At 33.6% G+C, this 288,358-nt stretch overlaps 2 protein-coding genes across 2 annotated transcripts; both read right to left on the reverse strand.

The window, feature by feature from the left end:
• Positions 1-40,403: 40,403 nt before the first annotated feature.
• LOC128668021 (neither inactivation nor afterpotential protein C-like) lies at positions 40,404-203,307 on the reverse strand. The gene is made up of 5 exons (XM_053740171.1): positions 203,278-203,307; positions 149,138-149,323; positions 101,459-101,647; positions 40,470-40,669; positions 40,404-40,413 (listed from the first exon to the last, which is right to left on the reverse strand). The coding sequence occupies exons 2-5, from the start codon at positions 149,294-149,296 to the stop codon at positions 40,404-40,406; spliced, it is 558 nt and encodes a 185-aa protein (XP_053596146.1). The 5' UTR covers positions 149,297-149,323; positions 203,278-203,307.
• Positions 203,308-282,877: 79,570 nt separating this feature from the next.
• LOC128668022 (uncharacterized) lies at positions 282,878-284,206 on the reverse strand. The gene has a single exon (XM_053740172.1). It carries the CDS (start codon positions 284,204-284,206, stop codon positions 282,878-282,880), a length of 1,329 nt encoding a protein of 442 aa, XP_053596147.1.
• Between the last annotated feature and the right edge of the window lie 4,152 nt (positions 284,207-288,358).

A 288,358-nucleotide genomic window follows, 5' to 3' on the forward strand; every position in this document is an offset into this window, starting at 1 on the left:
AATTGTATAGCAAGTTGTATGCAAATTCTCGTCAAAAACGGAATAGCCCGAAGTTGACAGACATTTAACAACAATTTCATAGGAACTTTCCCTAGGGTTTTTTTCTAGCCAAAAAAAATAACCTCTAAATATAAAAGAAATTAACCACTAATTTTTTTTTCAACTTTTGCTATCAAATTGTCGGCAGATGCGGGCGGCAAATTTCGGTAATTTCAACTGTCAAATTACTGTTGATTTCAATCTGGAGTGACTGTTAGGGCAGTTACGGCAGACGTCAACTAACCCTAATAGCACAATTTACTTGAGCAAAAGTTGACTGTACAAAAGTTTCGTTGAATTTTTCCTCAAATTTCCGTCAACTTTGGACTTTTCCATTTTTTACGACAAGTTGTATGCAACTTACTATTGAATTTGACGTAAATTTACTGCCCGGATTTGAATGCAAATTCACTTCAAAAGTTGACTAGAAAAAAATTGTCTTTAATTTTCAGGCAAATTTTATGTCAATTTATCGTTAATTTGACTTGAAAAATTGTTAAGTATATTTTTACGCTCAAATTGTAGACAATTTTACATATAAATTTGCATACCTTCTGAAATGGTAAGAATGAACATTATCGACCGTTTTTTTTCGTACAAGTTTATCTTAGAATTGAAGAAAAATTAACCGCAAAGTTTTTATTTTCAACTTTTGCTGTGATATTGTCTGCAGATTCAGGCAGCAGATTTCAGGTAATTTCAACATCAAATTACTATCATTTTCAATGCTATTAGGGTAAGTTTAGTAATTCCAGGTATTGGCCGTGCTTAGCTGAATTAAGTCCTCTGTAAATTAAGTTAAGATTTAGCATAGTAAAAGCAAAGCATACTTATTAGACTAAATCTTAACTAAATCTTATAAGTGTTACGTCCTGGTTGATGTTTTGGCGCTGGCGTGGTTGAGCGGTCGATTTGAATTGGACGTAATGAGAACTTACATATAATTATAAATAATTATTTAGTAGGGGTTGAACAGCCACCATTCGGTGGTTGAAATAAACTGGTTATTATTTTATATCTCAATCCGATTTATTCAATTGTAAAAGAATAATTTCAATAATGTGGAAATATACAATTGAATCAATTTATAAATTGTTAAAGTTCGTCTAACAATAACTTCGAAAGGGTGAGAAAGAAGTTGAGTATTTAATATTGAGCCTGACTGCTCTCTATGATTTTATATTTCAGACTGACTTCTCTAGATCGAGAAAAACTAGAGTAAGTCTCTTATCAATACGAGGCGCTTGGGCATCAGGCCCGCGCATCGTTCGATATAGAGGGGTGGATCGTGATAAGCAATATTCTCGAATGATCCATTCTCCGTTCTCACGCTTTCTCCGTTTTTATTATTAACAAATGAGTCACTTATCTATGAACAAAAGTTATCTTAGAACAAAATAGATGTTTGTGCAGCTGCACGTCTCGAGGATTTACTCGAGGCGTCAGCGTTTATTTATACATAACAAATATTAAGAGAAAAATAACTTTATCAATATGTTTCAAATATTCTAAATAATATCATATTATTTTATATTATTATGTTATGCTATATTATTACATTATATTATATCCTATAATATAGAGTAACTTATTAATTATGCAACTTGCTAAATTATCAATATACATCTTAATTAATTAGTTAGGTCTCAGATCGGTCTCTTAATAATTAGTATTTAAAAATAGTCAGAGACATCTGACGAGCAGGCTGGGACGTAACACCTCCCCACCCGGTAGACAAGCGCCCCGCTTGTTCTGGGCCTTAGCTCTTGTTGTAAATGTAGTTTATTTTCTTTATTGTTTTATTTGTAACTCTATTTTACCCATCTTCGAGTTTAAGAAATCTAAGTACCGACCTGTGACCTATGACTCGACGCCTGCCTTTTTAGTGGCGACATTTAAAAAAATCCATTCTCTTTCTAATCCGTCTGTTTGTAAACCATGGTAAACATTTTTATGGTTTTATTTTAATGACGATGTTCTTTTTTTTCCTAATCCTATTTGTTTGACGATTGAGATAAATTATGCGTCACGTATGCCGCATCTGTGGCCAAAAAAAATTATGTAAAAATTTATATTTTTTTTTGTAAAAAAAAAAATATTTTATATATTCATAAAATTATTTACCGTGTTTTTTTTTCTTTATTGAATTTAATTTTTTTTCAAATTATTTAAAAGTAGACTATATGCGTATATAAAAAAAAAGATTTTACGAATAGGACAAATTCATAAAATTTTCTTGTTAAATTATTAATATGTTCTTTTTCAAAAAAAAACTTTAAGATATAATGTTTGTAAGAAGTTTATGCTAAGGAGAAAAGAAATTCCAAAACCTCAAACTATTATTTGAATGTGATTTCTTTTCGGTCTTCTTGGTGTAATTATTACTATGATTTTAATTTTTTTTTAACTGTTTAAAATATATTATTTTATCGTAGCTTATAAAAATTCCTTTATTTCTTTCTTCTTCTTTCTATTATTTAGTTAGTTTTTTTTTTTTTTTTTTTTTTTTTTTTTTTTTTTTTTTTTGAGTTTTTAGTATTGTTTTCTGAATTTGTTTATTAATGTTAATAAGTATTATTATATTATTACAATGATGTATCTATATTATATCTAAATATTTGTATATATTTATTTCTTAGTATTACTTACGACTTTTCTGCCTTTATGTGCTAATCCTGTGTATTTGCATATAATTTTTTTGTTTTCCTGCATTTTGCATATTTTCTTGTTTATTTTTTTTTTTTTTTTGCTTAAAATTCTATATACATTTGCATTAAAATTATCTATTAAATAATATATAAAGAAAAACTTAATCTACGATTCTTAATTTTATATTAAAATTCTATTTGAGTCTATATATTGTTAAAAAAAAATTATTTTTTTTTTGTCTTTTTTTTTTATTTTTTTTTTATTTTTAATTTTTTTGATGAAAGTTTATAGACTGGAAGCTTATTTTTTTTTCTTAGCATTATTACTCAATTTCAATTCATAGCAGATAATATTGGTACTATCATTCTTATTAAATCTTTGGCCGTCATGGACACTAAAGGTATTGCAAAACAGTATTTTGAAAGATCATCTTGCATCGTTAAAATATATGAATATCCGTTAGCTGAAGTTTTATTTGGTACTACTTTATCTAATGCTAATTTATCCCATACTTCTGCGGATGTGTCTGTAATGACCATCGGCTGTTTTGTTTTTATTCTAACTAATTTCTTTTTCTGGCAACTAATACATTTCCTAACGAAATCTTCAACATGCTTTTTGTTATTGTCCCAAAAATATTTTTGTCTAATTCTATTATAAGTTTTAGTTACTCCTTTATGTCCTGCTATTGAAGTTTCGTGATTTTCGGCTATTATCTTTTCTCTTTCCTCTACTGGAGGTATTATTATTTCATCTTTGCAAATAATTATTTTTAAATCGCTGCCTTTGAAAATTTTAGCAATAATATTTTTAATTTTCGTCCAAATTGTTTTTGATAAATTGCTTCTACCTTGAGAAATACTAACTGATTTTATTTTTGATTTTTCCATATATAACTTTAAATTTTTGAAAGCTTTACAATAATCTTTTTCAGTTGGTGTATCTCGACTATCACTTTGAGTTACCAACGCGAGTACTTTCTTTTTAGATGTTCCCATTTTGATTACTTGACCTGTTTTATAATTAGTTAAAGGGCTCAATTTTAAATATCCTGACACTAAAAACTGTTTCCCGATTTCGCTTGGTACGGTACCATCAGCGTTAATGAAACATAAATAACAATTTTTCTGCATTTCTAAGTTATCTCTTGTTTCGTGTACGTTCTCGTTACTGTAGTCGTTTGAAGTATTTGAAATTATAGATATATTACCGTCAGAGTCTATTTCCTCGTTAGATAAATTGTCGTTTGCTATTATGATTGCATTGTCGTTTGATTTGTTTTGATTTCTGTCCGAATTTGATTGTGTCGAATTTTGTCGTATGTCTATTTCATTATCAGATGAGTTTATCTGTTCGATTTGGTCAAAATTTTGGTCATTAAATGAATTTATTTGTTCTATCTGTTCGAAATTTTCGTCGTCAGCTGAATTTATCTGTTGATCGAAGTTCAGGTCGTTGAATGAATTTATTCGTTCAGGCGATTTTGAATTTCGATCAGCAGGTGAGTTTAGTGTAGGGTTTTGTGATTCTCTACGTGATGTAGTGTGTTGTGAATTTTCTGGGCTTGTATTTTCGTTTATTATTGACAATCTATCATTAGTTCGTTTATTATTTAAATTTTGTTGACGTTTAATTGCTTTTAGAGTAACCATTATGTCTGGTAATTTGGGTTGTGAATTTTTATTATTTGGTTTTTTTGTTTTATTTTTAAAATTTTTCGCAAGATGTTGTATTTTATTCGGAATCTGTTTTTGTGTATGTGTATGTTCGTCGTAGTCTGTACAGCATGAACATGTTTTGAGTTTACGTTTTCTAGTCGATCTACGTAGTTCTGGTGTAAGTTTATTAGTATGTGTTTGTTCTGCATCAGTACCGTGAGGTCTGTTCTTGTCTGCGTCTGTTAAATTTGGGTTTATTTTTGTAGTGTTTGTTTTTGTCTTTTCTGTATTTTTATTGGCTATTTTTTTCTGTGTTATTGTGTTAGTTTTTATGGTTTTTGTTTCGTCGGGTGATTCTACTGTCATGGGTTCAATTACAAAAGAATTTTCTCCTATGTCGTTAGTTGACATGTTTATGTTGTTTTCTGGTTCATTATGAATTACCGCAGAGACGTCCATAATTTTTGGATAATCGCCTCCTTCGTCAGAAGACCAAGGAATTGCAACTCCCATGTCTTTTTTATTTACGGATTTGGGTGTGATAGGAGTTCTTGGAGTGATAGGGATTGTTTCGACAGGTGATTCAGTACTAATGTCATTTGAATTTTCTGAATATATTTTTGAATAAGTCATTTCTGTCTCGTCAGTGTTTGATTCGTCATCAGAAGTTTCTGGAATAATTATTTTTTCAATTTTCTTACTTTGTTTATTTATTTTTCTACGTGAACGTATTGTAGGAGAGGGTGTAAACTCTGCCATTTTAGTTGTCCTTTTGATTTGAGAAGGATTAAATTTATTTTTATTAATTTTTACATTTTTCTTATCTGTCTGTATTTTTGGATTTGGGTGTGTAGATGTAGCTTGTGTTTGTACGTTGGGTGGTAATGACAATGGAGTTTTCGTGGTTTTACCACTTTCAACTTGCGGATTTGGAGATTGAGGTGATGGTGTTAAATTACGTGAATTTTTATGTTTTGGAGAGTTTATAGAATTATTAGAAATATAAGACAAACCGAAATCTGTCATATCAGATTCGTCACTTAAATACGAAGGGTTGTCTTTAATGAGTTTTTTCCTCAGAGTTACAGCATCATACATGTCTCCTGATGACGACGATTCGTCAGAATAATCAGGAAGAGTTATTGATTTATCTGGTTCTGGATTTGATACGACTTTGCATTTAGAATTTTTATTTAATTTTGCATTCTCGTTAGAATTACGCATGCGATTTGAATTTCCGTTAGAATATAATTTATTTTTATTATTTTCATTTTGATTTTTAGAATTGAAGTTTTTATTGATTGAATTTGAATTTAGTTCTTGAGGATTATTTGTTTCCAAGTTTGTGAATATTTTATCATTTTTATTTTTACTTAAATCATCTTCGCTTAGTGATTCAGTGCTAGAAAATTTTTTATATGGATTATATCGTCTGACGTCAGATCTTTTCATTTTAAAATTTTTATTTTTACCGATATATCCGTTTTTATTATTTTTAACTAATCGCCGGTCGCTAGGGTAGCTAATCCTATTGCCGTCGCTAGCAGATTTGACGACTGGGTCCATAGTATTGTTACTGACTGGCCCAACCGCTTGAGTTTTTGGCTCAAGAATTTGACGTTTTTCGACCGAATCTTCTAGACCGACCGCTTGAGTATTTTGCTCAAGATTTTGAATTTTTAAATTTATTTTTCTAACTCCGTCGACTGAGTTAGTCGCAATTTTATTTTTATCGCGAATTATTTTCTTACTTGGAGTAATTTCCTCTGAACTTGAATTATTATTTTTGTTAAAATTTGTAGGTAATTTATTTTTATCGTTATTCGAGCTAATTGACTCTGAATTAGTTTTGTATTTAGGTTTCTTTTTAAAGACTTTACCATCGTCTGAAGGATCTGAAGTCCTCAACCTAGCGATTCCGGGTTTTCCAGGTCGCCATTTAATTTTAATTGGATAAACTTCGCGGTTTTCAATTATTGGGTTACGCGATAAAGCGTCCGCGTTTGTGTTTATTTTTCCCGCCTTATATAACACGGTATATTCGAACTCTTTAAGCCGTTCTCTCCATCTCATTACACGCGATGTTGGGTCATTCATATTATTTACCCACACCAGCGGTCTGTGATCGGTGACAAGAGTAAACTCTCTGCCATAGAGATACGGTCTAAATGTTTTCATACCAAATAAGGCTGCGACCATTTCTTTTTCGGTGGTCGAATAATTTTTTTCGTGTTTATTGAGCACACGAGAAGCTGCTGCAACAATTGTTTCTTCGCCAATTTTGCCTTGTGAGAGAATTGCTCCAACTGCATAGCCCGAAGCATCGGTCGTTAAAATAAATGGTTTCGAAAAATCTGGATACTGCAATATCGGAGCTGTACATAGTTTATCGCGCAAGGTTTCAAAAGCTATCTGATGTTCAGGCGCCCATGAAAATCTTGCGTTTTTGCTTGTAAGATCGGATAGGCACTTAGAGATTTTTGCGAAATCCTTGATAAATCGCCGATAGTAACCAGCAAGTCCAAGAAATTCTCTCACTTGTGTTGTGTTTTCAGGTGTTTTGAAACATTTGATCGCTTTGATTTTATCGGGATCAGGCTTGACACCGTCGGCAGATATAAGATGGCCTAAATAAATTACTTCTTTTTTTAGGAATTCACATTTATCGGCTTGTAGAGTTAAATTCGCACTTCGCAAACGTTCGGCTAATTTTTCGAATTTAGTGTTATGTTCTTCTAGAGAACGTGCGTAAATGACTATATCGTCTAAGTAAACAAAGAGATCTGCTCCTTGTAACCCGCGTAAAACTAAATCCATTAACCTTCGGAACGTTGCTGGAGCATTTTTAAGTCCAAATGGCATTCTATTAAATTGATAATGACCATGAGGAGTTGTAAATGCTGTTTTGTGCTTATCTTTAGGATCTACTTTTAATTGATGAAAACCCGATTTTAAATCAAATACTGAAAAATAAATCGCACCACCTAATTGATCAAGAATATCATTTATCAACGGTAGTGGATATGCATCTTTAACAGTCTTATCATTTAATGTACGATAATCTATAACTAAACGCCATCTTTTATTGCCTTTAGAATCAGCCTTTTTGGGTACGATCCATAAAGGGGAATTATATGGTGAGGTCGAAGGTTCAATAATATCCATGAACATTAGTTCTGTTATCTGTTTTTCTATTTCGTCTTTCTGTGCTGGAGGGTGTCTGTATTGTCGAGTATTTACGGGAACGTCATCGGTAGTGGATATAGTATGAGTCGCAGTGTCTGTAGCGCGCAGTGGTTCTCCTGGAATGTGGAATAGGTCAGCCTATTTCTCTACTAGAGAAACTATTGCTTTACGCTCTTCCTCATTCAGATGTTTTAAACGCAAGAGTTTTAACACTTTGTTGACACGATTTTCCCCGGCCGTGGTACTTTTATCGTAATTGTCTGTGTCGTCATGCGTCAAAGTAGTATCCTCGTCTTCGCTTGTCCCGAATGGGTACAGAGGAATTACGGGTACTTTTACTTTTACATCTTTGTCAAGAGTATTTATTGCGTACAAATAAGCAATTCCGTTATTATTACTCACTAAAGCTTCGCCCGCGTAAATACCGTTTTCAAATTCGATACGAGGTGTATAACCCTCTTTAAGTTTACTATCTACTCGAACAAACATTGCCGTTTTCGTTCGAGCTTTTAAAACGAAATATTCTCCTTCTGTTAATGATATTCGTAGATTATTTAAATGTTGAAATGTTACCGTATTGTCTACTAAATTTATTATTCCGCCGTGTTCTCGTAAAAATTCCATGCCAAGTATGCCCGTATAATCTAAAGGAAATTCGTCCGGTATTATATGAAAATAAGTGTCCTTATTAAAAATTTGTATTTTTATTCTACCCAAAGTGATAGCTTCGGAAACACCGTTTAATTTGTAACAATATGATTCGTCGATTAATTTTTTATATTTTAATTCCCCATATTTTATTAAATTTAAATTACATCCGGTGTCTACTAAAATTTTCCCATAGCTAGATATTATATCTTTGGATCTGAACATAATTGACGTAGGTTTATAATCAATTGACATGGCACCCACGGAATAAGTTTTTGTCGGTATTCTTAGTTTTTGTTTAAATTTTGGCGCTGAATTGCTACGTTTCCCATCGGAGCGCCGACTCGAGGGAACGCTTGGTCGTTTCCCGTACCTGTACTCGGCTTTGCATTTAAACCGTCGCGTTTTCCTTCGTTATAAATTTTTTTACGACAATTGTTTACTGAATGACCGTTCATTTTACAGTAATCACATTGAAGAATATTTTTATTTATAATTTGATTAGATTCAATATTCTTTCTTTGAATTAAAATTCTACATTCCTCAATATTATGATTGTTTCTTTTGCAAAAATTACAAAACTTATTTGGGTTGTTTCGATTTTGATTATTAACCTGTTCCGATTTTTCACGACTGTTTCTGTTATAATTTTTATTAAATTGCTGATAAGGATTCAAATTTCGAATGTGGTGATTATTTGGGTTAATTGTGTTGTGTGGGTTTGGGTCTTGGATTGCGAAACAATTTTTATTTGAATTATTATCGAATGGCTTGAAAAGTTTATTTATATTTTTCATTTGCTGTAATTTTTGTTCCGCTTTAATTGCTGCGGTAGCGGCTGTAGCAAGATCCGCAAATTCGTCATTGTGTAAAAATAAAGCAAGTCTTGGTTCTAAACCCGAAATAAATGCTTGTACCGCAGTTTCTTTAGCCAAAACTATTTTTTCATCTTTACTATTACCGCCTGTATCCGCGATTTCTGAGCAAGTGTCCTGTAAATGTTTATTCACTCTATGGTAAAAGTCCATTACGCGTTCACTCGATTTTTGCTCCAAGTCATTAAATTCTTTTAACCAAACTGAAACTTGTTTGCTTAATCTAAAATTTAAATTTAAAAATGCAATAAATTCGTCTATTGTTTTTACGTTTGACCCGCTTACTCTAATTAAAGGTTCGCCTTTACATTTGGATTTTAATATTCTAACGAGCGCGTCCTCGTTTATTTCTCTTAGATATTCTTTCGCGTCTTTGCATGCCTGTATGAATGATTCTACTGGATAACTTATACCGTCAAAGTCTGGTATAGTTTTGAAAAATTCTTTGTAATCGAATTTGTTATTTGCACTTAAATTATTCGTTAAATTAAGATTGGGAGGTAATTGGTGTGAAGTACCCACGGGTGGATTTCTTTCGAAATGTGTTTTTAATTGTTGAGCAATAGCTGCTTGACAATTTTCTTCAAATTTATTTTTCATTTCAAGTTTTTCTGCTAGTAATTGTTCGATTTGAGCTTTTAACGCTAGTACTTCATTTTGGGTTTCCGTAAGGGAAACTTCCATTTGTTCAAGACTCATTATTGTTTATGTAGATATTTCGAAAGACAGAAAAAAAAACTTTTAACAATATAATTGACTTACTACTTAGTTGTTTACAGGTTTGAATTTCAGATGAATCGGTAATTGTAGTTGATATGGAGATCTTCGTTGCCGTCGGAAGGTTGATGGAAACACGTTGAGCAGAATGTGCGATAACTGTAGATTTCTCAGCTGTAGTTGATGTTGAGCTGCGTCCGTCGGGTGTCGTGAATGATATTGGTAGTTTTATTTTATTTTAAATTTTAATTCTTCATTAACTTCACTCACTTGAATTTTATTATGAATTTTATTTTTAATTCACAAAATTTTATTTATTTTTTTTCTTGATGTATGTGATTTTTATAAATTTATATACTTTTTTTTTTGTTTATTATTTTATTTGAGAGCAGAGAAAAAAAATTTAATTTCAGATCTTGAATAATAAAAATTCAATTTTCAATTTAAATGTTCGACGAGAAAAAAAAATTTGTTATTTTATCTTAATTATTTTTGAATTTTTTTTTTTTAATTTCAATTATTTAGATTTTTATTATTATTTATTTCACTCACTTCAATTCTCACTTAACTTTTCACTTCTGTTTCACAATTTTACTTCTTTTTTTTTCTTTATTTAGGAAAAAAAAATTTCCGATGTCGACAAAAAAAATTTGTAATATATTTTTTTTGTGTTGCTCAATTTCACTTTGAGAACTTGATGTTAATTTTTGTAAAAAAAAATTTTCGGATTGTTGAGATTTTACCAGTGTATTCGGGGGCTGTTCGAATCCGTCGCTGCCACCAATTTTAATTATATAATAAGTTGTTACGTCCTGGTTGATGTTTTGGCGCTGGCGTGGTTGAGCGGTCGATTTGAATTGGACGTAATGAGAACTTACATATAATTATAAATAATTATTTAGTAGGGGTTGAACAGCCACCATTCGGTGGTTGAAATAAACTGGTTATTATTTTATATCTCAATCCGATTTATTCAATTGTAAAAGAATAATTTCAATAATGTGGAAATATACAATTGAATCAATTTATAAATTGTTAAAGTTCGTCTAACAATAACTTCGAAAGGGTGAGAAAGAAGTTGAGTATTTAATATTGAGCCTGACTGCTCTCTATGATTCTATATTTCAGACTGACTTCTCTAGATCGAGAAAAACTAGAGTAAGTCTCTTATCAATACGAGGCGCTTGGGCATCAGGCCCGCGCATCGTTCGATATAGAGGGGTGGATCGTGATAAGCAATATTCTCGAATGATCCATTCTCCGTTCTCACGCTTTCTCCGTTTTTATTATTAACAAATGAGTCACTTATCTATGAACAAAAGTTATCTTAGAACAAAATAGATGTTTGTGCAGCTGCACGTCTCGAGGATTTACTCGAGGCGTCAGCGTTTATTTATACATAACAAATATTAAGAGAAAAATAACTTTATCAATATCTTTCAAATATTCTAAATAATATCATATTATTTTATATTATTATGTTATGCTATATTATTACATTATATTATATCCTATAATATAGAGTAACTTATTAATTATGCAACTTGCTAAATTATCAATATACATCTTAATTAATTAGTTAGGTCTCAGATCGGTCTCTTAATAATTAGTATTTAAAAATAGTCAGAGACATCTGACGAGCAGGCTGGGACGTAACATAAGGTACACGTATAGGATTTAGTTCGGCTGAATATGGCCATTAATGACAACAGCTGTACCTATTATCGCGCTAAATGACACGATTTTGGTACCACCTTTAAAAGCCACACTCTAAATATAATCGTTAGCAAGTTCTGCAGTGGAACATTTATGGGTAACTTAACAATAAGTTTCTGGGAAGTCTTGGCTGGATAATACTTGCGTGCCAATTGATGCAAATCAACTACCGTCTGAACGTAATTTGACAGAAAAACTTGCCATCAATTTGAAGTGAAACTTCAGTCAACTTAACGTCATCGTCTGACAGTAACACTTGGTCGAATTGAATTCAAGTTACAGACAATTTACTGTCAACTTGAAGGTAACTGTTTGCTCTCCAACACTTTTCCTTCGAATTGGCTAATACGGCAGTAGCTTGAAGTTAACTCACGGTTGGAGGCTATCAGGGACCTCGCGAATATAACTAGAGAGAACATACAACATTCAAAATTTTTTAGCAATCCACAAATTATATTTCCTAAATGAAAGGTATTATTTGACGCAAAATTTAGTTTTAGTCAATAATAATAACTTAATTAGAGATAATCATACGGGTTTTCAACGCAATCACTAAGTAAACATTATACTTTAATTGATCACTACATAAATATATATACATAGCACTAATTAAAAAGTTGGTGTCAATTAAATGCGACCAAATTGGTAACAACTTTCAGCTTTTGGAAGAGTTCCTATAAGTTGTTATCAAGTTTCTTATAACTTGGCAACCAGTTGCGGCTAATTTAAGGAAATGCCAATTTCTGCGGTCAACTTAATGACAAGTTGCGGCAATAGATTGTCGTTAGCTTGCCGTCAGCTTGGCTATCAAGATTGATACTGCTTAGCGAATAGAACTACACCATAAGGACGTTACACATGAGTTTTACATAATCGTAAAAGTTTTTTTTGCAACTATATAAAAGCATTCCTAACAGCACAGTTTGCTTTAGCAAAAGTTTACTTATAAAATTTTCCTGGAATTTTTCATAAAATTTATGATTATGAAACGAATTTATTTATGCTCATAAAAAATTTGCATACGATACTATAGTAAAAAATACAGACTGAAGCACCGCTGGTGACGAAAAAACAAATCACTGCTACACAAAAATTTCAATATTTACTGAATCATGGCATTTCTTACAACTTTTTATTCTCTGGCAGTGTCCTTTTCGCATGAAAAAATTTGTAAAAGGATTAAAAATGGGGGTGCTATAGTATATGCTGGCCTAATTTAATTATTTAAATTAGTTCTCATAACTAAAATGGATAAAGTTTCATAATTTTATGACGAACAATCAATCAATTTTCGATTGCAAAAGGAATTTTCTAGATTTTTTGTTTTTTAAAAAAGTTTTCAAAAATTGGAGCTAAATACCGTTCTGTCTACGGTATAGAGACACGGTAGGCTAGCGCCATGACACTTCACACATATACATGTGTTTGAACTTGTACTTGGCGCGAGACACTACCGTGTCTCCTGATCGATAAGTATTGCAAGCGAGATAAGCAATACGAATCAATTTGTTTAGCTGATTTCACCACTGGATATAGTGATCCCAAAAAACTCAAAGCAAAAATTGATCACAATTTAGATGATGAGAGTAACAGTTGTAATGAAGTTAATGACATCTATAAAGAAGAAAGCGATGTGAAAGAATGTGTGAAACGTAAAATTTTACGAGCACGTCATTATAATAAATATCAAGATGAAAATAATTATTATCGAGAGCGGCTACTATTATTCTAACCATTTCATGACGAAAAAACCGGAATTGAGAGTCTAAATCCACTCGAAAGAAAAAAAGTTCATAATAAAAATTTAGTTTTGATAGAAAAAAACCGAGGATTGATATATCAAATGGATGAAAATTTTCATGAGGATATTTTTAAAGAGTTTGAAGTAGGTATTGATGATAATGATGGAGATGGCAAAGATGTTTTTAATTTTGAAAAAAAAAAAAATGAACCAGAAGAATTAATTGACCTTTTTCTTGAAGCGAAAAACAATCATTCTTCTGATTCGAAAGAAAGAGACTATAAGATAAGTGTTCCAAAAGTTATGGAAAATAAAGATATTTTAGAGCTACTTTTAAAAGCCCATGAATAACAACTTCAAATAACGATACATTGTTTACATGCTCAAAAACTTGGTAAACCAGTTCTGATGGCAATTGTTTCTTTCGAGCAATTGCAGAACTTTTGTTTGACGATGAAAAAAAATATCCGGCAATCAAATTTTTTGTTGTTAATTATGTTCTTTCAAACATCAATTACTATGAAGTATTATGTAAAACGGCAGTCGTAGAAGTTAGAACTGGTAATGAAGATAAAGATCGTTTGGAAAATCCAAAAGTTGATGATTTTTTAAGAATGGTAGCTGCTGACAAAATTTGGGGCAATGAAGGCTCTATGATTGCAATCAGCCATGGTTAGGGAGTTACATTAGTTACTTTTGTTGTTGATGGCTGACGATCTGCGTTAAGAATGATTATTGAATCTAATCCCAAAAATATACGCTCTTCGGAAATATTAACAATATTTAATACTGACAATACGCACTTTTATGTGGCCTGTCCCGATAATAATGATAGTGTTATAAATATCATTCAAAAAAATATTGAACAAGGAGTATAGAAAGATGTTGTTCGATCACATGTAGAAATTATATGTTTCGATGAAATGCATCATCAGGAATACAATCATCTGATGGGATCGTAAATATAGTTTAAAAATAAAAATTGAAGTCGAGTTTATGAAAATTCTTTGTGATAAGACCTGTGTGTGTTTTCCGATCACAATATTTTTGTTCAATTGTTTGCTTCACGTAAAATTATTTCTACACGTTTTCATTTAAACTAAAATAAGTTAAATTTTTACTATTATACAGACAATTTTTTTAAAGAATTACTTCAACTAAATATTCAGTCGATTCATTATTTGACTAATTTAACCCTTTCCCGGTCTGGAGTCTTTGAGAGTTCGGTGTGAACTATTTGGGGATAAAACCAATCACAGTTCTTAGTAAGGCTGTGTGAATAATGGTTCTATCGTAGTAGTATATACATGCGCCCTCTTCTACTATTTTTTCTGCCACTTTTCTAATTCATAGTCTAGCGCTCTCTCACCTAAAAACGCAAACGTACGATTAAAATTGAGAGTAGGAACCCTAAATCGAGCAGGAAAGCGTTGAAATAGATCATTTTCATCGAAGACGTCAGTGATGTCAATTCATATTGGATCCTAATTAGACACTCATTCCATGGAAAATTATCTTGATTAAGTTCGTAGATGGGCTAAATCAGTTAATCAGTGTAGAAATTATTGATGTTTAAAATGTCTTCGATTTTTCAAAAAAAAAGAAAAAAAATTTTTTTCCACTTTTAAAGCTTGTAAAATGAGCGAATGTACTAATTGGATCTGGTTTAGGCGAAGTTACTTGAACAATTAAAAATTACACAGATTTTATCACAAAATAAACTATAGATTTATTTTCATTTATTTACACCTTAAAAATTATGAGAACTTATGTTCAAGCGAATGCGACTAGAAAATAATACGCGATAGCGAATGCGAACTCACAGTTATTTTTTTCACGTATAAATTGACACGTGGTCAGTAGCGGTTAAGTCAGCAATAATTAATTAACAATTAATTATTAGCGAAAGAACAATTTAGTTATTCTCAATAAATAGCAGCCTTGATATACTGTCTAAATATTGAGGATTATTGAGCGTAGCGATTTAGTTATAATTTCACACAAGTTAATTACTGAAGCGGTTCAAGCACGAGGTTGCAAGTAGCGAAGCACGTTGTAGAATCTCTGAGCAAAACGGTTAGACAGATAGTTGTAGAATGAGAAAAGATGGTAGCGTCGTTGAGTCGTCGAGAAGCTTGGTGTCGACGTGGCAGCCTTGCTGCATATAACGAATTTTCCTATTGGCTTAAAAGCGCGCCAAAAGGTAGAAGTTGATAGCGAGCTCTCTCATAGGCTGACCAATATAAAACGAATTTTGTGATTGGTCAGCTTGTAGCGGTTTCTCAGGAGGTCTTGACACGATCCTGAGTTAGAAATTGTATGTGCCGGGCCCAAATAGCGAGTGACCCGGCACTATTCTGACCTTCAGTCAGTAGCGAGCTCGGCTTCTCCCGAACCGAGCGGAAATGCACGAAGCTTGATTTGAATTAATCAAGCTCGTGACTGAACATTCTCCCCAGCGCTGGCGACTGTGTCGACTGGATTGTCTTCTGGAGAGTGCACTGGTAGTACACACAGCTTAGCGATTGGTCGTACAAGTTCCGTGGTAGCGGTCTTCAGCGTGACTACTCGAGTCAGGCCATCTCTGCCTGGATGTAATGCGAGTACTCGAGCAAGCGGCCATTTCGATGGTGGGAATCTTTCATCAGTCAACAAGACTAATGAACCCACTTTGATGTTGTTTTGCGGATTATGCCATTTCGAAATAGATTGATGACGTTGCAGGTACTCTGATGACCATCTACTCCAAAATCTCGGGAACATTTGTTGTAATTGTTGCCAGCGTGACAACGCAGCTGAACTATTTTCCAGTAGCGAGGGCCCAGGTACAGCGATAAGCGGTTCACCGATGAGAAAATGTCCAGGAGTTAGAGCGGTTAAATCTGCAGGATCTTCAGATAGAGGAGCGATCGGTCTTGAATTTAACACAGCCTCAATCTGTGTTAAGACTGTAGCGAGTTGGTCGTAAGTCAATAGCGATTCACCAATAGTTCGTATGAGATGGAACTTGATTGACTTTACGGCTGCTTCCCATTTGCCACCAAAGTGAGGAGCGCTTGGTGGGTTGACCTTCCATTCTGTGCCATCTGTAGCGAGTAAATACTGAAGTTCCTTTAGTTGCCTCGATCCTGCTGCGAATTCTTTCTTTAGCGTGGCGTCTGCTCCTACAAAATTTGTACCACAGTCCGAGTATAGGATACTGCAGGCGCCTCTTCGACTAGTGAATCTTCTAAATGCTGCGACGAAAGCGTCAGTAGAGTAGTCGGTGACAATTTCAATGTGTATAGCGGACGTAGCGAGACATACAAACACAGCGATCCATCCTTTATAGGTTTTGGCACCTCGACCATGGAAAGTCTTCAGTGTTACTGGCCCAGCGTAGTCTATTCCAGTGTGTAAGAATGCTTTAGATGGTCTTACACGAGCGGATGGCAATTGTCCCATTAATTGTTGTGCACGAACACCTCTATGTCTCGTGCACACGACGCAGCGAAGAATATGTGATCTGACTGGAACTCGACCACCTTCTATCCAGACAGATCTCCGTAGATCAGCGAGAGTCAATTGAGTTCCCCCATGGAATGTTCTTTGATGCGAATGATCTATCAATAGCGTACTTAAGCGTGATGACCTTGGTAAAATGGCTGGATTTTTCTGTTCATCATCCAGCAGCGAATTCTTCAAGCGACCGCCGACTCTGAGTACTCCGTTGTAGTCGACGTCGGGAATCAATTTAGCGAGATGATGATTTCGCTGTAGAGAATCACCAACTTTCAATAGCTTCAGCTCTTGCGAATAGTACTGACTTTGAGTATACTTGATCAGCAAAGTCTTAGCGAGTTCCAGGTCAACTGTAGAGAGTGGTGTGTCCAGTGAGGACTGTGGCACTCTTTTAAATTTAGCGATGGCACGAAGACAGATTCCAAGCGTGCGAAGTAATGGTGACAACTTAGAGAATTTTTCTAGTAGCGTGTATAGCGGGTGTGAATCTGCCTTGAAGATGGTAAAAACCAGACCTGGACGTTCTTCAAGATGTGATACCGTCTGCGTAGGGATAGCAAAAGATGGCCAGTTATCTTTTGATTGACTGAGCCACTTTGGTACCGTCCACAATAGCGAATGCTGTTCTAGTTTGGCTGCTGTTAGACCTCTTGAAGCGCAGTCAGCTGGGTTAAGTTTCCCAGGAACAAAATCCCAGTTGACACTTGGTAGCGATTCTTGAATCTTGGTAACTCTGTTGCGAATGTAGACTTTCCATCTAGCTGGGTTGTTTCGTATCCACGTTAAGGATACAGCGGAGTCTATCCACATGAAAACTGGAACGTTTTCAAGTTTCAAAACCTTCTTGACGTAGAGTACCAGTTGAGCGAGTAAGACAGCGGCATTGAGCTCCATTCTTGGTATAGTTATAGGCTTCAGTGGTGCAACTTGTGTTTTGGCACACACTAGCGAAATATTGGAACTTCCAGTAGCGTCAGTAACTTTTAGATGAACTACAGCAGCCATAGCGAGTTGTGAAGCGTCAGAGAATCCATGTAATTCGATTGATATACCATTTTTTACATGATTCCAGCGAGGTATCTGAATCTTCGAGATCTGATGTAGTTCATCTCGAAACAAATTCCATTCTTGAAGAAGCGACGGTGATAGCGTAGCATCCCAGTCAAAGTTCTGCAGCCAGAGCTTCTGCATGAACATCTTGGCTCTCACGATGAACGGTGCCAAGAAACCCAGTGGGTCAAACAAGCGACTAATTTCAGATGAAATATGGAGCCGATGTTGTTCCATAAGTCACAGTAGCGAGTGCAAATACTATTGGGATGTCATCTTCGTCAAACCAGAGTATGCACTGTAGATGATGATCTTCCTTGTCAACTGCAATTTGACGAAACATTTTTGTAACGTCAGTAGCGAAGAGATAGCGATGGCAGCGGATGCGAATAAGTACATCACTGATGTCAACTTGGATCTTTGGGCCCACATGAAGTATCTCGTTGACAGATACGCCAGATGTAGTTTTCCAGGACCCATTGAATACCACCCTGAGCTTGGTGGTAGTGCTCTGCTCTTTCAGAACCCCATGATGAGGCAACAGGTAGCTGTTCGGTGGTAATTCCTTTAATTTCAGACGTTTCATGTGTCCCAAGTCTTTATACTCCTTCAGGAAGTCGAAGTACAACTTCTTGTAGACTGGATCAGCTTCCAATCGTTTGCGAAGACGTAGTAAGGCGTATTGTGCAGCTCTGAGCGAATCACCCAGTTGACTTGGCGAAAATTTAAGCGGCAAGCGAACGACATATCGACCATCAGACTGTCTGTAGTGTGTATTGACAAAGTGTTGTTCACACTCTTCTTCTTCTTCAGTATAGCGTGTAGCGAATTCTGTCTGTGGCTCTTCTTGGTACCAAAACTTGCTTAACAAGTCTTGTAGTTGATCATCAACAGCGACATGATGACCATAAGCGGTCAATTTTGATGTAGCGGTGTCCACAGATCCATATATGATCCAGCCAAGCGATGTTGACTGAGCGATTGGGTCATTGTCACTTCCTTTTCATATTTTAGCGTTGATTATATGTGCAGCTGGTGCTGCACCTAGAATGATGTCAATAGGTCGTGATGTCAAGAAGTCTGGATCAGCGAGTTGTAGCCCAGTTATATGCGGCCATTTCTTCTTTTTAGTTAGCGTAAATGACGGTAAGTTTACAGTCAATAGTGCAAGCACATGAGCTTGGATGGTAATAGAAGCGTTGTTGTGTAGCGAATGCAGCGTCATCTTGCATGACCCAAGCGAATGCCCAGCTGACACATTACCAATTCCACGTAATGGTACAGCTGCTTTACTGAGTTGAATATCCAGCTTCTTGATTAGCGAATGCGTCACGAAGGATAACTCCGATCCTTGATCAATAAGTACACGGGCTGTACATGTACTTCCTGTTAGCGAATTCAACTTAACAATAGCGGTAGCGAGTAAAACATTGAGCGAATGAGCTGAAAGCAGACTAAGTTAGCGAATTCAAACCAAAAGTTACCAAAATTGGAACTATTTGTTACCTGGGTCAGCTACAGGAGCGTCCTGTGCTGGTTTAGCGGCAGCACCATCGTCAAGATGAGTCGACGTATGATGTGACTGATCACAATGGCGGCACTTCTGCTTAGTCCTGCAATCAGCGTAGCGGTGGCGTCCCAAACAGTTGAAGCATAAGCGGTAATGCTGAACAATCGTTCTTCGGTTCAGTGGCGACGCCTTCTGGTAGCTGGGCTAAAAGAGAACGAAATGCTTCTCCTTGCAGATTGGGCACATGCCCGGTTCACTCGTACGATCCTTAGGAGTGAAAGCGACGTAACTAGCGGAATCAGTGGATGTAGATGGCGTTGATCTGGCAGGAGTAGCGGATTTATTGCTCACAAACTTAACTTGTTTGGTTGTAGCGGCTGACTTAGCGTAAGACTTTGGTGATGATGGTCTCTCACTAGCACTCTTATATTGCGTAGAGGTTATTTTCGCGCCAATCTCTGAGTTTTCCCACGCACGAACCATGGCCTTGAGCATATCGTGCAGCTGTTGGTAAGTGGGAAACTCATTGGATAACCCAAGCGAAGCCATCCATTCCACTCTCAAATCTGAAGGCAAACATCGAACAGTCAAGCGAATTAAAAAGGGGTCCAACTCATCAATTGGAATTCCCAATGCAGCGATAGCGTCCAGCGATTTTTTGTTGGCGAGTAGAAGCGCATCCAGATCGGCAGCAGAGTGTGACGTTAGCGGTTGGCGATCCAGCAAATCATCGATATGCATATCAAGCAATCGACGTGGATTTGTGTAGCGAGTATTCAGCAACTCCCAAGCGGGTTGGAAAGCGTCATCTGTGATCTGGAGATTAGCGAGTAGTGCAGCGGCCTCACCTTTTACTTGCGTCTTCAGGTAATGCATTTTTTGCGACCCGGTCAGCGAATCTTCATTGATGACTAGTGACGTGAACAAGTCCTTGAACGAGTCCCACTCGTCATACGACCGTTGGAAAGTTGGCAGCTTGATTTGTGGCAAGTTAGACTTGTGAACTCCACCAAAGTAAGCGGTCTGATCATGATTAGCGGGCTGAACTTCATGAGCAGGTTCTGGAGCGGGTCTAGCAGCGCTGAGTCTCACTCTAAGAGAGGTATAAGCAACGTTAGCGGTTTCATAAGCGTTACCTGTATGCTATTCGTTGGTAATGATCTCAGGTACGTCTTCGTATATCCTCTCGTGAGTCGAATTGAAGCGGTTCCACAACTCCGTCAGGATGGCGAGTTCAGCGTCAATGGCGGCGGCACCTTGGGTAGCGAGTACAGCGTCAGTCAAGCGGTTGGACATATTGCGCATCGTGTCGATGCGTTGCATTTGAAGAGCGATTTGAGCTTCGGCGGCCATCTTGTTAATACGTGGCACACAAAATGGACGCGATGACGTGAAACCGACGCTAAGTTTTCGATCTTTTCTGTTTTAAAAGTCTTTTTACACCGGTGTGTAAAATAGATCACCCTGGGCAGTACTCTAGCAGTGCTCAGCAATGCCCACGGCACTTAGCGATTTTTACGACACAGAACTGACACTACACTTTTTTTTTCTCACAATTTTTTTAGATTTTTCATTTAAAATAATTTTTTAATTGTTTAAATTTCGCCAGATCCGGCTCGAAGGACCAAAATGTAAAATGAGCGAATAAACTAATTGGATCTGGTTTAGGCGAGATTACTTGAACAATTAAAAATTACACAGATTTTATCACAAAATAAATTATAGATTTATTTTCATTTATTTACACCTTAAAAATTATGAGAACTTATGTTCAAGCGAATGCGACTAGAAAATAATACGCGATAGCGAATGCAAACTCACAGTTATTTTATTCACGTATAAATTGACACGTAGTCAGTAGCGGTTAAGTCAGCAATAATTAATTAACAATTAATTATTAGCGAAAGAACAATTTAGTTATTCTCAATAAATAGCAGCCTTGATATACTGTCTAAATATTGAGGATTATTGAGCGTAGCGATTTAGTTATAATTTCACACAAGTTAATTACTGAAGCGGTTCAAGCACGAGGTTGCAAGTAGCGAAGCACGTTGTAGAATCTCTGAGCGAAACGGTTAGACAGATAGTTGTAGAATGAGAAAAGATGGTAGCGTCGTTGAGTCGTCGAGAAGCTTGGTGTCGACGTGGCAGCCTTGCTGCATATAACGAATTTTCCTATTGGCTTAAAAGCGCGCCAAAAGGTAGAAGTTGATAGCGAGCTCTGTCATAGGCTGACCAATATAAAACGAATTTTGTGATTGGTCAGCTTGTAGCGGGTTCTCAGGACGTCTTGACACGATCCTGAGTTAGAAATTGTATGTGCCGGGCCCAAATAGCGAGTGACCCGGCACTATTCTGACCTTCAGTCAGTAGCGAGCTCGGCTTCTCCCGAACCGAGCGGAAATGCACGAAGCTTGATTTGAATTAATCAAGCTTGTGACTGAACAAAGCTCATATAACTTTTCAACTAAAACTCATAGACAATTACTGTAAAAAGCATCTTGAAGCTTGTTTATTGAGCTTTAATTTTTTTTTCACTTCCTTACGTTTTCACTATTCCTTCCAATAATTTGGTGGCAATGAAACTTAAAAAAAAAAAAAATATAGAAAAAAAAAACTTCTTAACGTTTCAACTTCTGATAACTTATGCATTGCACAACATAACCAAATGTCATCAGATGTATGATGTTTCTCCCATTTAGTACTTGTATTTTTTTTTGATATACCAGTTTTCATGGAGAAAACATAATCAAAATCATCAAATAAAAAATAGAGGCTCTTAAAAAACTTTTTTTGTACTATCACATGAGCGTTTGAGGTGTGCAATTTTGGACTTTCCAACATTTTTTTGAACTCTACTCGACAAATTATGATAGGTTATGACAAAATTTCTTGAAAAATCGACCATGAGGATAAATACAATACCTAGATTTAAAAAAAAATTTACCTAAAATGGAAAAAAGCCCATCTCATCATATTCAGGTAGCTAGAAGATATATATATTCGAAAAATCTTTGCCATCATTAGGTAATAAAATAAAGAAAAGCAATGAATTTAAAATTTTTTGCGAAAAAAACATAACGGGAAGACAAAACAAAACTTTCGAAGTGAATGACTGTATATTAATTGGTAAATGCAAAGATCATCAATTAAATACAAACCAGCATGAACTTCTAAATCTAATCAAAAAATGTCGATCATTCAACAGATTTATTTATAACGATAAACGATACACTTCTGCAAACTATCGTTTGTGTCAAAAAATAAATGATTTTGTCATAGAGTTAAAGAACGGAAATATTGGAAAAATGAAAATATTTGCTACTTTAGCACTGATAATGCTAAAAAAAGAATTTATATTTTCTATGACAAAATACGAACACAAGAAATTTTTTCATCGAAAAAGAATGTAACAGTTCGCAACATTGAAAAATGTACTGTCGATGAAAATTTATGCTTATGTAAGCCAGAAATGATAAAGCAGCCATGTATATTATGTAAAGTGCAAGGGCAAAATTATGTCATTAAAATACCAAAAGGATGTTTTGGTAATTAGAAGTATTTATCTACATCGATGAATCATTAGTAAATAGTTGAGCAAATTCAAAAGTAGTACAGCCATATTGCAGGAAAGTTCGTGATACGTAATTGAAAAAAAACTAGTTAATGTAAAAATATTAATATTCATATTTAGAACACGATTTTTTTATAACGTTGAAAAGAATAATCATTATTGATTATGTCATTCGTCATGATAATTCAAGGTAAACTGCGAAATATTTTTTTCTCGCACCATTGTTATATATATATATATATATATATATATATATATATATATATATATATATATGTATTGAGACAAAGCGAATTGTCTTCGTCGTCCTCAGCCTTGCGGTTCCCGATTTTCTCCGTCTCGTTGCCGCCTGAATTTAGCACGTCATAGTACCATGGTCACATGACTTAATTTTCACGTCGAAGCATGTCCGTAAGGGTGAAGTGGAGACAGAGTTCAGAGGTGAGTCCCAGGCCCTCGATTATCAGTCAATCACTTCGATCCTGGATCAACTAGCACTCAGATTTGTTGTCTAGTATTAATTGCGTTACTTATATTATAATATTTTCTATTAATATTCCTGGCAATCAACTTACAATATTATTTGATTAATCCTTAGAAATCGTCATAATTATATCAAGCAAATTTTAATAAAGTTATTACTATTGTACGTTACCGGCGATTCACTCGCGATATTACATATCATAATATTGAATGATAAATTCTGTGTGAAACTGCGCCAATCCACGTGGAGAGATATTGTATATTCAGCATCTACAAGGATACTCTACATATTGTTAATTGTGAAGCGTTTATTGTAAGTAACTGAATATTATAATAATTGGCAATAAAATTTGCATCTTTCTAATTAATTCCTTTCGTTCTATCTCTCATTCATATTATTTATTTTCCTGTATTACTGGTAAGAGTTATCAAATCGTCTATTAAAAATATTATTAATTAAGTAAGAACTGATAAGTCTATTCATTATAAGAAATCTATTGAGAAGTAATAAGCCGTGAGGTAAGTTGGTGAATTTTACATACGTTGCCGAGTTTGAATAAGTGCGGGTCTTTGCTTTGCAAGAACCCTAGCCCACTGCTCTGTCCAGGTTAAATAAAATTTGATAGAGGCCAGCTTAAGCCAGGGTTCAACCCGGGAATTCTGGTGGCTGCTGGTTAAAATCGTGAAAGTAAAAAACGATTTGTCTCAATATATATATATATATATATATACATATATATATATATATATATATATATATATATATATATATATATATATATATATATGTATATATCGCGTTGCTACAATAATTACGATCGATCAATTTCTGCAATCTACGCCGAACATCGATTTTTCCATATTCCATCTCTACCTTATTCGTAGAGACAATACAAGATACACCGCGGAACTGCGTTCACGCATTCAAGCAATTTTGATTTTGTATACTTTCTTTTTACTGTGTTAATTACGTTGGTTAAATAAACTATTTATTTAACATAATTAGTCGGTTTGAATAATTTATTTTTATCGACTCTAACGACGACGATCCCGATAATTGAGATTTGAATGTGTTTTTGTTTGATGACTCTAATTTTATTGTCTTGTCGCTGTCGGTTTCAGAGCCTGTCATCACCCGTCAGCGATGTCAGTAATTCGGTACTGTGCTACCGAAAGATTATTGATGACGCACGGCTGAGGAATGTGTAGCCGGTGGATTGGCCTAATCCTCTATGGTACCTCCGGTAACGGAAAGCAATGCACCAGCGGTGATAAAAGATAAAAACTGCACAATGATTGAAAAATCACTGCACAAATTAACTTACAAACAAATTAATACAAAAGGAGGTCACGTCGGGGTTACCAATTTAGTGATTTAAGGTAAAAATTAACTATATAAAAATAAATTATTCAAACCAACTACTAATGTTGAATAAATGTTTTATTCAACCAACGTAATTAACACTGTAAAAAGAAAGTATACGAAATGAAAATTGCTTGAATGCGTGTACGCAGTTCAGCTGTGTATCTTGTAATGTCTCTACGAATGAGGTTAAGACAGAATATAGAAAAATTGATGTTTGGCGTAGATTGCCGAAATTGATCGATCGTAATTATTGTAGCAACGCTACATATATATATATATATATATATATGGTTATTGAGACAAATCGCTTTTTATTTTCGCGATTTTAACCAGCAGCTACCAGAATTCGCGGGTTGAACCCTGGCTTAGGCTGGCTTTTATTAAAATTTGATCTTACTTGGACAGAGCAATGGGCTGGGGTTTTTGCAAAGCAAAGACCCGCACTTATCCAAACACGCCAACGTATGTAAAATTTACCAACATTTCCAACATGTAACTTCTAACTCGGTGTCTTGGGTGGGGTATACGATAGACACACCGAACTGAGAAGTCTCAACTATTGTATACTTAGACGAAATACCTCTCACCCTACAAATATATTTTTCCAGCGCTCCTCTCCTCATTATCATTCACAACGTTGCAATCTTTAGTATTTAGCGATTTAGGCAGAGATCGTTTCAATGAAAACTCAAAGAGTCGTCGCTATATATATATATATATATATAAACTAGGGTGGCCCAAAAAAACTGAATATTTTTTTTTTGAGTCTCGTATGAAAATTGGTTGGCTTACGATGCTTCAAGATGCCTTTCCAAAAATCAGCACGATAAAAAATTTTCAATTTTCGCTTACGAATTTTGAAAATATCAAAAATGATTCAAATTCGGATATTTAACTTCTAAATTTCTTCCTTGTCGTGGCAGCAATAGTTTATATTCATGAAATCATGTCTATGCTGAAAGTTTTAGCCCAAAATTCAAATATTTGAACGGCATTCAAAAATTTCGAATATTAACTGATAATATGTAGCTAATACTTAGAATTAGTTTTTGTATTTTTTTTATAACTCAATTTTTGTCATTTCACTAAAATATAACTTTTGCATTTCTAAAAATATACAGGATAGTCTTAAACAATAAAATTTGTAAGTTTTGAATAAGCGAAGAAACCTAAAAATTGAATTAAAAAATAAAAAAGTATGTAAATAACTTATTATTCCTATTCCTCGGGTTACATTTTTGTTCATTGTGATGCAAATCGATGCTGATAAAATCGAGAAGCTTTTGTCACGATCAAAGAGTGAGAAGGTGACGGTTAAAAGGGGTTTTGTGAATGTATGTGTGTGAGGTATTATGGCGATACTGGAGGGAGAAACCAAAATAGGTTGTTTGCCAACGGGGTATTTTATAAGTACCAGAGGGTTGACCTTATTTCGTCCTAGGGATACGCTACGAGGAGGAATTCTCGGTGCAACCCTATGTACTATTTCCGTGGGCTTTCCAAGGGAGTCTAAGCTTACAACGATCAAGGACTTTAGATCTTTGGTGATCCTATACACTCACATGATCAAATGCGTTGTCACCTTGGAAAACACGCCCAGGTTTATTATCTTCACCTATCGTGTAATTTTACTACTCTGGTACCGAGCGGTTTTACTTAAGTAGACGATTCCCGATGTGACCGGAGGCGTGGCGAGTTGGTCCGGGATTAAAATTGAAACGAAACGATGGGAATGTTAACGCTTCTCGTGAAAAACATGTTCTTACGACCTAGGTCAATATTTTCTAAGTTGGTAATGAGGGCTCGAAATAAATACGGAAGTTACAAAATTATAAATATAATTAATGTAAATAATGCAAAGATTCTTAAAAGAATTGTTTCAGTGATTCTGCGTATTTATTACCCCTGATCTTTGGTAGTGTCAGCCGAAGAAACACAAATTTTATATGGTCTTTATAATTTAGATACTTTATTGTTACTTCTCTTTAGTTTGCAAATCCTAAAACAAAGCTAATAGAGTCACTGTTCCGTCGATAACGGAAATCCGATGTTAATTGTCATCATATTAACGTAAAAAAAGGGTAAATTTAATAGAGTCACCATCTGGTGGTGTTTTATCTAATTTCGTCACCACTTTGGGTCGCACCGTAAACGCGCGCGCTCAATATAGCGTCGGTTTCGCTGTGCATCATCGTCGCACTCATGCCTTCAGCAGATCTCTGTCGCGCGGTTGTCTGATTTTTCCGTTCGGTCGAACCAACAAACCGGTGTCACCGCGTGTTGCTGCACCAGTTGACTACGAGTCTTACTAACGAGCGCACACACTGTGAGCGTTCTATCTATAATTCTCAAGCCAACAATTACATATTCATTAATAAATTGATTATCCGCTATAATTCACTTCCATCGTGGAAAGATAAGTATTTCTTGATATCATCCAGGTATTAATTAAATATATTTTATTAAAATTAAACCATATTTTTGTCCATCTTCAAACCGCGCGTATTACGTTGTACGAAAAACAAGCCAGACTCGATTAAGCGTGGGTCTCGCCCATTCAACCCGGGATTCATTCGTGTTTTACTGCGTATTCGATTAATTGTGTTCGGTATTTAATATGAATATTAGTATTAATATTAAATAATAAAAACACAAATTTATCTCAAACCGTTAATAATCATATACCGTTCATTACTATAAAAATTCAGTATATCTTTATTAAAATAACCCGCGTTCGGCCATTATCATTATACTTCAATTATCATATCGTGCACAATTACCTGAATTCAGCAAACATTCAAGTAACGGCCTCGTCGCCAATCAATCATCGATCAATTCCAATTGATCAGATTCAAATCACTGCAGTACATATTCGTCTCTGTCACATTACATAACCGAATAATCTAATTCGAAAAATATAATTTGAACATCAATCAGATTAACATTTAATCACCTCATATTGTTCATCGACAATATACTTGAACTTCTAAGTGTTTTCTAACGAATTTCAATATCTCAACATTCTGCGCGATTCAAATCGTAAGGCCGATCTGATCCATCGGTAATTTCGCCTCTGCGCATATACACTTGAAAGCTTTCATCAATCACTCGATCTCTAGTACCAAGTACTATCTAATTATCCCGCCGCGGACAATTAGATCGCTCTTGCCTATATACAGACGTGTATATAGTGCCTAAATTCTCACAAAATAAATACGCCGATTTCGCATCGCGTAATTTATAACGACAAACGCTCACATATTACATACACTTGCACACATACACGCACATATCCACATTAGTCTTGTACCAATTGTTCAACGAGTTATCATCATTCTTCTTATAATAATATTCTCGTGTTTATCATTATAACATCTTCAAAGGGTTTTATGCCGTAGTGCTTTCCCTAACTTTTTTGGGTCAAAATATACTCATCATTTTGATACCCAATCACGTCTTTTATTTAATATTACCTAGTTCAACCATTCACCCTCCATCCTCAATTAATTTAATTTAAAAAATATTAATCCAGTTTCATTTCAGGTGAATTAGAATCTAACAAATAAATTAATGAAAAGGGATTATTTTCCCGCTAACAGTCACCAAGCAGATACGAGTTCCTATTTATTGTTTGAGATATTGCAAATTTTATTTGACGCCTCGCTCTCTAAAAACAAAGCGGATACGAGCTCCTATCTATTGTTTGTAGAGATTCAAGGTATCGTTTTACGGCTTGAGATGGACGGAGCACGGGAGCTTAGACTTCGAACGAGACTAAATGATCTAGACCAGATCTAGGGGGCTTATATGTACGAAATTTGGGCTAGAGGGGGTATTGTTTAAAAAAAATAATTAAGAGTAGCAGGGTTTGGCCAAATCTTATTGGTTATAATTCAGGGTTTTCCCCGAATTCGGTCTTGGTAGGGTTTTGTTCAAACAATTAGTGAAGGGATAAGTTCAGTTAGAGGAAGTCAATTTATAAGTAATAAATGTCTCTTTCAAGATTTGTTTACAAGTTCGCGTTTTGGAGAAATTAGATTAAAAGTGAAAGGTGGGTCACATCAGCCAAGGTTACTTGTCTAATGAAAGGTTCTTTACTTTTCTAGGCGGCACGCGAACTTAAGCCTTTAATCTTAGAGATGTACCAAGGCTAAAGCTATAAAAAAACTATAAAATTTGGGGAAGACAGGTAATAATTAAGTTATGGGTAATAAAAATTAGAAAGTGAAAGGATGGCTCTGGTTTAGATGTATCCATCTCTCCTGCTCTTCTTCGACTCTTATTTTCTAATTTTATCAATATTATTAAATATTCATATCCATTGAGCGTTGTTTTCGTGATTTCACATAGTCGCATGTGACACTTTATTATTAATATTCAAGGGTCGCTCGAAAACGTTCATAAAACAGCACGTGGAAACATTTAGAATTTTCGAGCAAGGTTTAAATACTTGAATTTTGGGCTTGAATTTTCAGCGTAGTCATGATTTCAGAAATATCAACTATTGCTGCCACGAGAGAGAAAAAACTTTGAAATAAAAAATTCAAATTTTGATCATTTTTGATATTTTCATAATTCATGAGTCTTGAAAATTTGTAATTGAGCTGATTTTTGGAGAGGCTTTTTAAAACATCTAATGAAATGCCATAAGCCTTTTAAGATTTAAGTAAATTGAAAAAAAAACCCTGAAAATGAAGAAAAATAGCAAAAATTGCAGTCATTGTGATAAAATAAATTCTATTGAGCTAGATTAATAGATTAATCATGGTTTTTATGCAGTTCGAATTATTGAATCTAAATCTTGAGCCAATTTGGCTTATATATCTCGAAAAATCGGAGTAAATAGCAAAAAATTTCTGAAAATTTCGAAAAATTATGTTGTTGTCATAAAAATCATTGTTTACATCAAAACAAAATGTCTATTACGTTATTTGATTCACGGAGTATAAATTTAAATTTACTTTTCAGATTTTGATGTCTTTCAAGTCTTGTAATTCTTTATTAATTTAAAATTTTAACAATTTGTAAATACACTTATCCAGAAAATTCAAGGAACAAAAAACTTTTTTAAATTTTGTAGTGATTTTCGGAAGGCTGTATTTTCGTGAAAAATGATCGTATCGAAAAAATTAAAAACGCAAATTGAAGCTTGAAATCTCTAGCTTAAAGATCTTTCAGCCAAATAATTTTCTAAGCCACGATTTTTGCAAAATCATAAGAAATAGGTCGAGACAAAATTTGTCTAAATTTTTTAGTTTTGATTTTTAGGTCTACGGGGCTGGAAAATTTTTTTTTTTGAAAGAACCAATTCATGACTTGTTTGGTAATTTATTCAGCTACAATTTGCTTCTTTCGTTTTTCTATACGACCATTCGCTGCTGAGATATCAGCCTTCAAATGAAAAAAGATCCTGTTGTCTTTGATTATTTATATCTCAGCAACTAATGGTCGCACAGCAATTTAAACGGAAATTTAAGAAACTTAAATAAATCCTCTATAAGCTCCATTTTCGATTTCAAAAAAAAAAATTTTTTTGCTTCATTAATATCAATTTGAAAAACCCGAAAAAAATGGCCATTGTCTGGTTTTTTAGTGTCACGATCGAAGTGAGTGAAGGCCACGAGCAAAAGGGTAATTTAATTTATTGTTTAATATTAGAATGCCGATTTTCCCTATTCTATAACTCGGCCAAGGAGTTCGATTGAACGTCACGTGGTTAGTGTGAGAACGTATAAGGGATCAGGCACCGATTGTTAATTCATAAATTATAATGTGAAATTATTTTTATTCTGTCATCCAACCAAGGATCTTTAATCACGTGGCTAATATAAGAATATTATAATTTCGTGTTGTTCTACAACTTATGTGTCTATTCGTACCGAGCGGATGTACTACAGACCGTCCCGTTCAATGACCTGCGTGGAGTTAGGGTGGGTCAGGGACTTTCTGAGCGAGAGGGATGTTGGGTCGGTGAATATGGGCACTCGAGAAGACCGTGTTCTTTCCCTATCTTACTTTAAGATTACTATGACTTAGATCACCAACACTCGAATGCCGGAGAAAAGGTCAGCAAAGAAAGAGACAGATGTATACAAAAACATGTGTAGTATATTGACAAGTTAAATGTTACAAAAATATTATAGTAATGAACTTACCCTAGTGGGTTGAAATACCTGCACACACACTCACTCCAGATTCACCAATTTGAATTTGTGTACACAGGAATTTTACAATGTTTTATGACAGTTTTTAACTGAGATTCACAGGTTGAATCTATTCACACGGACGCACTGCACGCTGAACCGAGAGGCCAGCTTTGTCTTCAAGTGAATTTATAATACTTTTTAGGATTTTTATTAACAGGATTAACTATTCCCGAACAAGGACTCCGGTTGCCTAGGCGGTGGACGTCACGTGAAAGAGTTTGGTTAATTCTATTGCGAACTCAAATGATTTTACTCGAGGTATCCAACCTAGAAGTCCAGATGCCTAGGCGTAGGACCTCACGAGGAAAGGTTTTAAGAATAAAATTTAAGTCGCGTAATTTATATTTTGAGTAAAAGAATCGAGTTGCAATTATCGATCTAAGACCCCCAGTTGCCTAGGCTGTGGAGCGTCACGAGAACGAATGTTGAAATCTTTCTCGCGGATAGATCCGACGAGGGTTTTAGTTGCGGCGGTAATGACTGATTCCAACTATTTTTCCTGGGTTTATATATGAAAATTTTAGGAGAAAAGTGGGGTTAAGAATATTGAAAGTGTGAAAATAAAGGGGTTAGGTCATAATTTTGAGTGACATTTATTTGCATTCGCGGAAACCTATGTCATGTTAGAAAATTTACTACTTGTAGGGGACTCAGAGATATAAGCGCTTGATTCGTTACCGACCTACTATTAATTACTTAAATCCATTAGTGGTACATATTTTTACGAGCGATAATTTAATTTTTAAGAAAAGATTTTATAATTTACCTCTGATCTCCGTATTATAGAATAGTATGGAGATGATAGAAAATAACAGGAAATCGTAAATTTAAGTGACATTTATCTCAAATTTGGGCCTCTGAAAATTATATCGTAGAAAATCATTGACTACCAGAGTCCATGGGAAACCGTTGAATTTATTGGCGGACGGATATGAACACTTTCATTCCATTAGTAGTGAGACAGAAAGAAATAAAATTTTGATTTAAACGACAGGAGCTCTTTACTCTACTTTTCGGGTAAATAATATTAACAGAGAATTCGTGGGAACTTTAATATTCATCGATGTTAGATGATGTTAAATTAAGTGCTCGGGTAATAAAATTTTAAATCTTTGGGGGAATTTTTAAGCTAACTTAGTTTGGACATTAAAATTTACTTAAGGCTCAAGTGAGGAGTATTAAAAAAGAGATCAGTATAGTTCTATGTATAGGTTTGCTGTTGAACACTTCACCTAGTAAACCAGCGGTGCAGATGCGCTTATGAGAAAGAAAGACAGATATTTGTCTATCCACTTGTTTTACTTCTATTTCACTCTCTCTTTCTTCATGCCTTATACTATTATATTTTGATATTAGTAATTATTCTTCGTTTCAGAATACTTTCAATTGATTCAGAGCAAGTCCAACACCAGCTTTTTTTCCTGGAATTCATTGGAGGTGCTCTGAATAGCAAAAATATTTCAAAAATAATTTAATTGAGTTAAATTTTTAAATAATTTGGGATTAAAAATAATTCATGTGTATCGGTTGTTACATTAGTCAACTCTCGCTACTTTGCAAATGTTGATAGATAGGTTAATGTTGCCAGATGATTAAACAGCTTAATGTACTCCCAAGAACCTTGTTAATTATTAGATTGATTCTTCGAACCGTTCGTCCAGGCCGAGTGCTCAAAGTTTTATAAAACAATTAAAGGAACAAGTTTTGTTCCTTAATTTTTGTAATCATTACCAAAATGGAAAAATTAATTATTTTCTGATTTTCTTTCATTTTTGCATTAGTTATTCAGTAAATGTTTGGTAAGGAGAAAAAAAAATATTTTTATCCAAAAAACGAGATAAAACAAGAATTTTTTTACTTTTTTTATATTCTTTTGTTTTATATAATTTTTTGGGTAAGTGTAAGTATAAATTTCAAGTTTATTTGGCCCATTAGCACTCAAAAAAATTAGGCTAATGCGAGAAATTGCACATATAGTAATGAAAAAAAAAAAAATCGATTGAACTTGATTAAATTTATTTCGATCAAAAAATTTTTTTAAAAACCATACGAAGATAAGGAATGTCCGTTCTGATTTCAAGCTGTTCTTCGCTTGTGCTGAATCCTTTTGTCTTCGAATGACCTACGCAAAGGGTTCCTTTTTCGCTTTATGTTTTCATCGAGTACATCTCTCTTCAGTGTCCAGCAACGATCTGCCAGCATATTGACAATCCACTTTTCTTGATATTGAATTTTCATTTCACTTATGTTTGGGTGGAATCTTTCGCGTTGCTTTTCACTGTAGCCGCTAAGATTTTCAGGAAAGTGTTGAAGGTGAGGATGTAAAAAATGCAATCAAAGGTTCAGTTAGCAACCCATAGTATCGCAATTGTTCGACAACTCTTCAACTAGATTTTCGTAATTTCCACTCTTTTTATTTACCAAAAAATTTTGTGACACATCTTTAAAACTTGACCATGCTGTTTTTTCAATGTCGCTCATTTTATGAACGAAGTAACCGCTTAGATATAAAGTCCGGAATTAAGGCCCATCGAAAATTTCTTCTTTTAATTTGGCATCACAAAGGCGGAAACTTTTCTCCTCATTGTCTAAAACAATCGCCATCTTTTTCCAGAGCTTTGCCAAGTTGATTCATAAGACCAAGCTTAGTATGAAGTGGTGGTATAGTAGGTATTTAGAAAGATCGATTAACGGTGTTCGTATCACATTGTGAGAAGCAGGATCCAAATTCGCTCTCGTTGGCTATTCTTTTTTCACATAGTGATTTTTCCGATCTCGACTATCCCACAAACATAAAAAGCAGGGATATTTTGTAAACCTTGATTGTTAACTTGACAGAAGTGTTGCAATTTTCAAATCACTACCAACTTTCCATTGATGCTTCGAATACTTTATATTATTTCATACAATCTGTAAATTCTTATAAGTTTCTTTAAGTTTGGTCGAGTGGGCTATTTCGAATCGGTGCATACGTGTTTCCGTTATGAAGAAGAACAGCTATGAGACTTTTCTTTGACGAATCAATAAAGAGCCTCCGTTCTTCGTATTTGTATGTATTGGGTTCCAATTCATCAACCAAACCTTTTACATTTGAACAGTAAACCAATGAATTTTCTCTATCGTTGTCGAAAAATTTTCGGAACTTTTTCTCCCTATCGCGATAAAAATAAGCTGATGTTCCTTTAGCTAATAATTTTTTCTTCTTTGATACAGCCGCTAAATGACCAGATCCTTCTTTGGACAGCCCTATGCCTCGTACGAGGTCATTTAATTCTAGTTGATAAAAGGTTACAGTCTTCATTTTCACCAACAACATCGGGCAAGTATTCGTAATCCCCAGAACTGTTTTATTCATAGACGTCGTCAACTTGCATCCCCTCTTCGTCCTCATCTATCGGCTCAAGAGTAGCAGTTTCTTCGACGACCAAAATTTTGTGAGGTTTTACAATTGATGGAATGTTGAGATATTGAATCTTATGTTTAGTTGTCAAACTAAACGTAACGTCAGTCATACAAATGTATCAGTTTTTTTGATTTGTTGGTGTACACCATATCATGGGCTTCGAAAATTTTAAGCTCTCTTGATTTCTCGTCTGCTCCCAACGAATTTACATCGGGTGACACTGACCACAAACGGTATGTGGTACCCAGGTTGCATTCCAGATGGTAATTTCAACACCAAAGCAATCTTCATCAACCTTTTTCAATTTGTTTGAAAAAGGTCTACGGTACTTTGCCACTCCAAACTCTCCACATATGTAAAAAAAGAACCAATCAGAACTTTTTTTACATATGTGAGAGGGACTTCTTGTAATATTATATCCTTCAGAAGCCAAGTCATCCACTAATGAAAAGCTGCAGTCACTAGATAACGACGCTTGCGAGCCTGCTTTCTCACTCTGACCAGAAGCCGATACTGGGATTCCGAGTCCCTGCATCGTAAAACACATGTTGCTTGTGCCTGCCATAATTGCACACACGCCGTTAATCCGGAGATTCTGCCAGATAGTTCTGTTGTCCACCATCACCACGTGGAGGTGCACTGGTTACAGGCACAAGCTTTTAACTTTCAATTTCCTGCTATTTTTCGCAATTTCTAGAAGTTTTTTTTGCAATTTACTTAGATTATAAATGGCTCATAGTTACATAAACTTCAAATATGAATTCAGTGGAGCAAAATACATAACAATCATATTTGGTCTCTAGCTCCATAAATATTTTTCTTTCCAAAACTGCTAATTTTTGGCGATTTTTATGGTTTTTCGAAATTTACTTAAAATTTCGAGGGTGTACCGACAAAACAGACTTCAGATCCGGATTCAGCGCGTTAAAATATATAAATATAGGTAGGTCCGGTCAAAAGTGCAGACCACTTTTTTTTTGTAAGGCGGTGTTATCATTTCTCTAAAATTTAACTTTTGCATAACTGGAAATACAGTGGACCGTCTTAAACAATAAAATTGGGTAAACTTTAAATAATAAAAAAACCTAAAAAATTCAATCGAAAGATGAAAGGTATATAAATAATAAATTTTTCCTATTTCTTGGGTTTTTTTTCATTCATTATAATGGAAATTGATTGCAAGAAAATTGAAATACTTTAATGTAAATATTCAAGAGTCGCACGAAAACGTCCAACAGGCAGCACTCGGAAACGTTTACAAGCTTTGAGCGACGTTAATTAATCAAATTTTGGGCTGAAATCTTCTGCACACTCATTGTTTTACGACATAAACTATGCTGCTCCGAGAAAGAAACAAATTAGAAAAAAAAATCCGAACTGCAACCATTTTGGGAATTCGAAATTTGTAAGTAACCTCTCAACAAATTTAAATCGAGCTAATTTTTGAAGAGGGTTCCGAAAAAATGTTGAACCAACTAATTTTTAGATAGCACTTGAAAACATAGTTAAGTATTTTTTTTATCACCCTAATTATCATGCATGGCCATGTACGAATAATACGGGTATTCTTTCGTCAGTCACGCACGTTCAGGTATTGATTATATGTAACTGCTTGTGATCAAGCACAACAAAACATGATCAGAGTTAGAAATAATTCAGTAATTTTCATAATGGAAATTTTCATGGATAAGCATAACTAATCAGTCATGGTCATTCATGATTAGACATTACTACACATGAAAGTTCGTATTGAGAAATGGACTCGTTCTGAATGACCATGACTGCATGATTGTGTTTGATCAGGTACGAATCATCAATAATCAGATATGAATCATACATAATCAAGAACGATCTAGGATGATTAAGCCTATTGATAAGAATACTCATGCCTGCTCAAGCATTACCGTGGATGAATCTCCATCGATCAGTATATAATCATACCTGACTATGCATAACTCATGCATAATTTACGCCTGATTTATGCATGATCAGATTATAATTATGCATGCTGATTTTTTCTCGGAATAATATTAGATTATGTCATGAACAGCCGAATGCCCTAGATTTCCGCCAGCTTGTTGTTAAGGGTGTAGTCTGTTGGTAATTTTTAAAAAATCGCTTTTTTTACATTTTCTAATGTATATATATCCAAGCATATTGTGTCAAATTTTTGTAAAGATCCGATTAGTGTAAGTGTATTTTTCTAAATCTAAAGGTCGACTACCATGATTTTACACGTATTGGCAGGCAGCGCGACGAAACCGGCATCCGATGGTTATAAAAAATAATGCTTGATAATTGTAAGAGATATGTAAAATCAGTATAAAATATCACAAATCGGTATTAAAATGTGATATAAAAATTTATAAAGATACGAATAAAAAAGTTCAATTGTATTTTTGATAGAGAAAATTAAATTACACAGATTTTGCTAAAGAAAGTAAGCAAAAAAAATTACAATAAGTATCAAATACTATAATTTTAGAATAAAATAAAGCTAACCGATAAAATCAAAACAAATAATACGTGACAGCTATAATAATAAAAGTTGAAAAAATAGTAGAATATTAATTTAAGTTTTTTATCAAAATTGAAGTAAATAATTTTATTTTAATTCATGATGATATGTTGGTGAATTGTAACTGAGACAGTGCTAACTTATGATGTTTTTTTTTTTTCGATAATTTATAGGCAATGATGAGCATCACTTTCCAAACCAGATTTAAATTTAATAAATCATGACATATTGTTTTTTCTGCAATTTATAATACAAAAACTATTATGAACCATTTTTATCTTTTATTTTCACTTTTTAACGATCAACAAGAGCATGATTCTACGAAATTGTGCCCACAGCGAGCACTGCGATCGATTTAGTTGTCCCTACCATATACTAGACTCCCTGCCAATATCGAAAATGTAAACTGCCACAGCTTGGACACATCAAAAGAAAGATCGGAAAGTAAGAAGGCCAAATAAAAAGCAAACGAAAATTTTAAACAAGAAGGCTCTTCATGCGGTGCAGGCATCTCAGATTAAATTTTGGTAAAATTTGGTTTTTATTTTAAAAAAATTTAAAGGCATTAATCTCAAAACCACATTTTCATCGACACCAATCACGATTTCTCCGGAATCCGTGGGCTGATTCTTCTGAAATTTTAACCACATATTCTATACACAAGTACTTACCGGATACACTAACATCATGGTAAAATTTAAATTCTAACTAATTTTTTTTTATAGATAACAAAGAAAAAATATTACTTTTTTCCAATTTTCTTTATTTTTGTTAATTAAAATAAGTAAAAATAGTCCAAAATTAATATAGCTAGTCTAACTCGTAGCCACTGCCATACTGAATCCAAAACACTTTTATTTTTCTGTTTCAGATAAGCCGTTGCTGAAATATCGTGATTGAGCAGACCTGCCTTTAAATTATGGTGCTCCGTTAGAGTACACCTTTTGTATAAACATACTTATGAAAATGAATAGAAAAAATTTTTTTTTATCATTCAAGACTTATTTTTTCATTGCTTACAGGGTTTGTATACTCATCTTTCACAGCACGCTCACAAGAAATTTCCAAAATAGACAATTTTTTTAGCCCACGAACTGAACTACACCCTTAAGTTGTTTATAATGATTAATGGACGTAAAATAAATTTAGTTTGTGACAGTTTTCCAATTCAGCCGCTAGTTTATCTATTAGGGTGTTTCATAAAATATACAAAAGTAATAAAAGATTTAAAAATACGCCTGTAAAAATTAGAGTTTTTAATATTAGCATTAAAGGGTTCCGCATCGCACTTATCTATATTCTATAATAATAGCATGGGAAAAACTTCTTTGACATCTTCTCATTTTAATGACTAGCTAAAGATGTGCGGTAAGGGAAAATCTGTAGACATACTTTTGTAGAAAATTAAATGCTCTACAAAGAAAGTTTCTTATCATTTCTTAAGAAATTATTTACGCTGGTTGAGAAGTTATTTGAACGAAATTCGAATTTCTATTGAATATTCAGATTTTTTTACTTTTCCGGTGAAACTATAAGACTTAGTACATTATTTCATTGGTCCTATTTTGTAGATAATTTCATGGCTTCAAAATTATTTTCAAAAAAATTTTTCCGAATTCCGCATTGTTTTCTAGTTATTGTCGTTTTAATTCCAAGCTTTTAAAATCGATCAGAAAACTATTTTTTTTATGAGCTTGACTTAAAAGTGAAAACAGCTAGAAAACAAGGAGGAATTTTAAAAATCTTTATGTTGAATAATTTGTATGGAATAAAATTTTCTGCAAATAAGGTTTTGCAATATTTGGTGATAAGTCTGAAAGTTTTGCCGAAAAATTTAATGTCAATTCGAAATCAAGTGTTACGTTTTGGGAAATTACCCAAAATTAATTAAAAATCAAATAATTTTTAATAATTTAATTTTATCCAGGTTTGGCCTCGTTAGAGTGTCTATAGACCCCTGGTGGGCCGTAGTCGTCGATTATTTTATTAATTATTAATTTTATTTGATTTTCGCGATTTTAAAATATGTTTGCGATCTGGTTTCCATATTATTTATGAGGATGCAGGATTTGAGGAATTCTGGACAGCCGGTGGCAGTGTCCAGGACTGGATAAATTATTGGGCAGCCGGTATCAGCGCCCAAAATAACCATGGAGTTGTAGGGTATTGGGCTGCCTAATGGCAGCCCAAAATAAGGTTGGATTAATCTAAGATTAATTGTAATTTATTAAGGCTAGAGAGCAGAGGTTCAAGCTCCATGAGCTCTCTCGAAGGACTGATTATTTCTTCATTATAAAAATATAATAAAGCCAACAGAGTTGACAAAATGTTGACGCTGCATCTCAGGTTCCCTGTGAGAGAATCGTCGTAGCCCGGGTCTCATGCATCGTCATCTGTTTTGCCTACCCGCGAGCCACGGCGACTCTCTTATCATAACCGATTTCCGTTTCATTGTATAAAATTATTTAATTAAAAATAATTAATTTAATTTAATCAATAAAATATTACGGGAACGTAACACAAGCTCAAATAACTTTTCAACAAATAGATTTCTCAAAAAATGATAAGAGTCTATTTTTGTAGAGCATTTAATTCTTTACATACCATGTCTGCTGATTTTTCCTATGCTGCATCATTAGCTATTTATAAAAATTAGAAGACGCCAAAAAAATTTTTATTCTTATTATTCTTAGAAAAAATAGAAAACTGTGATTCGGAACCTCTTAATGTTAATATTAAGAGCTCTGATTTTCACAGACGTATTTTTATACCTGAATGAAACTTTTGAACCTATTCCCGAGAAGAAAAAAAATTTTATATTTTTTGAAACACCTTCACATCTATATGTTAATAATATATCGATGTAGCAACATAAATAATTAACATTATATAAGATAAAAGTTAATTCTGTTCATTTTAAGACTTTTTTAACTTTGCATTCATGACTTGAGGAAGAATATTAAAATTTATTAATTTTAATCAAAGAAACATAGTTTTGGGAATTTCATAACTCAGTTGATGATTGAATTTGTCGATTCATTTAATATTTAAGTTGTGTCCGTAAATGAAAAATCTACCCTTACGTTCCCAATAAGGCTAAAAAGCTTTCTTTCTGATCTATCCAGTATACTAACTTATAATGCATACAAGTTCTATGTGCATTTCGCTATAAAATTATGTCATTGAGAGGCTATTATCACGTAAACTCAAATTAAATTTGCATTTTTTCATGACTTCTACGTTACGTGGATTCGATATTCAAATTATATCACCAATGTAACATGTGCGTCACATTATCATCACATTCAAGCTCATTATGTCTCATTACAATGTTACGTAAATGAGTGCGAGATGTGCGTCACATGTCTCTTGCAGGTTACTTACGTTTTACGTAACCTCACGTTTTAGGTTTTTCGAATCTGACGTCTCTGATACGTTGTCGTGTTTAGTGGGTAGTAATTCATGGAGTACAAATGCAGTTGCATATGAATAGACCGTTGTAACATAATTTGAAAAAGCTCACAAAATGTATTATAACCAACTGTACTTGTACGCATTCACGATTAAGCTGTGCTATGACAGGCAATATCATAACATTTATAGTATAAGTATTACTTTCACAAACTTACTTATCGATCGTAGAAACGCACCACTTTTCCAATTGAAATAAAGAAAATATTGCTCCAGATGCTTTTCCAGTTGGTCCAAAAGTCAACTGAGTTTGATAAACACATCTTGTCGAATTTTCATTAAGTGGAGAAGAAGTATGACAGAATGCATGAATGACGTCAATTGCTTTCATGATTCTGATACCAACATCGCCTGAGCTCTGTAATTTCAGTAAAGAGAAAATTTTTAATTTTAAAAAATGTGAATGTATCGAATAAAATTCTAGTTTTCAATATTTAAAGAGCGTTATCCAACACCACTATGCGAAGAATCTGTAACAATGTGTTCATAAAGTGGTAGCGCTGAATGATGTAACTTATTATGTTATCATCGAATTAAAAATTCGATTGGATTATGAATTTCAGAAAAAACCATTGAAATTTCACGTTGAACTCAATACTAAACAATCTACGCTGATACACAAAAAATAGTTTACTTGCTTCATAAGAAACAGCTGACGCTTTTTATATCTAATTCAAAATGGCCCAGCACAAAATCTCAGCAAAAATATTTCAACATAGAATGCTCCATAACATGTAATGTTCAGAATTAGGCGTATTTACAACTACATGAAAAGAAAGTAGGATCAGTATGCTCTTTAACAACAGTAGTGGATACGCAAACAACCCAAAATTATACAAGACCATTTGTTAAATTTCGGTTTTTGGAAATATTTTGAAATTAATAGAAACAAGATTCACGACGATATTCCCAACTATAAACAAAATATTCGGTCACAAGTTTGGCTTCATGATTAATGATTGGCTAATGATTTTATGGTTAAGGTGTCTGCTAGCTTTGGGAGCGGAAAACCTAGCAGTCGTACTTTCATGTCTCTGGAGTTTTTCACAACGTGTCGTGGGCATAAGATCTCGAGAAACTAAAGAAAAGAGACCGTTCCAGAAATATTTATAAGGGGAAGCAGGTATTATGTCTAAACATTGTTTTTATGGGCAATAATTATTTATAAATAATTATTATGGAACTCCTCTTGTCAAAAGCACATAAAAACACAGTGTCAGCTTCTCCACATTTTATGCACCAAAGAATGGCGGAGAATATGTGCAATAAGTTTAAGAAATGCATGGAGAAAGATGTCACCCAAAACTAAATAATAGAGACAACCATAACCAAAAAATTGCTGTCTTAAATAAAAAATTACAATTCATATAAAAAAAATTACGATGAGTAGTACAAAATTAATTTTTTATTTTAATTATAACTATCTAGATTGTAATTTTTATTTATCATAATAATTACAACCCCAAGTACAGGTCATTACTTAAAAAATTCAAAAATCACTCGCAACTTTCATAATTTTTATTTTATTTAACACTTAAACGGTATTATCACACGAAAAAATCTGTCTATCGGTTGACCCTGCGGGCCAGCCTGAAAACTTCCGGCTGTTTACGAGCTCCTTGAGCTCGAAAACATTGTTGTGAACACATTTTCGGGCTCTTCGAGCTCGAAAATACTTTTGCATGCCATTGTTATGCCCACCGCTTAAATTTAAATTAATTATCCGGGATTTCGCCCTTCGGTAGCGATAGAAAAATTTGGACGAGCGATTTAAAGGTTGCGGACAACAGTAAAAAATACGAGGAAGAGTTATCTTCCTATAATTGATTATCTATGGTAGATCTTTCAAAAAATAAAAACCCAAAACTTCTCCGAAGAGACTGGTGCTCTTGTGTTGAACCTGTTATCTTATGAAAGCGTAGAATGTAAATCTTTCACCTACCTTTCGATGTTTCTTTCTTTTTAGACACGGCAGGTTAGATCCCTCCAGAACGTTGTAGCTAACTCAGCATCTTCCTGTAAGATTTGGTTGCACGGACGCGGCTGGGGTAGTAGGATGTAACATTATGTGCTACTCTCGAATGAAACTCGGAAGGTTGAACTTATGATTTTTGTCTTTTTATTACTGATTTGTTTACAATTCACTTGTACACTGAATCTTTTTATAATTTTTAAACAATTGATATTTTTAGAATACTTATTATGAACGGATATTTATATATTTTTATTTTATGTTCAATGCGTCTTTTTTACACACCCGAAAAGTGGTTTTATACGCAAATAACTCAGCCCCAGATGGAATCACAAATACACGTGATTTGCGTCACTGTTTCGATCGGACCGGGTGGTTCTATCAATCTTTGGGGATTTTTTATGGATGACGAATTCAATTATTGATTTTTCAACGCCTAAGCGGATTCATGCAATAATTGACTGCAAAAAGATGCTAATTTTAAATTGATTTTAATGTAAAATCCCTAACTGATTTTTTGACACCTAGGGCGGATTCCTGCAGTAAGGTTACTAGAATTTAACGATCTTTGACTATTTCTCATTGATTTTTCAACGCCGAAACGGATTCCTGCAATATGAATTAGTCTAGATAATTTAAGAGATGCCTTAGTGACTATTCAACGTAGAAGCGGATTCCTGCAACAAGGTTTAGGTTGTAAAATATTAAAAATCCTTTTATGGACTTTTCAACGCCTTAGCGGAATCCTGCAATAAGAGTGCAGGAAAATACGACGTCCGGATATTCACGGACCGTAAGTTTCATAAACCGACTAGCCGTGAGCTATGGGTGCTCAGGCTTTTTATAAACTTTGATTTGGCGTTTGATGGGGAATTTTTAATTATTTTCATTGGTGAAAGGTGACGATAGTTCATTAATTATTCGTTCCACTTATTGCAGTTATCCTCCCACTATTATTTGTCGTATAAAAAGGTGGAAAACGCTGACGCTGCGTTTTCGCGCGCTCTTAAAAAGAAGAGCAGTAATAATTATTTTCAAATAATTTTTAGAATAAAAAAAAAAAATATTATTTGGACATAACAATCGCCCAGAAAGTAAGAGGGTTGCAAAACGCTCTTGCTTTCCTAAACATATGTCCCCCTTTTTTTCAAAAGCTTACGATAACGCTTGCAAATTGGAAATGTCTTACAACTATGAGATTATATAGTTTTATAAAATATGGAAGACTATATGTATGTTTCTATTTCTTCCTAAATAGAGATATATATATATATATATATATATATATATATATATATATATATATATATATATGTATATATATATATATATATAGCAATATTATAATATAATTTTACGTATTATTGTAAATTTAAATAATTTTCCCCTAGAATCTATGATTTATCCATCACCAAGATAATAACTATTTTTAAATATAAGGATTACATAGGACATTTATCGAAAATTAGGATTATAGGATTATTATGTAATTTATCTCTCTACATGTATATGATGCATACACATTTACATATGTGTATAGATGACCTTAAGACTGTAAAGAGGTAGCGAAATAAGCTGGAGAGAATAATTCGTTTGCGCTGGAAATCTGCATTTAGCCGACTTCTAGCGATGTTTAATTGCGAATAGATTTGCCGCGTCTGCACAGGAAAATTTATTCTCCGGCTACCATCTTATCTCAAGACGCATTCTGCTGACTTCTCGGTGTGTTTTGCGAGTGGGAATATTCAGTGCGCAAACAAGAGCGAACCCGGTAACTTGTCTACACAGAAAAAACGATAATAATAATAACAAAAATAGCCATGTACCCTTCAGAAGGTCTTGACGAAGGATTCTCGACCTGGTTTTAATTTATTGTCCATAGGGATGGTTTGCGGGTAAGTAAAGCTATCACCATTGAAAATATAAATATTTGTTCCCCCCCCCCTTTTTTTTCGATGAATTTTTCAAATTTCATTTTTTTTCTCTTTTTTTTTTATAGGGTACCCTGACTCATGGAGTTTTCATCGGGAGTCTGGCAACTTTCATCGCCCTGATCAATGTCCTGAAAGCTACCGATTGTGTGGCACTGCTGGCTGCGGGGCATCTTCCCCGAGAGCTGGTAGAGGCTCGGCGAGATTTCGAGGGCGCGTTGGCTTCTACGCCTCCGTTTGGGGTGTTGCTTGCCCCAAACCATGAGGACATTCAGACTTTGTACGTATGCCTGATTGAAATAGCGGAGAGCATGGCTCGGTAAGTGTTCCCGTTAAAAGGTTTTTTTTTTTTTTTTTAATGAAAATTTCATGTCATGTCTTTTTTTTTATTATTAGTTTAGTTTTTTTTGTAAGTTTAATTTAGTTAAAAATTTGATTAAATTTTTTTTTTTTAATTCTAGCCTTTTTACGGTTTGTTGTGTGGGAGTGAGAGAGAGCGCAATGTAGGTTAGTTCAGACGCAAGCGAGAAGGAGAATGCGCGTCGTGTGGGAGTAATCGGTCTCTGCTTTGCCCGCGTTCGCAGCTCTCACGATAGCGTAGCATCAATGAGATGTTGATTATCGACCGTCGTATTGGTCTTACCTTAGTAGATGTCAACCGGCAAGTGACGCCATCTTACGGTCGCCAAAGAAACTATTCTCTCAAACAGCTTATTTCGTTCACAACCTTGATTATACGACTTTTATCTGAATAATTCGAATATTGAATAGATTTTAAGAATGATAAAAGATGAAATTATGCCAAGATAGAGAATAAATGCCATTTATAAGTATGGAATGCATGGAGAGAGATTTTTAAAGGTTTCAGCGATTATAAGATAGGTGAAAAATTTCTTTTTCATGCTTTCTGGCAGTGTCTTAAATTTAAAAATTATTACAAATTTTGTGTTCTGCTTCATATATTTCATGGTTGATTTTGTCATAATCATGATAAATTTTTCTGCTGATTTAGCAAGGTCACGATTATTTTCATTTAATTTATTTCCTCTTTTAAAGAAAATTATGATATTTGAATATAGTGCTTTTGTTGAGTTGTTCTTATAGCTAGCGCACGTTCATTGCAATAAGGGGTAAGTTGGTTAATTTTTATTAGAACCCATTTTCAATTTAAAAAATACGGAATTTGGTAGTATCTGGTTATAATCCGATTCGATTCACGATCTGAAATTCGGTAATGTCAGGATTTGTTATTGAAAATGTGTTTTAATCGCCAACCTGGTGAGATTGTTGATCCAGATTTAGATCCTTTACCGATCTTACTGGAGGAGGTTCTGATCGGAGTACAAGCTCGCCTGTACTCGAATTCTGACCCAATCTTTTTGTTCGTGACCAATCAATATGAGATTGATTGGATCTATTCTGTAGCACCACCGTCGCCCCCGATAGGTACTGATGGTGGTGTTCCTACGCTATTAGAGGAAAAATGTATTTTGTCTTGTTTTTTTTTTTTTTTTTTTTTTTTTTTTTTTTTTTTTGACAAATGATTTATTTATAATGAGAAAAGGAATTTCTTTTCTATATTTTATTAATTTATGGGTTTCAGTATATCGAAGTTAATTTACACTTACATTTCACTGATAATGCCGAAGTTCGTGATAGTTATTTGTTGAAAATCTTAAGAAATTTTCGTGACATTCGAGAAAACAAGAATAATTTGCAATTATTGAATCCAAATTTGAAAGATTCCTCTATCGCCTGGCTGTTCAAAAGGAGTCTATGATTTGGAAATTTTGGGGAATAAATTTTGAATGGTTTTCCAAAATCTCGTAATTTTATTTTGTTATTTCTTAAGAATTTTTCTCATTATATTTTATTCTTTAACTATTATTTTTTTTAATATAATAACTCTCTCACGGCTAGCGCGTCTTATTACTGCTGACTAGCCGTCTATGCGCAAAGTCGGGCATTCATTCATCTGGTTTGAAACTAACAAAATGTGCATGTCTTTTGGTCAAAAGTACGACCTTGGGGATCCCATTCATTATTTTGTAAGAACCTACGCCAAATTCACTTATATTCGGAGGATTTTCGCAATCTGGGATCCCAGGATTCACATTTGTGAGTGTTATTACTCGTGTGGTGTACATAATAATCTGTTGCACGTAAGTGTTCAAGTGTTAAGTCAAGGTTAATTGTGTTTATAACGTTATTACCTTGTTCGTTTGTCCATTACTATTTAAGCCGTAGTTCTCTGCCCTACTGTCCCGACCGATCAAAGCGGGAGCTTTTCCTGGCCTGGAGTAAACATCTTTAATAGTGCAATTTGGTCATCACCAGCTTTTGCTGGGTGACCCAGAAGATGTTTTCACTTTCGAGTAACTTTTAGCTAGTAGTTTTCTCTTTTCAATAAAGAGGGAATGAAATTAAAAATCATTTGTTACTTCTTTAACCTAAAAAACTACCCATCCTTTCAAATAACCATATACCATGTCGAATATGATAAATATGCGAGTGTATACGGAGAGAAAAAGCTGTTTTTATTTTCTTTATCTCTTTTCTTTTAAATTTACTGTTATTATTATTATTACGGCGCAATGCGCCAGGTAAGTTAATTAAAATCTTTAAGGAACATGTGGCCATTATGAAGTGAGTAACATCCTCATGTTTGGTTTTGCAAGGAAATTTCCTTTTCTATTTATTGCTTCCAGTTCTTGTTATTATCGGAGGTGAAATAGGAGTCATAAGAATGTTTTCCTGGAGCTGGTTTCAAAAAGGAAAATTTTAATAGAGAAATGATGTTTTGTCAGGAATTATGTCAACGGCTGTAAGAAGTGCCTGCTATCAATGTTCAGAGTCGCGCATGCGCCGTGGGAGGTAAGCATTTTTATCTCTTAGTTAGATTTGAAAATTAATTTCTTTAGTTTTAACAGGAATTTCCAAATTTCCTGTTTTTTCAGATGCGCAGGTGACTTTTAAAAATTGAAGTTATAATTTGAATGGAAATTCAAATGTAGATATATCATTTTTCAAAACTCAATTTTAGAAAATTAGATTCCAAACATTTTTTAATTAAAATATTGGTAATAGATTTTTACTTGAAATGTTATGCCGGTAAAATAGGAATCCTCTTTCAAGACAACATTAAGTGTCGGTAAATATATAAGAACTCTTGTGAAATTCGCAAAAAGGTCCCAAAATTATTTTGGGTCTGGATTTAGAGTAATTTAAAAGAGGATTTCTATTTTTCCGTGAAATTTTGATTTGACTCATACATTATTCTTATCTTATTTAGGATAATTAAATCGGAGCGTTGAAGTCTAAGAGACGAAGGCCTCTCATGGTACGAGTTAGAGTTGTTGATTTATTTGCTGAGAAGACGACACGAGTTGGAAGAGCTGGTGGAGTTTCTAGGAGTTCGATGACTTCTGGTTGGTTCTTGATTTGGGTAGACTTCGGTTCGGAGTTTGAGATACGTCTGGTTCCTTCTACTGTCTTGTAAAGTATCTCGCCTGGCTGCTTGTTTTTCTTGTAGGTAAAGCAGCGCTTCTTGCTCGAGTATACGCAGCATTTGAAGAAAATTGGAACGGCGAGGATGACACACAGGACAACTAGGGCGGATATGTTTCCCGCCGTCATTGTTCGATAGATATCGTCTTCTTGATGATGCAAGGATATTTCGGACGTGCGATTTTCTGTTTCTTCCAATCCTGCTCTCCAGGGTTAGAATTTGTCTACTGTTTTTAACGGATCGATATTTTTCTTCAAGAAAAATCCGGATATTTTGGATTCAGCTGTTAAATTCATTGATAGCGTTTCCAAGGTTAAGTTTAACCTTGGCAAGGTGATGTTCAGCTGAGTGATCTCTTCATCTATGCTTTTAATTATATATTTTCTGTTTCTAATTTCGCATCTACCGTGAATATGGACCATTTTTGTTCCGTTGATGTAATATTCTTTCTCAACTGGATTTAGGCACTTGAAGATTAATTTTTCTTCGTTATAAGTCGAATACGCCCAAGAATTCGGTTGATTGAGCTTTATCCTCGTGGTTTTACACTCTGGGATATTGCGGACATCGCAGGTTCTTGAGATATTTTCAGTTGACTTCAAAATCAGCTTCGTTTCGCAGTCTACTTCTTCTTGGACCTCCGCAGACTGGAATGGTATGTCGAGACGACAAGACAAATCATATCCGATAGATTAACATTTGTTGATATATTCAGAATCTGCTGGATAGAATCTTCTCAAGCCTGGGTCTGTAACCAGGAACCTTTTGGATGATAGTATCGTCAGTGTTTGAATCTTTTTATTCAAATTTTCTGGCTTCGGCAATAGTCTTATTTCGTATGATAATAATGGAATTTTATGGAACAGGGGTAAGGTTTCTATGATAAGTAGATAACCTTCCGCCCTTGCTACCTTTACTGTCGACACCGCTGACAAGGTTGAGATGTCCATCTTGTCAATTGGTTGAGGTGGATTCAAATCCGGATGCTTCCTCATGATGTCGACGGTTGCTCGGTAGAATTGACTCGGTGATATAGCTTGTTGAGAGAGCCTGCCAGCCTTGGCTTCTTCGATGATTGTTTCGGCTTCCTTCAGGACTCGAAGATAGTTATTGGCAATCTCTCTTCGTTCATCCCCCAGCATGATGACTTTCATCGAATATGCGAGTTTTCCCAAGGAATTATTGGTGGAATTCATAAAGTTCGTAGTAGCATCTGCGAGGTTATTCAGATTGGACTGCATTTGCGCCTCGCTTTGGAGAGTAGTAATTGATTTCACTCTTAACGAGGTGAGTGGCGTTCTGTACTAGGTGCACCATTTCTGCATTGTTTTGATATAATTTGTTGATCTCCTTAGTGACATGTTCTTTGTCTTCGTAGTCCATGGTTTCAAACAGTTCTCGGGCAATTGTGCCGACGAATCCGAACCATGGAGCTTGTTGATTACGGTCAAACGGCGGAGTTTTAAATGTTGTTTCGTCAAGGAGCTAGTCCAAGCGGCTTTTAGCTTGGTTTATTGAGGTTGGTATTTCAGTTATCAGGTCCATCTTCAGGTAGTGCATGCAAGACCCAGAGCCAATTATTTCTGTACAGCCTAGCATGGTTGAGTGATGGTCCCACTCAAACAGATACATATCGACCAATCGTCGAACGTTAATAGGAGAAATGATGCACCAGTTTTCTTCTACCAGGTGAATCTCCTAACACGGGTCATACAGTAGACCCGGGTTGTCTGCCAGTAGCTGGAAGGTCAGGACGTTCTTAGATTGACTTCCCTCGGCAATGATGATCAGGAATAACAATAATTGTCTCATGATAGTAAAAAATTTGTGGATCTGAAACAGAGAACTTTATAAAGGTTTAGCCTTATGGTCGAAAGCAGGTTTAGCTTTATCAGGGTTTACCAATTTACCATTCCCTTTGACATTCAGGTAAATAAGACTCCCGAATTCGTTAATTTCGACAATTTCATAAGGCCTGGTATAATAATCATCGAGTTTATTCTTCCGTGGTTCCTTTAAAACATAAATAAAGTCACCTACCTTGAAGATTTTGGCGTGTATATGTCGATCGTAACGAATTTTGGAATCCTGTTTTGCCTTATTAAGACAATCAGCAGCGATTTCTCTGACTTCTGACAATCTTCCCATAAGATCGGTGAGAGAGTCGGAATAAGTTTCGATTCTGAAATAATGGGGGAATTGGGTTGGTAACTGATCTCTTCGACCAAAATTCGACTCAAATGGAGTGAATTTGGTGGAAGTATGCACATTGGTATTCTAACTCAACGCTGCAAGGCCTACGTATCGATCCCAGTTCGGACACTTATCCGAGATAATTGTTAGGAAGTCTATCAAAGGTTGATGGCTCCTTTCTCGAGAACCATTTGATTGGGGGTAATAACCCGAAGTCGTTAATCTTTGGATTTTTAGAGCTTTCGCTAGTTGTAGTATTATTTTAGAGGTAAATGAAGTACCTTTATCTGAGAAAATAACTATCGGACATCCGTAATAGCACATTTAACGATCAACAAGGGCTTCTGCCACTGTTGTCGATCGGATATCAGGTATCGGGATTGCTATGACGGCTTTCGAAAAGTTATCCTGAATAGTCAAGATGTGGACATTTCCTTTCCTAGTCATAGGAAGTGGTCCAACAGTATCGATGGAGATTTCCTCGAAGGGTTCGGAGGGAGTATCGGTTATCATCATTGGTTGTTTTGTTCTAATTCGAGTGAGTTTATCCTTCTGGCAGATTTCGCATTTCCAGATGAATCTATAGATTCTCTCCTTCATGCCTGGCCAGTAGAATCTCTCTCGAATTCGCCAATAAGTTTTCACGACACCCTTGTCGCCTGCAATAGGGCTACAGTGGTTTTCTTCAATAATTTTATCGCGTAACTCTTCGGCAGGAACTTCTATATTTCCTTCGCAAAGTGTTACCTCGGAAGATCAGTCGCCCAATTCTTGTATAAGATAAGGCTTAATGTTTATATCATCGAATTCATCTCCCTGTTTCGCCATGCGGAACGTATAGATTTCGTGTTTGAACATGGACACTCTTAAATTTCGTAATCCTTCAATTAAATTATTTAAATCGATTTTTTCGAAATGATTTTTCATGGCAAAAACTGTGAAGATAAAGCACTGCCCCATTTTTGTGATTAATACATCACATTTTTGGTTTGGCTGTCTTTAGGTCTTCCTGATTGATGAAAGTGAGATCTCTCAACAATCGTGAAACTGGTTTCATCAACTCACAATCCAGAGACAGGGAATGTACCATGTGGTCTCTCACATAGGTAATTTCATCTCTACTGTCCTTGAATTTGATTCGATTTTCAGGTAGTTTCAGAGATCTATCAGACTCAGAGCTCGAGGAAGACGAAACTTCCGGTGGTGAATAGCGTTGATCACTCAATTCTCCAGCCATATCTGAGGAAGGAGGATCAAAGACGTACGACAGAACTTGATTCGGAATTTTAGGAGGTAAATCAACATTTGTCTCCGGCTCATCCCCCAGTTGTTCGTCAACAACTTCCGGTTGAGTCGTGTGGAGAGGGTCAGATTCATTTACCTGAGCATTTCCGTCATCTTGATCTCGATGTACTTTCACGAATCACAGTGGGTCCATCAGATTGGCTTGCATCTGATTAATCTGATTGAGAAGATCTCTCTGCTATGATTGTACGATCATTTGCAGAGTCTCGATTTGGTGAACTGGGCTGCTGCCTCTCGTTCAGCAAAGTCTTTTCATTTCCTAGATTTTTACTAGTGAATGTTCCTTTGCGTTTGGGCGTTTCCACGTGTGCCATACTGGATGAAGCTGCAGGTACATCTTCGACGTTCAGAGTTCGGCAATTGGAAGGCCTCGCGATGACTGTAGATACATTGTCATCGGGATTTTCCGCGTCCTTCCAATAAATGCTTTTTGTATGATCGTCATAGTCGAGTTCTTTGCAATTTTCTTGCGCAGCTTTTAGCACCGTGGTCTTCCACATAGGAGTTGAAGGACTTCTACCCGCTCTAAGATATTTCTCTCGAATATCGTCAGCTCGCGGTGTCTGTGGAGTTGCAGGAGTTATTTCAACTTGGAATTCCGGTTCAGAGCAGCTGGCTTCACTTGAATTTTCATTTTCTTCTATATCTTGATTTTCACGAAGGAATTCTTCTTTTCCTTCTTCATCGGACTCATCCTAGTCTTCAGATTCGTCGAGTTTGTCTGATAAGTAGCCCCGTTCTAGATATCTTCTGACTTCCTTAGCTACTTGAGGGCTACAGTACGATCTACTTTTTCGTCTGAAACATTAACTGCTCGTTTTTCTAGGGCTTTATTGAAACGTTTAAATGATTTTCTCAAATCTTCTTTCATTTGTTGTCGATTTATTGCTTCAGGAGAATTTTCATCCCCTTGATCGCTGGAACTTTTCTCCAATTCGTTTAGCAGATATTCTTCGTTCATGAGTTGGACTGCTTCCTCTTCCTCCTCATCTGTTTCTTCTGGTTCTAGTCCGGGCTCCGACCCAATCTCCACTTCCGGATCGGTTGGAGCCGGAGGTGCTAAGGATGGCCCTGATTGATTTTCTTCAAAAACGTCATCTTCGTATGATTACGTGGGTGAGATGCATTTCTAAGGGATGAGATTTTCTTTGGGTCGGGTTTCACACCATCTTTAGTGATAATGTGACCCAAATATTTCACCTCGGGGCAGAGAAATTTGCATTTCTCAGGCTGAAAAGTTAGCCCGGCCTCTCGAAGGCGGTTGAAGAGTCTTTGGACCCGCACTTCATGCTCTTCAAGCGAAGATGCGTAGCTTATAAAGTGATCAAGATAAATAAATAATTCTGTACCTTTTAAACCAATCAACGTGGAATCCATCATACGTTGAAAAATTGCTGGAGCACATTCAAGTCCAAAAGGCATACTGCAATATTCCCAATGACCGTCAAGGGTAAAAAACACCGTTTTTTTAGCGTCTCTGGGGTCCATTGGTACTTAGTGGGACCCACTGGCAAGATCAAATACACTAAAGTATTTTGCTCCGCCGAGTTGGACTAAAATATCGATTATGAGTGGGAGGGGGTAAGCATCCCCAATGGTTATCTCATTCAGATTTCAAAAATCGATAACCATTCTTCATTTTTTGTTACCTTGAGCGTCAAATTTCTTGAGACTATCCATAAGGGAGAATTATACGGAGGTTTTGATTTGCAAAAAACTCCTTGTATAAGTAGATTGTCTACTTGTTTTTAATTTCGTCACAGTGTTCCTGAGGAAACCGGTATTGTTTATTCGAACCAGTTCATCACTTGTGGTTTCGATTTTGCAGGTGAACTTTTTAAAACGCCCCAGACGATCACCAGGGGGGTGAAATATATCGTGATTTTTCTGAATAAGTCTGAGAATTTGCTTCTTTCCAGTGCGACTGAGATAATTGGTAGGAATATTATCAAACGTTGCTTGGATACAATCTCGCCTAGAGAGTGAGTGCGTTCCAGATGGAGTTTCCGCTATGTCGGAAAATTCGTCAGATGGATCAAGATGATCAAATTCAAATTCCTCAAACATTTGAGGTTTGATTTCGATTTCTGTTGGATCTGATGTGGTATTGATAACCATACACATCGCTTGATCGTCATCAGCTGAGATAACGGCTTCGCCCATTAAGAGTCCCTCTTTGCAAGGAATCCTATGGAGGTAGCCCTGTTTGATCTCAGGATTTACAACAGGTACTGACACGGACATTCGCATACAGGGTGGAATTACCTATGAACGGGATGGTTTTATTCCGAGACTGAAGGGTAGAGGTCGGGAAGGTCGAGAGGATAAATTCAGAAATTGGTGATGGTCGGAAATCTCTGCTTATTCATTTTTCAAGAAATTGTTGCTTATAATTCTGACACCATGAAAGGGTAGATTCCCATCACATCATGGAATTAGATTTTTGAACCCAAAACCTTTAATTCCACAGTACTAATTGTTTCCATGGACTGCCCATTCAAACCACGGAGTAGCATCGTGTTGCCACGATCCTCTCTAATTTCGGGTCTAAGGGCGGGTGAATTTATCGAGCACACATCCCCCCCCTGTATCTATGAGAAAGCATTGTAATTCTCCATGAAGGGAATTACATGAATCGAAAACTTTTGGCCCAGTCCCTACGGACAGGATATATCTCACATCAAGGTCGTCATCCATTGTAAAAGCGATCGGACACGTAGGTTGATTGTTAAGGACCAGCGTATTCCAATAGAAGGAAATGCCAGCTCGTTCTTTGATGAAACATTCATTTCCGAGAATGCCCAGATAACCACCTGGTGACCTAGGTACAACCTGGAAACAAACATCTACATCAAAGATCTTGAGAGACACAGTTCCAATTATTGGCATACTGTTGGTCGCTATGTCGCCCACCACACCACCATTTTCAGGGTGAAAAGTGGTATCATCTCTCAGAGCATCGATGCAAAGGAGATTCAGGTCAGAACCTGTATCTAACAAAACTTCGCATCCGCCCTGACAGAGGTCTGGAGATGTTATCCAGACTCGTGACCTTTACCGATGATTAGTGTGGGGGTTTCGGGCGTTGAAGAATTCTGAATTCTTTCACCGTCTGAGTTTTCTGATGAAGGTTCGTGGGTCGGCGAGACTCTCAGGGCATACTTGCAGTCGCCTCGGTCTGTCGAGTGCCCGTTGAGTTTAAATGTTCGTCATTGTCATTTGAAGAGGCAGATTTACTTGCCTCACGATGAGGGCAGAATGGACAACAAGGAGCCTCTAGTTTCAGACGTTCAAGTTTTTCTGTGTCAATATCCACAGAGTCAAAAGTCACCACCTTTTTCTTTGTTGAAGAAGGTATGCGTTCGCGAGTTCATTCCTATTTAACCGCTTTATAAAGATCTTCGAGCGCCTTTTTAAACTCGCGAGACATTATGGAAGGTCAGGCAAAGCGGAAAAAAGCATATCGAATGCAACCTTCTCTTATTGCGACATGATGACTTTCCGATTCTCCTCTATTAACGTAGCTTCCAGGCCTCTGATTATTTCGCGCGACCTGAAAAAGAAATCTTCGATAGTTTCGTCCTCTCTCGGGCTAGCTGAAGCTAGACGTTTGTGCCAAACAAGAGCTGGATCACCGTCTCGATACCTTTCTCCCAGTATCTCGAGAAGTTCTACGACACTGTGAATCAGAGTATATTCAATTTGACCTCAAGCTCGACTGGAAATCCTTTCTACGATTTTTGCAATGAACATGTCCTGATGTTTCGGGATGATGCAAGGCAACCAACTCCGTACGATTGCGTCAAATTCCTTGAAATCTTGTTCGCAATTTGGACGTTCGCCGTTAAATTTAGAGAGCTTTCGATAGAACTCCTTGGCCATGTCATACTGAGAAAGTGGAGTGTTTGCTTTGTGCAAGGTGGCATCTAGCCAGGTAACGGGTCTTTCTTCGTTATTGACCATTTTGCCCCTTAGGCCACCGGCTCGGGGAGGAGTTAAATTGCTTCGCCTCCTGTTTTTGTTGGTACGGGTAATGGTGGTGACCACACCCTAAGGCAAAGCGTAATACAAGGATGTCAAACGTCTCTGAACTCAGAGCAAAATTGCTGACTTGATCAGAAAGAGAAAGAAAGATTTAATTTTCAACAGCTCAAAGCTGAAACAGTGAAGTCGATCCTCAACTTTTTGCCGACTTTGCGATGTGGTCGCGAAGTCGCGGATGGTGAACTCAGGCGTTTCACAACTCGAATTCGAGGGGCGAAAAATGCTGAGTTTGCAATATATCGAATTGCTACCTGTTAAAGTTCCGCAAGTCCACGAAAGCAGGGTGTGGCACTCTCAAGAAAATGCCAGGAAACTCGAAATTCTAAGATGTAAAAAGTTCGAACAGGAAAAATAACCACAAAAATCTAACTTTTCTCAAAAATGGTAGAAAAATTATAACTGTGGTTCAACAAGAAGGGTTTTTACTTTTGAGAATCCCACCGCTGCCACCAGTGTTATTTATGTTATGTCCGCCGCTTAAATTTAAATTAATTATCCGGGATTATTCCCTTTGGTAGCGATAAAAAAATTTAGACGAGCGATTTAAAGGTTGCGGACAACAGTAAAGAATACGAGGAAGAGTTATCTTCCTGTAATTGATTATCTGTGGTAGATCTTTCAAAAAATTATAACGTTCTCCTCTATTTCGCGCGTCCCACGGCGGAGTGTAGTTGGCGCTCAATAGCCGTTATAGCTCTCCGTTGGTCGAAAACTGAAAATAAAATAAACCTAGAACCAAATGTCCCACCTGGAGATGTCTTGAACCTCCCTGGACTGGCTGCTCTGCTCAGGCTGGGTTAGAAAACCTAGTTGGGCGCCAGTTCGTGTGCCCACGAACAAAATTAACTCAAAAATAACACAACGGAGAAAATGAAAATGAAAATAAAATAAGATGACAGGATAGCGATTTCAGATTTTAGGAATTAGGATAGCAAGAAAGATAGCAGTAATTAAAATAATAAAGTTAAATAAATACCGGGTTGATGACCATTTGTTTTAATTGTCCCTTAGTTAATTAAAATAATCAGTTCAATATATAACGCATACTCACATAAATAGTGTTCAAAAAATAATAAAGCACTTACAAAAATAATAATAATAGTATGCGCATATAAAATTATAATTCAAATAATATTACTCTTGCATAACCGATAACTGTATTATAATACATATAGCTATTAATGAGTAATAGTCTTACTCACACGTGAACATAAACAACTGTAAACTAGGAAAACAATATATAAACAAACTTAGATAAGAATGTGAAATATTTTCCGATATCACTTCCCAGTAAATTCCAATGGTGAATTTACGGTATTTCAAAATAATTTTGTTTTGCACGCAAATAATAAATAATTATTTATTAAATCAACTCAACAATGAATATAATAATAATTCAAATTAACAATAATTAATAACTCAAATTACTAATACTTAATACGCAAATTAATAATAATTCATAATCAATAGTCAAATAAATAATAATCAATAATTCAATTAATACGTTACATACTAAGTATTTCTGAGCAATATTCCGCTGAGTAATAATTAATAATTAAATTCAAACCAATGATGAGTTATAAATAGTACTCAGCTACTAATAATTTCTAACTCAAATTATTAGTACTCGATTCTCAAGTCAGATTAGTAATATTCCAAAACTTAAACCACTGATATTTCATAAATAAAACATAACTAAATAATAATTTATAATTTAACTCATTAATATTTCATAACCCAACTCAATAATAATTCCTAAACAATACTCAGGTAAATAATAATTCATAACCCAAATTATTAAACTCGGCGCTGTATAAGGTAAATATATACATATATACATATATAGATATATCGAGCTATCGAGACTCAGGCGCATATGATGATAATCACGTGGCGTAGAATAATAATAATAGCAAAAATATTCCTTCACAATAAATAGTCGCTGTTTAATTAATAATAAATAATCGTGATTAAATTTTAATCATCCTCTGGGCTCGATTATTACTAATTTTATTCGTATGCTTGTAATCACAACTTAATAATACCACAATAATACTTTATCAAATACGTGAGATTCCCACGCTTGCAAATGGCCACCAACGCGGGAATGCAAAGCTACACGCCAATGAATTTACCAAAGGTACTTACAGTCGTCGTCGTAGTACAAGTGGCAAATAGGCTCCATCGTCAGTTTCAATATTAATGTAAATCAAAAACAGCTCAATTGACCAGAGATATATGTATATAGATCAAAGCAAAATCACTTAACAAAATTTAGCACGCAACAGCACACCCTGCTCGTACAAAAGATTATCCACGTCTGACCATGGCAGCACATTTTCATGCCGGCACCTCGACCGGCCATATTTCATATATGCATCTCAGTTTAACCCATTGGAGTAATATCTCTATCGCATGTTACTTTCAAATACTACCAACGCTGACGTACCCGATGTCAATTGTGTAGCTTTGCCAATTCCCGCCGTCAAATGCCCAATTACTTTGTATATTATTAATTAACAGTAATTTAAATGGATAACCCATTAATAGTGCATGTAAAATACTTATAAATTTCAGTGATAATTTAATAAATTTGTTGGTGACAACTGTTGCGTCGCCGCGCATGCGCCGACCAACCACAATAATTGCAAGCATATAAATAAAACAAATAATTACATTCCAGCCTCATAAATTATACCTGTAAACTTAATATAATCAGTAAGTTTTGCTGATTTTCAGCGCCGGTTTCACCTATTTAATTAATTAAATACAAACAATACAATAATAAATAACAAATGTCAGACATAAACAGAATAATCATAAAATTAATAAGTGTAGAGACGTGTGAGCAGCGTGTGCTGCCATCTGTTGCTCGCCGACCTGATGTGAGACTGCCACGATATTTAAATATCGTGACAAAATAAAAACCCAAAACGTCTCCGAAGAGACTGGTGCTCTTGTGTTGAACCTGTTATCTTATGAAAGAGTAGAATGTAAATCTTTCACCTACCTTTCGATGTTTCTTTTTTTTTAGACACGGCAGGTTAGATCCCTCCAGAACGTTGCAGCTCACTAAGCTTCTTCCTGTAAGATTTGGTTGCACGGACGCGGCTGGGGTAGTAGGATGTAACATTCTGTGCTACTCTCGAATGAAACTCGGAAGGTTGAACTTATGACTTTTGTCTTTTTATTACTGATTTAATTACAATTCACTTGTACACTGGATCTTTTTATAATTTTTAAACAATTGATATTTTTAGAATACTTATTATGAACGGATATTTATATGAGATTTTTATTTTATGTTTAATGCGTCCTTTTTACACACCTGAAAAGTGGGTTTATACGCAAATAACTCAGCCCGAGATGAAATTACAAATACACGTGATTTGCGTCACTGTTTCGATCAGACCGGGTGATTCTATCAATCTTTGGGGATTTTTAATAGATGACGAATTCAATTATTGATTTTTCAACGCCTCAGCGGATTCATGCAATAATTGACTTCAAAAAGATACTAATTTTGAATTAATCTTTAAGTAAAATCCCTTACTGAGTTTTTCACGCCTAGGGTGGATTCCTGCGGTAAGGTTAATAGAATTTAACGATCTTTGACTATTTCTTATTGATTTTTCAACGCCGAAGCGGATTCCTGCAACAAGGTTTAGGTTGTAAAATATTAAAAATCCTTTTATTGACTTTTCAACGCCTTAGCGGAATCCTGCAATAAGAGTGCACGAAAAGACGTCGTTCGAATATTCACGGACCGTAAGTTTCATAAACCGACTAGCCGTGAGCTATGGGTGCTCAGGCTTTTTATGAACTTTGATTTGGCGATTGATGGGGAATTTTTAATTATTTTCATTGTTGAAAGGTGACGATAGTTTATTAATTATTCGTTCCACTTATTGCAGTTATCCTCCCACGATTATTTGTCGTATAAAAAGGTGGAAAACGCTGACGCTGCGTTTTCGTGCGCTCTTGAAAAGAAGAGTTCTGAATTTCTGAGTTCACACACTCATGCATACATACGGTCGAACATCATTTTGAAAATAGTCAGGATAGCTTCCTAAAACCTCAAAACGTCGACATCTGATGGGAATTCTATTTTCGCAAATCGGGGTGAAAATAATAACTTCCTGAATTTTTCGAAAATGTCTATTTTGTTAGTTGGAAGTCAAAAGTACAATTGTATCAACTAAAATTTGATTTGTAATTTTATAATAATTATGATTAGATATTAAAACATATTATCAAAAATGAAAAATAATTTAGACATTCAGAAAAAAGCCATTCGGCCTTACCCAGAATGGAAAGGTAGATTTCTTAATTAAATACAATAAAGCTATAATAGTGTAATTAGTACGTTTTTTGTAAGCTTAAGCATGGAAACGAATTACGTTTTCTCTATAATTTTCGAGATTATCAAATCGTTAGACAAGATTTACGAGTAAAATAGTGAAAATTAAAGCTAATCGTACGAACTTTGAGATATTTTTTACAGAATTAAGTTATCATATCCGGTTCAAAAGTTATTAATCGTCCAATAAATAAGTGTATAAAATATCATTAAGATCCGTTGAGAATTGCGGGCGCTATCGTGATGACAAGGCGCGTTATATTGTATATATATATATATATATATATATATATATATATATATATATATATATATATATATATATACATAAATTTTTTAACGAATGGTATTTTTGAACTCTACTCAACTAATTATGATAGTTTATGATGAAATTCCTTAGAATATCGACCATGAATACAAATACGAAATATATATTTTTAAAAAAATCTACCTAAAATATATTTCCGCTTGAAAAAAATTCTAAGTCAATTAGGATCTTTATGCATCGAAAAATTCAATTTCCCATTTGAATAACATAAGAAAAGATTTTTTTTTAGTTTGGAATGCTTTACCTCGGCAATGGCTTAATGTAACAATAAGCCTAGCAAACATTTTTGTAAAGAATTTAACACTCTACAAAAAAAGTCTCTTATGATATTTCGATACATCATTTGTTCAAAAGTTATTGGACCTCGAACTCAAATTAGAGTAAATTTCGAGACCTTTTTACTTTTCCAGTAAAACTATTGGACTTATCATGAAATGCCATAGTATTTTCTTCGTAGACAATTTTATTTTCTACAAATTATCTAAGATAAATTTTTTTTTAATTTTGCATTGTTTTCTAGTTATCTACATTTTAATGCCAAGCTCTTAAAATCGATTTGAACACTATTTTTTTAGGAGCTTAGTATTAAAATGGAAATAACTAGAAAACAATGCAGAATTTGAAAAAAATTTATCGAAAATAATTTGTAGGAAATGAAATTGTATCGAAAAAAAATGTTTTGGTATTTTATGATACGTCCCATAGTTTTGGTAGAAAAGTAAAAAGATCTCGAAATTCACTCTAACTTGATTTCGAGATCCAATAAGTTTTGAACAAATGGATTGGAAAAATGTATGCTGAGCTTCTTCTTTTATTGAGCCATTACTGAGGTAAAGCATTCTACAGTAAAAAAAAATTTTGTTTCCATGTTATTTAAATGGGAAATCGAATTTTTCGATGAGTGAAGCCCCTAATGGACTTAGAAGTTTTTTTCAAACGGGAATGTTTTTTTTTTGTTCTATAAATTGATAGTTTTTTAGGTAGGACAGAAAAAAAAGTATTGCCTAAATATGAAACACTCTAATGTACATATATATATATAAATGCTCCATGCATGGCCATGTATGGAAATTTGCCAGACATGGTAATATATGACCATATTTGATCATATATGACCATGTATATAAATTAGCCAGGTATAGCCATGTATGATCACATACCTTGATGTGGCCATATATGACTTGACATGACTATGTATAGAAATTTTAATTAAAGTAAAAAAATAATTTTGAATTCTTTTTTTAATTATTTTGGTGGAGCAAAGATTATAAGATATGCAAATAATTGAATTCCTAATCAAATTGGAAATTTTTTATTCAGAGAAAGAACGCTAGACTTATTAATGACCGTACCCACTTTAGCAGGATTTGAACCCGGGGCCTCCGGACAAAAGACCGATGCTTTGACGACTAGGATATGCAACCGACAGTTACAACGAAGTTTAGTTGTGCTACGTAAGATTGAAAGAATATAATCATCTTCAAAAAAGCAAAATATTATCAACAATATGCTGTTAGTGATATCAAAAAAAATTCTTATTTTTTTTACATTACAACATCCTGTTTATAAGTTATTGTAATATCTAGCTCAATTTTTTTATATAAGAAATATCTATGTTTACATTGCAGCGTAATATATTCCTTAATACGAAATTAACTCAACCAAATCATACAAATTTTTTCCCAATAAAATCGCTCAATTACTCAAGCCCAAATGACACAAAATCGGGCTACGTTATACTTCGCCCATCGGTCACTCCTCTCATCTTCTCCAGATCCTGACTGCCGCCAGCCCACTTTCATTTTCTCGGTATCGCCAACCAGTCTAAACATACACGTAAATTAAAACCTGATATCTAAATTTTTTGGAGTTGAGAGAAATAAACGGTGGTGGTGACATGGCCTGGTGCATTCAGTACGCTATGTTGTGGAGAAGGTCACATTTTTTATGACGAAAATAAAAATTTCAAACACAATAGAACAAGTTGCAATTTTTTTTTTTTTTTTTTTTTCATTTTTTTCGACATTTTTTGGAATTTTTTTTTTGTCTTTGTCTTGCATTTGATGTATAACGAATGCAAAAATTTGAGAAAAGCCGAAAAACAATATTTTTTTCATTTTTCTTATGATTACACAATTAAAGGAAAAAAACTTGTTCCTTTAATTGTTTTGCAAAACTCTGATCAATCCACCCCAAAAAACAGCTCGATAGGCCAATTTAAAAATTTGCAGGGTTATTGAGGGTACAATAAGCTAAAAAAGTCTCTGGCAACAATATTATTTTTATCGATATCTGCAGAGTAGCGGTTGATTTACGGTTAACAAATTAAAAAAAGTCATTTTTTTGTACTTTCTTCTAATGAATGTTGAAAAAAGAAAAAATTTTTTCTTAAAAAATGATGATAGGCTCTTGCAGAGAATTTATTGAAGTTTTTAACGCCACCCTTTAATTTACTGTGCGCTCATTAGTACCTGAAATATCGATGATCAAACCCAAAAGGATCATTTTTCGTTTGGAGGCTGATATCTCAACGACAAGTTATCGAACAAATCTCAAGAAAAAATGCAAATTAAAGCTGATTAAATTTGCTAGCTGACCCATGCGTTGGTTTAGCTGAAAAAAAATTTTCGCAGCCCGTGGACTCTTTCAGAGAAAAGAAAAAATTAAGAAAATTTTTGTCTCGTGGTATTTCTCATGTTTGCGCAATGGCTGAAGGTATAAAAAAAATTGGGCAAAAATGCATCGAAACTAAACATTTCAAGCTACAAAATACTTTTTTTTTATTTTCCGATACGATTATTTTTCACAAAGTCACAGTCTTACAAAAATCACTGAATAATTTCTAAAAAATTTCTGTTCCTTTAATTTATGGCATGATGCATTAATGTAACATAACAAAACGAAACTAAATAAAATACCGTAAAAAATACGAGAGAGGGACGCAGAGACCCCAAAAGCCTTGCAGTCTAGGACTCTCGGTCCATCAAACAAATCAATATCTGAGTAAGACATCGGGAACTTCTTGGTGACGATGACTCACACAACTTATCACACTTTTAAATAAATTATAAAATGAAATAAATAACGCAATAAATCGGAACCACAAATATCACGACAAACGGCTCCAAGAACCCAATACTCCGAACTACAAGCTCCGAAACAACATCAGTCAAGGGTGTGGTCGAGGCCTACGTTGGCGGTTCTCTGACTCACCAACACTCGCTCCAAAACTCCTAACTAGACTCTAAATCCCAAATCTTTCGCACCATGGTCTTCGCTCATCTACTTTTTTCCAGTGGCATAAGTGGTCTAAATGTTCTAAGATGGACACCCAAGACTAGCAAGTACCGCCCTTCTCGTGGGTTATGCCGTGATTACTCCAACCGTTATCAGTGCCCAGATGTTTTTCACTATGTAATAGGTGGTAACTCTGTGGTTGCAGAAAACCAACAGGTACCTGTGCTTCTCGTCCCCTCTTTATCCATCCCTTCGCTTTTAGAGTCGAATTCGACAGAGAGAGAAGGTGGAGAAAGAGGTTTTAACGCTAAGGGTCGTCGAGGCTTGCGAGTAAACTTGAGAAACGATAAGGCGGGAACGCTGGAGACAGGTGCCTTGTAAAAGGAGGAACGTATTGATGTTCTTCTTCTGCAAGAGCCGTGCGCAGCAGTGACTGACAAGTGCTTTAGAATACCTGGTTTTGGCAGCAATGTATAAATTGCTGCTACAACTGGGGAATGGCTATTTGCGGCCATTTGTTTAACGAATCCGAAATACAAAATGATTCACATCTTTCAACAAAGTATCGCACACTGCGTATGCGCTCAAATTGTAGACCCAGGCACTTCTCTCTATGTGGTATCGTCATACTTCCAGTGTCGAATAGAAATGAAAATTCACATCACGCAACTAGAAAAGGTAGATCAAACATTAAGTGGAAAGAGGGTTTTTTATAGGATGGACGCGAATACTAGCTCTATTAGATGGGGTCCAGATACAAATGAGAAGGGAAAGAAATTGGAGGATTTTATAGACGATTATGGGTTAGAGATTTTAAACATAAAAAGGGAGGGCCCAACTTACTCATTAACCTCAGAAGAATCATATGTATACGTCACCTTAGCTACCCCAAAACTTTTACGGTAAGTACAAAACTGGTCCATCAAACGCGAGAGGGTGCAAAGTAATGACCACTATGCGATCAGTATCAGCCTTGGAATTTCATGAGACCGGAAAGGCCTTGGTGGGGCTGATTCCAAGCGATTCAACATTGCGTTGGCTGATTAGGAGAAGTTCCATGAGAAACTGCCGGAACTCGCAAGAATGAATCTTGAAGGTTTGATGCTGGAAGCGGTCAAGGACGTAGAAAAATATGCCGATACACTCACTAAAACTATAATAGAGTCATGTAAATTTGCTATTCCACGAAAAAAGCCGCATAAGAAATCATACCCGTAGTGGACCAGGGAGCTAACAAGGGAAAAGAGAGTGGCTTACAAAGCCAGAAGGAGACACCAGAGGGAGATGGAAGAAGACAAAAGGACAGAACTTAAAAAGACCTACTTTACACTTTGCAAGACGTACTGAAAACACGTTAAAAGACAGAAAAAAAAACAACTGGCGAGAATTTTTCACGTCAAACGGTAACAAGGAGCACCGGGGCATCGTTGACGAGCTCTAGGTAGACAACAGAGTATTTACCACACTCCGGCATGACGACAATCCACAGAAAGCTTTAAGGACACAGCTAGCTGCTTTCTCAACACACACATTGTAGACGACAAACCCGAAGAAAAACGGAGGAGCAGGAAACAACCCGAGTAAATTTAGAGACGCCACCATACACCGCGGATGCCGATTTATTCACCCCGCGCAAACTTCACATAATTTTAAAGACGCTTAAAAATAAAAAAGCACCCGGACCAGACTTAGTGGAGAATGAGGTAATAAAAAGAGCAGCAGTAATTTTGTCAAGGGAGTTCTTAGAATTATGTAATAGATGCTTAGAGGTAGTAGTGTTTTCAATGTCATGGAAAGAGGGTGATATTGTCATGCTCCTTAAAATCAGTGACAAAGACGCGAGTGACGCTAAATCATATAGGCCAATATGTATACTTTTGGTAATCGAGAAGGTACTTGAGAAACTAATTAAGTCAAGACTCACCACCACAGTCTTAGCTGGGGATAAGATCTCCAGTCAACAGTTTGGCTTTATGGCCAAAAGGTCGACTGAAGATGCAATCGTTTAGATGCGTCGCTTGCTAGATTCGACAACGGAGAATCTGGCAATCGGACTTCTCTGCGATATTTCTGGCGCCATTGATAACTTGTGGTGTTCGTGAGTACTCGAAGGTTTGAAGAAACGGGAATGCCCCAAAAATGTTTACAGAGTGGTTCAGAGTTACTTTGAAGATAGGACAGTTTCACTGTCATGGTGCTTCGGGTAAGAGAACAAAATGCCAAGAAGGGGATGTTCACAGGCGTCAGTTTTAGGGCCTTTATTTTGGAACATTATGTTCGATGATTTACTGAAAGAAATAGAGTCAACAGAACACGGGAGTAAATTTGTAGCCTATGCTGATGACCTCCTCGTCATCAGAAAAGGCACCTCACGTACCGATATTGAGAAAAATGGGCAAGGGCCGGTAGACTGATTACTGGAATGGTGTCGTTTCGCGAAACTTGCATCGTTGGAGTCCAAAACCGAGGCAATATTCCTCAAGAAAGAACACACCCGACGCGGTGCACGCCAGGACAAAGGTCCGCACTCCTATAGACGAAGAGACAGAAAAAGCCCAAGTATGATTCAAAGCCACCGACAATCGTAATCGGTAAAACAAAAATAGCATTTAAAAAGAGCGTTAGATACTTAGGTGTACACTTCGACCAGGACCTCTAACCAACAACACGCATAAAGACAAGGCGCGTGAAATTAAATAAAACTTTTGGTCGTCTACGCCGTCTTGCACGGATTGAATAGGGCAGCCAGATGATGAAGAATGCCTTGTTTTCCTCAAGAAAGGAACCATTCGCAGATGACAAGAGCAGTGGTCCATAGCGGATATAGGATGAATGACATTCAACTTCTTTCCCGACGTTACTAAACGTCTAGCGAGCGAACACATCAGCCGGAATTTCTGGCTTGGCCACATTTTAACCGGTCATAGTTGTTTTAAGGACAGATTCCTCAAGTATGGGCTCGCAAAAGATCGAAAATGCCCCAAATGCAACACAGGGTGGGATACCGTTCAGCATTTACTGCTAAAATGCACCGAGTTCAAGCCTCAGCGTGAGGTGTTCAAGAGTATAGAAGAGTGGGTCCGAAATAAACATAAATCAGACGGGATCTTGCCGCATCCCCGGACTCCTTTAGAATTTTTAATAAGTTCAGCAAAGATTGTCTCCACCACAAGATCAGCAGCCAATTCCAACACAGAGAGAAAGGAGGAGATGACTACTATATCGCGGCCCAACTGGCATCCACCCAGTTGTTGTCGGAGCCTCTGGGCATGAGTGTGCAGAACTCACGATTTGTGAGGACTCTGTGTATCCCGGGTATCAGTCCGGAGTAAGGTGTGCGTGTAAATGAGTTGGAGTCTGAAAGAATAAATGTCAATAAAACAGGGTGACTTCTCAGGAAGGCAGTAGAAGACACCACGTCCCCTCTCAACTGACTGTGGTATGTCGACCAATAGATAGCATGAGGAAATCCGAATGCTAGGATATTTTGGGTAAGAACTACAGGTGGCTACTCGTTCGGCACCCACACGCAAACGATCTTTGATCCTAGGAGTTATAACATCCGCCAATATTGAACTTGCTCAATGTTTCACTTTATAATAATATTATGGTAAAAAAGAAGGGATTTCGCAGCGCGCGGATGCCTAAAAGGGTAAGAGAAGCGGTACCACCACTATAGTAGACCCCACTCCAAAGTGGAAGGGGATATCGCGCGGCGGTGGAAACAGGCATAGCAAGAGCTATTCCCGCTCTGATAGATTTAACTTTAAACTTAAATTTAAATAGTTATAATAATAATAATAATAATGATAATAATAATAATAATAATAATAATAATAATAATAATAATAATAATAATAATAATAATAATGTCGTATGTCCTTATTAAATTAATCAATAATAATTAATTGTTGGAAATGATCGCGTTGGCCTCAAGTGGAACGCACTGGGCAAACAGGGTGATTTTCCTTGAGGATTAACTGTAGGTATTATTTTTATTGTGAGAACTCGAACGTTATTTTATTCGACTGCCAGGTCAGTCAAATTAAATTTCGCGCCCCATTATCTTATGCACCAGCCATTGCGACGACCAAATTTTAATTGCCTCGCGCAATGGTGGGGATAGAGGCCGAACGCACCTCGTCGTCAAACTCATCTTTCAAAAAGAGGAATCGTAACCTAGAAGCCGAGCTGAGCAGTCGCTCAATATACAGTACTAAGCGTTCTCTAAATTTACTTGTGCTAAAGTTTTATTGTCAGGCAGACGCCTTTCAAGTAATTCTGTTTCTTGTGGAGTTCTTTTTTTGGTCGTCGTTTTCCCGTCCAGTTTTGTCCAAGGAGGATCAGGAACATGGCTCAACACCTGGGACAAGTTGATGTAAGTTCCTTAGAATAGAGGTTAAATTTATTTTACAACGAAATTTGTCAAACACGGAAGGGAAAATTTCCTAAATACCTTTATCGTCTTTTATCAACTTCATTTATTTATATATATATCTGATTGATTTTATTTGATTTATTTAATTGCTGCGCATGCAGAACTTTTATTCATTGTCAGTACTTTCCTCGTTGCTGTACGAATAATCCTTATCAAGTTCAACGCCGTCATTAACAATTATAAATATAAATTCTTGATGATAAAATTAAATGAAAATTGGAATTACGGTATCACGGGTATCCGAGTGAAAATCATGAGGCACCCGATGGAAGAGTGTCGCGCATGCGCAGTGGAATCCTGTAAGTTTCTGTAGTAATAAAATTTATAAATTATTTTCCAAAGACTCTAAATTTCAACTATTTATTACTAAATAAAGAAACAATCAATTGTAACAAATTAATGTCATTCATATTTATATCTATATTTTATTTCAACCTATTTTCACTATCCTAAATCGAGCCGCGTACTCGGCTATATCAGGCATTTTCGAACCCGATGCTCAACGTCCACACAAGCATTTTCAGAAGGGCTGTCCGAACCTCCTAATACGAGGAAGCCAGGACAGACCCTTACACTGTAGTTTCGATGCAGAATTTGGATGCAATACGTTAGCGGAATTGATAATTTCACCTACCTATCGTTGTTCGCTGCTTACTTGCAAGTTGGTCTTTATGATCTTTAGACTGCAACTCTCGTAAAGAGCTTCTGTTGGTCTCCGGTCGAAATATATTTGGTCTAGGAAAAAGGGATGTGGTTCTTATAATGATAAATAATCTAATATACCGGTTTTCCTCATAATAGATGTTTATTGATATATTTCCCTGTGAGCTCGCCGTACTCAGTTCACAAGATGTTAGATTGTGTTTAACACTAAAGATCTTTCTTTAATTTAAGTCTCTAGTATTTACACTTAACTATTAAACTTAAACTTATGGTTTTCACTTTGGATTTATTGAGTCTTTAACTCATATGAGTTCGGTCTGAATCTCCGACTCCAGCAATTCACTCGGAGGAGAATCACTATTTTCACACTTAACAATCATTATAAAAATCACTTCCCGTGCGGCGATTTTTGGAATAGGAAAATATAATTTTGAAAAGACAATTTTCAATAGAAATTTTACGGTAACAAGCAACTTGCCACGCCTCCTCGAGTGCAATATCGAAATGATCTTTCCGTAGGATTTTTCAATAACTTGACTGTTTAGATTTTTTTATTCATAAAACTGAACAAATTGGTTTAAGAGAAATAGAAAATAGAAAAAGAGGGTTGCCTAAACGTAAGACGGTTTAGAACTCACGCGGGCCAGCAAGGAAGATACATTAACTTCTCAAGCGTCATAGCGTTCTGGAGGAAATAATTAAAAATATATAATTGGGTGAATCTAAAATACAGTCAAGTGTAATTTCCTGTTTGGAGGAAACGGTGACGACGTACAACGAGGTGTTGGCCGAAGTTGCTATCCCCAAAATTGTTAACGCTGCACTTTACAGCAAGTGCGGCAAAAAGGCCCCTTTAATATATGCGGCAAGCCGGATATAGCAGCATCCCCCCTCCCCCAAAGGAAGGGTACTTTTAGTGACCTTTCTTTGTACAATGGGGTCTCTTGGATTCGCCCGCTTGAAAGTTAGCGTCAATTTTGACTTAAGTTAAATTTTTATGATACTTGCTGAGTACTGCGTTTCTTTACAATAAATGCTAAGACTATTCTATAAATTCGTTCCTTTGGGCAATATTGTTATGTTTGTATGTACTATAATCTTAGTAATAAAACTTAATAATCAGACAAAATAGCTTCATAGCGTTCTATACGTATAATTCTGTTATTGTGGCGGTTGAAAATTTATGGTTTTTACGACAGTTTACAAAATTTTTGGTTTTTTTTTTCAAATATTATGGATTTTTTAATTGATTTGAAACATTTTCCGTTTTTACGAAAATTTTCATTATTTCGAGATTCTTTTCATTTTTCAAAAAAATTTTAAGCATTTGAAAATTTTTGTATAATTTTCGGTTCTTACGAAAATTTTCAAAATTTTGAGTTTTTTGAAAAAAAATTTTGAGTTTATCAAAATTTTCGTAAATTTCTAAGTTTTTGAAAAATTTTTGGTGTTTGCGAAAATTTCCGAAATCGAGTTACCGCCAACGAGGAATTTTTAATTGTTTCGGTTCCTGAAATCATCAATAACCTGTCCTGGGTTCTAAAATTTACCTTTGACCTTGAATCCTCCGTGCAAAAACCTACGTTGCATAGAGAATTTTGAATTTTATAAGTGTCTGTTACCTTAAAATTCAGTTTCATTATTCTATAATTTGATATTATTGATCGTTTATTTGCCGGGGTTTCCTCATAATGTTTTGCCTTCGTAATTTTTATTCTCATTAGAATAATATTATTTTTCCTCTCACTTACTCTAATGTGCGAAAAAAAACTTGCTTTTAGATCATGGATGCATTGTAGCTCCACGTTATTATCAAACATTCTTATGGATATAATTACTCCTTTTGACAGAATAAGTCATTCGTCTTGGAGATTTCAGTGAGTGAAGGTGTTTGATTTATTTTTGGCATAAATCTTTTTTTACAAAGATTTCCGAAATCGATAACCCCGGACGAAAAAGTAAAAAAAACCTCATTAACGTTATTATTATCCTTATTAATATTTTGTTGACTTGTAAATCTGTCATTGACGTGAACTCGTTTATAGTGAGATTTATTATTTATCGCTTAAGTGTATCAAAACTTAGTGAGAATTTTTAGGTATAATTTATTTTTAGTTGTTAGTGTTGTGTAAAAAAAACGATATTCAGTATGCAACGTAGTCTGCTTTTGGAGCTTCTTCGGCTGATTGCCGGATTCTGGATTACTCCTAAGGATCCAATTTGGCATTTCTGTGGATACAGGATTCATCGATATTGGGTGTGGGAAAGTGTTCCCTCTGAGCCACCGCGCAATTATTGGGGCAACACCAGTCGTAATTTTTTGGAGGTAAGATTTTCTAATATTATTTAGTTCTTTATTATTTCCTCGTTATTTCTATTCTTTTTTTTTTTTTTTAGTTGAAAACTCGAATTTTCGAAAACCAAATGATAACTTCTGGCCTCTTCCTTTTTAATTTCTATTCGTTCTGAATGAGTATACATACAAAAACAAGATTTTATTTTTCCTTGAAAATTTATTTCTGAAAACTTCCCAAAAAAAAAATTCTTATTCTTTTGAAAACACGATTATTTTCGAAAAATCTTCGGAAAATTTTTATTTTTGAAAACTTGAATTAGTGATTTGAAACATTTTCAAAATTAACTTCTTTGAAACTAAATTATTATTTTTTAAAAATTTTCGAGAAATTTTATTTTTGAAACTTGAGTTATTATCATTGAAAAATTTTCAAAAGTTTTATATTTGAAGACTTATATTATTATTTTTTTAAAACTTCCAAAAAATTTTACTTTCTCTCGTTTTTTTCGATTATTAAAATGTTTTTCAACATTTAATGCAGTTTCGAAAATTTTTCAACAAATTTGTTATTTTTTTCTTTTTTCTTTTTTTGATTGAAATGTTTTTCTCTTTTCTTTTTTTTTCTTTATTTTTACTACATATGATTATTTCCTTAGTATCTTCTATGCTGTTCGGACGAAAAGTATAATGATCTTCTCGGCACTTGTCCGTTGGTTGTGGTGGTGAAGATTAATAGAAAAATGAATTCTTTTTGGTGCACGAAAGAATTAATTTTATGATTGGTTTATTATTATTAGTATTATTATTATTATTATTATTATTATTATTATTATTATTATTATTATTATTATTATTATTATTATTATTATTATTATTATTATTAGTATTATTATTATTATTATTATTATTATTATTATTATTATTATTATTATTATTATTATTATTATTATTATTATTATTATTATTATTATTATTATTATTATTTTTTTTTTTTTTTTTTTTTTTAGTTAAATGCTCAGGGGGTTATCCCCGGTAGTCCGACTCTACCGAGGGCCTCACCTGAGCGCCAAATCATTACTACTGCGATGCTTCATTAACAAGATGATCAGCATAAGCAGCAGGCCAAGTTTCGTTGCCTTAGGAGACGGAGGGATCCGAGAATAACAGCCTTTTGCATCCGCGATGCCAAAAACTCAACTTGCGGAGAACAAGTTGGGATTTTAGCCAATGCAGACACAAAAGTCTGTTTCATCCCTCCTAGGACGCCAACAATAAGTACGACAAGCTTTACACGGTAACCTGGGTAGAGTTTGCCAATTTCAAACAGAAGATCCTGATATATTTCGTGTTTGTGCTCTTCTTTAACCGTGATGTTATACTCAGCAGGTGCTGAGAACTCGATGACATAAATGTCACGAGCGGTTTTATCAAAGAGCACAATATCAGGTTTATTGTGATCGATTTTCCGCGTTGTTGCGAATAACACGTTCCAATAAATACGGCAACGGTCATTCTCAACAACTTGCGGAATATCTCCTGGCAGATAAGGCAGCACTGGTGTTTTATCGATACCGTGAGTATGTCTTAGGTGGTAATAAATTACTCGCAGAGCAGCATTGTGACGCTGGACATATGCATTTCTTGCCAGCACCGGACATGCTGACAATAGATGCATAAGCGTCTCAGGATGTTGTTTACACACTCTACACAAAGTGTCGGGTCGCTGCATCTGGAGCACCTTAGCACGGTATTCAAGAATATTGATTACACCATCTTGGCAGGCAAAAATATATCCTTCGGTCTCGGACATCAGGCCAGCTGACCTAAGGAAGGAAAACGTCAGCTGCTCGGACAAGCCATGTTCACGCACGTGTTTAAAGAACACGCTGTGCATGGACTTGTCCATATGTGTGCTGAGCAGTTTTTGTTGCTCAGCATTGCTGATGACCCTCTTAAATTCCTCCTTAGGGAGTTCGATAAGAGGGTTTACTCTTCCAAGACCGAGGGATTTTGCCGCGTACATTGCTGCCTTATATAAAAACGCTCCCCTATGCCTATTCTTATTACTATAAAAAATTGGCATAAGGAAGTCGTTTTCATCTGCAGTGAAATTGACAACCTCGTATGTTATACCCGAAACCAAACGATCGTGTAGACACTCCAAGCTCTGTAAACCTCTCTCTCCGATGTGCCGGGAAAGGTATAATCTGGTGATTGAGGATTTAGGGTGCATGCTCCGATTCATATTCATGACTTTGCGTGTCTTGATATCGAGATCTCTGAGCTCTTCTCGGGCCCATTTAAGAACACCGAAAGAGTAGAGGAGTACCGGGACAGCAAGCATGTTTGTTGCAGAGACTTTGTTTTTCCCGGAAAGTTCTGATGACCAGATTTTCCGGAGTCTCCGCACATACTCGCTGCAGAGAGTCGTTTTGATTTTCGAGGCGTCCTGCATAGGACTCCCGTCAATTCCTAGATATTTGTACGACTCTCCGGCGTCAAGATGGTCAATGACGCTCCCATCTACTAACTCGATATCCTCACGCACATCAGAACACTTACCCTTCACCAGATCAACGACCGCGCACTTGTCCAACCCAAAAGCCATGCCAACATCCCGGGTATACTCCCCTACGATATGCAAGGCTGTCTGAAGGTGTTCCTCATCAGAAGCATACACCTTCAGATCATCCATGTAGAGTAAGTGGGTGATCGAATACTTTCGATCATTTGGTGGACCCACTGAGTATCCACGGGTGCGGCGTAGTGCAACAGATATTGGCAGCAGTGAGATACAAAACAGCAGAGGGCTCAGAGAATCTCCCTGAAAGACTCCTCGTTTGTACTGTACAGCTTCGGTTACACGTTTGTCGTTGCCACAAGAAATGTGGAACCGTGTTCGCCAAAGCTGCATCGTACGCCGAATGCATCCCACTGTATCGTGATTGACCCCAAGGCATTTGAGCAAAAAGAGAATAAGCTCATGAGATGTTGAGTCAAATGCCTTACGGTAGTGAATCCAGGCCATTGACAGGTTGCGCTGATAGCAGATCGCGTCTTGAATGACACAACGATCCACTAACAGATTCTCTTTGCAACCCGACAGGCCTCTTTTACTGCCACGTTGTTCGTATATCTGCTGCCATACAGGGTCTATCTCCTGCAGAATGCGATTATTCTAGATTTTGGTGAAAATCTTATAAACCGCAGTCAAACAGGTGATAGGCCTGTAGTTTTTCGGGTCAGACAAGTCTCCTTTCTTTGGGATGAGCACGGTTCGCCCTTCTACAAGCCAGCATGAAATTGGTTCATTACCTCTGATGAACGCTGTAAAAATCCGGGCCAGATGACTATGGGTAGAAGTTAATTTCTTCCACCAAAACAGATTAATGCCATCTGGACCCGGAGCAGCCCAGTTCTTACCATTGTTCAGAGCTGAACGAACTTCTTCCACGCTAACTTCGGGGCTCTCTTCATCAGCATTGTCGTTGCGATGTTGTCGACAAAATGCTTCGAAGTCGTTGAGAGCTGGGGTGTCACGATTCACGTTCGGTTGATCACCATACAACTCGGACCAGAAAGCTTCTACTTGCTCGATGGATGGGGAATCGCCAGAAACAGATGTCTTAGGTGTCAGAAAGCGTGAAGGACTTAACCGAAACAAAGAATTATCGGTAAGCCGCTTCAGCTTTTTCTCTAGTGACTTTTTCGCAGTCACTAGAGCCCGCAACCTAGTAAGGTAACCTCCTTTGATATTAAGAAGATTCTCCTTATTCAGTGTGTGATGCTGATAGCGTTGTCCAGCCGCAATGCGGCGGACTTTAGATGTAAATGCTTTACGTGCATTTACATACTCAATCACACACTGAATGCGGGAGACATGTTTCCGGAGATCATCAATCTTCAGTGACAGCTGCCCAATGCGCCCTCTCATCTTTGCCTCAGGAGAAGAAATATTTCTCCTCGCTGGAGGTAAGAGTGAGGAAGCAGCATCAAAGACAGCTTGATTGATGGTGAGCAAAATAGAGTCTTCCTGAATCCGGGCAGATAGTTCTCGGTTCTCCGTGTCAAGTAGCTGTTTTGGGTAGTGTATCTTCTTTGAAATACATACTTGTCGTCTTTCAAAATCATTGTCAGCGTCTTCAGGAGAACGGCGTCTCTCTTGATGTAACTGTGGTGGAAAAGGCAGACGATGAGATAATCGTCTGTTCATTAACAGTGATCTCCGTGTTTGCCGGAGATGAGAGGCATAGTCTCGGAGATGTTTTTGTGACAGATGGCTGTAGTTAGGATGCATATTGCTCCAGAGAGCTTTCATCCTCACCATGTAGCCTCTCCGCTCCAGTTCACTGTTATTATAGCACATCAAGAGATCGGCTCGTAAATCCTCCGTCCACCTAAATGCAGTCCGTTGTTCGCCAAGGTCGTCATCGTTCGGAATCTCGGTACTCCGCCCAGCTAGTGGGTTGCCCTCATCCGAGAAGGGCAGGTTGTGGGGAGCACTTCCTGGTTCACTATTGTCTTGAACTCAGTTTTACTTTACGTTGGGGAGTTAACCCAACGTAAAGCTTGTTGTGCGATTGGTAGGCCAGCAGATGGGAGGCCAGCCTACATTGCCCACGATGCGCCACGGGGTAAATAAGACCCCCGCTGGCCGCACAACATGCACCGCGGGCATTATTATTATTATTATTATTATTATTATTATTATTATTATTATTATTATTATTTGTAAAGTGAGCGAATAAATCAGTTGGATCTGGTTTAGGCGAGGTGAATGAAACAATTAAAAATTACACAGATTTTATCAATAAATGAATTAGAGATTTATTTATATTTATTTACACTTTAAAATTATGAGAACTTATACTCAAGAGCGAATGCGACTAGAAAATAATACGCGATAGCGAATGCAACTCAAAGATATAATTCACGTATAAAATTGACACGTGGTCAGTAGCGGTTTACTCAAAGGAAATTAATTTACTATTAATTACTAGCGAAAGAACAATTTATATATTCTCAATAAATAGCAGCCTTGATATACTGACTACATATTGAGGATAATTCAGCGTAGCGGTTTAGTTTTATATCACAAAAGAATTAATTACCGAAGCGGTTTCAAGCACGAGGTTGCAAGTAGCGAAGCACGTTGTAGAAGAATAATGGTAGCGTCGTTGAATCGTCGAGAAGCTTGGTGACGACGTGGCAGCCTTGCTGCATATAACGAATTTCCCCGTTGGCTTAAAAGCGCGCCAACAGGTAGCAGTTGATAGCGAACTATCTCATGGGCTGAACAATATGAAACGAATTATGTGATTGGCCAGCTTGTAGCGGGTTCTCAAGGCGTCTTGACACGATCTTGAGTTAGAAATTGTATGTGCCGGGCCCAAATAGCGAGCGACCCGGCACTATTCTGACCTTCAGTCAGTAGCGAGCTCGGCAACTCCCAAACCGAGCGGAAATGCACGAAGCTTGATTCAAACTAGTCAAGCTCGTGACTGAACATTCTCCCCAGTGCTGGCGACTGTGTCGACTGGATTGTTCTCTGGAGAGTGAACTGGTAGTACACACAGCTTAGCGATTGGTCGTACAAGTTCCGTGGTAGCGGTCTTCATCTTGACTACTCCAGTCAGGCCATCTCTGCCTGGATGTTATGCGAGTACTCAAGCAAGCGGCCATTTCGATGGTGGGAATTCTTCATCAGTCAACATGACTAAGGTACCCACTTTGATGTTGTTTTGCGGATTATGCCACTTCGAAATAAATTGATGACGTTGCAGGTACTCTGATGACCATCTACTCCAAGATCTCTGGAACATTTGTTGTAGTTGTTGCCAACGTGACAACGTAGCTGAATTATTTTCCAGTAGCGAGGGCCCAGGTACAGTGATTAGGGGTTCACCGATGAGAAAATGTCCAGGAGTTAGAGCGGTTAAATCTGCAGGATCGTCAGACAGCGGAGCGGTCGGTCTTGAATTTAACACACCCTCAATCTGTGTTGAGACTGTAGCGAGTTGGTCGTAAGTCAATAGCGATTCACCAATGGTTCGTATGAGATGGAACTTTATTGACTTTACAGCTGCTTCCCACTTGCCACCAAAGTGAGGAGCGCTTGGTGGGTTGAACTTCCAGTCTGTGCCATCTGTAGCGAGTAAATACTGAAGTTCTTTAGCTGTCTCGATCCTGCTGCGAATTCTTCCTTTAGCGTGGCGTCTGCTCCTACCAAATTTGTTCCACAGTTCGAGTATAGGATACTGCAGGCGCCTCTTCGACTAGTGAATCTTCTAAATGCTGCGACAAAAGCGTCAGTAGAGTAATCGGTGACAACTTCAATATGTACAGCGGACGTAGCGAGACATACAAACACAGCGATGCATCCTTTATAGGTTTTGGCACCTCGACCTTGGAAGGTCTTCAGTGTTACTGGCCCAGCGTAGTCTATTCCAGTGTGTAAAAATGCTTTAGATAGTCTTACACGAGCGGATGGCAATTGTCTCATTAATTGTTGTGCACGAACACCTCTATGTCCCGTTCACACGACGCAGCGAAGAATGTGTGATCTGACTGGAACTCGACCACCTTTTATCCAGACAGATCTCCGTAGATCAGCAAGAGTCAATTGAGTTCCCCCATGGAATGTTCTTTGATGCGAATGATCTATCAATAGCGTACTTAAGCGCGATGACCTTGGTAAAATGGCTGGATTTTTCTGTTCATCATCCAGCAGCGAATTCTTCAAGTGACCGCCGACTCTGAGTACTCCGTTGTAGTCGACGTAGGGAATCAATTTAGCGAGATGATGATTTCGATGTAGAGAATCACCATCTTTCAATAGCTTCAGCTCTTGCGGATAGTACTGACTTTGAGTATACTTGATCAGCAAAGTCTTAGCGAGTTCCAGGTCAACGGTAGAGAGTGGTGTGGCCAGTGAGGACTGTGGCACTTTTTTAAATTTAGCGATGGCACGAAGACAGATTCCAAGAGTGCGAAGTAAAGGTGACAACTTAGAGAATTTTTTTAGTAGCGTGTATAGCGGATGTAAATCTGCTTTGAAGATGGTAAAAACCAGACCTGGATTTTCTTTAAGATGTGGTACCATCTGCGTAGGGATATCAAAAGATGGCCAGTTATCTTTTGATTGACTGAGCCACTTTGGTCCCGTGCACCATAGCGAATGCTGTTCTTGTTTGGCTGCTGTTAAACCTCTTGAAGCGCAGTCAGCTGGGTTAAGTTTCCCAGGAACAAAATCCCAGTTGACACTTAGTAGTGATTCTTGAATCTTGTTAACTCTGTTGCGAATGTAGACTTTCCATCTAGCTGGGTTGTTTCGTATCCACGTTAAGGATACAGCAGAGTCTGTCCACATGAAAACTGGAACGTTTTCAAGTTTTAAAACCTTCTTTACGTAGAGTACCAGTTGAGCGAGTAAGACAGCGGCATTGAGCTCTATTCTTGGTATAGTTATAGGCTTCAGCGGTGCAACTTGTGTTTTGGCACACACTAGCGAAATATTGGAGCTTCCAGTAGCGTCAGTAACTTTTAGATAAACTACAGCAGCCATAGCGAGTTGTGAAGCGTCAGGGAATCCATGTAATTCGATTGATACACCATTTTTTACATGATTCCAGCGAGGTATCTGAATTTTCGAGATCTGATGTAGTTCATCTCGAAACAAATTCCATTTTTGAAGAAGCGACGGTGATAGCGTAGCATCCCAGTCAAAGATCTGCAGCCAGAGCTTCTGCATAAACATCTTGGCTCTCACGATGATCGGTGCCAAAAAACCCAGTGGGTCAAACAAGCGAGCAATTTCAGATAAAATTGTGCGTTTAGCAGATGGTGATGCTTCTGGAAGCGAATAGCCGAACTGGAATTTATCCTGTGTTGAATTCCAGGTTAGCCCGAGCACTTTTACTGTAGTATCCCCAAGCTCTCTTGGTGTATCTTCGTGGGCTTCAACTGGAGCGACTTGAGAGAGTAATTCAGTTGAATTACTTGCACACTTAGGAAGCGGAAAACATCCTGTGGCATACATTTTTTTTTGTGTCGAGAGCAACTTGGGCTTGCTGAAGCTGGCCCCCGTCAATTTTGATTTTCACATTTTTTTAATTTTTCAATGCTCCAATCGTTTGTTCGTCGTTTGTTCGTTATTGTCCGTCGATTGTTGTTGTTTGTTCGTTTATTGTTTATTTATAATTAAATAATTAAATCTTCAACCTCAGCCCCCCTTAACTTATCGTTATTTCAATTCTTCCTGTTATCAATCAATTAATATTCATTTTCGTTTGTTCTTTCATAATCTTCGTTTGTTCGATCATAATTAACGTCTTATCGCCTTTTATTATCAATTTTAATTAATTAACATCTCATTACCAGTGTAGCTATGTCGCGCATGCGCATTAATACTTGTGACGCAGTGGGATCTCCTTCCAGATGCCCGGGAACATTTAAATTTAAGATTTATTACAAAAAAAAAAAATGAATATCCAATCAAACAAAATATGAACTTTTAATTGTACTTGTCGTTATGAAATTTATATAAAATAATCTATATTGATATTGTGAATAAACTTAATATACAGCATCAATCTGAATAGTTAGTTAATTAGTTATTAATTAATGGAAAATATAAGTGAAAATCTAATTTATCATGCTTTTCAGCGTACGTCTCTACATTCAACGTGAGTGCATATATATTGTATTTACTTGTGAAGATTTTATGTCTGCAAATTTTTGGTTGTGTATGTGAAGATTTCCTGTGCGTGCATATTTATATATGTTGAATTTTACAGCAAATTTTCCATTCATTTGTATAAATTAGATTATTTTCAGTTTTGATATCTACTGTAAAAATTAGATATCTCAAAAAACGATTTTTTTTTTTTTTGTTATAATTTTTATAGCCTTATATAATTTATTCTTTGTATAATTTTATTTTTTTTCCTCAATAGGTTCATTTTTGAGTAAATAAAACGAATATTGATTTTTATGGATATTTATTTATTACTTAAGTATCACAATTCACAGTATTGTGAAATTAAAATACATTCTAATTTGACTTGAACATCGATAAATATCATGAGACCACATAGATAAGTTTGGAATCATAAGTTTAGACGGAAGCACTGTAATAAATAAAAAAAATTGTTGTCAGTTGACTCTGCGGGCCAGCCCTAAAACTTCCCGCTGCTTTCGAGCTCCTTGAGTTCGAAATCATTGTTGAGAATACATTTTTGAGTTCTTCGAGCTCGAAAATACTTTTGTATACCTTTGATTTCGAAAAATAACGTTTACCATTTTTTCTACAACGATATCTCTCGAACGAATTCACCGATTGAGACGGTTGAGGTGGCAATTGACGCGTTTTAATGAGTTCTAGAGCTAATCAAATTTTTAAATTGATTTATCAAGACGTTTTTGAGAAATTTCAAAAAAACTAGAAAAAAAACAATTTTTTTTAATTCTTTCGTTAACGGTTTCTCTTAAACGAATGAACCGATTTTGATGGTTGAGGTGGCATTCGAGGCAGCTTAGAAAGTTTTAGAGCTGATTAGATTTTGGAATCAATCCATCGAGCAAATTAAAAGTTATTCAAAAAAAACATTTTTGAAAAAATTTTATTTTTGAAATATCTCCAAACGTACCATACCGATTTAACTCAAATTTTCAGTGCTTATAATATTTAACAAGCCGCGTCGAATGACACCCTGACGATTAAAATCAGTTTATCCGTTCAAAAGTTACAGAATATTTACATACGTACGTACGTACATACATACATACACTCGGACATCATCTTGAATCTAGTCAGAATAGTTTCCTAGAATCTCAAAATGTCGACATCTGTTGGAATTCCAATTTTCGCGAATCGGGGTGAAAACAATAACTTCCCAAAATTTTATACGCTGCATACACGCCTGGGTGCGAATAGTCTCGTCCTAAAATAAATTGAAATAGTTAATAATGAGAGGCTAAATAAGGATTGTTTGCAAAAACCTGGTAAATGCGGTTAAAATTGGGCAGCAAATTGCTAGCAAGAGTTGAAGATCAAAATTTTTAGTTAACTTTCTGTTAATTTACACCGTGTATTATGCTCATGTTGTAGTTAGAAAACTGAATAAAGTTGACGTTTATTTGCTATCAATTTCAAAGATAGTCAGCTCGACAGCTCAAACTTGAATTCGTTTACCTCCAATTTACGACAGACATTTCACGGTAAAATAATAGCAAATTTTTGCATGAGCACCTTGATTATTTGGATAATAATAATAATCTTAAGGTGTGATTAATGTAGGTTATGGCATCACTATAAATGATGTTTTTATAAAATTATATCTGATAAAGATAGTTCATGACAAATACAATCTTGTATACTCAAAAATGCTTATTCGGTAATTAAAACAATTTTTGAGTGTACAGAAGTATCTGTGTACACAGTATAGATTATTTTTAACTTCTATTCAAATGTCATTATAGACATAAAATCATTTTGAAATAATTAAAAAATTTAATAGTTGCTGTACTAATTTGTCAATGCTTATGTAAAAATAATTGTGTCAATTGTTAATCCGTCTATTAATATAGCAATTATCATAATTACCATCGGATTTTCAATTTTGATTTGGTTTATCGATTATGTTGTCATCGGTTTTTGTGAGTCTATAGAAAAATATTTTCGATTCGTTACTTGTATTTTAATGAAAAAATTAAATTGGAACCTTATTATTAGAAATTTAACTCTTTAATCAATATATTATATTCCTATGGATTTATCAAAATGTTTTGTTGTATTGTATTTTATTTTGTCGAACTGTTCATTAATTTCTCAAGGTAAAAGTTTAATATGTAGTTCTCCTGGCGAAAAAATGACTAGAATTATTTATCTTCAGAACTTTACATATATTAATGAGTTATAGTTACAAACAAACATAAGAAGGATCAACATTAGAAATAATCCCATGTTTTGTGGGGTTGAAGGATTAAACAATTCTAACCAGTGAATATTTGATATTATTGTGTCAATTGTTCCTTTTATCGATTTTCTTGATTAACTATTTTTTAATTCGAGACTTAATATTTACATAACCTAAAAGTAAGTATTTCCATGTCAACTAAGAATATTAAATTCTTTTCGAACATGAAAAAATATTCTATCTAATATTCATAAAACCATGAATTTTTTAGGGCCAGTTTTTCAAACCACATTTATTTTTATCCGGGCTTAAATTAAGTTCCAAATACATTAATAATATTCAGATATACCAGCGATGGTGTGCCTTCAACATCCCATCAATTTTATACCACGCCAAGTAATCTTTACAAATTGATCCTACCGGCATCTGATCCCATCGACAGTTCATTTTAGCTGATAAAAACTTTTGATTATTATTGTGAAAATAATAGACTATTCTCATTATTATTAGCCTAAGATATAGAAACAACTAGAAGAATATATTATCTTGGATCGGTGGAATCAATTGTTAGGGATTAGCTATTATGAAACCACCAGCAATATTATTTTAAACCCGGGTAAAAATAAACTTGTACCGAAAACCTGCCGCTTTATTTATAACGATAGTAGGAGTTATAGTTCTTATATTTGTGTAAATCTATATATCTATATATATATATATGATTGAAATTGTTTATATGACTTTATTGATACGTAAAAATGATTATGATTATCATAAACTAGAAAATTGTTTCCTCTTATTAAAAGAAACGATTTAAAGCGATTTGAAAGAAAAATTTTTATACTTTTTAATGCTTTTGAATACTTTCAATACTTATGAATCATCCTTCTTATGGGCATTCAACATTGCAAATCGTTTCGAACCATTTCTTTTAATCAAGGTCTTTAAGCCATGTTTTGTAGTACAACTGTATCAGAATATATTTTTAACTTCCCGCTAAGAAAATCGATGATTTTCAAAAATTTTGGGTAGTTATTGTTTTCACCCCGATTCGCGAAAATTGGAATTCCAACAGATGTCGACATTTTGAGATTCTAGGAAACTATTCTGACTAGATTCAAGATGATGTCCGAGTGTATGTATGTATGTACGTACGTACGTATGTAAATATTCTGTAACTTTTGAACGGATAAACTGATTTTAATCGTCAGGGTGTCATTCGACGCGGCTTGTTAAATATTATAAGCACTGAAAATTTGAGTTAAATCGGTATGGTACGTTTGGAGATATTTCAAAAATAAAATTTTTTCAAAAATGTTTTTTTTGAATAACTTTTAATTTGCTCGATGGATTGATTCCAAAATCTAATCAGCTCTAAAACTTTCTAAGCTGCCTCGAATGCCACCTCAACCATCAAAATCGGTTCATTCGTTTAAGAGAAACCGTTAACGAAAGAATTAAAAAAAATTGTTTTTTTTCTAGTTTTTTTGAAATTTCTCAAAAACGTCTTGATAAATCAATTTAAAAATTTGATTAGCTCTAGAACTCATTAAAACGCGTCAATTGCCACCTCAACCGTCTCAATCGGTGAATTCGTTCGAGAGATATCGTTGTAGAAAAAATGGTAAACGTTATTTTTCGAAATCAAAGGTATACAAAAGTATTTTCGAGCTCGAAGAACTCAAAAATGTATTCTCAACAATGATTTCGAACTCAAGGAGCTCGAAAGCAGCGGGAAGTTTTAGGGCTGGCCCGCAGAGTCAACTGACAACAATTTTTTTTATTTATTACAGTGCTTCCGTCTAAACTTATGATTCCAAACTTATCTATGTGGTCTCATGATATTTATCGATGTTCAAGTCAAATTAGAATGTATTTTAATTTCACAATACTGTGAATTGTGATACTTAAGTAATAAATAAATATCCATAAAAATCAATATTCGTTTTATTTACTCAAAAATGAACCTATTGAGGAAAAAAAATAAAATTATACAAAGAATAAATTATATAAGGCTATAAAAATTATAACAAAAAAAAAAAAATCGTTTTTTGAGATATCTAATTTTTACAGTAGATATCAAAACTGAAAATAATCTAATTTATACAAATGAATGGAAAATTTGCTGTAAAATTCAACATATATAAATATGCACGCACAGGAAATCTTCACATACACAACCAAAAATTTGCAGACATAAAATCTTCACAAGTAAATACAATATATATGCACTCACGTTGAATGTAGAGACGTACGCTGAAAAGCATGATAAATTAGATTTTCACTTATATTTTCCATTAATTAATAACTAATTAACTAACTATTCAGATTGATGCTGTATATTAAGTTTATTCACAATATCAATATAGATTATTTTATATAAATTTCATAACGACAAGTACAATTAAAAGTTCATATTTTGTTTGATTGGATATTCATTTTTTTTTTTTGTAATAAATCTTAAATTTAAATGTTCCCGGGCATCTGGAAGGAGATCCCACTGCGTCACAAGTATTAATGCGCATGCGCGACATAGCTACACTGGTAATGAGATGTTAATTAATTAAAATTGATAATAAAAGGCGATAAGACGTTAATTATGATCGAACAAACGAAGATTATGAAAGAACAAACGAAAATGAATATTAATTGATTGATAACAGGAAGAATTGAAATAACGATAAGTTAAGGGGGGCTGAGGTTGAAGATTTAATTATTTAATTATAAATAAACAATAAACGAACAAACAACAACAATCGACGGACAATAACGAACAAACGACGAACAAACGATTGGAGCATTGAAAAATTAAAAAAATGTGAAAATCAAAATTGACGGGGGCCAGCTTCAGCGAGCCAGCAACTTGGATTGCCTCAGCGAGTTCATCTGCACCTCCATAGATGTCATCAACGTAGCGTGTGTTAGTTAGCGGTTCGACAGCCTTCGGAAATTTATTTCCTTCGTCTTCAGCGAGTTGTAAAGTGCTCTTCTAGCGAGATATGGAGCCGATGTTGTTCCATAAGTAGCAGTAGCGAGTGCAAATACTATTCGGATGTCATCTTCGTCAAACCAGAGTATGCACTGTAGATGATGATCTTCCTTGTCAACTGCGATCTGACCAAACATTTTTGTAACGTCAGTAGCGAATATATAGCGATGGCAGCGGATGCGAATAAGTACATCACTGACGTCAACTTGAATCTTTGGGCCCACATGAAGTATCTCGTCGATAGATACGCCAGATGTTGTTTTCCAGGACCCATTGAATACCACCCTGAGCTTGGTGGTAGTGCTCTGCTCTTTCAGAACCCCATGATGAGGCAACAGGTAGCTGTTCGGTGGTAGATCCTTTAATTTCATACGTTTCATGTGTCCCAAGTCTTCATACTCCTTCAGGAAGTCGAAGTACAACTTCTTGTAGATTGGATCAGCTTCCAATCGTTTGCGGAGACGTAGTAAAGCGTATTGTGCAGCTCTGAGCAAATCACCCAGTTGACTTGGCGAAGATTTAAGCGGCAAGCGAACGACATATCGACCATCAGACTGTCTGTAGTGTGTATTGACAAAGTGTTGTTCACACTCTTATTCTTCTTCAGTATAGCGTGTAGCGAATTCTGTCTGTGGCTCTTCTTGGTACCAAAACTTTCTTAACAAGTCTTGTAGTTGATCATCAACAGCGACATGATGCCCAGTCAATTTTGATGTAGCGGTGTCCACAGATCCATATATGATCCAGCCAAGCGATGTTGACTAAGCGATTGGGTCATTGTCACTCCCCTTTCGTATTTTAGCGTTGATTATATGTGCAGCTGGTGCTGCACCCAGAATGATGTCAATAGGTCGTGATGTCAAGAAGTCTGGATCAGCGAGTTGTAGCCAAGTTAAATGAGATGACATAACAGTATAAGATTTTAATCTATCCAAGTTGTTAATGACATTAGAAACAATAATATTTCTCATTTTATTAGCCATTAATACATTACCGTAAACCAGTAAAGATAAAGAAGAAAATAAACATGCTCCATCACCATTAATTTTTATAACATTAAAAGGAGTAAGTATTCCATCTATCAAAATATATTCTACATCCATTATGATGAATATATATTAAATAATTGTTTCAATTATACTTTAAATATTTATCGATAATAAAATACTATGTTTATTTCAAAATATACTTTAAAAAAAATTAAATTTACTGAACTGAAAATTAACAGAAGTTCGTAATTAAAAACTATTATCGCATTAAATGTAAAATTTAAATTTTCATGTAAATTGACAAAATCAGAATTAGTAAAGTAATAAAAAAATTTTTTGATAAATTTAAATAAACACTTACCAACTGGAAACTTTAGAAAAAATGATAAAAAAATTTTCATGAAGACTTACTTGAATTAAAAACAATAAATAAAATATAATTGACATATATACTCAATTGAAGTAACCATAGTAAATAATGGATATCTTAATTATTTAAATTAGCGTCGAATACGTATAAATACCAAAATTTTTTTAATTATTAAAATTTTTCTTTGTAAATATCGTGACAGCGATTTATTTCTGACATTATTTCATTTATTCTCTCAAGCATATCATGATATAATTCATTTATCTAAAGCCAACTTCAATATCATTATAGTTATAATTCATTTTCGATTACTAATAATTATTAGTAATCACAAATGAATTATTTACAATAAATTGCGTCAAATACCATTTTATAATTATTAATAATCTAAGATTCATTAACTTATAGAAAGTGTGTTTGAAATAAATAAAATTGAATAATTATTATTATTTGATATACTCTTTCCGATCTCTAATAGTTTTATTATCGTTTTATGTTCAAGTCTTCAATTCAAAGTTAATCGCGTACTTCACACAACATTTTTAACATCCCGCTGAAAAATCGGGAAGTTATTAATTTTACTCCTTTTTTAGAAAATCGAGTTTTAAACGGATGTTGACGTTTTGAGGTCCTAGGAACTCTCCCCGAATGTTTCCGCAGTGATGTCCATATATCTTTATGTATGTGTGTGTGTGTGTGTGTGTGTGTGTGTGTGTGTGTGTGTGTGTGTGTGTGTGTGTGTGTGTGTGTGTGTGTGTGTGTGTGTGTGTGTGTGTGGCCGTATGTAAACCTCTTATAACTTTTGAACGGCTCGACCGATTTGATCTCGGTTGGTGCCATCCGAAAGGGCTCGACCAAACTTAGATTTTAGATACAATTTATACCGATTTGAACCGGTATATTTTGAGAAATCTCAAAAATACTACAAAAAAAAAATTTTTTAAATGTGGTTTTTATAGAATTACTTATGAACGACTACTGATCAATTCCAAAAACTAATCAGCTCTCAACATCAAGAAACCACGTCGATCGCCGCTAGCCCGGTCACAATCGATTCATTCCTTTATGAGTTATCGTTGTCGGAAAAAAAAAACAGAAAAAAATGTTTTTTCTGAATTATATCGAAATTCATACTTCGATCGATTAAAACTCAAAGACTCTTTATGAGGCCTGAAAAACTGCGTCGAATGCCACCAATCGCGTAAAAATCGGTTAATTCATTCAAAAGTATTTTGGTTTTAGAATTTAAGAAATAATGTTATATTAAACTTTTACCAGATTTTTGAGCTCAGAGTAAGTACAATTTTGAGCGCTTAAATATAAAATTAACGGGAAGTTGCAGGGATGACCTTTAAGCCCAACCGTTTTTTTTTTTTTTATAATATTACTTTTTTAAACCATTTTAGAATCTTACAATTATGGGTTAATTTTGACCTATAACTTTCAGAAGAAAAATGATTAACTAACCAATAGTTTAGACTGAATCGACCTAGTAGAAAATTTGAAATCAAAATATATTTGCCTAACATTATATAAAATAATACTTTAGATGATTAATAGAATATTAGTATTTAATATCTTTCTACTTTTATTCTAATGATTCCTCTGAATTCAATTGGCAACTGAATTTGTTATTACAATTTATTTATTTTGACAGTTATTATAACAACTGTTACCATGGTAACCACCTTGATAACCATAGTAACAGTAACCATGGCAACGGTAACCATGGCAACGGTAACCGTGGCAATGGTAACCATGGCAACGGTAACCATGGCAACGGTTACCATGGCAACGTTGGGGGGAGGGGCTAGCATACGTTATGGTTATCGAAAAATCCATTTTGGCTAGGAATTGCGCAAAATCCTTTCTTATCTCTCATCTACAGTGAAAAAGGAGTACCTATGCTAAATTTTAAATGAATCGGTCAAATAGTTTCGGAGATCTGGTGATGAGTCAGTGGTATTTCGCTTATATGTATATAGATATTGAATAGTGTCGTTTCTGATTCTGGACGATTGTTCTTCCTTTATGCTCCTGGTGGAACGGGAAAAACATTCTTGATTAATTTGTTGCTTGCGAAAATTAGAAGTGAAAAAAGTATTGCTATTGCTGTTGCTTCTTCAGGAATTGCGGCTACTTTAATTGACGGAGGCAAAACAGCTCACTCGACATTTAAATTACCTCTTGAAATGTATCATTCTGATAATATTCTATGCAATATTTCTAAGCAGAGTTATATGGCTCACGTTATCAGAGAAGCAAAACTGATAGTATGGGATGAATGCACTATGGCTCACAAAAATGCTATTGAAGCTCTCAACAGAACTCTTAATGATATAAGAAATAGTGACCGAATAATGGAAGGAATAACTGTTGTTTTAGCTGGTGACTTCAGACAAACTTTACCTGTTGTACCACGAGGTCCACGTGCAGATGAAGTCAAAGCCTGTCTCAAATCCTCAGTTTTATGGCCTCATGTTAACGTACTGTCTTTGAAAATTAATATGCGCGTTCATATACAACATGATTTGAGAGCAGAAGAATTTTCAAAGTTACTCATTGATATAGGGAATGGACAAATTTCAGAAGTTGACGGACGAATAAGTATTCCGGATAACCTTGGTGATATTGTTGATGATTTAACTACATTAACTGATAAAATATACCCAGATATCAATAAAATTGGAGTTAATTGCTCTTCATGGCTAAAAGAAAGAGCTATTCTGACTCCAACGAATGATTCAGCGAATAGCATTAACAACTATCTTATAGAAAAGCTATCAACTAATCAAATGAAGTATAAATCTATTGATACAGTCGTAGAAGTTGATGATGCTGTCCATTATCCTGTCGAGTTCTTACATACACTCAATCCACCCGGAATACCATCTCATATTCTCAATCTTAAAATTGGATCACCAATAATGTTACTGCGCAATTTGAATCCTCCAAAACTATGTAACGGTACCAGACTACAAGTGAAAAATTTACATAAAAATATTATTGAAGCTACAATTTTAACAGGTAAACATGAAGGAAAAGTCGTATTTATTCCAAGAATTCCTTTGGTTCCATCTGACTACCATTTCAACTTCAAACGTCTACAATTTCCTGTTAGGGTTTGCTATGCTATGACTATCAATAAAGCGCAGGGGCAGAGTTTAAAATTAGCTGGTGTAGATTTGTGACATGATTGTTTTTCTCATGGTCAGTTTTACGTGGCATGCTCAAGAGTCAGTTCACCGGACAACTTGATTATTCTTCACCCAGAAAAAAAAAACGAAAAACATTGTTTACAAGGAAGTTTTAAGTTTGTAACTGTATAAAACTGTTAATTTTATTCATTGATAAGTATTGAGTGATTGTTATATTTTTGTTCATTATAAGAAAAAAATTTTTGTAAAAAGTTAAAACTTAATTTTTTTTTGTTGTGTATGCCTCCTAGGGATCCCGCAACGTTAAATAACGGGGACGCATTCCAATACACAGTACCTCATGGGTGATGCGTAAATCTGTGAATGACAAATGCATTGACTGGTACTATTTTTCCTGACTAAAAATTTTAAAAATTCACTTCATTTATCGATAAGAAAATATACATTTTGTATTTAATATAAGAAATAAAGATTAAAATTAATAGTGTGCCCAGCGAAGCGGGCGGGTGGCTGCTAGTATTTATATATATATGTATATATACAGGGTCTCCCAAAAGTTTCGCCCCGAATTCAAAATTTCAATAGAGGACAAAATTCTGAGACGAAAAGTCCTCTACGATTTTTTAAACTGACGAACAGCTGAATTGTTATTAATTAAACAAAATAGCCAATCAGAGAAAAGCATTAACACGAACGAGTAGAGTGGGGTCAAGAGTCAGGGGATCGGGGGAAAGCATCAATAGCGTAAGCGCTCGGTTGTCGTTTAGTGGCACTCACAACGCGTGACACACATAAATAAAATTTGTATTTATTTATTTTCTTTAATCTTCATAAAGATTCAGTCACGCAGAAGAAAATTTTACTTTTCTTATCAACTGAATTACAGTCAGTCGACTGCCAACAGTCACGAAGGCAGCGTAGATTTTTTTTCAGAAATCCAGAGCTGCAGAAATAAAATTAAAATTTTCATTTTTCTCATCAAGTGAATGACAGTCAGTCAACTGCCAACAGTTAGAAGGACAACGGAGATTTTTTATTTTAAAAATCGAGTCCTGCAAAAATAAAAATAACATTTTTATTTTTCTTCTCCGTTGGCGGTCAACTGACCAGCAGTCAGTTGACCGCCGACAGTTGGGAGGACTGCGGAGTTTTTTTTTAAGAAATTCAAGTCCTGTAAAAAGAAAAATAAACGTTTTAATTTTTTATCAACTGACTAGCAGTCAGTCGACCGCCTATAGTTGAGAGGACAGCGGAGATTTAATAAAAAAAAATCCAGTCACCCTAATTAATATGTTACTCAATAAATGATCTGTCACAAGAGTTATAAATTAGACATTACCCTACTTACGTTCATAGCGTTTGGCAGAGGATTGAGGATTACAACATTCCCAACAATGCCAACCCACATATTTATTTTCCATTTATTTTGGAAATTGTGTTCTCGTGTAAGATGAGAATTGTCCACAGCAAATGCATGCGTATTGTGTTGATTAAAACACTTTTCACAAGTTGAAAGTGATTCATCTGTCCACAATGCGCACTTCAAAAAATCAGGATCATTTGCATCTATCTCCAGAATTCGATTGCAGAACGCTACCCACTGTTCGAAATCTGCAGGTTCTAATTTTTGAACTTAAGTTGCATGGAACGGATGCAATTCTTTTGCTCGAACTGTACGATTAATCGACGTGCGAGAAATCGCCAATCGACGCTTAAGTTTGCGAACACTAGTTTAGGATCATCTAGCACTGCCTCAACCACACGATCTTCGTTACGGACCGTACGTACGTCTTAAGGACGACCTACACGTTCAACGCAGGCTGGTCAAATATTCCCAGTATTCCGAAGACGCTGAACAGCATGAATAGTTACTTGATCCGGATGATGAGCACGATTCAGGAAACGCTCAGCATATGCACGACAAGCTGCCCTAGCGTTATAACCACACACCGTACACCATAACCACGTCCGCATAATCCGGAGCAGAATACCGATTTTCACAAAGCGTAGCGAAATGAATTGTGTTGTTACTGGCAGTTCATAAATTCTAACGTTTGCTAATAGTTTGCATCAACAAATTTTAAAAACAATTGAAAACGATGAAAAGAGAGAAGCAACATTTTGTGGCACGAAAAAAAGACAGCAAATGCCTTGGACAAATCGTCGAATTTCCCAGAATAATAATTAAATAAAAGTATATGGGAGAATGCATAGAACAGAAAAGAGTAAAAGAGACGAAAGTAAATACTCGATAGTATTTAAAAAAAATACTGGTTAAATTTATACTGACTGAGAAAATCGACGATCGTCTGCTGGAGGAATGGCTGTCAGCATACTACTGTTAGTAAGTTAATAATAGAAAAAAAAAATATCTGTCGCGAAATATGTTAGATATAAAAATAAATAATGATTTGACATGGTCACAGTAATTTCTTAATAATTTTTGCGGGACGAATTTTGTAAAAAAAAGTCCTCTTCTTTCCGCCCGACTATTGGTGGTCGACTGACTGCTAGTCAGTTAATAAGAAAAATAAAAAGTTTATTTTCATTTTTGCAGGACGCGATTTTTGAAAAAAAAATCTCCGCAGTCCCCCAACTTTTAGCGGCCGACTGACTGTCATTCAGTTGATAAAACAAAGAAAAAGTTCATTTTTATTTTTATTGAACTGGATTTTTTTTTATTTAATCTCTGCTGTCCTTCCAACTATCAGCTGTCCTTCCAACTATCAAAAAAAATTTGGGCGTCGGTTGGCCCAGCGGGCCAGCCCCAAAACTTCCCGCTGTTTTCAAGCTCAAGGAGCTCGAAAACATTAGTTCGGATGTATTTTCGAGCTGTTCGAGCTCGATTTTAAGAATCAAAAATCATTAATAAAGAAGCGGTTTTCAAAATTGAATTTCCAATTATGATCAATAAAATCAGTGTATTGAGGCAAAAATCAATGCCAGGGATTGAAATCAAGATTTAAATAAGTTTTGACTTAAGTCAGAAACAATAGAACATGAAATATCCGAGAAAAATATTAAAAATTGCGTTATTTCAATTTTTTTTCCGATAATATGATTTAAACTAAAAAAAAAGTTAAATGACATTCTAAGATGATCGAAAAAAACCATTAAAAGGAAAAGTTGGTATGATTTTACACGTATGCATATTTTAGTACATTATATTATGATTTATCCGAAAAAAATAACATAAAATGTTATTTTTTTTAATTTTTCAACGTCGATATCTTTTGAACTAAATAACCGATTTTGACATTTGCGCTAGCAATCGGCGCATTTCGTTGAGTTCCAGAGCTGATTAAAATTTAAAATCAATCGGTTTAGCTGTTTCGAAGATATTTGGAAAAAATAGTTTTTTACCATTTCTTTCTCTAACGATATTTCGCGAACGAATGAACCAATGTTGATGGTTGAGGTGACATTTGAAGTATTTTATTGAGTTCTAGAGCTGTTCAGATTTGAGAATTGTTTGATTAAGTGATTTCAAAGATATTCGCTGATAACTGATTTTTATAATTTTTTTCTCCCGCGATATCACTCGAACAAATCAACCGATTAAGATAACTAAGGCGGCAATCGACGTGTTTTATCAAATTCTAGAGCTGATCAGATTATAATGTCCATCGTTCGAGTCGTTTCTGAGGAATCACTAAAAAACTAAAAAAAATTTTTTTTTTCGCAATTCACAAATATTTTCGACTCTACTTCATCAATTGATCTGAAATTCTTAGGAGAGTTGATGGCCAACAAGCTTTTCCGATTGCCACCTCAACCATGCAAATCGAATCATTAGTTAAAAAGTTACAAAAAGTTTACATGCACTCACACACACACGCATACATACATACACTTGGACATTATTCTGAAAATAGTCGAAATAACTTCCTAGGACCTCAGAACGTCGACATCTGATGAAAACTCAATTTTCAAGAATCGGGGTTAAAACAATAAATTCCCGAAATTATTGAAAATCGTCGATGTTCTCAGCGGGAAGTTAAAAAATGTCCGTTGTCCTCCAACTGTTGGCGGTCGACTGATTGTCGTTCAGTTGATAAGAAAAGTGAAATTTTGTTCTGCGTGACTGAATTTTTATGAAGATTGAAGAAAATAAATAAATACAAATGTCATTCATGTGCATTACGGGTTCTGAGTGCTTCTGAACGACAGCCGAGCGCTTACGCTGTTGATGCTTTCCCCCAATCTTCCGAATCTTTATGTCACTCTACACGTTCGCGCTAATGCTTTTTTTTCTGATTGGCTATTTTGTTTAATTTGCACTCTGTAGATTCACATAATAAACCTGATAATTTTGATTCAGGTTTAGCTCGACTTTTTTGGTGCGAAAATGCGAACTCCTTGGCCAATTTGCTTACTAAATATATCAATCAACGGAAATCGTGGTTTTCGATTCATCGAATTCAATTTACGATAAAAAATTAAATATTCAATTATAAATTATTCATTATTAGTAAAACTAAAAAAAAAAAACCTGGTTTTATTGATATTGTTATCATGCGAAACTTTAGTTATTTTATAAATCAGCAATATAGAATTAGTTTATGTATAAGTTTTATAATCTAAGCAATATTAATTATAAAAGAGTTAATAATAATGAAATAGATATTTTTTTACTTTCACGATCGAACCAATTATTTTAGACTGATTTTATTTAACCCACAATTATTATTTATAAAAATTAACCTTAGCGTATTCAATATCACTAACAATGTGATTAATGGTAATTCATATATTTATTTATATTCCAATTATTATCTATAATTGAGTTAATACTATAAATTATTAAGAATCATTGTATAAATATTACTATTTTTTTTTTCAATGGTGTTTAATTAAGCATTAGACGTGAGAGTGCGTTGTGTGCATATTCTTATATTTATTATTTTTGAAATTCGCGCTGGCGTAAGGATACTTGCTTTTAATGACGCCTACGCTTATCACAACATTAAGATGGTGGGGGAAAAAACTATGGTGGGAAAAAATCCCAAGTTTTCACCGGGACGACTGTAGGTGATTTTACAGCTTAATGTACTTTAAAAAACCCTGGAAATTTTCAGATTTATCTATTGAACCGTTTATCCGGGCCGATTGCTCAAAGTTTTACAAAACAATAAACGAAACAAATGTTATTCCTTGATTTGTGTGATCATGTGTAACCAAAATGAAAAAATTAATTTTTTTCAAATTTTCTTTCATTTCTGCGTTAGTTAGAGAAAAAATTTTTTTTTTTTTGAAAAAAAAAAAAAAAAAAAAAAACCTGAGTAAAACATAAAAAAAAATCGGTCTGTCGGTTGACCCAGCGGGCCAGCCTCAAAACTTCCCGCTGTTTTCGACCTCAAAGAGCTCGAAAACATTAGTGTAGATATATTTTCGAGCTCTTCGAGCTCAAAAATGCTATCACATGCAATTGTTTTTTTATGATCTTTTCAAGCTCTAACAAGTTACCTGTTATGCTGAAGTTTGAAAATTTAAGAATCGAAAATCATCAATGAAGCGGTTTTTAAAATTTAGTTCCTGATGTTGTTCAGTAAAATAAGTGTTTTGAGGCAGAAATCAATTTCGGGGATCAAAATCAAGATTTAAATAAGTTTTGACTCATGTAAGAAACAATAAAATATGAATTATCTGATAAAAATATTAAAAACTACGTTTTATCGATTTTTTTGTTGATAATATGATTTAAACTAAAACCCAAGTTCGATGACATTATATGATCAAAAGAAAGCATAAAAAAGATGAGTTGGTATGATATCAGGCACATTTTAGTACGTTATATTATGATTCATCCGGAAAAAATAACATAAAATGTTTTTTTTTTAACTTTTCAACGCCGATATCTTTTGAACTAATCCATTGATTTTAATAGTTGGTGTGGCAATCGGCGCGTTTTATTGAATTCTAGAGCTGATTAAAATTTGAAATCGATCGCGTCAGTCGTTTCGAAATATTTAGAAAAAACCGTTTTTCACCATTTCTTTCTCCCGCGATAACTCTCGAACGAATTATTCGATTTTGATGTTTGAGGTGGCAACCGACGCGTTTTATTGAGTACTAGAGCTGATTAGATTTTGAAGTCGATCGTATAAGTCGTTTTTGAGAAATCAATAAAAAACTAAAAAAAAAATTTTTTTTTTTTCGTAATTCGCAAATATTTTCGAGTCTATTCGATCAAATAATCTGAAATTTCCAGGAAAGTTGATGGCCAATAAGCTCTTTCGATTGCCACCTTAACCATCCAAATCGATTCATTAATTCAAAAGTTACAAAGAGTTTACATACATACACACACACATACACACAATCACACACACACACACACACATACACACACTCGGGCATCATTCTGAAAATAGTTAGAATAGCTTCGTAGGACCTCAAAACTTCGACATCTGATGAAAACTCGATTTTCGAAAATCGGGGTGAAAACAATAACTTCCCGAAATTTTTGAAAATCGTCGATTTTCTTAGCAGGAAGTTAAAAAAGTAAAAAAAATTTTAGTTTTATTTTGTAAAGAGGTAGAAAATTTTTTATGAAATTAAAATTTGAAATCGACTCGCGTCAAAAGCTGAAGCGACCTCTTCTACAACAACCGCGGATATGTGGTCACTGCTGTAGAATTTCGGCCAGTTGATATTTTTTAGACGTTGGCCAGCCTGCGGGTAAGGGGTATAAGGCTCCGAGATTGCGAGCGATCGGCCTTTTGGTTACTGGCCCGTATCAGCGACGGATATTTTTCCCGAACCGGTACTATAATACGACTACTACTTTACTACAACATCACCCGCATGAAGAAGCTTTATATGTGAAAATCTATATGATAAAATATATGAATATTATAATGTGATATATTGTACAATATAGAAAATAATATTAATATTTTTGCCGTGTTAATATATGATAATATATTGAATAAAAATATATTGCTAGAATATATTACCAATATATTTATCAATACATGACTTTTTTATGCATGTTTTACATATATATTTTAATATATCTTTTTTTATATTGATATATTATATCGAAAGTAGTATATTAATTAATATATAGTTTTTTGTTGTATTTCTTATATATGTTTTCCAGTTTATTGTAAAATACATGGTATCCAGTATATTGTAAAATATGTAGCATTTACTTTACTTTTCTTAGGGTATTGCATTAGTTATTTAGTAAATGCAAGATCAATGAAAAGAAACAAAAATAATAAACTTGACTTTTTTTGTGGAATTCTGTAGAAATTGAAAAAGTATATTGAAAAAATAAAATTTCAATATATTGCGAAAAATATAAGTTTTAATATATTGGAAAATTATAATTCCAATATACTGCGAACCATATATTTAAACATATAAATTCTTTCATATATAATCAATTATATAGATACCATATACCACTAATTATATGGGTTAAAATATATGGAAGTATATATCAAGTTTGTTTTGTTTGTTTTTTTTTTTTTATATCATATTTTATTATATTATACTTAAAAATTGTATGTATACTATCCATATATGGCAAAAATATATTGACCATTATATGAGATAATACATATAGAAAAATACACAACATTATATATGGGTAAATATATTATTATAAATATATAATCCAATATATGTGAAAAATATATATATTTTTCAACAATATATATACTTTTAACAATGTATAGCTTTTCCATGCGGGCGAGTACATTGATACACGCCATTCCATAGCCAAGAGCTTATAAGCCCTCGATTGGGTAAGCTTATTTTTATTCAGTTCATATTAAATTGTTGAAACATTGGAGATTGTTGCGGAATGAATTTGGATTTGGATTTGTTGGAAAATCGTTGGAGGATTGGAGAATCGTAGGATTTGTAGGACGTTAGATTGAAAGGAGATCAGAGTGTTGGGAGGAGTTTTAAAGTTTGAAGTGTTTGGAGTTGTCTTGTTGGTTGAAATCATTTGGAAAATATTAATTATAAATAGTCGAGTCGTTTGTAATTTGTAAAAATAATTTGAGTCAGTAGAGTCAGTAATAATAAAATTTGTCAATCGAGTCGTTGTTGAATATCACCAAGCGAGTCACATTTCATCAGCCATCTTAAAATATTGTTCATTCTCATTTAATTATTTGTAAGGCGACTTCATCTTGAATAAATGTCAGTTTAAATTTAATTCACATCAAATTTACCTATTGATAATTTTCCTAAACATTTTCCTTATTAAGTATAAGTAATAATAATTTCTCCCTTCTAAATTTTATACTGTGTAGCCCAGTACGGGGAAAATCCTGTCCTAAGGCTGACTAACTGAGCAAAGGTTGTAAAACACCTTAAGTTTTACATATGTGTGGACCCTTGTTTAATCAAGGCCACAACTTAATTAATTGAGCAAGTTGACCCATTACAATTTCGTTTTTCGGATTTTTTTTTCTCTCGACCTTACATTTACTGAATAACTGACGCAAAAATAAAAGGAAATCCGAAAAAAATTAATTTTCATTTTGGTAATGATCACACAAATTAAGGAACAAAATTTGTTTCTTTAATTGTTGTGTAAAACGTTGAGCAATCGGCCCGGACAGACGGTTCAATGGATCAATTTGAAAATTTTCAGGGTTTTTAAGGGAACATTAAGCTGTAAAATCACCCGGCAACATTAATCATTCCATCAATATTTGCAAAGTAGCAATGAGTTGACTGAAAAACCAGGAAATGGTCATTTTTTGTAGGGTTTTCAAATTGATATTAAGAATAAAAAAAAACTGTTTTTTTTTAATCGAAAATGGAGCTTATAGGGAATTTATTTAAATTTCTCAAACTGCTCTTTAAATTACTGTGCGACCATTAGTTGCTGACATATCGATAATCAAAGACAAAAAGATCCTTTTTCATTTGAAGGCTGATATCTCAGCAACGAATTGTCGTACAGAAAAACAAAAACAAAAAAAATTTGTAGCTGAATAAATTTCCTGAACGAGCTGTGAATTGGTTTTTTCGAAAAAAATTTTCCCGGCCCCATAGACCAAAAAACAAAACTAAAAAATTTAGAAAAATTGTGTCTTGACCTATTTCTTATGATTCCGCAAAAAACCGTGGCTTAGAAAATTATTTTGCTAATAGATCTATAAGCTAGAGATTTCAAGCTTCAATTTGCTTCTTTTATTTTTTTGATACGATTATTTTTTACGAAAGTATAGCCTCCCAAACATCACTAAAAAATTTATAAAATTTTCTTGTTCTTCTAATTTTTTCGTTAAGTGTATATGGGGTATTTCACGCCAAATCGACCACTTTTGACCCCGACCCCTTTCGATTTGGCTGAAATTTTTTTTTCCTTTTCTAATCCATTAAAATCATTGCTCAGGAAATTTTCAAACTTTTTTATCCAAACCAAAAAAAGTTATGAGTTTTTCACGAATAAGGCTTTTATTTTTTTAAATAGCTATAACTTCTTCGAAAATTGACTAATTAGGACGTTTTTTTTTTCGAAATTTTTGTCTTTGAATGTACTTTTCAGAAAAAAATACAAGAAAATTTTCAGATGATAAACCCTATGAAATTTTTGACGTTTTTGAGAAAAATCACCATTTTCTTAAAGTTCGCCATTTTTGATTTTTTTTTTTTAATTTCTCAAAAAAAACTTTAATTAATTCTGCAATCTTTCCCGCCAATCCCAGAATCGGCAGACTTTTTCTTCGATTTTTTTTTTATCGGTTGAAAAAAAATTTTTGGCCCAGTTGGGCTTATTTGACAAAACAACACTTTGGAAATTTTTGACAATTTATCGATGACTTTGGAGCTTGAAAAATTGAGACGAAAAAATTAATTGAAACTGGTAATCCTCGAAAAAATTTGGATTTTTTTTTTTCAAAGTGAGAAAAAAATATAAGATACCTGTAAATAATTTTTTTCGAAAACTACACCTGAAAACAAAGAAAATGAAAAAAAAAAATTGGTTTATTTTTGACCAAGTCACAGGCTTTCGAAAAATAAATCTAACGCATATCGCTATTTCAAAATCGTGTGACTTGGTCAAAAACAAACCAAAGTGCCATTTTTTTCTTTATTTTCTTTGTTTTCAGGCGTAGTTTTCAAAAAAAAAAATTACAATAAATTTATTTATAGGTATTTTCTATTTTCTTTCTTACTTTTCTAAAAAAAAGCCAATGTTTTTCGGGGATTACCAGTTTCAATTAATTTTCCCGTCTTAATTTTTCAAGCTCTGAGGTCGTCGATAAATTCTCAAAAATTTTCAAATTGTTGTTTTGTAAAATAAGCCCAACTAGGCAAATTTTTTTTTTCAATTGATAAAAAAAAAAAATCGAGGAAAAAGTTCGCCCACTCTTGGAGGGAAAAATTATAGAATTAATCAAAGTTTTTTTTTTGAGAAATTAAAAAAATAAATAAAAAAAAGCGACCTTTAAGAAAATGGCGGTTTTTCTCAAAAAAGTTAAAAATTTCATAGAGTTTATCATCTTCAAATTTTCTTGTATTTTTTTCTGAAAAGTACATCTAAAGACAAAAATTTTGAAAAAAACAAAGTCCCAATTAGTCAATTTTTGATGAAGTTATAGCTATTTAAAAAAAATAAAATGATTTTAATGAGATAGAAAAGGAAAAAATAATTTCAGCCAAATCGAAAGGAGTCAGAGTTAAAAGTGGTCGATTTGGCGTAAAATGTCCCATATAAGGATTCCTTAGCAGCCACACAGGGTAACTAGTTCCCCAGGCTTAGAAAAAGTGAAATAAGAGGTCTAAATTCTTTAAAATTGATGCAAATAATAACCGCATCTGCCGAGAGTAGTGAAGTAGGTGATTTGATTCCATTGCATAAGAAACCGAAAAAACGCGTGGCGGGGCTTTGAGAGTTTGTTTTCTCGGCGCGGGGTAACTAGTTACTCTGCATGGCCACTACCTTTGGCCAGCCTAAATCTTTTTTCTTTTAAATCGACTTGTTTGTGGAATTAATAGACAAAATAAAGCTGAGTTTTAGATTATCTAGCAAAAAAAAAATTTTTTAATCCTAGTCGCTATGGAATCTTATCTGTTTATGTAAAATAATTCAGCTTCATTTTTGAATGATATTGTTAATTGAATAAATCTAGTGTAGGTTCATAACCACATATACTTTCCTGCTTAACAGCATTCTTTAAATTATTCGAAAATGCTACCGTACGATGGACGGCGTAGCTCAATCGGCATAGATAAACTTAACGGAATTTGGCATAGGCTTGGATGCCTCAACTGGAACAGCACTCGGCGCGATACTGACATGGTCTGGGTTCGACTCCAAATTTCGACTATCCATTTTTTTTTCGATTTGTTTATAAACTTTTCATGAACAAGGTCCAAAAAAAAAAATTTATAATAATGCTGTTGAGCGGGAAAGTCTATGAGATAACACACACGTACGGGTTTCCATAAACGAAAAAAAATTCAATTGTTTTTAATACTCTTTAATCATCAATTGACGATTCATGACAATTTAAAACGATTAAAACATTTCTAATCGCCATTAATCGTATTTTCTAATCAGAGATAAAATAATCGGTTAGAAGTCTTAAAACACCCATATGTCATGTACAAATAGATTTTTCAGCGTGGGGTAATGACTTACCCTGTGTGGCCGCTAGGTGGCCTGAGTGAGGTGTGGCCGCTATGGGTTAAACCAAAAATAAAACGAGATTCATATATTTAATTTAAATTTTTCAAAAACAATTGTAAATAAATGTATGAAATATTTTTTAATAATAATTGTATCAAAGTTTATAACAATAAAATGTTATTTTCTTTTTAATCGGGTAATGACATTTTCCTTTGGCAGATAGTTGATAATTCGTCGAAACAAAACAGGTTTTCCGCAATACCTTGTTAAGAAATTAAACAATGAAGCTCAACGAGAGCTAAACAAGAGCATCTTTCAATCCCTACAAGAATAAGTGCAAGTAAATAGAAAAAAAAATCAATTTTGTCGCTATAGTCAATCGCGTTCAAATTTGAGGATTTAAGATGAATAAGTTATAATTTTGAGTTTTAAATATAACGATTTGAAATGTGGTACACATTTTCTATGGTTTCTTTACTTCAGGAGCTTACTCAGATTGATCCGACGTATTTTTAAATTAAGATTCTTTCATTCACGTGTTTGTACCCATAACTCGTTTTTTCGTAAAAAAAAATAGTTGTACGAGTTTGTTGGCAGTAATTATATTTTTTTTTGCTAAATCATTTTGAACAAACCGTAAAAATTTTACGTTTCAAAATTTTCGACTATACCCTTTCTTTAGTTTTCTGTATCACGTGGGGGGTTGTGACGCCAACAACGATTTATGATTCATTGAAAAAGAACTGTAATTATGTATCTCAAGAATTTTATCAAACTTGGTTCAAGTATTTTATGAAAATGAAATATCACTGCATGTCATATAAGAAAATTATCGTACTCACCTTGCCAAGATAAATAAAATGTTTAATGAGGTGATGGGCATTTGATGTTTTGCCGGATTTACTTTCACCAGAGAAAATTATATGCTGTTTTTCTTCATTATGAAGTAAATCTTGATATGCTTTATCTGCTACCGAAAATATATGCGGCTCGTTATCTGACCTTGATTTAAAATTATATCTATCGTGAAACTGTAAAAAAATTTGAATTCATTAACACAATGATATACAGACGTGTTAGTTTGATGATAAATTTAATTGTGTCTTGGTTCCGATTATGAATTTCATCTTTAATTTTCTTTCATGAACTGTGTCGTAATGGGGCAAGAATTTAAATATTCAAATTTAAATCAACGTGATTTTCCCAAGGTTGATCAATTACCCTGAGTACCCCATATGCGTTACTATTTTATCGACTTGTCCCCGGACACGCCAATTTAAGAGGGTTGTCTTCCAGACCCAATTAGAGTTAAAACAGGAGTGACTGATTTTCCGATAATAGCCGAAGGTTCGCGAACCTAGATTACATAATTGAGTGAACAAAGGTGAGAAGTCACACAGTCGGACGGGCCGGGACATTGACCAGACGGGTGACCGCATGCAAGAGCTACAGATAATTATATAAGCTCGGGAGAGGTTATGTGTAGAACCTTCCAGAAGCTATAATTACTTTTGTCAAATAATTTCTGTATCCAGCAGGATGCTGATACAACGAGGCTAATTAACTAATTTAGGCTGCATTTTCGAAGATTAAATAAATAAAATTATTTCGGAGAGAGAGAAAGAGGAGAAAGAGAGTCGGAAATCAGCCAGAAAAAGAGACGCCCCGAAGCTTTGGATCAAGGGACAACTAATTCGAAGGTAAATAAATTTTCGGTGGGGAGCCAAAATTTTTGATTAATTTATTGATTCGGAATTGTTGGGTAGTCAATTCATGGGTAGTCACCATTTCCGGTAAAATTAACTCAGTAAAATCCTCGGCAGGAAAGCCAGGGTTTACAATAAAATTTGTTCAAATTAATCACGCAGTCCAACTGTTAAATTCTCGGCAGGAGAGCCAGAATTAATTAATTATTAGTTATAAATTTAGAGAAACAAATTTTTTGGCAAGAAAGCCAAAAGTTGTTAAAATGAATTTATAATTAAGAATTTGTTAAATCACTAATTATATATTGTTACTTAAGAATTAAGACAAAGAAAATTAATTTTACTGCGGGTAGCCTAAAATTTAAATTGATTAATGTTCAAATCTCCCGCGCTCTCATCATCATTCTCAAGGCGGATAATCGATTGATACTGTAGTCGATACTACAGTCGATCACCAATCAACCATAGGCCGCTCCGCTAGTCGCATTCTCATCGCAACGACTGCTCGAATGGGGATAAAGAAGACGGAAGTTCATTCTCTCTCACACTTTTGCGCTCTCTCTCAGATATATCGCTTAAAGTGTTCTCATGACTGAGGCCACGTGCATTTTATAATCTCAGTGCTTTTATTTAATGAGTTGCGTTCTCATTCAATCAATTATCTCATTTTGCTTTAATTAATTCATATTAATTATTTTTCATAATATTTTTGGTCTCATCTAAGTATCTTAGTGCATTCTCAATTAATTTAGTCTCACCACGTGTACCGGCATTGTTCGCGCCTAGTTGCCATCTTGGCCTCGTGTCGTACGCAAATTAAATTGCATTAAATAAATTAAACAAGACGCATTTTAGTGTAAATCTCATCTCAACAAATTCTCATACGATATATATATTGTAAATAAAATATTTATTGATAAGATTAATGCAAACTCAGTGTTAAATAAAATTATTAACTACCTGCCAATTCACACACACCAAATCCTCTCATCCTTATAAATAATTAGTATTAATTATTTAAACGATTAAAATTAAATTAAGATACAATAAAACTAAGATTGATAAATTAACATTAAATAAGGAACTGAGTGCTGTGAATCTAGTGAACATAAGCATCATTAATTAATTAAAATAATAAATTGATGTCAGTTAGAAGTTATTAAAAGTCAGATCAATAACGTAAACCGTTTTTATTTTCACGACGGAGACGTGAAACAAACCCGGAGTCGTATGTGGTCACCCAAGTGTCTTAAAAAAATTATAAATAACGATAATAATTATAACTAAAAATAATAAATAATTATAAACCAAATATTGCGGTGCCTGGACCAGCTCCTCAGATTATTATCGATAAAAGTAGATTTTGGGACTTAGTGGATAAATAAAGACTTCTTATTATGTATTATGTATTATATATATATATATATATATATATATATATATATGTATATATATATATATATATATATATATATATATATATATATATACATATATATATGTAGCGTTGCTACAATAATGACGATCGATCGATTTCGGCAATCTATGCCGAAGATCGATTTTTCCGTATTCCGTCTCTACCTCATTCGTAGAGACATTACATATTATATATTACAAGATACACCGCTGAGCTGTGAACACGCATTCAAGCATTTTCATTTTGTATACTTTTCTTTTACTGTGTTAATTACGTTGGATGAATAAAATATTTATTTATCATGATTAGTTGGTTTAAATAATTTATTTTAATGTAGTTAAATTTTACCCTTAACCACTAAATTGGTGACCCCGATGTGATCTCTTTTTAAGGGAAGCGCCAAACACGTGTATTACACAGTTTGTAAAAATTACGCGAGTTCTCGTGTCGTTTCGCCGCGAATATTTTGTCGCGTTGCCGATTAACCAGCAAGACCGTGATTTTTATTTACAGCTATTTTTGTGTGAATATATTTTTGAATTAATTAGTGCAGTGGTTTTTGTTATCATAGTGCAGTTTTTCTATTTTATCACCGCTGGTGCATTGCTGGGCATCTTATGGACGTTATGCTGCATCAGTGTTGATTCGAGGGACCTTTTGTGTGAATCGAATAGTTGTAAAAGTTTTCACGAGCTGTGATGAAAATGTAATTAATTTTTCGTGCAGTGTCGCGTACAATTTTCATTCCGTTATCGGAAATACCATCGAGGATTAAGCCGATACACCGGCTGCAGATTTCTGAGCCGTGCGTCATCGATAATCTTTTGGTAGCACAGTACTAAATTAATGACATTGTTGACAGGTGATGTCAGACTCTGGAACGGAGAGGGACAAAAAAATAAAATAATTATAAATGCAGGTGATATTATTATTATTCGAAATATTATTTTTATTTTCTATATTTCAAAATGTACGCATCCGCCGCAGAGGAAATCGCTGCTTTGTGTAAGCAACTTGCACTGTTGGCTGCCGAGTATAGCGAAATGCTTACTCAGGAGCAACTTCCAAACACACGATCCAGAGCGCACCAACGTCATCGTCCTCGGAAGGTTAAAAAATTTGACTATTACTAGTATCACTTCAAGCATGGCAAAAATGACCGATCGTACGCTCCCGGCCGCATGTGACAAGGAAACGCAAACGAGAATCAGTAGAGGCGGATAATGATTCTCAATTGATTTCTCGCCACCTGTTTATTCGAGACTGAACTACCGGAACGGAATATCTTGTCGATTCCGGCTCCGATTTGTCCGTCTTTCCACGTGGCTGGCTAAAATAAATTAGTACACCAATAGGATACCAATTGTGTGCCGCAAACGGCTCGATAATTCAAACCTATGGTTTGAAATCGCTTACATTAAACCTTGGACTTCGCCGTGAATTTTAATGGAATTTTATAATTGCTGACGTCACTAAACCGATTATAGGTGCAGACTTTTTAAATCATTATGACTTACTAGTTGACCTAAAACGAAAATGCCTTCGTGATAGCATCGCTGGTTTACTGACACCCGGAAATTCTCACACGACATAGGCAGAAACAAATATCAAAGCAGTTGGTGGTAGTTCTGCATTTATGGAATTATTGAGAGAATTTACCGATATTACACGACCTGATGCTGCTCAGCATCAAACGGAAAAACATTCAACGGTGCATCACATTCGAACGTCACCTGGACCGCCAGTTTCGTGCAAAGCGAGACGTCTGGCTCCAGATAAATTGAAAATTGCACAAGCCGAGTTCTAAAAAATGATTGAGGAAGGTATTTGCAGACCATCCAACAGCGCCTGGCCTTCATCACTTCATTTAGCGCAGAAGAAGTCCTGAGAACGGAGGCCGTGTGGTGATTACCGACCACTCAACGAGCGAACCTTAATCAATAAATATTCGCTGCGTTATCGTGACGATTATGCTGCATTTTTACACGGTAAAAACATATTTTCAGTCGTCGATTTTGCAAAGGCCTTTTTGCAAATACCCGTTTCACCGGAAGACGTATCGAAAACGGCGATCATTACACCGTTTGGACTGTTCGAGTTCCGATTTATGACGTTTGGGCTAAAGAACGCGGCCTAAACATTTCAATGATTCATCAATGAGGTCACTCGTGAACTGGACTTCGTCTTTCCATATGTTGACGATAATTTAATGGCATCTAACGACGATAAGCAACACATGGAGCACCTGAAAATTTTATTCGAGCGTCTCCGTGAATACGAACTAGTAATTAACGTACCAAAATGCCAGTTTGGTCAACCGGAAGTGAAATTTCTCGGTTATATCATCACTAAAGATGGAATCAAGCCGTTACCGTAAAATGTCGACGCTATTGTCAATTTCGAGCCTCTTACCACCCTAAAAACTCTTCGTCGATTTTTCGGCACAGTGAATTTCTACAGAAAGTTCATCAAGAACGCTGCAGAAATTCTAGCAGCACTTAATAAAATTTTGGAAGGACCCAAAGTCAAAGGCTCTCATTCAGTCAACTGGACATCTAAACTTCACGAGTCTTTTAAGTCAGCTAAACGAGCTCTCGCGGATGCTACATTGTTGGTTCACCCCAAAATCGATGCTGACTGGGCAATATTCACCGACGCATCCGAAATCGGTGTTGGAGCCATTTTACAAGGAAAAGTGGATAACAACTGGCAGCCACTGGCATTTTTCACTCGAAATGTGCCCCCGTCAATTCAGAAAATTGTCGACATACGACCGCGAATTGAACGCCATCTACGAAGCTGTAAAATACTTTTGGCATATTTTCGAAGGCCAGCATGTTACAATCTACACCGATCACAAGTCGCTTCAGCACGCTTACAAACAGCGCACCGAAAGAGCATCACCTTGGCAATTTCGTCGACTAGATTTCATCGGTCAATTCACCACCGATATTTGACATGTGTCGGATAACGACAATATTGTCGCTAACACATTGTTACGTGTCGAAGCAGTATCTACTGATACCACGTCGCAAGAACTTGCCAACGCTCAACAAACCGACGATAAACTTCAGCAGTTCTTACGTCAGACAACTGCTTTGAATTTAAAAACAATTCAACTCGATAATGAACCTGCACTATATTGTGACTCTGCCTCAGGTACAGTGCATCTATACGTTCCAGGACCGCTGAGGAAAAAAGTGTTCGACTCGCTACACACGATCGCTCACCCTGGAATTAAAGGATCACTAAAAATTGTCTCCAAACGATACGTCTGGCCGTCGATTAATAAAGATTGCCGTGAATCGGCAAAATCTTGCATCGATTGCCAGAAAAATAAAATCCAGAGATACGTGTCATCGCCGATCGCCTGATTTCAACCTCTAACTGAACGATTCGAGCACATACATATCGATCTAGTGTCTTTAAATTTGCCGAGAGGCATTAATGAATGCCTAACGATCATCGATCGATTCACGAGGTTTCCTGAAGCTGTCCCGTTGTCGAATAGAACTGAAGAGACGGTAGCACATGCACTATCGCTGCATTGGATTTCTCGCCACGGAGTACCTAAACGCATTACCTCGGACCAAGGTCCGCAATTAGAATCGTCGTTATTTCAGTCGTTACCAAAAATGTATGGAATAAAATACCTACATACTACACCATATCATCCGCAAGCCAACAGCCTCGTCGAACATTTACATTGTCAGCTAAAGGCAGCACTTTTGTGTCATCGAGCGTCATGGTATGACGCATTACCAGCCGTTTTGCTCGGCTTACGCGCTGCTTGGAAAGACGACATCTCGACGACGCCAGCTGAATTAGTATACGGTAAGCCTATACGATTACCCGGTGAGTTACTATCTCCCACGAATAAAACTACACCTCATCACATTGTCAATACTTTAAAACGTTTTTTCAATTCATTAGCACCGGCCGAAATGTCGCGTCACTGCAAGCATTCTGTTTTATGTTTCAGGAACCTTAGTACTTGCAGTCATGTACTGGTACGGAATGACCAGTTTGGACCATCTTCCACAGCGCCATACGAAGGTCCATATCGTGTAATAACTTGACACGATAAATTCTTTATCGTCGATTTCCGAGGACGACAAATTGCCATTACAGTAGATAGATTAAAGCTGGTCTACGAGGCGAATTAAGTCGACACAACGACAACAATAACAAACTCCCAGCCGAATAACACAGCAACCGAGACCCAAAAACGCCGAGTCCGGTTTAATATTAAAAAATTTACACGATTTAATTTTTTTTTACTTATAAGTTTTTTTTTTTTACAAATTAAGAATTTACCACTGTATTCCACTCATTCATTTACTTATTTATTTATGCATACCATTTGTAAATATTCCATTACTTCAATTATCGTGTATTAAATTAAAAACAAAAAGAAAAAAACAAAGGGAGTTCTGCAGCGCTGCTAAAATAATTCCGATCGATCAATTTCGGCAATCTACGTAGAAGATCGATTTTTTCCGTATTCCGTCTCTACCTCATTCGTAGAGACATTACATATTATACATTACAAGATTCACCGCTGAGCTGTGAACACGCATTCAACCATTTTCATTTTGTATACTTTTCTTTTACCGTGTTTATTACGTTCGATAAATAAAACATTTACTTATCATTATTAATTGGTTCAAATAATTTATTTTAATACAGTTAAATTTTACCCTTAACTACTAAATAAATATATATATATATATATATATATATATATATATATATATATACATATATATATACATATATATATATACAGTAGAACTCCAATTATCCGAATTAATGGGGACCGGGACCCATTCGGATAATCAAATATTCGGATAATCAGATTTTTTAAAACAAAATTGCCATTGGAGAGAATAAAAGCTACGTTTTGATATTGCACTATTTTTTTATTGAATTAAATGAAAGAAACATAAAATTTTCACATGTTTTAAATATAAATAAAATGTACTTATGTACAAGTTTAGAAATAAAAATCATTGTTTTTTAAACATCTCCGTCAATGTAAGCTGTTTTGCGGTCTTCAACCGTTTTCGGGCAGCCAGGTCACGCATTCGCTTGACGGTGAGCAGTTGCAAGTGGTCACACTCGGGCTGACGCTCCATCCACTTCAAAGCAGTCTCGAGGCCGGCAAATGCTTCACTAGCTGATGGTCCAGCGTCTACTTCAACATCAGCAGAAAGTTCTTCTTACACTTCCACTTCAACATCTTCTCTCACACTTAGAACAATTTCATCGTCATTGAGAATTTGAAAACCAGGGTCAGACGTGTCACAAGCCATCCACTCTCCTACATCTTCAGCACTTACTTCTGTACAACCAGGAATTTTTACAATCATTTTTCTTATTTCCTCTAGTGACAACGCATCTTCATCATCATCATCCTCTCCATATTCTTGTTTCTCATTTTCTTCAGATTCTTTTTTTTTGTTCTTCTCAGACGGTAGGCCTTTCAGTTTATTCCACGCACGTCTTAGCGTCACTGCCGTAACCAAACTCCAAGCTTCCGCTACCATGTAACAGCAGTCCTTTAAATTTATTTTGCTATGATTTGCCAAAACCAATTCTTCATCTTCAGCACCTTCGATCAGCAGTTTTCTCAGCAGTTGCCTTCTGTAATGGCGCTTCATTGTTTCAATAACAGACTGGTCCATGGGTTGCAACAAACTTGTAACATTGTGAGGCAAAAACGTCGTTTTAAACTGCCCATTCTCTCTTTTCAACAGTTCTGCTGTAGGATGAGTGGGTGCGTTATCAACAATTAAAGGCACCTTACTGCCTTCTTTTCCTACCGATTTTTGGTGCTTTTTCACTTCAGGAATAAACACTTCATCATACCATTCGGTAAACAAAGCTGCAGTCATCCAGGCCTTGGGTTGACTTTTGTAGAAGAGTGGAAGTTTTTTTACGTTTTTAAATGCTCTTGGATTTCTTGATTTTCCTATCAAAAAAGTGGCAGTTTATGATTTCCAGTGGAGTTGGCACAGTTAAGCGCTGTAACACATTCTTTACTGACCGTATGTCCAGGGGCACTAGATTCCCTTCTAGAAGCCAAAGTGGTTTTTGGTAATGCTTTCCAAACAAGGCCAGTTTCATCGGCATTATAAACAAACTCCGGATCATAGGATTCTGATGCAGTTTTAAATTTTTCAATAAAATTTTCAGCAGCTGCAGAGTCTGCTGAAAGCTTCTCACCAGCCAAATCTAACTCTATACCATGCCTGAATTTGAAATTCCTTAGCCAGCCGTTACTAGCCTTAAAAGATGAATAACCAAGCTTTTCTGCTAAGATTTTGGCTTTTTCACAAAGGATTGGACCTGAAATCGGATTTCCCATAGAACATTGCTGCAAAAACCATTTAAACACGGCATCTTCCAAATTTTTGTTGGTTGCTGTCTTCATTGTTTTCCTGGAGGAACTTCCATCTTCATTTTCAAGCACCGAAACAAAGTTTAAAAGTGTTGACTTACTGTTTTTAATGTCAGAAATTGTTGCTTGTCCAACACCATAAATCTCAGACAACTTCTTACCCGTTACACCTTTATCGAGTTGCTCTATAATTTTCAGTTTGTCCGCTAACGATAGCACAACACGTTTTCTTTTCGAAGCCATGGTATTAAAACAACACAGTATTGTACACGCACAAACAAAAGTAAGCCGTAGCGAAAGAGTAGCGTCCTCGAGCAAGGTCAATAGCACTCTGGCTAATCAAAACAAACAATGACAGGTGCGCCGTGACTGCAATGGGCCGGAACTTGTCTTAACTTGCCGTTGTGCCTACACTGACTTCGCGGGAGGAAGTCAGTGTAGGCACAACGGCAAGTTAAGACAAGTCAAGTCAAGACTTGACGCGCAAACACTGGCTTTGCGGGGGGAAGAATAATAGCGCACTTAGACTTTTTTTGGACAATTTTTTGTGATTCGGATAATCGGCGATTCGGATAGTCGGAGTTCGGATAATTGGAGTTCTACTGTATATATATATATTTTAAATTTTTACTGTTTTACGTAGGATTTGGGATTGGGGTTGGGGGGGAGGGTTGGTGGGAGGTCAAACATTCCAGAATGTTCTTGAATTTTCTACATAAGTATTGGCGAGGGAATCATTTCTTTCCGTTCTGGATTGTTCTAGACCTTCTAACAGCTGTAAGGGGCGGATTATGGATAAAAATTCAAAAGTTTTTCCGAGAATATTTTTTATTTTATGAGAAGTAGGGGGTTCAACGGTTGATTTAACCGGATTTCAATCAATTATTTTTACTCTGTATCCCCCGAATAATTTTTTTCTGTAAAAATCCCCACAAAAAATATTTTTAGAGGGGGGCTACCATTATAAGAACTCAAGCTTTTTCGATGAGTCTTTCTAAGAGGAGCTAAGTGATAGTGAAAAACATTCTTTACGTATTAGTCATCCGGGTATGATAGACACGGGTATGATAGATGAAATAGTAGAAAATTATTTTTGTGACATATGTCCAGAGCTCATTGGTTCTTTTCTTAGTGATCTATTTTCTTATTATAAAAATTTGGATATATTCAGAAGCAAATGAGATATCTCGTGCCCAAGTTGCATTGCTCTTAAAGATTCAATGAAGAACTTATATAAAATCATTCAAAATCTTTAAAAATTGGAGAGCTGCATCGTTGATAAATAAATAACAATGGAGTATATAGTGGATTTTGTTGTTTATATAGTTTATAATAGAAAATTTATTATCAAGGAACTATGTGTAGTTGATATTTATAACCTAAAAAATGCAAATGGTGGTTATCAGTTGCGAAATTTGTGCATTCAAACCACCTATTCACTACACTGATACTGTAATTGTGCAACAAAGTGAAGATCAAGATGGGAATCGTCGTGGTATTCATTTGGATGCTGGTGATCACCCTTATAAATTATTGCAATCTATGGTGAAACAACTAGTTCAGAATGCACGATATTTCTATGTACAAGGACCACCAATACAAAAACAACTCGAAGAAATAATTGATAATGCAGTCCCAGTTATTGATTTAGAAGAAATGAGATTCTTTCCGATTGATAATCTCGAAAATATGAACGGCCCTCGATGTGCATTCAGATTCATCCATACCAAACTCGGACATTATGCTTGCTCACATAGAACGGTTCAGCAGCTTAAACAATGGTTTTTAAAATATTGGGGCTGTAAACCATCATATGAAAAATCCGCACAGTTATCCTATCAACTGTCAGATTTGAGAAAAATGGATGCAGCTGACATTGCTAGTCTTGATGATCTTTCCATTCTCCAATGCGCTCGGTCTCAAATATGATTTTTCTAGGGTAAACTACCCTTTAATTTAAAACAGAATTTTAAAATTATGGACTATAAGTTTTGCATTGAACATAATTCAATTACAAGTCCTGACTATGATGTACCGGGAATTTATCTTTATCCATACAAAAAAAAATGTACTAAGTGTAAAAAACTAAAAGATGCATTAAAATAATTATGAATTCATACCTAACATCTTTTCTAACTTATATGTAATTATATGTACTTATCATGCTATATTAATTAATTAATTATGTATATTGGGTCTATGCAAAATAAAATCATTAAAACATATTTTTATTGTGGATATTTATTTATTGATTTTTCTTAACCTTATTTTCAAATACCATTATTATTATATTGATTTTCATACAGTACTACTCAATTGATTATATTCAATAATACGATATTGCAGAATTATGCAGTATGCTGATGTTTAATCGGGAAACTAATCATTTGATTCGAATTCAACACGAATGTCAACCGGTCGAGATTTGATTGATTCATGTTGTTTTGAACAATCGATAACTTAGAGAGGTGCTTTTTCCAAAAATCCTGTTTTAGTCAGCAATGGTTCCGGCTCTTTATTATAGTATGACGTTTGAAAATTAGTATACATATCATACAATGAAGTATACTGATTGTGATTACTGTTTCGATTTGAATTCCCATATGAATAACTTTGAGAATTGAGGAATACTTTTTGATCTCGGATATTACATTGATCAAAGTGGCTGGAATTTTCCGTCACAATATTTTTTCTTGCAGTTTGAAATCCTAGAACTAAATATCGTGGTTTCTCCAATTGTGTTGAAGTTTTGATAGGCCAAACACGGTTTGTTGTTTTCGGAACTAGTAGATATTCATATAATTGCCATGTACGATAGCTTAATGGAATAGCTGGATCATTAGAGATGAAACTGAGTGCTCCAATCTTCTGTTTGTCCGACATTGTAATGTATGGTACATTCCATTCCACTTTATTTAGAACTATTTTATCTTTTTCAGCAGCCTCTCGAGCAGTAGGCGTATGTAGATATGCATTAATATCAATGTTCGACCTTATAAAAATTAATTTATGCTTAGCATTCATAATAATTCGATTATAATCTTTAGCGAATCCAAGTAATAGACTCAGCGATATAGACATATCAGTCACCATTAGTCAATTCATCATCATTTTGTAACCACCCGGCGTTTTCCATTAAATTAGCTTATCTGGAGGTTGAAGATATATAATTCTTCATAAGACCTGTAATTCCAACATTTTTGCATCTATCGATTTCAGTAGCATTCAATTCGTAGCGTGTTTCTTCAAACATGTGGCAAGTGGCTATGTTAACCAACTCCATAGTTTCACTAACAGCAGTGCCATCTTCTTTCATAAATTACCCACAAATGTGTAAGGTACTCTTACTCGGTAGAGTGCATAAATCCTGATGTTGAATACTGATTCTCATTTTATCACTATTATTAAATGTTGTTGAACCATAAGGTTAATGTGAATGAACCTCATAGTGAGAAATTGATTCGTCGAAGATTATTGATTTTTGGAAGTTTAAGATTTCTGCCATGGTAGAATAATGCTGCACAAATTGACTTTTCTTATTGTACCGATCTTCCACGTAATTTTGACATATGAAATATATGATGGTCAAAATACTTATGATGATTTAAGTGTTGGTAGTACTAGTACCACCAACTTGGACGCAACCATTATATCAGATCCTCCAACCTCTGCAAGCACACCACTGAGATACCATAGCTCCAACGCCATATACATTGAGATGTTAAATAAAAAAAATCCTAAAGGCTTAAATACAAGATTTGGGATTCGCAAAAAAAAATAATCAATTATTTTTTGGTAATTCACCTGTCCAATTTGGTGATAATACTATTTCAGTGAATCATCAAAATCATGTCTTATCTCTGGAACTTATAGAATTGTTATTTAAAAGAGATCCAAATAAAAAATCTATTACTAAAAATGATTTACATGCATACCATAAACTAATCATTTCACAAATACACACAGGAAAAATTATGAATCCAAAAAAAGTCTTTACGTTGTAAGGGTCTGCCCTGGCTTCCTCGTACCAGGAGGTTCGGACAGTCCTTCTGAAAATGCTCGTGTGGACGTTGAGCACCGGGTTCGAAAATGCCTGATATAGCCGAGTACGCGGCTCGATTTAGGATAGTGGAAATAGGTTGAAATTAAAATTAGATATAAATATAAATATAAATAGAATTTTTTTATTACAATTAGTTATTCATCTATTCAGTAATAAATGATTGAAGTTAAAAGTTGTTTTGAAAAATGATTTATAAATTAAATAATTACAGAAACTGGACAGAATTCCACTGCGCATGCGCGACACTCTTTCGTTGTGTGCCTGATGATTTTTTTACTCGGATGCCCGCGATACCGAAACTTAAATTTTATATTATTTTATTTTATTTTCAGGAATCAATATTTATAATTATGAATGACGGCGGTAAACTTAATTAGAATTATTCGTACAGTGACGAGAAAAGTACTGACGATGAATGAAAGTTCTGCATGCACAGCAAATAAATAAATCAATTAAAATCAATCAAAATATAGATAAATAAATTAAGTTAATAAAAGACGATAAAATTACTTGGGAAATTACCCTCTTGTGTTTGACAAATTTTGTAGTAAAATAAATATAACCTCTATGTCAAGGAACTTACATCAACTTGTTCCAGGTGTTGAGCCATGTCCCTGATCCTCCTTGGACAAAAAAACTGGTCGGGAAAAACGAAGACCAAGAAAAAAACAAACTTCACAAGAAACAGACTTCTAAAAGGCGTCTGCCTGACAAAAAACTTTAGCACAAGTAAATTTAGAGAACCAGTAAGTACTGCAGCTTGAGCGACTGCTCAGCTCGGCTTCCGAGTTATGATTCTTCTTTTGAAAATGAGTTTGACGACGAGGTGCGTTGGGCCTCTACCCCCACCGTTGCGCGAAGCAATTAAAATTTGGTCGTCGCAATAGCTGGTGCGTAAGATAATGAGGCGCGAAATTTAATTTCACTGACCTGGCAGTCGAATGCTAAGTCACCCCGTCACAACCCCCGTCACCAGACTGACGTTAGGTCAGGAAAATTAAATGAGCAAGTACGTGATGCGTTCCAAACTCGGGATTCAATTATTTATTTATTCTCATACTCCTTCTTGGGATCTTGAGATCTGGGACATAGTGTTTGCCAAGGGATTTCCCTTTATCGTCTTTTAAAATTACAATTAACGGACTAATTATCTGATCTACTATAGCGGGTCCCAAAAATTTACACGCTAGACTCGTGCTATATTTATCTACCTTTTTACTCAGCTTTCTGTTAGGATAATAAACCTGGTCTCCTATTTTAAGAGTAGGAAGATCCTTAATGCCTTGATCACTATACTGAGCTTGTCTCTCGCTCTCTTTTCTCATGATATCCTCTACCTTGTGCCTCAACTGATCTAAACCGTTTACTCGCGCGCGCCAAGCTAGATTTTCGAGCTCTAAATCGTCAATTTCGAGGTTAGTAACCTTTCCCGATAACCTGGGCTCTTTACCGTGTACGAGATAATAAGGAGACATCTTGAGAGACGTATGGTATGAACTATTATATAGAAGTTGTAACTCACCCAAATGTTCATCCCAAGATGTCTGATTTTTATCGACAAAAGCCCGAATCATTGGTTTTAAAGTCCTGTTTGTGCGCTCGACAGGATTACTCTGAAGGTGAGCGACAGCGGTAGTAGTCAGCTTCACACCAGTTTCAAGTAAAAATTCTTTTACTAATTGATTAATAAATTCAGTACCGTTATCGGTAACCAGAAACATAGGATAACCCCAACGAGAAAACGCGCGATAAAAACATTTCTTGATATTCTGACCAGTTTGCTTGCGTAGACGGAAGACTTCGATGAAACGTGTGTACAAGTCTTGAATAATCAAGATATACTGATAGCCATTTTTCGAACGAGGGAAAGGCCCTGTGACGTCGGCAGCTACAATTCCCCATGGCTCAAGTGGTTGAAGGGTCCTCATAGGTCCTTGTGAGGAAGTTTGCTTATACTTGACTTTCTTGCACGTTTTACAGACTTCGACGTAATCAGCGACATCTTTGTACATGCCGGGCCAGTAGTACTTGGTTTTAATGCGTTGGTACATCTTTTCTCGACCCAGATGTCCAGCGTCGGGCACATCGTGGTTATTCTTTAATACCTCAGCTACTTCATGATCCCGCAATACAATCTTCCAGGCATCTTGATCCTCGAGAAACTCCTTTAAATAATCAGGTTTAAAATATTGCAGCTGATCATCTACAATTCTCCATTCTATAAAATTCTCTGGGTGTTTTAGTACATTTAATTTCTTGATATCATACCAATCTTTGGACTGTATATTTTTAAATATGATACCTTCATTTTTGACTTCCTTTAGGACTTCCGACCATTCAACAGGGTTATCATTCTCATACAATTGTGATAGGGCATCTGGTCCCTCGTTTTCATGTCCGCGACGATGTTCTATGGTGATCTGGTGGGACAACAACTCCATTGCCCACCTTGCGAGACGACTGTTGGGGTCTCTCAGAGTATGCAACCATTTGAGTAAAGCGTGGTCAGTGACAACGGTGAAGGGTGTCCCCTCTAAGTAGCATCTCAACTTGCGTACAGCCCAGACAACTGCCAAACACTCCTTTTCAGTAGTCGTATAGCGTGTCTCTGCACCCCGTAGCGGACGACTCAAACAAATTATCAGGTACTCTTTATCTGTCTCGGGGTCCTTTTGTAAAAGGAATGCCCCTAATCCAGTATCACTTGCATCTGTATATAAGAAATATGGTAGCCCTGGTTTTGGTATCGCTAAAGGCTTGGCCTCGATAAGTGCCTGTTTGAGCTTCTGGAAAGCTTCTTCTTCTTCAGATCCCAATTTCCAATCTGAATTGGAACTGCACAGTTTATTGAGGGGTCCCTGTACCTTGGCCACATTTTGCAAATGGCGGTGGTACCAATTGACAAGTCCACAAAAGCTCCGTACTTGTTTACGAGTGGTTGGGCGAGGCAGTTTTATGATAGGAGCGATTTTTTCCGGATCAGGGCGTAAGCCCTCACTGCCCACAATGAAACCCAAGAACTTGACCTCGAATCGAGCAAACTTACACTTCTTCGGATTGATTAGTAAGCCAGCTTCACGAAATACCTCGCAAACAAGTGAAAGTATACGCTTATGTTCTTCGTAGGTCTCGCTGATAATAACCCAGTCATCTAAATAGGCAAAGACCTTATCAATCCAAGCTCGAGGTAAATTCCTTTCATGAATAAGATGGATAAAACGATCCCGGAGCTTATCCATCGCCTTCTGGAATGTAGATGGTGCTCCAGACAAACCATATGGCATCCTTACCCATTCGTACTGTCCACGTCCTTCAACGGAAAAGGCTGTTAAAGGGATGGAATTTTCCGCCATTAGGATTTGATGGAAAGCTTCAGTAAGATCCATAGTTGTTATGATAACAGCTCTGTGTAACGCACTCAATATCCTGAACATGTTTGGTAGTGGGTGCGCAGGTAAAATCGTCCATCTATTAATCGGTAGATAATCGACACAGAATCGCCAATCTCCATTTGATTTATGAACCATCACTGGTGAGCATGACCAGAAACTATTGCTAGGACATATATACCCTTTCTCCAGCAACTCATCGATTTGCTTGTTAAGCTCTGCAGTTATTACGGGACTTCTCCTGTAAGGACGTACCTGTATGAGCTTAACCCCGGGTTGAAGAACGATCTCATGTTGGACTAGGTTAGTCAAGCCTTGTTTCGGAAGCAGTTGGAATTTATCTAATTTCACTTTCAGAAATTTGTCGAAGTCTTCCTCCTGACTAGAGGTTAATACCTGACATCGAGCACGTTGTTCATTGCAATTAATTTTCTGGAACTGGTAGACTTCTTCCGTGCCATCAAATCTCCACGTTTGATTTGCGCAATTGATTTTAACACCAAAGTGCAAGGCAAAATCCTCACCTAAAACAATTGAGTGACTTAGGTCTTTCATGATGCTGAGATACTGTTCTCCAGCCACTGAACCAATTTGAATTATGAAAGGCGCACCGCCTATTGTCTTGCACGCTGTGTGATTGGCAAGAAGAACACCTCGACGCTGCGTGTCATCTCCTTGTAGTTCACCTGAACTGAATTCACGTATTTTGTCATACACGGTTGAATTTAGGTATGACCTCTCGCTGCCTGTATCAATTATCCCGTTCAACTAGATCTCAAACACCCAGACAGACACTGGTATCCTGGCTGTCATGACTGGCGGACGTGAGCCAGTACCAGGTAAAAATCTAGAACGGGAGGTAATTTTATTAATAATATGTGAGGGCAGGTGTTTACCTCTTAATATTCCAGGTAGGAAAACAGCTCGAGAAGTATCAGGTGACGTTGGAACACTGGGAATTTGTTCTGTTTCATAATCGGACTCCAATCCTGAATCCAGTTCATCCTCCCAAGGTTCTTCCGGTTCTTCTGGATCAACTAGTGGCTCCAATCTACACAAATAGGGCGTGTCCTCAAAATTCACAGCACTTGGTTCTTCTTCTTCGTCGACACCAACTGGAGAAATTTTTATCTCATGCGCACTTATTGGCATCTCTTCAAATATATCAATTAAATTTTTCAACACCCTTGAACTTTCTGTAGATGATAAATTATTAATATTTAAAAGATCAGAATAATTTAAATTTAATCCAGTAGACTTGAAGGTCTCTGGCACAGTATAGTCATCTGGGGACCGTTCTTTACACCTAAGACTTCCCCCAGATGTACCTCGTCATTATTTAAAATAGGTAAATCCTCAAGAAGCTAAACCCATTAACATTTTCGAATAAATTACAAAACCCACTAAAGCAAGTTTCTGAGGATTCAAAACTATCATTACTATTAAAATTAACGAAACTATTTACACAAAACTGATCTTCATCAGCAACAAAATTATTACTACTACTAAAATTACTATTTACAGGAGTCTATTCAGCAACAGGACTCGATTCAATGATATTATTTACATTATTTACATTAGGCTGAGCCTCCATTTTACCAGCTTTACCTATCTTATTTTTATTGATTTTATCTTCAAAGAAATTTTTCAAACGTTCAACGACGGAAAATTCTACGACATTTGACGAGTCCTTCGTTTCTAAACGACAGGGGACGTGACTATCATCGTCTGCCCTTAGATTCAAATTTTTCCCCTGCTGAGAGGCGTGGGTGTCAACGCCAATCTCATTGTCAATATTATTTTGAACACTGGGGACGTGAATATCATCGTTCACGCGTAAATCATCAATATTAATAACTTCCTCATTTTGGGGGGCGTGAAAGTCATTGCCAACCCCTTCAACAACAATTTTATTATACTGGGGGACGTGAAAATCATCGCCAACCCCAGATATAAACCTCATCTTAAATTTTCTACATCTTCTCCTGCTACCTGGACTCATCTTTTATTTCCGTTTCCGGATTCCCGATCTTTTTACGCCCCGTCTCCTTGGGAACCACCAGGGAAAGGGCGTTGTCCGTTTAAATGAACGTTTTGACCGTTACTATCATTAGAATTATTATTATTATTAGTACTAGGTAAAGCTGGGAAATTTTCTTGGGTTAGTTGACCCGGATTACGATCAAAATTATTATTATTAAAATTATTATTTCGCGGACGGTTGTTAAAATTATTTTTATTATCATTATTCACGAAACCATTATTATTATTACTATTATATCTGAGAAGATTTTGACGCTGGAAATTGTTAGGATTACGAAATCCATTTCCAGTCGGGAAACCTTGGGTTTCAAAGCAATCCTGCCTAAGATGGCCGATCTTATTGCAGTATGTACAAATGTTCACTCTAGGGTTCGTACATTCCCTGAACCTGTGGCCATTTTGACCACAATTATGGCAAAAGAATGTATTAGGATTTACCTGAGATCTTACAAAATTATTTCGAGCTACTTGACCAAAGTTTGGTCTCGAGTTATTATTTCTGGGTGAAAATTTTTGACGATACGAATACGGATAATTTATTGTTGATCGAGAAGGTTGTTGGTTCCGAGGTGGAACGGAGTATTGTTGAGGGATTTACCCTGTACTCAATAAAAATTGAGGTTTGGTGGTAGTTGAACTACCAACTGAAGCACAAACAACAAAACCACCCTTAGAATCTTCTTTGACCTCTTCGATTGCTAGAGGTTGTTTCAGCGTCCCAGTAGCAATACAAATTTCAGTACCAGCTAATTCCTGAAGAGCTAGGAATCTGGATTTCTCCTTAGGTTTTGGTACTGACTTATTGAAGGATTCAGAAGATGTTGTTCTGAATAGTCTCTTACTCTCTTCCATTGACTGTGTAGCTTCATGGAGGACCGACAGGAAAGAATCGTAGTCATGGACTGATCTCGCAAATACCAACATTCTCAACTCACTTGGCAAGTGATTTTGGATGCAAGTAATTTGTTCTTGCTCGGATGGAGGTGAGAGCATTTCAAAGTATTTTTGTTGCATTCTGGAAGTGAAATCCACCATGGATTCACCCTCAGCTGGCTTCATATGTACTATTTCCATTAGTACTTGGGTATCAGTTTTTGATGAGCCAAATACACGCAGGAATTCCCTTTTAAAATGTTGATAATCAGTCCAGCGCAGAAAGTTTGTGTCGAACCACTGAACAACTTTGCCTTCCAATAAGTAACTTATTCTGCGAATCGCATTAGATTCCGCCCAACCTTCACGATACATTCTGGCCTCGACTGCAGCAATAAATCCATTTGCGGATAGGTCTGCCTGTGGATACTTCAGTGTCCACAGCTTGAGGTGTTGCCTGATGTCACGCCATTTTCTTTCGTCTTCACTGTTGTATTGGCGTCTCGAAAATGCTTCGGGACCATTTCCCCTACTTGATTGTCCAATCATAGGATTCCCTGTAGATCTATTGTTGAAGTTATTATTATTAAAATTTCGAGCAGGTGTGTCTATATAATCCCCAGGAAAAACCTCATCTGGAAGATTATTTTCATAATTTCTAGGATCGTTCATAATACCCTGACATTGTGGAGCAGGTATGGCTGCACGACACCCCCCGTCACCAAAACTGTTGGCCATCTGGTGAACAGTTTGAGCAACAGAAGGTGCAGCCATATTTGTATTGTTCAACGAAAAACATTGAAATAAGTTCAGTACCTCGCTCATTGTCATAGTCGGTTCACCACCTGTTGGAACTGGTACTGGAACAGGGCCAGGTAAAGAAGCGGAACCTGGAACCAACACGGCCTGAACGCGACTAACATCTTCATTTATAGGGTCATTACCCTGGTTGAGGATCGGATTTAATAATAGGTTTCTTATTATTGATTGATCTCTATCCAAATTTCCACCCTGATGGTTTGAATTCACATTCATATTCAAATTTCCAGAGTTTTGATTTCTATTGTTTGAATTTAAATTTTGGTTTGAATTTAAATTTAAGTTTTGATTTTCGTCTAAATTGACGTTTGAATTAGAGTTTAGGTTCAAATTTGAATTTTCATTTGAGTTTAAATTTAAATTTTGTAAATTTTCCATAGGATTTAAATTTAAATTTGAATTTACATTCATATTAGAGTTTAAATTTAAGTTTTGAGTGGGATGTAAATTTTCCGTCGGATTCAGATTTGAATTTGAAATTAAATTTAAGTTTGAATTTTCATTTGAATTTGAATTTTGATTTTGACTCTGATTTTGATTTGAATTTGAATTGGAAGTTTGATTTGAAATTGTGTTACTTAATGTATTTGTATTACCCGTGCTGCTAGTTGTAGGGATGACCCTAGTAGACGACGTTGCTCCATTCATTCTAGAACTGGTTACTGTGGCAGTAGGATAATAAATAAATAATTTTGAGCGATTACTATTTTAATAAAATATAGATATTTGATAATAAATCCTGAAAATTTTATTAATTTATCATTGCGGTTGTTTTGAAATCTATTTTTTAATTTAAAGTACTCAAAATTTTCATTGAAAAAAAAATTATTGTTAAAATGAAAATTTTGAAAGCTTTTAAGTTATGAATTTTTGAAAATTGAAAATTCTTTGATTAAGATTTTTTTGATCATTGGTTCAAACGATATGAAATTTTCAGAAAAACCTCTCTTTTCATGGTTTCATGCTTATAACTTCTTGAAAAATATTTCTGCTATTTATGAGCAGTGATAACAAATGTTTTGATGTGTTGAGAAGCAACTATTTCGAAGGAAAAGAAACATTACATTTGCTATACAATTCAGTCAAGACAATTACAAGAGCTCTAAAATATCATATAATTATTCAAATACGCGACGAAACTCTATTACAAAAATTTTCAATTATTTTTGTGTTCTCTTAAACATTTTACATTAATGATTGTTTTATGAACTAGTGTAATCTTTTGTTAATACAGCTTTGTCGCTTATTCGAATAATTATATGATATTTTAGAGCTCCTGTAATAGTCTTAGCTGAATTGTATAGCAAATCTAATGTTTTTTTCCTACGAAATAGTTGCTTCTCAGCACATCAAAACATTTGTTATAACTGCTCATAAATAGCATTAACTTTCGGTTACTGCTTTTAAATTCCTACTAAGAACAAAAAAATATCGAAATCAATTTCTAATATGTAAGATAAACAAGTGTACAGTAGCAAAAATCGGTACGGACAATAATTTATAGTGGAAAAAAAATTTTTCCAATTTTGAATAATCGAAAAAAAATAGTAGCCACGGAGGTCCCACGACCGGAACCATTTGAAAAGTTGTGGAATATATAGTAGTTTGTCGACACAAATTTTCAGGAAAATCAAAATATGCATGATTCTCAGAAAACGACTTTAAAGTTTTAAAACTCATGAATAACGTAGAAAAATTTATCTAAAAAATTATTCGTATTTTTTTTTTAAAGTACATTGAATAACGAAACTTTTTTATTCCAGTTTTTTTATTTAAAATATTTTTCAAGAAGTTATAAGCATGAAACTATGAAAAAATCGGTTTTATAGAAAATTTCATATCTTTTGAACCAATGATAAAAAAAATCTCAAAATTTAGGAGGATGAGTTTTTTGATGATTAAAAATTAAAATTCTCAAAACCGTCCGATTTGGCGTGGAATACCCCATTTACATTATTTAAAAATTTTTTTTTGTAATATAAAAATTAAGTGATTTTTTTTTCGTATCATCTGTTTATATTAATTTTATAATGTTGGCTGATGAGCCAGGTCCATCATCGTCGGGGTCTGGAGCTCCCCGAGAAAAAAGAAAATACACAAAGCGTCTAAAAGTCCATGTACATGACGGATTTGAATATTCTTGTGGCCGCCACAGATTTTTTAAAGATGGTACCTAAGTCTTGTAAGTGATTCTTAATTTTTATTTTAAAAATGACAAATTTATCCCTATCTTTTTCTTTTTTCACTACTTACACTGTAGAAAATAAATATTTAGCAGGAAAAATAATATAATATGACAATGAAATTTTGTTATTCATCAATTCCAACGTCTTTTATTATCATCAATTAGCTTGATGATAAATAGCTATTCCAGTGAATTTTTTTTTTTTTTTTTTTTTTTCGTTTGTATAATTAAAAAAAAAATTATTTTTTCCATAATTTCACAAACATTCGGTTTTCTGCGCATGTTTATGGCTCTATAATCTTTTGATTACAAAGAAAAAAAAAATCATCACAAAAATTCAATTAGATATCTTAAGAATGAATCTCTTAAAAAAGGATTTTTTGTACAGGAGCCCTTTCCTATTCTAAATACACGTGAGAATTTTTTGTTCTGGTTTTTTGTTGTTGCAAGCATGAATTTTTTTTTTTTCTTTTTCAAATTTCACATAGCATATTTTTGTGGAAGATTCAATATTTTACACGAACGTCTTGAAACGTTTGCTTGAACGTTATTTGCATCGAACATACCGGGGAAAAAGTCACGGGGATGCAAAGATCAATAAAAATTTTGTTTTCTCATTATCAATATTTTTTTTCTTTTAATTTTTTTTTTCCCTTATCGTAAAATTTCTTCTCATAATTTGAGGAGTAGGTTCTCAAGTAAGAAGTTTTAGTTATCTGCCAATAAATGTATTAGGAATGATTATTGAATTCTGGATTAATAAAATCTGGAGTTCAAAAACTAGTTCTTACTTTTATTTCATCCAAAACCGAAATTGATTTACAGCGTGTATATACTTAGATACACACTAAATCTTGATTTAAATAATTCTTATAGATTGACTAACTGACCTTGAATGCCAGATATTCTTTCCGAAATTCTTAATCTGCCTTTAAATTATTATTGATAGTATATACAAATATTTTTTTTAACGTCTTATGGGTTCAAAAGTTACTTTATTTTATAAAAAAATAAAATGTAACCTAGGTTAATTTTGTAGGAAATTGAATTTTCTACAAAAAAGTGCTGATGCATCATATACGTCAAACGAACTGGGAAAAAATAACGGGGCTTCAAAGATCGACAAAAATTTAGTATCCCCAGCGTTAAATTTTTTGCACACCTCGAGCGCGAAGTGGAGAGGTAGTGCTCTACTATCGTCAAATATCAATGCAGGGTTGTCGTCAACTTATTTTTTAGTATTTTTTATTTTTATTCGATCAAAAAAATTTTTTTTTCAAATTTTGACGAGCACGTTCATGTAGAATGAGAAAAATGTTACAGGGCTTGAAATATCAACAAAAAGTGAAGTTTAAAAAACATTAATTTTTTGAATTTAAATGTCAACAAAAAGCGAACTTAATTTTTTGTTGGCATTTAAGGACCTGTAACTTTTCTCTCATTCATTTGACGTATATAAGATATCGGATACTTCTTACAGGAAATTAAATTTCCTTCGAGAGCGTGCTTGTCAAAATTAGGCGAAATTGAAAAAAAAAATTCTTCATAGTGTTAATAACGAAAAACTCAAATAAAAAGTTTTCGCATGTATTTTAAATGGTACAGGGGACCCTCCCTTGTAATAGCTCAATTTTAAAGATATCTGGCTGAAATTTAGTGAGGATTTTTTTTATAATATAAAGCAACTTTTGAACCCATAAGACGTTAAAAAAAAACATTTGCTTTTTTTGGGACACCCTAATATTCATAGATTTAAAATGAACATATGTCCTAGCAATTGTAATTTAATACCTTTTTTATAAAATCTTAGATTGAGGAATTGAGGAAAAATTGACTGTTTTAGAGGGTGTTAAAATAAACTTTCTGTGAAAATATGAGCTCTTAATATTGATATTTAGAGCTCGCAAATCATAATTTTCTATTTTCTATTTAAATAATATGGAAAAAAAAATTTAAGCATGGAATTTTATACCTCGGCAATGGCTCATTATATAGATGAGCTCAGGATTTATGTTTGTAGGGAATTAAACGCTATACAAAAAATGTCTCTTATCGTTTTTTGATAAATCCGTCTGTTGAAACGTTATAGGAGCATGAATTTAAATTTATAGTAAATTTCGAGTTCTTTTTAATTTTCCGGCAAAACTATCAGATTTATCATAAAATATCATAAGATTTTTTTTGTAGAAAATTTTATTCTCGACAAATTATTCCGAATAAAGTTTTCTCAAATTTCGCTATTTTCAAAAAAAAGGGAAGCTAATAATTTCGGTCCTTTTCTCGAAAATAAAATTTATAACATATCTTGACGTTTTGAGGTTCTATTAAGCTATTTTCAGTAATTTCGAGATGATGTCCGAGTATATGTATGCGTGTATGACCGTATGTATGCAAATATTCTGTACCTTTGGAACGGATAAACTGATTTCAATTTTTGAGGTGGCGTTCAATGCGGCTTATTAGTTTCGAAAATTTTTGTTAAATTGAGCATAATCAGTATGGTGCGTACGGACATATTCCAAAAATAAAATTTTTTCAAAAATGTTTTTTCGGATAACTTGTAATGTAGTAAATAGATTGATTCTGAAATTTAATCAGCTCTGAAACTTTATAAGCCACGCCAAATGCCATCTCAACGAGCATAGTCAATTCATTAATTTAAGGTCCGTTGTCGAGAAAATTGCAAAAAAGGGTTTTTTTTTTTTTATCAAATAAATTACGAAATGTTGAGTTAATTGATAAAATTTTTTTTTAACGTTTGCAGTTAAAATACTGCGTCGAATGTCACCTTGAACATCATAATCAGTTCATTGTTGCAAATGATATTAATGATTGAAAATTGAAAACATAACGATTTACTTAATTTTTTCCGGATAACTCATAATATAACGGAATTCTGCAGTTTAAGTCGTTTTGACTCAACTTCAAGCTTGGATAATTTTTGAAGGAGTGAATTAAGCAAAAAATGTTAAGAAACCTTCTTTGTAGAGCACTAAAGTTCCTTCAAAAATATGTATCCTGACTAAAAAAAATTTCAATATTTCTAGTAGTTACAAAAATCCAAAATAGAAACAAAGAGTTTAAAAAAAAAATAAATATTTAAGGCACGGTTTCAAGGAGATGGCTCGTTTTACGTCAATTTACTAACAGAGGTTTTTTGTAGGGAATTCCATTTACTTTGAGAATATACGTTGCTCAAATTTTTCAGATAGATGATTTACGAGTTTTGGGTGTAAAATCAAATTTTTTGTCAAAAAACAAATAGTCGTAACGATACTTCTCTCATTATCAATATTAAAGGCTCAAACTTGCCTAATAATTTTTTTTGGTCATCAGGAATAATATTTTCACAGTATCGAAAGAAAAAAGAAATACTCGATTTTTTTGGCCCAGTCTAATAAATATGCATTGTAATATCCATTTAATATTTTTGAAGGAAATTAAACGCTCTATAACAAAAGTCTTATCATTTTTTGATAAATCTATCTGTTCGAAAGTTATTGGAGCTGGTAGTAAAAACTACAGCAAATTTCGAGATTTTTTTACTTTTTCAGCAAAACTATCAGACGTCTCGAAAAATGTACAGAAACCTTTTTTGTAGACAATGTACTCCCTACAAATTATTTTGAATAAAGTTTGTCCAAATTGCCCATTGTCTTCTAGTTATTTTCATTTTAATGTTAAGTTCTCAAAATCGATTATACGACTATTGTTTTTGCGCTTGGTATTTAAATGAAAATAACAAAAAACCAATGCAGAATTTGAATAAAGTCTATTCGAAATAGTTTGTAGGGAATAAAATTGTCTACAAAAAAGGTCTCAGGCCATTTTTTGAGAAGTCTGATAGTTTTGCTAGAAAAATAAAAAGATCTCGAAATTTACTGTAGATTTAACTACGAGCTCCAATAACTTTCGAACAGATGGATTTATCGAAAAATGATAAGAACCTTTTATTTTTTTAGAGCGTTAAATTTCCTACAAAAATTTTTAATGGACATTACAATGCATGTTTATGGTTCATTAGTTTCAAAAATCAGAAGAAAAAAATAATTTTTTCCTGTGTGATTCTCATGGGAAATCGAAACGTGCGATGCGGACAACCTTAATATTAATATTCAGGTCTTAATATTTTAGGAGGCCTATTTTGGCATCTAAACAAAAATTTTGAGCCTGGTTCCAAGGAAAAAAAAAATTTTTGTTTTTTTGAAACGCCCTAATATACATAGGGCATTCCACGCCAAATCGGACGGTTTTAAGAATTGTAATTGTTTGTTTTCGTTATTTTTTGGTATTTTTTAGTACTCTTTAAAAAACTCATCCTCCTAAATTTTGAGATTTTTTTGATCATTGGTTCAAAAGATATAAAATTTTCAAAAAAATTGCTCTTTTCATGGATTTTTGCTTATAACTTCTTAAAAAATGACTTAAATATACAAAATCAAAGAATAAAAAAGTTCCGTTATTCCATCTTATTTTAGAAAAAAAATACAAATAATTTTTTAGGAAAATTTTCCCGCGTTATTTTTGAGTTTTAAAACTTTAAAGTCGTTTTCTGAAAATAATGCATATTTTGATATTCTTGAAAATTTGTGACAACAAACTTCTATCTATTCCACAACTCTTCAGGTGGTTCCGATCATAGTACCTCCGTGGTTACTATTTTTTTTCGATTATTGAAAATTGAAAAAATTTATTTTTCGCTATAAATTATTATCCGTAATGATGTTTCACGCTGTACAATTGTTCTTCTTATATATTAAAAATAGATTTCGATATTTTTTTGTTCTGACTAGGGATTTAAAAACAGTAAGCAAAAGTTAATGCTATTCATGAGCAGTTACAATAAATGTTTCAGAAGCAACTATTTTAAAGCAAAAAAACATTAGATTTGGTATACAATTCAGCTATGATCATTACAGGAGCTGAAAAATATGATATAATTATTCGATAAAGTGACGGAGCTATATTTACCAAGAAGTACTCTAGTTCATAGAATAATCGTTAATGGAAAATTTTTAAAAGAACTCAGAAATTATTAAAAACGTTTCTAATACAGTTTCGTCGCTTTTTCGAATAATTATAGGATATTTTTGAGCTTCTGTAATCGTCTTAGCTGAATTTTATAGCAAATCTAATGTTCCTTTTGCATCGAAATAGTTTCTCCTTAATAAATAAAAACATTTATTATAACTGCTCATGAATAGCATTTACTTTTTCTTACTGCTTTTAAATTGCTTCTAAGTACAAAAAAACATCGAAATCAAATTTTAATATGTAAGAAAAATAAGGGTACAGTGTCAAAAATCGGTACGGATAATAATTTACAGTGAAAAAAAGTTTTTTCAATGTTCAATTATCGAAACAAAATAGTAACCACCGAGATCCTATGACCGAAAAAACCTGAAAAGTTATAGAATAGATAGTAGTTTGTTGTCACAAATTTTCAGGAAAATTAAATTATGCATGATTTTCCGAAAACGACTATAAGGTTTTGAAACTCACAAATAACGCGGAAAAATTTTTCTAAAAAATTATTTGTATTTTTTCTCTAAAAGTACATGGAATAATGAAACTTTTTTATTCTCTAAATTTGTTTATTTAAGATGCGTTTTCCTTTGTTTCTCTATTTGCACTCAACTGGATAAACAGTACTATCTTTGTTGCACTTGTACAGTAAATGGAAACTTTGTCCAAGCTTTTCTCATAAACAAATGGAAGTTATCAAAAAATTGAAGTGCACTTCACTAGTTCATAGAGTAAAGCATCGGGTCCGTGCCTTTATTTTGCGTTTAGAGCTTTCATTTCAGAGAAAAGCTTGGATGAAATTATCTCGTAATCGTTCTTAAACCATTTTTCAAAAAGTCATGAGCAAAAAACCATGAAAAGAACGGTTTTTTTGAAAATTTCATATCTTTTGAACCAATGATCAAAAAAATCTCAAAATTTAGAAGGATGAGTTTTTTTAAGAGTACTAAAAAATATTCAGAAATGACGGAAATTAAAAATTAAAATTCTTAAAACCGTCCGATTTGGCGTGGAATGCCCCACATATTTATACTTGAATCTGTACTTAGCGCAAGATAACCTTAGCAGTTCTGATTCACGGTAATTTACCGTGAATCCTGGTGAAGCGCCGTGAATTACGGTGATTCATCGTTAATCACCGTGAAAGCTAACCGCGATGTTACCGTAAATTGCCCTCTAGTGGTTTGGATCTACAGTAATTCACGGTAAATTACTGTGGGAGCTCCCTGCGATGGGACTGTGAACCACCGTAATTTATTACTTTTATTATTACTACTAGTATATGATTTTTACTAGTCGAAGAAATGCAATTTCTTTCCAAAAAATTGACTAGTTGGGTCAGTTAAATCATTGTTCGAACTACGCAAGCCCAATTTCAAAGAAAAATTATTCTTGGCGACAATGATAATAAATATTAATGTCATAATGGAATATAGAATATACTATATTACTATAAGAAGGGTACTTACTCTATAAAATAACAGAGGAGTACCCGGTTCAGAATTACTTTCAAGTTTGAAATATAATAGTTCTAGAATAAATCTCTTACCAGGGACACCACAAGCAGCTAGGCGCAATTTTGTGGCGAGCATTGAATTACCCCCATTGCTTGTACCTAGCACTCGTGACTTATCCTTCCCCAATGTTTGCTTTGTCTCGAAAGACCGAATCATGGTCAATATCCACTGCTTGATTATAAAATATCACCATGTTTCACTGTGAATCACCATGATTCTACCTTGATTTTACTTCAAATCACCATATGAAATCACCGAGACTCATCATGGGAGCTCACAAAAATTTTACTGAGATTTCACCGCAAATCACCGTGAAATTTCACTGTAATCTTATGCTGACATCACTGAGAATCATGGTGATTCACCTTTATTCGCCGCAAATCACCAAAATTCGCAGTGAATCATCAAGTATTGTCATAATTTTACCCTATTAGCATGATTTACCGTGATTCATCTTAAATCAGGGTGAACTATGACCACCAGGAAATACCGTATATCTTTCGATATTCATGGATAATTAATATTACATAAATTTATAGATAATCTAAAAGTTAAAAAAAAAAATGATAAACGTTTGACCCTGTAGACCAATTCAACAGTCTTGTTGTTTCCGAGCTCAGAGAATTCGGAAACGAAACTATCGGTCAATTGTTGACTTCTTTGAGCTCAAAAAACGGTTGGAAAATAGTTGCCGGCAGGGTTGCCAGATTGGGTTACTTATCGCGAATTGGGCGATTTTCTCTATGCAATTGCTACTAAATTAATGTTTGGGCTACAAGTCGCAATTTGGGCGATTTTTAATGTTTCAAGATTGGGAATAACCTTACTCAATATTTTCAAATATTATTTTTTAATTTCCAATAGTGAATGACTTGAATCAAACATCATCATGTAAAAAAAGCGTATGTTAAAATTCTGAGTGTTGAGTATTTGACGCTTTTTTGTGTCAATTTGACATACAGTATTTATCTTGTTTGAACTGTCGCAATCGGTTGATTTTTCAACACACAAAAATGTTATTTTATACGAAAGTAACACTTTTCAAATATTGCTGTCAAATCAACAGACAAAATATGTTAAGAATAATCTCGACCATCACAAAAAAATTCTAGGAAAATTAGTTATTTTTAACACATTCGCGTGTAACTTTTTTTAACGCTCACAACATGTTGAAATAACATAAAAATAAGTGTAAAACGTTTGTTTTATTATAGATGATATCTGTTGATTTTGACGAATCCTTTTTTACTGGGTAATTTCATCCTAACTGTTGAAAGTAAATTATTATTCTGTTTTAAAAAATCAGATAAAGAAATATGCACACATTTAATGTAAATTAAAACCTGCATCCACGATATTCTGCTTTTTGCACTAAAAAATAATTCATAATTTGCAAAAAATTAATAAAAATTTCGATTAAGATTATTTTTTCATCAAATTTATCCTAAAAATATCATATAATTTTCGCTACATAAAAGATAATTGCAATAATACTTTTTGAAACGTTAATTCCAATTTATGTGGTATAGTGTACTCTTATTGGTTAATAGAGAATAAATTATAAGCTGACAGCATTATTTTAAATTTGAAAATGATCGGGCGACTTGTTAAAGTATTTCGCTACTTTTGATCATAGATGGGGTGACTCGAACAAAAATTTTCTGGCAATCCTGGTTGCCGCAATGCCCTCAGCATTGTAATCTGGGTCTCAGAGCCATGCTGTTTCGTCGTGCCTGCTATGCATACGTGTAAGTAATACAATAGCTCCAATACTATACAGTAATGTAAATAACGCCATACTTCTGGATCTCGTTACAATGCTGTCTTGAAATATTTCACATACTATTTTAGTATCTATCTTGATACCATACCAGCACGGTGTTTAACGGCATTTATTTCTTACCGTATACAAAAGAGTTTATTACAATATTTTTTATGTAAGTTATGGTAAATTTGATCCGCTAGAGTACTTTTTTCCCTTGATTTTTATCTCTGTATTTGTCAATGATATAGAGATCTTACTTTGAAAATACGTCGGGAAATTCACAAGGAGTTAAAAGAAGGCATGATTACAACTGAGAGAGCCCGAAAAATATTTGACAGTGTTATTATAAAGTAAGAATCTCTAATGTTTCTTGTCCCTTTCTAATTATAATCGTATACTAAAATCGGCTTCAGCTAGGCTCAATCGTAAGTAGCTTTGATTGCTTTCAACAGGATTGAGTTGAGAATTATCAATTTAATTTCAGTCAATACTGCAACTCTGGTTAAATCAAAATTCTTACTACCATCACTCCAATTTACTACCACTCGAACATCGCTTCAAAACAAAGCTCTCATAACTCCCGGTATCAATCTGTGATTTCGTGACGACAACAACGGATGTGTTATGTCCAAATAATTTTTTTTTTATTCTAATAATTATTTAAAAATAATTATTACAGAGCTCTTCTTTTCAAAAGCGCGCGAAAACGCAGCGTCAGCTTTTTCCACCTTTTTATGCGACAAAGAATAGTGGGAGGATAACTGCAATAAGGCGAACGAACAATTAATAAACTGTCGTCACCTTCCACCAATAACAATAATTAAAAATTCCCCATCAATCGCTAAATCAAAGTTTACAAAAAGCCTGAGCACCCATAGCTCATGGCTAGTCGGTTCTTCTTACTTACGGTCCGCGAATATTCGAACGTCGAACTTTCGTGCACTCTTATTGCAGGATTCCGCCCCAGGCGTTGAAAAGTCAATAAGAGGATCTTTAATATTTTCTATTTAAACCTTATTGCAGGAATCCGCTTCGGCGTTGAATAATCAATAAGGCATTCAAAAATTGACATCTTTTTGCAGTCAATTATTGCAGGATTCCGCTTAGGCGTTGAAAAAGCAATAATCGACTTTATCTATTAAAAATCCTCACAGATTAATAGAAACTTCCGGTCCGATTGAAATAGTGACGCAAATCACGTGTATTTGCGATTCCATCTCGGTCTAAGTTATTTTTCGCATAAAATCACTTCTCGGGTGTGTAAAAAGGACGCATAAAACATAAAATAAAAATCTCATAAAAATATCCGTGAATAATAAATATTCTTAAAATATCAATTGTTAAAAATTTGTGTAAAGGATTCAGTGTACAAGTAAATTGTAGCTAAATCAGAAATAAAAAGCCATAAATCATTGGTTCAGCCTTCCGAGTTTCATTCGAGAGTAGCACATCAGTTTACATCCTACAACCCCAGCCACGCCCATCCAACCAAATCCTACAGGAGGAAGCTGAGTGAGCTGCAACGTTCTGGAGGGATCTAACCTGCCGTGACTAGAAAGAAAGAAACATCGAAAGGTAGGTGAAAGATTTACATTCTATTCTTTCATAAGACAACTGGTTCAACACAAGATCACCAGTCTCTTCGGAAACGTTTGGGTTCTTACTTCGAAGTAAAAGATCCACCATAAATAATAAATTATAGGAAGATACCTCTTCCTCGTATTCTTTAATGTTGTCCGCAACCTCCAAATCGCTCGTCTAAATTTTTCTATCGCTACCAAAGGGAGAAATCCCGGATAATCAATTTATATTTTAGCGGCGGACATAACAGATGTAATTATTTTCTAGCTGCTCCAAAATTCTACCGTTCGGTCCGAAATCCCACAACGCACTACTCGGCTCTATTTTCTCATCCAGTCTTTCACTTACACCTTACATGCACTCTTAAATTTAATTTTTTCATCTACTCAAACACTTATACAAAGACGACGTAGCCCCACATATATTCTGTGGACCAATTCCTAAAGGAATGTCAAAACTCCACCTAAAAGGAGCGATGACGTCTCTTGTTCCTCTATAGTTACCTCATCATTCAGAAGGCTAGGCGCTATGCTTAGTTATTGTTACCGGCCTAGAGGATCGTTGCTTTTTGCTATTCGCATTCACAAACACTAAAACAGTCACAAATACCATAAACACAGGTACAACTAACTCTACTAAATATGTACTGTATACTTAACTCAAAGTGTAAAATGAGCGAATAAACAAATGGATCTGGTTTAGCCGAGGTTACTTAAACAATTAAAAATTACTCAAATTTTATCAATAAATAAATTATAGATTTATTTACACTTATTTACACTTAAAAATTATGAGAACTTATATTAAAGTGAATGCGACTAGATAATTTATACGCGATAGCGAATGCAACTCAATGATTTTAGTCACGTATAAAATTGACACGCGGTCAGTAGCGGTTAATTCAATGATAATTAATTAACAATTAATTATTGTCACAAGAACAATTTATTTATTCTCAATAAATAGCAGCCTTGATGTACTGTCTAAATATTGAGGATAATTTAGCGTAGCGATTTGATTTAATATTACACAAGAATAATAAGCGGAGCGGTTCAAGCACGAGGTTGCACTTAGCAAAGACACGTTGTAGAAACTCTGAGCGAAGCGGTTAGACAGATAGTTGTAGAATGAATAATGGTAGCGTCGTTGAATCGTCGAGAAGCTTGGTGTCGACGTGGCAGCTTTGCTGCATATAACGAATTTTCCTATTGGCTTAAAAGCGCGCCAACTGGTATCAGTTGATAGCGAACTATCTCATAGACTGACCAATATAAAACGAATTTTGTGATTGGTCAGCTTGTAGCGGGTTCTCAGGACGTCTTGACACGATCCTGAGTTAGAAATTGTATGTGCCGGGCCCAAATAGCGAGTGACCCGGCACTATTCTGACCTTCAGTCAGTAGCGAGCTCGGCTTCTCCCGAACCGAGCGGAAATGCACGAAGCTTGACTTAAATTAATCAAGCTCGTGACTGAACACAAAGACATATTATACATATTCGTTCTCTCATTTACTAAATATTTCACTCAGATATATGACGAGTGTCCATACTCACATTTATTAAATACTTGGGATTGCTACCCCAGCTCATAATAAATCTCTGTTTTTTATTCGGGATTCCCCATTCGATATGAAGCTCTTTTATAGTCAGCTTCCGCTTCTTTTGTTTCCGTCACAATATGTGATGTTGCAATACATCTATATATATATATATATATATATATATATATATATATAGATAGATAGATAGATAGATATATATATATATAGATATATATATATATATATATATATATGTGTGTGTGTGTGTGTATGTATGCTGTCCATATACGAATACCTATGACGTATTTTTGGGTTTGCTTTCAATTCCCACAGAAAATGTATGTGAGTATGAATGTTCAAGTCACAGGAGAGTGAGAGTGGTGAGAATAGGAACGAACAACTACAAAATAATATGTGTCTTTCCCTCTCTGCACAACTTTACCACTATGGCCGGTTCCTTAAGAAGAGCCCTTCGACTCAATGTTTTCCAGATGTTCCACGCCAGGATTTCTCCAAGTCTTTTGCGGCCACGAGTCCCTCGTCACCATAAATGTCAACGTAGAAGTCTTGATAGATTTTACCAAAGCATTTCCTTGTTTTAGTTCGACTCAAATTTCTACGACTTTCCCAGCCAAAACATCTGTTACCAATAGGTTCCACGGTTTCAAATCGAATCCAAAAGTCTTTAGGGAACATCCATAAATTACGTAACATATTTTGAAGATTTTTCAGATCCCTCCCCCCTGGTATGTAACAAATCGTAACAAATGACCAGACCCCCATGTCCCTAAGAGATCTGTTACGTAACATTATAATTTCGTCGCAACCGATAAAGTTCTTGAATAATTTAAATTCAAATTTCTTGCACACTCTAATTGCTATATATTCATACTTAGGCTGAAGCATTAGTTTTCTTTTGGTTCCTTCAATTTCTTTACATTATTTTATTGATTCTCCGACATTTTCCTTAGGTTTCTTTTGATGTTCTTACATTCTTGCCATGTTTTTTTTTTGCTTTTCTTGCTGCCTCTAAGCTGTTCTGAGTTCTCTATTCGAAGTTTCTAATTTTCGGCAACAATAGTTATGAATGATGATTTGCTTTTGATTCTCCTTCGTTCTTGAAAGATTCACGTAAAAAGTTTCATGAATCAAAAACCAATTAATTAAAAATCTGCCAATCGTTTTCAAGAGCACTGGCCGACAACCGCTACCCAAAAAAAAAGTATCCATGTTTGTGTTTGCAGACTAGATACTTTACTTGGCTTTAATAGAGCATTATTATATCAGTACTCTAGTGAACTCATTTATATAGATAAGAAGTTTAAAACAAACTTGGTATTTAGTACGATTTCCAATTATTTTTAGTAAAATTCTAAAAATATGATCGAATTATAAATAGACAATACTCATAATTTCGTAAGTTTGATAATATTTCCTAAATAGTTGAATTTCCAAACAAAATATAAGAGATTTTTTTTGAAGAGCGGTAATTTTTCTCGTTGTACTGAAATGGTAAAGTATCATTGCTCAGGCAGGGTTAAACGGCATTGGAATCGACTTTTTTATTATTTTTGAATCACAAATCAGTCATTCACATCATGGCTAAGTAAACAAATCTAATTTTCGAAATAACGTACGCTATAATCAAATTTACATGGAGTTGAATGAGGATGTGGGATCCCTGCTTAAAAAATCCGATAGATTTTCATAGCTGTATATGGGGCGTTCCACGCCAAATCGGAAACCATTTAGTTTTTGCATCTCGGATTTTTTCGAAACTCTTTTATTTTTCAGTATAGGTTGAAAGAGGCCCTCATGATTTTTTTCAAATTTTTTCCTCCAACAGTTTTCGAGATATCAAATTTTGAAAAATATAGAGATTTTGTATTCAAATGCCTACAACTTTGAGAGAAACGGTTTAAATAAAATTTTCATAGAGACAAAATATGTTTCTTTTTAGACATCTTTTCAGTAAAAAATTAAAAAAAAAATTTTTTTGAACCACGCTACTATTGAAATTTTAAATTTTAAGTATAAATTGTCAATTTAAAAAAAACACGTACTGATCAATTTTCCTCATAATTTTTTACAGCAAACTGTCACCTTTTCTACAATTTTTTCAGCGATGCTCATTATGGGATAACGATGGGGTCTATTTTTTTCGATTTTTTAAATTTCACATTCCGGTTTTTTTTTAAAGAAAAATGTGTAAAAAAAATATCATGCTCAGGATTTACTATTAATAATTATCTGACACACAATTATCATTAAAATTTTCAAATTGTATTTTCACAAAAAAATTATTAAATGTATAAGAAAATAGATGTGAATTGATAATAGATTTTCTGTGGAAATACAATTTGAAAATTTTGATGATAATTGTGTGTCAGATAATTATTAATAGTAAATCCTGAGCATGATATTTTTTTTACACATTTTTCTTTAAAAAAAAACCGGAATGTGAAATTTAAAAAATCGAAAAAAATAGACCCCATCGTTATCCCATAATGAGCATCGCTGAAAAAATTGTAGAAAAGGTGACAGTTTGCTGTAAAAAATTATGAGGAAAATTGATCAGTACGTGTTTTTTTTAAATTGACAATTTATACTTAAAATTTAAAATTTCAATAGTAGCGTGGTTCAAAAAAAATTTTTTTTTATTTTTTACTGAAAATATGTCTAAAAACAAACATATTATGTTGTTCAGTCACGAGCTTGATTAATTTGAATCAAGCTTCGTGCATTTCCGCTCGGTTCGGGAGTTGCCGAACTCGCTACTGACTGAAGGTCAGAATAGTGCCGGGTCACTCGCTATTTGGGTCCGGCACATACAATTTCTAACTCAGGATCGTGTCAAGACGTCCTGAGAACCCGCTACAAGCTGACCAATCACAAAATTCGTTTTATATTGGTCAGCCTATGAGAGAGCTCGCTATCAACTGATACCTGTTGGCGCGCTTTTAAGCCAATAGGAAAATTCGTTATATGCAGCAAGGCTGCCACGTCGACACCAAGCTTCTCGACGATTCAACGACGCTACCATTATTCATTCTACAACTATCTGTCTAACCGCTTCGCTCAGAGATTCTACAACGTGTCTTTGCTACTTGCAACCTCGTGCTTGAACCGCTTCAGTAAATAATTTGTGTAAAATTATAACTAAATCGCTACGCTAAATTATCCTCAATATTTAGACAGTACATCAAGGCTGCTATTTATTGAGAATAAATAAATTGTTCTTGTGACAATAATTAATTGTTAATTAATTATCATTGAATTAACCGCTACTGACCGCGTGTCATTTTTATACGTGACTAAAATCATTGAGTTGCATTCGCTATCGCGTATAATTTATCTAGTCGCATTCGCTATTAATCATAATTCTCATAATTTTTAAGTGTAAATAAGTGTAAATAAATCTATAATTCATTTAGTGACAAAATCTGTGTAATTTTTAATCGTTTAACCAACCTCGCCTAAACCAGATCCATTTAGTTTATTCGCTCATTTTACATATGTCTCTATGAAAATTTTATTTAACCACTTTTCACGAAGTTGTAGGCATTTGAAAAAAAAATCTCTATATTTTTCAAAATTTGATATCTTGAAAACGGTTGGAGGTCAAAAATTTGAAAAAAATCATGAGGGCCTCTCTCAACCTATACTAAAAGATAAAAGAGTTTCAAATACATCCGAGATGCAAAAGCTAAATGGTATTCGATTTGGAGTGGAACGCCCCATATATAAAGCGTTATACTTAACTATAGCACTTCTCATAGAACTCATTTATTCTTATAAAATCTCCATCGGAATTAATAAGAAACTATTGAATTCTATGATATTTTCTATACAGAGATCTCATATAATTCTTCTTTGGTTCTCTTTAGTTGTAAAAAACAGGGGAGAATAAAAAAAAATTACAGAAAATCAATTTTTCGACTCGTGGCGTACGATTAGAATTTTTATTCAAATTTTTATCTAAGCAATGTAATTCAATCTTTGTTACGTAATACATGTCGAATCGACTACCCCCCCCCCCTTAAAGTAACAAAGCATTACAAATTGAAAAGCCCCCCCCCTCCGCCCTCAAAATGTGTTACGTAATTTATGGATGTTCTCTAACCACGTAACATTCAATCGAACTCCTTGGCTGAGTAAGAGAACGAGGTAATTCGGTATTCCGATATTAAATAATAAATTTTAAATATTCCTTTTGCTCGCCGCCTTCTCTCACTCTGATTGTGACAAGAAATAACATAAATTTTTATTATACATGTTTTTCTATAAACCTTCACAAACTACTAACATCTCTCAAACAAATTATCCATTTAGATAGTTGTTTTGACTATCAATTGTCTTATTTCTGGCCACATATGCTCATGTATGAACTATATACGTTATGCATAGCCATATATGTTTTATTTTAACGGGTAAATATATGGTTGAAATTATATTCAATATAGTTTAACAGATTTCTATTTTAAGAAATGTATACCATACACGGAAAAAACAATATAGCAATGGCAACTTTCTAGAATAGTGTTCAGTTCCTTCTGTAAAAGAAAAATTTCAGACAGTACTCTATGCTATCTAGACTGTATCCATTACTGTCCAGAAAAAAATTTTTCTTCGATTTTTCCTCGAAAAACTGAAAAAAAAATCGGTCTGTCGGTTGACCCTGCGGGCCAGCCCCAAAACTTCCCACCTATTTCGAGCTCCTTGAGCTCAGAAAATTGTTGTAGATACATTCACTCTTTGAGCTCGAAAATACTTTTGTATGCCTTTGTTTTCGAAAGAAAACGTTTTTTACGATTTTTTTTCAAACGATATCTCTCGAACGAATAAACCGATTAAGACGTTCAAGGCGACAATCGACATGTTTTATGGAGTTCTATAACTGATCAGATTTTTGAATTGATTCATCAAGTCGTTTTTGAAATACTTTAAAAATACTAAAAAAAAAAATTTGAAATCGATCGCGTCGGTCGTTTCAAAATATTTAGAAAAAACCATTTTTCACCATTTCTTTCTCCCGCGATAACTCTCGAACGAATTATCCGATTTTGATGTTTGAGGTGGCAATTTTGAAGTCGATCGTATGAGTCGTTTCTGAGAAATCAATAAAAAACTAAAAAAAAAATTTTTTTTTTTTCGTAATTCGCAAATATTTTCGAGTCTATTCGATCAAATGATCTGAAATTTTTAGGAAAGTTGACGGCCAACAAGCTCTTTCGATTGCCACCTCAACCATCCAAATCGATTTATTAGTTAAAAAGTTACAAAGAGTTTACATACATACACACACATACACACACATACACACACACACACACACACACACACGCACACACACACACGCACACACACACACGCACGCACACACACACACACACACACACACACACACACACACACACACACACACACACACACACACACACACACACACACACACACACTCGGACACACTCGGACATCATTCTGAAAATTGTCAGAATAGCTTCCTAGGACCTCAAAACGTCGACATCTGATGAAAACTCGATTTTCAAAAATCGGGGTGAAAACAATAACTTCCCGAAATTTTTGAAAATCGTCGATTTTCTAAGCGGGAAGTTAAAAATTTATTTATATGTATTTTGAATGGGAAAATAAACTTGTAAACCACCAGCTTAATTTTTGAGATACCGAGCTGATTTTTTAGGAGGATTTTTTTTAGGTCCTAAAGAAACTTTTGAGACTATGAGACGTGAACAAAAAAATCATTTTCTTTTACACTCCCAAAAAGTCATACGTTTCTATTTATGGCCATATATGTTTGTTAAATTACCAATATGCATGGTCATGCATTGTCATACATAGCCTGATATGGCCATTTATGCCTATACATGACTATGTACGACCATGCATGCCCATACATGGACCATATATGTTTAATTAATCATGGGTATAAATGGGCATATATAAGGCATGTATGGCCATATAAGGCCGTGTATGATACATCTATGGTCATGGATGACAATATTAAAAAAGTTTGCATGCCCATTAGGCTGGGCCGAAAATCCGCTTTTCTAAAATTTCGTTTAGTAATAGCAAAAATATTGTTTATGAAGTCATCAAAAAATTTTGTATGAAAGGAAAAAATTTTTGGTCAACATTTCAGGCTCACCCATTGCAGTCAAAGATAAAAATGCTCAAAAAATTTTTTCATCAACTTATTTCAATCGGAAATTTTATGCTCTACAAAAAAGTTCTTTACAGAAAATTACGTAGGACCCATAGATTCAGAGATTATCCCAATTTTAGTATCAAAATAGTAGATTTTCGCCATTAAAATAATCTTGTTAGTTTGAAATCTATTTATAAGTTCTCCATTCGACAGGAAATTAAATTTTCTTTCAAAATGTTTCTTTGTTAAATTTTTTACGAGTGATAATTATTAAAATTATTCCAATTTTCGTTCAAAAAGTGGCTTTTTCGACAGTAAATGAATTATATCTTGGTATAAAATGATTAATAAATCAATTATTGTCGAAAAAATTTAATTTTTTACAAAAAAGTTCTTATATTGAATCACGTGCCTTTAATATTTTTTATAATAATTACAAATTTCCGATAAAAATCAGTTTTCTAATTATAGTCAAATGCATAGTATTTTTCTATCGAAATTCGTAAGAGCACTCAACAATTCAGGATACGAAGTAGTAAGTGTTACGTCCGAATTATTTTTCATTTTCATTTCTTTCGGTTGCTTTCATATTATTATGTCATTTCATCATATTTTATTTTATTCTATTTTATCTTTATTTTAGTATTTAAAAATTTGTCTAGACACGTAAATTATGTCCAAATATTTTACCAAATGAAAAAAAATTTCTAATCCTCACCAAGGTCAGAGTGGCAGCTGACGCACTTCCTTATCGCCACTGCACTATAAATAAGTAAAAGCAAATAATACTACTGTAATGAGTTTTTAATATGTTTCGACGGTTTTTGACGGTTGGACTTAGAATATTTTCTCGATCACTACGCTTTAGAAAGCAACGCTAGAGGGCGATGGAATTTATCCTTTTCCGTATGTGTGACGGATGGCTCAAGTAATAAAAGCGCTCGTTAAAGCCCGTATTGGGCAACTTAGTCTCCCGAGACGTTTTTTCTGGAGGAAGACCATTCCCTGGACAACATCTGGAACTTCGACTACCCCGAGTCCGACCGGACCAAGGTAAGCGAAATTTTGATTCTCGGGGAGATTTAAGGGTCCCCACTCTGAGGCCTTCTGCCAAGGGGTGGTAGGTAGAACTAGCCGTGTAGGTGGGGGTTTGACGGAGACCATCCGCTTACCCCAGGGAAGGGGAACTCGTGCAGGGCCGACGGGGAAGTCGACCAGACACCCCTGAAGCATCTGGGAGAGGGGGTAGACCCGCGTTACTAGTCCGCGTAAATTGTGTGTGTGTGGGAATTGACCGCGTAACCGTGTGTACGTATTTACAGAACCGTGATAAACCGTGATTTGAAATAGTTTTAAATAATAAAAAAAAAACCGTAATCATTTATTGTAAAGGTAGTAGAACAAGGGCTCGAAGCCTATGTAAAGGTTTGATTTGAATAAACTTTAAAGTATTACATTTAATATTGTCCATCTTTTGAAAACCCCCTTTGTTTTCAACCCTGGACTCCGGCGAGCTAAACCGAGCCAAAGGGGTAGTTTTGTATATCTTCTAATTTTGCTTTCTGGGATATTTTATTGGCTAATCATTAAATTTCCTTGCATTCAGATATTATTTGTCTATTTACTGTTTTGTCTTTTCTGGTTCTGATTTGGTTCATTTCCGACTTATCAATTAATAACTTTTAACTGGCAGCTGAAATCAACCCCAGTTTTACCCGTTACAACCGTACGTTCTACGACTTGTGTATGGCAAGGAAAATTTAGAAATTCCTATATACTTCTCGGACTAACATTATTATTTGCTAAAATTTCTCTCAATTCTTCGTTAGATACATTAGTTAGAACGGGAGAAGATGTCACCGTACATTGATTTCAATTAATCATTTTGTTATATTCTTTGGCATTGATCTGAATAGCAGGTAACTTAAAGTAACGAATAACATGTCTTTTTGCTGATTCTGAATTTTTTCTTGCTTTAATAATAGTTTTTAAAGTAAATTCCCAAAAATTTTTATTATCATCAACTAACATCGTAAGAAGTAAATTTTCCGGAAATGCAAAAAAGGCATTCCTTGAGAGACAATCAGTAATAATTTTTTCTTTCAGCTTTAGGCATATAGCGAGATCTCTTGAGCAATTAAAACAAATGTTTTGGACCTTGAACAATTGTACTATTTAATTTAATCGAAAACCAAATAGGTACATAAACTTTAAGAATATAGACAACTAATTTCATTAATTTTGGGTCAGGTTAATAGAAGAGGTCGATTTTCGAGATAAATTGATTTCACTGAATGATGAATTAGAAAATAAGTCTGAAGATATCAAATTTTGGTTTAAATCTGAGATACTATGAGGTAAACGTTCTGTATATTCATCATTCGGCTCTGGGATGTTCAAAAATTGTTGAGAGATTTTTCGTAAGCGTGTAGTTCTCTGATCAACGAGAAATTCATGTTGAGGGACAGGTTTTTTTTTCTGGACAATTGCAGATACTGAATTCAAGACATTTACAAGAGCTTACATCCAATAATTTTTTTGAATCAGTCCTGTAATCATTAATTTTTTGCTGTCCAGATGACGAAGAATAGCGATTATTACTCACTATTTTTTAAGCTTCAAATGTTTTTCATGTTGAGCAATTATTAATTGGATAATTCGTTTTGTTGAAACTGTTGGGACAGAAATCATAGAGAATAACTTTTCTACGTCTGTATCTACAATACTAGCAATTTCAGAAAGTGATGGCACAAATTGACTCTCGTTTTTTCTTTCTTGTCTAAGGAAATTGTAATATCTCACAATGTCTTCATTGCTTGGAAGATGATTCTTGGCTAATTTCTCTGGCTCTCCAAATATAGAACACGCTGACATTTTGAGAAAGTGCTTTGTACTACTGTTAATAAAATCAGTATGGAGAAACAATATTAGAAATTTGCAGCCGATGTTCAAATTGACAATTAAGAAATTCCATAAAGTATACTTACAAAACAACAAGAAAATAATAATGATTTGATGACAGTTATTTTTTTAACGTATGTCCTAATTGTTATGTCCGACTATTATTTAATCATTTTGGTTGCGTGGATTAGGCGTTCGGACTAACCAATGCAATTTTCGGCTCAAATGTTTAGTTCAAGCCTTAATTTGTTTGTTTTAGGATACGTTTCGATATGGACTTTCTTTTATTTCTAATTCCTTAAAAATAGAGTTATCTTTGTAGGTAGATGAATGTAAAAATGCGCTAATCAATACATACGATTTTAACTTAATAGCGTCCTTATTTCCTCTTAAATTTTTGAGGCTGATTGGAAAAGTTATTAAAATTGAAAAGAAAAGAAGTCAATTATAATTGCCTTACCTTTTGTGATGAAGTATATATTTATATTTTTCCTTGAGATGATTCCCGCGTTGTAGACCCTTGAATTGGCTGCTCGGTCTCGATGCAAGCAATCTCCGAATGAGGGTGGGCTGATGACTTATTACTTAACTTATTTTACGAATAATGCACAAAATTTATTGTCATTTATGTTTTTTTTTTTTTTTTCCTTTATTTTAAACTCCAATTCTAGTTTGGTAATAAAAACTCCTTTAGTTTTTTTTGAAGGAAATAGAGCTAATACTCTTTAAAGGGATATCGTCATTACCTTAATCATTAAATAATTACACTCAAAATTTTTGGATTTGAATTTTTGGATATAATAATGTTCACAAATTTGAATTAACACTTAACACTCACAACCAATAACACTTTTTATCCACTCGTAAATTTATTTCTTTTGATACGGAAATTTTTATTTTATATAGAATTTAAAAATTCCTTTATTTTCCTTTGCAGGAAATAGAAGCAGTGCTCTTTAAAGGAAGTGGCTTTTAACGTTGAACATTTATTTAATATTTTTTTCTATTATACTTGTTACCGCGATGCGTGATTTTTTTTTTATGATTTATTTTATGGATTTATAAAAGCGATTTTTATCGGTTTTATTAAATATGAAAATTCAGGATACCGCTGTACCTAGTTTGCGACTCTTGACTGAAAACTTCGAATTCAGCTGATAACCGAAATGCAAGCCTGTGCTCGGTAGAGTGTTTTTATTCTTCAAAATTTTCTTGAACGCCGCAACCATGGAGGTCCGAGTTTAGGGGAAAGGGAAATTTTAGGTGAGTTGCATCTTGTGAGATGTCCCGTTGACGGAACTTAATTTAGTCAATGCTAATTGTGCGCATTAGAGCGATCTTAGCTGACAATAAGTGGGGACCAAAGAATACGAGAATGAAAGACAGAAAGGAAGAAATCTGGTAGAATAGTTTTGTCACACTTCATTGAACCCATCCTTGTTTCTCTCAAGAGAAAATGGAATCTCTATTCCTATGGAGTGTTCAACATGAGTGACTGTAAGTGAAGTTTGCGAAGTCGGACATAACACAATTTAAGTAAACTATTGAACTGAACACGAAATGTCAGGAAACTGTTTTTTCAAGGTTATGTATTGTAATAAAAAGCATTTGAAGATAAAAAGGAAATTTATAGGACAATATAGGGCGCCATCTGTTGGAAATCGCTAAGACAAACGGATCGCTCTCTTTGCAGAAGTCTACTCTAGCGCTAGTAGTGGATATACCGTGAACGAAACGTTGAAAAATGTTCTACTAATTTTTATCAGAAATTTGTAATTATTATGAAAAATATTAAAGACACGTAATTCAATATAAGAACTTTTTTTGTAAAAAATTAAATTCTGTAGACAATAATCGATTTATTAATCATTTTATTCCAAGATATAATTCATTTACTGTCAAAAATGCCACTTTTTGAACGAAAATTGGAATAATTTTAATAATTATCACTCGTAAAAAATTTAACGAAGAAACATTTTGACAGAAAATTTAATTTCCTGTTGAACGGAGAACTTTTAAATAGATTTCAAACTCACAAGAGTATTTTAATGGCGAAAATCTACTATTTTGATACTAAAATTGGGATAATCTCTGAATATATGGGTCCTACGTAATTTTATGTAAGGAACTTTTTTGTAGAGCATAAAATTTCCGATTGAAATAAATTGATGAAAAAATTTTTTGAGCATTTTTATCTTTGACTGCAATGGGCGAGCCTGAGATGTTGACCAAAAATTCTTTCCTTTAATACAAAATTTTTTTCTAACTTAATAAACGATATTTTTGCTATTACTAAAAGAAATTCTAAAAAAGCAGATTTTCGGCCCACCCTAATGCCCATGTATCGCCATATATGTTCCACGTATGGCCATATATTCTTCATATATGCTTCATACATGAACCATATACGGCCATGCATGGCCATGTATGATTCATTTTTCACGGGAAAATACAAAATTTCGCGATTTTTCCAGTTTTGTAACGTTATTCTTCCAATATCTTGAAAACTATGATTGTAACAATAATAATCCAAAGCTTTTTTTGAAAGAGATACTTAAGTTATGAAATAAATTATTCAAAAAAAAAATTTTGAAAAATAATAAATTTGTCAAATTTTCAATTATTGAAATTCATCAAAGATGACGATCGACTTAAAATCTTAGGCTCAATTTTTTTGTATAACACCTTGTATTTATCTTAAAAGATCCTGAAATTTTTAGGACTGGATTTTTTGTTTTTGCCAAAATAAGAATTTTTGAATTTTACTAAAAATATATTTTTTTTTCTTTGTCATCTAAAAATAAAACATATTAGAAGTAGCGCTCCTCTTTAGCCTTCGCCGAGCGAAATAACTTTGAATTAAAATAACAATGCTTCGTTGTCTAAGAGATAAGTAAAATATTAAAAATTAAGTAAAATAAAATTTCATCAATTGAATAAAATAATAAAAGCAAGATTTAAGCAACTTCTAGATTCATATAAATCAAAACAATATTTAAAAAAAAATATTTCAAAACAAAATCAAATTCACATTAGACAATTAAATGCAATTTATAATTTTAACACTTTTATAAAATGGATTAGCTCTTAATTTTCTTTGCCTTTAAGCAATCAAAATTTCGTCAATGACGAATAAGCTTACTTAGAAAACTGAAATCTTTATTAATTTCCAGAAGAGCTATTACCAGGTAATAACATCCCTTTTAATAAATATTTAATTATACCAATTATTTTATTGGTCATGATTAAATCAATATTTTTTCATATTTATTATTTATATAGGGTAAGAGCACCAGTACCCAGCCCCAAACCAGAGCCAGCCACCTCATTTTAAATTATATCTATATATATTTTGAGCCAATGTTAAAGTATATGACTGGCTGGCTACTGGTTAGGGGCTGGGTACTGGTGCTCTTACCCTATATATTTTTCGTGACTTCCAATGCAGTTAGCAACATACGCACAAAGCATTGGAGTCATATTCATAATCAATGTTTATTGATTCCTATTTTTTTTTCTTTATTGCAATAAATTCTTTTTATTATTTGAACGATTTATAATTTATTTCAATTTTAATTATTATTAACTTTGTCCGTTAATAATTATTATTTCATAATATTTTATTATAAGTACTTTATAATTTCATTTCATATTAATTTATTATTTCACTTCATAATTAATAAACTTATTATTAATTATTAATTTTTATTTATTTTTATTTCTATAGTAACAAATATCTTTATCATATAAAGATATTTCAAAGTTCTATTTGATATATTTTTTCAATCATAACTATTTTATATTTGATAATTTTTATTTCATATTTAATTATTAATCATATTCATTATTTCTTCAATCACTTATTTATCAATAAATTTCAATATTTATTATTAATTATAAAATATAGTAATTTGAATTTATATTCAAATTTAATAACAATATTTATCAACATTTTACTTTTTCATTTTCATATTTATTTATAATCATTAAATAATCATTTATCACAAATAAAAAAAATTTGAATTTAAATTCAAATTTAAAAATCATCAGCCGTAATAATAGCTGGGAGTCATTTGCTAATTAATTAATGTATGCATAGCCAGATAGCATAGCAGGTATAGTAAGTGATTGTCAGAAGGAATGAGATGTCGTACCGTAACACTTAATGTTTTTGTTAAGTAAAGTTAAGCAATCACGTAATTTTGCAAATTTTAGGAGTAAAAATTTCACTAATTGACAGAATAATGTGAAAATGACCATTATTGGCGGTTACATTCTTATTTATTTGATAGATATCACATAAATAAGAATATAACTGTCACTAATGGTCTTTTTCCACATTATTAGATGAAATATAATAATTATATTTGATAGATATCAAATAAATCAGAATATAACTGTCAATAATGGTCTATTTCATATTATTATGGCTATAAGTGAAAGTTTTACTGCTGAAATTTACAAAATTACGTGATTGTTTAACTTTATTTAACGAAAAAATAAAGAAATAAAAATTTTTTTTTTTAATAAAATTTAAAAATTCATATTTTTGCAAAAACAAAAAACACAGTTCTAAGAATTTACGGATTTTTCAGAATAAGTACAAGGTGTTATACAAAAAAAAAAAAAATTGAGCCAAAAATTTAATGTCGATCGTCATTTTTGACGAATTTCAAGAATTCAAAATTTTGAAAATTTGTCATGTTTCAAAATTGTTTTTCAGAATATTCCCTTTTTCATAGCCTTGAGTATCCCTTTCAAAATAAGCTCTGAAACATTATTGTAACTATTATAGTTTTCGAGATATTTAAAGAATAAAGTGGAAAAACTGGGAAAATCGCGAAATTATATATTTTGCATAACTTTCGAAGAAAAATTTTCAAATTTTTTTCCTTTAGCAGAAATGCGTTATATGGTATTAGAAAACTTCTGACCGAAATTTGTCTAAATCGAAAGGGGTCGATTCCAACCATTGGTCGATTTGATATGGAATGACCCATAGATATTTACAATGTGAGCATTGCAATATATGCCATCACGAGATCAATGAACGTTCAACAGTATTAAGAATGAAAATTTAGTTCTTTTAGACGCATTTCGAGATTAATGATTGATTTAAAACCTCACCTGGTTGCCATAAATGTCTTGAAATTCATTTGGATTCAAAACTAATAATGTGTCACCGACGAATGTGTGAAAATCACCTTGATGTAATCTTTGATATAATTCAGTAAGTATACTTTCTTCAGTTAGAACATTTAAAGATGCTAAATCTTCAGTAAGCATAACCTTACTTACTTTATCTTCGGTAGTCTGAAACAGAAATTAATTATCTATTCAGAGAAGTGATAAATAATTCGTGCTTCAAGTTAGCACGAGAAGTGATTTTCATTGTAAGCTTCTTTAGATGAACAGGTATATTAGTGTGGGTCAAAAAAATCAACTTTTTTTGGTTTACAAGTGCAACGGAAAAATAAGTAGACACTAGGGTGGGTTGAAGAAAGACTTTTTTTTTGTTTTTATTAGCATGGGCGTAGAATTTGTACCTTATGGAAAAAAAAAATTTTTAAGAAAAAAAAAATTTTTTACTTAACATTTTGAGGTAGCCTACTCGTTTTTTAAATAAATAACTGATTAAACGGATTGGTTCTAACGAAAAAAATTTTTTGTTGTTCAAAATCGCGGAAAACATCTAATTATTGACGAATTTAATTTTTTTTACTTCACTTTCATTTTAATTTAAAAGAAAATGCTTTTCATTTTTAGATTTTTCACTTAAATCACAAAAATAATAGAAAACAAATTTTTTCAACTTCTGACTTTCAATTAGCATTCGAGAGGACACTATACGGATTCAAGAACACCATTTTTATATTTTTTACTACCCCCCGTTCTAAAGTTATTGAGAAGTTGGATTTTGTACTTTCATTTTAATACAATTGAGTTTTTATTATTGTTTTTATTGTTCATAAATTTATTTTGTTGCTAGTGATTAGTTATAAATAAGAAAATATTTAAAACTCTACAATTTTATTACAAATTTTCATAAAATTTCCGATTAAACACTTCAGAATTACTAATTAATTTCTCTCTTATCAATAACTTGAGAACGGGTGGTAGTAAAAAAAATGTTGGAAACTACAAAATTGCACACCTCAATCACTCATTTTATTTTATTTTGAATCATTACTTATATTTTTGTTTATTATGAATTTTTTTTCAACTTTTAAACTATTGATTTGATTTTTTATTTCTTAATTCCAGTGTCACGGCTGATACGTTTAACTCGTATCCTTACAAGTCGTAAAAAAAAAATAAAATTTTTTTTTTTTTATTTTTTCTCTTGGGAGACAAAAGTACATGAGAAAACTATTTTTTCTCAAGAACTATGACGACATAGTCAGAATACATTAAGACACAGGTGGCAACACAAAACGATGCGTTCCGAGTAGACCTTCAGTTTTTTTTTATATATAATAATTAACAGAGTGACCATCAGTAGTGTAGATAGCATAAAAGAATATCGGTCCACCCAATACGTGAGAACCCATGACCTCATGCACTTAGACCCTTTTTTTTTATGACGCCGACTTACTGACGCCAGCAGTCGTACCGGAGAAATGTACCTACCTGAGCGTTGACAATTAAGTCGTACTGTCCCACGTAGGAAAGGTACCAATGGATACATGCACTATAAGTTTCTCTTATTCTACAGATTTCATTAGTTTTCACTTAACGACGTTTAAAATTTATGTATCCGTTCTCATTTAACTAATCTAAGCATAGAAGCGGTAGTCTTTCCTTTGATTTTTCATCTTAAAACTATAGATCACCCAACTCATGCGCACCTGCATATGATTCTTGAAAATTAGAGAAAGCTAATGGAAACCTCCAAATTTATGGTTTCCTACACGAGCATGCTCGGCGACAAAGTGGCGCCAGGTCATCAGCCTCCTTAATAGTCAAAATCTGTTTTCCGGGGATCACACGTGTGCATGAGCCTAGAACTTTCGGGCGAGTCCGACTCCTCTCGTATGGGAAACTGGTTACCACCACTTTTCATATGTGAGGATCGTATAAAAAGACCATGGACTTTAGCTCATCAGTTCTTTTGGGAATCAAACTCTGAACCTTACCGAACTCCGGACACTTGACAGTGTTCGTGGCTAGAGGATTGATATCCCGATTGAGCATTCGGTCACGTGAGCCCAGATCATTGGATCAATCATTGATCGTCGTAAGCATTCGTATAATCAGTATATTATTTTCTACTAGCTTCAGAAGCATAATCAACGTGATATTAGCGTATAGCAACCGATCACGTGAGCCCAGATCGTACGATTGGTCCTTGATCGTTGTAAGTCGTGAACTAATATCAACCGTTTAGCACCGGTACATCATTGATTATCTTCATCTTATTTTAATCCATTTAATTTCATTTTTTTGTTATTATTTTTTATATTGAAATTTACCACGATAAACGTGAAAAATCAAAGAATATTTTACCGCGATAAATGCGAAGATTTTGAATAATATTTTGCCGCGAAAAAGCGGAAAATTTGAATAATATTTTGAAATACTTTTACCGCGAAAATACGCGAAGATTTTATAAATTTATATTTTATATTACCGCGAAGACGCGAAGAATTTAAATACATTGAAATTATTTTACCGCGAGAAACGTGAAGACCTTCATTTTACTTTAACCTACGGAGGTTTAAAAACGCGTAAACATTGAAATTGATACAACAAAGTATACTAAATAAATAAATAATTCGATAAATTAGAATCACATTAATTAACCGCGAAAACGCGTTGTGAATAAGTGTACTGTGTTACTGCTGACAGTCCTGACACCTCACCAAAACCTGTTTAGGGTAAGTTTTAAACATTGTAACCATTGTTTGGTATTTTTATTTTAATATACTCTGAAATATTTGTAAACCATATGCATGAAACATTTACTTTTATATTTACTATTCTAAATATTGCCATTTATAACCCTTTTATATTTTGAGAATATTGAGTCCTTAATAAATAAATACTCGTTAACATAAAACATTTGAAAAAACATTATTTATCAGACAATTTTACTTTAACAATGAGATACTAGCTTCACGAGGCTTTTCGGCAACCCACCTTCCTTTATCCCTTATTTTTCTACCTGTCTAGCCGCTCAGACCGATAGTTCACAGTAGGGAGTACACAATCTTACGTTTACCGCTCGACGTTTGATTGTGAAATTAGATCAGTCACATAATAAATTGGAAATCGTTTTGGGTTTTAACAATATTGTCTTCAACAATATTGTGAGGGCGCGAATTAAACATAAAATAGAATAAACTAAGCATTTGGTCACGTGAGCCCAGGTCATAGGATCGGTCCTTGATCAATGTAAATACCCTTTTATTCACTACATTTTATACGAATGTCGTACCTACGCCCATCACGATCTGCAATCGCGACACCAGTTTAATTTTTTTCTTTTTATTTAAATTTTTCTTAAATATTCCGCATTTTGTTGTAGATGTCGCTCTTTTCTTTCAATTCTGCAGTTTTACGCTAGTGCTGCTGCTAGTAGTTGTTGGGGAGAAATAGAGAAAAAAAAATTTACTTTTATAATAATGACAATGGTAAAAATAAAAATGACCACTCAACTTTTCGTGAATAATCAGTTTTACGTCCTTAATTATTTAAAATCAAACTAAAAGAATTTAGACAGTAGTTTTCAATAGGGTTCTTGTGATCAAGAATACAAAGATAATAAAAAAAAAGTTAGGCCGATTGATTGTGTCTATCGAGAGTTATTTGGTTTACTAAGTTTCATACAGTTTCGACAATTGACGACTCGTGTCTCTGGGATTAAAATAATTTATATTTAATTAATGGGATAATTAGTCGACTTAATGTTGGGTCGAAATTATTCTTTAATAAATTGTCTTTGAGTTGGTATACAATTTGACCCATTTTAGTGTAATCGAAAAAGTCTAGAAATAATTTAATGTGAGTGAATGAGTCAAAAAATTTAGAGCGATCATGAAGTACCCTCAGGGCTTTCGCGCTTGAGGTGTGCAATATATAAATAGAGTTTTAGAATCTGTAGAGTGTCCCCTAAAATGCTAATTGAAAGTCAGAAGTTGAAAAAATTATTTTCCTATTATTTTTGTACTTTTAGTAAAAAATCTAAAAAAAAAATAGCATTTTCTTCTGAATTAAAATGAAAGTGGAGTAAAAAAAAATCACATTCGACAATTATTAGATATTTTCCACGATTTTTGACAAAAAAAAAATTTTTTCGTTGAAACTACCCCGTTTAATCAATTATTTATTTAAAAAAAAAAGAGCTATCCGGCCTTACCGGGAATGGAAAGGTAGATTTCTTATATATTTAAATACCACAAAGCTACAATAGTGTAATTAATACTCATTTTGTAAGCTTAAATGTGAACTTTAAGGAAATGGGTTATGCCTTATAATTTAGAAGTTATTAGACTAAGCTGCAAAAATAAGCTTTTTTTATTTTTTGTGAAATTTTTGATATCATCAAATTGTTAGAAAAGATGTTTCAAAAAATCAAGTATTACAGTGAAATTTAAAGCTAATCGTTCAAATTTTGAGATATTTTTTACAGAATTGAGTTATCAGCATCATCATCATCGGTATCCATATCGTCATCTACTGGAACCATTTCAATATCGTGATTCACCCGATTCCCAACGTTTTAAAAATTTGGGCTAAATCGATAACGCCCTTCTGTCAGAATTTCATCTCCCGGAATCGCAAACCACCAGAAGCGGTGGTTTAATATGTGCAATACAGTGGTTACGCCAGCAATTGTAATAATGGGCCCAAACTGATACTCTCAGTCCTCATGAGTGTACGGTTGTAATTGGTTCCATATCATGTTGACTAGTTCATCAGGCGTGTTTCATCCCAGGTTGTAGGAATAGCATAGCAATACGTCAGAATATTACCCATCTGCAAAAAAAATAATGTATTAGTGAAAATGTTAAAAACAAAAAATTAAAAAAAAAGTTATAAGCGATTGAAAACAATAATTTTTATATCCAAAAATTTTTGGTAATTGATTGAATATTCATTCATAAATAGTGTTTGAAAAAACATATAATTTAACATATCATGAAAGAGTTGTAGCATCCATGGATATGGCAATCACAAAAATGTACAATTAAAATAGTAATTCTTAAATTTAGGTTACTAAAAATTAATTATTTTTACTATTTAAAAATTACTATTTTAATTTACACAATGATAAAACACAATAAAATAATTCGAACTATTGTTTAAATAAAAATTTTTATAGGTTCACCACATTCCCAGACACAGCAACTCTTTCATGATATTTTTTTCTCAAACTACTAAACCAAATAGATGATTTATTTATTAATACACACACACACATACACACATTTATATATATATATATATATATATATATATATATATATTCACTTATTAATTTATTATTTATTAATCACTAAACTATATCTATAAAAAAAATACTTACAATGTTAACTGGAAACGCACGACACTTTTGACGCTTGTCTAGACATATATTGGATTTAAGTCTTGGGAGATTTTTATCTTCTCAAGTAAACAATTTTTTTGTTGAGGTGAAAATCAACCAATCAAAACACTTGCTATATAAAAGACGATACTGGATTGGTTCGCTTTTGAATGGCGCACATATAAACTTCAGCACATGCACTTTGGTTAAAAAATGTTTATAAACATTTGTCAATATAAATTATATCAAAATATCATCTACGACACAACTCTTGATGATTTTAAATATTATTCTTAAACAATCATTTTTATTTATATCACATAAAATTAATTTAGAAAATAATGTGCGGGAAATAATTGCCATCTCGTGGGATAAACTAGATACATCCATACTGTTGTCAATTCTGTATACGATCAATCAATAATGACGGTCAAAAATAACTGCCATCTCGCGGGATAAACTAAATACATCCATACTGTTGTCAATTCCGTATACAGTCAATCAATAATGACGGTCAAAAATAACTGCCATCTCGCGGAATAAACTAGATACATAGATCGATACATCCATACACATTGTCCGTGGACAGTCAATCAATAATGACAGTTAAATATAACTGCCATCTCACGGGATAAACCACCTACTAAGATTGACGTTAATTCTATAAATCTCTATTCGCTCTGAGTGAAGCCATGGTAGGGGAAATCAAATTGACTGAAGCGTTTGCAGTGGTTACTTTCGGAGTTACGGGAGGCTATGATTACTGAAATTGTAAGCAAGCACACGTGAAAGTATTTATTTTGTTATTATTTAGTTATTTATTTTTCATTTTGATTTTTTCCTTAGTATCATATTTTGACTTTGATATGAATTTCAAACAACTTAACCTAAATGCTTACTGCAATCTTTTTTATTTTTTATCATTATACTTACTTATTGATGGTCCGTTTAGCTAAAAAACAAAACTGCAATTACTATAAAACTGTCACATATTTTTTACAACTATTTTTTTTACTATTATTTATAATATTTATTTATTTTTATGTTTCTTGCTATTGACATACGTATAAAAACATACTCTGACAGCCTTCCGTAGTTCATATTTTGTCTGGCGCTGCAGTCACACTCATAGCGAATATCTTTAAATCATAAAGAAAAAAATTAATTAATTAATAATAAAAAAAAAAAAATGATGTACTTACCTGATAACTATATATTTTTCAAAACAATGAAACAGTTGTACACTTTTGATAAAATCATTTCCTTTTTAATTAAATTAAAATAATTTTTAACTTATAAAAATCACTTATTAAAATCAAGATAAATTTAAAAATTAATTAACTATTTAATAACTTAAAGTACATAATTATTTTCCAAGTAACTCTACACTATTCTATAATAATTAAATTTAAATTAGTTAAGTTTAAAAAAAAAAAGTCAGAATTAAAAATTATTTAAGTTGAATAAAAAAAAAAAAGTTAGAAATTAAATTTTTTCTTTTAATTTTTATTCCAAAACCAATTTTTCATTAATGTTACATTTTCTGAAGCACATAGACATTCATCATTTAATTTACAATGATAATTACAGAAATTGCCATCGAAAAATTTATTATTTTTGAGGGTGGGACATTTGTAATCTTCCAGATTGATGACAACTTTATCTTGTCCAATTAGATTTTTGGCATAAATGTTGTTGTAATTACTTGTCACATGATCAAAAACTTCATGTAGTTTAGAATATGGTGTCTTTTCAGCATTCCAGGTGATCCCATGGTGATTATATATGATCCAGGTGTTTTGACGTTTACATTGATGTAGTAGCATTTCCCAAACATATGGTGGTTGAAATAGTGTACATGATAACTCTTCAAGTCCTTCGATCTCATGTTGAATCGTAATTGTAGCAAGTTCATTCACGATAAATTGATTATCGGATCCTTTGAATCCTTGCACATCTAGTATCATTTCCATTTTTATAGCTTGTATCTCAGCAACAGTCAGAGAGCAACTAAAGAATTAATACAGCTCGGCTATTTTTTATTTTATTATTTTCCCCACCACACTATTTTTAATTAATAATCTTCAATTTCATTGGCTGAAAAATATTCTTTTTTTTTTCAAGATAACTGCATAGTAGAATGTTTATTTCTAACTGCGTAGTAGAACTTCTATTTTTAGATGATGACTCATCCAGTTCCGAGAAAAAAACTTTCCATTGTTATTTCAATTTTGAACTGCGCAGTAGAATGTTTATTTTTAGATGATAACTCACTCGATTCGATTTTTAGATCAAAACGTCATCTAGTCCAATTTTTAACTCCGTAATAGATGACGTCAAACTCACCGTCACGCCATATAGATCTTAGGTTATGTTGATACAATCTAGGGAATTTTTATCATTTTCTAGGGAATTCTTGACATTTTCTAGGAGATATTTTCAAGTTTCTGGGGATTTCATTTTATAAGGTTGGTACTTTTCAGAACTATAAAATTTTCTACTGCGCAATTGATGCCTATAAAAAGACGCACGTAAAAGCGTACTTCATTAAAAAGAAGTACAAGTCTCGCAGTGAAGTACATAACTCCGTGTATTCACTCTGTTGATTTTGAGTGAAATTCCTTGTGATTTAGAATTATTCTGATTTTTAATAATCAATATTTCAAGTGATATTTTTTTTTACCAAAGTTTTAACATAAAACTTTCGTGCTTAAAAGATTTTTGTGGTGAAAAATTTGTTGATAAGTGAAAAAAACTCTGTGTGAGAGAGAGAAAATTATTTTAATAATAATTATTTATAAACAATTGTGAACAAAAATTTTTATTCTTTCTGTGTTAAAGAACTGTTTAAACTTTATACAGTTATTTTGCACATTCAAAAACTTTAAGCAGAAATATTTAATCGAGTAAATTAGTGATTGAATAAGAAACAATTTCACCAAAGATGGCGCAATCTCGTGGTATTATTGATGCAAGTCAAAGTTTAGTGGACACAGTAGCAAAGTCATTTAATGATTTGCAACAAGACGCAGTGAATGAAGAACAATGTCAAAAGTGCTAACAAGTGTGTGTTGACACAATTAATTATTTTAATGACATTTTGTTGGACCAGCAAACAAGTGTCCAAGTCAAAAGAAGTGTGCAAGCGAATATTGTACTACTGTGCTGGTATGGCGATCAATTTTCTCGTCTTAGTGGTCAAGTTACCGGTGGTGACTTGAGTGTAAGAAATAATTTAATTAAATGACAAGACCTGGAAAACGCATTTGCGAATAACATCAAGACTGGCTATGTGGTGAATCGAGCCCACACCGATTTGAGAACTTTTTCAACTGATTCTCAAAATTTAGTGACTGCAAAACTTCAAGATATGTTGAATGATGTTGCAGGTCTTAAAGTCAGTGTAGAATTATTTTGCAAATTTAGAAATGCCAAAAATGAAAATACTGTTGAAGAAACAAAATCATTCAACATTAAAAGCAGTGAAATTTTACCTGCAACATCTCTTGATGACTGGTATACGGACAATGTGTATGAGAAATTGTTAAAAAAAGTTGAAGACTTCAATCAAAAAGATTCTGGATGGAGTTTGATTGAAATAAATAATTTTGTTATCGCGATGTCAAGATATGCACCTCTTCAAGCTGGTGATTCAACGTTTGTCATGCTGCCCAAGTATATCCGGGACAAAAAAGCAGTATTAAGAGCGGTCTATAGGTCTACTATAAAATTTCTTTACCCCAAAACTTTGTCCAAGGAATTACTGTAGAAAATCTTTACGAAACGTTATGAAATTTAAGAGTCATGTTTCAGATATAATTATTTAGTTACTAGCGTTGCTTTTTTTTTCGAAAACAAAAAAAAAAATTATAGAAATCTTTTCAAAATTTATCATAACTTCCCAGTGTAGATTTCTACTTCAAAACATGTGATTTAATTAGCAAACAAAAGCTTTTGTCGAAAAACGAGCAACGTAGCTAGATTCACAAGATTCAAATACATGAAATTCATATCTATCACGACTCTTTTATATTATTTTTATATGATAAACTTTTAGACAATTGAAATTTATGATAAAAACAATGATAATAACAAGGAACATGGCGTCGACTATTTTGTTTTGTCTTTTTGAAAATAACTCCATCTGCGATAGATGGTTGTAACCATGAAAAATATTCTAAAATTACTTATGTAAGGAACGCTTAGATGCCGCTAGTAAGACGTCTGTCAGCCTTGCTAACCACTATAAAGTTAGCGCAGAGATTTAATTTTTTTTTAACGAACGGTATGACTAAAAAATTGCTCTGAAAATGCTCTTTCAGAATCCATAATTGCTCCAGTCACATAATTATTATTTCATTAATTATCATCAATTAAAAATACAACACTAGGTTTGTGTATAATTCAATAAATAAATATTATTTTTAATATTAATAGCTATCAGAAATTGCTCCCCTTTTTTCTATCGACAGCAATGATTTATTAATAGTCTAGTCGAGAAGTGAGTTTTCTGCGAAAAATCGTTAAACCACTCTTAAAAATATGGCGATTGGTGCATTGGATTCAGAATTTTATTCTGAGAAATGGGTATTTTTTTTTTATCCGCCATTAAAAATTCCATTTGTTATAAACAAAAAACGAAGAGACAAAAAGGGAGTCTCCGTTTTTTAGCTATAACTTCAAAAGTATCAAAGATATCTGAAATTTGAAAAAAGATCCTAAAAGAGGAGAAAATTTCAGTAAAATAAGTCCCAACTCCCCCAGTTGTAGCTCCATTATTTATAATTTTAATTTAACGTTGAAAGTTGAGCTCCGCGCGGCCGTTTCGGCGCCTATGCGTCGTCGCCGAACAAAGTATGCAACATAAAATAATTTTTTTATAACATAAAATATTAATTTAAAAATCTGAATAAATTATAGTGTCATCTAGACACCTGAAGGAATATAGCCCCGCATAAAAAAATTTTTGGCATGACTTTTGTTTAAGTTATTTGATTGTTAATTAACAAATTTTTCGGAGACTTGAGTTTTTATAAAATCTCTTAAAAATGTTTAAAAAATATGTCTATAAATTTTTTTTCTTTTGGGAGCTCTTGTTATAAGAATAATGAACAAGATTCCGTTGTAATAGTTTATAAAAGTTTTTTCATTTGTTTATAATGATTTTTCAGTTATCAAAAATTGAAATATCCGGCTAATGCTATAAAAAAATTTTTTTTTCCGAAATCTGTAATTGTAGTTGTTTTTTGTATTCATATATTGCGTTTAGTAGCTTGGCTAAAAAATTTTTAACATGAATTGTTTAAAAAAATTTTATAAACAAATAGACAAATTGAATATTTTTGAAAAATTTTTTTTTTGTCATTCTGTTGTCTTAGTAAAATAATGATTTTTAAAAAAAAAAATTTATCTTAGAAAAATTTTTTAATTGTTAATGATTGTTTTTTTCATTTATCCACCATTTAAATTATTTATTAAGAAATCATTTTTTTTTTAAATCATCATTTACAATTCTCAATACAATCATGAAAAAAAATTTATTTGTTATTTAAATTTTCATTGTTTATTTTATAAACAATTTGTTATAAACAAATTTCCACTTTCATTATATTTTTTTCCGTAGCTTTAAAAAATTACAAATACAGCCGTGTACATTAAAGTTGTAAAAAAAATTTTTCTCTATTTTTTATTAAATTTTAAAATACTTTACACAATCAAAGTTGAAGCGGTCAACTATTTTATCAACTTATAAATTGTTATAACTTTTAAATTATTGATGATACGATCTTAGACATTCAAGCCGATCTTTTAGACAATTTATTCTATAACGGTGACCTTGGCTACTTCGTGTCCAGTAGCCACGAATTACAGTTAAATAATTTCCCGATTCAATAATTAATTATTAATTATAAATATAAATTTTAATTATTGTATTACTGGTTCTGGAACGCGGGAAATAGATCTCAGGGATGGGTCGACTCGTCTTGACCGGACACACGGCTGAAATTTAACTTATTCTAAAGACACTGGTGATGAAAAGTAATTTCTTTGAGACTTAATTCAATTATTATACACAATGAATTTTTATTTAACCAAGTCCCAAATATTTACAAAATTCCCCTTTTTATATAATTTAAATTTCTTTTCGAAATAACTTAATTGTCCGATAAAGTAAGTTTTATTCAACGCGCAATTATTTAATGGACACGGGAAAATTAAAATCAATAATCATTTATACTAGATCACGTTGAAGAGAGATAAATAGTAATAAATTTATTATAAATCTTATCTGGATTTTATTGAGTAGGACGTACTGCAGGTATCGGCCGTCGCTGCATGGCGAATCCCAGTGTGACTTCCTTTCCCGTTCCTGGGCTGTTGATGGACTTGGTGCTTGACACTCTGGTAAATCACTTCACGAAAAAACTCAACGAATTTTGGTTTTCGTAAACCACTTGTATCAAAATTAATCACTAGGACGAATTTAATAATTTTATGGATTCAATAAATTGACTTCAGCGTGACTAACTAGCCGAACACTTGAACTTGAGTGTCGTCTCTTGATCCTTGAACTTAAGTGTCGCTTGAATCGATTTCCTGCACTTGAATCGATTGCCTGCACTTGAATGCCGAATCGATAGCTTGGGCTTGAATGGTGTCTTGAACTCGAATGTTGGACTCAATGACTAGATATAACAAACTAATAGACTGGATATCGTTAGGCCGACTCAAATAAATTGTTATGAGTCCTGGTGCTAGAGTGGGACCTCGCTAAGCGTCCTCAGTCCACTCTAGATGATGGCCAGGGCCTCAGTCTATCGAGCAAGTGTTTGCTGGCCCTTTTATATCTTAATTTTTGGAGGGGTGGAACTACCCCACTATCGTCTAAGTTCGAATTCGATCTAGGTGGCCTCTGACATGGCCCAAGTGACTAAGGAAGTGCCAATCAATATACAAATCATTCCAATAGATGGCCGTAGAATCAGCTAGACTTTGCGCTTGATCTTCAAATCGTAAAATCAAAACGCACGTTTACAATTCATCTATATAATAAATTTTTTAAATGCTCGATATCTATTATGGTTCAATTTTTATAAGCATTTGTTTATAAAAAAATGCTTTATTTGAATTTGTAAATTATTATATCTTTTGAACTATTGAAGTTACGGCTTTTATGATTCAAGACAATTTTATAGAGTAATTATTGGACTACTTAAAAATAATTTTTTTATATTTTTAGCTCCATTTGTTTCTCATTTTCTTTATTCATTCAGATTATTACACGGTTAAGGGTACATTTGGAGGATTTTATTGACATATTTATACTCCTACTTAACGCCAATAATTAATGTTGTTCTTGCTATTTTTATTTAGTTTTGGAATTTTCAATTCATTACTTAACGTTTGTGAAAGCAAAAACTTAAAATTTTTGCCAGTAGTTCAGCCTGGAAGAATTTTACAGAATTGAATGAACTTTTTACAGAAACGTCGCCTTGACAGTTAGCAAGTATAGATTTACTGACTAAAAATATCTTCATGTAAAAATCTGTTGTGTGTGTGAGTATAAATGTGTCAATAAAATCCTCCAAATGTACCCTTAACCGTGTAAAAATTTGAATGAATAAAGAAAATGAGAAACAAATGGAGCTAAAAATATAAAAAAATTATTTTTGAGTAGTCCAATAATTACTCTATAAAATTATCTTGAATCATAAAAGCCGTAGCTTCAATAGTTTAAAAGATATAATAATTTACAAATTCAAATAAAGCATTTTTTTATAAACAAATGCTTATAAAAATTGAACTATAATAGATATCGAGCATTTAAAAAATTTATTATATAAATGAATAAATTGTCTAAAAGATCGGCTTGAATGTCTAAGATCGTATCATCAATAATTTAAAAGTTATAACAATTTATAAGTTGATAAAATAGTTGACCGCTTCAACTTTGATTGTGTAAAGTATTTTAAAATTTAATAAAAAATAGAGAAAAATTTTTTTTACAACTTTAATGTACACGGCTGTATTTGTAATTTTTTAAAGCTACGGAAAAAAATATAATGAAAGTGGAAATTTGTTTATAACAAATTGTTTATAAAATAAACAATGAAAATTTAAATAACAAATAAATTTTTTTTCATGATTGTATTGAGAATTGTAAATGATGATTTAAAAAAAAAATGATTTCTTAATAAATAATTTAAATGGTGGATAAATGAAAAAAACAATCATTAACAATTAAAAAATTTTTCTAAGATAAATTTTTTTTTTTAAAAATCATTATTTTACTAAGACAACAGAATGACAAAAAAAAAATTTTTCAAAAATATTCAATTTGTCTATTTGTTTATAAAATTTTTTTAAACAATTCATGTTAAAAATTTTTTAGCCAAGCTACTAAACGCAATATATGAATACAAAAAACAACTACAATTACAGATTTCGGAAAAAAAAATTTTTTTATAGCATTAGCCGGATATTTCAATTTTTGATAACTGAAAAATCATTATAAACAAATGAAAAAACTTTTATAAACTATTACAACGGAATCTTGTTCATTATTCTTATAACAAGAGCTCCCAAAAGAAAAAAAATTTATAGACATATTTTTTAAACATTTTTAAGAGATTTTATAAAAACTCAAGTCTCCGAAAAATTTGTTAATTAACAATCAAATAACTTAAACAAAAGTCATGCCAAAAATTTTTTTATGCGGGGCTATATTCCTTCAGGTGTCTAGATGACACTATAATTTATTCAGATTTTTAAATTAATATTTTATGTTATAAAAAAATTATTTTATGTTGCATACTTTGTTCGGCGACGACGCATAGGCGCCGAAACGGCCGCGCGGAGCTCAACTTTCAACGTTAAATTAAAATTATAAATAATGGAGCTACAACTGGGGGAGTTGGGACTTATTTTACTGAAATTTTCTCCTCTTTTAGGATCTTTTTTCAAATTTCAGATATCTTTGATACTTTTGAAGTTATAGCTAAAAAACGGAGACTCCCTTTTTGTCTCTTCGTTTTTTGTTTATAACAAATGGAATTTTTAATGGCGGATAAAAAAAAAATACCCATTTCTCAGAATAAAATTCTGAATCCAATGCACCAATCGCCATATTTTTAAGAGTGGTTTAACGATTTTTCGCAGAAAACTCACTTCTCGACTAGACTATAAGCGAAATATTCGAATTAAATGCTAATTAATTGAAATCATAATTACAATGCATCATCTAATTTCATTGTGTTGCCACAGGTGGTAGTGGAAACAGCGCGGAAAGTGGGGGAAGTGGTGCGCATAAGTACAGCTCTCTTAAATTGGCAGAAGCAAATTAATTTTTTAATTTTTTTTTTTTTCCACTAATTCGTTTGTTCGTCGCGCGTTTGATTAATCGATCAAAATTAACTTTTGTTCGATAGTTGTTTTTTGATAAATAATATTTTTAAAAAATTGACTAGAACCTGGCTCTTGATAATATGGAACTAAATAATTTATTTATTGTTTTTTTTTTAAATCTTAACTACACATTGATTAATCGAGCGAAAAAAAGGTTTGATTGATTTTAATTTCTTTATGATTCAGTGTTTGAATATAATTACACCCACAAAACTGCACATGATCAAATTAATCCTACAGCGCGTGAGCAAATTTAGAGTCATTGCGCGATATATTCAAATAATAACAAAAGTGGTCGAATCCATCGGTAAGTGCGGCGGATGCGAATTTCGATCGCATTTTCATTGTGGCAGCTTTGGCTCCAGCTGATCTGTGTCGAGAAACAATACCACTTTTTTTTCTGTGGCCTTCAGTCAAACAATTCAAGTAAATTTACTTAGATATTGTTTCTCGACACGTACCAGCTGGAGCCAAGGCTGCCAAAACTTTAATGCGATCGATATTCTTGTCCGTCGCATTTACCGATGGATCTGACCACTTTTTTTTCTGTGGCCTTCAGTCAAATAATTCAAGTAAATTTGTTTGAATTATTTGACTAAAGGCCACAGAAAAAAAAGTGGTCAAATCCATCGTTAAGTGCGACGGACGCGATTTTCGATAGCATTTCCATTTTGGCAGCCTTGGCTCTAGCATGTCTGTGTAGCGAAACAATATCTGAGCAAATTTACTTGGATTTTTTAGTCTGAAGGCCACAAAAAGAAAGTGGTCAAATCCATCGGTAACTGCGACGGACTTAATTTGGTTATTATAAAACGGAAACCGACATAAGAAATACCCGAATATATTATAAAGAACGTAGATTTACGGGTGAAGAAAACAAGGAGATAAGAAGGAGCGAGCTGTGGTCATGGAAAGGGAAATAGAAGAATATGCTATCCTCAACATATATATAAGGGGTTGTCCTTTGACAGCGACGTTCATTTTGAATGCATTAACAGCTTCGATACTTGCCGGTAGTTAAAATATGATGCCTATCAAAATTCGACCCTTAATATTAATATCAACAGGTGATGGCTCATCGCAATTTTCTTGTTCCCATATGGATATCATGGAAAAAAAATATGAAGTTTGGAATTTTATACCTCGACAACAGCTCATTGTACAGATAAGTTCAGGATGGATTTTTGTAGTGGATTAAATACTCTATAAAGAAAGGCTCTTATCATTTTTCGATAAAAGTTTCTGTTCAAATATTATTGAAGCTTGAAGTAACTATCAGACTTATCACTAAATGTAATGAGTTCTTTTGTATATTATGAAAATCTAAGTTTTTAAACATTAGTATATAATTTTATAAAATCCGCTAAACTCTCTTACAATATCTTATGAATTATCACAACAATTTTTAAACTTGAAAAATATTTCGAATTTATTCTATTTGTACATCTCTCTAAAAGTAGTTTATTAAATAATTTATTTGATTCCGAATAGGAATTATGGAGTCAACCATGATATCATGATCTTTACATTTTTAATAAATTATTTTTCCATCTTTTAATAAATATACTATTTACTCCAGCGCGATCACGCACGTAGGTCAGCGCAGTGTAAAGCAGCAAGGTGATGAAAAAGGTCTTGAATTTCATACCACTAACTTCTTAGGATATTCATAACAATTATATTAATTTTTATATAATTTTATGTAACCTTCTGAAATTCATATAATTTCAATAATATAATTTGCCAAAATTTTATGAAAATATTTTTTTCCGAGTATTTCGAATTACAATGGTAATTAAGAAGTTATTATATCTTCAATGTCCCATGGCTGTGTTTCACCCCCCCCCCCACTACGTGATATTTCAGTACAGTAAGCTAGTCAACAAATTCAAAAAGACGAAAACTCTTGATAAAGCTTTCAAACATATGAGCGATAGTTCATTCGATTCGGGATGACGTCTCGAAAAAATGTTTTCGAAGATGTATGAGCTCACAAAAAACTGCAATAGTTATTAACAAATTTAGATGAAAAAAAGTGGCATTTAATTTTTTGTTAATAACTCCAAAACTATTGATATTTTTGTAATTTTTAAAAAAGATCTTTAAGGAGGAGGAAATTTCCAATAAAAAAGCGTCAGCTCCCCGAACTCTACCTCAATTATTTACAATTTTAATTTAACGTCGAAAATAGGGCTCCGCGCGGCCGTTGCAATTTGGGCGGACTGCCGCTACAGAAAGAGTACTACATAAAATAAATTTTTTATAGCAACACGAAAAAAAAAATCGGTCTGTTGGTTGACCCTGTGGGCCAGCCCCAAAACTTCCCGCCCATTTCGAGCTCCTTGAGCTCGAAAAATGGTTATGGATACGTTTTCGAGCTCTTCGAGCTCGAAAATACTTTTGTATGCCTTTGTTTTCGAAAAATAACGGTTTTTACCATTTTTTCTGCAATGATATCTCTCGAACGAATTAACCGATTGAGACGGTTAAGGTAGCAATCGACGCGTTTTATTGAGTTCTACACTGTTCAGACTTTAAAATTTATTTATCAAGTCGTTTTTGAGAAATTTCCAAAATACTGAAAAAAAAATGTTATTTTAATTCTTTCGACAACGGTATCTCTTGCAAGAATTAACCGATTTTGATGGTTGAGGTGGCATTCGACGCGGCTTATGAATCTTCAGAACCCAGTCCATTTTGGAATTAATCCATCAAGCCCGTAAAAAGTTATTCAAAAAAAACATTTTTGAAAAAAGTTTATTTTTGGAATATCTCCGAACGAGCCCTACCGATCAAGCTCAATTTTTTTTCAGCTTCAAGATATTGAAAAACTGCGTCGAATGACACCTTGACGATCAAAATCGGTTCATCCGTTCAAAAGTTATAGATATTTACATATGTACGTACGTACATACAAACATATATATATATATATACCCTCGGACATCATCGTGAAATTAGTAAGAATAGCTTCCTAGAACCTCAAAACGTCGACATCACAAAATCATAATATAACGTACTAAAATGTGCCTGATATCATACCAACTCATCTTTTTTATGGTTTCTTTTGATCATATAATGTCATCGAACTTGGTTTTTAGTTTAAATCATATTATCAACAAAAAAATCGATAAAACGTAGTTTTTAATATTTTTATCGGATATTTCATATTTTATTGTTTCTTACATGAGTCAAAATTTATTTAAATCTTGATTTTGATCCCTGACATTGATTTCTGCCTCTATACACTTATTTTACTGAACATAATCAGGAACTAAATTTTAAAAACCGCTTCATTGATGATTTTCGATTCTTAAATTTTCAAACTTCAGCATAACAGGTAACTTGTTAGAGCTTGAAAAGATCATTAAAAGACAATTGCGTGTGATAGCATTTTCGAGCTCGAAGAGCTCGAAAATATGTCTACACTAATGTTTTCGAGCTCTTTGAGGTCGAAAACAGCGGGAAGTTTTGGGGCTGGCCCGCAGGGTCAACCAACAAACCGATTTTTTTTTTATCATTATTTTGTCAAGACAATAAAATGGTAAAAAAAAAATTCTTTGAAAGTAACAAAATTGTCTATTTGTTAATAAAATATATCGTAATAAATAATACCACCAGAAAAAAATTATTTTATGTGGTACCCTCTCTTTAGCGGCAGTGTAGTATTTTCGGCGTTAATCTAAAATTATAAATAATTGAGGTAGAGTTCGGGGAGCTGAGACTTTTTTATTGGAAATTTCCTCCTCCTTAAAGATCTTTTTTAAAAATTTCAAAAATATCAATAGTTTCTGACTTATTATCACTCATATTTTTAAATAAAAAGTTTTATCAAGAGTTTTCGTCTTTTCGAACTTGTTGACTAGCCTACAGTTCCTGTGTCGTAACGACGTGAGATTGGTCTACTTTTCGTAGAGTGGGAGTACACCAAACGTCGGTGGCCAGTGCTGCCAACAGGTTGTGTAATGCCAGGAGGGGTAAAAATATCCCACGGTCCGGGCGCACAGACCGAACCGATGGTGACTTACTCTCTAGGAGGCAACCGTGCTAAGTGTCCATGTTCGTTTTGTTACCGCAAGAATATATTTAATATTTTCGCAAAATCGAATTTGATTAAAAAATACATGATTTGTGTTTAAAATGTCTGCCTCTTCTGATAAATTTTTATACAGGAGACAGTATATCAATACGGCGCTGAATCGTAGCACAAGAATGTGTAAGTAGCAATTGATTCACATTAAAATAATTATTGTATAAAATGAAAAATTGTCGATAATTAATATAACATATTTTCTTTATTACAATATTTATTACTTACATACTTATAACATTTAAAGTTAGTATCAAATGTGTTCAATTTTTCAACATTAAAAATAACATTCGTAACAGAAAAATAAAGTGGATTTAATAGTACAACGAAATTTGTAGCTAAGATATTACTGCGGCTATTGTTTATCGATATGCCTTTCTTTCATTTTTTTCGTTCTGCGAAATTCAATATAACCTCACGTGTACTTACACGTGCATGGTACTTGCATTCCACTTGCTAATTTTACACTAATTTACATGATACCAAAATTATAATCTTACTTTCCTTTCTACATTTTATCCACATAGTTGAAATATGATTGTGATCTTTTTAACTTTTATTTACTTATTTAAAAAATACGGCCATTAATCTATTTTGTCTTTTCCATAGTTGGATTCTTATATTTCTGATTGTCTGTATAACTTAAATTAAATTTGTCGTTACAGTATTGAAAGACATTAATCCGGATAAGCCAGCTGTTACGAAGATTATACCTACAAAGCCTCCATTGCTTATTAATATCAATAAATCAATTGCTACTAAATTGACAACGAATACAAAAAAAAATATATTTCGAAAATTAAGAAAGGTAACAACAAAGCACCTATAGTAACTGAATCAAAAAAAAATCAAAATAACAATCCTACTCAGTTAAAAATTCAGGATTATAACAATAAAATAAAACCCACGAATAATCCATCAAAAGTCAGTGAAACAAACAAAATTGACAAGGAAGATAAGGATAAGGTCACTAGGGACAACAAAGAAGATCCCAAAAGTACCAAAATAAATAATGGCCAAGAACATGGTGATAATAATAATATTAATGTGGAAGAAGCAAAGAAGGGAGACAGTGAGGAGGAATGTGAGGAGGAATATGATGACGATGAAAAAAATGACCTATTACAATATTGCATTTCCAATCGTTTATATAAGAGAATCAGAGCCTTGGAAAAAAATTATAAAAAAATCAATTCGGTATATATTTTGGTTTCGAAATTAATTTTTCTATTCAATAAAGAAAACTTTTATAAATATTAAATTCTAATAATTAACTAACTTAATTCTAATCTGTTACTTTATTAAATTATTATCAAAGATTCGTGTATATAGTTTGAAAATTTTCAATTTTTCATTCCCTTGATTTAACAATATTTCACCGTACACAGTATTAACAAACTCTTCTTAGTGAATTTTGCGATTTTTTCGATGATCTCTTCGAAAATCGTTTTTTTTTAAGTTTTTGCTCATAACTTCTCTTAAGACTAGCCTGGTCGTCGGACTTTCATGGCTGTTATTTGTTTCTCGATTTCTCAAAATTAAAAAAATTTTTCTTTCAATTTTCTATATAATCATTATAAATGCCAATTTTGATCAATATTTTTTATCTTTCTGATCTTTTTAAGTAATTTTTACAATTTTCCACTGTAAACAGGTGTCGAAATTTAATTAATAATCATTAACTCTGTTCGTAACGTGGTAAAAAAAGTGGTAAAAACAATAATTTAACGACTAATTATTCATTTTAAACCCTTGTTCATAGTGAAAAATTGTTAAAACTATTCAAAAGCTTTAGAAAGATTATATACTTTGACAAAAATTGGCATTCATAATGATAATGATCAATAGAAAAAATTACATTTTGTAAATTTTGAAAAGTCGAATAAAATCATAGCCCTGAAGGTCCCACGATCAAATCAGGGCGCTTTAACGTTGTGAAAATGATTATACTCTGTTGTAACAAATTTTCCAAAAAAGTAAACACATGTATGAACTTTGAAAAAAAGATTTAAAGTTTCAAGCTTGAAAATCATACAAGAAAATATTTCGAATAACTTCTTTGGATTCTTATTTTTGAAAAGTACGTAAAAAAAAAATTTTTCTTCAAGATTCGATTTGGACAATTATCAACGAAGTTATGAGTGAAAAAAAAAAAAAATAAGAGCTATTTTTTGATGGGTCACTTAGAAAATCTCAAAATCAACAAGGAATAGTTTTTGGATGGCTACTTCAGAATATCAAAACATAAAAATTCAAAAATTAAAATATTTTTAATTGCCCGATTTAGCTTGGAATGCTTCACACACAAACACAGACACGCGCGGGCTTCAGCCGAGTTTTTGTTAATTTATACTTTAATTTTTAGATGAAGACACCAAATGTTTCTGACGGTGACAAAAAACAACCTCCTCCGATCCACCAGGATAATCAACAATTGCCTATGCAACGTTCTCATCACAATTACAAGTGAAAACATGCATCGAGAGAACGACGTAACTATAGTCCGCCTTCCCCGGTACGAAACGACTATGGTAGCCACTCATCAAGACAGCATCATTTCTCTCCACCAGATCGTCGTCCATATCACTTACCACGATATCATCACCACAGCCGCTCAGCAAATCGATTTCGTTATCCCGATCCGTCTCCACCTGATCACCGTTCAAATCGCACACCGCCGCGAGACGATTACGACAGGCATCGAGAACCTCCAAGCCGTTATTATAATTTACCTTCGCCTGAACGTCGATTGAATCGCTCACCGATGCAAAATGAATATCGTAGCCAATCAGCGGCTCGGTATCATCACAGGGATCAAACTATACCAATACATCAACGTACGAATCGCTTACCGGAGCCACATGATTACTATAGCCGGTCAGCAACTCAATATTGGCACTCTGATTTGCCTCCACCTGAAAGATATTCAAATCATTCTCTCGTGCGACATCCTACTCGGAATTCTAGTGATCAACCTTATGATTCTCAATATTATCCTTAGGATGTCATATATTCTCAGTATCGTCCCCTTTAAAATTTACCTTAAAATATTTTTTCTGCTTATTATGATTATCATTTTTTTTTCTTGCATTATTTTCTAATTATTCTTTTTTCATATGTTCATTATTTTCAACATATAATAATTTTTTTTCTTTTTTAGTAAAATTTGATTTCAATTTTTTATTTTTATTTAAAGATAATTTTTCAAAACTGTATGTTCCTTATTAAATAAAAAAAGAAAATTACATAAATTGTGACTATGGCTTCTTTATTTATTTTAAATATTTTGAAATTATATTAAAATTGGACTTCTAATATTTTTGGTAAAAATACAAATTTTTTTTTACATTTTTGGAATATTTCAAAAAATTGAACAGTCTTTGAAAACGTTCCTATTATTATTTTTATCGTAAAAATTACTTATTTTTAAGTTTTGAAATGATAATTCATGAAATTGAGTAAATGCTGGAGTCACGGCTGAAAATAGATTGGACATCGTTGAGATTTACTTTCAGCTGATAATTTTTTATAATTTACTATTGAACTCAATTTTAATAAACTAAGATGTTTAAAGTGATTAAATATTCTTATGGAATGAGAGGCCATTTATTGAATAAAATGCATATTTCAAGTTGCACATGAGCTATAGAATAATTTTAAAATCCTGATGACAAATAGTGAACCATGTGGAAAAGCGAAATATATTAGCGACGTATATATATAAAAATATATGCTAAATATGGATCGTATATATTGCCACATATTTTATAATTATTGAGTCGTATTTATTATTTCTAAAATAAACTTAATACTTTTCTTTATTGAGTCATTTAAATTAAAATTTGAATGGCGGAAATATCGATTTCAAAAATTATACTTATTTTGATTTTCTACTAATATAATTCGATTTTTTTGAACAATTTTAATTTTTGAATTTATAATTTTTTTTTTTATTTATTAATTCATTTAGAGTTCATTACAGTAATTAATTTATATGTTATTAATATAGATTCTAATTTTTTTTAATATTTTCTTATTTTATACTTCTTAGTATAATTTTTTGAATCCAAAATTAAAAAATTGGTAATTTTATTTTTAGTTACTTATTAATATACACACATTGTCACTTTTTTTACGGAAATTGTTGTTTTATAGGTGTAATTATTTTTTACAGAATTTCTTAATCAAATAGATTTGTAATTTAAATTAAACGTTTTGCATTAATAAGCTACAATCATTTCATGACCGTTAAAAAATGAAACCCCGTTTTCAAAAATTAGCTTTTGCGAATTTTAAATTTTATTCCTGTTCGTTTTCCCCTGCTTTTCAAGTCATTTGAAATTTATATACCGCCATAGTACACATATACATGCGCAGTAGTTCTATTCTGAAAATTTTGTAGGTTTCACGTTTGCATATATATATCATAATCCCCTCTGCTGTTTGTTTTTAGTTACGGACCCTTGTTTTTAAGACATCGGCTTACATCCGCGCGCAAGCGCGCGCGTGTCGTTTTTCATATATATTTATTTTAATTTAATGTATATTTTCGTGTCGTTTGCATATATTTTTTTGCTTTCGACCAATCACGTTACGAATAGTTTGACTCCACATATTTTTCATGTTTTTTATTTATAATAATAAATTGTAGGGATATAAGGAATTATAATAGAGGGACAGTGCCGTATGAGTATTCTTCTGCATAACTTATTTTAGCTTTTTTTTTCTTTATCTGTCTGGATACATGTGTTATAATTCTCTTACTTTGATAAAGTGACTAATTAAAATTGATTATATTCGATCATATTATATAATTAATTCGATTTAATATAATCAAATAATTTTATTATTATTTCTACATGCAATAAATAACCAAACTTGTTTCGTCAACATGGGACAAGGATTGAAAATGAAACGACAACGATCTACTACCGCTCGTATGAAAGCACTGTAAGTTTAATATGCATTTTTTCTTTTATTGATATTGTTTTGAGATACCTCTCAAGACACGACTTGATAATTTATAATGATTACATTCTCGTCAAACCAACTGAAAACTTTTTTTATCCATCACCGTTCAACATTTTTATTCACTTGTGAACAATGTAGCCATATTAAAAATTAGGTAAACATAAAAAAGACCGCAGTTTATCATACTTACAAATCATTGTGGTTTCATTTTATTCTCAACATATACTTTTTACTATATGATCAACAATTTGTTGGAATTACTAAAATATTTCTTGAAGGGTTTTCTCATCTGAGTAGCACACTTGCCTTTGTGACATCTATAAGATATCAGATTTTAGTCTACTTTTTGACATATCGATAAGACAACAATATGTTGATAAGATGATCAGAAATTTATGTCACCGAAAAAATATCTACTTGAAACACTTAACAACTAACGACAAAAAGTAAATTACGAATAGTGGTAAAATAAGTCATCTACATGACATTTTAATTGACATGAACAGGAAAAACAACACAAATTTTCTCTGTCTCTGAAACCAACATTTGCGTGTCGTATTTATACAAAAAAAAAAAAAAAAAAAAAAAAAAAACGGTCTATCAATTGACTCTGCGGGCTAACCCCGAAACTTCCCGCAGTTTTCGAGCTCGTTGAGCTCGGAAAAATTTTTGTATGCTGTTGTTTTCGAAAAGAAAACGTTTTTTACTATTTATTTCTTTAACAATATCTTTCGAACGAATCAACCGATTGAGACGTTTAAGGTGACAATTGACGCGTTTTATTGAGTTCTAAAGCGGAACAGATTTTGAAATAGATTTATTCAATCGTTTTTGAGAAATTTCAAATAACTTTTTTTTTAACTCTTTTGTCAACGGTTTTTCTTGAACGAATAAACCGATTTTGTTGATTGAGGTGGCATTTGAAGTGGTTTATGAAATTCAGAGCTGATTAGATTTTGGAATCGATGCGTGGAGCACATTTAAAGTTATCTAAAAAAAAAACATTTTTGAAAAAATTTTATTTTTGGAATATCTTCGAACGCACTTGACCGATGAAGCTCAAATTTTTGCGATCACAATCGGTTCATCCGTTTAAGTTATAGATATTTACATACATACATATGTCTTATACTTTTAAAAGACATCTTAAAGTTTTTTCTGTGCTACTACTTGGGCAGACAGTGCTCCCTCCTAATTTTTAAAAATTTTTCAATGGCTTTCAATTATCATAAATGAATCATGATTTTATCAATTAATTTAATGCTTATAACTTTGACGCATAGATGTCACTACATATTCTAAGTGGGTACCATTCTTATCGACGGTAACCGTATAGACCGCTCTTAAATATACAGAATTTTGATGAGTTTTGTTTTCTATGGTGCGTCAATGCAGCGTTACATCAGCCTGTTTCAAACCCCAAGAGAACTTTAGAATACAACCATTTCAGCTCAATTCTTAAGTATGAAGGTATTAAATTTCATATATATGTCAAAGACATTCCTAAATTTGAAAAATTAAATAATTTATCCATTAATGTTCATGGTATTGAGTCTGAATATACTGGTAAAAAAACTGAAAAAAGTGTAATTCTTCCTTTGTATTTGATAACGATTTAAAATCTGATAAAGAAACTATTCATCTTTTAATGGTTCAACAAAATGTAAGTTTAAATATGTCTGAAGATTTAAAAACTTTTGAACCCAAATTTCATTTTGCATTGATAAAAAATTTATTTCGATTAGTTAGAAGCCAAATATCAGATTCACAGTCAAAATTATTCTTTTGCGACAGATGTTTAAATCATTTTAGATATGAAAAACCTTTTGAAAATCACAAAGCAGACTCTTACAAAGTTAATAAAGTTCGAATGCAATTTCCAGATGAAAATGATAAAATTTTGAAATTTAAAAATTATAAATGTAAAGACACTGTTCTGTTTGTTGTATACGCGGACCTAGAATGTGCGCTTGAATCACAAGATGATGAAACACAAAATCACGTCCCGCACAGTATAGCTTTCTATCGTCATTGTAGTTATGATAATAAATTATACAAATTCGAAATAAATCGATCATCAACATGTATTAAGTGGTTTACAAAAAGACTAGAAAATTAAGGAATTGAAGTTGAACAATATTTGAAAAATCCTATAGTTATGAAGCAACTTACTAAACATCAGCAAGAAAGTCATGATGAGGCAACTCTTTGTCATATTTGTGCAAGATCATTTTCTTCAAATAAAGATAAATGTTATGATCATTGTCACTTTACCGGTAATTATCGTGGTCCAGCACATATTTCTTGTAATGTTAATTATCCAAAGTCTCATGTTATACCCATAGTTTTTCACAATTTATCTGGTTATGATTCACATTTTTGAATTAAAAGTTTAGCTATATTAATTAAAGGTGATGTAACTTTACTACCAATAAATAAAGAAAAATATATATCTTTCACAAAATCAATTGAAAATACTTTAATGACATTACGATTTATAGACTTATTCAAATTTATGGCATCAAACCTTGAAAAATCAGCTTCTTATCTGGGTGATGATGATAAGCAAATTACAAAACTTGACTACCCGGATCCAGAAAAATTTGAATTAGTCACACGTAAAGGTGTATTCCCGTTTGAGTATGTTGATAATGCAGATAAACTTAATAACAAACAGTTGCCTGATAAAGACAAATTTTTTTCTAAATTAACTGATAATGATATTTCTGATGAAGATTATTCTTTTGCAAATTTAGTTTGGAATAAGTTTAAAGTTCAAACTCTCGGTAATTACTCAGATTTATATCTTAAAACTGATGTACTTATGTTAGCTGATGTTTTCGAGAATTTTCGTAGCAGCTGTTTCAAAACTTACAGTCTAGATTCGCTACATTACTATACTGCACCGGAACTTGCTTTTGATGCGATGCTAAAACACACACGTGTTGAGCTTGAGCTTCTGACCGACCCTGAAATGTTACTTTTCGTTGAAGAAGGAATCAGAGATGGAGTATCTCAGTGTACAAACCGGTATGCTGCTGCTAATAATCGATACATGGGTAAAGATTTCGATCTTAGCAAGGCTGAATCTTATCTCATGTACTATGATGTAAATAATTTGTATGGTGCGGCGATGAGTATGCTACTACCAAAAGGCTCATTTGAGTGGGTAGAGGATGTAGATAATTTAGATAAATTTTTTAATGATGATGTAAATATAAGATATATATTAGAAGTAGATTTAGAATATCCTGAAGAATTACACGAAGTCTACAAGGACATGCCTCTGTGTCCTGAGCATTTTGTACCGCCAGGAAGTAAATATTCTAAACTATCAACTACTTTGTATAATAAAAAAAATTATGTAATACACTATAGGAATTTTCAAAAGTATCTAGAGTTAGGATTAAACTTAAAAAAAATTCACTGAGTTCTTAAATTCGAACAGTCTGCTTGGCTTAAATCATATATTGATAAAAATACTGACTGCAGAAAATTAGCCAAAAATAAGTTTGAAAAAAATTTTTTTAAACTAATAAACAACGCTGTGTTTGGTAAGACTATGGAAAAATTCTTCTAAAATACAAAGATGTTCAATTAAAAACTAAATGGACCGGAAGATTTGGTGCCAAAGCTTTGATTTGTAAACCACATTTCCGTAGTCTTACCATATTTGATGAAGATATGGTTATAATTGAACTAACGCAAGCAAAAGTCTTTTTTAATAAACCAATTTATGTTGGCTTTGCAATATACGATGTATCTAAAACTTTTATTTATGACTTCCATTATAATTATGTCAAACAAAATTTTAAAAATGAAGAGTCTAAATTAATGTACACTGATACAGATAGCCTAACTTATCACTTTACTGTACCAGATATATTCGAGACCATCAAACGTGATATTTCAAAGTTTGATACTTCAGACTACCCGGCTGATAACATTTACAACATGCCGCTAGCAAATAAAAAAGTTCTGGGTCTAATGAAAGATGAAAATAATGGTGAAATTATGACTGAATTCACTAGACTCAAGGCTAAATTATATGCATTTGAGACATATAAAAATGAAAAGGCCAAAAAGTGAGCAAAGGGAGTAAAAGGTCTAACTTTGCGAACAATCACGTTTGATGATTACAAGCGATGCTTGAAAAATCATGTAAATTTAACGAAAAAACAGTATTTAATTAAGAGTGAAAAACATACTGTTAAAACTATTGTACAAAATAAAATAGCGCTAAGTTGGGCTGATGAATGTAAATAGTTATAAGTTTGTAAAAATTGTTATTAAAAATGAAAATTTTATGTAAATAATTATATATATTTATTATCTAATTTGTAAAATTAGTTTTAAGGTTTGAAAATAAAAGAAAAAAAATGTATATATACAATTAAAAATTTTGTTTTTATTTATTAGAATAAAATATAAGTTTTACAGGTATGATTTGTCAACCCAGGTGTTGTGAGAGCTGTCGAAGCCGAGCCACTTTACATATAATTTATTTCCGTGTTTTTTTATAATTTTTTCTATTAGATAGACATCTGGATGCTTGACTTTGCTGAGTTCTTCAACGTAAAATCCACCTTCAATTGGCTTCTCCTGATAGTCTACAAGTTTATATGTTGTTGGATATGTATTCTGCACTGTCTTGATTGTAAAAATTTCAGTGGTCCAGTTGGGTGTGTAGCCTTTTTCAAACACATGTTTGTACTTGCTGATTCGAACTTTGTCTCCAACTTTAAATTTATTTTTTCGTGCTTGTCGCTGATCTTGAAGAGGTTTGTATATTTTTTTAAATATCTGCTTTTCATTTTTAGCAGTTACATCAATAGGTTCCAGTTGAGTAGTACGATGTTTTCTAGTATTATATTTGTGTACTAAATCATCCAATATATCAATTCACTTATAATTTTCACGAGTGATGAATTGACGCCACATGTTAGTCTTAAGTGTTCGATTAAAACGTTCACATATTGATGCCTTCAAGTTGCTGAATAGTGAGTACATGTTGATGTTTTTACGTTTCATAAGTTCTTGAAATTCTTTGTTATAAAATTCTTTGCCTTGATCAACATGCAGATTTTTTGGTACACGTCCTTGTTGAAGTATAGATTTCATTGCACTAGTGACATCACTGCCACTTTTACTTTTAATCGGAACAGCCCAAGCATACTTTGAAAAAAAATATCTATGATAGTTAGCAGATATTTGTTTCCTTTATTTACTGTTGCATAAGGAATCATTTCAACTAGATCAGCTTGCCAAGTTTCATCCAGTGCTCGTATGTCAACATGACGACGTTGATAATTTCTGCGTGCTGGTCTGTGCAGCTCATACGCTATTACTGATTTTTTGTCCTCCATTGTCAACAAAAATTCTAGCTTCCAATTCTTTTATTCGCTGTGTATTTCTACTAATTAATTCTTTTCGTGACTTTATACGTTTTATTGTATTTTTTAATTCTTGATTTTCTTTTTTTAAAAGCGCAACAGCAGAGTCCAGTGTTACCACTTGAGAGTGCAAGTGTGAAATGATCTCTGATTGATCATTCGTCATACTATTATACAATAGAGACAGCTTTTTGTGAACAAGATCACTGTAAATTTTACAGTTGCTGCATCACTGTCTTCAGAAGGTTTGCCTACATGACACTGTCTCTTGTTCTCAATATCATACTGCCAATCAACAGTTATTTGAAATCCTCGTCCAGGTGGTCCTCTGATTGCAGCACCAGTTGGTAGTGACCGTCCAAAAATATCGATACTCATTTTTTGCTCTTTTCACTTCAACAGTTGGCGTGTAAATGACATAAATTTGATGCAGCGACTGCTAATAAATAATCCCCGCTTTTCGTAGCTCTTCGATAATTGATATGATTTCATTGGTGTGACTTGGATTTCCAGCTGCTTGAGATGCCATGAGTAAACGCTGACGGTCAACTAGTTCATTTGGATCATCCCAGTAGACATAATCCATACGTGATTTTTTCTTTTTCGCAATCATAAAATTCGATAATCCTTTACCTCTTGATAAGTTTGCATTTTTATCGAGAAAATCGGCAATATAATTATTATACTTGATTGTCAAGTCTTCATAAAAACTACTATCTGGTTTATAATTTTTTCTATGAGTATTTGTCATTTTAATAATTTCGAGATATTTATTTTTATCATTCTGCGTGACTTTTGAATCATCCGGCGATTTTTTAAATAATAATTCCAGTAAACCAGGAGTCACAGAGTAATTTTTATTTTTTATGCTAATCTCAGTATCGTCAAAAGTTTTTTCAGAATCACCAATATAAAAATCATTAAAACGTCGACGAATACCATATCTCATATCAATATCTTTACTTCTTCTGTACACTTTAGCTAAATATGATTTTATTTCACCGCTCACTGGCTTAGCGGGGGTACTCGATGCCGCAGGAAATACTTGTGTTTCTTCCAGAGTCCCACTTCTATCTTCAGAGATAATACTATTATAATTACTAGCATCATCAAATTCTGTATCAGTATTCACCGTTGAATTATCATCTTTAAATTCTTCTTTGACTTCTTGCTGAATTTCTTGTTTGATTTTATGCTTAGACGACTCGACTAGACTCTGCAGAGGTGTAACAATAGGTTTGAACATTTCACCCATTGCTTTCTCAGCTGTGTCTTTACCCAACTTGAGAATTTTGTGTTTCCGTCGGATAGCATCACTAGCCTGAGATATCTGATGTAAGACATCTCTCTGCCTTGAAAGTTCCTCGGTCTTCATGTTGATACCTTAGAGTTCACTTAATCTCTGATTACTATTCATCAAGTACAAGTTAATTTATACTAATAAAACAGTCAAATCCTTTTCTATATCTTCCACTATTTAGCTCACTGTTTTTGTCAATCACTACAAAACCATATTTACCATCCCAACATGCTGAACACAAGTCTTTGAATAAATTGTATGACATGTCAGTATTTACATGATCATCATACACATGTTTCAAGTTCATCTCATCTTGATGAAAGAGAACTATAAAATTTGCATTGTCGCGTATCGAATGTTTAGGGATACGTATGTAAGTCTGACAGAGGTAAAAACTGTCAACATCTTTATGTCGACCCATACAAAAATATGCTTTGATATGATCTTGTTTTTCACAAGCGACGTCATCAAATATCATCAATGATTTTGGTTTTGCATCTTCCGGTTTCAGTACTTCTTCGTGCTCGTTGAATGTAAAAAATTCAATACCTTCTATTGGTTTAAGTAGTGATTCTAAAAATTTATATTTCGGCTGGTTCAGAGATTTTGAGTAGAGATAAATATTATCAAATCTTGAGCCGTTGGAGTGTATGATAAGTGAGAGCAGAGCATTTGTTTTTCCACAATTTGATGGACCACAAAATATAGCACGTACACTGTTCGGTAATAAAGCACCGTGTCTCTTGACTTTTTTCACCCCCGTACCTTGAACAATTTGATCAAAATTTATTACTGGCAACTTGGCCTCTTGACTTTTAAACTTCATGTTGATAGTTTGCGATCACAACATTAACTCACTCAGTCAGCTATAAGTACCAGGTTTTATATCATTTTAAGCTAGTCATAATGCTGCTACTATGGAGAGCAGACGTGTAGAGACCAGTGGTAAAGGTTTCGTAAACAGTATAATTAATAAGCTACCATTTGAACTACATATACCTAGATACCAGTACTGTGGACTAGACACAAAGCTAGCCAAGAGATTAGCTCGTGGAGATCCTGGAATTAATCATCTGGACGCTGCATGAAAAGAACACGATATCGCATATTCATATAATCGTGAAAATTTGGCAGCACGTCACGAGGCTGATCAAATACTTGCTGAGAAAGCGTGGCAACGTTATCAAGCAAAAGACGCTGGTTTCGGTGAAAAAACTGCTGCGTGGAGTGTAAATAAAATCATGAAGATGAAAAAAAGATTTGGTATGGGGTTGGAGAAGAGAACAGCTGGCAAGAAAAAGCCTAGCAAGAGAAAGCTTAGCAAGAGAAAGACTGGCAAGAGAAAGACTAGGAAGAGAAAGACCAGTGTAATGAAACAAGTAGCACTAAGACAAGTCGTCACAGCTGCTAAAAAGTCCATGACTCCTGGTGGTGGTCCAATCAAAACAGCGTTGAAAGGAGCTCGTCAGGCAGTTGAAAAATCGGGTGGGAAAAAAAATATCCGGCTGCCACAAATCTTACAAGTTCCATCAAAAGTTGGTGGTATACTACCATTTTTAATATCACTTTTTGCCGGCCTGAGTGCAACAGGAGCTTTGGCTGGAGGTGCAGCTGGTATAGCAAAAGCTGTGAATGATGCAAGTGCTGCTAAAAATCGATTAGAGGAGAGCAAACGACATAATTTAAATATGGAACAAATATCCATGGGTAAAGGTTTATACTTGAGACCTTACAGACGTCGTATGGGCTTATACTTGAGACCATATCCAGTAGGCCGAGGATGCAAGTCAGAAAACAAGTAGAGCTACCACATCGAGCACTCACAAACATCGATTTACTGAAATATGCGAAAGCTCTAAAAATTCCAAACTTTCGTGGTGTTTTTATGAGAAATGATTTACCTGAAACTGGACCAAGAAAGAATGAATCAGCTATTATTAATCTTGATGATAAACTCGGACCTGGTACTTATTGGGTTGCATACAAGAAAAATAATCATAAAGTTATTTATTTTGACAGTTTTGGTAATTTACAACCACCACAAGATCTTATAGAATATCTCGATGTTGGTACCGTAAAATATAATCACAAAAGATATCAGGATTTTGATACAATTATATGTGGACATTTGTGTCTCAAATTTCTCACTGGACAACTATAAATTGATGTGACTCTGTGTACAACACATCAGTCATGGCTGAGTCATTCACATTAACGCTGACGGGATCCACATCCGTGTTGGAGGCCAACTACTTCCCCCCAATTGAATGATCACCAACTAAAAATTATGTTCTGGGACTTGTAGAGTTATTAGCATTCAAGTCAATACCCAATATTGATGTTGGTGCTAATAAATTCTATGTCTCTTATCCTGTAGATAATATTGATATCGAAAAAATTGATAGAAATAATTGTTATGTAAAAATTATTAATTTATAGAAAATTATTTATTTTAAATGATTTAATTATTTAGTATTTAGTCCTAGCGTGTTAGGCTAATAGACCTTGAACTCCGAGTGTTATGTTTATTGAGAATAGATTTGTTCGAATAGATTGATCATCAATTGAATTTAATACATATATTATTTAAAAGAAAGCTAGTTAAGTTACAATATTATTTCAATTATTATAATTATTGCACAATGGTTTAAATTTAATATTTTCTTTCGCATAACAAGTTTACAATATTGTTAAATTCATAAATATTAATATTTAAAATGTAGCTGATAAAGTTGAGGAATCTTGTTAATTTAATTTTTGCTGTAGTTGATTTCACTTACGATTTTACTTTACTTTTACAAATTGTTTAATTTCTATTGGACAAAACTTACGCGTGGTCTATTGAGTCTTACAAAAACTGTACGATGTTACCACTAGATAGGTCAAAGCACGAAGAGAGTGAACATTCAGAAGTTTTCCGGGTCCGAGATTTTTGCGGTCCCTTAATTGTTGATTGGAGGGAGAACCCAATGCCCAATCAGCTATCGAATTTCGGGGACTCGTACCCTCTCTTCGGATGTTTCGGAAAACCACTATAGTGGCGGTCTATCGTGTGCATTGACGCAAAAGTATAGGTCATGGGTTATGCACTGTACAATTGTGATAATGGATAGGCGCATCTATAAATACACACATATGCACGCAGAGATCTTAATGTTAACTTGTACCTTGCTATATGAAAAATTAATATTCCTTAAATTTTTCACGTAACTAAATTATTCGAGCGTTTTATTACAGTTAAATAGAGTATATTAATAATTGATTGAAAATTTAATGAACAATTTAATCAATCATTGTTAATAATTAATTTGTAGTTTCTGAATTTGTTCATTTGTATGTTTTTTTTTTAACATTTAAACTCTCATTCATTTTATAGTTACATTCTTTTATCTTTAATTATTTATTATTCTTTTTCGGTTATAAACTAAAAAGTTGCTAAAGAAGTTTATTTATTATTGTAAAATTGTTATTTTCCTAAACTTAATTTATTATCTTTTATATTCTGTCTAGACAGTAGACCAAAAGATATTTTTTCTAAAGAATTTATAATTACGAAAATTTTCCAGTCTGGACTTTTATTGCCACAGTGCATTTAAGAGTATTTTCAAGTTTGAAGATTTCCGGATAATAGCCTCTAACATTCTTTTCAATGGACTACAAATTCCTTTACGTATAACAAAACTCCCTTTTACTTGTTTGCTGAAATTTTTAAGGCCTTAAATGCATTGAGGTGTTAGACTAAGTGCTTAAGTAAGGGACATGGACCCTTGCTATCTTATTACCTGGTCTACAAATGAACGAAAAACTTATGACGGTCTTCAAAATAAAATAAAAAGGAATTATTCATAAGAATTATAAAAAAAAATGTCTTACATAACATAATATTGATGAGAAAAAAGTAGTCAAGAAAAAAAGAGTTAAAAGAAATGCCACAATAATTACAAAGTTTGATGACAATGCCTCAGTAACTGAAAATAATAATACAAGGAGTGAAAATATAGAAGCTGAAAAATATGAAACTGTTGAAGAGAGAGTCTTGACAATACCAACTGGAATTTACGAAATCACTGACATTGAACAATACATTCAAAAGAAATTACAAAGACTCAGCATCAGCATAAGAGCCAATAATAATGAATTGAGAAGTGAAGTTAAGTGTGATCAATTTGTAAATTTTACACCTCAAGATTCTATTGGTAGACTACTGGGATTTACAAACCGAAAGCTGACACCACATAAAACTCACTCATCAGATTTACCAATGAAAATATTAAAAATCAATGCTCTGAGGGTTGAGTGCAACATCACATCAGGCGCTTACATAAATGAACACAAAGTTCACACTATTCATGAATTTTTTCCAAGTGTACCACCAGGATATAAGATTGCTGAATTACCATCTCACGTCATTTATCTGCCGATCGCCGTACAAGCAATACAAAATCTCAGACTGAGAATTGTTGATCAAGACGGAAAACTGGCTAATTTTAGAGGTGAGACGATAACCATAAGACTGCATATGAAGTCTATAAAATAATGGGTATCGCGTATGAAACAAAAAGTGGTGCTGGATATAAAACGACAGCAACATGGTCGAGCAACATCAGTCACCGAGTACCTCACAAGGTGTTAACACATCAGAACGCTCAGTTTCTTCAGACACTAGAACTAAAATTACGTGGAAAATTAAGAAAATAAAAATTTATTTTTGTTGTTTGACGTGTATACGACCATGGCGGCAGAAATCTTAAATATTCAAAGACAAATCATTTTTGATGAGTCGATTGCACACTATGAAGCACATGCTCATCTCCCGTATGCTTCATCAACATTCAACAACAGCGATGAAATAAAAATTGATGGTCAACATCAAGATTTATGTCTACTTCCAAGTAAAAGTACACTGCATGTTTACGGAAAATTCACAAAGTCTGATGGTACAGCTGTAAGTGCAGCTACTCACATGGTAAATGTGACAGTATGTCATATGTTTGAAGAAATACGCTACGAGCTCAATGGTGTTGAGATTGATCGTACTAAAAATGTCGGCATCACAAGTCTCATGAAAGGATATACATCACTGAGTCCAGCTCAACAAAATACACTAAAAAATTCAGGTTGGATTGCGGATGAAGCTGTCAACAAATTACACAATGATAATTGCTACTTTGATGTATCTATACCATTGAGTCTTTTGCTTGGATTTGCTGAAGATTTCCATAAAGTTTCCATCAATGCAAAGCATGAATTAATATTAATAAGATCAAATGCTGATTTAAATGCATACATTGTGGCTACACCTGCTGCTGGAGCTTATACTGAAGCTGTTCAAATTACGCTGTAAAAAATTGAGTGGATTGTACCATATGTGACTACGGCTGATAAACAAAAAATTGAAGCTTCGAATTATATCACAAGTGATCCAGCTATCTCAATCAGTTTCCGGGCTTGGGAGCTGTGCGAGTATCCACTATTACTTAATACTTCGAAGCACATTTGGGCTGTCAAAACATTTACGCAACTCGAGAAACCACGTTTTGTAATCCTTGGATTTCAAACAGCAAGAAAAAATGATGCAACTAAAAAGGCCAGCGTGTTTGATCACTGCAACATCAGAGATATAAAATTATTTTTAAACTCTCAGTGCTATCCTTATGGGAATTTAAACCTCAACATTGCAAACAATCAATATGCTCTGTTGTATGACATGTATATAAATTTCCAAATTTCATACTACAACAAAGAACCTGAGCCACTGATAACGAAGAAGAAATTTTTGGAACAAGCACCACTGTATGTTATCGATTGCTCGAAACAAAACGAATCAATAAAATCTGGACCAGTGGACATTCGTCTGGGATTTGAATCTACAAATCAATTTCCTGCGCAGACATCAGCTTATTGTCTCATCATACATGATCGCATAGTCGAGTATAATCTTATAAGCAGCATCGTCCGAAAACTAATATGAAGACTTAAATTTAATCCAACGCCAACCATACTTTACATGTATGTATGGAGATTTGAATACGAGCAAGCAAGCAAGAAAAGGCGAATGGGAACAAGCAGCTTGAGATCGAGAACGATTTAAACAAAGAATTAATAAACTAAATATAATTATTGAACCTGTATTAATTAATAAACTTACATTTATAAATGAATAAACATTTTTTATATTGTGATATTTAGTGTTTTTTATTACTTATAACCTAAAATATACATTTAAGTCTTATATAACCTTTAATACATAATAAACTATAGACATTTTTCTTAACCTAAAATATACATTTTATTCTTATATAAACTATAGTCTTTATTCTTAACCTAAAAAAGTATACATTCTAGTCATACATAACCTCAAATACATAATAAACTATAGATATTTTTTCTTAAACTAAAAAAATTTACTACAGTTAGAGCAATCTTTTCTAAATGGATATGCAAAGCTATCGGGGATATCATCGTTGAATGTATAATGATCCCGACACCTTTGATAGCCCATTAATTTTTCATTATTTTTTAATTCTTCTGGTAGTTTGTGCCGAGCGAAATCGATTTGCTGGGCTGCATTTTTAAGGATAAATGTATCATCAAGACATGCGATATCTCGATCATCCATACACAGTAAATTCCTCAATTGATTGAAGATCTGAACTGACTTCTCGTAGGTTGGTTGAATTCCATAAAAATGCCAGAACCATCTCTTGAACTCTTGGACATTTTGAAATGCGCATGAAGTATCCAATTTCTTCAAATGATAAGCATAATATGGACATTGATGTTTCAAGGAATCATTTTTTTGATAGAGTGAGAAAAATCTCTTTTTTCTAAGTCAATAATTGGTACAGCAGTGTCCATTAAATCTCCAAGCCATTTTTTCTTCCATTCACCTTGTACGTAAAAGTATCGTGCATGTTTGACCATAATTTAAAGAATTTCTTTCAATAATTCATATGGTAGCAAACCAGCTATCCATGATATTGAATGTTGATGTCCACAGTGATCAACACTTTTCTGCATTACAGCAACGTCGACTTGATCCGAAGGTGGTTCAAACAACCAATGTTCACATCGTGCAAGTCCATATGTACACACTAGGGTGGCAATTTTTTTTCGACTTTTTTTTTATTTCGAAGCTCACACGAAAAATTGTTAATTTGAAGTATTTTAAGCCTCCTATTAAAGTTTCAACTCAATAAAAAATTTTTTAGAGGTCGCTCAAGAATTTTTTAAATTTCTAAAATCATCGAAATTCAATTTTTTTTTTTCAAATCCTTACTTTCTCACCAGCTCAAATATTTCTAAGTAGGTCGTAAATAGACATACTGAAATTTGAAGTCAAAATATTAATATTTACAGGTCGCTCAATATTTTTGAAAATAAATTTATCGAATTTTTGTATTGTTTTGAGCGACCTTTAAATATTAATATTAAGACTTGATCTTGTTACAACATTTATTTTATAGTATAATAAAGAAGTTTGGACACTGAGCATTATTGAAATTAAAAAATATGATAGAAAAGAATGATTATTCTCAATGAGACATAGTGGCCATAAATTTATCGAAATCAAAGTTCCTGACTTTTCAAATATTTTTGGAATTTCCAGACATATCAAGTCTTACAGTAATGTGGCAACCATAATTAGAGTATTTTCATACTTATTCCGTTTTTCTGTGTTTAAAATCATTTTATTTATAAATTATAGTATCAAAATCATTAAAGAAAAAAATTTAGACTCAAGAAAAAAATTATGCACAGTAAGGTAAAGAGTAGATTGAATTTATTGTGAGTTTTTTTTTTGTTTTGTTACATAACTTTTTATATGTAGCTCAGTTTTAATTTCAGCTCGGAGTAAAGAAAGTTTTTCGTGATAATTCATAAGCATGGCTTTAACACGAATATTTTACTTATTCAATTTTTTGGATCAAGGTATTTAAGTACAATTGATTTATTCGAATTCGGAACATTAACTCGATGATCTTCGACAGCTTGCAGCAGGTATTGTTTCTGTGCTTCATCATGAGTAATACACTGATTGAATGATTGTATAAGAGCCATACCCCTTTCGGCACAATCATTAACCACTTTTAAATTTTTGGCAATATTCAAACCATACATGTAATGTTCGTTGGTTTCCCATTTACTAGGATCAATATTTAAAAATTCTCTGTTTATGCCTAAGGTGTCAAAAAAGTACTTAGTGTTCTGCGTGACAAAATCCGGAATTTCTTTACTCATAATATCAGATTCATTAATGTTTACTCGTTTCGCCGTTGTTTTTCCTTTCCGATGTTTCAATGCAGATACCATTAGAGATTTTGTTGCGATTGATAATTCGTCGTCAAAAAAAGCAAGTCCTACCAGATATTCATTTAGATACCATAAATGACGTGAGAAGGTTTTCAAAGTCGCAGAACCTACAACTTTATTTTTATTCTTATAAAGTAAAATAGTTTTAAGGAGTTGTAAATCATTTTTGGGAGCTGTAATAGGGTTCGGACAGCAAAACCAAGCTTTTAAATAGACTTCCACAACAAAATCATTGAATTTTTCTAAATTTTCAAGCTCTTTAGATGATAATTTAAATTGCTCACGGAATAGATATATTTTTAAACAATATATAGTTTTTGCCATCAATCTTGCTCTGTGATATGCGCCAGGTACATTAATTTTGATGTTTTTGTTTTCATTTTCTTCAATATAAAGCAACGAAAGGTTCAATAATTCTTTATAATCATCCCTAGGATGATTTTGAGATAGTTGATCATAAATAAAATCTCTAATGCTAATCTGATTTTTTTCAATTTTACACTTAAAACTATTGTGTTGGAGATTTTTCCAATCCTTTTTAAAACGTTCAAATAGTTTTATGGTAGGTCCAGAAGTAACTGGTTCTAAAAGTACTGGAAATACAGCAGACAAAATTAATTCCATTACATGATGTCTACACGCAAGGCCCAGTAAACTTTTTTTCATTTTTTTTTCCAAGATAGCGCAAGCTCCCGACAAATGACCGGAATTGCTAGGCGTAGTATCAAAACCCATAGATTTTATATTGTTAACGAGGTTCCATTGAACTATCAAATCATAGACAGCATTCGCTTGGTCAATTCCCGTAGAGCTTTCAATTTTTGGAATTCCTAATATCTTTGTGACTCCAACCCCTGAAACTATTACTGCTAATCTATCAGACGACTCGATTGATGAACCATTTGTGATGAATTTTGAATCCCAGTGAACAGTAAGAGGAATATTAGGCTTAAAATCATTTTTAATTTCTTTTGCTTTTTGAATTCGATGCAAGTTTCGGGTTTGACGGATAGTTTCTCGATTAATTTTAATCTGTTTTACGTCATGGCCCAAAGATGCCGCAGCTGCACTTACTAATAATACTGCATTACGATTAGTAGTTTGAGTACGATCTAACGTGGCCGATAATCTCGGATGAGAGATATCGATTTTGGGTTCTAGTTTTAGTTTTTTTGATTGTGAAGGCGGACAAAAATCATCTGATGAACTAGACATACTTGACAAAGTACTCTTCTGAGACGATAATGGAGCATTACTATTTCCACTTGAAGATTGAGATTGTTGGGATGGTGGTAATACTTCACGGGTTTTGGGTTTTAACTTATTTACAGCAGCTTGACATTCGATATTAAAAAGTTTTTCCAGCATTTTCATAAATTCAATCTCGTTATCGTTTTGAGTTTTAGTATTTCGCAGACGGTTCTTTTTTAACTTTTGCCACTTTATATGTAAACTTTTTATTTGTTTCTTAATGTGAACATCCTGCTGATGTGACATTTGATTTGATTGCCAATCATCGATTACAGCTTCAGTTGTTAAATCAGCGCTGACAGAAATAGTATTTTTATTGACAAAATGCTGATAAAGAAAAAAACTCAAAACTTCCCGTTTTGTTGGCAATTTTGATCCGTTAAATTCAGTTATATAATTTCCTACTAACCACTCTCCCGATGTAGATACTTTTTTTATTCTTCTAGTGTACTTTCTTGGCATATTGCTGTAATTAATTATCATAATTACTACACTTTATTTCTTTAAGAAAAATTTTCTAGGTTAGATGTCGGACATAAATCCAATTGAAATCGTAAATAATAAAAATAAAAAATTTACCTCGAATTAAATTTTTTGATAATTGCAATCGATAAAATTTGTACTGATTTTAATAAAATTTAATGAAATCAGTTTTAAATTAATTGTATCGTTACTTTTGATAAAAAAAATGTAAACATATGATATGCTGTTTTGAACTGCTTTGATGTGATATTACAATGTCACAGTAAACTACTCTATCGATGATTCAAAAACATCACTAGCGCCCCAATAGCAAATAAAGAAACCTACGAAATTTTTGGCGGCATAAAATCAATTATGAACATTTAAAACATATTCTATTTACTGGCTATAAGATTAACTGGAAATATAAACAAAAAGTTGTTTAGAAAAAAAAAAAATTCTCATTGGTTAAAAGTAATTATGAGTATGAAGTTTTTTCTATCATATTTGTTAATTTTAATAATGCTCAGTGTCAAAACTTCTTTATTATACTATAAAATAAATGTTGTAACAAGATCAAGTCTTAATATTAATATTTAAAGGTCGCTCAAAACAATACAAAAATTTGATAAATTTATTTTCAAAAATATTGAGCGACCTGTAAATATTAATATTTTGACTTCAAATTTTAGTATGTCTATCTACGATCTACTTAGAAATATTTGAGCTGGTGAGAAAGTAAAGATTTAAAAAAAAAAAATTGAATTTCGATGATTTTAGAAATTTAAAAAATTCTTAAGCGACCTCTAAAAAATTTTTTATTGAGTTGAAAGTTTAACAGGAGGCTTAAAATACGTTAAATTAACATTTTTTCGTGTGAGCTTCGAAATAAAAAAAAAGTCGAAAAAAAATTTCCACCCTAGTACCCACTTTATCATATATATCAATATTGCACAGTTCTTTCACCACAAATTTGCCATCAGGCATCTCGAAACCCACAAAATCAATTATAAGGTCCATGCTGTTTGTTAGCGTTAAACAATAGCTTGATTAACATGAACGTAGTTTTATGGCAAGCCTGTTCGTATTCGCGGCGATCTTTGAAGCTGAGTAATAATTTCTTCCAATACTTCACTCGTAAATCGGTTTCGTTCTTTTGTTCGGCCAATTTTGTTAATTTTTCTCGTTCTTCGTTATGACGATCAAAGTCATCCATTTCATCCTTAAAGTCGATCTGCGCATCATGAAAGCATACATCCGTACACACATGGGGTCTGAAAAAGAAGTTCAATTAATTAGCTATTATAATTAAACGACTATAAAGCAGGTTATAAAAAAAATAATTACTACATACCTTGACGAAAGACTCATCGTTATTATTATTATTTATTTGTTGTACGCTTTTCCAGTTTCAACTTTTCAGTAGTTTTTAGCAATCTTCTGGACGAAATCCTCATATCGTGACAGCTAATACACGATGCTTCTAATCGAACATTGTGAATAATGTCTGTGTTTTTCGCGAACGCGATTATATCATCAATAAATTTACCCCTAGACTCGGGAGGCACGTTACCAAAAAACCCTTCAATAAGATCTTCAAAACTTTCAGCAAACGGGTAATTATTGCGTGGAAAAATCTTGTCACTTTCACTTAATTCAGCCATAAATATAAAATCACGGGGAGCGAATTGTTCACTTCAACTCTTCTCAGCGTAGACTGACTGGATGCGAGCTCTTAAGCTCAGCGCTCAGACCTGTATCTCCCACCAAAACTTTAAAACAAGTTCAGACTTATTGAATGACGCCACAAACAAGTTTAAACCTATCGGATGACGTCATAAACAAAGAAAAACGTGTCCAGACCTGTTAGATGACGCAACCTTTAGAAAAAAAGTGGGGAGAAGTAAACCACTCGATGGTGTGCTGTTCAGATGCTTCTCGCATGTACACTTACACACCCTTGTTAATATATATCAAACATGGTTTGGAGATGTGGATGGACCTCGCGATGACGCTCAAGGCTGATAGACTGGAAATCGTCAGTCTTAAGCGCCATCACGAAGTCTACTTTGTTTCAAAATTTCCGCCCGCTCAAAATATACACAAGGCACCATCTGTCATGACACGAGCTCAAAATAGTGATGAGCTCAAAGCGAGCTCACGAATGAATGAAAGAAGCTCAATTAGCATCAAATGGCTGATAAAAAGCCCTAGATAAGCTCGAATGATCTCACTTAACATCAAATGGCTGCCAAGTGCTCAAAAAGGTCCTAGATAAGCTCAGAATGACGTCAATTAGCATCAAATGGCTGACAAAATGTCCTAGATAAGCTCAAATCGACTGCCAGCAACTTACCATCTGTCGGTAATTTAGCATAGACACGAACCCACAATCTGTTTTATCGGGCCGGTGAACCATCCCTACTCATCTACTTACATGAATATTCAATGAATTATTCTTGAAATAGAAAATAAAAATTCTTAATTTAGTCCCATGCCAATCATTCATCGGAATTAAAGAGGTCTTTAAATAAATTCAACAGGTTTTTCATTAATACCGATGTCCTAAAATTTCCTCTTGAATACTGGATAAATTCTGAATGAATTCATATAAAGCTCCAGCAAAATTCCATTCGACTTCTAATGGAAAATTATATGAATATTCAGTGATTTATTCTTAAAGTAGAAAAATAAAATTTTTGATTGAGTCTACTGCCAATAATTTCACCGGAGCTTTATAAGAATCTCTCCAGAACTTATACGGTGTTCAAGAAGAAATTTTAGGGCATCGTTATAAATTAAATACCTGTCAATTCATTTAAAGATCGATCGGATTTCGATGAATTATTAGCAGCAGGACACTGAATCGAAAATTTCCTATCGGCTACTCTCGAAAATAATTTTTCTGCTATTTATGTAATTTTCGCCAGATATCATTGAGATCTTATGTAGGAATTGTTACGTCCAGCTTAGACGCTGAACTTTATATTTTTTTATTGTATTGAATTTTATTTTTTTTATAAAAATTTAGTAGGTGACCAAAATTGTCTTTAAAAAAAAATTCAGTTTGATAAGACATAATTTGATTTTAAGTATGCTTTTAAAATAAACCGAGGTTGTTTGTTTGACAGTTACTGAAATGCTAAAGCAAACACCTACATGTAATTTTAATGACCCCTCCGGTCACCATAGAGTAAAAAGGCCCAAAGACCAGCTGCAAATAGTTATCAACCGAAACGCACGTAAAAGATTTTAAAAGAAAAAAATTAAATTTTTGAATGAATTTTTACAGTGACTCATTTTAAAATAAAAAAAATAATCTTATGAACTTTCCCCTTTTTAAGTGCACTTTTGTAGAAACATTTCAGTATCTATACGTAAACGTAAAACAGATGCCCAAATGAGATTTTAATGACAGAATAGTCAGAAAATAAATTTAAACAAATAATTATTTCTGTAGTGTCTAAACCCTGCTTAAAAAACCCGATAAATTCTCATAAAAAATTTTTTATGAGAATGAATCGGTAAAGTGTCTCATCGAAAAATGATAGTCCATATTAGAACCTATGAGAATATTCAAACTCGAGCATAATCCGATAGAAACTTACAAAATCCTTGAATTTATGTCTCATTCATTCTAATATAAAATTTGTTGTACATGTTCACATTTTTATCAGAATGATTAGAAATGCGTCGTACTTATACATTTCGTAAAAGAATCAATTGGAAATATAGACGTCTTGTTTCTTCTTGTTGTAAAAGAATGAATGGGAAAATAGTTTTATTTTTTCACGTGAATTCGTAAGCGACATTTTTATGGGAATCTATGAGATAATAATTTGCAATGCGTCAATTTCTTATAAGATTCTATGGGTACAAGTTTATACCACTCTTACCGCTGTATAAGAATGAATGAAAAAATAGTTTTATTATTTTTACGTTAATTCGTAGGCGACATACTTACGGGGTTCTATGAGATAATAATAAAAAAAATGAGAGAAACATCGTATATTTCTGTTTCCTAAGATAATTAAAAATTATTTGGAGTAATTAAAATTTTGAAATTATTTTCAGTTGAATTGAATAAGAAAACAAAATCATTTATTTCTTTGTTTAAAAAAATAATTTAATTACTAGTTGACAACTCATTTTAACCCACTAAGAGTTATACAGTAGACTCTGGTTATAAGTTACATCGGACGCTCTACTCACTCTCACGTCAATTTCATTTTTTCCTGTAAGTAAGAGTATAGACAGAAATATAACTTATAACCAGAGTCTACTGTACATTATTTTTCAACTTCGGTAAAGAAGAAATCTTTAATTATTTTCCAACATGTGATGGGACTCGAACTGACGACCCTTCGATTGAAGCTCTAAAAACAGTTCAAATCAAGTGCTTTAGCCCGCTCGGCCACCACATGCATTTGGAAATCGAAATTTATGTTTGTTTTTAGTATTTTTTTTTGTATTTAAAAGAAAATATAGCGTAAAAATTTATTTGCTTACAACAAATTGTCTGTTTGATAAACTAATGAAAAATTATTAAAAAATTATTTTTTTATAAGACAAAAGAACATGATAAATTATAATTTAAAAAAAAATAGTTCATTAATATTAATACTAAGCAACAAAAAATTGTTAATAAACAAATGCGCTTTTTAACAATAAAAAATTTTTTTTAAGGGACGATTTTTTTCTTAAAAATCATTATTTTCATGAAGCATCTTATTCCCAAAAAAAAATTTTTTAAAATCTTATTGACAATGCATTTGTTTATAATAATTATTTGAACAATGTAAGTAATAATTTTTTTAAAATTATTGTTAAGTAGCTTTTAGCAATAAAAAAAACAAAATAATCAAAAAAATAAAATTCCTTGATTGCTGTATTTACATTTTCAATTTTTTAATTCCTTAGATCGTAAATAAAAAAGTGAAAAATCGAAATTTTTTAATTTTTCCAACGGCGATTTTTTCTAAACCCTTTCAAGAACAGCTCTACGAAGTGAAAAAAATCCTGCATTCTTAGTTTAGAAATAATCAGGGTTTTTATATAAACTTTGAACGAGTAAAAATGAACTAAATAACAAAAGCATAGTTAATTGAAAAATTGAGGTAAAATTTTTTTTTCGGTGGATTATTATTAATCCATGTGTTTAGAAAGAACCAAATTTTTTTTATTTCTTAATATTTATATTTAATCGGTTTAAATAATTTTTTTCGATTATGGTATTGATTCTATTAACGCGCGTGCATGCGCTGCTACCCATTTTTAGTCCCATTTTCACCGCTAAATTAAAATTATAAATATTGTTGGTGCAGTTCGGGAAGATAGGACTTTTTTTTTTAATTTCCTGCTCTTTGAGGATCTTTTTACAAATTTTAGATATCTCAAATAGTTGTTGAACTATTCGTAAAAAATCAAACCACTTTTTTTTTTTTTTTTTTTAACTAAATTGTTAATAACTTATAATTTTTGCCAGACCCAAATTTCCACTTTAATTTTTTTTTATAGATGCTATTTCGAATCAAATCAGACCTTAATCATAATTTTCGGTGGTCTTGAACAGATTTTCGTCAAAAAGGCACTTGTTGAGTAGACTAATATATTTATATGATGAATTTTATTATTTTCTCATAAAATTCAATTATTAATGACAGAATCATTTTCTCATGCGTTCTTATTAAAACAGAAATTTTTTTAATTTTATTATTTTCTTTTAGAATCCAATTGGGACTGATAAAAATATTTACGGATACGTTCTCATACAAACGGGAAGTTTATAAATTTTATTATATTCTCATAGGATCTAATTATTAGAGACAGGATCATTTCCTCATACATTCTCATTAAAACAAAAATTTTGCTAATTTTATTATTTTCTCATAGAATCCCATCATTACTGACGGAATGATTTCCTCATACGTTCTCATTGAAACAAAAATATTGCTTATTTTATTATTTTCTCATAGATTCAATTTATTAGTGACTAAATCATTTCCTCATACATTCTTAACTGAATAGAAATTTTGTAAATTTTATTATTTTCTTATAGATCCCTATAAATCCCGTAAATATTTTATCCCATCCAACCTTATAAAAACTCATTTTTTATAAACATTTGTATTTTTCGATAGATTCTTATAAAGAATTCGATATCAGAATATATGAGAAAATAATTTTTTTAAATACCTCCTATACAATCTCATAAAATTCAGTAAGTCCTATCAAAAGAGGACTCCCGTTTCCCATAGAACTCATTAATTCTCATACAATTTCTATGAGAATTTGTAAGAAGCTATCGGATCTTATGAGATTTTTTAAGCAGGGAAGATACAGAAAAAAACCTGTGTTCGGAATGGTCTACCGTGTGGCACGTTATCGTGCCACACGCTTATCCCTTATTCTATCCCACCTATTTCTGTACACTGATACGTGTCGAATTTTTCTTCAAAAGAATTTTAAGATAAAGAATATTTCTATAAATAATTTTAAATGAAATAAATTTTAACTAAAGAAATATTCCAATAAAAATTTTTTAAGCGAAATAACTTTAACTACAAGAATAGTTAATAAATAAAAAACGTTGATTCAATAATAAATTTTATACGAATTAGATGATAATTATAACGTTCTCTTCTATTTCGCTCGTCCCACGGCGGAGTGTAGTTGGCGCTCAATAGCCGTTATGGCTCTCCGTTGATCGAAAACTGAAAATAAAATAAACCCAAAACCAAATATCCCACCTGGAGATGTCCTGGATCTCCCTGGACTGGCTGCTCCGCTCAGGCTGGGTTAGAAATCCTAATTGGGCGCCAGTTCGTGTACCCCACGAACAAAATTAACTCGAAAAATAACACAACGGAGAAAAATGAAAATGAAAATAAAATGAATAACAGGATAGCGATTTCAGATTTAGGAAGAAGGATAGCAAGAAAGATAGCAATAATTAAAATAATAAATTGTCACGTAACGATTCAAATTATTTGATTTTATTTAGTTTTAAGTTAATTATTTTAATTATAAATTTAAATTTGAATCGTTACGCGGGCATTCCGCCATTTCGCCGATGAGACGGCAGTCCGTACACGGTGCTCGCGCATGCGCGAAGGGTATGAGAGAGCACATGTGTGATTTAATTTATTTTTATTTTTATAATTTATGATTTAAGCACAAACGCGTGACTTTTGTTTGTTTTAATTATGTATTTATAATTTTGAATTAATTGGGATGCATAATCCAGCATTATATTATGCCCCAAAAATTGACAACACATTACTTTGTTTAAACTTGTCATCCCACTGATGACGTGAATTGATGTTTATTATTTGGGTTACTATTATTTAATTTATTATACGAAACAAAAGATATAGATGAATAGTGCATATATTTAATTAATTAATTATGTATCATCCAGTTGTCTGCGTATTTATGTTTTATATTTTATATTTATTTAATTTAAGTAAGGCCCAGGGCTGACAAATGTAATTATAATAAAAATTAAGGGGACAGTAGTGTCATGTGTGCGACGACCAACAGGTGGAGGTTGAGACAATGAAGTTAGAAAGATACGGACAAGCGTGGTGTACGGACGTGATTTTTGTTGTTGTAATAAAGTTTCTCTTGGTTGGTTAAAATAAGTAAAGTTTACCGGGTGAAAAAAATTCAAACAATTAATTACCTTACTTCATTTACAATATTAAGTATTATTTTCGCTGATTATTGCTGATTTTGAGTAAGTACTTTGTATTTATTTCGCTGGATAATATACTTTCACGTGCTAGCCTCCCCCGGTAGTTGTTAGTCGCCGCGGAGAAAATTATTTATTTGGATTTATTATTTAATTACTGAATGATACACGAGAGAATCATTATTAATTATCATTAAGTATTGTTTTCGTATGTTGGTGAAAGTATTTGGTAATTGAATATATATATATATATATATATATATATATATATATATTGATAAAGCGCACGCAACGGCGTAAAGCGTTGCCGGTACACACTTATATATATATATATATATATTAGTAGTACATACAGCTATACAACTCACGCGGTACTTAAAAATTCCTCAAGCACTGATGTCAGCACTCGGATGAAAAATTCCCGAGTTATTATAATTATTATTTTTCTATTTTATTTAGAATATTTGTATAAGATTATCAATTATTATTCACGTTAATTGCCGAGCATTATAATTATTTTATTTTGATTATATGTATCCCAGCGGTAAAAATTATTAACGAGATTGTATGCAAAAATTATTATTTAACTTTATATGTTATATATTTATAATTTGGTAGTACCGAGGAATTTATCCTTTTGAGTGTGAGTGAGGAAAAATTCCGTGTCTTTCTCTCTCTCAAGCGTGTTGAGAGATAAAATAAAGTAAGATTATTATTACTATTTTTATTGTCGTCTGGAAAATTTGAGTGAAAATACTTGGTTTCTTTTTATTTAATATTAAAATTACTAGTGTTGATTAAATTAAATTATATTTATTCTGGGTTGAATTTATATAATGTTATTATTTTTTGTAACCACCAAGTGTCATTATTGGGATTAATTTAACAAAACTATTGATTGTAAAACATTATCAATTATATTGCTTATTGTTTAAAATTAAATTACGGAAACCAACAGCTGTCGGGGAAAATTTAATATTTATTTTCCCTGGATCTTTTCCTGCTACTTAATTTCATTCTTCTGGTTTATTTATTATTTGTAATATAACTATTTATTATATATTTACTATTTTTCTTTTTCTTATTCATTTTATTTTATTTTCCTCAATTGTTTGTCCGCTTTGTCGTGTGTCACTTGCTCGGATTTCCCTTGCAGATTTTCCCCCTGAATTAAATTTTGTCCGTTTTGGGATAAACGGTCTGGCGCCTGCGTGCACTAACCCAGCCTGAGGAGCTGGTTCAGGCACTCCAAGAGTCCATTATTTATAATTTCATTGTTGTTTATAACTTATTATTTATTTTAATTTTGAGGAAACATTTAAAATCATTTATTTATTATTATTATTATTTTTATTTTCACACGTGGGTGACCGCATACGGTTTACCGGTTAATCCGCGTCTCCGTCGCGGAAATTAATTACGGTATACGTTATAAAATTAAATAAATACCGGGTTGATGACCACTTGCTTTAATTATCCGTTAATTAATTAATTAATTAGTCAATATATATGACGCATACTCACATAAATAATGTTCAAAATAATAATAAATCACTTACAAAAGAAATTAATAGTAACAGTATGCGCATATAAAATTAATTTAAACAATAATAATAATTCATAAACAATAAATGTATTGTAAAATAAATATAATAATACTTAATATTTCACTCGCACCGGAAAATAAACAAAAGAAATAGCTAAATTATTCTCCAGTACAAATTCCCAGTAAATTCCACTGGTGGATTTACGGTACTTTAAAATAATATTGTTTGTGGACGCAGATAATAAAATACTTATTTGATGAATCAACTCGAAATAAATATAATATTAATTCAAATTAACACTGATTAAAACTCAAATTAATAAAAATGGTTACGCAAATTAATAATATGTCTTAACCAATGTTCAAATAAATAATAATGAATAATTCAATTCAACTCACTGATAATTTTATAAATAATACTCAGATACTAATAATTTCTAACTCACATTATTAGTGATCGATACGTAAATTATTAATATTTATTAACTTAAATTAGTAATATCTCATAAAGTTTATCAATACTCAGTTATAAATAATACCCAACATAATAAAATTTATAACTCAAAAATATTACAACTCAGCGTTGTGTAATGTATATCTATATACATATGTCCGTCTGTCGCAGCCCAGTCGCATATGCTGGTAACCACGTGACATAAAATAATAATAATAATAACAATAAAATATTTCTGCACAATAAATTTTCGATATTTAAATAATACTAAATAATCGTGATTAACATTAAATCATCCACTGGACTCGATCACTACCAATTTTATTTATATGCCGGTAATCCAATATTTATAAACAATAATACCTCGTCAGCTACGTGATATTCACGCGATTGCAAATGGCCACCAACGCGGGAATGCAACGCTACACGCCAATGAATTAACGCAAAGGTACTTACAGATCGTTGGTGTACTCAAAATGTACGGACGAGATTACTCCAGATATTACAATATGTAATAATTACTCCTTCCCAATAATCGGAGCAACTTGGCCACAATAGCCCAAAGTTAATTAATAAATAATTAGCAGAAAAAAAAACTCAAGTGATGCAATACAAAAAAAATAGCAACCAGGCACACACACTGCTCGTACAACAGTTTATCCACGTCTGACCATGGCAGCACGTGATTTTCATGCCGGCACCTCGACCGGCCATCTTTTATATAGGCATCTCAGTTTAGCCCATCGGAGTAATATCTCTGTCGCATTTTAATTTCAAATACTACCAACGACGACGTACCCGATGTCAACTGTGCAACACTGCCAATTCCCGACGTCAAATGCCCAATTACCCCTTATATTATGACATTGACGGTAAATTAAATTGCCAAACCAATTAATAATGTATGTAAAATAATTATAAGTTTCATTTATACTAGAATAACTTGCTGCTGACAACTGTTGCGTCGCCGCGCATGCGCCGACCAACACAATAATTACAAGCATATAAATAAAACTAATAATTATCTCCCAGCCTCATAATTATACTTGTAAATTCAATATAATCAGTAATCTTTGCTAATTCCCGCGCAGCTTTCATCTAATAAAGTAATTAAATACAAGCAGAGTAATAATAAATATAAAATCTTATATATATAAACAAAATAATCATAAAATTAACGAGTGTAGAGACGTGAGAGCAGCGTGTGCTGCCATCTGTTGCTCACCGACCTAATGTGAGACTGCCACGATATTTAAATATCGTGACATAATTGCTAAGAATAGTAACTTTTAAATAAATAAAATTTATATAAAATTAATAAACGAATAGGAATTCGGCCATTCTGCAATAGGGTAGAAATAAATTAATATAAAATGCTAAAATATAATAAATTTTAGATTTACACAATATTATAAATAAATCAAAATTATTGTTATAAATAAAATATTGTACATGTGGGTATATGTGTAGTCGCGCACGCACGTAGACCCGCATCGGGACGTGCCCTTACCGTATTCCCCAAAGAAAAATCATAGGGAAAGAGAAAGGACCCAAAGGAACTGTGTTCCGATTGGAAACAGTTTTCCCCATAACAATAGACGAAATAGGACAGAGTAAAACACATAAAAAGGGCCGTAAAATCTAAAATAATTAGTCTAGTCCAGGATAAGAGTTCCGTTAAGACAGTGAAGTTCACAGTATCTTCACAAAATTTAAGTTATACTAGTTCCGCACTAGTTTTTATTACGAGTGTCCTCACACTTAAGTTTTTATTAATTATTATACAAGTGTCCTCACACTTAACTTTCATCAATTATTTTACGAGTATTGTGTTCATTCAGTGATTGTTTATAAATATATAAATTCAACGACGAAATAAAATTGTATAACGCGAATTAAATTCAGTGCATCAACAAATTCGAATCATGGACATTTTTGTACGAAATTTCACGAGTTGCAAAATTGTTCATAAACTTGTTACATCCCAGCCTGCTCATCAGATGTCTCTGACTATTTTTAAATACTAATTATTAAGAGACCGATCTGAGACATAACTAATTAATTAAGATGTATATTGATAATTTAGCAAGTTGCATAATTAATAAGTTACTCTATGTTATAGGATATAATATAATATAATAATATAGCATAACATAATAATATAAAATAATAGAACATAAAATAATATGATATTATTTAGAATATTTGAAACATATTGATAAAGTTATTTTTCTCTCAATATTTGTTATGTACAAATAAACGCTGATGCCTCGAGTAAATCCTCGAGACGTGCAGCTGCACAAACATCTATTTTGTTCTAAGATAACTTTTGTTCATAGATAAGTGACTCATTTGTTTATAACAAAAACGGAGAAAGCGTGAGAACGGAGGATGGATCATTCGAGAATATTACTTATCACGATCCACGCCTCTACATCGAACGATGCGCGGGCCTGATGCCCAAGCGCCTCGTATTAATAAGAGACTTACTCTAGTTTTTCTCGATCAAGCGAAGTCAGTCTGAAATATAGAATCATAGAGAGCAGTCAGGCTCAATACTAAATACTCAACTTCTTTCTCAGCCTTTCGAAGTTATTGTTAGACGAACTTTAACAATTTATAAATTGATTCAATTGTATATTTTCATATTATTGAAATTATTCTTTTACAATTGAATAAATCAGATTAAGATATAAAATAATAACCAGTTTATTTCAACCACCGATTGGTGGCTGTTCAACCCCTACTAAATAATTATTTATAATTATATGTAAGTTCTCATTACGTCCAATTCAAATCGACCGCTCAACCACGCCAGCGCCAAAACATCGACAAGGACGTAACAAACTTATAAGCTCTAAAAAGTACGGTTCAAAAATTACAGGTATTCGAAATTTACAACTTTCTAAAAATCAGTTGCATGGTTGTGATCATATTTTCAACACAATATTCTCATAAATCGATTTAAAAATAAGTGAAAAATATTATGATGTTGTATCGGATTTATTAAAATAATAATTTTGATCGTAACTGAGTTTATTCAAACTAAATTTAGTGAATAAATATGTTTTCTTAATGCCATACGAGCATAAAATAATAATTTCCATGAAAAAATCTTTATGAAACATATTAATTAATAATAATGTTCAAAATTTATGTTGTTGTTTTTGAAGCCTTTTTGTTATAAATGGCATTCGTTACAAATCCTTTATTTGTTATTTTCCGTGAGAGTAGTTTTAGTAATGCCTGTAACTTTTGAACCGTACGTTTTAGAGCTTTGGGATCGTAAACAATTTTGTAGAGCATGGAATTTCCTACAAGAATGATTATAACTTAAATTTTGCCCTCGACATCGAATGAAGTTATAGGGTTAAAAAAAAAATAATAAACTCATACTATCGGTCTAGGAAAAATCAAAGAGCAAGCGCCACCTTTTAAAATTGAACTAAAAAACTCGTCCTTTTGACAGGATTTTTTTTTCGATGTATCGAAACTTTTTTTTAAGATAGCCGAAAGAAAAAAAATATCGATTTTTTTATGGAACACCCAATAGGCACTAAAAAATTTAATTTGCTCTCATTCGATTACAACAATCTAATGCATTTTTCTCGAATAATAGAATATAAGTAGCATAACCATAAACATCTACAACGTATTAACAGTATATAATCTCAATATTTTAAGTAATCGAATGTTTCTTGAATTTCGTAATCTATTACTGCCACTAAGTACAAAATACTGAAAAATTAATATTTGAAACGTTTACAGTTATTAGGATTAAAAATCGGGCAGTAGCATTAAATCAGGTGATATTTATTTTCTCAGATCATTTTGAATAGTTTACGCAAAACATGTACTTACTTTAAATCGGTTCTCATAAAATATGCACTCTCTTGGTCGAGACATTCGAATTTCTGCTCTCACGTTAGTAAGTAGTGACTTAACGTCTTGCATGACCTGCAAATATTGATTCGTAACGTTAATATGGAATTAATATGGTGTTTTCCATTCATTCTTTCTTTTTTTTTTAACAATAATAGTAAATATTCAGTTCAACTCATGCTTTTGGAGTTAATAATAATCTATTCTGAGATGCATCGAAAATAGGAATTTTAGTTATACTTGATTATACAATACTTGTTCTAAATCGTAACTATTAGATGTATTGGACCTTTAAATGGACACAATTGTTACTTTCTGTAATCATGTGACTAGCTAGAGCGAATTATTTTTATTTGACGTCATTTCACATGACTAATTCTTTGATTAAGGGCGTAGTCTAGTTTATGGGCTAAAAAAATAGCCTATTTTTGGTAATTTCTTGTGAGCTTGCTATGATAGATAAGTATACATACACTATTAGGGATGATAAATGAAGTCTTGGATTATGGAAAAAAAAATTGTTATATTCATTTTTATAAGTATGTCTATACAAAAGATGTACTCTAACGGAACGCCATGATTTAAAAACAAGTCAGTTAAATCACGATATCTCAGCAGCGGCTTATTTGAAACAAAATAAACGAAGTGTTTTAGATTTGATATGACAGTCGCTACGAGATAGACTAGCGATATTGATTTTGGACTATTTTTACCGACTTTAATTAACAAAAATGAAACAATTGAAGAAAAGTGTTATTTTTTCGCTGTTATTTGTAAAAAAAAAAAAAATTAGTTAAAATCAAAATTTTAACATGATTTTAGTCTATCCTGTAAGTACTTATGTTTTGAATATGTAGTTAAAATTTCAGAAAAATCAGCCCGCGGATTCTGAAGAAATCTTGATTGGCGTCGGCGAAAATGAATTTTTGAGATAAACGCGTTTAAAGTTTTTTTAAATAAAAAAAAAAAAAGATCATTCGGCAGCAGAAATGAAAGGTAGATTTTTCACTTAATCTGTCGACTAAGTTAATTTCGTACATTAATATCTTGTGATACATGTTAGTGTGTAGTCATGGTATGAAATTTCTCGGCGAACTTCAAATAATTCACTTGACAAAACATTGTATAGATAATATAGCAATATAAACTTTTCGCAAATGAACTATTGCTATATTTATAGTCTACAATGTTTATTTAATTTTTAGATGGTTACTATAACCTAACGATATTACTCTTAATAAAATATTATTTTCCAGTGCAAGCAAATCAAAAGATTATATTATTAGCGACAAGAAAAATTTTATGGAAATAGATTTTAATGTGCAGTGCATAAGTCATTAAGACTAAAAACCATAAAAGATGCATGCTTCTATATTAAAAAAAATTTTCGATACTTTGAAGGTATTATAAAACAGTAAAAATGTCAATCATAGAGCATACAGGTACATTCGAAACATCATTAAAGAGATACTTCCAAAATAGAAAATAGCTGTGAAATTAAAAGGTTATTTTGTTCACAACAACATACAACTGATGAAATTGGATTATAAGTAGAAATGCTTAAATTATGTGGAATAAAATTTTCGACATTTTTGATTCCATCAAAATTTTCAAGGCTATCAAATTATTGGAATTGAAGGTCGTAAATTAAAGCTCATGAGACAAGCTTTCAGATACTTCTTATGGTAATTGACTATGAATATTAGTTTTAAAGTTACATAAGCTTTAACAGTGATTAAAAACTGATTTCTACGAAAAATCATAAATGATTCCAACAGCCATAATTTCAAAACTATTCAAACGATTCAGATCATTGTTAAACTTGATCAAGGTAATCGCTTATAGAAACAGTGTGAGAAATTTCATTATGATCCGATAAGAACTGTGGGTGCTATCGTAATGACAAGGCCAGTGATAATGATAGGGTGTAGAGGTATATTTGATACATCATAAGTAATAAAAGAAATACGTTTAAAATATAAAATAGCTGTGAAATTTACAGATTATTTTGTACTCAATAAAATACAACTGACGAAACTGGATCAAAATGAAACATGCAAAAGTTATGTGGAAAGAAAACCATGTTTTCATCATTTTTTAATTCCATTAAAATTTTCAAAGCTATCAAATTATTGGAAGAAATGGTCAAATTATAAAGTTTAAGATCATGAATTAAAGCTTATTGGACAAGCTGTTAGATACTTTTTACGGAAGTTGTCTATAAGTATTAGTTTTAAAGTTATCTGAAAATGAAAGTGGATAAAAACTAATTTTTTCGAAGAATCGTGGAAATTTCAAACAGCCATAACTTCTAAACTAATTGACCGATTTAGGTAATCTTCGAACTTAACGGTGATAATCACCCACAGAATAAGTGTACAAAATTTCATCAAGATCTGATAAGAATTGTAGCCGCAATCGTGTCCTCATTACTTGGTTATATAACATATATATATATATATATATATATATATATATATATATATATATATATATATATATATATATATAAATTTTTCAACGAATGGTATTTTTGAACTCCATTCTACTAATTATGATAGGTTATGAGAAAACTCCTCAAAAAATCGACCATGAGGACAAACAGAATACCTAGATTTTCAAAAAAATCATTCTAAAATTTAATCTACGATGCCTGCACAGTACAAAGTGCCTTATTGTTGTTCAAAATTTTCGTTTGTTTCTTATTTGGCCTTCTTTTTTCTGTTTTGTTCTATTTAGTGTGTTCAATCTGTGGCGGTTCACTTACTCGATATACGCATAACATCGTGTTTGTCGACTTTTAGATTTGAAAAAAACACTAATCAGATCTTTATAAAAATTTGATACAACATGCTTGGATACATATACATTTAAAAAATGTGAAAAAAATAAAAATGATTTTTCAAAAATGACCAACTAGATTACATTTTAAAAAAATAAATAAACCTGATTTATTCATTTAAACAGGTGAGTGAGAAAATTTCTCTCGAAAAAAGGCTCGATTACTAAAAACTGAATCGACAAGTAACTTTGAGTCAGAAAAATAGTTTTAGTTCGGTTAAATTAAGAGTTGGTAATATACTCGCATAATTAGAACCGCAATATAAGACTTTTTTGTACTGTAAGAGCAATTGCAATAAAAACATGATGCATACTGCTGCGGCTTTTCATATCTTTCTAGAAGCCTACACCCCGGACAAAAGAGAGACAGATACGAAGGCTTTACCTCTTAGCAGTAGAAGCTTGCTGTTGTCGCTTGACGCCTATGCAGTTCTGCAAGCGGTCGAGTGATGCTTCTCGAAGTTTCTAGATTTTTGTGGAAGGATACATCCATCATAATTAGTTCAGTAAGTTTCAAAATACCATCATTTCGAAAAAGTATGTATGGGGCATTCCACGCCAAATCGGACAGTTTTTCAACTTTGCATTTTTGATTCCCTCTATTTTCTGACATTTTCTGGTACCTATCAAAGAACTCTTTTTTGTGAAGTTTGAGATTTTTTTTATCATTGGTCCAAAAGGTGTGAAATTTTGAAAAAAACAGCTGTCTTAACGGTTTCTTGCACATAACTTTTATTATAATAGTCCCAATTCAGAGTTCTTTTCTTAAAAATTTTTGATTTTTTATGTACTTTTCAAAAAAAAAATCGGTCTATCAGTTAGCCCTGTAGACCAGCCCCAAAGCATCCCGCTGTTTTCGAGCTCGTTGAGCTCGAAAAAATGTTGTGAATACATTTTCGTGTGCCGTTGTTTTCGAAAAAAAAAAATCGGTCTGTCGGTTGACCCTGTGGGCCAGCCCCAAAACTTCCCGCCTATTTCGAGCTCCTTGAGCTCAGAAAATTGTTGTAGATACATTTTCTCTTCGAGCTCGAAAACACTTTTGTATGCCTTTGTTTTCGAAAGAAAACGTTTTTTACGATTTTTTTTCAAACGATATCTCTCGAACAAATTAACCGATTAAAACTTTCAAGGCGACAATCGACATGTTTTATTGAGTTCTATAACTGATCAGATTTGTGAATTGATTCATCAAATCGTTTTTGAAATACTTTCAAAATACTAAAAAAAAAAATTTGGAATTAATCGGGTCAGTCATTTCGAAAATATTTGGAAAAAACCATTATCCACCATTTCTTGCTCCCGCGATATCTCTCGAACAAATTAACCGATTGAGATGTTTGAGGTGGCAATCGACGCGTTTTATTGAGTACTAGAGCTGATTAGATTTTGAAGTCGATCGTATGAGTCGTTTCTGAGAAATCAATAAAAAACTAAAAAAAAAATTTTTTTTTTTTTCGTAATTCGCCAATATTTTCGAGTCTATTCGATCAAATGATCTGAAATTTTTAGGAAAGTTGACGGCCAACAAGCTCTTTTGATTGCCACCTCAACCATCCAAATCGTTTTATTAGTTAAAAAGTTACAAAGAGTTTACATACATACACACACACACAAACACACATCCATACACACACTCGGACATCATTCTGAAAATAGTCAGAATAGCTTCCTAGGACCTCAAAACGTCGACATCTGATGAAAACTCGATTTTCGAAAATCTGGGTGAAAACAATAACTTCCCGAAATTTTTGAAAATCGTCGATTTTCTTAGCGGGAAGTTAAAAAAAAAAACGGTAAGAATACCATTTATTTCTTCGACGATATCTCTCGAGCGAATCAACCGTTTAAAACGGTTAAGGTAGCAATCGACGCGTTTTCTCAAGTCCTAAAGCTGGTTATATTTTGAAATTAATTTATCATTTTTCAGAAATTTCAAAACAACTCAAGAAAAAAAATTTTGTATTTCTTTCGTTAACGGTTTCTTTTGAACGAATGGGCCGATTTCGATGGTCCACGTGATTTACGACGCGGCTTACAAATTTTCAGAGCTGAACAGATTTTGGAATCAATCCATCGAGCGAATTAAAAGTTATTCAAAAAAAAACATATTTGGAAAAATTTTATTTTTGAAATATCTCCGAACGTACATTACCGATTAAGTATAAATTTTCAGAGCTTATAGTATATAACAAGCCGCGTCGAATGTCACCTTGAAGATCGAAATCGGTTCGTCCGTTCAAAAGTTACAAAATATTTACACACGTCCGCACGTACATACACACATACACTCGGATATCATCTTGAAATTAGTCAAAATAGCTTCCTAGAACCCTGAAACGTCAAGATTTGATAGAAATTCGATTTTCGAAAATCGAACTGGAACCACTAACTTCCCGAATTTTTAAAACTTTTCAAATTTCTTAGCGGGAAATTAAAAAAAAACCAAAGAATTATACAAAGGGTTTTTTCGGATGATTTTTGAAATTTAAAATTTTGATCGTGATTTCGAAACTTTCTGTGCCCTGTAATGTTTTTGAAATATACGTTAAACTTCCATCGATCTTAGAAATTCCAAGCCCCGGCCGATAGTGGGATTCAGACAATTACTTTTTATTTTCGATTTTTGAAAATTCGAAAAAGTTTTTTTTGTCTTATTCATTATTAAAGCTATTTTGGCTGTTGTTTAGTTCTCTTTAAGTAATTTTGAATTAATTTTTATTATGAAAAGAAATTTGATAAAAATTGTCAGTTTTAGTTCTAAAACAGAAAATTTACAAAAAATGTTATTAATTTATATTATTTTATTATGTACATTATTTTGTATTATATTCATTATTTCAATTCTTGATGTCATTTTTCCTGCAAACTTTGCATTATTTTTTCCGAGTAATATTAAAATATCTCTTATTTTTCTTCTATATTTAAAAATAGCAACACGATCTAGACTCTAATTTTTTCGCAGTTTTTCTGCATATATATTAGACTGTTTCAAATTAGGGGACTATTTTTTTTTTTGATGAACATTGAATAATCGAACGGGTATCTTCAAATATCGTGACAGTTAAAATTTGAGCTCTTAATATTTATATTAAGAGGTGGCTATTGATAATTTTCGGTTTTTCATTTAGTAACATCGTAACAAATACATAACTTCTAAAAAAATCAAGATATGAAAAATCTCTTCTCGAACATTTCGTAGCAAATTTACTGATCTACAAAAAAAGACTTTTACGAATTTTGCATAAATTCAACCATTCACAAGATATCCGACGTCCGAATTTGATAAAATTCGAAGAACTTGTTTTTGCTCGTTCTGAATTTTATACCATGTCCACTCATGAGAATTCAGAAATTCTGAATACAATTATTCGTAGGAAATTGAATGCTCTACAAAAAAAGTGTCATCATTTTTTGATAAATTACTCTGTTCAAAAGTGGTTGGAGCTTGAAGTCAAGTTAGAATAAATTTCGAGATCTTTTTACTTTTCTGACAAAACTATCGGACTAATCATAAAATGTCATATAATCTTTTTTGTAGACAATCTTATTTCTTACCAATTATTTCTAATAAATTTTTTTTGAATTCTGAATTCTATTCTAGTTATTTCCATTTTAATGCCAAGCTCCTAAAAAAATAATATTCTGATCGATTTTAAGAGCTTGGCATTAAAATGGAAATAACTAGAATAAAATGCAGAATTTGAGAAAAATTTATCAAAGATAATTTGTAAGAAATAAGATTGTCTACAAAAAAGATTCTAGGACATTTTATGATTAGTCCAATAGTTTCGCCGGAAAAGTAAGAAGATCTCGAAATTTACTCTAACTTGACTTCAAGCTCCAATAACTTTTGAACAGATTAATTTATCAAAAAATGATAAGACACTTTTATTGTAGAGCATTCAATTCCCTACAAATAATTGTATTCCGAATTTCTGAATTCTTATTAGTTGACATGGTATAAAATTCAGAACGAGCAAAAACAAGTTCTTCGAATTTTGTCAAATTTGGACGTCGGATATCTTGTGAATGGTTGAATTTATGCAAAATTCGTAAAAGCCTTTTTTTGTAGATCAGTAAATTTGCTACGATGATTTTTTCAGAAGTTATGTATTCGTTACGATGTTACTAAATGAAAAACCGAAAATTATCAATAGCCACCTCTAAATATGAATATTAAGAGCTCAAATTTTAACTATCACGATATTTGAAGATACCCGTTCGATTATTCAATGTTCATCAAAAAAAAAAAAATAGTCCCCTAATTTGAAACATTCTAATATATATATATATATATATATATATATATATATATATATATATATATATATATATATATATATATATATATATATATATATATATATATATATATATATATATGTATGTATATATATAACGTGGGGCCAGGGAGTCATTAAATCGTATAGGTCGATTTTAGTGAAGTTTCAGGTTTAGGTGCGGAGAATTGGATCCCAAGAGAAGATTAATTTGGTTATTGATTTGTTGATACAAACGGATGATCCCCCAACCGGGCAACCAAACGCGGCGCAGCAGCCGGAATCCACACCATTGGCCGCGGAGCTGGCAGCAGCGGACAGACGTCTAGCTGACGAGACACTGGATTTGGAGGACGGGGAAGACCACGATGGGGATGATACACTTCTCCCGTCAGAGCTCACATGGTTGATGGACCAACTTCCATCTAAACTCAAAATGTTATTGGCCAGTTGTTGGTTATCGACATTCGGTTCACCACAGATTCTGAGAAATCGATTGCATCGGTATCACCAGAGGGCGCCGGGAGCCCTGAACGTACGATGGAGTCCATCAGTTGACGAGATCCCATCAGATTCCAATACCATCCCCTAGTACGTGGACGTGGCGGCGCTGCGTGACTACTTGCGCAGCCGATGGTTGAATCATCACGGGTCGGACGAGGTTATTCGGGACCGGGTGAGGCGGCTGATGGACCGGGACGATGGCAAGAACGCATTGTGGGACCCATTGGTAGACGAGTTGGTTCGTGAGTCAGCTGTGGGCCGAGAACGATCCGAGGTGGCTATTTTGAATCGATTACGATCAGTGGGGAGTCAAGTTGGGTTACTAGTAACATCTGGAGCTCCAGTCGTGCCACTACCAAGTGCACCAGCAGCAGTCATGAACCCAGAGTCGTCGCAACCTGGACCAATGGGTGCATTTGTGACTCACCGTGATATCGTGGAGATATTGCGTGTGTTTGAAAACAAAATCACGACGATGGTGGCAAATATGACCGTCGGAAACACAATGGCGGGTGTGACGAGGCCATTGGACCCATTCCGAGCATCATCACCAATCCAGAGTTGTGCTGTGACTACGGTACCCTCTCACTTCAGCACGATTCAGTCGGTGGCAGGACCAATGGGAGGTCTTGAGGCCATTACACGAACCATGAATTCGTGTGGGACGTGGGTCGACACATCAACATCGCCAGAGGGAACAGCGTAATCATCATGATGATTCGGACTCGAGTGGGAGTCAATCATGGTCGTCGGGCGATTTCTATGCCAGTCAGAGGGCAGAACTTCGTTCGAGATTGAGATTACGGGGCAATCGCACGTAACTGGAAGCTGTCCTTTGCGGGAGATGGCTCGATGACTAGGGATGAATTCCTACGTCGGTTATCGGTGCTTATGCGAAGTGTTGGCATTCGCCATGAGGATCGATTGGCGGTGTTACCGGAAGTGTTTACTGGTGTTGCCGCAACGTGGTGTTCGGCCAATTACGAGCGATGGACCAGATGGGAACATTTCAAGGATGAGTTCTGTACGTGGTTTACGGGAGGTAGATGCTAGAGGGGGATAAAGGCGGATATCCGGGTCCGGAATCAAGGTGAAAAGGAATCGTCTCGAAATTATTTTATCTGCCTACAGAGTTTGTACTCCAGATTGAGACACCAGCCAGAGGAAGCTCGACAAGTAAGACGAGCCTGTCAAGGATTGGGACCGGAGTTTTGGGATCATTGTCCGGCTGGTAAATTTGAGACATACCAGTCATTGCTGTACCAGACGACGCTATTGGAAGAAAAATGGCGTGCTGCCAGGAATCGTCGAGCACCACCTCCACGAGAAGAGGCATTCGTGAAAGAATGCGCCTATGCGTATGGCCCTAAGCAACCTCGGGTTCACCAAGGGTTGTTCCACGCGGTGGATATTCAGGAATCAGAGGATACTGAGCGTCAACGACCACCAGTGGGAAAATTGAAGCAAGGAAAAGCCAAGAAACGGGAAAAACCCATTTCTGAGCAAGAAGTGGCGCCAGTGGGAAATACGGCTAGGAGTAATACCCATTCAGGACCAAACATGCAGGAAGTGGGGGTCAACACATCGCAACAGGCAGCGATAGGATCAAGGGGTGATGGTCCACCCAATCTGTCGACCTCCCGGGCCATGGGAAGTTTGAATCCAAGAGCAGCATTATTCCGCCGGCCGAGATTTTGCTTCAATTGTGGGTCACGGCAGCATCTCAGTTATGACTGTCGGGAACCATATTGGAAAGTCTGTCCAAGGTGTGGGACAATAGGCAAAACAGCAGTCAGCTGTCACTGTCCACCCCGGGCCTTACATTCACAAAACGTCCACACGGTTCGTCAATAGGGAATGACGGTCCTTGTGTTGTGACAACGTTCAACCTACTGAATGCAGCTGGGAAGTTCACGTAGAGGAGCAAATGACCGCGTGAATTAGCCGTAAATTTTGTACAATGGGTTCTTTAATCATTTCATAAATCATTCTCATACATTTATTCCTTTTCCTAAACCTGACGTCTAGCAAGAAAGAGAGGGTTAGTTGAATGTTATTTTTAATTTATAAACACGCCAACGGATGCGAAGACTACTGTTGTCTCGGCCAAAGGTCTTGCAGAGGGCTAAGACCGGCCTGGGGGGGGGGGAGGTGTCACAATGTTTACATATCGTGGCAATCTCGCATCAGGTCGGTGAGCAACAGAGGGCAGCACACGCTGCTCACACGTCTCATCCGACATTGTTATTATAATTATTGTTTGTTTACATGTAAGATTTTATTTAATTATTGCGTTAATAATACTTTATTGATTTGTTAGGTATAAATTGTATTTGAATCAGGAGATTGCACTGATTAATTTGAGCATATATTTGGATTTTTATAGCGCTGGGAGAAATAGTTGTGCATTTCATTTATGTGTTTATGATTATTTGGAATTGGTTGGCGCATGCGCGTCAACGCAACAGTTGGCATCCGTAAATTTATTTATTATAAATAAATTTACTAGTTTTATGAATAAATCATTGGTTGATTTATCGGTAAATCATATTAACAATTAATTATGAAATATACAATTGGTCCTTTAGCGTCGGAAACTTGAGAAATTGCACCGCCAAAGTTATGTAGTACGTTGGTGGTACTGAAAAAAATAACATGCGACAGTTGTATATCTCCATTGGTCGAAGTGAGATATACGACAAAATGGCGTCGGCCTAGGTGCCGGCATGAGATTCACGTGCTGCCATGGTCAGAAGTGGGAAAGTCTCTGTAGCGTGTGTGCTCTGTTACATCAAAGTAATTATAATTTTGTCGCCATTTGGTATTTTGAGTAGATAATATAAACCCATTGGCATTATTTGAGTATTTTGGTAAACCGCATAAAGGAAAATACATTTATCGTAATAGCGTGCAACCAAGGGAGTTGAATAATACATAAACTGTAAGTACTTTTTTGGCTAATACATTGGCGTGTAATTTGGTTCCCGAGTTGATGATCATTTGTCTATAGCACAAGCGTAAGAGAGATAGTGAATTCTGGGTATCAATAATTTGTCATAAGCAAATGATGGAATGCGTGACTATTGTGCCCAGTAAATATTAATACAATCAGTAAAAATATTCAGTATTATTTTATCATCACCAAATATTGATGGCAATAAATATTTGGTTATATTTCATTATCACTTAGTATTAACGTAACTTATTACTGCTATAATTATTATTTTGTGCGTTATTATTTTTATTATCACGTGTGAGTGATACAAGAGTTTCTAGATATTATTTTACGTAATTATTACTAATTCTAAGTATTATTATTATATTATTATTTTACGATTATTATTTTGTGAATAGTGTATAACATTCACCTGTGGTCTAATTGTACGAAATATTTACTTTATACATTTGAAGATTATCCTAAGATTATAGTAGTAGTTTTTGAATATCACGGGCGAGTGATAGTATTATCTACATGCGATAAACGATTTTATGGATAGTATATTCATTGTTTATTCAGTATTATCATTTTCTTAATTTGTATACGCATACCGTGTTATTTTTGTAAGTGAACTATTATTATTTTATCTTTGATATTGTTTATTTGGTTATGCGATACCATTAATTAATTTATAATTTAAAATATATTTGAAACAAATGGTCATCAACCCGATTGTTATTTAAATTTATTTATCTAAAGAACTGCTATCTTTTTCTTGCTTTCCTTTTCCTAAAATCTGAAACTGTTACCCTGTCATTTTATTTTATTTTCATTTTTCATTTTTCTCCGTTGCGTTTTATTTTGTTTGAATTTTGTTCGTGGGACACACGAACTGGCACCCAACTAGGATATCTAACCCAGCCTGAGCAGAGCTGTGAGTCCGGGGAGATTCGGGGTATCTCCAGGTGGGACTTTTAGTTGTTAGTATTTTATTTTCAGGTATTTTTCACCAGCGGAGAGTCATAACGGCTATTGAGCACCAACCACACTCTGCCGTGGGACGCGTAAAATAGAAGAGAACGTTATACATATATATATGTATATATACATATATATATATATATATATATATATATATATATGTGTGTGTGTGGTGGCTTGGCTTCACTCCGCGAGATAGCATTCACAACTCGCGCCTCTCGCGAGACCTCGTCCCTATGCCTGTTTCAATATATAACATTTCCAACATGTAACTTCCAACACGGTGTCTTAGGTAAGGTGTACAATAGACACACCTAACTGAGGAGTCTCAGCTGTCGTATACTTAGTCGAAACGCCTCTCACCCCACAAATATTTTTTTCCATCACCTCTCTTCTCGTTTTCACTCACAACGTTTCACTCTTTGGTAGATGGCGACTTAGGCAGTGATCATCGCAATCTGAACCTAAAGTATCGTCGCCAAATATATATATATATATATATATATATATATATATATATATATATATATATACATATTATAACACAAAATCTATCCAAGCATACGTTAATACGCCAAGATTTTTGCGCTACAAACTTCGTTCTCTATCTTTAGCCTCCGGTCTCAATACTAACAGGGTGCCAGGTAATTTTTATCACTGAAATCACCAAACCAGTAAATCTCAAGAATTAGATAAATTTTTGATCTGTGGAACTATCTCAAAACCGCGCATGAATAAAACTGGATAATTTTTGATCTGTGGAATTATCACCAAAACCACGCAACTAAATAAAAAAACTATAACTAAAACTTAACAAAGTGCTCAGGACTTATAAGCAAAAACAAAAACAGAGACTGGAAAACTAAAAACATAGTTACGGTATGCCATGGTGTCGTTCAGTGTGTAGGTTTATGGAGAGAGGGAGTGGTCCGGGTTACATCATTCCAAATTCATGTAGATTATCAGTGAATTTGCAATTTTTATTAATCAATAAATAATCTCAAATCCCATTTAACAATTAACAAAATACTGTAGCTTCGTACAAACAAGTCTTCTTTATAACAAAATACTGAATCTAATAATAATGAAATTAATCTTAACAAAAAGGTAAATTGGCATCTAAAGGATATGTATCGATACATTTAAAATAAATAAATTAATTACTAGAGCTAATTAACAATCAACTAATATTCAGTAACCTATAACAATAAATTATAAAAACTGATATTCTAGAACATTCTGTTTAACAAAACTAGTAAAACTAACGTACATGGGTCTAATGTTGACGTCAATTAGACGACAATCGGTTTAATAATTAATCACATTTCTTATAATTAGTTTATAGAATAATATTAACATTAAATCGTAAACATGACTCTAACTGTAACAATTTCCTCATAATTCTCTCAGTTCTTAAATATTTTCTGTAATCAAGACAGCCTAATATCTTAAGACTCTGACTCGAACTCAATCAATTATTAATAATTATTTCATACCTGATTACTGCTGAATAAATTATCGAGTAACGTCTCACACTGTTTTAAATAATACTTCTGTAACAATAATCTTAATCTGTAGCTTTCTGCAATGCCATGAACTGTAACGCCATTTTTGGACACGTTTGCTCGCTTCGAGCGACCAGAGCTGAATGCTCACGTCCATCCTCTTCAAAGGTCTCCCTTCTACTTCTTTTTTTCTCAATCACCACAATCCAAAACCTCAAACTAAATCTTATCAATATCAATAACTGACCTCTATATTCTAAATCCATAAATCAATTTCCAAACTTTACTATGTCGGTAACTAGAGGCTTATACCTCACCAAACATACTCACTAAACCTGACCTTGAGTATGGATATCCCTGGCAGTTACTCTCCTGGAACAGACTTCAGCTGGGATCGTAACACTTAAAACGAAGTGACCTATAACTTCCTCAGCGGTACAAGTGGTCATGACTTGTCCTCTGAGGCCTGTCAGACAAAAACAATTAGAAATGACCAAACGGCTTCCACAACAGCAACGGTCACAAAATTACTGTTAAGGCCTGCCAAACCAAAACTCAAAAACTGATCCCAATCTGCATCCATCATATTCCTTATATAATGGAGCGCTAGCATTTCAGCTAGACCTCTGCAATCTACCAAAAAGTCTCATAGGAATAGAACTAGGTTCTATCATCAGATGATACCGGGTGACTAATTCAAGTCCCGCTCCACGGTAACATTGACTTCTCCACATACTCAAAATTCCAAAACTGTAAACTAATACTCAAACTTTATCATCATCTCAACCTTTAAATCTCGAACCATATTCCATATTCAATTTCCATAATTCTGATTCTAAATCTTTACTATAATTTTTCTTAACAAAACACATAACTGTAGCTAAACGTTACATATTTAATTCTTAAACTATAACTTAAATCAAAAATCTGTATCAAAATTGTTAATACCTGTACACTAAATTCTGAGTCTTGAATTACCATGCTCGTAAATACAGTAAAATCAGTTGCTGTTTGTGACGTTCACTTTGATTTGACCCCCATACGAAAAATAACGTCTAAATATATATATATATATATATATATATATATATATATATATTAGAGTGGCTCAAAAAAATCAACTATTTTTTTTTACACTTGCGATCGAAAAATGGGTTGCTGGACACCTTAAAACAATTCTCACCAAATATGAGTTCTTAATCTTAGTAGGAAGATCCTCCGCATCGCAGTTTTTTATTTTTTTCTCAGTCCAATAGAAAAAAATTTATACCTCATCATTAATTAATTGTACAAAAAAATGTTCTAAGAGAATTTTGTAGGAAATTAAATGCTCTACAAAAAAGGTACTTGATATTTTTCCCGTAAACCTCACTATTCCAATGATATTGATGATTGAAGTTTGATCATTTTAAGACAAAACTCATTATTGTTTATGAATTTTATAACTCGACAGTAAATGACTATTATTGAATGCGCAATATTAATTTTTGTAGTAACTTAACTGCTCTATGAAAATGGTATCTTATGTTTTGACGATTAAATTAAGTGTTCAAAAGATATTCATCATCAAACTTTCATGTGTACTAATTTTAAAAGTTTTTGATAAGATAATCAATCAAATTTCTATGTAATTTATAAGTTTTGAGATAATTTACACGAATTTTAGTTTTTATCAGCTAAGAAACTTCAAAATATTTATTAAGTTTTTTTTTCTATGTGTAAGTATCTTAGTCTACATTTAAAAAAATAAATTTTACGTTAATAAGTTATAAAAAAGTTTTTTATTTCGATTTTCAACTGAGTTGTTAATTTTCAACAATTTTTTATTGTAAGTAGGGTAATTTTTCCGATACTCTTTAACAACTTGCAATAAGAAATGAAATACAAAACAAAAATTTTTTGTAGAAGAACTTTTTCCTAGGACAATATTTAGTTATATTGCGCAAATTTTTATAGCCGTTTTAAAGACAATATCGAAAAAAAACAACATAATCGTGATTTTTAATACTTAAAAATAAAATGTTTAGAGTAATTAAAAAAAAATTTTCAAAAATTTTCCAAATTAAAGTCAAATTATACTTATATTAATGACGAAAAATGAAATTTGTATGAAATTCATCAATTGAATTGAAATTTTCCTGTATCTTATTAAAAACTCTTAAAATTAGTACACATGGAAGTTTGATGATGAATATCTTTAGAACGCTTAATTTAATCACCAAAATATAAGATACCATTTTTACAGAGCAGTTAATTTCCTAAAAAAATTTGTGTTGCGCATTCCATAATAGTCATTTTTTGTCGAGTTATAAAATTCATAAACAATAATCAATTTTGTCTCAAAATTATCAAACTTAAATCATCAATATAATTGGAATGGTGAGGTTTACGGAAAAAACATTCGATACCTTTTTGTAGAGCATTCAGTTTCCCACAAAGTTCTCTTAGAACATTTATTTGCACAATCAATTAATGATGAGGTATGAATTTTTCTCTATTGTACTGAAAAAAAAAAATAAAAAACTGCAATGCGGAGGATTTTTCTATTAAAATATAGAGCTCATATTTGATAAGAATTTTTTCAAGGTGTCTAGCATCCCATTTTTCGATCACAAGTGTAAAAAAATAATAGTTGATTTTTTTGACCCACCCTAATATATATGTATACATATATATATATATATATATATATATATATATATATATATATATATATATATTGTGACGTTATTTCTCGTATGGGGGTCAAATCAAAGTGAACGTCACAAGCACCAACAGATTTTTTTGTATTTACGAGCATGGTAACTCTAGACTTAGAATTTAGCGTACAGCTATTAACGATTTAGATACAGATTTTTGGTTTAAGTTATAGTTTAAGAATTCAATATGGAGTAACGTTTGGCTACAGTTATGGGTTTTGTTAAGAGAAAATTGAAGTGAAGCATTAGAATCAGAATTATAGAAATCGAATATGGACTATGGTTTGGGATTAAAATTTGGAAAATGATAAAGTTTGAGTTTTAGTTTACAGTTTTGGAATTTTGAGTATGTGGAAAAGTCAATGTTACCGTGGAGCGGGACTTGAATTAGTCACCCGGTATCATCTGATGATAGAACCTAGTTCTATCCCTATGAGACTTCTTGGTAGATTGCAGAGGTCTAGATGAAATGCTAGCGCTCCAGTATACAAGGAACTAGACGGATGCAGGATGGGATCAGTTTTGAGTTTTGGTTTGGCAGGCCTCAACAGTAATTTTGTGACCGTTGCTGTTGTGGAAGCCGTTTGGTAATTTTTAATTGTTTTAGTCTGACAGGCCTCAGAGGACAAGTCATGACCACTTATACCGCTGAGGAAGTCATAGGTCACTTAGTTTATAAGTTTTACGATCCCAGCTGACGTCTGTTCCAGGAGAGTAACTACCAAGGATATCCATACTCAGAGTCAGGTTTAGTGAGTACGTTTGGTGAGGACTTGAGCCTCCAGTTACTGATATAGTAGAGTTTAAGTGAGATTTATGAATGAACGATATAGAGGTCAGTATTTGATAATGATAAGATTTAGTTTTGGGTTTTGGATGATTGAGAATTAGGAAGTCGAAGGGAGACCATCGAAGAGTACGGACGTGAGCATTCAGCTCTGGTCACTCGAAGCGAGCAGACGTGTTCAGTAATGGGGCTACAGTTTATGGCATTGCGGAAAGCTACAGATTAAGATTATTGTTACAGAAGTATTATTTAAAACTGTGTAAGACGTAACTCGATATTTTTTTCATCAGTACTCAGGTATGAATTAATTATTTTAATTATTAATATCTAATTGAGTTCGAGTCAGAGTCTTGAGATATCATACTACTGTTTTAATTAAAGAAAGATTTAAGAACTGAGATAATTATAAGGATATTGTTACAGTTTAGAGTCATGTTCACGATTTATTGTTGATATTATTTTATGAAATAATTATGAGAAATATGTTTACTTATTAAATCAATTGTCGTCTAATTAACGTCAATATAAGCCCCATGTCCGTTAGTTTTACTGCTTTGGCTAAAGAAAATCTTCTGGGATATTGATTTTATAGATTATTGTTCTAGTTTACCGATTATTATTAGATTGTTATTTAGCTGTAGTAATTAATTTATTTATTTGTGTAATTTACTTTTTGTTAAAATTAAACTCTACTATTATTAGATTCAGTATTTTGTTTTAGAATGATATTACTCGTACGATGCTATAGTATTTTTGTTAATTGTTAAATAGAGATTTGAGATTATTTGTTGTTTAATAAAAATTGCAAATTCACTGATAATCTACATAAATTTGGAATGATGGAACCCGGACCACTCCCTCTCTCCATAAACCTACACACCGAGCGACACCATGGCATACCGTAACTCTGTTTCCAGTTTTCCAGTCTCTGTTTTTGTTTTTGCTTATAAGTCTTGAGCACTTTGTTAAGTTTTAGTTATGGTTTTTTTATTTATGCGTGGTTTTGGTGATAATTCCACAGATCAAAAACTTATCTACAGATCAAAAACTTATCTACATATTAATTATCTGGTTTTATTTATGCGTGGTTTCGAGATAATTGCACAGATCAAAAACTTATCTAATTTTCAAGATTTACTGGTTAGGTGATTCCAGTGATAAAAATTACCTGGCGCCCTATTCGTATTGAGACTGGAGGCTAAGGATAAAGAACGAAGTTGTAGCGCGAATTTCGGCCTATTAACGTATACATAGATTTTGTCGTTATAATATATATGTACGTGTGAAGGGTCGTAGACATAGAAAAAACTCACAGCGCCACCATGCAGAAAAAAATGAAAAGTTGGCAGAAAAAATGGCACCAGAATTTAAATAATATATAAAATACAGTGTTAAGTACACAGAAAAAATTAATAGAACTGGCTGAGGCGCCTCTGCTGCTATGTCAGATAGTAGTCAGTGCTATCTGTAGGAAAAAAAATAGAGATAGCAGTGGATCCTATCTAACTAGTACTGGCTACTCTCTACATTATACGCGGCGCCATGTCGGATGTTATTCACTACTATCTTACATATTACACTCCTACATATTGCTCAGTTCTATGTCCATAGCAGTCAGTCGTATGTCAGATAGCGAAGGTTACTTTTAAACGATTATACGCGTTAATATCTGCGGACAAAATATCCAAAGACAAAATATTTTGCGACAAAATATCCTCGCAATAAAATTTCCCTGCAACAAAATATCTCTGGATAAGATATCCTCAAGATTAAATATTTTTATAACAGAATCATTTGAAAAATTTAAAAATGATAAAAAAAAGCAGTCTATCGGTTGACCCTGCGGGCCATTCCCAAAACTCCCCGCTTTTTTTGTGCTCCTTGAGCTCTTTGAGCTTAAAAATATTGTTGGGAATATATTTTTGAGCTCTTCGAATAACGTTTTAGCATTTCTTTCTCCCACGATATCTCGCGAACGAAATAACACATTTTGATAATTGAGGCGGCAATTGACGCGTTTTATTAAGTTCTAGTGCTGATTACATTTTGAAATTGATCGGATTAGTCACTTCAAAGATAACACAGGACCACAAATAAAGTGGTCTGTGCTGGGTGTTTGACAAAGATTTTCCGACGTATTTTTTACCGCTGAATACGAATCTGAAGTCAAAAATGGGGGTTAAACTGCAAAAAAACGGAGAAAAGTAGAAAAAAAAAAAACTAACAAAATCTACGATCTAATAATTTTTTCTGGTTAATAATTATAATCTTATAAGTTCTGTCGTTTTCTCGCCCTTCTCTTCTCAAATGACCTGTGCAACGGACTTCTGCTACGCTTTTTTCCTCTCTATTGAGTTTCTCTTTGTAGCATCCAGCAGTAATCTGCAAACATATTCACTCCCCACCGTTCCTGAAATCACCGTTCAAACTCTTTGAGATCTTGATGAAATCTCTCTTTGCTCTTCACTTAAGTCTCTGTTGTTCTCCGGAAAGTGGTTGAGATGCAAATCAAGAAAGTGAAGTTTCAAATTCATTAGGCAGCTTGATCGCTGAAAGTTTGCGATCATATTGGCCACAATAGTTTCGTAATCAGCATCCCTGGTGGTACTTTAAAATTTAGTGCACACTTTCTTGAAAGTTAGCCACAATGCCTTTTCTTGTTCATCCATAACTGTAACAAATGTTTCATCTTTGAATAACGTACAGATTTCCGGTCCATCAAAGATGCCTTCTCTTAATTTCACATCTGATTTTTGCTTAAACACTTGACGCACGTATGTAAAGCACTTTTCATTGTTATCGAGAGTTTTCACAAACTGTTTTATTAACCCAAGTTTAATATGAAGAGGAGGAATATAAATTTTGGCTGAATCAACAAGCGGTTTTCTTATTATATTATATGATCCAACGCTAAATGAAGATCTTGAAGACCAAACTTTTTTGACCTAGTGATTTTCGCGATATGAACTATCAAATATACACAAATAGCATGGATCACTTCATGAATTCAGATTGTCGTGCCAGGATCATGGAAAAAATCTTCAAATTATTACATACTTGCCATTTACGTTCTTAATACTTAATTTTTTTCAGGACAGTTTCTAGATTTGTGTACTCTTCTTTAAGTACAGTTGAGTGAGCCAAAGGTAAAGGAGCATACTTATTGGTATTGTGAAGGAGTACTGCCTTAAGACTGCATTCAGACGAATCGATGAATAACCGTCTATCTTCAGGCTTACATAAACTTGCCCGCATGGAAATAACATATATTTTAATTAAATATAAGAAAATATACCGTAAATATATCATTTTATAAAACGGCAAAAATGTATGTATAATAAAATATAATATTCATATAAATTCAAAGTTATACTTCGATTTATCATTTAAATCATAAAAAAATATACACATATTTTTATTATATGCAATATAATTTCAAAATATAATTTTTAACTTATAAAATTCATTATAAATTTCCATCTATTGGAATGATATATAATAGAATATATTTTTTTATATATTAAATATTATATTGTTAAATATATTTTTGTATATAATTGACGTTGGAGAATGTCAATATATCGAATTTTATATTGTATTATATAATACATCATATATCTAAAAATATAAAATGAAATATGAAAAATAAGTACTTTCAGTTTTACGATGATTGTGAGAATCGATAAGAATATATTTTATTCGAGTAAATTAAGTATGGGGATAAAGCTTGAAAAGAAGTTTGTAGAAAGAGTCGTTATGACTTCAAATTTCCATTTTTATGATTAATCTTTAATATAAAAAAAAAAAAATTACTCAAAATAAGACAAGTTTTGGGGGATACCGAAAGAGCATTCATGAAGCTGAATATTTTTCAAAGCAGGTGGCTGAGGCAGCCGTTCGGCACACACGTGGCTCGGGCGATCACCGAAGCTAAGTAGCATCGAGCATGATTACTACTTGGCTTGGTGACCGTTTAGCCACGCGTTGGGCTCGAACGAAGGTCTCCGACCGTTAGGCGCGGGATGAAGATCCAGTGATCGGTATAATGGGAATTTTATCGACCACTGGAGCTTCACTCAAACCGAAAAACTGTACTGGCTAGGTTTTCTCTGTGGTTTTCATACGCCACTGCACCTTCATTGCACTAAGGAGGTTGCAGGGCATCACCGTAATGATGCAGTACAGTACAAACACAAGTCGGGCCACAGCCGCACAAACTGAGCATAAGAAAAAATTGAGCTGAGTTGAAATTGTATACCATGGGACAGGCCGATGGCCTACATACATGGTGAATTAATAAAAAAAAAAAAAATATATATATATATATATATATATATATATTTATATATATATTTCAAAGCACGAAATTGTTATTGTTAAAAAAAACCCGTTTTATGGAATATAGCATTTAAAAAAATCGGTCTGTCGGTTGACCCTGCGAGCCAGCCCCAAAACTTCCCGCCTATTTCGAGCTCCTTAAGCTCAGAAAATTGTTGTAGATACATTTTCTCTTCGAGCTCGAAAATACTTTTGTATGCCTTTGTTTTCGAAAGAAAACGTTTTTTACGATTTTTTTTCAAATGATATCTCTCGAACAAATTAACCGATTAAAACTTTCAAGGCGACAATCGACATGTTTTATTGGGTTCTATAACTGATCAAATTTTTGAATTGATTCATCAAGTCGTTTTTGAAATACTTTCAAAATACTAAAAAAAAAAAAATTTGGAATTAATCGGGTCAGTCATTTCGAAAATATTTGGAAAAAACCACTATCCACCATTTCTTGCTCCCGCGATATCTCTCGAACAAATTAACCGATTGAGATGTTTGAGGTGGCAATCGACGCGTCTTATTGAGTACTAGAGCTGATTAGATTTTGAAGTCGATCGTATAAGTCGTTTTTGAGAAATCAATAAAAAACTAAAAAAAAAATTTTTTTTTTTTTCGTAATTCGCCAATATTTTCGAGTCTATTCGATCAAATGATCTGGAATTTTTAGGAAAGTTGACGGCCAACAAGCTCTTTCGATTGCCACCTCAACCATCCAAATCGATTTATTAGTTAAAAAGTTACAAAGAGTTTACATACATACACACACACACACAAACACACATCCATACACACACTCGGACATCATTCTCAAAATAGTCAGAATATTTTCCTAGGACCTCAAAACGTCGACATCTGATGAAAACTCGATTTTCAAAAATCGGGGTGAAAACAATAACTTCCCGAAATTTTTGGAAATCGTCGATTTTTTTAGCGGGAAGTTATAAATGACGATATCCCAAGTTTAACAAAGGGCTTGTTTCGTGGCCTAAGTTGGTGAGAGTATCAGAATGTTAATATTTTCCAGAGTTGACTATCAGTATTGTGCGAAAATGAATAATTAATGCGGAAAATCTCTACTGATCCTTTCGGAAAAAACTAGTGAACACTATTGAAAATTCATTAGTGTTGATAAGTGTTATATTGTTGATCATTAGTGACCATTAGTACTCTGACTGTAGTGAATCTTACAACACTATTGGGCGTGATTAGTGTTGGATAGTGTTGCAATAATATTGATTTGTATTTCGACTAATGAATCTTGTAATACTATTGGAAGTGGTTAGTTTTGAATAATATTCTATTAGTGTTAATTAGTGCTCTGGCTAATGAATCTTTTAACATTGTAGGAAATGATTAGTGTTGTATTGGTGATCATAAGTACTTCAAATACTGAGTCTGGAAGCATTATTGGGAGCGATGGGTGCTGAATAGCGTTTTATTAGTGATCATTAGAAGTCTGATTAGTAAATCTTATAATACAACTGGGAGTCATAAGTGCTAAGTAGATTTCAATAGTGCTAATTAGTAATTATAATAGTAGGTACTACTCTACTGTGAAATTCAAATTAATGATATTGAACACACGTATGATCATAAACGCAATAATGGCACTAAACGCACTAATGACACTAAACCATGAGTGTGTGAAAAAACTAAAGCATTAGAGTTTCTTATTAGTGCTGATTAATTTTTTTCCGCAAGGGAGACACAGATGTAATTGTAATTTTAAGCGATAAAATAAGATTTTCCAGTGAATTTTGTACTAATAATGGAAAAACAAGACCAGATCAGCAGATGTTGAGTAAATCTTAGATAAAGAATGGCAAAAATAGTCTGATTAGCAGGTCTTGAGTAGATCTTGGACTACGAATTGTAAAACAATAAGATCTAATCATCTGTTGTTGAGTGAATTTTTGGCCAAGAATAATAAAACAAAACCTGATCAGCAGATGTTGAGTGAATCTTTGACTAAATTTAATAAGACAAGAAAGAAAGGCCCGCCTGATTTTGACAAAACTAGCCTCGTTGTCACTATCTCTCTACTTAAAATGGTAACAGATTATATTTAGAACGTGTTCATCACGGAACTATCTTATTAATAGATTTTTCAGTGAGAAAAAATTATTTATTAACAATCAATAACTTTTTTTACACAATATATAAGTTAGAAACAATGGCAATATAGATCAAAAAATCAATTTCTCTCGTTACTCTGATTAAAACAGTTCATTAATACAATAAGTCGTGGTAACAAGGATGCTGATATGCTAAATAATAATTTTTTTGTTTCATATCAATAATTGTGACCTTTCCTCTAAGTTTATCAATAGATACAGCAGCTAAATGTTCTATTTCTTTTCCAAGTTGGATTAGATGGCTCAATTTCCGATCACTAGAAAAACTTTTTTACTTCGTTCATAAAATTTTACAATTAAATAATGTTTAATAATAGTTAATAATTTTCTCTTTGTTTAATAATAGGTTAAATAATTTTCTCTTTTGATTGTTACAAATTTTTTCAGAATGTAAAATAATATTAAAATTGATTCGTTTACTGGTGCGTTGATTTGCGGTACTGTGAAAAATTTCTGTTATTGAATAAACAACGCTTGTATTAAAAAAAATATCATTATCTTGCACAACTACATGAATTCTCAGTAATGTCAAGATTATGCTTCTTGGTAATTTGTTCGAAAACTGAAACTTTCCTAAAACTCCTAAATTACCAATTTGCAACTGAGGTTGAGGGTTAATTTGTTTATTGAGAATTGAATTTGAACATTTTTTTTGCTCAGTAGTTAAATTCTTATCATGTAAAATTTTCAATTTATGAACCGCACATTTGAGCCTAAAATAATTACTGATTTGCACTGCTACACCATTGGAACTTTTGACTGAATGTTTTATTTCTTGATTTAGATCTTCATATAAGAAAGCACTATGAGCATCAAGTGGGCCCCAGTTCTTTACATTACGTGACAATGTGCAAGAAATGTACATTGAAACAGATGTTCTTCGCCATACAATACTGATTCACTCTTTATAAAATTAATTAAGCATTGTTCCGCATAGATTATTTCTGACGGCAATATAGATGCTTTTACCAAAACAGAAATCCCATCGGCAAGCAAAGCCCAATGATCCACAAATTTTTTGGGGAAAAAATTCCTTTAAAGTTGGTAGTCTGTAGCATAATAGAAATATAACCCACTCATGAGCTTTTCAATGCACTTTATCACTCATTTTCCGAGGTGTCCGTGGAATTTCAATGGTTGGAGTGTAAGACAAAAGATGTTTGTCAATATCATCCAAGAAAGACCCAAAGTAGTATTCCTGATGTTTGTTAGAGGAAGAAAACCACAAAAAACAGAACTGCTGACAAACTCCTAATGCTTTGCAGTGCATCCAGTCTACATCTAAATTATTAGTTATGTCATAGTTCGGAAGGTCACACAAAATCGATTTATTTTTCATCTCTTTTTCTTTTTTTTTTCGATATGTATTACTGTTTCTTTACGATTTCTCAGTCCTTCGGCAAAAGCATTTGTACCTTCCAATAGATAAATTCTAGTATGAACATTACCTTTGGCAACTTCTTTATCAGGATTGAGACAAAGTCCACAGCCATATTCCCCGTTAAACTGAGTAGAGCATCGTACTGTGGCCGCGCAACAGAATCACGAACAGCCATCAAAACAATCACTTTTTTATTATATTTTTGACCTTGATAACAATAATCGATCCCTTCGGTATACAACTTCTTTGCTTCGTTAACAAAAGGTGTTAAATATCCATTCATATTTTTTGGCTTACTACTTCCATACCATATGCTAGCGAGAAGTACGTGATTTTTACGCTTAGCCAGTGATAATTCATTGATTGTGCATAATACTGAGTATGCAGAGTGGTTTGAACTATCAAAAATTGGCGTTCCATCAACACTAAAATTTAAACTAATTGTATTGGTAGAGTCTTTCATTACTTTTTTATACAAATCACCATTATAAATATCCTCTATCGCGAAGTTATTGATTTTTTGACGGCTAAATGAGTAAAGATTATGAGCTTCGGAAGTATCAAAAATGTCACGTACTTGATCAGCTATCGATAAACATAAGAATGAGCTATCTGATGACTCACATTTCATTCGTAATAAACACTTGTCACATTTGAGATTTTTTTTCGTGCTAACTCCAAGATACCCGCCGCAACCAATGCATACATTATGAGTAGATAGATTCTGAGAATATTCATTACAAATTTCAATCCAGTAGTATTTGGAACAAGCTCTGCTGGGTGTACAAGTAAATACATTCAACACTTGCGCGACATGTAGAGCAGCTTTATAAGTTAGATTGTCCCTTAATTTGATTGCTAGTGTAAATAAAATTTTAATGTAGTCTTCAGACGTCAATTTGTTGTTCCGGGTTGACCTCAAGTTTTTTAACTTTTTTACTTGTTCACCAGTATCGCCTTTGTTCGCTTCATTAACAATAACCATACTTCATTGAATATTCAAAGTAGGAATCTCGTTGCTTTCGATGTTATCCTGTTAATTTAAATTATATTAAAAGAAATGTGAATTATTAAAAGATGCATGTGTCAATCTTATCCAAGTAAGAATTTTAGGAAGCAATATTCGGTATTGACACGTATTAAAATCACATTAGAGACAATATTAAATAGAATTGAACAAGATTATTTATACATTCCATTTTGCAGTAGCCTTGTGCTAACCTGGTATAAAATTTTTTGTAAAAAATTAACAGGTGCTAGTGTCTATACACTGCGGTAAAAAAATTAATTCGATTAAAGAAAAAAGAATCTTGAAACAAAAATACCTTTTTAAAGAAAATGATTTCCTTTGTTACGATGTGGGATCGTGCGCCGCCGCTTTTATTCAGGTATTAAGTATCACGTGCTCCAACATGGCGTTGGCGCCTGTAAAAGCACGTGCAACGAATGCTCCCAGCTTTTTCTATCGGCTTTTGACGATATACCAGCACATATCGTATATAGTCTACCAGATCAGAGTCAGACTTAATTAACGGTATAGTTAATTACAGTTAGTTAATCGGGTTAGTTAAACAGTATAAATTGTTACACTTAGTTAACAATAATAATAACCAGTTAGTGTTACACGCGTATCGGTAAATAATACGATAAATTGGAGTATTATTTAGTAGTAAGCCCCTGTGCATTTAGTCACAGTAACAGTTAGTCGTACGTCACCAAACTTTGTAACCAGTGTGTGTGCGTTGTGGCAGATTGATAATTATAAATCAAATAAATAATTGTCCCATCATAAACTGAACCAGCGTTTGAGTGAATTCACCTGATCCAGATCACCTTCTATAATTAAGCATAAGAGAAGCAGCATCTGGGTATATAGTCAAGGTCCAAGATTTTCATCTTTTTAATTATATAAACTTATGGTAGTCACTTCATACAAAAAAAAAAATATATCAGACGCAAAAACAGTAAATTTGAAGTCATAGTCTGCGAAATCAAAAAGATAAAAACACCGGATAAAAGAAAAATTGTCGTCTATCAAGCGGGTTCAATTACAATAAAATTATTCCTAGAAAAATTCCTAAAGCCTTGACTTTTTCGCGTTTTATCAGAAGGAAAACGCGCAATGATCGTTTTTATTTAAAACGTAAATTTTATTTTTTGTTTATTATAAATTTACTATTTTTATTTGCTTATTTTTTTGATTAGATTTTGAAAAACAAACTAAATTTTTGTTTTATTTTTATTTGATTCCAAAATTGAAAATAATAAACGAAAAATTGCTCGAGATTAATTTTTTTCAGAGTGTTTTTTTTTGAACGGGAACGGTAAAGATAAAATATTGTAATAATAAATTGCAAAGTCCATATTCTTTTGGTAAGGAATTAAAAGAAAATACCAGTGAAAAATTAAATTAAAATTATTAATTTTAGTGATTAAGTTTATGTAAATAATTTTGTAAAATTAATTATAAGTGACATCTGTATATGTAATTAGAATTTAAGTATATTTTATTGATAAGTATTAAATACTTATAAAAATACAGTAATTTATCCGAAAATTGATAAAATATTTAGTAAAATAATTTATTATAAAACCGGAAGTGACGAATTAAAAACTTGAGTAGTAGTATACTAGAAAAAAGCCAGAAAAAACGGGATAAATCTAGTATAAACTGGATAAAACCAGAAATTTCAAGAACATAGTCTTTGTAAGAAAATAAAACTCAATAAGGATTATAAATCGAAAGAAATAACAACTTGTTTATTAACAAAGATTTAGAGAAAAAAAAACTTCAGTTTTAGAGCAAAATAAAATAAAATAATAATAATAATCTGCTTAGTAACAGAGGATAAACAAAAAAAAAACACAACAAATACCCGAACAGCCAGGGAGACTCATTGTCGCGTAAAATTATTATTATTATACACGAATAGTAGAATAAAACAGATTAGACAATTATCCGCAAAGGCGGCAAAAATTTTAATTTCAAATTGTTTGTTACAGAAATGTTGTGTTAAAGGTAACATCGGACCAGTGTTCTTTTACTACTACTACATTTAAAACTATTCTTATAACTAGCGTGATTTTTTTCTATTTCTTATATCTATCTATGACTATTACTTAACTTTATTTCTTATTACTATGCCTTAATTACTAGAGTGATTATTACTACTTATTACTATTTGTGATATATTATTATTTCTATGACTTATTGTTTATGATTACGTTTTGTTTACTTATGACTAAAACTAAAAAACTATGGTGCTTATCTAATCACTATTGTACTTAAAAAACTATTTTCCTTTTACTAGATTAATTATGTTTCTACATGCTATCGTAATTTACTTATAACTATGTTGATTTATTATTTATGGCTAAGATTTTGTGTGATATTACATTTGTACCAGTGTATAGTATAAATGCGCGCCGAGTAAAATTATTTTAAGTCCCGAGCCGGCAGAATCAAGGGGAAAAGAAAAAAAGTGCGAAGAATCATTCTATATGGATCTCTTAAAAGATTCAAGAAATTGAAAGAAATTGCTAGTAACCCACGAAAAAGTGGACTTCCCCACTCTGAGGCCTTCTGCCAAGGGGTGGTAGGTGACAGTAGTCGAGTAGGTGGGAGTGAGTGGGAGTTTATCTGCTTATTCCTTGGGAAGGGGGTCGAGCTAGGGCCTAGGCGTGACGACCAGTTACCCTCGTGGCAACCTGGGGGAACCAGTAACCAGTGGAATAGATCGCTCATTGTGATTGGGATATTTTTATATAACACGCCGCATAATTAATGGATTAAAACTTGTAACTAGGCACTAACGAGGTTATTGGTATCTAAATAATCAAGTATTGTTCGAAGAATTGTCGATTAAGTACTAAATACTTGTTGTTCACCAATTGTTAATTAATTAACTAGTATCTGAATAAATATTTGTTCATTTTTACTAGATTGTTGTTTTAAACTTCCGTTTTGAAATACCCTGGACACCGGCGAGTATATCTGGGCCGGAAATTAGCCGTTACAAATTTGGCGCTCGAACAGGGACTTGATAGTTTGGAGTAAGAATAATTCTACTCGGCGCGCATCTATACTATACGCTGGTACAAATGTAATATCACACAAAATCTTAGCCATAAATAATGAATCAACATAGTTATAAGTAAATTACGATAGCATGTAGAAACATAATTAATCTAGTAAAAGGAAAATAGTTTTTTAAGTACAATAGTAATTAGATAAGTACCATAGTTTTTTAGTTTTAGTCATAACTAAACAAAACGTAATCATAAACAATAAGTCATAGAAATAATGATATATATCACAAATAGTAGTAAGTAGTAATAATCACTCTAGTAATTAAGTAATAGTAATAAGAAATAAATTTAAGTAATAGTCATAGTCATAGATAGATATAAGAAATAGAAAAAAATCACGCTAGTTATAAGAATAGTTTTAAGTATAGTAGTAGGAAAAGAACACTGGTCCGATGCCACCTTTATCACAATCTGCCTAGGAACTCATCAGCCTTACGGTCGGTAATGCAGAAATTACCAGATAAGAAAAATCATTTCATGATTTACTGCCATCTGTAGAGTCAATAAATATCCAAACTCGACAAAAAGAGATACAAGTATAGTTTTTGACAATAAAACTTATTACGCATTACGAGTTTTTTATGTAAATATAAAAAGTATAAAGGAAATAAATATTAATAAAAATGTTTTTATATGAAATAAAACTAGTGTTATGAAATAAAATTTGCATAATAGTAACCAGTAAATAAAGTCTTAAAAAGAGAGATATAAAGGATTATATTCGGACATAAAATTAGAAATCAGGTTATCCACGTGCATTTATTTAACAAAGGTATTGATTTTAATATATTTTATATTCAAAGTAGTTTTAAATAAATAAAATAATATTAAAATTTGAAATGTCATTTAAAATTTTTTTTTTAAATAGCTAGTATATTTTTTGAAAAATATGAAACGTTTCGTAAATCAATAAAATTTAATCTTACAACGTACCGCGAATGATAATACAGTTTTATTAAGTTAACAGGGGTTACAAGCGGCAAGGGGAGGATTCTGGTCATCAATAATATATTTATTTTTTATTTTAATTTTTTGTTTTTTATTATTTTTTTCGTTTATTTCCATCTGTTTATTCTTTCCTACGGGTACAATAAAAGAACAAAATGGTAAAGACAAGACATCATGTGGGAAATCTTCAAAAGGAGATACAACAGTTAAATGAAATAGTTGCCAAGTTACAAGACGGAATATCGAACAAGAGTCAACAGCAAAACCAGGAAGAAGATAAAAATAGAAGAACGTCAACAACAAAAAAATCAAATCAAAAAGAGATACCAGTAATCACGGAACGTAGAATTCTAAAGAAGCCAATCAAATTTAGAAATGATAATAAAAGTAAAGAAGGATGGACACCAGCAGAATATTTCGAATTTGTTGGGGACGCTGATGATGAAGCAGATATTGTAGTACATGACCATCCAGACATGTACGAAGAACAAATGAAAGGAAATTTAACATTCATAACAAAAGAAGACAAAATGTGGATGCTAGACGAATATAAAAAGAAAATATTCTTAGAAAATATGGAAAAGAACAAGCAAATGCACAAAAGACTGACAGAATGGTGTAAGACTACGGCAAGATTTATCCAATGGACAAGAGAAATGGTAAGAAAGGAAAAAAGTCTGCAAAAACGCATTAAGTTAATAGATTCAATACCGCAAGTAACAAGTGAAGACCAGATACGAGCCCTAGAGACACAGTTAGACCTAGGAAGAGAAGAGGAAGGAAATTGGGAGAATGCCATAGTGACTTACATCACAAGAGGGATGTAGTTATTTGACGAGATAGTGGATTTGGGTAGAATACAGAATTCAACGCAAATGAACCAGAGATATAGCGGGATAAAGTCACGAACACATGAAGACGTACCGCAATATAATTACGACCGATACAGAGATACTAGTCGACAATCATGGCAACACAATCCAAACCTACACCAAGCATCAGGAGGTTATACTACGCAGCAACCAACGCAGTATAATCAAGGTCAATATCACCGGATGTATCAGACTAGACCAAATTTTATGAACAGCTATAAAGAAGAATCAATGAAGAAAACAGCGGATAAAATCCATTTAATGGAAGCATTGATCAGAGTAAAAGGTCTCAAATACACTAAAGATATTCAACCAAAGCCATGGATACAGACAATAACAGAAACTTGTCAAGAACAGTGCCTAGACTTTAATGACAGACTGGAACTGTTCAAAATTGCATTTAACGTGGAAAAGAAATGGATTAAACAACATACCGACACATGGAACAATTGAAATGAAGTCGAAAACGGATTCAAACTGACTTTCTGCAAGACCATAAAAGATGCAGATGTACTGCAAGAAATTTTTTCGACGTATTAAAGAAAAAATGAAGATGCACAGTAGTTTATAAAAAATATGCGAACCAGATTTGACGAGCTACAATGCCCAATGGATATGGAAAACCAGCTAGAAATTATAATACCAAAACTAGATGCGGAAATTCAATGGGAACTATACTCGTTCGAACCAATAAGAACGTATAAACGGTTAACGGAAGCTACATCTAAAGCAGAGAACAAAGTAACAGATATAAGAAGATCCAGAGAAAATAGAAGATCAGAGGTACGCAGGCTGCAAGCAGCAAAAGACTCAATAATAAAGACAGACACGGAGTCGGATACGGAACAAGAAAAAGTAAGAATAATTCGAAGAAAAAGCAGACAATATAATAAAATAAATAACAAAGAGTCATCCAAACAAAAGAAAAGTGTTGACATATTAAATGTCTTATTTAATAACGATAATAAACACAGTTACAGAGAAAGATCGTCTTCAGGATCAAGCAATTCAGGATCCAGTTCAAGATATGTAGGGGGAACGTACACGTGCTTAAATTGTGGGAAAAGAGATGATCATCGGACAAGAGACTGCACAGATGATAGAGTAGATATCGGTGTGCGCTGATTCAAAGTTGGAGAAACAGTGAAAAAATGTAACTGCATGAAAAAATAAGTAGGAGTGCAATGCATGCAGGAGGTTGTACTCGACGCACTTGGAGCTCCTGCCACCCAAGCACCAGTCCGGCGGCCGGGAGGTAGTCATCCCGCCACTTCTATATCACAGACGATCATCAGTTAACGGAAGAGTCGAAATTAGGTGCGAGTAAAATAGAATGTGACAGTAACAGTCATAATAATAAAGACAGTGACTGGTATCTACGAAGTGTCAGCATGGGAAACGATTTGAACTGACGTTCGGCGGATATCGAAAAAAAAAACCGAAAACAATAAGAACCAGCAACAAGACCCAGAATAATGGTGATATATACTCCGGTCACCCTTATGCAAATCCTGTTGAACGTTGTAATCGTACAAATAAACCCATGATTGTCGCGTTTACGAGTAAAAATCAAAAAGACTGGGATGAACATCTCGATGGTTTAAAATTTGCGTACAATACTTCAGTACACACTGCTTTGGGTGTATCTCCCTTCTATTTAAATCATGGACGTGACGCACGACTGATTAATGATACTGATCCCCTTGAAAATCTAGACATTTCTGACGTTACCGTTTGGCAAGCCCTAATGAACCATGCAGTTGAATTAAGACATTTTGTTGAGCAAAATATGTTGAAAGCTCGGGAACGCACGCGAAAGCAAAACGAACAGAAATTTTCTGAAAAAAGCTGATGGTTACAGTGCTAAGTTAGCACCAAAATATTTGGGACCCACGATTGCCTCTAAAATTTTAAGTCCTCTAGTAGTTGAACTACAAGATAATGCCGGTAACGATATTGGCACATATTATTACAATGACTTCAAAATTCCTAGACGGTCTCGAAGACGTAACTGATTACTTTTGATATCTTTCAGATCACTCATTATGAAAGTGAAAATATTTGGAGACTCAGGATCAGATACTGAAACTCAGTATCACGAACCAGAGAGTGAGGTATCTGATACTGAGGTAGCATTCACTTATCCAGTCATCTCATCATCTAATTCATTATCATCTCCACCAAACACTGGTACGACGTTAATACCTAAGACAAATACCTCGCCGACGTCAGTAATGTTGGCGACACTAACGACATTCATGAAAGACGAGTTCAGCAAGCTTCACGCTCGCATTGATCATATTAGGAACCAACGCTCTTCAGCAATGTCAACAGCATCTGTATTAGCACGACTTGACACCCAATGGATGCAACAGATTGATGATAGATCAGATGGCCTTCAAACTGATGTTGTAGAGCTCAAATCACAGTTTGAGTCCCTGAAAAATCCTACAATTGTACAAGAACTCATCTTGATTACCAACCTTACGGCTCAACTTCGTCAGTTAAGTGAGCAAGTTCAACAAAGCCAGCAGACGATAACAAAAGTCCAACTGCCAAGCTCATGGGGATTTGCTGAGAAACCTCAAGCTCCCAACGTCGGGACTCACTTCACAGATACTGGAGTTAGTAGTCCGGCAACGCAAATATCGGCCCAATCTTCAGCCTGCGGTCCAAATTTTGGGTATAAAATTCGAGAGAAAATCGCCAGCATACAGAAACTTCGTAGTCAATTAAACTTAATTGACGTTACTTCAGAGGCAGATCGAGTACATGAAATTGAATTTTCTACTTAATTAAGTAGTTTTGAATCTGTCATGAAGGTAGCTTTGGGGTGGCTGGAATAATTTCTGGAATATGCCACACCAGGAAAAGTTACACAAGCTAATTTAGTCTCATCACAAATTCCTGCATCGAATGCCTTGACCTGCGGTCGCGCTAGAATCGGACACGTCGCCAAGTTGTGCTGTAGACGTGTAACGGATGAACTACGAGCTAAAGCAGGATTACGTGTTCGTTCCCGTCCTCCGACTCTAAAACACGCATAAGCACCCGTAAGGACCTCGAGAAAGACATCAGGCTCATCTACGTCCAGGGAATAAACACGTGCATTTAATCATACTCATCTCAATCATTCCTCCTAATTGTTGTTGCCAATTGTAATAATTTTCATTTACAGCTCAGATTCCTGAAGCATTTGACAGACAACAGCATGAATTATCTTCTTGCGGCTCAGAAGCTGTCATATCCGAAGAGAAATTTTTTATTATTTTTTTTTATACCATTTTTTTTTACTTCAGTTTATAAGTTGTAAATACTTCCTGATCCAGGTTGAGGTCCCAGGATTAGAGAGGAACTGAAGTTGGGAGCTGGATTTGGAAAATTGTTTTCAGTCCCTGACGGCTTGCGACCGATTTAACTAGCAATTTATATGCATCACTGGCGAGTAATTCTCAATTGCAATTATTTGAATTTTGTTGGCAACACACTCGCAATTCAAAATTTTTTTTTTCATGCTGGTAATTAGCTTGAAATTTTTGAGCGATCCAATCGCAATGATTTAAATAATTTTTTTGAAATCATTTCTTTAATTATTATTAAGTTTTTCTTATTACAGTCAGACAACCCAGACGGAAATCCAAAAGGGTAATCTTGGCTTGGTGGGGGGGGGGGGTGAATTGTGTTCGTCGTCCTCAGCCTTGCGGTTCCTGTTTTCTCCGTCTCGTTGCCGTCCGAATTTTGTACGTCATAGTGCCATGGTCACATGACTTGTTTTTCACGTCAACGCATGTCCGTAGGGGTGAAGTGGACACAGACTTCAGAGGTGAGTCCCAGGCCCTCAATTATCGGTCAATCACTTCGATTCTGGATCAATTAGCGTTTAGACGCACTTTTCTCTTATTATTAAATTGTGATAATTACTCTGTATTAATTAATTTACGATAAATTCTATTAATAATCTCACAATTTTACTTATAATATTTTTGTATTATTTCCTATTGGTTATTATAAATCGAGTTTAGATAAAATAAACGATTACTGTACGCTATCGACAATATACTTGCGATACTAAAAAATTGTTAAATTTAAATAATAAATTCAGTGTAATAATTGCGTTATCCCACGTGGGGGGTCATTGTATATCCAGGGTATTCCAACTGAACTTTATTATAATTGGCTATAAAACTTGTACTATTCTGATTAATTGCTTTTACTGTATCTATCACTACTCATATCACTCATTATCTTATATTACTGGTAAGAATTATTAAACGGTGTAAAAAATATTATTAATTAAGCAAGAACTAATTAGTCTATTAATTATAAGAACTTTATTTATAAGTAACAAGCCGTGAGATAAGTTAGTGAATTTTATATACGTTTCATCGTTTGAATAAGTGCGGGTCTTTGCAAGAACCTCAGCCCATTGCTCTGTCCAGATAAAATCAAATATTGTTAGAGGCCAGCCTAAGCCAGGGTTCAACCCGCGAATCCTGGTGGCTGCTGGTTCAAATCGCAAAGCGAAAAAGCGATTTGTCTCAATGTATGCGATAAAAATAATGTCCTACTAGGGACATTTAGTATTAACGATCTGAAAACACCGCGAAGATCGAATAGGCACCGAGAAAAAGTCAAACAATGAGTCGGTTAGGTGTTATGAAAATAATTGATTAAGTGTAAAGCTAATACTAGTACATTGCACGGTCTAATCTTGGTGTTTTTCCAGAATGTCGGCCCGTGGCCATTATTTGTCATCAAAGGAGAACCAGCCACCAGCAACACCAATGGCGTTCCAGTTGCTGCGAGCTCAGAAATTTCACGGTGAAATCGGAGACCGGCAATCATATTGGTTGAATTCAGCATTCGCAACACCGGCTGGATATCTTGGATTCGACATCCCAGTAACTACCAACATCACGTTACTGTCGGGTTTTCACCGTCGAACGAGCAATGTGCTTATTTATCATAAACGTGATTCAGTATTAGTTGCATCGGAAGAACCAGTAGAGGAACCAGTAAAAGTATCTAAAATGACGGTACCATCAGTACCAGTAAAATGTCAGGTTAACATCGGACAAAGCATGCAGTTTATCAACACGAATCTGAAACCTATATTGTCAAAGTCAGAATGGCAAGAAGCGGTGAAGAAAATTGCTAAAGAAATGACACCAAAAACTACACGTACGTTCGCTACACAAACCATCGAGACCAGATTGGCGCTTGTACCAGAACCAGGATGTTTCAGATGCAAGGAACCAGGTCACGCATTGGACAAGTGTCCAAATGAACTTCGAGGGGCCAGTTACTACACCAACTGCAGAAGATTGGGGCATACTAATAACGACTGCCCATATCAATTGTGGCGTGCCGAGGGGTATCAATCAATGAGAGGGTACTGCCGCCGAAGTTCGACCCAGTACCGCTTTATAAACGATTCTTGTCAAGACTGCAGACAAAGAAAGAATTCGACAAAAGCAGCACAAAGAGCATATCTAATCCTGCGTCCGTAATTACCGGACAATGACTCCAAGTTTACGACTGCTCAACCAGAACGAGACCAGTATTTTCTCAAGAGAACCAGGGTGATATCTGCAATAGTGATTTAATTTATAAACCGGTTTTCATTTCATTTATTTATGGTCAATGTTATTTTTTTGTATTCGTTTTATCATTCTTTGTGAGAACGTAAATTTAAATTCTTGATTGAGATTTTGCTTAAACCAGTTAACTGGTCAAAATTATATTAGTTTGATATTTGTGAAGGAAGTAATTTTCAGTTCTTTTTGTGGATTTTGTGTATTTTTTATTTTTTTGTTTGTAACAGTATTTATACTTAAAGTATTAGTATTATTATTTTTCTACTATCGGAATGAAGTACCTGAACAGCAGAGTAGTTAAAAGGAACATTGATGAGTCCAGAACTGAAAGACAGTTGTTATATTTAGTATTGTCTGATGAAATTTATAATATGTATATTTATATTTAATATAAGAAATGTTTATAATATTTTTGACTGAGATACTAGCTAAAGATTGTACAGCAGTATTACTAGATGAATGCCACAGTATGAGTGCGAATCATTGTATTGGGTGATATAATTGTTACTGTCGGTCCTACCAACCGAGTTTAACTTCAACCGGATCATTATCAATTCGTCATTGATATTCTCCCGGGTTAAAGTTATGGGGGGTGGTGTTGCAATATGGGATCGTGCGCCACCGCTTTTATTCGGGTATTAGGTGTCACGTAGTCCAATATGGCGTTGCCGCCTGTAAAAGCACGTGCAACCAATTCTCTCAGCTTTTTCTACCAGTTTTCGACGATATACCAGCACATATCACATATAGTTGTAACAGGGATAATCTAAAATAAATTGATTTTATTTGTAAATTAAGATTTGAATTTGAATTTGATTCGACTGCGCTCTCGGCCCACGCATCTCCGTTGTTCCCACGCCGTCGATGATCGATAATCTGGGACTCTACTAATTTATCGATGCATTTGGCCGTGCGACGAATGGGTGCTTTACGAGAGCCCCGAGTCCCGCCATTTCTAGAAATTTAAATTTGGGGGATTTCGGATGGTACGAGCCTGACATGGGACTGAGAGTAGGGAGCTGCTGGCTTCGCGGTGCACCGAGAGGCACTCGAGCGTCATTCACTGCCCAGAGCTACTGAAGCCCAGTCGCTGCTGAAATTAGCTACCCTAGATAGAAGTAAAATTTTAATCATTAACAAAGTCTGGTGAGTCTCACGACCCCATAAAATTAAAAAAAAAAAATCCGAACTTCAAGGGAGCTACTGAGAAATTTAGTAAAAAAATTATATACGGTGAGTTGAATAAACCCCGTACTCGGGTACACCTAAAAAAAAGAAAAACCGGTGGGTCTAAGTTTGACCCCGGACTCCGTTTTAAGGTTTTTGTTTAATTACGCTGAGTTTTGGCAACCGCGTAATTAATAAAATTATTTTATTTTATAATCGGCAGCCGTAACAAGAACGCAGAGAAAAGAAAAAAAATTACCAGCGTCAAGAACCAGAGCGGTGGACTTCCCACCACATGGCGTCTCTACATCCTCAGGCAACAACCTCGGTAAATTTATGAAGAATATTTTAAAAGAATAATTTTCTTAAAAACTTATAATTATTAATATTAAATTTGGAAAGATTATTGGTAAATTCATGAGCTAAAGTTTATCGGTATCGTGGCGTGGGTTCGAGAGCGTTCGGTCGCCATTTTATATCAAGTGTCTGGGTTTGTCGTTATTAGGTAGCGTCATAATCAAAATTTTTTCAGTTAAGTCTAGCGACCACGGATTAAATATTTGATAATTAACATTTAAATTTAGCAAACTCTAGTTGGCATTTTTCTGGAGGTACTGAGTCCCAAAGACCGTTTTCTAGAAGGTGCCAGAAATTTAGTTTGAAAGTGACCGTGGTGCTGAGTCTCACCGACCGCATCACTGGGAACTTTATTAAGTAAAAGTTCGTTAAAATAAAATTTAATTACAATAAAATTTATGTTAAAAGACAACCCAGAACTTAAGGCGTTATTTGAGAACTTGAAGTTGCGGATAGACTGTGTGTGAATGTGAGTTGATTTATTTATTGCCTAGCCAGCAAAATTATTGTATATTAAGGAGAAAAATAATTGTTATTATGAATTAAGGAAATTTTATATTAAATTTAAACACATTTTAAGATACGTAAATATTGTCGGGAAGTTAAAAATTTTATATTAACCAAAAAGATATATCCGTTGCCAAAGAAATATTGTAAATAAATTTTGAATATTTTATTAAAATCACATCTATTAAAATAATTATTCTCAATCGATTAATGACGCTGAGTCTCACCGACCGCTCATTAAGGGGTTGATAAGAACCTAACTCTGCAGCTGTGTGGTCCAGTCACGATAAGGAAATTTTCGAACTCGTCCTTGAGATTTTCATTCCTCTCTGCTTTGTTTGCCTTGCACACGATACTGAGAGATCGTGCAACTTACTCTCAGTGGCGCCCTTAGAATTTTTAAATTCAAAAGGTGTCCAAATCGTGACCTCGTAAGCCTCGTCGTCAAGACCACGGAAGACGAGGGGTACCCGGTTATATAGTCTACCAGATCAGAGTCAGAATTAATTAACGTTATAGTCTATTACAGTTAGTTAATCGGGTTAAGTAATCAGTATAAATTGTTACACTTAGTTAACAATTATAGTAATCAGTTAGTGTTACACACGTATCAGTAAATAATACGATAAATTGGAGTATTATTTGGTAGTAAGCCCCTGTGCATTTAGTCACAGTAACAGTGATATCGCACAGCAGACTTACAGCAGATATTTACTCATGGAATACTCAAAACTTGTCAAAGACGTATGATATAGTCATATACAAAAATGAGTATTGAGCAGATCTTGAGCATGCAATGAGCAAACTCTTTAAAGAGTTTCTTTTTTAACAACTTGTCTGACAAATGGTGGACCAGATAATTTCAATTTTCTAACAAAATTATTTAATCATGATCTGACATAAAAATTTTTTATCAGGCTAGCATTACACAAAATTTAAATCCGTCTACAAGTATTTACAACATCAGTTTAATCACCTGGATGATTATTATATTAGCGAAACCCAATCCATAGTAATCAGTTTCTAGATTTATCTCACCAACGGGCTCCATTGATAGCTCATTAATATTGTTTTCCACGACAACAACTCTGTCGAGTTTTATGAAATTCTATCAATAAATTAAAAAAGATTAAAAAATCAAGAACATTGCTCATCTTCGGACTACACGGAATAGATATAATGAAATACAAATTTTTTCGATGTTATTAGGTATACAAAAAAGTTCTACCCGTTTTTCAAAGATGGAGTTATCTAACAGCTATTTATAGGTTAGCTATGAATACGTATATGTACATGCACAGCTGTTTGTACTCTTTAAATTCATCAAACTTTTAATATATTAATCTTCGATATATATATTTTTTTATTAAGTTAAAAATGGAAGTAAGTAATGAGCATATCCGCCATTGTCTTTTATATGAATTTCATCAAGGAAAAAGTGCTGCTGAAGCTCAAAGAACAATCTGTGCAACTTATGGTGACAGTGTTATTGATGACAGTACTTGTCGAAGATGGTTTCGGAAATTCACAAACGGAGATTTTAATTTAAATGATAAACCACGCTCTGGAAGAACTTCAACAATCAGTGACGAGAAATTGGAAGAATTACTGAATCAAGATTCTGCACAAACACAACAAGAACTTGCGAAAAAGTTAAACGTTACTCAACAAGCTATTTCTGAAAGATTACATGCTTTAGGTAAGATTCAAAAAGAAGGAAAATGGGTACCTCATGAATTAACTCCAGAACAACGAGAGAGACGAGTTGACACCTGCCTGTCGTTGCTTTCACGACATAAAAAAAAAAGTTTTTTGTGGAAACTTGTAACAGGGGACGAAAAGTGGGTTTACTATGAGAATCCTAAACGTCGAAAACATTGGGTAGACCCAGGACAACCAACGACATCAACACCAAAACGTAATGTTTTTGGGAAAAAAATATTGCTTTGTATTTGGTGGGATGAGTGGGGCGTGCTATATTATGAGTTACTCAAACCAGGAGAAACCGTTACTGGAGAACGCTACAGTTGTCAATTAAAAAAATTAGCAGATGAAATCAACAGTAAAAGACGATTTGCGGGACAAAAACCTCGACCAGTGATACTGCAGCATGACAACGCCAGGCCTCATAGAAGTTCAATCGTCCACCACACTATAAATGATTTACAGTGGGAAGTTTTACCGCACCCGGCGTATTCACCAGACCTTGCACCGTGTGATTTTCACCTATTCCGTTCATTGCAAAATTACTTGGCTGACAAACACTTACAAAATGAAAACGAAATGCAAAAAACAATAGATGATTTCATTTCGACAAAAGATCAAGCCTTTTATCGCCGTGGGATCCATCAGTTGCCTGAGCGTTGGCAAAGGGTAGTAGATGCTGATGGTGGTTATTTTGATTAAAATTTGTATCAGACATACTCACGGTATCGATAAAACACCAGTGCTGCCTTATCTGCCAGGAGATATTTCGCAAGTTGTTGAGAATGACCGTTGCCGTATTTACTGGAACGTGCCATTCGCAACAACGCGGAAAATGGATTACGATAAACCGGATATTGTGCTCTTCGATAAAACCGTTCGTAACATTTATGTTATTGAGTTTTCAGCTCCAGCTGAATATAACATCACGGTTAAAGAAGAGCACAAACACGAAATATATCAGGATCTCCTGTTTGAAATTGGCAAACTTTACCCAGGCTATCGTGTCCAGCTCGTCGTACTCATTGTTAGCGTCCTAGGAGGGATGAAGCAGACTTTTGTGTCCGCATTGGCTGAAATCCCAACTTGTTCATCGCAAGTTAAGTTTTTGGCTGCGCGATAAAAAAGGCTGTAACTATTGGATCCTTCCGTCTCCTAAGGCAACGAAACTTGGCCTGCTACGCATGCTGATCATCGTGTTGATGAAGGATCGCAACAGTAATGATTTGACGCTCAGGTGAGGCCCTCGATAGAGTCGGACTACCGGGGATAACCCCCTGAGCATTTAACTTAAAAAGAAATAACAATAATAATAATAATAATAATAATAATAATAATAATAATAATAATAATAAAAATAACAATAATCGAAATCGTACTAAATACCAAGTTTTCTTGAAACTTCTTATCTGCATAAACGAACTCACTAGATTACTGATACAATGATGCTCTATTAAAGTCAAGTAAAGTATCTAGTCTGTAACACACAAACATGAATACTTTTCTTTTGGTTGGCTGTTGTCGGCCAGTGCACTTGAAAACGATTGGCAGATTTTTAATTGAATCGTTTTTGATTCATAAAACTTTTGAAGTGAATTTTTTAAGAATGAAGGAGAATCAAAAGCGAATCATTGTCCATAACTATTGTTGCGAAGAATAAGAAACTTCGAATAGAGAACTCAGAACAGATTAGAGACAACTAAAAAAGTAGGAAAAAAATCATGGCGGGAATGTAAGAGATCAAAAGAGATCGAAGGAGAATGTCGGAGAATCAAACAAATAATTTTAAGAAATTCAGGGAACTAAAAGAAAACTCATACTTCGAATCGTGTTTGAATATGTAGCAATTATGGTGTGCAACAAATTTAAATTTAAATTATTCAAGAACTTTATTTATTGCGACAAAATTATGATGTTACGTAACAAATCTTTCAGGGGCATGGGGGTCTGGTCATTTGTTACGATTTGTTACATACCAGGGGGGGAGGGTCTGAAAAATCTTCAAAATATGTTACGTCATTTATGGATGTTCCCTAAAGGGTATGAGGATTGTACGAGTAGAGTATAAAAATTTATAAAAGCGTTGTATGATTTAAAGAAAAGTCAAGGAGGTTGGTACAAGTGTTTTGATAGATATGTGTTAGTCATGCATTGAAAAGAGTAAGGTAGGTTTATGTCTACATATTCTGGAAGAGGGAAATAGTATTATTTATATATTAATAGATGTAGATTATATTATTCTACCAAAAACAGATTCTTTGTATCAAATCGCGCCAAGTACACGTTTAAAATTTTTTAAAAGTAAAAAAAAATTATTTCTTACAAAAGAAAAAGTCAAATCGAAAAAATACCAAGTACCTAGTATGATGCAAAATCATAACAAACATTTTCGTAAATTTAAAAAAAAAATTGTATAACAAAATTTCAATGCACTTGATGTGCTTACAAAAGAGTAAAAAAAAACATATTTGATTTTATTAGAAATTAATTTTGCTTGAGTACATATAGTAAAGCACACCAAGCATATTGAAATTTTGTTATACAATTTTTTTTTTAATTTTATGAAAATATTTGTTATGATTTTGCATCATACTAGGTACTTGGTATTTTTTCGATTTGACCGTTTATTTTGGAAAAAATAATTTTTTTTTACTTTTAAAAAATTTTAAACGTGTACTTGGCACGACTTTATACAGAGAATCTGTTTTTGGTAGGATTAATTTTTTTTTGTAATGTTATTATATATTTTTTAATTTTTAGTATTATTTTACGCATAATTCATTGTTTGTCAACAATAAAGTATTAATGAGAGATCTATACATATTTTCAATGCAATTACTGAATAAAAATGATAATTTAATTAATCTGTAGATAGCACTAAATTATGTATATACACTGCAGATCCCTTATTAAAAAGGTAATTTTTAAATATAGACATTACGGGTAGCTAGATAGAACATAAGGAAGTTAATCACGGATTATATTTTGATAATTTTTAAAATTATCTGATGCATCATTAATTGTTAGTCAACAATAATTACTTAATTAGAGATAATTATACGTATTTTTGACGCAATTACTACGTAAACATACTTCAACTGATCTACATTTATATCTGTACATACATATACATACATAGCACTAAATTGCCTGATTTTGGTACTATTTAGCGGACATAACTTTATACACATCAGAACGAAATTCAAAATTTGGACGTTATTATTGACTACAAGTTGTTACCAACATTCCTAGAAAGTTGACAATAATCGACTGCCACAGCCAGACGCCAACTTTCTGAGATAATTGAAGTCAACTTTCTGTCAACCCTGTCAACTAAGGGAATGTCGGCTGTTGGCACACATGTTCTCAGAAAATAAGCAACTAATTGCCGTCAACTTATGGAAATGCCAACAATCTTTGCGGCCAACTGGATAAGAAGTTGCTGCAGTTGGTTGCCACTAGCTCACTTCCAACTTGATTATCAGAAATCGCTTATGGCTGAAGTTGTATATCTTAGCTCCACTTACTTAACTCCTCAATGTAAACCGATCTGATTTATTCTAATTGCAATCGTTTTTTAGTCGTTTGTCGATCAATCTCGGTCTATCAAAGTTGTTTGTGAGTTAATTGCTTAATTATGAAACAGTAAATAAAAATTAGCCTTTAATTTTTTCCATTTGACCCCTCTACTTAGATATGTTATTAATTTTTATATTTAAATCACTAGGAAATCGTTTATCGATAATTGCCGGTTAAAACAAAGAAAACAGTAATTTATTTATAATAAAAATGTAATTAAGAAACTAGTGTTACGTTCCCGTAATATTTTATTGATTAAATTAAATTAGTTATTTTTAATTAAATAATTTTGTACAATGAAACGGAAATCGGTTATGATAAGAGAGTCGCCGTGGCTCGCGGGTAGGCAAAACAGATGACGATGCATGAGACCCGGGCTACGACGATTCTCTCACAGGGAACCTGAGATGCAGCGTCAACATTTTGTCAACTCTGTTGGCTTTATTATATTTTTATAATGACGAAATAGTCAGTCCTTCGAGAGAGCTCATGGAGCTCGAACCTCTGCTCTCTAGCCTTAATAAATTACAATTAATCTTAAATTAATCCAACCTTATTTTGGGCTGCTATTAGGCAGCCCAATACCCTACGACTCCATGGTTATTTTGGGCGCTGCTACCGGCAGCCCAATAATCCAAAAATCATCAATTAAATATTGGGCGCTAATACCGGCTGCCCAATAATTTATCCAGTCCTGGACACTGCCACCGGCTGTCCAGAATTTCTCAAATCCTGCATCCTCATAAATAATATGGAGACCAGATCGCGAACATATTTTAAAATCACGAAAATCAAATAAAATTAATAATTAATAAAATAATCGACGACTACGGCCCACCAGGGGTCTATAGACACTCTAACAATGCCAAACCTGAATAAAATTAAATAATTAAAAATTATTTTGATTTTTAATTAATTTTGGGTAATTTCCCAAAACGTAACAGTGGTGCTGTGACCAGGATGGTTTTAGATTATTTATAATTATTCAAATGTAAATTTTTGTGATTAAATGTACAATGACATTGAGTTAACTTATCTAACTTGTAATGACTTATCTAACAGAAATTAACTAGTGGATGTGGGTTTAAAAACTAATAGTTAAATTTGTTTATAAACTAATATTATTGTGAAGTGCCAGTTATTATAAAAAATATATTTCAAGTTGAAGAGTGTTTCGCTAATAACCAGGTTAAGTCATTTGTAAAAGTGCATTTAATTTTTGGAGAGGAATTTACAAACTTTGAACTTTTCAAACCAATCGCTGGGTGATATTTAATGAATTCTTTGAAAAAAAAAATCCTGGTTAACAATTATGATTATTAAAACCTTTATTTTATTTAATTGAGACATTTTTGATTTACTTTATTTATTCGTAAAGATTACAGCGTTACTATCGACTCAGTGCGCGTATGTCATTTTAAACATTTTCAAATGGTCAGCTCAACATCCTAAGATAAATTAAACCGCTGGGCCACCAGAAAACGTAAGACTAGTCTAATTAACGTTATGCCTTAATTTACACGTTGGTGACTGATTGCCGTTGGAAGATGTACGTGCAGTAACTACAAATTATATATATATAAGTGAAAATATTTTAAAAGTGTTGCTACGGAATTTAAACTAATTTATCGCGAGTTTATAGTAATATCTACGCGATATTATTAAACTATAAATTTTATATGTGAAAAATATTTTTCATTTTTTTAGAACTATTCGACCGCTAGACAAATCACTATTATAAATATTATAATTGAAAATAATTCAAAACTACGGATTTGTAAACTAAAAATGTTGCTACGGACTTTCAAGAATTTCTCGCGAGTAGTGTGCAGAAACAGTTGTTCATTATATTGAACTTATTAATTACTAAATGACCGCTGGACGAATTACAAAGAACATTATAATTTAAACTAACGATTATGCTTTGAGACTTGTTTTATTTTATTTAAATTAATCTCTATGAATTAATTATTTTTATATTTGGAAATATAGTTAAAATTGTTGCTACGGAACTGTAAAGGTGTTTTCGCGAGTATATTTGAATATATTAGGTGATAAAAATTATTTTATTATTATGCGGAAAATACTGCGTGGATATTTTGGGTAAATATTTTAATTATTGTTCCTTTAGCAATCACTTTAGTTTCTTTTGGGATCAGTCGAGATTCTCGTCGCTGATTTAACGGAGAGTATGTCCCGGTATATTGTGAAACCAAGACGTAGTCGTTATATCACGATCAGGTCTCAAAGCTGATCTCAAGTAATTTTTTTAGCATAATTGAAATATTTGCCGACCACCGGTTATTAATAGGAAATTATTAAATAGCGAAATGTTTCCGGTAATGACTCACGACAACACCTTGTTATAAAATATTTCAGAAATGTGCATAAATAAGTATGCTTATAATAATTTACATTGGAATATGTAGTAAATATTCGCAATGAACTATCAATTAAATGTTCCGATATCGGAGACGGAACTCCAAACAGTAATGGAGAAACAAAATCGTTTACGCGCTCGATTACTTGCGTTTCGGGAACAAGAATCGAGCCGATGTAGAACTTTACCGGTAGTAGAATCGGAATCTACAAAACTAAAAGCCCGTCTTTTAAACGAGGCTGCGATAAGTGAATTTCGGAAGAATTCAAATTCAAAAACTCATTCCGGAATTTTCAATAGATCAAAAGGATCTAACGGAGTTAAAACTGTCCATGAGAAGGCAGTATTAGATTCAAATAAAGCTGTGCCTGAAAACGCACCACTTACAAATATTTTTAACGAAAATTCATATAATTTGAAGCCAATGATTGATTTAAATTGTTTAAATAATAATTCGAGTCACGCGTATGTCAATAAAGAGCTGCCTGTACTTATAATGTCAGGAGCTCATTTGGTTCGGTCTGCTCAAGGTTTATTGAGAGCCGAAAATTTAAACAACCGGGTTGACGAGCTTGTTGTTGCCGCAACCACGGAAAATGAAATTATGCCAGCCCGAGCCAATAGAGTTTTTGAGGCTGAGCATTCGTGTAAAAATGACTAATTAAGAACAATTAAAAATACAGAACTATTTTACTGCTCAATGGAGAGTAAATTAAAAAATAATTACGGTCAATCATTGGGCTCAAAAATTTATTTGCCAGGGTGGGTTGCTTCAAAAGGAAATAATCCACAAAATAAAAGGCAACAAAATCTTTATAAGCATTATTGTAATAAAGGAATGAATAAATTTAGTGGTTCTACGTTTTTAGGCTCAGACTTTATAAGAAATATATTTTACATTATGTTTTATATCAAAGGTATATTTGACCTATCAATAATGATTAGAAATTGTTTACGATTTTGTTTCAACATGACTGCATTTAAGAAAGATGTATTTAAGATAAAATTGAAAGAACCTCCGGATGAATATAAATTATTGGAGATTAAATCTGACAATAAGAATATTATATACTTAAAAATAAGCGCTAATTTGGATCGAAAGAGATTGGACATTAACGATTTATTTTCGATCTTATTAAATATAAAGAAATCGAAAGATTATTTAACGTTAAGGTTGATTAGGCAAATTTTGAATATCACCATCAGAGCCTGACGGAAGAACATCGTGGTGTGAAAAATGAATTCTCCAAAATAATCAGCAATGGTGCTTCCAGCTCTACGTATGATGTCAAGTCACCTACAATCGGTTTACTCACGTGTATAAATATCAAATTTATACACGTCGAGTTATCTATTTTTATTAATTTTGAAGACTTCCACTGTTTAGCAGAAACAGTTAGAATGTCGAGTTCAACTACGTTAATCAACACCTTAAAGGTCGTCGCCGAGTCAACGAGGAATCAGGGCATCGATCTCAAGAAATGAAGATTAGGATAATAGTCAGCCGATCCAATCAATCACAGTTTTTATATTGACCGCCGAATTAAATCAGTTAAATGAAAATTTTTTCTTTAAATTAATTAAAATTTATACTATATTTTAAATTAGAAATAGTAACTGACTTGTCGGGAGGTAGTTACCTCATTTTTCATTATGAATTTCGACTTGAGCAGTTACTTCTTAGGTAATTTATAAATTACCGCAAAGCGGAAGTATATCTGTACAAATTATATTTAGAATTAATCATTCCAATAATACCAAACGACCGAGTCGGGAGGTAATTAAATTACTAGATACTAACGTTTAATTTCATATTACTAAGTTTAAGTAACATTATAAACGTTGTGTCTCAGGTTTAGGTTAAAATTTTACTGCTAAGAACTTCTTTACTATATTCAAAATAAATTTTAATTTTTGGGTTTATATAGAGTCATTGAAACATTTATTTTTAGTTTATATAGATTCATTCATACATTCAATTTTAGCTTATATAGAGTCAATAACACCTTCTATTTGGATTATATCGAGTCATGAATTTCATTTTCAGTCGTAGCGTTATTCATTTAAAACGCTGCGACTTGCTTAAGTCGGGAGGTGTTACGTTCCCGTAATATTTTATTGATTAAATTAAATTAGTTATTTTTAATTAAATAATTTTGTACAATGAAACGGAAATCGGTTATGATAAGAGAGTCGCCGTGGCTCGCGGGTAGGCAAAACAGATGACGATGCATGAGACCCGGGCTACGACGATTCTCTCACAGGGAACCTGAGATGCAGCGTCAACATTTTGTCAACTCTGTTGGCTTTATTATATTTTTATAATGACGAAATAGTCAGTCCTTCGAGAGAGCTCATGGAGCTCGAACCTCTGCTCTCTAGCCTTAATAAATTACAATTAATCTTAAATTAATCCAACCTTATTTTGGGCTGCTATTAGGCAGCCCAATACCCTACGACTCCATGGTTATTTTGGGCGCTGCTACCGGCAGCCCAATAATCCAAAAATCATCAATTAAATATTGGGCGCTAATACCGGCTGCCCAATAATTTATCCAGTCCTGGACACTGCCACCGGCTGTCCAGAATTTCTCAAATCCTGCATCCTCATAAATAATATGGAGACCAGATCGCGAACATATTTTAAAATCGCGAAAATCAAATAAAATTAATAATTAATAAAATAATCGACGACCACGGCCCACCAGGGGTCTATAGACACTCTAACGAGGCCAAACCTGAATAAAATTAAATAATTAAAAATTATTTTGATTTTTAATTAATTTTGGGTAATTTCCCAAAACGTAACACTAGATTTGCCATTAGTAGTCTTCAATAAAAATAATACTTTTTTTTGTATAACGATAATAAATCTTCCGATTAAAAATAATTATATGTTTCCATTCGTTAAAAACACGATTTTTTAATTTTGCTAATAAGGTATTGACAGGTAGCGCCATAATGTTAGATGTACGAAATAACCCTAAAAGCCACCTTAGCTTGAAATTGATAGTAATTTGATAATTAAAATTATCAAAGTTTGCTGTCCGAATTGGCCGACAATTTGATATCAAAACTTAAAAAAAAATTAGCGGTTGATTTTTCCTTAATTTAGAGGTCACTTCTTAATTACTAGAAAAAAACACTAATAAAAGTTCCCATGAAATTTTCGTCAAATGTCATATAACTTTGGACTTTTCCGTTTTTGACGGTATTTTGTATACGACTTTTAAAATAAATTTGGATTCGAATCCGGATAGTAAGTTAACGTCAAATGGTAACCCAAATTTTATGCAAATTCTCGTCAATAACGGAAGAGCCCGAAGTTGACGGACATTTGACGAAAATTTTGAGGAAACTTTCGCAACTTAAATTTTGCTCAGTAAACTGTACAATTAGAAAATATCCTTACAATAAGCATTGCTCTTTATAATATTACTCGAATAATTATTATTGTATGGCTAAGTAAGTAGAGCTGATTTTGGTACGACCTAGCGAATGTAACTGCAACATCAAGATATTATATATTTTAAATAGACACCCTAATACCACCGTTTGTTTAGCAACAGTTTCCTGGGAAATTTCATCAAATGTCCGCCAACTTCGGACAATTCTGTTTTCGAGGACAATTTATATACAACTTGCTATACAATTCGACGTAAATTTACTACCTGAACTAACATGCAAATTCATTTCGAAAGCTTACTAGAAAATTTTTTCGTCAATTTCCAGGTAAATTTTTACTCCAATTTCTTGTTAATTTCACTTGAAAAATTGTAAACTATTTTTTTATATTCAAGTTGTTGTCACGGCTAATACGTTTAACTCGTATTCTTACAAGTCTTAAAAATATAAAAGAATTTTTTTTTAATATTATTTTTTCTCTTGGGAGGAAAAAGTACATGAGAAAACTATTTTTCTCAAGAACTATGACGACATAGTCAGGAACAGTAAGACACAGGCAGCAACACAAAACGATGCGTTCCGAATAGACCTTCAGTTTTTTTTATATATCATAATTAACAGAGTGACCATCAGTAGTGTAGATCGCATAAAAGAATATCGGTCCACTCAATACGTGAGGACCCAAGACCTCATGCACTTAGACCCTTCTTTATGACGCTGACTTTCTAACGCCAGCAGTCGTACCGGACGAATGTACCTACCTGAGCGTTGACAATTAAGTCGTACTGTCCCACGTAGAAAAAGTACCAATGAAATACATGTACTATAAGTTTCTCTTATTCTACAGATTTCATCAGTTTTCACTTAACGACTTTTAAAATTTATGTATCCGTTTCCAGTTAACTAATCTAAGCATAGAAGCGGTAGACTTCTTTGATTTTTCATCTTAAAACTATAGACCACCCGACTCAGGCGCACCTGCTTGTGATTCTTGGAAATTAGAGAAAGCTAATGGAAACCTCCAAATTTATGGTTTCCTACACGAGCATGCTCGGCGACAGAGTGGCACCAGGTCATTAGCCTACTTAATAGTCAAAATCTGTTTCCCAGGGATCACACGTGTGCATGAGCCTAGAACTTTCGGGCGAGTCCGAGTCTTCTCGTATGGGAAACTGGTTATCACCACATTTCATATGTGAGGATCATGTAAAAAGACGATGGACTTTAGCTTATTAGTTCTTTTGGGAATCAAACTCTGAACCTCACCGAACTCCGGACACTTGATGATGTTTGTAGCTAGAGGATTGATATCCCGATTGATCATTCGGTCACGTGAGCCCAGATAATTGGATCGGTCCTTGATCGCCGTAAGCTTTCGTATAGTCGGTATATTATTTTCTACTAGCTTCAGAAGCATAATCAACGCGATATTAGCGTATAGCATCCGATCACGTCAGCCCAGATCGTACAATTGGTCCTTGATCGTTGAAAGTCGTGAACTAATATCAACCGTTTAGCAACGGTACAGTATTGATTATCTTCATCTTTTTTTAATCCATTTAATTTCATTTTATTTTATTATTCTTATATTGAAATATACCACAAGAAACGTGAAAAATCAAAGAATGTTTTACCGCGATAAATGCGAAGATTTTGAATAATATTTTGCCGCGAAAAAGCGAAGAATTTGAAAAATATTTTGAAATACTTTTACCGCGAAAATACGCGAAGATTTTATAAATTTATATTTTATATTACCGCGAAGCCGCGTAGAATTTGAATACATTAAAATTATTTTACCACGAGAAGCGCGAGGACCTTCATTTTAATTTAACCTACAGAGATTTAAAAACGCATAAACATTGAAATTGATACAACAAAGTATACTAAATAAATAAATAATTCGATAAATTAGAATCACATTAATTGACCGCAAGAACGCGTTGTGAATAAGTGTCCTGTGTAACTGCTGACAGTCCTGACACCTCACCAAAACCTGTTTAGGGTAAGTTTTTAGCATTATAACTATTGTTTGGTATTTTTATTTTAATATACTCTGAAATATTTGTAAACCATATGCATGAAACATTTACTTTTATATCTACTATTCTAAATATTGTCATTTGTAACCCTTTTGTATTTTGAGAATATTGAGTCCTTAATAAATAAATACTGGTTGACATGAAACATTTGAAAAATATTATTTATCAGACAATTTCAGTTTAACAAGGAGATACTAGCTTCACGAGGCTTTTCGGCAACCCACCTTCCTTTATCCCTTATTATTCTACCTGTCTAGCCGCTCAGACCGATAGTTCACAGTAGGGGGTACACAATCTTACGTTTACTGCTCGACGTTTGATTGTGAAATTAGATCAGTCACATAATAAATTGGAAATCGTTTTGGGTTTTAACAATATTGTTTGGGCGCGAATTAAATATAAAATAGAATAAACTGAGCATTTGGTCACGTGAGCCCAGGTCATAGGATCGGTCCTTGATCAATGTAAGTACCCTTTTATTCACTACATTTTATACGAATATCGTACCTACACTCATCACGGTCTGTAATCGTGACAATTTTGGTGTCAGAAGTGGGATACCGCTGATCATTTTATTGTTAAATTCAAAATTGTCTTATATTTGAAAAGAATAATAATAAAGAAAGGGAAACTTTTAACTTTCATACAAGATAATTACCTTTTGAAAACGATTTATACAATTATAATTTCGAAATTTTATAAAAACTCGACTTGTCTTATTTTGATGAAGATAAAAACACTATTGAAAAAAAGGATATATATATATATACATATATATCTATAATTAATTTGATTCAGTTCATTTCTCCTTTGATAAATACTTTCATTAATTCTTAAATATGGCGGAGGAAGCTCTCTGTAACCTCACCACACACCAGAATATAACTGATGCTATATTCACTACCATGGGAGAAACAATGATGCTACAGCAAGCATTGTTACAAATTCTCCAATTTGACAGTAAAAATATGCCATTAAAAACATTTTTAGAAGATGTCCAAAACGATGCGGACGTTATACCTGCGGACCTTCTAGCTCTCTTTATTAAAGGAGTAATTTCAAAACTCAAAGATTTAGCTCGAGATGCCGTTGCCGGGAAACAGTTTGAAAACTTAGATCAATTAAAAGCCGCTTTGAAAGAATTTTTTTCTAATTTACGGGGTTTCCGTCCAAAACCCTCAAAATTTAAAAGATGCGTATAAGATCGGGTTACGCATAGAAGAAGATTTAAAAGGCAGCATTGCCCAAAATTCTAACTACCTGAGGCTCGCTCAAGCCGAAGAAAATGAGACAAACATAATCCTTCGTACACCTCGCATTGTTAGTTTCCAAGACGACGAAAGAAAAGGTACTATACCTTTTAAAATAAATAGAGACGACGTATCGCGTTCCATTAACAATGATAAAAACAAATTCAATCCTAATCGAGAATTCTCTAGACCTCGTGAAAGACAAAATTCACTTAACAGTAATAATTACGACAACAGAAACAATTATGGCAGGAATAATTATGATATAAATAACTATGACAGATCTAACTACGATAGAAACAATTACGACAGGAACCGATCTCCGGGGAGATATTATCCACAATATCTTCCACCACCGATGCCATACGCACCACCTTATCAATATTCCCCATATATGCCGGGATATTATCCTCAACCTATGCCATATCAGAGTCATTACCACCCTGATATGTACTTTAAGAATAACTCGTACTCAAACGCACAGAGAGACAGGTCAATGTCCCCTGTCCCTTCTACTAGCCGTAACGAGCCTTTAAACTACCAGAGCAATCGCCGGACAGACGCACCGACGAGCGAGGCCCTATCATCGCGTCAATCTTCAGGGGTCAAATTCATGACCGCAACAAAAGCGTATACTAGGCAGGAGGAAATGGACGAGGCCCAGTAGTTGTTCTACGCGCACCAGAATTAAAAAACGGCCAAGCACGCTTTTTGGTCGATACGGGTGCCGATATTAATGTTGTAAAATTATCCGTCTTGAAACCACACAGCATCATAGCTGCTCATGAATCATTAACTGTAACTGGTATAGCCTTTGATAAAGTAGACACTGTGGGCTCTACTGAGCTTACCTTCTTCGGAAAATCACAAAAATTTCAAGTACTTCGAGATCCATTACCCATTCCAACTGACGGAATACTGGGAGTAGACTTTTTCGAAGATAAAAGAGTACAAATTTCATTTCATTATAATACAGTTGTCGCTGTGTCTAAACCCATAACACCTATACCTTTTGAGAAGCCTGCATTGCCCAAGCTTCGAAAACGAGAAAAATTTATACCTGGAGATATTCCACAATGGGACGACGAGCCAGCTACATTTACTATACAAGCTCGCACTCAAGCCATCGTACCCCTGAAATTAAAGAAAACAGATCTAATTACAGGATACTTACCGCGTATTCAAACTAATAATGAACACTGATGATCAAATTGTAAAACTAGTATAAGATTATCCTAATCTCTTTCAATTACCTGGAGACCCACTTTCAACCACATCCACTTTTACTCACACTATTCACACCACAGATGACGTACCTGTATCTGTACGACAGTATCGGTACCCTCCAGTACACAAGGAAGAGATGATCAGGCAGGTAGAAAAACTGTGTAATGACGGAGTTGTCAGTGAGTCAAACTCACCGTATAGTTCTCCTCTTTGGATTGTACCGAAGCAGCCGGACTCCAAAGGAAACAAACGATGGAGACTTGTTATAGATTATCAAGCATTGAACGCTAAAACCATTAGCAATGTTTACCCTCTACCTTATATAATAGAAATTCTGGATACATTAGGTGGAGCGAAATACTTCACAGTAATCGACTTAGCGAACGGGTTTCATCAAATCAAAATGGACCCAAAAGATTGTGAAAAAACAGCTTTCTCAACTCCTCGTGGACATTATCACTTCAACAGCATGCCTTTCGAACTTAAAAATGCACCAGCCACATTTCAACGTGCCATGGATAGAACACTGCTAGGGTGAATTGGACCAGTGGCAATCGTCTACATGGACGACATTATTATACACGCAGCTACATTAGAAGAACACGATGTAAGAATACGAAGAGTTTTTAATAGATTGACTAACACAAACTTTAAATTACAACCCGATAAATGTGAGTTTTTGAGTACGGAAGTTGCATACCTCGGACACATCATAAGCGACGATGGCGTCCGACCAGATCAAAAGAAAACCGAAGCAGTAGAGAAATTTCCAGTACCTCAAAACCCAACAAACATTCGTCAATTTCTCGGTCTTAGCGGATATTATAGACGTTTCATCAAAAACTTTTCAGGTAGAGCCATACCTCTCTCTGAATTACTAAAGAAGGATGTCCCATTCAATTGGACAGAGGAACAACAACATAGTTTTGATGTTTTGAAAAACGCATTATGCACCTCACCTGTTTTACAATATCTGGATTTTAACGAACCATTTATCCTAACAACAGATGCCTCTGATTACGCTATCAGTGGTGTACTGAGCCAAGGAAAAATCGGAGAAGATAGACCCATAGCGTACCTATCTAAACTGCTAAAACCAGCTGAACGAAACTATACTACTAAGGAAAAAGAATGTCTTGCTGTTATCACGGGAGTTCTACATTTTAGACCGTATTTATAGGGTCGACAGTTCACACTAGTTTTTGATCATGAGCCTCTTAAATGGATTGACTCTGTAAAACCATCTGTTCAACGTTTATTAAGGTGGAGAGCAAGACTTCGAGAATATGAATATACCTTCCATTACAAGCCAGGTAGACTCAATGGGAATGCCGACGCGCTATCTCGAAACCCCATCTTACCTGAGGTAAAAGCGTGTCCTTTACTACTACCTACTTCTTCACAGGGCTGAAAGTAATTACCGAAAATCAAGGCAGGCAAGCCACATCAGCTGCGGCATACGAGAGAGCAACTAGAGAGAGGAAACCTCCTCCTCCTCCATCTTCAATTACCGACGATGTAAAAGCACGCCATTTAAAAAGAACTGAGGTAAATCAACCAGTCCTTAAACCACCGATTCCTAAATCTTCGATATCACGACCTCTTCCACCCGCTACTGAAAAACGTAAGCTGGGACTACCACCTAAACTTAAAGAACCCCGACCGGACCCACCGCCTGCAGCGCAAGCCAGGAATAGCGCATTTCCTAGTTTAGTACGTAAACGCATATCACCTCGGAATCAGGATCTGGAACCACCTCCTTTACCTCCTAAAAATCGTACAAATGCATTACGATTTGCATTTGACGTAAAAAACGCTTCATCTGCAGACGAGTCACCGACGCCTGTAACTCAATGTAAACCAACTAAAGATAAGAGAATTATTGAAGTATCTCCTGGACCCTCATCAGATAATGACCAATACTGGTGGGATAATCCAAGTGCAGGTACCGATGAAGAATCACAACAAATCGATGAGCCAAGAAACGAAACATCTAAACGCCGAAAATCGTCTATGATAACTTTTCAACACCTCGTCGGAAGGTCAACACCTAATACAGATCTCGACTCAAACTCAAGTACAGACGAACAACACACGCATCCAACTAGACAAAGAAATCTACAAATACCGAGAATACCTGAGGAGCAGGTAAACGACCTAAACGACTCAGACGATTCCGATGATGCACTAGAACAGATGAACTTGAAACAAAATAACAAACCACTTATTTCTGGTTTGACTAACGAACTATTTTATCCTGATATACATTGAAGAGAACCAAATAAAATTAAAATTCACACAACTAATGAAAATCTTACTTACTACAGAGATAATTACTTACATTTTATTTCCGCCGATTGTGAATTCACAACACCTATTTCTCGATTATTAATTGATGCTGATCAAATTGACACACAAGACATAAAAATTGAAAAGCCTAAACTTTATTAAATTTTAGTCACGCCAAAGGAATCTTATAAAATACTCAGTGCTGTTATTAAAAATGAACATTTCAAATCATTTTCAATTTCAGATCGTAAAGAAGTCTTAAAAACTGCTAAATCTATAATAGAAAGATACGATTTAAAAACTCTCAGAATTACTAAAACCGAAGACATGTTAGATAATCTAAGCCACTCCACTATAAGTGAATTACTTGAGGAGAGCTTAGGTAAATGTGATTGTGCTATTACTCTGTGTAGAGGTAATGAGGTTATATCTGACGAAGAAATTCGGCCCGACATTATTTCAGAATACCATGAAAGCCTCAACGGGAGTCATAAAGGCATTACCAAGACATACAGACGCATAAGAGAAAGGTTCTACTGGCCTAATCTTAAGGACGATGTAACCGACTTTATTAAAACATGTACTAGTTGTCAAGAACAAAAATTGACTCGTATCAAAACTCGGGAGCCGATGATCATAACCCATACACCCGCGGAATCTTCCGATAAGATTTCCATTGACACTGTAGGTCCTCTACTTATGACTCCTGGTGGAAATCAGCATATATTAACTATTCAAGATAACCTCACAAAATTTTGTGCAGCTGTACCAATTCCAGATATTAAAGGCGATACTATAGCTGACGCTCTAACTCAGGGATTTATATTACAATTCGGAGCCCCTCGTATAATTCTAAGCGACCAAGGTCGATCTTTTGTAGGGAAAGTTTTCCATCATTTAGCAAAAAGCTTTAAAATTAAACACGTCACTACTTCGGGATACCACCCGCAGACCAATGGGTCACTTGAACGAAGCCACATCGTATTTACTGAGTTTATCAAGCATTATGTTGACGAGTACCAAGATTGGGATAAACTTGTACCTTTTGCTATGTTTTCCTATGATACTTCTGTGCATGAATCTACTAACTTCACTCTTTTTGAATTAATCTACGGGAAAAAGGCCCGAATACCAAGCTCTTTTCCTACCGAGAAAACTGAAACTTATGGTGGATATTTGCATGACTTAATCACACGCATGAATGATATGAAAAACTTCGCTACAGAATCTCTTATCACATCGAAACATCGATCAAAGAAATACTACGATTCTCATTTGAACCCTTATACATTCAAAACTGGTGATAGAGTCTACGCTATTGAAGAACCTAGAAAAGGGAAATTCGACTCTCATTATAAGGGACCATTTTTAATAACAGAAGTGTTAGATAACACTGCTATTATCGAAGATAAAAATGGAAAACGTTTGCTTAAGCATGTTGACAAACTAAAGATTTGCAGGACACGTGATTATGACAGCGACACTGATTCTGACTAATTAATCACCTTGTTTACTAAATTTGTTTAAGACTATTTCAGTAGCATAAAATCTTTGTACACGTAATTATGGAACCCAAAACTCTATTCATTTGGGTCAGTCTCACTATACCTGCGACCCTTGGGTTTGTAGCTTACGACTGTGGAACACCTTTTACTAACATCACGACACTATCTCTCTTAGACATAAAAGACTGCCGACTACCTCCACCCAAACCTGAAATTCGAGAAACCAGAGTTCAATTATTACAAACTACCGAGTTTTCATCTATTAAAGTCATCCAATGCAAACTCGAAGTACGAAGAATTGTCCGATATTGCGGGGACCTCAGTTTCATGTTTGGAGTATCAAACGGTGACGTAGAATACATTCATGAGATCAATCAAGAACAATGCAAAACGATCCATGAATCAGGAATTTTTCATTTTCATGGCACACACTTAGAATTAAAAAGTAATTCATCCGTCATACGACCAGTTACGTTTTAAGGTTCATATTCCACAAATGAAGTTTTCCAAAGAGGATGGTATCAAGATGCATGGGGATCATGGAGCATGGTTAGTGACTGTCACTGGTGACATCAAGTTCACAATTCAAGATTATCAAACTTCAGTTAGCCTCGACAAAAATCAAATTATCTTGCGATCTAGAGTAAGATGTATAGACCAGTCAGGTAAATGCATGGATATTGACGGAGGGAATACCTTTTGGAATTTACTACCTGAGGATTACTGTAACTCCCACCGCTTTGGTATATTGTATGAAGGAATAGCAAGTAAGGCTAAAGGCCATACCCAAGGATCTCACAGAGACCAAACCTTTTATCGAAGAGCTAGGTATTGACCAGCTCTGGACCCGCTGCAAAAAGGTCATCGACCTCGAGATTCGCAACTCTCACATAAAAATTGAAGACTATAAGCAACTTAGCTTCGACATAGACTCTACTCACATAGAAGTACTCGAAGCCGCTGGAATGTTGAACAGCCTTCAATTTTCAAAAGTCTAAAGATCCCGAAGGAATTCTGAACGAGACTCTTATCTTAGAGAATCATGTCCAACTAATAAACACGAAATATTACAACAGCCTACAGAACACCAAGGCAGGTATACTCAGCTCTTTAGGTCTAGCAGCACGGTTGAAACAAATCGAGCCTCTCGAAGACCCAGTACATAAAGTTGTTACGAATAGCGAATACATAGTGGTGTTAAATTTTTTGAGTGTATTTACTCACTCAGTTTTCACAGATTACCTGGACAACTTGAAAGCCATAAAAAGGGGACTACAAGCCACACAAGGTGGATACCCGTTTACAAACATGTTCGAACCAAGAAGAATTCATGCAGCCACGAAAGAAATGTTGAAACATCGTAATAACTTAACCCTTCCTACACAATCAGAAAGAGTTAACATAAAAGAACTTTCAACTATTTCCAAAACCAAAATCCAGACTCTAGGAAACAGACTTATAATCACCTTGGAAATTCCAATCCTCAGATCCAAACCTTATTATGCATTCAAACTACACCCATATCCAGTACGACAGACTTTTGGTAACAATACAGACGGATCAGCCTACATACAACCACGAACAGACTATTTGATAATCTCCGAAGATGAGAACTGGTACGATCTCATCACTAATACAGACCTAGAATCCTGTTATAACTTGAAGAAGTTATACATCTGCAAACCGAGATATCCACTCTACGAAGCAAGTATTGAACCACCTTGTGATATGTCACTCTTCCTAAAGACAACATACCAACCATTCTACAATTGCGACATCAGAATAAGTAGAACTTATAATCCCCATTGGAAAGCACTGACCACATCATCCGGATGGCTTTATTCATTACCTACTGAAGAGCCTCTCCAAATTTCCTGTAAAGGACGACCGGCGATTCATTCAAGACTTTCCGGAACCGGGATAGTTAATTTATCTCCGGGATGCACACTAAGAACAAATTACATTAAACTCACTGGGCATCATGGTATTGAAACCCCTCAAATATTCGACAATTCTCCTAAAGTGAAATTAAACATTGGAAATCTTATACCTGAGATTCAAACCTTTCTATCACTGCAAAAGAGTCTCACCGACCCAGGTAACACCGCTTACATTTCTGCTAACATAGGACAATTATCCTATGACTATACACTCTCCAGTATAACGAGAGAAATACAAAATACTCAAAATTTGTCAACAACACGAGTTGACCATTCCTACATCTTATATGGACTGTGTGCCGCCTTAGCTGTCACAACTACTTACTTTTTCATCGCCATGTGTTTGTACGTCAAAAAGACACTGTATACGAAATACACACCTATAGAAAGAGAAGAACTACAGACAATCATACCTGACGCAACTTACTCGATGCCAATCACCTTTAAACACTATAACCAACCTGATGAAGTAATTTACGATACCCCTAGATCACAGAGAAAGATACGACACAACAAAACACCTATGCAAGAGATAGAACGAGTTATACCACCAACCCTCTACAGACCAACTATGCGCCAACCATTACCTACGAAATTGTAACCAACAAAAAGGGGGAAAAGAAAGACACACATAGAATTCAAGAGAGAGTATATTCCGGAATAAATGACGCGATAATTAAAATAATTCTGTGCTCTGTGGCATTTAATCCTACTTAATGACTTACAAGACGCGTGATATAAACGCGATTCAAACGATATATCATAAAATAAAAAAAAAAATGAAAAAAAAATTTTTTTTTAAATAAATAATTAAATATAAATAATTAAAATAAAATAAAAATATAATATATAAAAAAAAGGAAGAAAAAAACAATAATAATAATATACTTATAATGATAAAACGAAAGGAAAAGAGAAGGTATTATCCTATTAATAATAAAATTTTGTAATTTAACTCAGTTTATTAAAAAGGAAGAAAAAAAAAAGGGAGGGAAATACATTTAAAATAATAACAATAATAAATTAATAAAATTTTTTTTCTCTAATTATAAGTCCTCTTCAGCGGAGAACTGAGGTGCACCTTCCTGACGGTATCTGTCCACGAACTCCATGACTAACCGGACTACCCTTGCCGGGGCCTCCACCAGAATCTCCATCAAATCCCGCACGTCCATAAGGCAGAATTGCTGAAACAGAGAAAGAAAATTGATTAAAACTGATTATTTTAAAACGAATGTACTTCAAAGTAAACTTACCAGGAGGAAGGAGACGTTGGTCCTCTGACCCCTATCCCGCCAAGGCAAGACGTGGTAGGCCCACTCCGTTTCCTCGGGAGCCAGGGGATGTAGCAGCACCAGCACCGGGTCCAGGAATGGCAACGCCGCAAACGGATCATCGCTTGCCCATTCCAGCCGGATGAACCCCAGGCGCAGCAAGTCAAGACCCTCGAGTCCGGTCACAGCACGACGATACTCGTCCGTCGCCCGCTGCTCCTCAACCCTTAGGTTCACCACTGCCTGGCACCGTATCACCCCTGGCGGTGTAATTGGAGGGGCGCGCTGATCCTCCACAACTCTCGCTGAGACGCCGCGATCCTCGAGATTCTCAGGAGACCAGGGGGAATCCAAACCGAAGTCACGAGGAATACGATGGCCAGCCCAATCGACACAAAATCCATATCTCTCGCTACATATGGAAGCTGTTCCCGATGAGGCTGTTTCGTCACCACTGCTGGAGACACCATCATACTCCAACGCGTCCACCCAGTCCACAGTTGACCCCAGGAACACGGATCTGAAGCCCGAGTCGTCAGATGACTCGGAGACGACGAAGATGTCATCATCGTCCTCGACCCGGAAGACAGATCACCGTCGTCAACAGCAACCGCCATCTCCTCATCACCATCAACGCGCACAACTTGCCCATCATAATTCACACCTTCACCGTCATTCACCACACTCCTCTCGACTTCCTCGTTATCCTCTTCGTCCTCCTCACTCGAATCCTCTTCACTAGAATCTTCACTTCAATGACTGTCTTCATCCCCTTCACTTCCATCACCCACGTCATCCCTGTCACTATCTTCTTTAATCTCTCCCTCACTTCCTACTGAATCCTCAGCACCCTCGTTGACCTCCATCAGTAGTGGAGGAGTCATGGCACCTTCACCTCAATCAACCCGGGAAGGCAGGGTTTCATCGACCACTGTCCCTGCATCCGACCAGTCCCGATCACCACTATCAGGCCGAAACCTGTCTTCCTCATCATCAGACACTAGGTCCACTACAACTGGAACATCACCATCACCGAAAGCAAAACGTTTCATTTTTGAGCGGATTGTTTAGGAACTGTTCACCACAAAGATTTGGAGAGAACTGTGCAGAAGATCTTCGACAACCCACCTAGACTTCGTCTACCACCCCCGGTTTTTAAAATTTAGTTCCTGATTATGTTCAGTAAAATAAGTGTATTGAGGCAGAAATCAATGACAGGGATCAAAATCAAGATTTAAATAAGTTTTGACTCATGTAAGAAACAATAAAATATGAAATATCCGATAAAAATATTAAAAACTACGTTTTATCCATTTTTTTGTTAATAATATGATTTAAACTAAAAACCAAGTTCGATGACATTATATGATCAAAAGAAACCATAAAAAAGATGAGTTGGTATGATATCAGGCACATTTTAGAACGTTATATTATGATTTATCCGGAAAAAATAACATAAAATGTTATTTGTTTGACTTTTCAACGCCGATATCTTTTAAACTAATTAATTGATTTTGATAGTTGACGTGGCAATCTATATATATATATATATATAGCAATATATATATATATATATATGTATATGTACTTGACTATTGATAAATACTAGAATGATAGAACTAACACTATTTTAAGCTTAAGCTAAGGGCAAGGATCAGTTCGAGTAAGCCAATAAAATTAATATTCAATGGTAAGCTTTATTTTTCTCTAATAATACACAGGTTCAATCTAATCTTACAATAGTTCCCTTCTCCAACCACCTACCCTAGGCCAAACGAAACCCATCAACCAACGTCAAGGGATCACCTGACGGAATTAACGATGAAGGTGGTAATCCCGGATCACGCTCAAACAACAGGTCCAACTCTGGACCGGAATACTGCAGGAAATCATTATGCAGTTGGTTCAATCGCCACTCTTTCACCCTTAAGTATAATGGGGAAAGGTGGAAGGATGTGGTGGGGGCCGCCAGAGATAATAAATATCTCGCCTCCTCTTCGTTCAACTGCAAAAACCACTAGAAAAAAAAATACATGCTTTTCTTTGAAAGGTACGAAAAGAACCTAAGAGTAACAAGTAACCATAACTTAAACTGTCCAGCTTACCTCGAGGAAGGTTAACGGTTCACCGTTAACCATAGGCACAACATCCGCAGCTGCAAAGACAACCCACTTCACATCCTCGTAGGAGATCAACGAGAAACAGTGAAAAATTCGATCTTCCACTGTCACCCACACGTTGAAGTTTTCAATTTCAGCGACATCGACTGGAGTGTAGCTCATCTTGAGGAATTGTTTGGATAAACTCAAAAAAAAAAACTGATGCTAATGGTATCACTGGTCGCATTTTTATATACAGAATACCGAGATGGCGACTCAAAAGAAAAAAACACCACCACACCGAATGATCACCAATCAACATCAAGAACCATATTTAGGAAGATGTCAGCTCACCGGATTAGCCTTTCCCGTCTCGTTTCCTTTGCCTGTACAACCTTCATCCATTTGAAGATCATTTACAATAGACCATAGAAAACCTTTTCCCTATCTTTAATCTTTATTACTAACGACCTGCAAGAACACTCCTTGAACTGATCTTAATTTTAAGGATATATTTAAACTAACGTATAAATTGTAAGTCCTCAGGGACGATGACTAGTTTTAGCTGGGGAGGTGTCACGGCTGATACGTTCAACTTGTATCCTTACAAGTCTTAAAAATATAAAAGAATTTTTTTTTAATATTATTTTTTCTCTTGGGAGGAAAAAGTACATGAGAAAACTATGTTTCTCAAGAACTATGACGACATAGTCAAAAACAGTAAGACACAGGCGGCAATACAAAACGATGCGTTCCGAATAGACCTTCAGTTTTTTTTTATATATCATAATTAACAGAGTGACCATCAGTAGTGTAGATCGCATAAAAAAATATCGGTCCACTCAATACGTGAGGACCCAAGACCTCATGCACTTAGACCCTTCTTTATGACGCCGACTTACTGACGCCAGCCGTCGTACCGAACGAATGTACCTTCCTGAGCGTTGACAATTAAGTCGTACTGTCCCACGTAGAAAAGGTACCAATGGAATACATGTACTATAAGTTTCTCTTATTCTACAGATTTCATCAGTTTTCACTTAACGACTTTTAAAATTTATGTATCCGTTCCCATTTAACTAATCTAAGCATAGAAGCGCTAGACTTCTTTGATTTTTCATCTTAAAACTTTTAACCACCCAACTCATGCGCACCTGCATGTGATTCTTGGAAATTAGAGAAATCTAATGGAAGCCTTCAAATTTATGGTTTCCTACACGAGCATGCTCGGCGACAGAGTGGCGCCAGGTCATCAGCCTACTTAATAGTCAAAATCTGTTTCCCAGGGATCACACGTGTGCATGGACCTAGAACTTTCGGGCGAGTGCGAGTCTTCTCGTATGGGAAACTGGTTACCACCACTTTTCATATGTGAGGATCATATAAAAAGACCATGGACTTTAGCTCATCAGTTCTTTTGGGAATCAAACTCTGAACCTTACCGAACTTCGGACACTTGACGGTGTTCGCGGCTAGAGGATTGATATCCCGATTGAGCATTTGGTCACGTGAGCCCAGGTCATAGAATCGGTCCTTGATCAATGTAAGTACCCTTTCATTCACTACATTTTATACGAATATCGTACCTACGCCCATCACGATCTGTAATCGTGACATTGTAGACATTTTTAAGTATAAATTTGATTACCTTCTTAAATGGTAAGAATGAACATTACCGACTTTTATGTGTAGCAAAAGTGTTACCTCGAAATTGAGCAAAAATTAACCGTAAATTTTTCTTTTTAACTTTTGCTGTTAAATTGGCGGCAAATTCGTGCAGCAAATTCTCAATAATTTCAATGTCAAATTACTGTCAATTCCAATCTAAAGTATTTATTCGGAGTTCTTTAATTTAATTTTATTTAAGCTAATGGCTAAAAAATTGACATTAGTTTGATTGAAGTAGTTGTCAAGTTTTTTCTTCTACCTATGACAATTCGCATGCAACTCACAACAATTTCACGTAAAACTAAAGTAAGATGTATTGTTTTTTCTGTAGTAGTTATGCAAAATCGGGGAAAATTGATTGAAATTATAATAATGAACACTGACATCAATTAACGAAAATTCATCTTAAATATCAAAACGGAATTATTGATGATTATGCAACGTATTTATTTATGCTCATAAAAAATTTCCGTATGAAACTATAGTAAAAAATACAGACCGAAGCACCGCTGGTGGCGCAATAATGAATCATTGCTATAAAAAATTTTCAATCTTTTACTCAATTGTGGCTTTTCTTATAACTTTTTATTCTCTGGCAGTGCCACTAACGCATGAAAAAAAATTTATAAAAGTGTCGAAATTGGGGGTGCTATAGTATATGCTGGCCTAATTTCATTATTTAAATTAGTTCTGATAACTAAAATGAGTAAAGTTTTATAATTTTAAGACGAACAATCAATTATCATTCGAATAGAGAAGGAATTTTCTGAAAATTTGTTATTTTAAAAAAGTTTTTAAAAATGAGAGCTGAAAACCACTATGTTTAAGGTATAGATACACGGCAGGCTCGCGCCATGTCACTTCACACATATACAGCAAACTTTGATAATTTTAATTATCAAATTACTATCAATTTCAAGCTAAGGTGGCTTTAAAGGTTATTTCGTACATCTAACATTGTGGCGCTACCTGTCAATACCGTATTAGCAAAATTTAAAAATCGTGTTTTTAACGAATGGAAACATATGATTATTTTTAATCGGAAGATTTATTATCGTTATACAAAAAAAAAAATATTATTTTTATTGAAGACTACTAATGGAAAATCTAGTTTCTTAATTACATTTTTATTATAAATAAATTACTGTTTTCTTTGTTTTAACCGGGAACCATCGACACACGATTTCCTAGTGATTTAAATGGAAAAATTAATAAAATATCTAAGTAGAGGGGTCAAATGGAAAAAATTAAAGGCTAATTTTTATTTACTTTTTCATAATTAAGCAATTAACTCACAAACAACCTTGATAAACCGAGATTGATCGACAAACGACCAAAAAACGATTGCAATCAGAATAAATCAGATCGGTTTACGTTGAGTTGGTTCATAATGAGGAGTTAAGTAAGTAGAGCTGAGATATACAACTTTAGCCATAAGCGATTTCTGATAATCAAGTTGGAAGGGGGCTAGTGGCAACCAACTGCAGCAACTGGTTATCAAGTTGGCCGCAAAGATTGTTGACATTTCCATAAGTTGACGGCAATTAGTTGCCTATTTTCTGAGAACATGTGTGCCAACAGCTGGCATTCCCTTAGTTGACAGGGTTGACAGAAAGTTGACTTCAATTTTCTCAGAAAATTGGCGTCTGGTTGTGGCAGTCGATTATCGTCAACTTTCTAGGAATGTTGGTAAAAACTTGTAGTCAATAATAACGTCAAAATTTTGAATTTCGTTCTGTTGTATATAAAGTTATATCCGCTAAACAGTACCAAAATCAGGCAATTTAGTGCTATGTATGTATATGTATGTACAGATATAAATGTAGATCAGTTGAAGTATGTTTACGTAGTAATTGCGTCAAAAATACGTATAATTATCTCTAATTAAGTAATTATTATTGACTAACAATTAATGATGCATCAGATAATTTTTAAAATTTTCAAAATATAATCCGTGATTAACTTACTTATGTTCTATCTAGCTACCCGTAATGTCTATATTTAAAAATTACCTTTTTAATAAGGGATCTGCAGTGTATATACATAATTTAGTGCTACCTACAGATCAATTAAATTATCATTCTTATTTAGAAATTGCGTTGAAAATATGTATAGATCTCTAATTAATACTATATTATTGAAAAACAATGAATTATGCGTCAAATAATACTAAAAATTGAAAAATATGATAACACTATAAAAAAAAAAATAAATCCTACAAAAAACAGATTCTCTGTATAAAGTCGCGCCAAGTACACGTTCAAAATTTTTGTAAAAAATAATTTTTAACTTCCTGCTAAAAAAATCGACGATTTTCAAAAATTTCGGGAAGTTATTGTTTTCACCCCGATTTTCGAAAATCGAGTTTTCATCAGATGTCGACGTTTTGAGGTCCTAGGAAGCTATTTTGACTATTTTCAGAATGATGCCCGAGTGTGTGTGTATGTGTGTGTGTGTGTGTGTGTGTGTGTGTGTGTGTGTGTGTGTGTGTGTGTGTGTGTGTGTGCGTGTGTGTGTGTGTGTGTGTGTATGTATGTATGTAAACTCTTTGTAACTTTTGAACTCATGAATCGATTTGGATGGTTGGGGTGGCAATCGAAAGAACTCGTTGGCCATCAACTTTCCTGAAAAGTTCAGATTATTTGATCAAATAGACTCGAAAATATTTGCGAATTACGAAAAAAAAAAATTTTTTTTTTAGTTTTTTATTGATTTCTCAAAAACGACTCATACGATCGACTTCAAAATCTAATCAGCTCTAGTACTCAATAAAACGCGTCGAGTGCCACGTCAACTATCAAAATAAATTAATTAGTTCAAAAGATATCGGCGTTGAAAAGTTGAACAAATAACATTTCATGTTATTTTTTCCGGATAAATCATAATATAACGCTCTAAAATGTGCCTGATATCATACCAACTCATTTTTTTTTATGGTTTCTTTTGATCATATAATGTCATCGAACTTGGTTTTTAGTTTAAATCATATTATCAACAAAAAATCGATAAAACGTAGTTTTTAATATTTTTATCGGATATTTCATATTTTATTGTTTCTTACATGAGTCAAAATTTAATTAAATCTTGATTTTGATCCCTGACATTGATTTCTGCCTCACTATACTTATTTTACTGAACATAATCAGGAACTAAATTTTAAAAACCGCTTCATTGATGATTTTCGATTCTTAAATTTTCAAACTTCAGCATAACAGGTAACTTGTTAGAGCTTGAAAAAATCGTAAAAAAACAATTGCATGTGATAGCATTTTCGAGCTCTTTGAGGTCGAAAACAGCGGGAAGTTTTGGGGCTGGCCCGCAGGGTCAACCGACGCCCAGATTTTTTTTTACTTTTAACCAATTTTAAACGTGTATTTGGCGCGATTTGATACAGAAAATCTGTTTTTGGTGGGATATGACAATGTCATCACAATAACACATGAGTCAATTATGTTACTTTGAACCCTCATTAAAAGTCGTACAATTATCGTAAAAAAAAAAATAAAAAAAGGAAAATATAGCTTTTTATATCGGCTATCAAGTTCTTTTTACATATTTAGGATAAATATAGCAGTTGAAAAAGTCATTTACTAAAAAAACCACAAAAGTAGGATTTTTAATTTTTTTTGGAATTTCAAATGTCCACCATGTCAAAAGTAGTTAACCGATTTAGCTCATTTTCGAACTTAACTAAGCGAATCGTTCATAGAATAAGTGTGCCAAGTTTCATTAAGATCTGTTAAAAGTTGTGGTCACTATCGTCGCAACATGGCACGTTATATTACATATATATATATTAGGGTGCCTAAAAAAAACCGACTATTTTTTTTTCGAGTCTCTTATGAAAATTTGTTGGCTTACGATGTTTTAAGAGGCCTCTTGAAAAATCAGCTCGATAAAAAATTTTCAAGAGGTCGCTTACGAATTTTGGAAATATCGAAAAAGATTAAAATTCGGATTTTTCTCTTTAAAATTTTTTCTTTCTCGTGGCAGCAATAGTTATTAGTTGTAAAATCATGTCTATGCAGAAAATTTCAGCCCAAAATTTAAATATTTCAACGGCGCTCAAAAATCTTGAATATAAACTAATAATATGTAACTGATATTTTGATATATATATGTTATGAGGTGTGGTTTTATTGCTGGGAATGACTAACTCACCAGGCAAACAAATTGGCTCACCGTCCACTAATTCAGCCGGGGTCGTCTGGATGACGTCCTTTTAAGCAGCGCGTAAGACAAGCAAAACGGATGATAATGCGTCATAGCATGACTCTTTATGACTCAAAGGTGCTGATTTAAGCTGGCGACGTAGACGTTAAACGAGACCGTTGGCATGCGGATAATACGGCGTAGTATGTAGGTATTTTATACATTTTTAATAACGACTGGAATAATGACGATTCGAATTGTGGACCTTGGTCCGAGGTAATGCGTTTAGGTACTCCGTGGCGAGAAATCCAATGTAGCGATAGTGCATGTGCTACCGTCTCTGCAGTTCCATGAGATAACGGGACAGCATCAGGATACCTTGTAAATCGGTCGATGATCGTTAAACGATTGACTATTTTAAAGACACTAAGTCGATATGAATGTGCTCGAATCGTTCAGTTGGAGGTTCAAAACTGGCGATCGGCGATAACATGTGTCTGTATTTTATTCTTCTGGCTATCGATGCAAGATTTCGCCCATTTTCGGCAATCTTTATTAATCGATGGCCAGACGTATCGTTTGGAGACAATTTTTATCGATCCATTAATTCCAGGGTGAGCGAGCGTGTGTAGCGAGTCGAACACTTTTTTCCTCAGCGGTCCTGGAACGTATGGACGCACTGTACCTGACGCAGTGTCACAATACAGTGCAGTTCCATTATTAAGTTGAATCGTTTTCAAATTGAAAGCAGTTGTTGGACGTAACGACTGCTGAAGTTCATCGTCAGTTTGTTACCCGACACATGTCGAATATCGGTGGTGAATTGACCGACGAAATCGAGTGGACGACATTGCCAAGGCGATGCTCTTTCGGTGCACTGTTTGTAAGAGTGCTGAAGCGGCTTGTGATCAGTGTAGATTGTTACATGCCGGCCTTCGAAAATATGCCGAAAGTATTTAATAGCGTCATAGATGGCGTTCAACTCGCGGTCGCATGTCGAAAATTTTTGGATCGACAGGGACACTTTCCGACTGAAAAATGCCAGTGGTTGCCAGTTGTTATCCACTTTTTGTTACAATACAGCTCCAATACCAATTTCGGATGCATCGGTAAATATTGCCCAGTCAGCATCGATTTTAAGGTGCACCAATAAAGTAGCATCTGCGAGAGCTCGTTTAGTTGACTTGATAGACTCATGAAGTTGAGATGTCCAGCTGACTGGATGAGAGCCTTTGACTTTTAGTCCTTCCAGGATTTTGTTAAGCGGTGCTAGAAGTTCTGCAGCGTTCTTAATAAACTTTCTGTAAAAATTCACTGTGCCAAGAAATCAACGAAGAGCTTTTACGGAGGCTCAAAATTGACAATAGCCTCGACTTTTTCCTGTAACGGCTTAATTCCATCTTTGGTGATGACATGACCGAAAAATTTTACTTTCGGTAGACTGAACTGGCATTTCGGTACATTAATTACTAGTCCGTATTCACGGAGACGCTCGAATAAAATTTTCAGATGCTCCATGTGTGGCTTTTCGTCGTTGGATGCGATTAAAATATCATCAACATATGGAAAGTCAAAATCAATGTCACGAGTGACCCCGTCGATGAATCTTTAAAACGATTAAGCGGCGTTTTTAAGCCAAAACGTCATAAATCGGAACTTGAATAATCCGAACGGTGTAATGATCGCCGTTCTCGGCACATTTTCTGGGGTAACGGGTATTTGCAAAAATGCCTTTGCAAAATCAACGACTGAAAATATGTTGGATGGTCTACAAATACCTTCCTCTATCATTTTGCGGAACTCGGCTTGTGCAGTTTTCCATTTATCTGTAGCCAGGCGTTTTGCTTTGCATGAAACTGGCGGTCCAGGTGACGTTCGAATGTGATGCACCGTTGAATGCTTTTTCGTTTGACGCTGGGTAGTATCCAGTCGTGTAATATCGGCAAATTCTCTCAATAATTCCATGTACGCAGAATTACCATCGACTGCTTTAATATTTGTTTCTGCCGATGTTGTGTGAGATTTTCCGGGTGTCAGTAAACCAGTGATGCTATCACGAAAGCATTTTCGTTTTAGGTCGACTAGTAAGTTATAATGACTTAAGAAGTCTGCACCTATAATCAGTTTAGTGACGTCAGCAATTATAAAATTCTATGAGAATTAACGGCAACGTCCTAGGTTCAATGAAAGCGAGTCTATAGGTTTGAATTATCGAGCCGTTTGCGGGATACAGTTGGTAACCTATGGGTGTACTGAGTGATTTCAGCCAGCCACGTGGAAAGACAGATAAACCGGAGCTGGAATCGACAAGATATTCCGTTCCTGTAGTTCGGTCTCGGATAATTAGGCGGCGAGAAATCGATTGAGAATCATTGGCTGCCTCTACTGATTGTCGTTTAAGTTTCCCTGCCATTTACAGCCGGGAGCGCATGCTTGGGCATTTTTACCATGCTTGTAGTGGTATCAGCAGAAGTCATACTTCTTCGGTATACGTGACTGCGATCGACTTCTGGATCTACCGCGTTTAACTTTCAAGACTTTCACTTGATGTGTGAGTTATGCAATGTCTCTGCGCAGTGCGGCAATCTCGCCGTGCTCGGCGGTTGATGATGATGATGACTTTGCAGTGGCGGCAGCAACGAGGTTTGAGCGATATACGCTCAACCATACGATCAGCAGACTCAGCGAGTTTATCAAGCGTTGAGTCGCTGATAGCTTCAAGACATACTTGAATCTCATTCGGCATATGCAAAAATCAACGTGCTTTACTAATAGCGTCATCAATGCCGGAGACTAGTATACGCAGATGACGTAAATGTAGCGGAGGAGTCCGTTCGCCAAGTCTCTCTCTGTCGGGGAGCTGAGTAATCCGTGCTTCTTTGGATCTCGTGAAGCATTTTATCAGAGCCGTCTTGAGATCGTTGTACGGGGTTGTCGCAGGAGGCTTAAGAATTTACCGCTCTACTTCTGCCGCGACGCGACTGACGAGCAATAGAATTACTAGGTCGAATTCGGCGCGCTCTGTTGTTACCTGATGCGTTGAAAACTGTGCTTCAACCTGCGCAAACCACAGTTTCGGATTCTCCGTGCTGAACTAGGGTGCTTTGATGTTCACGTCCATATTCAATTTTACTGACGTAAACGACGACGATCCTGATAGTTGAGATGTAAATGTGTCTTCGTCTGACGACTCTGATTTTATTGTCTTGTCGCTGTCGGTTTCAGAGCCTGACATCACCCGTCAACAATGTCAGTAATTTGGTACTGTGCTATCAAAAGATTATTGACGACGCACGGCTCGAGAATGTGCAGCCGGTAGATCGGCCTAATCCCTATGGTATTTCCGGCAACGAAAAGAAAATTATACTCGACACTGCACGAAAATTAATTATAATTTTTTTATCATAGCTCGCGAAAACTTTTATCACAACTCGATTCGCACTAATGGTCCCTCGAATTAACACTGATGCAGCATAACGTCAGTAAGATGCCCAGCAATGCACCAGCGGTAATAAAAGATAAAAAAACTGCACAATGATAACAAAAATCACTGCACTAATTAATTCAAAAATAAATTCACACAAATATAACTGTGAATCAAAAATCACGGTCTCGCCAATTAAACGGCAACGTGACAAAAGATTCGTGACAAAACGACACGAGAACTCGCGAGATTTTATAAACTGTGTAACGCTCGTGTTTGACGCTTCCCCTAAAAAGAGATCACGTTGGGGACACCAATTTAGTGGTTAAGGGTAAAATTTCATTATATTAAAATAAATTATTCAAACTACACTGTAAAAAATCGCCGGGGTAAGTCCAAGCGGTGTATGTGTTAAACTCAGTGGTGTTGAATTTCAACACCGAAAGCGGTGTAAAAATAACGCTGCCACCGGTGTAAATATTCTGTACCGGTGTTAAAACAAATTTCCCGGTGTTAAAATAACGCTGTCACCAGTGTAAATATTCTAGACCGGTGTTAATATAACGCCACCGCCGGTGTAGATATTCTTTACGGGTGTTAATATATTTCATTTTGCGAATATTTTTACTTACTCGATCACTATACTTGTTAATAAATGATGTTTTTAATTGATTTTCATAAAGAACTGACATTTTTTGTGTTGTATAATCTTTAAAGTTCATTCTCCAAGCAGACGCAGTTTACCCCGCTTTTACACCGGTTACTCTGCTTTTACACAGATATTACTCCGCGTTTATACCGGTTCTATTTTGTTTTTACACCAGTTACCCCACTTCAACACCGGTGAATTACTCCTCCTACACCGGTATAATTTCATTTTCACACCGGGCGGAGTTAAAATGAGTCCATTTTTAACACCGCTCTTTTTACAGTGTAACTAATAATGTTAAATAAATGTTCTATTTAACCAACGTAATTAATACAGTAAAAGAAAGTATACAATATGAATATTGCTCGAATGCATGTACGCAGTTCAGCGGTGTATCTAGTAATCTGTAATGTCTCTACGAATGAGGTAGAGACGGAATATGTAACAATCGATGTTTGCCGTAAATTGCCGAAATGGATCGATCATAATTATTGTAGCAACGCTACATATATATATATATATATATATATATTGTAACGAATGTGAAACAAATGACTTCTTCTCTTGTTTTTATAGATGCGCGACTAAGTCAGTTAGTCTTATATTGACGTCTTAACAGCAAACATCTGTATATCAATAAACTATATCTCTCTTTGCTTTCTTTTACAGCTGTTAATTGTGGTGTTATTATTTCTAATATCAGTGTGTTAGCATTATAGTGTATAAGTGATATTAATTTAAGATACCAGTCACTACAATTTGGTGTCAGAAGTGTGTGAAAAGTAATAAATGAATATTTAAAAAAAAAAAAAAATGCCGCGACGGAGAAGGCCAACGGTTGCCGATAATACTTCAGACATCATCGAAGACGCTCGAGACAATAAAATAAGGAACGAGCTTAATGACAAACTAGAAGAGTTCCGCGAACACATTGCGTGCTATCTACAGAAGAAGAGGGAGAAGGACGGAAAGCGGTTCGACAGGTTAGAATTCAAATTCCCAAGAATGGAAGGATTCATCGAAAGAATTGCGGATAAATTAGAAGACGCACCAAGAGGAACTAAATCCGGTGATGTACCCCTTAATAATAATAATAATAATAATAATAATAATAATAATAATAATAATAATAATAATAATAATAATAATAATAATAATAATGACACGACATTCAATACGGTTTCACCTCGGAACATCAATGTTGACGCGGAAATAAACAAAAATTCGGGAAATAAATCAAATGAGGGAATTAATAAAAATAAACAGAGAATAATCGTGACATCCAACCCGTCATTTATTTTTAGACCAATCGATTCAATCAAGCCAAACACATTTGATGCTTCTGCGTCTGCCGATAGATATTTGAAACATTTTGAAATCGTTTCAAATCATAATGGATGGACAGATCAAATTAAAGCGTCATATTTGAGAGATTCATAAAGAGGCAAAGCTCAAACAATATTGGAGAAATTATCGACAGACGAATTAAAAAATTATGATAAAATAAAAGAAATGTTAATATCGCGATTTGGAGAAAGAAAATTTTCTTATGTTTATTTAAATGAATAATAAAATAAGAAACAAAAATCTGATGAATCTCTTGACAGTTTTGCTGAAACAGTAGACAAACTCGCTCACCTCGCGTATCCCGATTTAACAGATAGTGTAGTTGACCGTCAATCCTCTCAACATTTTATTAGTGGGTTATTAGATAAGAGATTACAATGTTCTTTACGATCTGAAAAAATTTTTACTTCAGATGAATCTTTAGAAAGAGCTTTAGAATTAGAATCAATATCAAAATTAATTTATGGAGAAAAGAAAGACACAATTCAGCCAAATAATAACTTTAAACAATTAAATAATTATTAATTTAATTTGAAAAGAAAACTAGAATTTGATAATAATAATCGCAAATGTTGGAATTGTAATAAACAAGGTCACTTTATGAAAATTTTCAACAAAATAAGAGACCTAGATTTAAACAAAATAATACGACTATCCAGCGTCAGGGAAACTAAATGGGGTTGATCCGACGGGGAGCAGATCAACCTATTCTATTAAAAAAATTAAATTAAATAATTTAGATTCTAATATAAATTTAAAATTACATGGAACTATTAATAAAATTTCTTCTGAAATGAACATTGATACTGCAGCTGATGTTACTATTGCTGATGTTAATTTATTTGAAGATTTACTAATTAATAATTGTAAACCTTACAAAATTTTTACTGCGTCCGGTGACGAATTTCCATATAAATTTATCAACAAAACTCAGATTAAAATTTCGAATTTCTCCATTGATTTAGATATTGTTTTCGCAGAAATTAAAGAGGATTGTTTACTGGGTAAAGATTTCCTAAAAAAATCAAAATTAATCAAAAATTTCAATAAACTTTTAAATAAAAAATTTAACAATACCAAAAAGATCTATGTAAGTCAATTAAAAACCAAAACAAATTTCGTATTCCCAGAATTTTTGAAACAAATTTACGATTTATCAATTAAAAATTTAAATGATTCACAAAAAGAAAAATTTAATAAATTTCTGATAAAATATCAAAATATCTTTGCAAAAAATAAAAATGACATTGGCGTTTGTAATTATGTTGAACATGATATTAACACAGGAACTGCTTAGCCCATTAAACAATCACCTAGACGTATTCCATTACATTATAGGAAAGAAGCTTTCGAATTATTAAAAGATATGAAAAGTCAAGGTGTTATTCAACCTAGTTCTAGTCCATGGGCATCTCTAGTCGTATTTAAAAAAAAAAAGATGAAACTCTTAGATTTTGTGTAGATTATCGACAATTAAATTCAGTGACTAAAAAAAAAGCTACTCCAATTACTCATCAATTGGAAATTATTGATTCTATTGTAGGCACGGTTTGGATTTCAGTCATCGATTTTAAAAGCGGATATTGGCAGATCCATATGAATGAGAAGGACAGGGAAAAGACAGCATTTTGTATGTGGTTAACTTTGGGAACTTTTAGTTCTTCCATTCGGGCTATGTAATGCCCCAGCTACTTTCATATATATGTGTGGTGGTTCGGCTTCACTCCGCGAGATGGCATTTACAACTCGGGCCTCTCGAAATACCTCTTCCCTATGCCTGTTTCAATATATAACATTTTCAACATGTAACTTCCAACACGGCGTCCTAGGTGGGGTATACGATAGACACACCTAACTGAGGAGTCTCAGCTATCGTATAATTAGAAGAAACGCCTCGCATCCTACAAATACATTTTTCCATCTCTCTTTTTCTCATTATCACTCACATCGTTTAACTCTTTGGTAGTTGGCGACTTAGGCAGTGATTATTGCAATCTAAACCTAAAGTATAGTCGCCAAATATATATATATATATATATATATATATACATATATATGTATATATATATATTTATATATATATATGTATGTGTGTGTGTGGTTTTCGCCTTTTGGTAATATTTTTTCAAACCGTTTCCACATTTCGGTAACTTTTATACATTTTGGTAACGTTACCAAAATACACTTCGCCGAATTCAACATTTCGGTAACGTTACCAAAAGATTTTTTTTTTTGCATACGTACTAACTGCAACACTTTGCATTAATGCCTCAAATAATAAAGTCAAAAATAATTTTAATAATTTTACATCTTAATGGATGTTTGAAAATATTTAGTAAATCTTTTACGAAGTCGCAATGGTACATCGATAATGATAATTACAATTTTGATCCTCAACATCGAAGTTTTAGTATCAACTCAAGCAGACAAAAATTGAATTGCTGATACCTGGCTAGGAATTTTGAAAATTTGTATCTAGTTAGTAAAATAACTATGCTGTTTTGAAAAATAGGGAGAAAAATGTCGTTGACAATTCACTTTGTTCATATAATGGTCCAGAAGCGTTTTTAAAAATTATTCCAAAATACATTCTACGGAATTGAACATTTCAGTAACGTTACCATAATAAAATCTTCCGAATTCAGCATTTTAGTTACGTTACCAAAACGTTATCAGCTGAATCCAGCATTTCAGTAACGTTACGGAAAGTCTTTTTTGTCGGATTCAACATTTTGGTATCGTTAGCAGTATCTATTTAATACAATCGACCAATCAGATAAATTCAAATTCGGGTTTCAATTCCTTGACAAACAAATCAAAGAGCTGACAACAGAATAAATAAAAAAATTTTAATCAAAAATAAGAATGTAATTTTACACTTATTTAGATAATAGTATAGAGTCATTAAAATAATATTGCATTTCATTAAAATAAAAGATAGATATCGTTAATTAAAATTATGATGCTCGAACTTGCAGTTTAAGTATAAACAAGAGTGCACGGAAATTAAATAGTTGATGAAAGTCTAAAAATTTAAAAAATTCGAATCTAGTTGGTAAAATAACTGTTCTTTCCCGTAAAAAGTTGAAAGAAGTCTAGTCGATCATTCACATTGTTAACATAATAGTCTTATAGCATTTTTGAAAATATTATACGAAAATACAATCTACCCATTTCAACATTTCAGTAACGTTACCAAAATACAATTTGTCGAATTCAACAATTCAGTAACGTTACCGAAAGGCTTTTTTTGTCGGATTCAACATTTTGGTATCGTGAGCAGTACAATTTAGATACATTCGATCAATTGATCAACTGATCAATTTCAAATTTAAGTTTAAATGCCTTAACAAACAATCTGAAGAGCTGATAATAGATTGAAAATATGTAAATTTAAGTTACAAATGAGTATATAATTGTACATTTTGTTGGATAATAGTCTTGAAAAATTTAGTTAATATTGCGTATCATTAAAATGAAGGATTAATATTCAGAATAAAAATTAGAATCCACAAAATCGCAGTTTGAGTGTTAGTCTGAATACAATAAAATTAGAGAGCTGATGTCAGGCTAAAAATTTTTAAAATGTGAATCTAGTCAGTCAAATAACTGTCTATTCGCGTGAAAAGTATGAAGAAGTCTAGTTGATCATCCAATTTTTCTATATTTATCAGCATGTAACGACACTTATATATACTTTTAATGGAAGTGAATCACTCCGTATACGTAGTTATATAATCACACACTTTTTTAGATTATAGTAGGAACAAATCTAATAGATTTTTCAACTTTCTAAATAATGGAAGTGTTATTTCAATTCAAATTTCGACTCTCTCTTTGAAAATTATTTTTTCGACAAAAATGCATGCAAATTAAACTGACAATGCCATTCCGATATATTAAATTCAAATAATATAACAATTACCTCCTTTTTTAGAAAATAGCTGAACTCATTCTAATAGATAACATAGTTATTTTTCAAATTTTTTCATCCACTTATTTTCATTGATTATCTTATATTGTTCTTCACTCAAAGATTATTATTGTTCCGTACTATCATAAAGCACTGAATTCTAAAATACTGATTCAACGGAATACAATTTAATATTTTATGACGGAAGGTGAACAAACAACTTCCTACTATTGAAAAATTTTCCAATTTCGTTAGTTCGATTTTCAAGGTGTGAGGACTAAAGGAAAAGTCTGTAATATATCCAATGAATACATATGTTTATTTTGTAAACACGGTTTAAAATTCAAGATTTTCACATAATGAAAGTAAGATTCTTATTAAATACCATTAGTATTACATTCGATTAAAATTTAATAGAATGCATATGGAATAAATAATATCATTAGCGATTAACTTCAAGAAAAATCAAACGTAAAAATTGTTGATGTTTTCCAACTCAAACATTAAATGTTTAATGTTAATTTATCATACTTTCATTGAGTAAATGATCCAGTCATTTTATCATTTTGTTCGTAATTTAGCGCAATTGAAAATAAAATAAAATAATAAAAAAAAAACGAAAATAAAATATGTTTTAACTTTAAATACTTAAACCTATAGTATCTTCTTTACTATTGATATCATCATTGATATTTTATTATTAAGTACTGAAAAAGTTTAAATTAATAAAAGAAATATAGCAGTCTTACTTTCTAAAACAAAAATATTTTTAAAATCGTACATTTACGATTACTTTCCGGAAACACATACTTCAGGTTTATGTAAATCTAATGGCCTATTTTAGAGATTTAAATTAGATTTACGTAAGTGTAAGTTTATTTATCTATAACTCTGAAGGTGCATTTCAATTGGTGTTACCAACTCTCAAAAATATTTATCCCTAAAGTTTGTGTCAAAAACCCCTAAAATCGCCTTAATTATTGAGTTGTCCCCCTAAAAAATATTTACAGTAGACGCGACACATTAATAAGTATACCAGATACCTCTCTACCCCATTGACAACTCTACCATAAGTAAGGCTACCCACACACAGTTCTACCAATTGCAAGTATGTCAGTTATATATCAACCAACAGTACAGTCAACCAATCAGAAAATTTACCAAGTTAAATGTCTACCGCGAAACAACTCTACCAATTTGAAAATCTATCATATAAAAACAATACTATGACAATCTCTACTGCAAGCATCTCTACCGGAATTAAAATCATCCATATAAATGACTACCATATTGTCATTTCATATGGTAGTCATTTATATGGAAGAGCGTCTACTGTAATTAGTGTAATTATAAATTCATAATGATTTAGAAATAAAATGTTGTAATAAGTTTCAAAAGTTTTTTTATTGTAAATCATTTAATACATGAAATATTTCTTCTTCATCTGAAGATTCACTTTTTTTAAAGTCATACATATTGACGTTGAATAAATTTAACATTTTATTGGATGGATTAAATGTTGTACACGATCCACCATTTCGATTTAATGTAAATTGGACTATCAAAATGCTTTGCAACATTTTAATGGATAGTCTATCCCGCAACTTATTTTTTATGATATTATAGAGAGAGAATGCACGTTCAACACTCGCGTTTGAAATTGGAACAGTAGCAAATGCTAATCCGAATTTTGCAATATTTTCAAAACGTTTACAGCCAGCTGCGTCACAATCATTATATATTTAAAAATAAAAATCAGCTGAAGAGGTATTCGTCCATATTTTATTGCTTAATTGGTGCCACTCAGACTCAATGCCATTTTTTGCCATATATATGAGTTCGCTGAATGTAATTGAATATTGGTTTTATATCGGGTTTGACTTGTGATGTAGCAACTCTTGGGTGCAAATCAGCAATAGTTTTCAACAAGGATAAATTATCCGCAAGCCTTTTCTGAATCTGCTCGGCTAGAGAACATAAAAAGGTCTTGCATCGTTCCCTGACATCCAACAGATCCTTTTTCTCAAGTTCTCGAGAAATGGTATGAAAGTCAAAACCAAAATACATTGATGCTGTATGCATCAGATGTTCTCGGAAATTAAATTCTACCAGTTCAGAGTCCACCAATTTTTCCAACTGTGAAGGTACAACAAGGCGTTTTATCAAATTTTTGTATAGCAAAAACAAATCTTCAAACAATTTGACAGGTTCAACATGGTTACTCTGGAAAAGTAAGTTTAATTGCATCACATGTTTTAATTCGTTTTGTAAAAACAACAATAAAGCTTTAAAAGGAAGTCTCCGCATGATATCATAAAGCTGTTCCGCCATGTAACATTTGTCATCAGATTTTGCAATAGAAAAAAGCAGCTTTAATTCCTCCCACTGCTCCAATATAGTGTTGATAGCTTGATAACGAGTGAGCCAGCGAGTTCCGCTAAGTCCTTGGATTTTTTTTGGATCAGTATTATTATTCATGGTTTCGTATAATTTTCTATAATAGTCCAAACGTTTAGGGCTGTATGAAAACCAGTTATGGGTTTCTCTTACAAGAAATTCTAATTGGCGTGGTAATGATTCAGCAGCCTTTTCCGCGCATAAATGCAAAGAGTGGCAAACACATTTGACAATAATTAAATCAGGCAGGTCTCTTTTAAAAATAGCAGTCACCGAGTTATGTTTACCAACCATAACGTTTGCTCCATCAACGCCGATTCCGATCATATTTTCAATTTTTATCCCATCCTCTTTTAGTTGATTGACAATCGCTTCATGAACACTTTTTGCATCACATTCTATTATCTGTATTATTCGATAAAAAGTTGTAACTACTTGCTTTGTCTTGTGTGAAAGAAAGCGAATCATAATGCACAACACTTTTTGTGTAGAAAGATCAGTACTTTCATCTATTATAATGGAGTACGGAAAATCTCCTATTTCTTCAACCAAAGCTTCGAGCATTGATGGACCAAGTACATTTTGTATTAGCACTGAACACTTAGTTCGATGAATTTTTAAGTTTTTTAGAGCATCTGATGAAGGATCTAATTGAGGGAGTATACTAATCAAATGATCTACAGTTAACAAAGAACAGTGCTCGGCGATAAAGGCAGCGATTTTCAACTCGGCAATTTTCATACTTTCTGACAAGACTGGTTTATATACTTCAGAAATAGATTTACATGCTTTTGCTGATTTTCCCTAGGCTGTGGCTTTTTTATGTTTTTCCGTTTTAGCGTGACTAACCAAGTCTTTTTTGTGGGCTTTTAACACAACACGACAATATTTACAGGTTGCCGATGTCTCACTCGTAGCATCTGGTGCAAGCCAATCTGCAATAAAAACATAAATTGTAAATAACTTGATTGAATTATAAATTGAATGACACACAATGATGTATGTATAACTGGGAAGTATAATCACAACATGCTTTGATTTTGGTGAAAAGATAGGGAAACATTCAAACATGGCAACACCAACACCTTTTAATTTCTGAAAAGGTCACAGCAACCAGAACATAATAATCATAAAAAAAGCCCACAACTTTGGCGTAGTTCTCTAGTAATGGGAGAGATTAAGATCTATATATAACAAGAATAATAATAACCAGAACATAAAATGTTAAAAAAAAAAAACAATCATTTTTTATAAATATTGTTCAAGTATGCATTATTGTCCAAACCCGAAATAAATTTTGAAAAAGTCATAACATGTCAAATATCACCAACAACACTGACCCCTGATCGGCTCATCCACTTCAACAACCAACAACCTGTATACCTAACTAATTAAAAAAAAATACCTTTTTTCATTTTATTGAAGAACGAGTACTGCCGTACAGCGGTAGTTAGATTACGCCTATGATGATACTCTAGTAAAAAATCATAAATATTGAATTGAATTATTTGTCTTTGTCTTGATCATTTATAAATTACAAAAATGCAATGAAATCTATTTACCTTTTAGGTTTGGATCTGTTTCCCAAATCTTCGTGTACTTCTGAGTGTATGTTTTTTTATTTTTATTTTCATTAACAAATTTCTTGTCGACACACAATACAATAAATCAAAATCGAAATAACAATTGCCGTAAGAATTTTCTTAACTATTTTTTGGCGGTATCCTATCTAACATAAATAAGCTAATGTAAAACTAATACACGCCGCCATATGCACAGGCTATAAAATATAACCACAGTGGCGCCAGTATTACCGCCAGTCACCACAGAGTAGTTGTAGAATTACGTACTAGATGTCGTTATAAGTCGGTAGGTTAAGAAATAAATATTAAGGTCTCTGTTGGCTACATTGGTTTACACGAGAGCCATTTGTATATTTATCTTAAAAAAAAAAAGAAATATTATCAATTTAAAAATATAAAGAGTCAAAAAATCCCTGAAAATACCCCTAAAAATTTTAGATCCCTAAAAAAATCCCATCTCACTTATTTACCCTCTAAATCTAGGGGGAAAACCCCTAAGTTGGGAACACTGCCTGTGACGCGCAAAAAGTGGTAAAGAAGATTATTTCCATTTATGACCATTACAAGTCACTAGCAGGAACGCAGGAAAAAACTGAGTTTTTAAAATTCAATTTTATTGAATATTATTATAAGATTTAAAAACGGCAAGTATTGGAAAAAAGAATGTCGTAAAAAAAAGCAAAAATAAATCATTGATACTTGCCATAAATACGTAATTAACATTTTAATTACTATCGCTATGATAAAAAAATTTCTTTTCACGTTGATTATCACTTAGAAAGATTATTATTCAACAATATACGTACATAGAAATAATTTCTTAAATTTGAAATTAATTGATAGTGAGATATTTTCAAATATATGAAGAATCTTATAGAGCACTATTAATTTTATAAATTTTCGCTTACATAAATGACGCTAAATGTAATATAAAATTTTCAATTACTACAAATAAATGATAAACTGATCCAAAAAATGATTGTGGGATAAACACATAGAAACTTATTTCTTTTCCATATGGTTTCATTAATTTTTTATAATATTGTCCAGTCCATATAGACTAATATAAGTACGAAAAATGAATTTGAATTTTCGACATGCTAAACGCTGCACGATTATTCATTACTATTTCACCTAACAAAATCATAAACAGAATTGTTTTTAACTATTCAGTAAAAAAAAAAAAAAAATTTTCTGATCAAATTTTGAAGCAAATTTGCATTCCAATTCGGGTAGTAAATTGACGTCAAATTGAATAGCAAGTTGCATATACAAATTGTCGCAAAAAACAAAAAAGTCCGAAGTTGACGGAAATTGGACGAAAAATTCAAGGAAACTTTTGTAAAGTAAACTTTTGCTAAAGCAAACTATGCTATTAGAGTTTATTTTGCTGTCCAATTTCAGGTAAGTTAAATTTCAATTTGCTTCCAAAATTTTTCTTCAATTTGACGCAAATATAGGTCAATTTCATATTAGATTTTAGACCTATTAGATTTCGAGTACACTATGAGTCTAATATGCTGTGCAAATTGGCGAAAAGTTTGCTGCAAAAGGTGCTTTCCAATTTTTGCAGGTTTCGGTCAAGTCGAGTTTTACAGTTGATGACAATATGCAGATAAAGTGGCTATCTTTCACTTTGCGATCAAAAACTAGCCAAAGATTTCACACACACTGAATTCCACGTTTGCTAAGCAGATTCCTTTTCAAGTTGACGGCAAAAATTCCTCAATTTCTGGTTTTGAGTTTTCTGACTACAATATACTCTATCAGCACAGTTTGCTTAGCAAAAGTTCACTTTCCAAAAGTTCCCTTGAGTTTTTCGTCAAATGTCCGCCAACTACTAGTCTACTTTCCCTAGTACTAAACTTTGAGGCCAAAAATTGCCGTAGTAAAAAAAAAAAAATTGAATAATATAGAGAAAAATCTGGTGAATCTTCTGGTACAAAAACCTTGCAAAAAAAGTTGCATTTTTTTTTGTTATTAACAAAGACGTTTTGCAAGTAAAGCCTCAGTCGACTTTAATGGAATACTGGATAAAAATTTTTCTCAAGCAGTTAATTAAATGTATAAAATAAAATAATTCAATCTTTTCTGAATCGTTTGGTCACAAAGTTTATACAATAATTGTAATTATTAATAATGAAAAAAATTATTTAATTTAATCAACTATAACAATTCTAGCCTAACAGCTGCCGTTTGTACCGACGTGGTCTGCGCATCTCCGTAGTGGGGAGAAGTTGCACGCGTCGTCACACTTATTTAAAATTCCATCGGCGTGAATTATTTTATTTCAAGCAATTATTCATTTTAATTCTATAAATTCAATTAATTAATGATAAATATTTGTTACAATTGATAAAATTATTAAAATTAATAAAATATACGGTAGTAAAATTTAAAAAAACGTTTTAATTTTACAAAAATTATCAATTTTCAAATAATTTTAAAATTATTTCAATGTTTTTGCGACAATTGAATGATTTTTTTTTTTTTTTTAATATAATTTTAATATTCGTGACAAATTTCTGAGAATTATTTTTCTAATTTGCTACTTATTTAATATTTCATATTTAACAACAGTATCCATGAAAATTTTCTAGAACAAATTATGCGATTTTGAATGTTGAGGTAGCATTCAACGCGGCTTTTATACTTGCAGAGCTGATAAGATTTTAGTATTAATCTACACTCATGCAAAAAATTAAAGATACAGAAAAATTTTGGAAAATTTTTTGTGATTTTGGCAAGGCAAACTATTTACTCCGTGAAAAATAATCGTATCGAGATTTGGAAAAAAGCTCGTTATAGCTTGACATTTTTAGTTTCCATGCACTTTGATTACAAATTTTCTAAAGCTACAGCTATTTCGCAGACATAAGAAATACCGCAAGACAAAAATTGTTCAAATTTTTTCTTTTCTTTCAAATGAATCCAAGGGGTGTAGAAAAATTTTTTCAGCTTTAAATAGAATGTTTTTCGAGTCTTGAACGACACATTGTCGCTGAGATATTAGCCATCAAACAAAAAATGATCCTTTTGGTTTTAATCAGCGATATTTCAGTTACCAATAATTACACAGTAAATTGGAGGGTGGCGTAAAAACTTGAATGAACTCCCTACAAGACCCATTAATCATTTTTTTGGAAAAAAAATTTTTTTGTGTCATTTTCAACATCAATTAGAAATAAGTACAAAAGATGATCTTTTTTTGTTTTTTAGTTAATCAACCACTACTTTGTAAATATCAATGGAAAGACTAATGTTGCCAAATATTTTTAAGGCTTAATATAATTCGAACAAAAACCAACAA

Source organism: Microplitis demolitor, chromosome 6 (assembly GCF_026212275.2).
Source record: "Microplitis demolitor isolate Queensland-Clemson2020A chromosome 6, iyMicDemo2.1a, whole genome shotgun sequence".
NCBI lineage: Eukaryota > Metazoa > Arthropoda > Insecta > Hymenoptera > Braconidae > Microplitis > Microplitis demolitor.

Coding starts and splice junctions, on each gene's coding strand:
- LOC128668021 (XM_053740171.1), bottom strand. CDS start 149,296: ATGCTTACTGAAGATTTAGCATCTTTAAATGTTCTAACTGAAGAAAGT. Junction 101,648..149,137: donor AAGACATTTATGGCAACCAG/GTGAGGTTTTAA, acceptor ATTTTTTTACAG/TTTCACGATAGATATAATTT. Junction 40,670..101,458: donor ATTTTATTTATCTTGGCAAG/GTGAGTACGATA, acceptor CTGAAATTACAG/AGCTCAGGCGATGTTGGTAT.
- LOC128668022 (XM_053740172.1), bottom strand. CDS start 284,206: ATGAAAATTGCCGAGTTGAAAATCGCTGCCTTTATCGCCGAGCACTGT.